The 288,358-nt window shown below is 44.1% G+C and overlaps 5 protein-coding genes and 1 non-coding gene across 25 annotated transcripts; 2 read left to right on the forward strand and 4 right to left on the reverse strand.

Annotated features, from left to right (window-relative positions):
* Positions 1-36,834: 36,834 nt before the first annotated feature.
* Positions 36,835-48,606, reverse strand: LOC115130336 (zinc finger protein ZFP2-like). Its single transcript, XM_065019493.1, has 3 exons — positions 48,327-48,606; positions 44,612-45,058; positions 36,835-41,422 (listed from the first exon to the last, which is right to left on the reverse strand). Exons 1-3 carry the CDS (start codon positions 48,520-48,522, stop codon positions 40,287-40,289), a joined length of 1,779 nt encoding a protein of 592 aa, XP_064875565.1. The 5' UTR covers positions 48,523-48,606; the 3' UTR covers positions 36,835-40,286.
* Positions 48,607-59,148: 10,542 nt separating this feature from the next.
* kif9 (kinesin family member 9) lies at positions 59,149-71,512 on the forward strand. Its single transcript, XM_029661378.2, is given in 22 exon segments — positions 59,149-59,298; positions 59,417-59,525; positions 59,844-60,009; positions 60,213-60,319; positions 60,508-60,666; positions 60,669-60,737; positions 61,253-61,336; positions 61,497-61,589; positions 61,760-61,907; positions 62,281-62,345; positions 62,457-62,534; positions 62,878-62,946; positions 63,112-63,216; positions 63,697-63,752; positions 63,973-64,063; positions 64,268-64,404; positions 64,538-64,687; positions 64,794-65,002; positions 70,056-70,235; positions 70,627-70,742; positions 70,900-71,004; positions 71,332-71,512. Coding segments are annotated over 21 exon segments (2,388 nt in total). The 5' UTR covers positions 59,149-59,298; positions 59,417-59,423; the 3' UTR covers positions 71,431-71,512.
* A 1,147-nt stretch (positions 71,513-72,659) lies between these two features.
* Positions 72,660-172,091, reverse strand: scrib (scribble planar cell polarity protein). Of its 17 annotated transcripts, XM_065019499.1 has the most exons (48): positions 170,842-172,091; positions 111,363-111,480; positions 110,045-110,123; positions 108,853-108,942; positions 108,516-108,572; positions 108,024-108,087; positions 106,998-107,072; positions 106,710-106,854; positions 106,164-106,282; positions 105,831-106,030; positions 105,357-105,523; positions 104,550-104,680; positions 103,864-103,989; positions 103,375-103,548; positions 102,762-103,190; positions 100,517-100,579; positions 97,921-98,010; positions 97,641-97,718; positions 97,206-97,526; positions 95,547-95,627; positions 92,590-92,853; positions 91,953-92,063; positions 91,690-91,866; positions 91,380-91,496; positions 91,071-91,259; positions 90,856-90,975; positions 90,542-90,589; positions 90,196-90,252; positions 89,849-89,929; positions 86,446-86,874; positions 85,559-85,630; positions 85,347-85,400; positions 84,459-84,524; positions 84,167-84,313; positions 83,332-83,451; positions 82,865-82,921; positions 82,467-82,640; positions 81,792-81,954; positions 81,030-81,246; positions 80,775-80,867; positions 80,411-80,593; positions 79,801-79,947; positions 79,003-79,142; positions 78,735-78,772; positions 78,200-78,274; positions 76,130-76,184; positions 75,801-75,830; positions 74,722-74,810 (listed from the first exon to the last, which is right to left on the reverse strand). In XM_065019499.1, exons 1-47 carry the CDS (start codon positions 170,998-171,000, stop codon positions 75,814-75,816), a joined length of 6,177 nt encoding a protein of 2,058 aa, XP_064875571.1. In that variant the 5' UTR covers positions 171,001-172,091; the 3' UTR covers positions 74,722-74,810; positions 75,801-75,813. The 17 variants fall into 17 exon arrangements, with proteins under 17 accessions (XP_064875566.1, XP_064875569.1, XP_064875568.1 ...); XM_065019494.1 differs by lacking the exon at positions 75,801-75,830 and having other exon boundaries at positions 72,660-74,810; positions 170,842-172,090; XM_065019502.1 differs by lacking the exon at positions 78,200-78,274 and having other exon boundaries at positions 170,842-172,090.
* A 1,685-nt stretch (positions 172,092-173,776) lies between these two features.
* On the reverse strand, positions 173,777-189,635 carry LOC115130339 (poly(U)-binding-splicing factor PUF60-like). 4 transcript variants are annotated; one of them, XM_029661383.2, is made up of 12 exons: positions 189,530-189,635; positions 188,796-188,881; positions 188,359-188,454; positions 188,156-188,245; positions 187,514-187,564; positions 186,054-186,215; positions 185,792-185,884; positions 184,175-184,388; positions 183,892-184,082; positions 180,861-181,017; positions 180,240-180,499; positions 173,777-174,445 (listed from the first exon to the last, which is right to left on the reverse strand). In XM_029661383.2, the coding sequence occupies exons 3-12, from the start codon at positions 188,437-188,439 to the stop codon at positions 174,146-174,148; spliced, it is 1,599 nt and encodes a 532-aa protein (XP_029517243.1). In that variant the 5' UTR covers positions 188,440-188,454; positions 188,796-188,881; positions 189,530-189,635; the 3' UTR covers positions 173,777-174,145. The 4 variants fall into 4 exon arrangements, with proteins under 4 accessions (XP_029517243.1, XP_029517242.1, XP_029517241.1 ...); XM_029661382.2 differs by having other exon boundaries at positions 180,843-181,017; XM_029661381.2 differs by having other exon boundaries at positions 183,850-184,082.
* trnaa-ugc (transfer RNA alanine (anticodon UGC)) lies at positions 184,508-184,582 on the forward strand. Its single transcript has one exon. It is a non-coding gene; the product is annotated as a tRNA-Ala (tRNA).
* A 27,213-nt stretch (positions 189,636-216,848) lies between the features above and the next one.
* On the reverse strand, positions 216,849-277,556 carry LOC115130340 (nuclear receptor-binding protein 2-like). The gene is made up of 17 exons (XM_029661384.2): positions 277,019-277,556; positions 244,770-244,892; positions 243,905-244,006; positions 243,626-243,715; positions 243,302-243,342; positions 242,854-242,948; positions 242,546-242,569; positions 242,349-242,435; positions 241,461-241,516; positions 224,025-224,120; positions 223,687-223,819; positions 223,201-223,354; positions 222,876-223,011; positions 220,981-221,034; positions 220,716-220,779; positions 220,566-220,621; positions 216,849-220,468 (listed from the first exon to the last, which is right to left on the reverse strand). Exons 1-17 carry the CDS (start codon positions 277,136-277,138, stop codon positions 220,382-220,384), a joined length of 1,518 nt encoding a protein of 505 aa, XP_029517244.1. The 5' UTR covers positions 277,139-277,556; the 3' UTR covers positions 216,849-220,381.
* Between the last annotated feature and the right edge of the window lie 10,802 nt (positions 277,557-288,358).

The raw sequence follows: 288,358 nt of genomic DNA on the forward strand, positions 1-288,358 counted from the left end.
GGTACAGAGCAGCATACAGTAGATGGTATCGAGTACAGTATATACATATGAGATGAGTATGTAGACAAAGTAAACAAAGTGGCATAGTTAAAGTGGCTAGTGACATAAGAATGCAGTCGATGATCTAGAGTACAGTATATACATATGCATATGAGATGAATAGTGTAGGGTAAGTAACATTATATAAGGAAGCATTGTTTAAAGTGGCTAGTGATATATTTACATCATTTCCCATCAATTCCCATTATTAAAGTGGCTGGAGTTGGGTCAGTGTCAATGACAGTGTGTTGGTAGCAGCCACTCAATGTTAGTGATTGCTGTTTAACAGTCTGATGGCCTTGAGATAGAAGCTGTTTTTCAGTCTCTCGGTCCCAGCTTTGATGCACCTGTACTGACCTCGCCTTCTGGATGATAGCGGGGTGAACAGGCAGTGGTTTTGGGTGGTTGATGTCCTTGATGATCTTTATGGCCTTCCTGTAACATCGGGTGGTGTAGGTGTCCTGGAGGGCAGGTAGTTTGCCCCCGGTGATGCGTTGTGCAGACCTCACTACCCTCTGGAGAGCCTTACGGTTGAGGGCGGAGCAGTTGCCGTACCAGGCGGTGATACAGCCCGCCAGGATGCTCTCGATTGTGCATCTGTAGAAGTTTGTGAGTGCTTTTGGTGACAAGCCGAATTTCTTCAGCCTCCTGAGGTTGAAGAGGCGCTGCTGCGCCTTCTTCACGACGCTGTCAGTGTGAGTGGACCAATTCAGTTTGTCTGTGATGTGTATGCCGAGGAACTTAAAACTTGCTACCCTCTCCACTACTGATCCATCGATGTGGATAGGGGTGTTCCCTCTGCTGTTTCCTGAAGTCCACAATCATCTCCTTAGTTTTGTTGACGTTGAGTGTGAGGTTATTTTCCTGACACCACACTCCGAGGGCCCTCACCTCCTCCCTGTAGGCCGTCTCGTCGTTGTTGGTAATCAAGCCTACCACTGTTGTGTCGTCCGCAAACTTGATGATTGAGTTGGAGGCGTGCATGGCCACGCAGTCGTGGGTGAACAGGGAGTACAGGAGAGGGCTCAGAACGCACCCTTGTGGGGCCCCCATGTTGAGGATCAGCGGGGAGGAGATGTTGTTGCCTACCCTCACCACCTGTGGGCGGCCCGTCAGGAAGTCCAGTACCCAGTTGCACAGGGGCGGGGTCGAGACCCAGGGTCTCGAGCTTGATGACGAGCTTGGAGGGTACTATGGTATTGAATGCCGAGCTGTAGTCGATGAACAGCATTCTCACATAGGTATTCCTCTTGTCCAGGTGGGTTAGGGCAGTGTGCAGTGTGGTTGAGATTGCATCGTCTGTGGACCTATTTGGGCGGTAAGCAAATTGGAGTGGGTCTAGGGTGTCAGGTAGGGTGGAGGTGATATGGTCCTTGACTAGTCTCTCAAAGCACTTCATGATGACGGAAGTGAGTGCTACGGGGCGGTAGTCGTTTAGCTCAGTTACCTTAGCTTTCTTGGGAACAGGAACAATGGTGGCCCTCTTGAAGCATGTGGGAACAGCAGACTGGTATAGGGATTGATTGAATATGTCCGTAAACACACCGGCCAGCTGGTCTGCGCATGCTCTGAGGGCGCGGCTGGGGATGCCGTCTGGGCCTGCAGCCTTGCGAGGGTTAACACGTTTAAATGTCTTACTCACCTCGGCTGCAGTGAAGGAGAGACCGCATGTTTTCGTTGCAGGCCGTGAATAAATGGAAAGGTATCAAACATGAAACCACGTTTGACTCTGTACCATTAATTCCATTCCAGCCAGTACAATGAGCTCGTCCTCCCACCAGCCTCAATGACAAGGATCAGACTACATGTACATGAGTTAACATACGTTACCTTGTAAGCACCATGCCAAGCAGTCAAATGCACCTGACATTGACCCCATGACTGGTGTCTGGGTTACTTGCTCATTAAGGTTCTGTTTCTCGGACACAGATAATACCTCTAAAATTGCAAGCTTAGAAATCCCCTACAATAACCCATATGTAGCTAACAATATGTATTACATTTTACTCACACTTAATAAACAATCAACAAATGACTTGTTGCGGATAAAAAAATCAGTGCGTGATGACGTACTGTACACAAAATACAAATCTAAAGTTCAATGTGTTTCCATCACATTTTCAACTGTACCGATAGTTCTCAAAAAAATAAATAGCAAATGTGTCTACTCTGGTGTTGGCACGTTCACTAGCCAACAGCTCGCAGCTACAGCGCGAGTAGGCTGTGTGGGTATGGGTAGGCTAGTCTACATCAGCCTTTCTTAAAGTATGGGTTGGGTCGCGACGTGTCAGAGTTAAATTGTATAATTATTTCATTAATTACTGGAATTGATTTGGCCAAGTGCATCTGCGCTCTCTGCTGTTTGCCAGCTGAGCGAGTGTGAGAGGGAGATGCGTTTCATGACAGTTGATGTGCTTCGCGGGTTTAACGGATTTTAAAAACCCTGCAGTTTTCTTGGAGATCAGTCCGCGACACACACGATGCAACCCTGTCGTTCAGCAACAGATGATGCAATGTTTGCCATTCCCACTCGCCATCACTCACCGCTGTCCTCAAATGGACACAAATTGTGACTGAGCTCAATTGTCATGAAACGCATATACAGCGATGAATTTCTCTCTTTTTCATACAAACATATAACGAGGAGCGCCCACAGTGTGTTTTGTGTGTGGAAGTGCTTAGTAATGAGTCTCCCATAATGAACAAATGAATAAAAACGACACGTCCTGACCAAACATCCACAGCATGACGGTAAACCCAGGGAGTTCTTTCAGAACAGGGCAGAATGGTTCAGGAAACAGTGCTTCGACAGTGGAAAAGTCAGCTAGCAAGGTATTGTTGTAATTTTATAACAGGTACGTGAGTACTAGCTACCTCTCATAGTAGTAGATGTGAGTTTCTCTTTCAAACAATCCCCTGGCCTTGTATACAGCTAATAGCTATCATTCGCCAAAGCAAGCTAGCTACTGATAGTCCCAGTAACAGTACAGATGAAAATGAAAAAATTATCAGGCCTACGTTACGGTACATCTTACTGTAGAAATTATTGTTGAAAACTCGTCTAGGTTGGAACTGTTTCTGTTAATTGTTATTCTTAACCGGAACAAACTGATTGAAGCAAGATGTTTTTTTGAGGCAAACACACTCACACAGTTCTGGGTTGCTCATCTACAGCATGCAGCAGTCTCCTACCTGACTGAGAAAGCAGTAGATGTTCTGGTCCAGTTTGGCACCACATACCTATGCGAGTCAGGGTTCTCAACTCTGGCATACTTTTAAAAAACAAGTACATAAGCAGTTTCAAGGCAGAGCAGTGTTGTACTGTCAAAAACAGAGCCCAGAATAGACATGCTCTCATTAGGACTGTGTATGTGTTTTCTGTTCTACATCTGTGTGATGTGATCAATCAGTTTATTCCAGTTCAGAATAAAAATATGTATTGTGTTTTAACAGCAACAGTTCCAACCTAGACTTTCAACAATAATTTATACAGTAAGATTACAGTAGGCCTGATCATTTTTCATCTGTACTGTTACTTAGGGTTGCACTATCAAAAAGCCTGTGTGTGTTCTGTGATGTGATCAATCCGTTTATTCCAGTTCAGAATGAAAATGATTTATTGTATTTTTACCAGCAACAGTTCCAACCTAGATGGATATGTAAGAATGTTTTTAATGGGGGATAAAAAACATTAATATATATTTATATGGATATTTAATTTGTTATTTGTTTTGGTCTATATTACTATAGATAAATATTGGTACATTTCATTGCCCTTATGTCTAAAACATATTTTCCTAAGCTTGGGTCCCAGGAAAACACAGAATTTCTCATTTGGGTCCCAGGCTGAATAAATTTAAGAACCCCTGGTCTGCATGATGAGATTATTATGAGAGTGAGACAATTTTTTTTGTCAAACGGCGGTCAAGCATCGATCATCATGTCACCAGAATAAGACCTTCCATATTTATTGAAACTAAGCATCAAGCTCATCAATGTGCACTTTCACCACCCTGTAAAGTTCATTATCATTTATTTCACTGCCATTTCTCACATAATTCATTTTACAAACTCAAGTTGAGTTCCCTTCTCTATATGCATGCTGAAAGTCAGTAGTTAACTTGTTCTCTGAAAAATAGCATTGTATTTGGTCAAACACAATTCTCTCCATTAGTTTAGTAAGAACAGGCAGCAAACTGATTGGTCAGCTGTTAGAGGCAACAAAGGATGCTTTACTATTTTTAGGTGGTGGAAATGATTTAGCTTCCTTCCATGCCTGTGGACACACACTCCTTTAGGCTTTGGTTAAAGACATAGCAAATAAGGGTGGCAATACAGTCTGTTACCATTCTCTATAGTTTCCCATCAAAGTTGTCTGTACCTGGTGGCTCATCATTATTGATGGTTAACAATAGTTTTTCCACCTCTCCCACACTAACTTGACCATACACAAAACAGAAATCCTCTTTTTTTATTAGATCTTTTATGCAAATATAATGGTTCACTGTTCAATGTTGTCATTTTCACTTTACCAGTGAAATAGTCATTGAAATGAATGGCTATATCGAAAGGTGCTGTTATAAATGACCCATCAACTTCAATGAACGACGGAGATTCATTTTCTGGCCAGGATATGATTTATTTGTTTATTTAAACAAATAAATAGACATCACTTGATTTATATACATGTATAAGTGGGCACACATACAGGACAGTACATACAGATTGTAGAAACATATTGTTTATTTAATTAATATATCCAATGCTCGGGTTTCAAGGACAGGGAGATGAAGAAGACCTTTGAGGTGGTGAAGCACAAGAACCGTTGCCGAGAAGAAGGGGGCAGCGGGGCTTCCCCGCAGCAGTTGGAGCTAGGTAGTGGCAGGTAGTGGCACATCCGCCCAACAAAATTTCGCTTAGTGCCCCAAAAGGCTAGGGCTGTTCCTGATCCTGTCTTGATCTTGCCTACATTCTGATTGTGCCCACATTTTCAGAAATGCGTCTACACATGGTGTTCTAATGCGTCTTTTATCTTTTAATGCGTCCACTGTGTCTGCAAACTGCTACAGACCTATATCTATCCTACTCTGTCTTTCTAAGGTCTTCGAAAGCCAAGTTAACAAAGAGATTACTGACCATTTCGAATCCCACCATACCTTCTCCGCTATGCAATCTGGTTTCAGAGCTGGTCATGGGTGCACCTCAGACACGCTCAAGGTTCTAAACGACATCATAACCGCCATCGATAAGAGACATTACTGTGCAGCCGTATTCATCGACCTGGCCAAGGCTTTCGACTCTGTCAATCACAAAAATTTTATTGGCAGACTCGACAGCCTTGGTTTCTCAAATGATTGCCTCGCCTGGTTTACCAACTACTTCTCTGATAGAGTTCAGTGTGTCAAATCGGAGGGCCTGTTGTCCGGACCTCTGACAGTCTCTATGGGTGTGCCACAGGGTTCAGTTCTTGGGCCGTCTCTCTTTTCTGTATACATCAATGATGTTGCTCTTGCTGCTGGTGATTCTCTGATCCACCTCTATGCAGACGACACCATTCTGTATACTTCTGGCCCCTCCTTGGACACTGTGTTAACTAACCTCCAGACGAGCTTCAATGCCATACAACTCTCCTTCCGTGGACTCCAACTGCTCTTAAACGCAAATAAAACTAAATGCATGGTATTCAATTGATCACTGCCCGCACCTGCTCGCCCGTCCAGCATCACTATTCTGGACGGCTCTGACTTAGAATACGTGGACAACTACAAATACCTGGGTGTCTGGTTAGACTAAACTCTCCTTCCAGACTCACATTAAGCATCTCCAATCCAAAATGAAATCTAGAATCGGCTTCCTATATTCTTCAGTCATGCTGCCAAACATACCCTCGTAAAACTGACCATCCTATCTATCCTCGACTTCGGTGATGTCATCTATAAAATAGCCTCCAACACTCTACTCAACAAACTGGATGCAGTCTATCACAGTGCCATCCGTTTTGTCACCAAAGCCCCATACACTACCCACCATTGCGACCTGTACGCTCTCGTTGGTTGGCCCTCGCTTCATACTCATCGCCAAACCCACTGGCTACAGGTTATCTACAAGTCTCTGCTAGGTAAAGCTCCGCCTTATCTCAGCTCACTGGTCACCATAGCAGCACCCACTCGTAGCACGCATGCACTTGAACTATGACAGACAAAATGAGAAAATAAAATCCAGAAAATCACATTGTAGGATTTTAAATGAATTTATTAGCAAATTATGGTGGAAAATAAGTATTTGGTCAATAACAAAAGTTTCTCTCAATACTTTGTTATATACCCTTTGTTGGCAATGACAGAGGTCAAACGTTTTCTGTAAATCTTCTCAAGGTTTTCACACACTGTTGCTGGTATTTTGGCCCATTCCTCCATGCAGATCTCCTCTAGAGCAGTGATGTTTTGGGGCTGTTGCTGGGCAACACGGACTTTCAACTCCTTCCCAAGATTTTCTATGGGGTTGAGATCTGGAGACTGGCCTCCATAATTTGCAAATAAATTAATTAAAAATCCTACAATGTGATTTTCTGGATTTTATTTTCTCATTTTGTCTGTCATAGTTGAAGTGTACCTATGATGAAAATTACAGGCCTCTCATCTTTTTAAACGGGAGAACTTGCACAATTGGTGGCTGACTAAATACTTTTTTGCCCCACTGTATCTCACTGGTCACCCCCAAAGCCAATTCCTCCTTTGGTCGTCTTTCCTTCCAGTTCTCTGCTGCCCATGACTGGAACAAACTGCAAAACATCTCTGAAGCTGGAGACTCACATCTCCCTCACTAGATTTAAGCACCAGCTGTCAGAGCAGCTCACAGATCACTGCACCTGTACATAGCCCATCTGTAAACAGCCCATCTATTTACCTACCTCATCCCCATACTGGTATATATTTATTTTACTCCTTTGCACCCCAGTATCTCAACCTGCACATTCATCTTCTGCCGATCTACCATTCCAGTGTTTATTTGCTATATTGTAATTACTTCGCCACCATGGCCTATTTATTTCCTTAACTTACCTCATTTGCACTCACTGTATATAGACTTTTTGTTTTCTTTTGTATGTATGTTTTGTATGTTTTGTTTATTCCATGTGTAACTGTTTGTTGTATGTGTCGAATTGCTAATTGCTGGCCAGGTCGCAGTTGCAAATGAGAACTTGTTCTCAACTAGCCTACCTGGTTAAATAAAGGTGAAATAAAAATTGTGACCAGATTTCTTGGTCTCTCCCTGTATGCAAATGATTTGACAGATATTTCAAAATAATATTTATTTGTTTATTTTCAGACGCATATTGATACCATAAGTCACTAGTGCCACCTGTCAATGATTTTAGGGCATGGTTTCACTGTCCATATCTGTCTACACTTGTAAGGTAGCATTTACATAGGCAGCCAAATTCTGATATTATTAAATTATTTGGTCTTTTAACCAATCAGATCAGCTCTGAAGAAGATCTGATGTGAAACGACCTGATGCGATTGGTCAAAAGACCAATTAGTGGGAAAAATATCAGAATTGGGCTGCCTGTGTAAACGCAGCCTTAACTCATTGTGACCAGATCTTCCTGACCACCTCAGGAGGTAGTCAGGCACACATTGTGTCTGGATATCTTAGGCAGCGTTTACACAGGTGGCCCAATTCTGATATTTTTTTCCACTAATTGGTCTTTTGACCAATCACATCAGGTCGTTTCACATCAGATCTTCTTCAGAGCTGATCTGATTGGTTAAAAGACCAAATAATAAAATAATATCAGAATTTGGCTGCCTGTGTAAATGCAACCTTACAAGTGTAGACAGATATGGACAGTGAAACCATGCTTGCAAAATGGGATCAAGTGTAAGCTATAGGACATTATGAATGGGATGGATAACCCCACAATGACCAATTTTCCCCTTACCTCAAAATTGACAGAGGGTATAGTTGGTCCACGTTCTATTTGACTGTGGATGTACAAACCATTGTCCAGACTCTGCACAAAACTTTGTGACTATTGCTGATAAAAACAAAATGTACGATTAGACACATTTTGGAACATTGAGATCTGATTTCCCGGACAGAGATTAAGAATAGCCATGAACTAGAAAAGTATGTTCAATGGAGATTCTCCATTAAAAGTGCATCTTAGTCCAGGGCTAGGTTTAATCTGTGTCCGGAAAACTGTCCCGACACCTGATGGCGTGTTAATAAGCTCTGCTCCCGTTTAAAGCTATAAATAAATAAAATATGCATATTTCATTTTCAAGTACAGTATCAGGCCAATGACCTATTCTGGCCAAGCCTTACCAAATATGTTAAAGTCTGAAATAACCAGGGTAGCTTTTTTCCCCCACACCCCTACAATATCCTATAATTATTCCTTAGTGTTGTACTTGTCTTTCTTGCTCACGAACAATCACACTTGTCTCTTCTTACTAGCACTTGTTTTACTACTGCTTCATTGAGGAAAGTTCTTACTTGCAATGACTGTAATACATGATTGTTTTATCTACAATGTACCTTAGTTGAATGCACTGACTGTAAGTCGCTTTGGATAAGACCATCTGCTAAATTACCAAAATATAAATGTAATGATCTTTACTGAAGTACAGTGCCTTTGGAAACTATTCAGATCCCTGGACTTTTTCCACATTTTGTTATGTTGCAGCCTTATTCTAAAATTGACTAAATTTGTTTTTTTCCCTCATCAATCTACACACAATACCCCATAATGACAAAGCAAAAACAGGATTTTATAAATAAAAAAACAGAAATATCACATTTACATAATTATTCAGACCTTTACTCAGTACTTTGTTGAAGCACCTTTGGCAGTAATTACATCCTCGAGTCAAATCAAAGTGTAGACCTTACCGTGAACTGCTCACTTACAGTTGAAGTCAGAAGTTTGCATACACCTTAGCCAAATACATTTAAACTCAGTTTTTCACAATTCCTGACATTTAATCCTAGTAAAAATGATCTGTCTTAGGTCAGTTAGGATCACCAATTTATTTTAAGAATATGAAAAGGTCAGAATAGTAGAGAGAATGATTTAATTCAGCTTTATTTCTTTCATCACATTCCCAGTGGGTCAGAAGTTAACATACACTCAATTAGTATTTGGTAGCATTACCTTTAAATTGTTTAACTTGGGTCAAACATTTGTTAGCCTTCCACAAGCTTCCCACAATAAGTTGGGTGAATTTTGTCCCATTCCTCCCGACAGAGCTGGTGTAACTGAGACAGGTTTGTAGGCCTCCTTGCTCGCACACGCTTTTTCAGTTCTGCCCACACATTTTCTATAGGATTGAGGTCAGGGCTTTGTGATGGCCACTCCAATACCTTGACTTTGTTGTCCTTAAGCCATTTGCCACAACTTTGAAAGTATGCTTGGGGTCATTGTCCATTTGGAAAACCCATTTGCGACCAAGCTTTAACTTACAGACTGATGTCTTGATATGTTGTTTCAATATATCCACATAATTTTCTATCCTCATGATGCCATCTATTTTGTGAAGTGCACCAGTCCCTCCTGCAGCAAAGCACCCTCATAACATGATGCTGCCACACCCGTTTTTCACGGTTGGGATGGTGTTTTTCGGCTTGCAAGCCTCCCCCTTTTTCCTGAAAACATAACAATGGTCATTATGGCCAAACAGTTCTATTTTTATTTCATCAGACAAGAGGACATTTCTCCAAAAAGTATGATCTTTGTCCCCATGTGCAGTTGCAAACCGTAGTCTGGCTTTTTTATGGCGGTTTTGGAGCAGTGGCTTCTTCTTTGCTGAGCGGCCATTCAGGTTATGTCGATATAGGACTTGTTTTACTGTGGATAGATACTTTTGTACCTGTTTCCTCCAGCATCTTCACAAGGTCCTTTGCTGTTGTTCTGGGACTGATTTGCACTTTTCGCACCAAAGTACGTTCATCTCTAGGAGACAGAACACGAGCCTTCCTGAGCGGTATGATGGCTGCGTGGTCCCATGGTCTTTATACTTGCGTACTATTGTTTGTACAGATGAACGTGGTACTTTCAGGCATTTGGAAATTGCTCCCAAGGATGAACCAGACTTGTGGAGGTCTACAATGTTTTTTTTCTGAAGTCTTGGCTGATTTCTTTTGATTTTCCCATGATGTCAAGCAAAGAGGCACTGAGTTTGAAGGTAGGCCTTGAAATACATCCACAGGTTCACCTCCAATTGACTCAAATTATGTCAATTAGCCTATCAGAAGCTTCTAAAGCCATGACATAATTTTCTGGAATTTTCCAAGCTGTTTAAAGGCACAGTCAACTCAGTGTATGTAAACTTCTGACCCACTGGAATTGTGATACAGTGAGTTATAAGTGAAAAAATCTGTCTGTAAACAATTGTTGGAAAAATGACTTGTGTCATGCACAAAGTAGATGTTCTAACCGACTTGACAAAACTATAGTTTTGTGGAGTGGTTGAAAAACGAGTATTAATGACTCCAACCTAAGTGTATTTAAACTTCGACTTCAACTGTAAGTCTACTGTAACCTTTTTTGTTTACAGATGAATATTTAAAAATATATACATATTTCACCTTTATTTAACCAGGTAGGCCAGTTGAGAACAAGTTCTCATTTACAACTGCGACCTGGCCAAGAGATAGAAAAGCAGTGGGACAAAAACAACAACACAGAGTTATACATGGGATAAACAAAATTTCAGTCAATAACACAATAGAAAAAGCTATGTACAGAGTGTGCAAATGTAGTAAGATAAGGCAATAAATAGTCCATAGTGCCAAAATAATTACACTTTAGCATTAACACTGGAGTGATAGATGTGCAGATGATGATGTGCAAGTAGATACTGGGTTGCAAAAATCCAAAAATAAATAACAATATGGGGATGAGGTAGTTGGGTGGGCTATTTACAGATGGGCTGTGTACAGGTGCAGTGATCTGTAAGATGCTCTGACAGCTGATGCTTAAAGTTAGTGAGGGAAATATAAGTCTCCAGCTTCAGTGATGTTTGCAATTCGTTCCATTCATTGGCAGCAGAGAACTGGAAGGAAAGGCGGCCAAAGATGGTGTTGGCTTTGGGGATGAACAGTGAAATATACCTGCTGGAGCGCGTGCTACGGGTGGGTGCTGCTATGGTGGGTTTGGTGACGAATATGTAGCGAGGGCCAGCCAATGAGAGCATACAGGTTGCATTGGTGGGTAGTATATGGGGCTTTGGTGACAAAACGGATGGCACTGTGATGGACTACATCCAATTTGCTGAGTAGTGTTGGAGGCTATTTTGTAAATGACATCGCCGAAGTCAAGGATCAGTAGGATAGTCAGTTTTACGAGGGTTTGTTGAGAAATAGGAAGCCGATTGTAGATTTAATTTTGGATTGGATATGCTTAATGTGAGTCTGGAAGGAGAGTTTACAGTCTAAGCAGACACCTAGGTATTTGTAGTCGTCCACATATTCAAAGTCAGAACCGTCCTGAGTAGTGATGCTAATCGGGCGGGTGGGTACGGGCAGCAGTCGGTTGAAAAGCATGCATTTAGTTTTACTAGCATTTAAGAGCAGTTGGAGTCCACTGAAGAAGTGTTGTATGGCATTGAAACTTGTTTGGAGGTGTCCAAAGAAGGGCCAGATGTATACAGAATGGTGTTGTCTGCGTAGAGGTGGATCAGAGAATCACCAGCAAGAGCGACATCAATGATATATGCAGAGAAAAGAGTCGGCCCGAGAATTTAACCCTGCTGCACCTCCATAGAGACTGCCAGCGGTCCGGACAACAGGCCCTCCGATTTGACACACTGAACTCTATCTGAGAAGTAGTTGGTGAACTAAGGCGAGGCAGTCATTTGAGAAACCAAGGCTATTGAGTCTGCCGATAAGAATGTGGTGATTGACAGAGTCGAAATCCTTGGCCAGGTCAATGAATACGGCTGCACAGTACTGTCTTTTATCAATGGCGGTTATGATATCGTTTAGGACCTTGAGCGTGTCTTGAAGCAGTGGGTGGTGAAGAAAGTGTACGAGAGGCTTGTCCACCTGGCTATGGAGTGCAGAAAGGACCAGATGGTTGTCTACAAAGAGACAGAGTCACAGCCCCCCAAACCCAACATCCCTGCCAACATCGCCAAAGCTTGCTAAACCAGCTGCCATTACCCAACACAAGAGGTTCAGCTGCTGAAGAGCATTCTGGAACCTGCCTGCAACATTCAACCAACACAGCATCCATATTCAGTTAGACTGATGTAGTATAATTAAGCAATAAGGGCCGAGGAGGTGTGGTGTATGGCCAATATACCACAGCAGAACGCGAGACGCCTGGACACAGCCCTAAGCCATGGTATATTGGCCATACTGTAGATCACAAACCCCCAAGGAGCCTTATTGCTATTATAAACTGGTTTCCAATGTAGTTAGAGCAGTACAAATACATGTATTTGTTATACCGGTGGTATACGGTCTGATATACCATGGCTTTCAGCCAAATCAGCATTCAGGGCTTGAACCACCCAGTATAATATAGAATGCCTAGTATGCTCACAACTGCATTGTGGTACAGATATTGCTAGCTGTTGTACATATGTATACAATGGTGTTTTAGATCATCTCTGTTTTACAAGTGTACTGACAAGTGACTAAATGATTCCCGCTTGATTTAAACTTCTTGATCAATTCATTGTGCTATTCATTAAATGTATTTGGTAAACTAGTTTTAGGCTTACTGCTAAAACAATTGATGCAGGGAGTTGGTGTATCATTTAAACTTGTTGGCAAGTAAACACGTTTTAATAAAACAGTAGATTAGTCTATCAATATAGCAAATAAGTAGACATGGCTTGTATTCAAGACTGTTTATTTGCTCTGGAGACAAAGGTGAGTTTACACAGCAGTATGCAGGAACAGTTATAGCAAAGTATGACATACAGTAGAAGAAAAATATACTACTAACACATAATAAATACTACAGTTCTACAAAGGGAATACTTGCATATGTTGTGTTTGGGTGGTGCAGTAAGGTGTTCGGAGTCACTTTGATACAAGTAAGGGGAGTTTGTTGTTATGGAACCATTCACATCTCTTGAGAGTCATCACGTTCTTTGTATCCAAGCGGTATTGTCTGTGAGAGAAAGACTAAAACGCCATTACACATTCAAGGGCAATCGTTGTGTACTGTCTGTATTCCTATTGTAGCAGCATGGTATAAAATCTGAGACATCTCACAAACACATGTTAGCTAGCTACAACACACAGGTATAGTTACTCCAAGACTAATATGAGTCATCAAGCCAATGCCATTCCTTTACTCTCCAGTATTATCAAAACATGTATCTAGTTTTCCTCATAACGAGAGGCACTGAGGCTAGCTAGGCTAGGGAGCTTATATTGCTAGCTACTTTTTCCTCGCAGTCTCCACTCCTCTTCAGTGTATTCCAGCTCAAATAAATAGGTCTGTTTACCATGTAAAATGACATAAATAAATGTTTAGTTGTTCAGCTCTTCTTGGAAAGAAGAATCATCAGAAGTAGCCATTATAGCTACTGGGCTTGACAATCTGGACCCTCTATTTCTGAAACTATCCGCCGCCATTGTCGCAACCCCTATTACCAGCCTGTTCAACCTCTCTTTCATATCGTCCGAGATCCCCAAGGATTGGAAAGCTGCCGCAGTCATCCCCCTCTTCAAAGGGGGAGGCACCCTGGACCCAAACTGCTACAGACCTATATCCATCCTGCCCTGCCTATTGTAAGGGAGTGCTAATTCTTATGTAGGTGACATTACATTGCTATAGCTGAGACAACGTGTTTTCACAGCAAAACATGTTAGGTCCCATACAGGATATCTCTCACACACACACTCACTTAAATCATCCACAACACTGTCAAAACAGGATACATCCTAGCCACAGGTGCTAGCCGTCAGCTCGGCCACAACATCCCGAAGATAGGGCCGCACACACATTACACACACTAACTCCTGAGAACAGGGACGACGCACACACACTACACACACTAACTCCTGAGGACAGGGACGACGCACACACATTACACACACTAACTCCTGAGGACAGGGACGACGCACACACATTACACACACTAGCTGCCGAGGACACCCAGATAAGACACCCACACATTGGCAGATAGCCTAGACTTGGAGACACACCAAACGCACACACCTAATCTCCTTTCTAGCCGAACATTGTGTGACCGAGGACAGCGCACACACCAAACGCACACATCAAATCTCCTCTCTAGCTGAACATGGTGTGACCAAGAACAGGCATGGCGGGATTCTATGATGACGGATGGTCCAACTGAGCCAATACCAGAAGACTACACCCCAGCCCGAACCAATCCGAAGAACCGATCTTCTAGAATCAACCTACTTTCTGTTCTGTATTTGAAGCTTGTGCTGACTGTTAGCGGGGCTTCTTTTGCTGGTTCCTCACGAGCTAACAGAAGGGCCCGTATATACGCTGTACCAGATATCTTTACTCTGAATAAACTGTCGCTTGTCGTACAATCTACCACCTTGTCTGCATCGATCTTGACCGGCTCACCTTTCTACATATCCCATTATCAACAGAATTCTTGGTAGCAGAGGATGGTTGAATAACGATCCAGTCGAAGTGAGTTGATTTGGGTGTGAGAGGGCGAGTGGGTGAAAGGACGATTCACGGAGGACAGGTGAAGACATTCGGGGGAGGACAACAATTCTGCTCAACTCGGGAAACTGATCACAAGGTGCACCATAAATAAGGTAAGCAAAACCTGTTAAATCAAACTTTGCATATTGTCGTATAGTCTGTCCAAATTTTGATCAGTATTACCGAGTGAGTATGAATTCTTGTGTAAATTTATAATTTGCTGACGAGTTGTAAGTACAGTGAAGTGAACATATGTGGTAACAACCCGGCGACGGCCGGGTGATATAAATCATTGATGAGATATCAGTAAGGGGATAGTTAATTGCTATTCATTAAATCTGGAGCCGAGGGGATAAATTGTAATTTTGTCCCGCGACCCGGTCAGCACAGTCTGATAGCTTTCAATTGATGAGAGATCACTTGAGGCCTGGATAGTTCCGATAGGGGTCAGGGATAGAGATCAGTAAGGGGATAGTTAACTACTATTCATTAAACCTGGCGCCGAGGGGATAAATTGTAATTTTGTCCCGCGACCCGGTCGAGGCCAGTCTGATAGAGGTCCACTGATAGGGGTCGGACATGTGTAATAATTCTGATAGGGGTCAGCACGATAGGGGTCAGGGTTAGAGATCAGTAAGGGGATAGTTAACTACTATTCATTAAACCTGGCGCCGAGGGGAGAAATTGTAATTTTGTCCCGCGACCCGGTCGAGGCCAGTCTGATAGAGGTCCACTGATAGGGGTCGGCTGATAGGGGTCAGAGATATAACGTGTTGTTTTGTCTTGTTTTGTCTATTTGTAACTGTTTATATTAAAATGCAATGTGCTTGTAATTGTTGGTGGTTAGATAGAGAGAGAGGGATAGAATTCAATAAGGGTTATTTGATAAATCCGAAACTTCTATGTTATATGCACCTATGACTTCTGTGTTAAATGTATAATCAGGAACAAAATGACTGATGTATAATTGAAATAAGATCTGAATATAATATTCAATATTGAGACTAAATAGTCGATTTGATCCTTTGGTTGCGCGCTCCACAAATGCTACACCAACCCATTCTTTTTCTCAAACTAAATATACTAAGGAGAAGCTCTGAGATAAGGCAGAATATGAGCAGTAGTGTCTCCTCGAATACATCGTAGGTATTAATCAACGTCGGGCGAAGTATATGCTAATTATATTCAGATAGTCTCTGAGAATTTCGATTAAAAATCAGATTAAATTCCAATTGATTTAAATTGAATTCCGATTAAAGCAAATTCACAATGGCGACTCCCAATACTCCTAAGCTGAAATTTAATGAGTTCCTAGACCAAAGAATGGAATACAGATCGGGGGGGAAAAGAACAGTGGAAGTCTATAAAGAAGGTTTGGGAGGGATTAAAGTTAAGATGGACTCAAGCAGGTTATCTAGGAGGGGGGCTGCCAACCGGGGCCCAGCTGAAAACAATGGAATGTGATTTGAGAGAGACGTTGCAGGAGACAAGAGACATGGAAGTAGAAAGAAACAAGGGCCATGTATTCAAAAGCCAAGGGACCAAACAGAGAGAAAGAGCAGAAGCGGAACTAAAGATAGGAACTTGGGCCATCGAAGAAGCGCGGAGAGCAATACTGAACAAAAATCCTGAAATGATGGGGGTGGCCACTCCCTCACAAGGGGCAGATGAGCAGACGAGCCACCACCAGGAGATGGCGCCAAATCCATCTCCCTCTGCCCCGCCAACACCTGTGCCCTCAACAACCCGACCCCTTTACCCGGTCCTGACAAATTTGCCTCCACCTTATACTGAAGAGAGGAGAAGGGCCGAACCCGCGTCAACACAGGCCCCTGTGTTCCTTGTAAAGGAAGGAGTACTCCGAGGGGATACGTTGATCAAAGGGGGCCACCTGGAATGTGAAGTGTTAAAACCTGGCCCACAGGGTTACTCCACACCAGGGGGTGCACAAAGGTGCACACCAGGGCCATCTGACATGCATGCCCCTCGATCTATGCGAGAACAGCCCCACCCCAGTGGCCACACGAGGAATCCATCCACAGATGGAGCATGGGGCAACGGGAGCAGCCTGAAGTCAGAGGGGAGGGGAACCCCCACCTCCTGCACATCCAGTGTGTACAGAGAACATAGAGGGGAACCAAGGAGCGATATTCTTGATGAGTATTTCACAAGTGGCCGCCGACCAGAAGAAAATTTAATGACTTTCAGCGACCCGGAAGAACAGGGAGAAGATGATATGGAACTACAAGAGGAGACAGAGGAAGACGTTCCCCTCACGGCTGCAGGTGTATGGGAGGCAACAAGCCAACTCAAACTCGTGGAAGAAGTCGCAGCAGACACGGGTGAAGTAGTCCTAATACAAGGAGTTTTTAAGGGAAAATCAACCCCCGTTCAAACGGCAGTAAGACGGTCGCAGCGCATCATAGACAGACAAAAGAGAGAAGGGGAAGAAGAAGCCCAAAGACGACATGGGCTGTATCAAATGCCACTCAGGATGGACGACACAACGCACCGAGAGGAATACGTTGCCTGGAAGATGCTAGATTTGACGGCCCTGATGGAACAGCTCCCGAGCTTACATGGGGTGCCTCAGCCTGGCTGCTTCAGCTTCAGTCCCTAACTTCCGGGGTCCGGCTTGCATTGGGGGACATGAAGGCCTTATTGGCTAGGTCAACCGACTACACGACCATGAATGCCCTAATGAACGCAGCAGGACTGGGAACACTTGGGGGAGCAACAGAACCTGAGAAATACAGAGCATCACTGTGGAACGAGCTGAGAAGGGCGTATCCCACCGAGAAAAATTATGCAACCCTTACCTCTTTCACCATGGAAGAGGGGGAGCAGGCAGCTCAATACCTGGACAGGGCCAAGACCACCTGGAGATCAGTCCACATTGAACCCCATGACCAGAGCGGAACTACTCTCAGCATGTGGAAGGAGATGGTGGTGAATGGGACGCCGACAGAGGTGAAAAGCAAGCTAAGGGCCACAGTGGGGCTGATGGCCTTGCCAACTGCTCAATTCAACTCCCATGTCCACCATCACATCTCTCAATACAACAAAGACAAAGGCACTGCTGATTCACAAGTTCAGTCGCTGCAACTCCAGTTGCTCAAATTACAATTGAATGAGGCCCAAAAGACCGCAAAGCCTAAAAAGCAAATGGTGGCGGAGGAACCCACTGATATAGCCAAGATTGTGACTCAGACCATGAACCAGATGTTGGTGGCCGCTCCAGCACCACCGACCCCCGCACAGGCACCGGTCGTGTACGCCGCCCCTCCAAATCCAGGAGCCAACTACGGATATGAGGGTTACACCCAGCCTGGATTTTCCAACCCACCTGGACCGACATGGGGGGGACCACCGCAAGCTAGAAGAAATTGCTACAACTGTAACCAAGAAGGGCATTATGCAAGGGCCTGCCCCGCTCCCCTCTCACAGCAGCGCCAGTCATACATGGCATACAGGGGGAGGAGAGGTGGACAACGGGGAAGAGGGGCCCCAAGGTATCCAGCCCCTGCCCAGGGATATCCACCAGCCCCTGCCCAGGGATATCAACCAGCCTACAACCCAGCGCCCCCTACCGGCCCCACCTTTCAGGGGATGTCCGAGGGATACCCCCCATGGGAATGAGGCTGCCCACCACCACCAGTCGGGTTAGATGGCCAACAATTCCCTGTCCACACGGAACCCAGTATTACATGCGTAGTACAAGGGGTCACCCACAGGTTCCTTGTGGACACTGGATGCACATATTCCGCCATCAATTCTCATCAACCCCTCTCTTCAGACAAGGTAAAGGTGGTGGGGGTTTCAGGAAATCCTGAAGATCAATACAAAACTACTCCACTATTGTTCCAGTGGGGCCCTTCTAGTTTGAAACACCAATTCTTATATTGTCCAAATTGCCCTATCAACCTATTAGGTCGAGACCTACTCTGTAAATTAGGGTGCGCAATCTACCTAACTGAATCAGGTGTGGAGGTTTCGCTCGATCCACCGCCAAGGGCCCGAATCCTGATGCTCCCAATTCTGCCCGCACCTGCTCTATCCACCACACAGGAGGTTTATTGGCTCGAATGCCTCCCATCTGGACCTGAAACTCCTGCCATCCAATTTCAATTTAACCAATGGAGGAAGCTAATATACACCTTTCATCCCTACAAGACACCACAGGCTGAGTTGCACTGCACTCTCAACGTCACTGACGACGACGATACGCCTTATACTCAAGACTGGGATGAAAACATGATGCATCTCACCCCAGTCATACGGTGCCTCACCATTGTGTGCGGCCCAGAGGGGGTGGCAGCCCCAGTCATACTCCCACACCATATTAAACCTTGGTATCAACTGGGACCCGACTCTGCTCCACACGTGACCCTCGCAGTAGGGAATGGACATGAGGCCCGAAGTCTGGGTCCAATGATAAAAAGGGCCTCAAAACTCACTTGGGAAGCGACCCAAACACCTGGTCTGTTGAAAGCAACCACCGAAAATATGTGGCGTCTGACTATGGTGGACACTGAGGAACAGTGCCAGCCTGAGCGTCTCACTCTCCCCAGGCACCACGGGAAACCATATTCAGATCACCCTTCCTCCCCTGCTGTCTTGGATTCCATAGACAAGGCAATATGGACAACCACACCATTTGACGTGGGAAAGTTACAGGTCCAACCAGTGCGCATTACCCTAACCAATCCGGCACAAGTACCAATATTTCGAACCCAATATCGACTGAAACATGAACAGACAGAGGGGATCAGACCCACTATCGAAGGCCTCCTGGGAGCTGGGTGCATATACAGGACTCTATCACTCTGGAACACCCCCATACTTCCGGTTCTGAAGGCAGGAGGAGAAACATACCGGATGGTGCAGGATTTCCGGGCTGTAAATGAAGTTACCATACCTATCGATCTCCCTGTTCCTGACCCACACATCACTCTGAGCAACCTGTCACCCAAGCATCGGTATTTCACCGTGGTGGACTTGGCCAATGCCTTTTTCAGCATCCCATTGGATGAGGCTTCCCAGCCGCTGTTTGCCTTTACCTACGAGAATCAGCAATTTACTTATTCCGTACTTCCCCAAGGTTACACTTCTTCCCCTGGAATCTTCAATCATATTCTGAAGACTCACCTGGCGGAACTGAAAATCCCAGAAGGAGTGATACTCATACAATACGTTGACGACCTGTTGCTGGGGGCTCCCACCTCTGACCTCTGTCTAGAAATGACTAAAACCCTGTTAGACTTTCTGGCAGTCAAAGGCTACAAAGTCAAGATGTCAAAAGTCCAATCATGCAGACGAACCGTTCTGTTCCTGGGAAGGGAAATCTCAAGCGAGGGGGCCGGCCTCTCAAAATCACACCGAGACTCAATTTTACACCATCCCAGACCTATTACTGTCTCAGGAATGCTCTCATTCTTGGGGTTGACGGGGTACAGCCGTACTCACATTCCGGACTATACTGAAAGAACTGAACCCCTGAGAGAAATTGTTCGGGAAGCGGGCCCAAGAAACCTACAGGCCTCACTTATATGGACTCCTGAAGCTTCTACGGCGTTTGGCCTATTGAAAACTGACCTGTCTGTTGCTGCTGCCCTCACTGCACCAGACTACGCCAAAACATTTCACCTGGATGTTTCTGAAAAGGAAGGCTTTGCATCCGCCGTCCTTTTTCAGAAACATGAGGGGGAGAGAAGAGTACTCATGTACCACTCTTCAAAACTGGACCACATTGAAACCGGACAGACCACCTGTTCCAGATACGTGGCAGCGGTAGCTAAGGCTATTGAGAAGACAGCACACCTGGTGATGTGCCACAAGATGCAAATACACACCCACCATGGGGTGGCAGCATACCTCATCAGCAAAGAATTCACTTTCAGCGCGGACAGAAAAAACAAAATCCAGAACAAATGCACCCAGTCGCACATCACTTTTGTGAACACCGACAAGAACATGGCAGATGCCCTCAACGCAGAGGAGGGTCTGGCACACTCCTGCCAAGAGAGGGCAGCACAAGAGCTCAAATTGAGACCAGACCTAGGAAATGAACCACTGACATCACCAGACCTATGGCTGTACACAGACGGATGTTGCTACAAGGGAGACACAGGAAACATAGCTGCCTATGCGGTCGTACAACAGCTGCATGACAAAACACATGTCACGTTGGAATCAGGAATTATCCCCCAGCCAGCATCGGCACAACTTGCGGAAATTGTGGGTCTGACTCAAGCTCTAGAGAAAGCCGAAGGTAAAACTGCAAACATTTACACGGACTCGGCATATGCACACGGAGCCGTGCACATAGATGGACCACAATGGGTTAGGCGCAACTTTACCACCACAGGTAACCTACCCATCAAGCACAGAGCCCAAATGGAACGTTTGATATATGCCGTATCCTTACCAAAGACAGTGGCCATAATGAAATGCCGTGGCCACCAAAAACTGACCAGCAGAATCAATCATGGTAACGATGCCGCAGACTTGGCAGCCAAGGCCGCAGGAGGCTACAGCCCCCGACAGATGGTGCTCAAGATAGAGCCGGCAAGGACTGAACTGACAAGACAACACATACTAGAACTACAGGAAGAGGCAGGCCCTTACGAACATTCGGTTTGGACACAGAAGGGAGGCTCTAAAGGACCTGATGGAATATGGAGATGCCATGATGGCCGACTGGTGGCTCCGGCAAATCTCTGTCCAGAACTGATAAGGGAAGCCCACGGACTCACCCACGAAGGAAAACTCAGAACTCTCCAGAAGGTTTCGTACATATGGTGGCACCCCCACATGAAGGACATGACAGATTTATTCTGTGACGAATGCAACATATGTGGGAGCCACAATCCAAAGAAGCCTTACCAAACCCCAATGGGAGCCTACCCGGTGCCAAACGCATGTTTCCAAGACATCAGTATAGACTATACCGACATGGGAGAGGACAATGTAAAGTACGGGAAGAGATATTTGCTAGTAATGGTAGATAGATTCTCTAGATGGGTAGAAGCAATTCCAACAGCTAAGGAGGATGGGAAGACGGTCATTAAGTGGCTGCAGTCAGAACTAATACCTAGATATGGGTCCCTAGACAAATCCGATCCGACAATGGGTCCCACTTCACAAACAAACACCTGAGACAGGTGGAGGAGAGGTTCGGCATTATACACAAGTTTGGTTCCGTGTATAAGCCGCAATCCCAAGGCCTTGTGGAACGCTGCAACCAATCTCTGAAGAGTAAGATAGCCAAAGTGTGTGCTGGTACAAAACTGACATGGGTGGAGGCCCTGCCACTGGCGTTGATGGCCATGAGGTCATCACCAGGGGCAGGGACTCATCTTTCACCCCACGAGATAATGACAGGAAGAGTGATGCCAGGTCCACCAAGAGAGGGAGGTCATATGCCCCCTCTTGATGTACACCAGATAGGTATGACTGACTATGTAAGAAAATTGACGGAACTGTCTGCAGCTCTCTCCAAACAGATACACAGAGTCCATGAGGGGGAGCTGACGGGAGATCCAGAGCAGCCAAGGGTAAAGGTCGGCGATTGGGTAAGGATCAAGGTCCACAAAAGAAAGTGGGCGGATCCCAGGTGGACTGGACCGTACAAAGTGAAGGAGGTTACTTCACACTCAGTTCAGGTCAAAGGTAAATTGGGCGCACCTTGGCACCACTTGACACATTGCACCCCAGCACCGACTCCTTCCAGAACTTTGACTGAAGTCAGGGTCGATTTGAGCGACCTAAATTTGATTCCAACCACAGAACCCTTAGTTGGTGAGGATGTGGGAGAGATTCCCCAGCACACCAACTAACCGGTCCTCCAGAGATAGGGGCTATCCCTGGACGAGATTGGGGATATCGGGCCCCGTGTTTGTTATTTTTATCATAGTCACAGGAGTTTCCATGGGAATTCTCCTGTGGGTATTAGAGCATCATACACCTACATTACAAGCAGATATAGGACCCTCTATTGGGTCATCCAACCTGACCACATCCATGGCACATATAGAACTGACCAATCATTTGCACAAAAGACACTCCACCACCCCTGACACTGATTGCAAGGCCAACGACGTGCGTAGTACGACTGTTTGTGTGCCCTTCAATGCAACTAATATCATTGACATCCCTTGGGGGACTTTAGGGAACTCTAGGGACGGAAAAGGGTCCAGTGCACTCTGGTCTGCCGGGCATGTCTGGTATATGACATTAGGAAAGGTTGGCGATTGGTCTTGGAAGAATTTAGTAGGGGAGACAGTTCATGGGTGGGAAGACTGGATGACAAACGAGAAGGCATTAAAATGGCGAAAGCGACTGACTTTAACTAAGACAAATACGGGACTGAAACTTACCATTAGACCAGGGGGCCAGCCTTTAGGGTGTTATGATTTCATATGGTCTACATGGACTTCCGGTGTCAAATATTGGCTGTGGCGAATTTGCGTGACTAATAATCCTAAACCGACTTCGGTTACAGTAAGGAATGACATGAACGCACCCGTAAAAGGGTCCCCTCTATTCCCACTGTTTGGCCCGGTGGAGGCAATATCCAGGCTTAAAAGCCCGGATGATGTAATTTTGACAGCAACAGGGGTCTCAGGTTTTTCCAATAATTGGCTATTGTTGACAGAGGAAGCTGCAAATACCACCAGACAGAGTTGTGTGGTGTGCATGGGAGCTCGTCCATTGCTTCGAATTGTCCCAGCAGTAGTGACTCCAGCATGTCTAATCCCTCTTATGGCTACTGATAACCCCAGGGATAATTGTACTGCCTGGGATGGTGTCTATCCGGTCACTAAATTCACCGCTAGGAAACCAGTGTTTTCCAACCAGGTAGCAAGGGCAAATTTTACTTGTGTCAATATGACGGGAGGAGGAACTAAAGTGGGATGGATTCCTACGGATTGGTGTCTGGATACAGTTAATATTAAGGGGAGCTTCAGGCCAATATCCAGAGCAGATGTGTGGTGGTGGTGTGGTAGTACGGTCCTGTTTGATAAGTTACCCTCCAACAGTACTGGACGCTGTGCACTTGTTACTCTTTTGTTGCCTGTTTCTATCTACCCTATAGGAGCCGAGGACCTCGTCCTGCGGATCCAGGGAGTGAACCCCGGATATTGGGGACGTGCCAAGCGAGCCACCACCCCATCTAGTGGAGACCCCACCTACATAGACGCTATTGGAGTCCCAAGGGGAGTTCCTGATGAGTATAAGTTAATATATCAGGTGGCTGCAGGATTTGAATCATCCATCTGTTGGTGGTGCACAGTTAACAAAAATGTTGATCGTATTAACTATATACATTACAATGTCCAAAGACTAGGCAACTGGACTCAGCAAGGTTTTGAGGCGGTGCATGGTCAACTGGCTGCAACCAGCCTTATGGCCTTCCAAAATCGTATTGCCATTGATATGCTACTCTCTGAGAAGGGCGGAGTTTGCTCCATGTTTGGTGAACAGTGTTGTACTTTCATCCCTAATAACACAGCCTCTGATGGTAGTCTGACCGTCGCTTTGGGGGGTCTTCGGACTCTCAATGGTAAAATTAAATCTCATTCGGGGATTGACACCTCGATGTGGGACTCCTGGATGAGCGCGTTTGGTAAATATAAAACCCTGGTTTCCTCCATTTTAGTCTCCATTTCGGTGTTCGCTGCTATTCTAGTTCTCTGTGGTTGCTGTTGCATTCCATGTATCCGGTCCCTTACTACTAGAGTTATCTCCAGAGCTATTGACCCTTCCTCCCCTTCCCATATCCTCTGCTTGCTAATGACCTGCCAGAGTTTGAGGATGAGGTGGAGAATACCCATTAGAGCGTGTCACATCTCTTTGGAGATGTGAAGAGAGGGAATCACAACTTTTTCCTTCTGGAAAAAGTTGGCTTATGTGGAAAATCATTTTACTTTTATTTTGAGCTGTTGTTCTCCACTCTGTTAAATGAGGGTTGTAAGTTCCTAGGTGGCTGGTAGCCAACTTAGTACATAGTGGGATTGAATGGAGAACATGATGGTAATACATATATTTCTATTTCTGTTTAATGCTGTGCCTTTTTCATTGTCCCTTTGGGAAAAGTTTTCTTTTGTGTCAGGATCTAGTTAGGTTGTGTCACGTCTCTGGAGAGATGTGAAGAGAGGGATTTGTAAGGGAGTGCTAATTCTTATGTAGGTGACATTACATTGCTATAGCTGAGACAACGTGTTTTCACAGCAAAACATGTTAGGTCCCATACAGGATATCTCTCACACACACACTCACTTAAAGCATCCACAACACTGTCAAAACAGGATACATCCTAGCCACAGGTGCTAGCCGTCAGCTCGGCCACAACATCCCGAAGATAGGGCCGCACACACATTACACACACTAACTCCTGAGAACAGGGACGACGCACACACATTACACACACTAACTCCTGAGGACAGGGACGACGCACACACATTACACACACTAACTCCTGAGGACAGGGACGACGCACACACATTACACACACTAGCTGCCGAGGACACCCAGATAAGACACCCACACATTGGCAGATAGCCTAGACTTGGAGACACACCAAACGCACACACCTAATCTCCTTTCTAGCCGAACATTGTGTGACCGAGGACAGCGCACACACCAAACGCACACATCAAATCTCCCTCTCTAGCTGAACATGGTGTGACCAAGAACAGGCATGGCGGGATTCTATGATGACGGATGGTCCAACTGAGCCAATACCAGAAGACTACACCCCAGCCCGAACCAATCCGAAGAACCGATCTTCTAGAATCAACCTACTTTCTGTTCTGTATTTGAAGCTTGTGCTGACTGTTAGCGGGGCTTCTTTTGCTGGTTCCTCACGAGCTAACAGAAGGGCCCGTATATACGCTGTACCAGATATCTTTACTCTGAATAAACTGTCGCTTGTCGTACAATCTACCACCTTGTCTGCATCGATCCTTGACCGGCTCACCCTTCTACATATCCCATTATCAACAGAATTCTTGGTAGCAGAGGATGGTTGAATAACGATCCAGTCGAAGTGAGTTGATTTGGGTGTGAGAGGGCGAGTGGGTGAAAGGACGATTCACGGAGGACAGGTGAAGACATTCGGGGGAGGACAACAATTCTGCTCAACTCGGGAAACTGATCACAAGGTGCACCATAAATAAGGTAAGCAAAACCTGTTAAATCAAACTTTGCATATTGTCGTATAGTCTGTCCAAATTTTGATCAGTATTACCGAGTGAGTATGAATTCTTGTGTAAATTTATAATTTGCTGACGAGTTGTAAGTACAGTGAAGTGAACATATGTGGTAACAACCCGGCGACGGCCGGGTGATATAAATCATTGATGAGATATCAGTAAGGGGATAGTTAATTGCTATTCATTAAATCTGGAGCCGAGGGGATAAATTGTAATTTTGTCCCGCGACCCGGTCAGCACAGTCTGATAGCTTTCAATTGATGAGAGATCACTTGAGGCCTGGATAGTTCCGATAGGGGTCAGGGATAGAGATCAGTAAGGGGATAGTTAACTACTATTCATTAAACCTGGCGCCGAGGGGATAAATTGTAATTTTGTCCCGCGACCCGGTTGAGGCCAGTCTGATAGAGGTCCACTGATAGGGGTCGGACATGTGTAATAATTCTGATAGGGGTCAGCACGATAGGGGTCAGGGTTAGAGATCAGTAAGGGGATAGTTAACTACTATTCATTAAACCTGGCGCCGAGGGGAGAAATTGTAATTTTGTCCCGCGACCCGGTCGAGGCCAGTATGATAGAGGTCCACTGATAGGGGTCGGCTGATAGGGGTCAGAGATATAACGTGTTGTTTTGTCTTGTTTTGTCTATTTGTAACTGTTTATATTAAAATGCAATGTGCTTGTAATTGTTGGTGGTTAGATAGAGAGAGAGGGATAGAATTCAATAAGGGTTATTTGATAAATCCGAAACTTCTATGTTATATGCACCTATGACTTCTGTGTTAAATGTATAATCAGGAACAAAATGACTGATGTATAATTGAAATAAGATCTGAATATAATATTCAATATTGAGACTAAATAGTCGATTTGATCCTTTGGTTGCGCGCTCCACAAATGCTACACCAACCCATTCTTTTTCTCAAACTAAATATACTAAGGAGAAGCTCTGAGATAAGGCAGAATATGAGCAGTAGTGTCTCCTCGAATACATCGTAGGTATTAATCAACGTCGGGCGAAGTATATGCTAATTATATTCAGATAGTCTCTGAGAATTTCGATTAAAAATCTGATTAAATTCCAATTGATTTAAATTGAATTCCGATTAAAGCAAATTCACAATGGCGACTCCCAATACTCCTAAGCTGAAATTTAATGAGTTCCTAGACCAAAGAATGGAATACAGATCGGGGGGAAAAGAACAGTGGAAGTCTATAAAGAAGGTTTGGGAGGGATTAAAGTTAAGATGGACTCAAGCAGGTTATCTAGGAGGGGGGCTGCCAACCGGGGCCCAGCTGAAAACAATGGAATGTGATTTGAGAGAGACGTTGCAGGAGACAAGAGACATGGAAGTAGAAAGAAACAAGGGCCATGTATTCAAAAGCCAAGGGACCAAACAGAGAGAAAGAGCAGAAGCGGAACTAAAGATAGGAACTTGGGCCATCGAAGAAGCGCGGAGAGCAATACTGAACAAAAATCCTGAAATGATGGGGGTGGCCACTCCCTCACAAGGGGCAGATGAGCAGACGAGCCACCACCAGGAGATGGCGCCAAATCCATCTCCCTCTGCCCCGCCAACACCTGTGCCCTCAACAACCCGACCCCTTTACCCGGTCCTGACAAATTTGCCTCCACCTTATACTGAAGAGAGGAGAAGGGCCGAACCCGCGTCAACACAGGCCCCTGTGTTCCTTGTAAAGGAAGGAGTACTCCGAGGGGATACGTTGATCAAAGGGGGCCACCTGGAATGTGAAGTGTTAAAACCTGGCCCACAGGGTTACTCCACACCAGGGGTGCACAAAGGTGCACACCAGGGCCATCTGACATGCATGCCCCTCGATTTATGCGAGAACAGCCCCACCCCAGTGGCCACACGAGGAATCCATCCACAGATGGAGCATGGGGCAACGGGAGCAGCCTGAAGTCAGAGGGGAGGGGAACCCCACCTCCTGCACATCCAGTGTGTACAGAGAACATAGAGGGGAACCAAGGAGCGATATTCTTGATGAGTATTTCACAAGTGGCCGCCGACCAGAAGAAAATTTAATGACTTTCAGCGACCCGGAAGAACAGGGAGAAGATGATATGGAACTACAAGAGGAGACAGAGGAAGACGTTCCCCTCACGGCTGCAGGTGTATGGGAGGCAACAAGCCAACTCAAACTCGTGGAAGAAGTCGCAGCAGACACGGGTGAAGTAGTCCTAATACAAGGAGTTTTTAAGGGAAAATCAACCCCCGTTCAAACGGCAGTAAGACGGTCGCAGCGCATCATAGACAGACAAAAGAGAGAAGGGGAAGAAGAAGCCCAAAGACGACATGGGCTGTATCAAATGCCACTCAGGATGGACGACACAACGCACCGAGAGGAATACGTTGCCTGGAAGATGCTAGATTTGACGGCCCTGATGGAACAGCTCCCGAGCTTACATGGGGGTGCCTCAGCCTGGCTGCTTCAGCTTCAGTCCCTAACTTCCGGGGTCCGGCTTGCATTGGGGGACATGAAGGCCTTATTGGCTAGGTCAACCGACTACACGACCATGAATGCCCTAATGAACGCAGCAGGACTGGGAACACTTGGGGGAGCAACAGAACCTGAGAAATACAGAGCATCACTGTGGAACGAGCTGAGAAGGGCGTATCCCACCGAGAAAAATTATGCAACCCTTACCTCTTTCACCATGGAAGAGGGGGAGCAGGCAGCTCAATACCTGGACAGGGCCAAGACCACCTGGAGATCAGTCCACATTGAACCCCATGACCAGAGCGGAACTACTCTCAGCATGTGGAAGGAGATGGTGGTGAATGGGACGCCGACAGAGGTGAAAAGCAAGCTAAGGGCCACAGTGGGGCTGATGGCCTTGCCAACTGCTCAATTCAACTCCCATGTCCACCATCACATCTCTCAATACAACAAAGACAAAGGCACTGCTGATTCACAAGTTCAGTTGCTGCAACTCCAGTTGCTCAAATTACAATTGAATGAGGCCCAAAAGACCGCAAAGCCTAAAAAGCAAATGGTGGCTACTTGGTTAATGTTCACGTTGTTTCGCTGTTTGTTTGTCTCTATTTTTACGTAGAAATTGTAGTATTTGCCATAACATGATGTTGCCAACATAACGTTTCAGATATGTCTTAACTTTAGAGTCAAGTTTGTGTAAAGAAAGGGAATGCTAAACCGATCACCTTCACCTGACTACCTCACGGTCGCCATACTGGACTCCATCATTTGTAACGAGTTTCTGTGAATTATTTGTTATAGCATTTCTATGTTGAAGATTCAAGACAAATGTAGTGAATTGTTTAAAAATAAAAACATTTTCCATCTAATTCGCTTCATTTTTTAAATAAATTACACTTGATCATTCTTGAATATGTTCCTCCATTTTTTTCCGCTAATTGAATTACTCTTCTAACTATATAGTAGTCTTTACTTCCATCTACCTGTGTTGTTAGTTTCTCTATTTATTTTGTCTAGTCTAATCTCTTTTGTTCAAAACTGCTTTTGTTTTAAAGATGAGTATAACATTGTATAAAATGGAAAGTGTCCAATACAATAAGAGGATCTGCTGAACAGGAAAAATTAAGTTATACATTATTTTGGCTTCGTTAAGAACAAATTGTCATCCAATTTGATAACATGTTCTGTCTCCTATCAACTTTTGGTGCTAGAGAGAATGACACAAGACGGCTAGCTGCATTAAGCCTCCTCCATGTGCTATATATATATATTTTTTTACCTTTGTTTAACTAGGCAAGTCAGTTAAGAACAAATTCTTATTTTCAATGACGGCCTAGGAACAGTGGGTTACTGCCTTGTTCAGGGGCAGAACGACAGAATTTTTCCTTGTCAGCCCAGGGATTCGATCTTGCAACCTCTCAGTTACTAGTCCAACGCTCTAACCACTAAGCAACCTGCCGCCCCAATATCTCACTAGGTCAGAGATTTTTAGCCTCCATAAATCTACAATAGTTCTAATGTGTCTCTGATATTATGATCTCCTTAAAGGGATTCTACAGTACTTTTGTATACTGAAAATTGTGCAGATATGTGCACCACATCATTGCGCTCTCTCTCATTCTGGGTGCATCATGTGCCTCTTGCCAGCTGTCACTTATGTGGTGAGGGGCTGAAGCTCATTGGGTGACAGCTAGTCATATGAGTGACAGCAAGCAAGAGGCATGTGATGTTCCCACAGCAATGCAAGAGAGAGCACTTGAATTGCTGAGGGCTGGCCAATTTGGGGGATGATGTAGGGAAAATGGCGCAGCACAGCTTCCAGAGATACACTTGCTTTCAAACTGGGAATTTTGTGGTTAATTGAGGTAAAACAGTAATTCTGCTCATAGATTATGCATGTATGAACTACACATTGACACATCCAGCCCAAAGTGGAGGTTTAAAAAAGACTTAGTTGTTGCCAAAGTTCTGGAGTATGTCTTTAAGTGCATGAGGGTGATAGTTTGTAGTGTGATTTCCTTTATGGTCCATTAAAGTACTTAAAACCGTGTTATAATCTCCCACCATAATAATAGGATTATTTGTTGCTTGTGAGCTCAATAGATTGTTAGGAATATTTTTGAAGAAGTGTGGATCATTATTATTTGAACCATATAGATTAATGAGCCAAATCTGTTTATCATCCAATAGCTTATTCAAAGGGATCCACATCTCTTGCAGATTTGGTTGGACAGTTTCACATTCTGATCGAAATTACTATTGATTAATATCATCACCCCTTTTGAATTTTTTTGCTCATGACAGAAGTACATTTAGTTTCTAACACAACTTAATCTGGCCTATAGATGTAGAGTGAGTTTCCAGTAAACAATATATATTATATTCCTTCTCTTTTAGCCAGGTAAAGATGAATCGTCTTTTCTTATTATCTGATAAACCATCACAATTATAACTAGCTATACTTATTTCACCAGTTACCATAATGAAATACAAGATTCAAGTATACTTACCATAATTCATGCTCGTAAATTTACTACAAAATGTACCATGATGACATAGCTGTACCTAAGAATTACAATGTATCTAACTGTCCTCCATTGTCCCCTAATGAGTATCCCCCTATCCTCCATCCCAGAATTGCACGTCTTGCAGTTGCACCTGCATGACACTCAACCTGTCCCATTCTTAATAAGGATCCAACCTTTTTTTTCTATTCTAAAATGACATACCCAAATCTAACTGCCTGTAGCTCAGGCCCAGAAGCAAGGATATGCATATTCTTGGTACCATTTGAAAGGAAACACTTTGAAGTTTGTGGAAATGTGAAAGTAATGTAGGAGAATACAACACAATAGATCTGGTAGAAGATAATACAAAGAAAAAGCTAACTGTTCTTTTGTATTTTTTTGTACCATCTTTGAAATGCAAGAGAAAGGCCAAAATGTATTATTCCAGCCCAGGTGTGATTTAGATTTTGGCCACTAGATTTCAACAGTGTATGTGCAAAGTTTTAGACTGATCCAATGAACCATTGTATTCATGTTCAAACTTTTGTATCAAAACTGCCCAAATGTGCCTAATTTGTTTATTAATAACTTTTCATGTTCAAAATTATGCTCTCTCCTCAAACAATAGCATGGTATTCTTTCACTGTAATAGCTACTGTAAATTGGACAGCAGTTAGATTAACAAGAATTTAGCCTTTCTGCCAATATCAGATATGTCTATGTCCTGGGAAATGTGTCTATGTCCTCTACCATTTATCCTCACTTCTTGGACAAACCAGAGCCTTAGATATGCAGTCTTAGAAACTGTTCTTTGTCCTGTGAGCATTTTTGGAACCCGAGTGGCACAGCGATCTAAGGCACTGCAGCTCAGTGCTAGAGGCGTCACTACAGACCCTGGTTCGATTCCAGGCTGTATCACAACCGGCCGTGATTGGGAGTCCCATAGGGAGGAGCACAATTGGCCCAGCGTTGTCCGAGTTAGGGCTTGGCCGGGGTAGGCCATCATTGTAAATAAGAATTTGTTCTTAACTGACTTGCCTAGTTAGATAAAATCTAAATAATTTTGAGAGCTGCACAGGTCTGCGGGCCAGGAGTTTCAGTATGATATGTTAGATAAAGGAATAACGGCAGACACCAATGTCAGGTTCAATAGCCTTGTTTGTGCATTGTACGAATGGTCACAACTGGAGTCCGGGGAACAGTCCGGCTAGACGATTACCTATCAACTAGACTCCGTAACATCATCCTTTTCAATAGAAAATGCAAACATAAAGGCATAACATTAAATTCTTAACAGTCAGGTCATAAAAATAGAAAAAGCATTACATTTATTTTTTACTTCAGTTGTCATCTTCCTTTTTTAATTTCAATTTAATTATTTAAGAACAAATATAGATTTGAATTAACCGAGGGCAAGTTAACAGTCCCTTGCTTACAGAGTAAGCCTGTCCGGTGGCTTGCACAGCCGACCCACCCGTGAGTAAGTATTGGCTCTGACAGGGGTAGGATTAGGGGCACGAGCTGGAGAGCTTGGTGGGGTAGAAGCCTCACCTTCAGTTGGCCCATGTCTCAATTCTGCACCCCTTACCCTTAGGCCTGGACTGTGATCCAGCTCATCTAGGTGAGTGTATGGCGTGTTCTGGTTTGTCTGCTCTGCTACGCGCAGATCCACCCGATTGCAACGATAGAGGGAGCCACCAACATCCACCAGGTAAGAACGTGGTGCAACTCTCTGCAGGCATGTGCCCAGCCTCCAAAGTCCTGTGTGGTCTCCCGGCAGCGGTTTCATCCTTATCGTTTCACCCAGCTCCAGCTCTGGTAGGTCCCGAGCAGTCCGGTCGTAGAATGACGTCGTAGTAGCGCAACACTGGCATGGATGAAGCCAGAGATTTCATCTCCTGCACTGCGGCCTCGTGCTTGGGTAGCCAGTGCCATGGTGCGAGCTGCTTTCTGTGACGCAGTTTGGCCGTGACGCCAACCATGACGCAGGGCTCAAGTAGCTTGTTAGCTACGGGGATGGTAGTCTTCAGACGTCTGGACAGAAGGCGTTGTGCTGGGCTGCTGTCCATGTTTTCAGTGGGTGTGTTCCTCCACTGTAAGATCGCTTTCCATGGGTCGTTGCTGTCATGCACGGCCCTGCTTAACAGGTTTTTTGCAATCTTGACAGCTGATTCTGCCTTGCCATTTGCTTTTGGGTGTCTTGGAGAGGAGGTCACGTGGTCAAACTCCCATTCTGAGGCGAAACGCTTGAACTGTGCAGTGAATTGTGGGCCATTGTCCGTGATTACCTTGTCAGGCTGACCTTGCCTTGCAAACTGCGCCTTGCAGCGCTTTATGACCGTCTCTGCAGACAAGTCAGGGAGCAGTTCAATTTCCCAAAAGTCAGAGTAGTGATCAACAATGAGAAGGTAGTCCTTTTGTCTGTGGCTGAATAAGTCCATGCTGACGATTTGCCAGGCCCTTGTGGGCAGTTTGTGTGACATCATGGTTTCCTTTTGCTGTTCATGAGCGTACTCGTTGCATGTGGTACAGTTGCTGACAAAGTCTTTAATTTCTGCTTGCATGTTTGGCCAGTATAATGTTTCACAAGCCTGGCGGTAGCATGCATCACCTCCAACGTGACTGGAGTGTATGCGGGTAAGCATCTCTGGACGTAGTGATTTGGGAATAATGACCTTCTGACCTCTGAACAAGACGCCATTTTGCACGCTGATCTCATCTCGAAAGGTCCAGTATTCTCTCACTGTGAAAGGTGTCTCCTCTTTCAGGTATGGCCAACCTGCGAGAGCCATGGACTTCAGTGACTGTAGGCGTTCGTCCTTGTCAGTGTGTTGCCTTATCTGGGCTAGGCGGTGATCTGTGACGTTTAAGTAGTCTGCCTGATTGATCTGTTGAACATCTTGTTGTTCCTGCTGTAGCGAACAGATGGCCTGCCGCTGATAGACAGTGCCTCTGCCTGTACATTGTGTTGTTGCCCTGCTCAGTGTGTCGCTGATGTACATCTCTGGTCCTGGCTTGTAAATGACCTTCAGGCTGTAGTTTTGCAGAGTCAGGAGCATGCTTTGAAGCCTCTTGGGCGCGTTGAGGAGAGGTTTAATGAATATGGCAATGAGCGGTTTGTGGTCAGTTTCAGCGATGACCAGGTCTCGCCCATATAAGTAGTGATGGGATCGCTGGCAGGAGAAGACGATGCTGAGGCACTCTTTCTCAATTTGTGCATAGTTTTGTTCGGTGGGGGTGAGCGCTCTCGAGGCAAACGCAACGGGCTGGCCTTCCTGCATAAGGCGGCATCCAAGTCCCCTTTGGCTGGAGTCGCTCTGGATTGTGACAGGCTTCATGACGTCGTAGTAGCACAACACTGGCATGGATGAAGCCAGAGATTTCATCTCCTGCACTGCGGCCTCGTGCTTGGGTAGCCAGTGCCATGGTGTGTCTTTGTCCAGCAACCGGCGCAGAGGCTCACAGACTGCTGATAGGTGTGGCATGAACTTTGCAAGATAGTTTGCAAAGCCGATGAGCCTATAGGCACACTCAGGGACGCAACTTTGGTTTTAGAAGTGGGGGGGACATAATTATTATTTCATTTTTTTATCCAGTCAGATAAACACTCCAAACAGCCTACCCGACCGCTGGGAGGCGTCTAAAAGGTCCTAAAGCACACAGTTGCCTCATTTTGTATCACATTCCAATGATAAAACTGGGGGGGACAAAATGCAATTTCAGAATGTGGTGGGGGGACATGTCCTCCGTCCACATTCTGAAATTGCACTTTGTCCCCCCCAGGTGGGAGGTGCATTTACTTTATGGTCATTATAGCCTAGATCAGTCTTTCTTAAAGTATGGGTCGTGGACCTGTTAATGGTGGGTAGAGACGTGTCAAAGTAAATGTATAATTATTTCATTAATTACTCTAATTGATTTGGCCAAGTGCAACAGCGTTCTCTGCTTACCAGCGGTGTCTGCTCAGTTTGGCAGCTGCAGGAGTGGGAAAGGAGATGTGCGTGTGCTTCGTGGTTTAGATTACTTGATCACTCGATCCACACGCGGCAGCGCTGTCGTTGACTTGTTATGGCTGCATCCCTTGTTCTCAATTTCCGCCTGAAGATACAGCGGGGCAAAAAAGTATTTAGTCAGCCACCAATTGTGCAAGTTCTCCCACTTAAAAACATGAGAGAGGCCTGTAATTTTCATCATAGATACACTTCAACTATGACAGACAAAATGAGGAAAATAAAATGCAAATGAATTACTTAAAAATCATACAATGTGATTTTCTGGATTTTTGTTTTAGATTCCGTCTCTCACAGTTGAAGTGTAACTATGATAAAAATTACAGACCTCTACATGCTTTGTAAGTAGGAAAACCTGCAAAATTGGCAGTGTATCAAATACTTGTTCTCCCCACTGTATATACACATACATATACACACACACACAAACACACACACACACACAGGTTATGGGTCGTACACATACATACACACACACACACTATAGCCAATGTGTACTTTACACATTTCATCACACATTTCATTGCAAATTGCAAAAATATATATTTATATTTCATAAAACGTCATTAGCACTTACCAGTCCAGAAGTACGTCCTGTCCTTGCAGAAACAGCTCCTCAATGTTTGAATCATAACTGTGTTCACTCAAAGATTCCTCAAACAAAAAATCTGTCTCACTTTCCCGATCAATCTCTTTTATAATCTGGTGCAAATCTGTATACTTAGACTTGGACCTCGCTTTTCCTGATTTATTCGCCATGATGTCTTCAATGAAATCGTTGAAAAAACGATGCTTCCAAAATACTACTTTCCAAAACACTGCTTTGCGTAACAAGCGTGACTGCAACTAGTCTGATGGTCAATGGCGAGAATTAAGTTATTGTGAAGTTCTTGTTTACAAACAAGGGATGGTGGTCCAACCCATAACCATCACATACTGGCGTTTACCTCAGCTCATTGGCTATCTACCCAGTTAGATTTCAAGAAGATCAGTGGTCATTGGGCAGAAATACAGTCAACGAAGCTTCGCTAATATTATTGGTGCGCAATGAGGTCTTTGCTCGTTGTCTTCAAATCAGTTCACTTCGGTCAATACTCCCTGCAAAAAAAACAATCAAGTTTGGCTGTGTTGCAAACATCCAGAGGATTGCAATGAAACCAACTATGACTAGATAAACGATTGATTAGTGTGTGTAATTACGTTGAATGCTCCGTCAAAAGTTGATAGAGATGGAATTCACGACACAAACGGTTTACAAAATGTTTCGTTTTAGGCTATAAAAATGGATTTTATCAAAGAAAACGGCACTTCATTTAATCACTGGGACCCCCAGGAAGAGAAATAAGAGCAAGATATCAGAATGTAAGTCATCATTTTTACCTTCAAATGTGAAAGTGTCAAAACTGTCATGGCGGAAAATGTTTGTTGTTGTTGATCGCTCTTCTCAAACAAAAGCATGGCATTTGTTCTCTGTAATAGCTATTTTAAATCGGAAAACGTAGTTTGATTACCAAATTTTTTAGTTAGTCACTCTGAATTTCCCCCGGATGTTGATCCCTGCACAGGGATCGCAGCCATAAGAGGATATTAATTAAGCAGCAGATGAAGTGCTCATTCCCACTTACCGCTGTCATCGAATTGACTCCAACTCGCCACAAGTTCTGACTGAGCTCAATCGTCATGAAACGCAAATACAGCGACGAGTTCTTTCTCTCTTGGTTTCATACAAATTTTAGAAATAACTAGGAGCGCCCACAATGTGTTTTGTGCGGGGAAGTTAACAGTCACAGTTCCAACTTCTACTTTTTTCCAACAATAGTTTCTACAGTAAGTTGTACAGTAGGCCTGATCATGTTTATCTGTACTGCTACTTAGGGTTGCACTATCAAAAATCCTGTGTGTGTTCTGTTATTCATCTGTGTGATGTGATCAATCCATTTAATCCAGTTCAGAATGAAAATGATTTATTGTATTTTAACAGCAACAGTTCCAACCTAGACAGATATGTAAAAATGTTTTTAATGGGGGAAAATGAACATTAATAGATATCTATATGGATATTTAATTTCATTGTTATTTGTTTTTGTCTATATTGCATTTGTTTTAGGCACAAGGGCAATGTACCATATTTACGTATAGTTGCATGTTTTCGTAAACTTGGGTCCCAGGAAAACACAGAATTTCTCATTTGGGTCCCAGGCTGAAAAAGTTTAACAACCCCTGGCCTCGATAGCTGATAGAAGTGGTCAATAGCAACTAAACAAAAAAACTGGCCAATAACTAGAAAAATAGAACAATACGGGAAAAAAGAGCAACTGGCAAAAAAAGAGACAATGACTAACAATTAAAAACACAGAAACCAACCAAGAATATCAACATCGGCAAAACATTAACTGACAGTAATACCAAAAATCGAGAAACAACAACGAGAAGGATAGTAGAAATATACAGTATCCCATCCAAATTAAGATATTCCCTTCAAATTACATAATCCATGCAATCAATTTCATCAGAACATTAATTGTGAGATCCCCATAACCTGCCTATATTAGGGAGATCAAATATAAAAAACAGAAATCCACTCAAATCGTGGTCCTATAGGCCTAGACCAGATGTTAACCAATAACCACCATAACGATAATGGGGGGCTGCTACATACAGATCTACTTTCCTAATTCGCCCCCGTTTCTCACAGCGGGAAAATAATCCTGCTGCAACAGGACAAGTGAAACATTATGTGGATAAAAATTAATGGAACTCTCCGTAGCAGTTGACACATTATTCGTTAGGGAAAATCAAGTCTGACATTTTAAAGTCAAATCACAAATCCCAGCAGGCATCTTTAAACCTCAAATACACTACCCTGCAATTTGCGATTCCTGCTGTACAGGAAAATAATTTGCCACAACACAATGATCAAGTGAAGACAGCACACCCACAGGCTAGCTATTAAAAATGAAAGTAGAAAACGACATGTCATCAGTCCGATTAGTCCAGAAGATGCAGAACAGAATAAGCAATTCGTTCAGCAAAAAAAAGTGGGGGAAAAATTGTCCAATCCATAGTCCAGATATCGTGCAAGATCCGTTTGGAAATGTTTATATGATATACACGGACAGGAAAGGTAATTATTTTTGTTTGTATACTGCAGAGTAATAATATCGGAGTTATAATTTTGGATTATAACAGCGGAAAATAGTTGTGCTTAGCTCACAATTAAATCATAAATTGGGTTGTTCATAAATTGCAGTGGCATTTGAGTCCTTCACCTTTGCAACCATAAAAAAATAAACATTTTAAAATTACAAATAGTTACACGTCAAACAGTTTAAGTCGGAAGTTTACATACACCTTAGCCAAATACGTTTAAACTCAGTTTTTCCACAATTCCCGACATTTAATCCTAGTACAAATTCCCTGTCTTAGGTTAGTTAGGATCACCACTTTATTTTAAGAATGTGAAATGTCAGAATAATTGTAGAGAGAATGATTTATTTCAGCTTTTATTTCTTTCATCACATTCCCAGTGGGTCAGAAGTTTACATACACTCAATTAGTATTTGGTAGTATTTGTTTAACTTGGGTCAAATGTTTCGGTTAGCCTTCCACAAGCTTAACACAATAAGTTGGGTGAATTTTGGCCCATTCCTCCTGACAGAGCTGGTTTAACGGAGTCAGGTTTGTAGGCCTCCTTGCTCGCACACGCTTTTTCAGTTCTGCCCACAAATTTTCTGTAGGATTGAGGTCAGGGCTTTGTGATGGCCACTCCAATACCTTGACTTTGTTGTCCTTAAGCCATTTTGCCACAACTTTGGAAGTATGCTAAGGGTCATTGTCCATTTGGAAGACCCATTTGTGACCAAGCTTTAACTTACTGACTGGTGTCTTGAGATGTTGCTTCAATTTATCCACATAATTTTCCGTCCTCATGATGCCATCTATTTCTTGAAGTGCACCAGTCCCTCCTGCAGCAAAGCACCCCCACAACATGATGCTGCCACACCCGTGCTTCACGGTTGGGATGATGTCCTTCTGCCTTTTTCCTCTAAACATAATGATGGTCATTATGGCCAAACAGTTCTATTTTTGTTTCATCAGACCAGAGGACATTTCTCCAAAAAGTACAGTCTTTGCCCCACGTGCAGTTGCAAATCGTAGTCTGGCTTTTTTATGGCGATTTTGGAGCAGTGGCTTCTTCCTTGCTGAGCGGCCGTTCAGGTTATGTCGATATTGGACTCATTTTACTGTGGATATAGATACTTTTGTACCCGTTTCCTCCAACATCTTAACAAGGTCCTTTGCTGTTGTTCTGTTGCACTTTTCGCACCAAAGTACGTTCATCTCTAGGAGTCAGAACGCGTCTCCTTCCTGAGCAGTATGACGGTGGTATGGTCCCATGGTGTTTATACTTTCGTACTATTGTTTGTACAGATGAACGTGGTACCTTCAGGCGTTTGGAAATTGCTCCCAAGGATGAACCAGACTTGTGGAGGTCTACAATTCTTTCCTGAGGTCTTGATTTTCCCATGATGTCAAGCAAAGAGGCATTGAGTTTGAAGGTAGGCCTTGAAATACATCCACAGGTAAACCTCCAATTGACTCAAATGATGTCAATTAGCCTATCAGAAGCTTCTAAAGCCATGACATCATTTTCTGGAATTTTCCAAGCTGTTTAAAGGCACAGTCAATTTAGTGTTTGTAAACTTCTGACCCACTGGAATTGTGGTACAGTGAATTAAGATAAATAATCTGTCTGTAAACAATTGTTGGAAAAATTACTTGTGTCATGCATAAAGTAAATGTCCTAACCGACTTGGCAAAACTATAGTTTGTTAACAAGAAATTTGTGAAGTGGTTGAAAAACGAGTTTTAATGACTCCAACCTAAGTGTATTTAAACTTCCGACTTCAACTGTACATGTTTTTGCTTATATTTAAATGTTTATCAATGATAGTCATTTATACTGCAAAACTTTAGGTTTATGCATTGTTTAAAGTACTTAGAGTAAGCAAATTGGCTTGTCCCAGTAGTGACCCGGTAAAGTTATAGTGACATCCTATTGGACAAAAAGTGGTGGAATCAACTTTGTTCAAACATCATTTCAACAGCAACAAATCAATGTGATGACATTGAATCAATGTGGAAAACTGATTGGATTTGCCAGAGGTCATCAATGTAAGTGAATTGTATTTTATTCACCCAACTATTAACCTAAATCCAATTGTGAAATGTTTTGTTGATTTCACGTTTACGGAAGCCCTACATGTTAGTTGACAACTCAACCTAATTGAAATCAAAACTAGAGTTGACCAGATGTATGTGCCCAGTGAGATGTGCTCTTATAATAGTCTCTTCCATGCAACACATTTTACACAAAGGGCATTGTTATGTGTTCTTAGTCATTGTGCATTTATTTTGTGAGTTCGCAGATGTCTCTTCAGACTTGATGCTAACTTCAAGTGAGTTCCACACAAATGACATTGAACGCCCTCCCCTGTATGAACCTTCATATGCACTGTCAGGTTTCCCTTTAGACTGAAGCATTTGCCACATTTGTTGCAGCTATGTGGTTTCTCCTCTGTGTGAGTCATCATATGCTTTGTAAGGGTTCCCTTGTCGCTGAAGCACTTGCCACATTCTTTGCATCGAAATGGTTTCTCCCCTGTATGAGTCCTCATATGCAATATCAGGCTTCCCTTAATGTTGAAGGATTTGTCACATTCTTTGCACGGATACAATTTCTCCCCAGTGTGATTTTGCTGATGCTGTTTCAGACTTCCTTTTGTTGTCAAGCATTTTCCACACAAATCACATTTAAAAGTCGGCCCTGTATGAGTACCCATATGATTTTTCAGGTTATTCTTGTGATTGAAACATTTGCCACATACGGTACAGCAATGTTGTCCCTCCTCAGTATGAGTCTTCATGTGTCGGATCAGGTAGCAGTTCAGGACAAAACCTTGGCCACATATGTCGCACATGTATGGTCGCTCTTCACTGTGCCTATTTTTCTCATGCATTCGTAGACCACCTCTTGTCACAAAGCATTTTCCGCAAACGTCACATTTCAGATCAGGCAACTCACTGGTTTCTTTCCTTGGCCTTCCTCTTGGCCTCTCCTCAAGATGCCGATTTTGGTGATGCCTTTTCAGACTACGTGCTGTCGCCAAGCTTTTTCCGCACACATCACATTTCAGATCAGGCAACGCCCCAGTTTCTTTCCTTGGCTGTCCTCTTCCTCGCTTTGATTTAAGAGGCTTTAACCCTGACAATCGTATTCTATTCTCCACATTTACCTGATCATTTTCACTGTTGTCACTGTCAGAGGGGGGCTCATAGTCACTGGTTGATTCGGACTCGCTGTAGCTCTCGCCATCAGATTCTGTCCGGTTCTCTACGGTTATGATGTTGATAGAGTTCCATATAGACTCTTCAGCATCAGACTCCTGTAGCCCCAGATTGGCGCTCCATTCCTGCTCACAGTGCTGCTGCTCAGGGTTAACCTCCTCTTCAGTGAGAGTGTGCAGCTGGAGGTCTGGGGGTAAGGAGAAAGGAAGAAATTTGATGAAAACTTAAAATGCTGAAAAGAGACAAATAGGGCTAGTACCGAAAACGGTGGGACAATGACTGTCTTTTCCCCTTTCATTGAGGGTATCTAGTCCCATATTGTTTTCAATGCGATTCAAAATTGTATAATCAAATTCATGAAAAACGTGGTCATTTTTAGATAGGCCTATATCTAAAAAATAAAATGTGGATTAATTTATAGTCGATGCCTGTTATAAAAATATGTGATGCTCAAGCAGTAAGACATCTCAGAAAGTAAAAAATAAATTTAAAAAAGTATCATGTGAACTACAACTCCCACAAGTTTTGTTTGCGTGCTGGATTACGTCACCCTCGAGTTGTTTGAGCAGAACACTCACAGGTAAGGACCGTCGCCGGTAAGAACATATGATATTGATATTTTACTGAACATCGCCTGCATTGTGGGATGCACTATTTGTCAATATTTCGTTTTTATTTTATTTTACCCACACTAACGTGACCAAAGAGGTGACTGAAACGGGAAACAACTCTGCAGTGATTCAAAAACTACAGTGGATACAAATTAATGTTATTCCAATAAAGTAACCGTGTAAGACTAAGGAAAACATGTTTTCAACCTGATAATCCTTAAATAGCAACATTGTTACCACATCACATACCATTAGAGCTTTGTGAACAGACTAATGCCAGTAGCCTAGCTGTCCTGAGTCACTCAATCATAACACGTTCTATTTATTAGAAATTAAAGTGACATTTCACTGAACTGAAAAGTTGACTAATGTTGAGATATGTCAACATCTCAGGCAATCTGCTGTGTTAGATCCAACTATATACCTCAATCCCAAATGAACGGAACATATCGGCACCATAATTTCCTGGTTCGATTTGATTGTTATATTTTCCATTCATTTGGAGTGAAGGCATATAGTTAGATCTACAAAAACTTGGTTCATCTGGTTAGAGTTCTGATAATGTCTGATGTAACGGAGGCTCCCCTGAAGGTGGAGGTTTCAGGGAGGAAGCAGACAAGAAGTAGCAGTGCAATGTCCAGGGGCGGATGTTTATTTACAGTGAAGTAGAGTAGTTGGCAAACTGTACACTCTTTACATATGTACAACGGAAAATAACAAGCCGAGGAAACAAACTGGGGGCAAATCAAATAAGTGGAGAGCTCAAAATAAACCAGGCCTCCATCATGCCTGGTTTATGCAAGCGGGAAAAACTTTTTACGACACTGACATGACTTTTCCGCAGCAGGTTAGGAGATTGAGGTTAAGGTTAGGGAAAGAGTTAGGGTTAGAGAAAATGCTCTCCTAACCCGCTACGAAAATCACTTTGTATCAAAGTGTCGTGAAAAGTGCGTCCCCTACGGCCAGCATGGAACCTTAGCCCTGTCTCTGTCTGGCCAACAATGAAATGGCAAGGTTTAAGTACAAGTCCCTCAAGCCTCACCTTGGAATGTACCACTTTTGATCGATCACAATTAATAGTCAAAATACATAAATGAAATGATCAATAACCATAAGAAGGTAATCACATTGACAATTCATAAATACACACACACTTCAATAACCGTGTTTGCATAAAGCATATAATAGATTTGTGTAACATTTCTCCACCCCCCCTGGGATTCAACCACATTACAGAACCCAGTAACACAGGGTAAGTTGCGCTTCTCTGTTGGACACACCTCCAGATGCAGTGGATCATCAGCCTGGTCTTTGAGCATTTTGTAATATTCTGTATGTAAATCCGCAACACTCCATTTAGTATGTTACGTTTTGCATTGGTATGTATTGATTTGTGGATGTCCATCATACATTTTGTGTAATATGAGAATTTGCTAAATGTACAATATGTTATGAATTTGCAAAAATCTATGCGTTACAAATTCCAATTTTGTGTGACTAACTTTAGATAGGCAGCTAATGTTAGCTAGCTGGCTTAGGAGTTACGTTTACTATAATACGTCTAGTCTATGAGACCAGGCTGGGAGCATGACAGAGCGGAACAAACGATTCTCCTTTCCAATTACCCTTACCAGGTTAAGTTTGCAAACAATTTCTACCTTTAACATAACCAAAACATGTGCATTTGAATGGTAAAATGATTAAGCAAAAGCATGACTAGACAAAGTAAATTAGCAGAGCTTCAAGCAAATATTTGGCGTGCCCAAAACCAATTGAATGTTGGCATCTGACAACAAACTAACATGCGTTTCTCCTCACAACATTTAATACATTCATTTCATAAGCCAATAGGCCTAAACCGTTTCAATATGACAAGTCAGAACGCAGGCACGGACTGACCTAGCTCCGTGACATCTGACAAACTTGAACTTGAAAGTGTAACATCTCTTAAAATTACCATTGAACAGATTTCCAAATGGCAGACTGTGCCCTTAACCAAGAGCAGTGATCAGAGAGCTGTCCTCTTGATACATCCTCTACCTTCAGTCTTTGTGAATACTTCCTCTACCTTTAGTCTTTGTGAATATTTCTTCTGTGAGTTCGCAGATGTCTCTTCAGACTTGATGCTAACTTCAAATAAGTTCCACACAAATGGCATTGAACTCCCTCCCCCGTATGTGTCCTCATATGCACGGTCAGGTTTCCCTTTAGATTGAAGCATCTGCCACATTCGTTGCAGCGATGTGGTTTCTCCTGTGTGTGAGTCATCATATGCTTTGTCAGGCTTCCCTTCTCGCCGAAGCATTTGCCACATTCTTTACACTGAAATGGTTTCTCCCCAGTGTGAGTCCTCATATGCTTTATCAAGCCAGACTCGCAGTCGAAGGCTTTGTCACATTCTTTGCAAGGATGGGATTTCTCCCCAGTGTGATTTTGCCGATGCAGTTTCAGACGACCTTTTGTTGACAAGCATTTTCCACACAAATCACATTTAAAAACCAGCCCTGCGTGAATATTAACCATATGATTTTTCAGACTTTCTTTGTGAAAGAAACGTTTGCCACATTTGGTGCAGCAATGTTGTCTCTCATCAGCATGAATCTTCATGTGCCGGATCAGATAGCGGTTCAAGGCGAAACATTGTCCACATGTGTCGCACATGTATGGTCTCTCTTCGCTGTGCCTGAGTTGCAGATGCCTTTTCAGACTACGTGCCGTCGCCAAGCATTTTCCGCAAACGTTACATTTCAGATCCGACAACTCACTGGTTTCTTTCCTTGGCAGTCCTATTGGTCTCTCTTCACTGTGCCAATTTCGCAGATGCCTTCTCAGACCACTTGCTGTAGCAAAACATTTTATGCACACATCACATTTTAAATCAGGCAACGCCCCAGTTTCTTTCCTTGGCCGTCCTCTTCCTCGCTTTGATTTAAGAGGCTTTAACCCTGACAATCGTATTCTATTGTCCATATTTACATGATCACTTTCACTGTTGTCACTGTCAGAGGGGGGCTCATAGTCACTGGTTGATTCGGACTCGCTGTAGCTCTCGCCATCAGATTTTGTCCGGTTCTCTACAGTTATATTGATAGAGTTCCACATAGACTCTTCAGCATCAGACTCCTGCAGCCCCAGATTGGCGCTCCATTCCTGCTCACAGTGCTGCCGCTCAGGGTTAACCTCCTCTTCAGTGAGAGTGAGCAGCTGGAGGTCTGGGGGTAAGGAGAAAGGATGAAATATGATGAAAAGACGTAACATAGTAAACCTAAATCCGGGAGGTTTGGTATGGTTACATAAGACAGAAGGCTACTTGAGGCAAAAAAACAAAAACAATAAAGGAATCGTCTAGCAACCCAAAGTTTCAAATCTCATCACAGACAATTTGAGCTAATTACCAACTTTTCAAATACTTACTACTTTTTAGCTACTTAGCATGTTAGGTTAAACTGTTAGGGTTAGCTAACTCCAACCCTTAACACCTAGCCTAGTTAACATTAGCTTAGTCACATAGCTAACATTAGCCACAACAAAAAAATGGAATTCATAACATGTCATGCATTTTGCAAATTTGTAACATATCATACAAATTAAAACATACCATAAAAAAAACGTAAGATATCATACTAATTGAAGTGTCTCTGATTAACGTAAAGAATCATATGAAATGCTCTGAGACCAGGCTGGTTAAACATGCATAATAGTCATTTCAGCGTGAATTAACTTGAATGCACGTACAATGGTATATCCTGAAACTGTAACTCTGCACACAGTATACAGTATGAAATCAAAATGTGTGCTGCAACAGTAAAATACTCATTAAAATTTAAGACAAAATGGCCTAAAATATAGAAAACAATTGACAATCAATTTGATTTTGATCACTTTTTGACCAGGTCAACTTAGAGCACCTCTAACTCCTAAATGTTTTGTCATTCAGGTCCATAGTCATTTTCTGACCACTCCTGTTTCAGTATGATATGTTGGATAAAAGACACCATGGGCAAATATATATGGAAAGTTTTGTTCAAATCAAAAAGTGATGGAAATAACATGGAACGACCCTAAAACCACATTTCCTGACAATATTTCTGCCAAAATGATATATTGCAATTGCAGTATTATTGAGCAGATAATAATTGGCTAGCTAGCAGAGCTAACATCTCACATTTTCTTTTAGTCAGTAGCTACAGTTGCACCCAAATATACAAAACATAGAGACAGAGGACTCATCTTCATATACCGTCAAATCTAAATTAATAGCCCTTTATTTGCTTAAATCACTGAACAACAGGTGCTTATTAGAGACCGGCTTCTATTTGAGCCAGGTGTCTATTTCCTTAATGCACACAGCGTTTGCTCATTTGCAAAGTTAATTTTTAAAATTCCAGCATTCACTTTTTGTTGTACATTTACCCCTTTTTCTCTCCAATTTTGTGAAATCCAATTGGTAGGTTAGTCTTGTCCCATCACTGCAACTCCCCTATGGACTCAGGAGAGGCAAAGGTCACTTCCAGCATTTTAATCCATTTCTTAATTTGCTGCACTGATGTGTTATCCTTTACACAGTGTTACGTTTGTTTTGTCTTAGTATGGCTCTTTTTCAAAACAAACAAATTCCTTGACAGAATAATTATTCTCCTTTGACTGAGCATTTTTGGCAGTTTTTAGTTTCACCACTAGAAGGTGATCAGACGTACTCCAGAAGTTGCTGACTGTTTTTGTGCTTGCCAGTTGTCTAGCAGTTCTCAGCTGTTAGCAGCCAAGGGCTAGCAGTTTCTTATTGGTAATAAAAATGGAACGATAGCCATTTTTCCAGTCATTTCTTAATTACTCAATGTAACAAATCGAACATTTAAACCTCAAAACAATTCATGGTAACCTCGTAAACAATTCATTTAGACTAGGTGTTTATTTGAAACAGCTGTTTATTTGTTGAAATATGTGCCATATTAAAAGGGACAGCCGGCTATATGAGACAGCGTTTAATCTAAGTTTTACAGTATGTACCATTTATAATGTCTGACAGCATGGACAGTGCTATTGAAGTAGTACATTTTCTTCATGATTGGCTGATCCATCCTGATGACCTGGTTAGACATGACTCCAACAGGGTCACCAGGAGGGATCAGCCAGTGAAGTTGAAAGTCCCACCCAGTCGACTACATTAAAATGGTGGTAGCCCTCCATGGCGCTGCCCATGCTAATATGGCCTTTTGGCCTCTATCATTCTGTGTGTACTCTAGCCACAGATATAACAATGAGACACATATTTGGCGGTTCCACTCACCACCAAATATGGTGAGGAAGCCCACTTGTGGGCAGTGGGAGAAGATGGAACGAAATGGATTTTGGCCTAGATTCTGCTAATTTTGTCATCGATGAAACATTTGATCTCAATAGTTTTCTGTTTCTAAAACTAAAATCTGAACAAAGTGGACTAAAGTTTGTAGACTTTATCCTTTGCCAAAGTCTTTAAAAATATTTTGTTTAGAAGAAGAGCAAAGACGAATTGAGTTATTTGACAGGCGCACTTCAGAGTCGGCGTTTCCTAACGGAAATATGCAGATGTGCTAGAACGCGCCAATAGGCTCTTGCTAGTTAGTGCTTAGCTCTGCCCCCTCCTCGCTTGTTCTGCCCACTATGTCTCATTTGTTCCCATTGGAAACGACAGGCTGTGGTCTCTTGGTTTAGTTATACAAATCTTTGCTCGAGCTAGCTTCACAAGTAACAATGGTTAACGTAACGCCCTGGACCAGAGACGAGACGCCCAACTCTATGGAAAATCTCTTTCCATCCAGCAGATGGTTATGCATATTGATAGCATGAGCTTAGTAGCATAGCGTTTCTCTTGATTGAATATAGGCGGTTGACGTTAACAACCCTCCTCGAATATTCAAAAAGGGAATACATTAATGAGAGCCCGCCGTGCCGTTTATGGACAACGACTTCCATTGTTTGGGCGGAGAGACATATCTTATCAGTATATCCAGTCTTTGGCACACTTGAAACCCTTGAACAGAGCCACGGACTCATGCGACCAACAAACATCTGCAGGTGGCGCTCACACTTTCCATATTGATGTTGGCAGACCAGAAGGCTGTAACGTGCATAATCTAAAAACGGAATGCTTCTCGTTATTTTGGCCAAAAGCTATGCAACCAAGTACTAGCTCCTGGGGTTCCAATCATTTGTTGCTATTTAAGCAGGAAATCGACACCTTGCAGCTTAAATGGGGGATGTTTATGTACGAGCCGGCGCCGAGGGACACGAGTCTGTCATCTGCATCCAATTGGAATGTATGTAGCAGGCTAATCTACGTAATAGGAATAATAGCGCCGTCTGCCGGACGGAATTGTAATTTGGCCGCAAATGTGTATGACTAGGCGAAATTATGTATTACTCAAAGCCCCTCAAATTTAAATGACTATAATTAGGCTACAATGTCAAATGAATGTCAAATAGAGAGACGTAGTCACAAACCTGCTAATCTATGCAACTTTATCTCTGGTTTGAAAACCAAATCCAGCAGTCTTCGTAGACGTGCATTCGCCCGTTTCAAACGGGAGATTTCTTCCTGGTGCTCTGCGATCGTTTTTTTTACTAACACGGATATCTCCAAAGGAACTGCTGTTAATTTTTCGTTGAGAAATACATTGATCTGCTGTAGTTTAGACATTTTAGGGAGGAAAGGGATAGTTGAGAGAATGTATTGTTATTTTGCTGTCACTACGGATCCGTGTTTAAGGAACAGGAAATTAGGTGCTACTTCTTCTTTACATTTGTATTGCGGATCGCAACCAACTGAAAGGTGCATACACTGCCACTTACTGTACTGGAGTGTGAGGCCGGTCCCAGCCTACCTACCCCCACTTACTGTATGTTACCCATTAACTCCTGTATTTCTAATCAAATAAAGCCCCGATCTAAATCATAGCGTAAACAATGCTCAACAGTTTCCTCTACCATACACATTCCAATATCATGTTTTCATATACATTTTAAAGAAGTTAAATCAAATCAAAACACATTTTATTGGTCAGGTACACATGGTTAGCAGATGTTATTGCAAGTGTAGCGAAATGCTTGTGCTTCTAGTTCCAACAGTGCAGCAATATCTAACAATTCCACAATGACTACCTAATATATACAAATCTAAGTAAAGGAATAAGAATGCATAAATATATGGATGAGCAATGATCGAGCGGCATAGGCAAGATGCAATAGATGGTATAAAATACAGTATATACGTATGAGATGAGAAATGCAAGATATGTAAACATTATTAAAATTACATTATTAAAGTGACTAGTGATCCATTTCAAGTCTGTATGTAGGCAGCAGTCTCACTGTGCTAGTGATGGCTGTTTAACAGTCTGATGGCCTTGAGATATAAGCTATTTTTCAGTTTCTCGGCCCCAGCTTTGATGCCCCTGTACTGAGCTTGCCTTCTGGATGGTAGCGGGGTGAACAGGCAGTGGCTCGGGTGGTTGTTGTCCTTGATGATCTTTTTGGCCTTCCTGTGACATCGGGTTCTGTAGGTGTCCTGGAGGGCAGGTAGTTTCTGGCCTTCCTGTATGACCTATTCTCATCCTGCTCAACACAACTTTCTCCCTTTTGTTACCATTATACAACATTTACCATATAGGGAATTAAAACAGAAGATACAGCCAAAGTTCATTACCAGTTCATTCATCCCCTGCAACCTTTTGGGGGTCTCTTTTTCAAATCAAGATGAGCATAGCTCTAGATTAAATATGTATACTGTAAAAAAAAAAAAAAACTTTTTTTTTTTTAAACAGGCCAGAGACGTGGAGAAAAATGAACCGGTTTAAGACCTGATCTGTCTACGCAACCTGACTGAATTTCACCTCCCTGTTGTCCTGCATTTTATGTTATACGGTTCCTCTCACCTCTTATCTGGCAATAGATTACCACTGTATGAGTCATAATACCCATAACACTAGAGGTCAAACGGGGAAATGGTTCCATTCATTTTACACCATTCATTTTCCCATAGGGGATTTTAGAGACATTTAAATAAGGGCTGTTTTTCGTGTAGGCTTACCAAGGCAGATATGAGTGTTAATCAATGTTTGATTTGTTTTCCAATTCTTTGTAGGTCTGTGTGATCTGTGGGAAATATGTATCTCTAATACATTTGGCAGGAGGTTGGGAAGTGCAGCTCAGTTTCCACCTCATTTTGTGGGCAGTGTGCACATAGGCAGACCTGGCTCTCAGAAGACAGGCTATGGCGGCCTCTCAATAGCAAGGCTATGCTCACTGAGTCTGTATAGTCAAGGATTTTCTTAATTTTGTGACAGTCACGTGGTCAGGTATTCTGCCACTGTGTACTCTCTGTTTAGGGCCAGATAGAATTCCAATTTGCTCAGGTATTTGGTTGCTTCCTTCCAGTGTGTCAAACAGTTGTCTTTTCGCTTTCTCATAATTTGGTTGGGTCTAATTGTGTTGCTCTGTGGGGTCTGTTTGTGTTTGTGAACAGAGCCCCAGAACCAGCTGAGGGGACTCTTCTCTAGGTTAATCTTCTCTAGGTTAATCTAGGTTAATCTCTCTGTTGGTGAGGGCTTTGTGGTGGAATGGCTTCCTTTTTTAGGTGGTTGTAGAATTATTATTTTTTTGTCCCATTTTGTGAATTCTTGGTTGGTAAGTGGACCACAGACCTCACAACCATAGAGGGCAATGGGTTCTATAACTGATTTAAGAACTTTTAGCCAGATCATAATTGGGATGTCGAGTTTTATGTTTATTTTGTTGGTGTAGAACAGGTATTATCAAACTGCGGTACCGTCGTGGGTACGGCAAATAAAAATGTGATTCACATTTTTTTTTAAATTGTCCCATTGCGCACTAACGACTCCTGTGGAGTCCGGGAGCAGTGCACGCTGACACATTTGTCGGGTGTACGGTGGTTCCTCCTACACATTGGTGCGGCTGACTTCCGGGTTAAGCGTGCATTGTGTCAAGAAGCAGGGCGGCTTGGTTGGGTTGTTTCGGAGGATGCTTGGCTCTCAATCTTCGCTTCCCAGTCTGTACGGGAGTTACAGCGATGGGACAAAACTGTAACTGACAATTGGATACCTCAGAATTGGGGAGAAAAGGGGAATTTTTTAAAAGGGCACTGGTTATCAAGGGGCAAAGTATTGACACGTTGTCTGACCGCTTGTATGATGACGAGTTTCTCACATGACTGGCCTATCTGGTTGATGTTTTTTCTCACCTGAATGATCTGAATCTAGCATTACAGGGACTCTGCAACTATATTCAATGTGCTGGACAAAATTGAGGCTATGATTAAGAAGTTGGAGCTCTTCTCTGTCTGCATTAACAAGGACAACACACAGGTCTTTCCATCATTGTATGATGTTTTGTGTGCAAATGAACTCAAGCTTACGGACAATGTCAAATGTGATATAGCGAAGCACCTGAGTGAGCTGGGTGCGCAATTACGCAGGTACTTTCCAGAAATGGACGAGACAAACAACTGGATTTTTTATCCCTTTCATGCCCTGCCTCCAGTCCACTTACTGATATCTGAACAAGAGATCCTCATTGAAATTGCAACAAGCGGTTCTGAAAATGTACTTTAATCAGAAGCCTCTGCCAGATTTCTGGATAGGGCTGAGCTCAGAGTTTCTTGCCTTGGCAAATCGCACTGTTAAGACACTGATGCCCTTTGCATCCACGTACTCATGTGAGAGTGGATTCTTGGCCCTCACTAGCATGACAACTAAATACAGGCACAGACTGCGTGGGGAAAATTATTTAAGACTGAGACTCTCCAGTACAACCCAACATTGCAGAGTTGTGTGCATCCTTTCAAGCACACCTGCCTCATTAACATGTGGTGAGTTATTCACCATTTTTGATGAACAAATAAAGTTTCATATGTAAGATGGCTAAAGAAAGAGCAAAATTATAGATTATTATTATTTGTGCCCTCGTCCTATAAGAGCTCTTTGTCACTTCCCATGAGCAGGGTTGTGACAAAAACTCACATTCATTCTTATGTATAATAAATGTATTGTATAGTATGTGGCAGGCTTACAATGACAGCAAAAAAACAACATTTGAGAGTGTGCTGACTCTGGTGCTAGAGGGGGTACGCAGCTGGAGGTTGAATGTTTGAAGTGGTACAGGACTATAAAAAGTTTGAGAACCACTGGCCTACATCATTCTTAAATGGCAGATGCTTGGAACCACCAAGACTCTTCCTAGATATGGCTGCCTGGGCAATCTGGGGAGATGGGCCTTGGTCAGGGAGGTGACCAAGAATCTGGTGGTCACTCTGACAGTGCTCCAGAGGTCCTCTGTGGAGATGGGAGAACATTCCAGAAGGACAACCATGACAGCCCACTTGGAGTTTGTCAAAAGTCACCCAAAGGACTATCAGACCATGAGAAACAAGATTCTCTGGTCTGATGAAACCAAGATTGAACTCTTTGGCCTGAATGCCAAGCGTCACTCCTGGAAGAAACCTGGCACCATCCCTACGGTGAAGCATGGTGGTAGCAGCACCATGCTGTGGGTATGTTTTTCAGTGGCAGGGACTGGGAGACCTAGTCAGGAGCGAATGAAAGATGAATGGAGCAAAGTACAGAGAGATCCTTGATGAAAACCTGCTCCAGAGCGCTCACGACCTCATACTGGGGTGAAGGTTCACCTTCCAACAGGACAATGACTCTAAGCACACATCCAAGACAACGCAGGAGTGGCTTCGGGATAAGTTTCTGAATGTCCTTGAGTGGCCCAGCCAGAGCCCGGACTTGAACCCGATCGAACATCTCTGGAGAGACCTGAAAATGTGCAAAGACACTCCCTATACAACCTGACAGAGCTTGATAAGAGAACAATTGGAGAAACTCCCCAAATACAGGTGGGTCAAGCTTGTAGCGTCATACCCAAGAAGACTCGATGCTGTAATCGCTGCCAAAGGTGATTCAACAAAGTGCTGAGTAAAGAGTCCAAATACTTATGTAACTGATATTTCCATAAACATTTTTTTATACATTTGCAAAAATGTCTAAAAACCTCTCTTTGCTTCGTCATAATGGGTTTAAAAAATATATATTTTTATTTTTATTAAACCTTTATTTAACCAGGTAAGTTAGTTGAGAACAAGTTCTCATTTGCAACGGCGACCTGGCCAAGATAAAGCATAGCAGTTCGACACATACAACAACACAGAGTTACACATGGAATTAACAAAACATACAGTCAATAATACAGTAGGAAAAAAATAAAAAGTCTATAAGAGAGTGAGTGCAAATAAGGTCAAATAAGGGAGTTAAGGCAATAAATAGGACATGGTGGCGAAGTAATTACAATATGGCAATTAAACACTGGAATGGTAGATGTGCAAAAGATGGATGTGCAAGTAGAGATACTGTGGTGCAAAAGGAGCAAAATAAATAAATACAGTATGGGGATGAGGTAGATAGATGGGCTTTATACAGATGGGCTATGAACTGGTGCAGTGATCTGTGAGCTGCTCTGACAGCTGGCCTGCTACCTTTATTTACCCAGGCAAGTCAGTTAAGAACAAATTCTTATTTTCTATGACTGCCTAGGAACAGGCGGTTAACTGCCTGTTCAGGGGCAGAACGACATCAGCTCAGGGGTTTGAACTTGCAACCTTCTGGCGAGAGCTTTCCGAGCTAAGGTTAGCTGCCACGCTGATTGACTCCACCCTTGTGCACAACCAACCCTTAACAAGGCTTCCTGGCAGAGCATCTGACCCAGTTGCTGCTGCCACCTGGGGATGGAGTGTGGAAATGGTAGTGTCTAATTGTGTTCCTACTACCTACACTTCATAACCTATTCCATAACAATGAAAATGAATTGTCTTGACACGTTTCACTAGGTCTAAAATCTTAAAACTGTATGTATGATTAGTGAGGAAATTCACATCATCCACCACCAATTTAGGCTGGGATTCAATCAGATCGAGAGATTTGGACAATGAGATATTTAAAGGTAATTCCCCATTGAGCTGACATACGCAGCTTTTACCATGAATATGGTCTCCACAAACACGAGAACATTGCCTTTTAAAATGTGCATTGTGGACAAAGCGTGATCGGATTGATTCCTGGCCCAACTTGTTGCTATTCCAGTTCCACAAAAAGAGGTGCATATCTGTAGTCTGGTTTGGCCAGACCAGATTGACCTCTGTTTTTCATCTCTAGACTCATGCTCAGCTAGAGCAAAATACTGGAGGAAGGATGGCTAGGCTGTTGTTTGACACCACTCAAAAAACGTTGCTGCATTGCCAGATTGATTTATGTTGACTAAATTATGTGGCATAAATAACAACAACAACAAAAATTGTCAAATTGGTTTGGTGTTTTGATTTATGTACACTGATAAAAAAAAACTTGCTGTAATCATTGTTCACTAATGTTCATTCATGTCAGGTGATGATCAAACCACATATTTTCTTTTTTTATATACTTTTTTTTGTCTTTATTGTGCTTTTAAATGGGAACAGTATCATCATCATCATCATCAATGCAATTTGCCTTCTGCCTAAAGTGTCATGGGACATACCATTGATGGACTCAATTACAGTTTTTAGTGCCATGTAGATTGTGTGTGTGGAACAAGTGTGTGTCCTATTGATTCCAGAGGCATGGAACACCAGTGTGAACACTGTATGTTTAACGGCTTTGTTTGTTCAGGGCTTTACATTATCTGTAAATATAAAAATGGAAGCCTTATTACAGAGGACTTAAACATTAAAAAGCTACAGCTCCACAGGTAATGGAAAACGATTCACCTGAGCAAAGAGAAACCCAAGACGGCAAAGGTTATATCAGGACAGTCTTTTACTAAATGTTCTAGTGACACCAGAAACAAAACAAAATTGAAAGGGCTTTATAAATGGGGACAAAGGACAAGCTTTTATTGATTTGCATTATGTGTTAGGTCATATTTGTCAAAAGGACATTTTTATGTTATAAATTATAAACCATTTAGAAATCTATAAGAACATACCAGCTTTAAACAGAACTATAGATAAGGTATAGGTAAGGATACACTACTCAAGTTAATTGTTTGAGTATTGGCTGTATGGTTAAACCATAATTCTTTGTTTTATGCTAACAAACTTTTTTGCAATATTGAAACTTTGGCTCATGGGCATTGGGAGGTGTGCCCCTTTCTGTCCAATTTCTGTAAAATATTATTTCTGTCTATTTAGGGGACCCTTTTTGTCTCAAGAGCTTCCCCAGAGGCATATGTTCAGTATAGCCTCTATAGTTCCACCTTCCTCTGTTCCCAGAGCATTAAAGAGTAACCCATGGTTTTCCCCCAGGTCATCAAGCTCTTCCGCACGCTCTTCATCCTCACGCTCTCCTTCATCATCACGTGGAGCCCCCATCTTCCTCATCACCTTCGTCATCCTAGCCTAGCCTTCCAAGATCACCTCTTTGTCTCGCTCACCATGGTGTTCTGGGTGATTAACTTTCACATTGAACCCCATCTTCTACTCCATGTGTCAGTTCAGACACGGCTGGCGGCGGCTCGGCTGTGTTGCCGAGGTTGCCCTGTTGAAGAGGGCACCCAGTGACAACAGGCAGGGGAAAGGAGCAAAACCACCACATATTCACAATCAACACAGCAATATAGTCCAGGGGAGAGACTTGACACTAACCCTTAAGAAGAATCCTAGAGTGTCAGATAAATAATTACAGAAATCTCTGGGAGATGCTAACATCTCTGTTGATGAGTCTACAATACGTAAAACACTAAACAAGAACGGCTTTCATGGGAGGACACCACGGAGGAAGCCTCTGCTCTCCAAAAAAAACATTGCTGCATGCCTGAAGTTTGCAAAAGAGCACCTGGATGTTCCGCAGCGCTACTGCCAAAATATTCTGTGGACAGATTAAACTTAAGTTGAGTTGTTTGAAGGAACACACAACACTATGTGTGGTGAAAAGAAGGCACAGCACACCAACATCAAAACCTCATCACAACTGTAAACTATGGTGGAGATAGTATGGTTTGGGTGATGAGATACTGTGGCATGACCTCAAGAGACCGGTTCACACCAGACATCCCAAGAATATCAATGAACTGAAACAGTTTTGTAAAGAGGAATGGTCCAAAATTCCTCCTGACCGTTGTGCAGGTCTGATCCGCAACTACAGAAAACATATGGTTGAGGTTATTGCTACCAAAGGAAAGTCAACCTGTTATTAAATCCAAGGGTTCACATACTTTTTCCAACCTGCACTGTGAATGTTTACACGTGTTCAGTAAAGACATGACAAATTATAATTGTTTGTGTGTTATTAGTTTAAGCAGAATGTGTTTGTCTATTGTTGTGACTTTTTTAAAATGACCAATTGTATGAATTTTATGACCAATTTATGCAGAAATCCCAGTAATTCTAAAGGGTTCACATACTTTTTCTTCCCACTGTACATGTAGCACAGCATCAAACATGAAATCCCAGCCTACTTGCCATTTCCCAGTTAGGAAACCTCAACATATCAGTCAAGCCACAGAGGCCACACTGTTTAAAACACAAACCTGTAAGGGCAGGTACAGTGGGGTACAAAATGATTGACACCCATGATAAAGATGAGCAAATATAACTGTATAAAATTAATCATTCAGATAGTGAGCTATATTGTACGCTCAAACATTTGGAATACTAATAGAATTAAATCAGAGAAAGAGATTTTGTTTAACAAGTAAATATTTTTTTCTCAAAGGTAGTGGTCAAAATGATTGACACCTGTTTTCAATACCTCACCTTGCGAGGATAACGGCACTGAGTCTTTTTCTTAAATGTTTATGTGTTGAAGAACACATTGGGAGGGATCTTAGACCTTTCGTTCATACAGAATCCTTACATATCCTTGATATCCTTCATCTGCACTTATGAACTGCCCTCTTCAATTCAAACCACAGGTTTTCACTGGGTTTTAAATCCGGAGACAGATGGCCATTGCAAAATATTGATTTTGTGGGAAATTCATAATTTCTTTGTGGATTTTGATGTGTGTTTGGGGTTATTGTCTTTAAGTTTCAGCCGCCTGGCAGTTTTGAGATAAAATGTCCAAGTACTGGGTAAAGTTCAAGATGCCGACCAGTGGAAGCAAAATAGCCTCATAACATCGTAGGTCTAGAACCATATTTTACAGTAGGTATGGGATTATTTTCTGCTCAGGCATTCTCATTTCGACACAAAACCCATCACTGTTGTGCGTGACCACAGAGTTCTATTTTTATGTCATCCAACAAATGCCGTTTGCTAAACGGCATTGACACTTGGATTGGAACCGGTGCTTTGGTCAGATGACATGAAAATAGAGCTCTTAAAAGCCACCGACACAAGTGGTGGGTTTGGCGTCAAAATGAGAATGCATGAGGAGAAAATAACTCTTAAGTATTTTAATTATTTATTTGACATAGTCATTTTTGCTAATCTTTATTAAAATGTGTCAATTCCAGACCCCACCGTATATATTCAATATAGTTTTATTGCGTTTACAATAATACTTTTCAACGCCAGTAAATAAAGATGTAGGGATATTATAAATGATGGGAAACATTTCCGTAGTGCAAAATAGCACAATAAACCTCAAATATGGCAGCAAGATTTAATCAGAAACCTTTCTTCAACAATATTATTTAAAGGTATAGTCAACGAAATGACGTTGCACAAGCTGCACCGCAGATATTACGATGAGCAAGATCCAATACTTCACTCTCACACAGTATCTGCACACGGGTTCGAGTAACTCTTAAAACGTGGTAGAACAGTTGAGAAATGTAGCCTTGCGCACCAACACTCTTGGTTGTTGCAGAAATTAACCAACTACGCGGTTTACTTTGTGCAGCTACATCATATCGCGGACTAACTAGAGTTTAGTAAAGTGAGTAATGATTAAATATTCACCTCCTTATAAACACACATTGTAGAAAAACATGTCCTAATTAAATCACACTGCCAGATTGAGGTTTACGGTATTTTTTCACTGGTCTGTGCTCTTTTGCACCACGAAATTGTCGCCCAATGTGTTATATACATAATGTATTATACACTCGTTTATATGAGATACAATCGCACTGTGTAAACATTCATGAATATGAATCCAAAGGCAGTATCTGCACTGCACACTTTCACAAATGTCAGTCTTTCCCACTAGATCGTGTCATTGTGGAGTGGAGCTATACAGGTTATCAGGGCTGTGTCAAAAAATATTTCCAGCCTACTGCTTACTAAATGTACTCACGATACATTATACTAGTTAGAACAGACTAAATAGTATGCAGTAAGCAACAAATATGAATATATTCAATACCGTGAGTACAATCATTTGGTCATGGCCCAGGTCTCAGTTTCCCTCCCCTTGATTGTGGATGTACGCAGGGTTAACTTTATTGAGCATTCTGCGCTGTGTTCTTGCAGTCCTTCCAAGGCCACTCCTAGGGAGAATAGCAACAGTGCTGAAATTTCTCAATTTATACCGTAGACTGACTTTTAGAGATACTTTTGTAACCCTTTCCAGCTTTATGAAATGCAACAATTCTTAATCGTAGGTCTTCTGATATCTCTTTTGTTCGAGGCATGGTTCACAATCAGGCAATACTTCTTGTGAATAACAAACTCTAATTTTGTGAGTGTTTTTTTAATGGGGCAGGGCAACTCTAATCGAATTCTCCAATCTCATCTCTTTGATTTGACTCCAGGTTAGTTGACTCCTGACTCGAATGAGCTTTTGGAGAAGTATTAGCCTAGGGGTTCGCATACTTTCCCCAACCTACACTATGGAATGTCGTATTCAATATAGACAAGAAAAAATACAATAATTTGTCTGTCATTGGTTTAAGCACATTGAGTTTATCTTTTGTTGTGACTTAGATGAAGATCAGATCAAATTTGATGTACAATTTATGCAGAAACCCAGGTCATTCCAAAGGGTTCACATGCTTTTTATTGCCACTGTACATGCAATGGCAGAAATAGACAGGATTTCAGGGTTGGGGTCAATTACAATTTAATTTGAAATTTCAATTCAATTCTGGAATGCAATGATGAGAATTTACTTTTAATTGAATTGGAATTGAAAAAGAACCAACCTTGGAATGGAATTAGAATTTAATTGGAAAAACCATACTTTTTGGAATGGAATTGGAATTTCGACTGTCTGAATTGGAATTGAAGAAAAAAAAACATCCTTGGAATGAAATCTAGATTTGTTAAACTTGAATTGATACGTTTAATATTTTAACGTCCAGGCCCGGACTTTTCTACTCATTCCATTTCTGTGTCTCCCATGCAGGATCCCACATACACGCCCACTGTTTCCATGACAATCGATGTCAACATATGGGAACATTTTGATTTCGTCTACACAAGCCACTATATTTACTAGCTATAAAAACACGTTTGATGTTTACAAATTATCAACAAATACGGGTAAGTAGATGTGTTTTTGCCTAAGTTCTTAAGTTGGTATCTAACAGTAGCTAGCTAACTTAGCTAGGTGGCCCACAACATGACCATGACTTTTGCTTCGGACCTGTTGTCGTTCTAGAAGTGCCATGATGATTGCCCACCCCGGCAGTGAAGTGAGGGTGTTAGTTCGAAGCCGACCGACTGCTAATTTTGCTCAAGAGCTCATTGAATACCTACCAGACGGACAGGTATGTTTTACAGTGTAATGTTGCAGTTTCCCCTCCAATCTCATTTGCACTATGTAAACGTGACATTTTTAACTCTGAATTTGAGAGTGGTGAGTAATTTAACGAACATTACTAAACAATGTGGCAAGGTTATAGGTTGTTGAAATTGCAGATTTTGTCATTCATTTAAAATAACACAGCCTTAATATGCATAAATGAGACACATCATATTGATCTCAAACCACATTATTAACCCTAAATAGGTTAGTTTGTTGAAGGAGTTGATGAGCAGATTCTTATAATTGCTTCAACATGGCTATCTGTGTGATGATCTCTCAGACAGTGAGTGTCCACCAGAGGAAGGACTCTAGGAAGGGAGTGGTGAACAACCAGCTGAGCTCCTGGTCGTTCCGGCTGGACGGGGTGCTGCATGATGTGTCCCAGGAGGAGGTATATGGCCGCGTTGGGCGAGGGGTGGTGCTGGGAGCCCTGGAGGGGTACAACGGTAGGCTAACTCTGTCCCCATGTTTTACACTACCATGGTCATAATTTGATTGTATACCAGTCTGATTCTGCCCAAAGCCAATGGCAATGCAAGAATGCAGAAACAGTCAGGTGGGTACACAGGCTAGGTAGTTAGTTCTGCCATGCAGCTAGAAAAACTGAGGTGATACCCCCCCCCCCAAATCTTGCTTGTTTTACTCTTAGGCACTGTGATGTGTTTTGGGCAGACGGGGGCAGGAAAGACGTACACCATGACTGGAGCCACAGAGAATTACAAACAGAGAGGGATCATTCCTCGGGCCCTACAGGAGGTAGACCAGGACAACTTGTCACCCGATACTTACTGACAATTTACGCCACGTGGCGCACTTGAAGTCATTCAACCCTGGATTACATTGGCTACCAGTTGTTTTCCCTGCCCAAGTCTAATGGACCAAAGTGAATGGCTTTTCAGTCCCCACACATTTTCTGTTCTTCTCACCCTGGTCTCTCTGATCAGGTGTTCCATGAGGTGGAGCAGCGTTCGGACCATGCCTTCAGTGTCCACTTGTCCTTCCTGGAGATCTACAATGAGACTCTTGTGGATCTGCTGGCGTCTGTACGGGGTTGCCCAGGGGTAGGGCCAGGGGGCATGGCGGTGGTGGAGGAGGCAGGGGGAGGGGTATCAGTCAGGGGCTTTCCCTGCACCCCGTCCACAGCGAGGAGGAGGCCCTTAACCTGCTCTTTGAGGTGAGTGCTAAATACCTGTATGTAAGCCTCCCGAGTGGCGCAGTGGTCTAAGGCACTGCATCGCAGTGCTAGCTGTGCCACTAGAGATTCTGGGTTTTCGCAGCCGGCCGTGACCGGGAGACCCATGGGGCAGGGATGTCCTTGTCCCATAGCGCACTAGCGACTCATGTGGCGGGCCAGGCACAGTGTACGCTGACACGGTCGCCAGGTGCACAATGTTTCCTCTGACACATTGGTGAGGTTGGCTTCTGGGTTAAGTGGGCATTGTGTCAAGAATCAGTGCGGCTTGGTTGGGTTGTGTTTCGGACGTCGCACAGCTCTCGACCTTCGCCTCTCCCAAGTCCGTACGGGAGTTGTAGCGATGAGACAAGACTGTAACTACCAATTGGATACAACAAAATTGGGGAGAAAACTGGGTAAAAAAATATATATATATATACCTGTATGAAGTGTTGTACATCTGGACAGGTGATGGATATTTGTGTGACGACGGGTCTTCTTTGCTCTACATTCAGGGAGAGATGAATCGCATCATCGGAGCTCATGCCCTGAACAAGAACTCCTCCAGATCTCACTGCATTCTCACTGTCCACATTGAGGTAAGGATGGCTTAGACACAACTCACTGCTTCACTGCATTTTCTCCAGCCTTATGAATGTATTGTATAATGTTGTCTTGTATATTGCAGTGTGTACAGAGTGGCAGCCATTCTATAGTTCTGTAATGTGTCAATTCATGTTATCAATTTGTGTTTTACAGTCTCGCTCCCGCACTCTGTCCGATGCAAAGTATGTCACTTCCAAACTGAATCTGGTGGACTTAGCCGGGTCAGAAAGGCTGGGCAAAACCGGAGTGAGTTTCAAAGTGACATCATACCTGACTTTTTCTCCTAGTGTTATTTTGTCAGTTTATGTATTTATTGCAATGAGCGGATTTCAAGTTTTCATGACTAAAGACCCCAGTTCCTGCCAGTTCTTAGCGCTAACCCCCATGTCCAACTGTGTTCTCCTCTCTGTGACCAGTCTGAGGGCCAGGTGCTGAAGGAGGCCATGTACATCAACAAGTCTCTGTCGTTCCTGGAGCAGGCCATCCTGGCCCTGGCAGACCGACGCAGGGACCACGTCCCCTTCAGACAGACCAAACTCACCCACGCCCTTAAGGACTCATTAGGTGAGCCAAACCCACAGAGACTGTGGGGGGTTAGGAGATCAGTACCAGAAGGAAATGCTGTCTCTGTCAAAGGGTTCAATAGTTTTTGAGTGTTGGCTGAGGACATTGGTACTACATCCACCAAAGCCAAATCAGTAGAGACGAGAGCAATGGTCAAGTTATCAATTTGTAGTCCAAGTGATTTAAAGGCCCAGTGTAGCTGTTTGTATCTTAATATCATATCATTTCTGGGTAACAATTAAGTACCTTACTGTGATTTGTTTTCAATCAAAATGGTCAAAAAGAAACAGACAGCTTCTTAGCAAGAGCAATTTCTAGGGCTGTCTGGGAGTGGTAGTCATAAAATCAATATAATCCGCTCTCCTCTCTATAGGTGGGAACTGCAACACAGTGCTGGTGGCCAACATCTATGGAGAGGCTTCTCAGATAGAAGAGACAGTAAGTATGGAGCTGTGTGAGAACTGCTTCTTCCTGTAGTCCTAGTTTAGTGGCGTTTCCTAGAGTAAAGTGGAGACCTGTGATGTGTGACCTGCTCTGTCTCTACCGTAGCTGTCCACACTGCGCTTCGCCAGCAGGATGAAGTGTGTGCAGATGGACCCTGTTGTCAATGAACACACCGACCCTGTGGTGAGATTATTATACCTCAACTTCACACAGCAGAACACATTTGGATTATGAAAGTGGATTAATTACTATAACTCTATATCATATTGATTGTTGTTTGTCCATTGATTATATTCCTTTCGAAAAAACCTGTTTCGAAGGTCATTTGTACCTGGAAGGAATCCTGTAGTATTGTTTTTTGTAAAGGTTATACATTGACGATAACACTGCCTACAGATGAACAGCATTGTAGAAACTGAAGTACTGGTATTGAATTGATAACTGTATTGTTATGGGGGCAAGACATGTGCAGTGATTAGCCAGGGTTGAATGGTATCTGATTGGATGTGTGTGTTGTTTTGTGTAGCTCCAGGTCAGGAAGCTGGAGAAGGAGATCCAGCTGCTGAAACAGGAGCTCAGCATTCACAACACACTGGTGAGTAACCTCAAGGAAGAAGAGAAGAGTTCAATGTTTAAGTATTGCTTGGTTTAGCCTGAGTCCCAGATGTGTTTGGTGAGACAACACAAACAGGTCTTAGATCCAAGCTATGGTTTTATTAGAGAATAAGACCAGAATATGTGATTGTGTGCTGGTGCACAGGCGAACCGCATGGGCATGTCCTACGACACGCTGTCAGAGACCCAGGTTGCAGAGATCCAGAGTCAGGTGCGGAGGTATCTGGAGGGCAGCCTGGACGAGATCAATGTGAGAACACCCTGATACAAACATTCTCTCCCAGTAGAGAGATGGATTTTTGATATGATTTATTAGGATCCCCATTAGCGATAGCTAGTCTTAATGGGGTCCGACACATAACGAAAAATACATTGCAGACAAAATACTTTACAATTTACATACATTTAAAAACATGAACATGTAGTGTGTGTGTGTACCTATCACGTACACATACATGCCAGTACATACACACAACAAGTGAGTCACGTAGGTCACATGGCGGAGATTATCACGCCACATATGGTTATAAGGCACAGTGTAAAAACTAAAATGGTATCCCTCTGGTTATGACTAAAACTGTATCCTTCAAATAAACCATTATTTCTACATATTAATATATTTATTTTATATAGCGCTTTTCATTTCAAAGAGAATCATGGAGCTAACTTCTTCTAGCATGGCTGATTTTCATACTGTTTTATCTCCCCCGTGTCTGACTTCTCTCCACAGATTGTGAGCATCAGGCAGATCCAGGAAGTGTTTGCCCAGTTCAAGCAAGCCGTGCAGTGAGTAACTGAGTCCCTAGATGCTGATCTAAGGACAATTTGACATTTCCCACTCATGGTTAAGGTCAGGATTGGGGAGATTTAAGCTAATACTAGATCTTTGCCTACAGGAAAAGTTCTACCTGCTGCGTGAGTATCGCTCACCAGGCAACCAAGGATAGGATCAGTTTATGTTATTGGTGTTGAGGTCAGTTTGGCATATGTGTTGTGTGTTGAACAGGCAGCAGGAGCAGAAGGTGAAGGCCCAGCTGTGTCAGAACTACACCTTGGTGGAGAAAGCCCAGAGTACAGCTGGCTCCACTGCAGCCAAGGTCAGTCTCTGCCTGATGCTTGGACCAGTGGCCACCAAGATGGTGCTGTTTCAAACCTCTTGCATATGTCAGTGGTGAATTTGTTTATATTGTTTAAGCAGGAGGGTCAATTGCAAACCAGTTCTCATTTTCCGTAACGTTGACTTAGCCAAAAGGCTCAAAAGTTGTTCGTACAGTTTTTAAACGAATGCTGTTGTGTCATAGTCACAGGGCTCCCAAGGCACGGTGGGAGTGGTGGAGGGCCATGGGTTTGGGGTGGGGCTGGCAGTTCCATCAGATAGGCACATTCGGCTCCTGTCTCCAGGCAGGACCAAAGCCATTAAGACCAAAGAGCTAGCAAGGTCAGTGTGCTGACTCCTGAGTACGGTCCATTCATGCTGCCTGAGTAACATCACTGTCAAATCCTTCCCTTCTCATTGAAAGCCAATGTCAAGACCATCTTTTAATGTAACCCTCCCAACTGTGACTGTCCAGCCAGGGGAGAAAGGAGGCTGTGGAAGGAAGGAGTCCTGGTCCAGGGAAGCAAGTGGAATCTGTGAACCCGGTCCAGAGAGACCGTGAGGGTCGCGAGCATGACCCCCAGAGCCAGGAGCCTCAAGGACCACAGGAACCCCTTAGGACTGAGTATACACACACCTATGTCCCTTTTATACAACATCTGTCCTGTATATTACATGTGTTATTCTATGCACAGGGACAACATGTCTGATCTAGTGTTTCTCCCCTCCAGCTCCCCTCCCCCTAAGGCAGAGGCCTTTGAGGACTTCAAGGCAGAGCGGGGCAGCGAGATCAACCGCATCCTGAAGGAGAACAAGGTGGTGCTGCTGGAGCGCCGCGCCCGCCTCCGGGAGCTGACAGAGTGCGTGAACGCGGCCAAGAGAGAGATTGACAGCACAAGCACCGCCCTGCACCAGTGGAGAGACAAGAGACAGAGCCAGGGTATGGGAGCTCAAAACTGTGTGTGTGTGGTTGTGTGTCAGACCTACAGTACCAGTCAAAAGTTTAGGACACACCTACTCATTCAAGGGTTTTTCTTAATTTTTTATTATTTTCCACATTGTAGAATAATAGTGAAGACATCAAAACTATGAAATAACACTTATGGAATCATGTGGTAACCAAAAAAGTGTATATATTTTATATTGGAGATTTTTCTAAGTCCACCCTTTTTTTGATGGCAGCTCAAATAAGAAAAGAGAAATGACAGTCCACCATGAAGGTCAGTCAATCCGGAAAATGTCAAGAACTTTTAAAGTTTCTTCTAGTGCAGTTGCAAAAACCATCAAGCGCAATGATGAAACTGGCTCTCATTAAGACCGCCACAGGAAAGGAAGACCCAAAATTACCTCTGCTGCAGAGGATAAGTTCATTAGAGTTAACTGCACCTCAGATTGCATCCCAAATAAATAACAGATACATCTCAGAGTGAAGGAAAAGCAGCCAACAAGTGCTCAGAATATTCCTCACGAAGCTGGTTGAGAGAATGCAAAGAGTGTGCAAAGCTGTAATCAAGGCAAAGGGGGGCTACCTTAAATAATATAAAATATACTTTGATTTATTTAATACTTTTTTGATTACTACATGATTCCATATGTGTTATTTCATAGCTTTAATTTAATATATATATATATATTTTTTAATTGCTCGGCAAGTCGGTTAAGAACAGATTCTTATTTACAGTGATGGCCTACACCGGCCAAACCCAGATGACGCTGGGCCAATTGTGCGCCGCCTTGTGGGACTCCCAATCATGGCCGGTTGTGATACAGCCTGGATTCAAACTGTCTGTAGTGACTCCTCTAGCACTGAGATGCAGTACCTTAGACTGCCGCGAAACTCTGGAGTTTTCATATCTTCACTATTATTCTACAATGTAGAAAATAGTAAAAATAAAGAAAAACCCTTGAATGAGTAGGCGGGTCCAAACTTTTGACTGGTACTGTCGGTTCAAATACTATCTAGGATACTTCAATTACTAAAGCCTGGTGGCATTGGGGTGTCTGGTGATGGGAGCAGGAGTGAATGCACAGAGAGCCTTTAATCAGACCCCTTCATGTCAGCGGGACAGAGCTATTATGATCGCCAGCAGTTGGGACTTGAGTGGCAGCTGCTCTCGGCAGAGCCCTGTGTGACTGAGCAGCCTATTTAGGAGCCACACTGCTCACCCCTCTGGGGAGAGGCCTAGAAAAGGTGGCCTAAAAATTGCCCACTCACTCCTTCCTGGATAGGCTACTGCACCTAATCGGGAGTTCCACTCAGCGGTCGAAAAATGCACAAGAAAATAATTCCCCTGAAACTGGCAACATGGCACATCAGAACTCTTTTGGACACTGACAACAATAACGATAGACCCCATCGGAGAACAGCTTTTGATTGCCGCAGAATTAAGGCGCTACAACATTGACATCGCTGCCTTGAGTGAGACCAGGTTCCTGGATGAAGGGTCCCTGAAAGAGGAGGGAGAAGGCTACACCTTCTGGAAAGGTTATCCTCTGGGTGAACAACATCAGCACGGTGTGGGACTGGCAATTAAGAACAGCCTCTTCACCGAAACACCTTCACCGAAACACCTGTCGGCATAAGTGAAAGACTCATGTCTCTCCACGATCTCATCATCACTAACACCTTGTTCCAGCAGAAGAACAAATACAAAACATAAAGGATGCATCCACACTCCAAACACTGGCACCTGATCGACTTCGTCATAGTGAGATGTTCTGACACCAATGACGTTTTTGCTGACTTGTGCGATGAGGGGCGCAGAGGTTTGGGACCGGGTGATCATCCCCCAACAGTGACGGGATGCAAATATTGTAACCATCTAGAAGAACAAGGGTGACAAGTCCATCTGTTGGCAACAGCCGGGGGACATCCCTTCTTGTCGTTCTGCCCCTGAACAAGGCAGTTAAACCCACCGTTCCTCGGCCATCATTGAAAATAAGAATTTGTTCTTAACTGACTTGCCTAGTTAAATAAAGGTAAAATAAACATAAATAAAAATTGCTGTTGCTGAAAAGGTCCTGGCCAAGGTGATGCAACATAGGCTGGTGAATAACATCACAGAAGAACTGCTGCCAGAGTCACAATGGGGCTTCAGAAAGAACAGGAGCACAGCAACTCCAGGGGAAGGCCTTTCATAGCCTTTGTCGACCACTCCAAGGCTTGACACTGAGCAGGGAACTATTATGGGGGATTCTACCCAAATTTGTCAACATCCTTTGCCAGTTCCATGATGGGATGATGACTCGGGTGGCCATAGGAGGGTAGGAGTCAGTGCCCTTTGGAGTACGCATTGGTGTGAGGCAGGGGTGGGCGCTGACACCTGTACTCTTTAACATCTTCCTACTATGTGTCACCCAGCTTGTCCACAAGGAGCTTGAAGACAGCAGTGGGGTTGCGGTGGACTTCAGGCTGGATAGAAACCCATTCAACATCAGAAGGCACCAAGCAACCACCAAGGTTTCGCTGGAGCAGGGTCTTGAGCTGATGACTTTGCTCGTGGCCCACACTCCGGAAGACCTCCAGTCCGTCCTTGTAACGGCTGCCAGAGTCAAGAAGGATGGGACTGTCTCAACACCACCAAGACAGAGGTGGTCGGCCAATGGAGATCCAGCCCTCTACCCACCATGTCTTCACCATGGAACACGCATCACTGGCAATAATCCCGCCATTCAAATACCTGGGCAACATCCTCTCGGAGGACTGCAGCATCGACTACGAAATTCAAAACTGGATCAAGCTAGCCTCAGCTGCCTTCGGGGGAAACTCAGATGCAGGGACTTCCAAAACAGGGATCTCCTCCTCCACACCAAAGTCGCCATGTATCAAGCCGTCTGCATTAGCACACTACTTTCCACCTGTGAAGCCTGGGTCACCTACAGGCCTGTGTGTACACAGTGCCTTCGGAAAATATTCAGACACCTTGACTTTTGCCACATTTTTTTTACGTTACAGCATTATTCTAAAATTAATTCAATAGTTTTCCCCCCTCATCAATCTACACACCCTACCCCATAATGAGAAAACAGTACATAAGTATTCAGACCGTTTACTCAGTACTTTGTTGAAGCACCTTTGGCAGCGATTACAGCCTCGAGTCTTCTTGGGTATGACGCTACAAGCTTGGCACACCTGTATTTGGGGAGTTTCTCCCATTCTTCTTGTCTGCAGATCCTCTCAAGCTCTGTCAGGTTGGATGGGGAGCGTTGCTGCACAGCTATTTTCAGGTCTCTCCAGAGCTGTTCGATAAGGTTCAAGTCCAGGCTCTGGTTGGGCCACTCAAGGACATTCAGAGACTTGTCCTGAAGCCACTCCTGCATTGCCTTGGCTGTGTGCTTAGGGTCATTGTCCTGTTGGAAGCTGAACCTTCGCCCCAGTCTGAGGTCCTGAGCGCTCTGGAGCAGGTTTTCATCAAGGATCTCTCGCACTTTGCTCCATTTATCTTTCCCTCGATCCTGACTCGTCTCCCAGTCCCTGCCGCTGGAAAACATCCCCACAGCATAATGCTGTCACCACTATGCTTCACCGTAGGGATGGTGCCAGGTTTCCTCCAGACGTGACGCTTAGCATTAAGGCCAAAGAGTTCAATCTTGGTTTCAACAGACGAGAGAATCTTGTTTCTCATGGTCTGAGAGTCCTTTAGGTAACCTCCAAGTGGGCAGTCATGTGCCTTTTACTGAGGAGTGGTGTCTGGCCACTCTACCATAAAGGCCTGATTGATGGAGTGCTGCAGAGATGGATGTTTTTTGACTGGTACTATACAGTTGAAGTCGGAAGTTTACGTACACTTAGGTTGGAGTCATTAAAACTCATTGTTCAACCACTCCACAAAGTTTAGGACATCTACTTTGTGCATGACACAAGTCATTTTTCCAACAATTGTTTACAGATTGTTCCACTTATAACTCACTGTATCACAATTCCAGTGGGTCAGAAGTTTACATACACTAAGTTGACTGTGCCTTTAAACAGCTTGGAAAATTCCAGAACATTATGTCAGGCTTTAGAAGCTTCTGATAGGCTAAATGACATCATTTGAGTCAATTGGAGGTGTACCTGTGGATGTATTTCAAGACCTACCTGCAAACTCAGTGCCTCTTTGCTTGACATCATTGGAAAATCAAAAGAAATCAGCCAAGACCTCAGAAAAAAATTAAGTCTGGTTCATCCTTGGGAGCAATTTCCAAACACTGTGCGCTACAGGGAAGACATCCTCCTCCCTCATGTGGTACCCTTCCTGCAGGCTCATCCTTATATGACCCTCCAGCATGACAATGCCACCAGCCATACTGCTTGTTCTGTGCGTGATCTCCTGCAAGACAGGACTGTCAGTGTTCTGCCATGGCCAGCGAAGAGCCCGGGTCTCAATCCCATTGAGCATGTCTGGGACCTGTTGGATCGGAGGGTGAGGGCTAGGGCCATTCCCCCCCAGAAATATCCGGGAACTTGCAGGTGCCTTGGTGGAAGAGTGGGGTAACATCTCACAGCAAGAACTGGCAAATCTGGTGCACTGCAGTACTTAATGCAGCTGGTGGCCACACCAGATACTGACTGTTACTTTTGATTTTGACCCTCCTTTGTTCAGGGACATATGATTCAATTTGTGGAAGTTGTTCAGTTGTTGAATCTTGTTATGTTCATACAAATATTTACACATGTTAAGTTTGCTTCTTTTTTTGCCGTGTTTATATTTATACACACACGTGTGTGTGTGTGTGTGTGTGTACAAAAATGTTTTTAAACACAAGTGCTTGAATGTATTTGGAAATACACTTGGAAAGTGCAGGCATGTACTTTTGGAAATACTCAAATACAAACAGGGTGAAAAGTAAGCCGGTACAACATGAGCCTATAATTAAAACAGAGGGCAAGAAAATGTATGGTATTTTACATTCACATTAAAGTAGAAACGCATGCCAATCAGACAAAAGGTCCATTCATTTGATTGCTGTAGCTATATTTGTATCTTGTGTGTGTGTGTGTCTTCCCGTAGGTCAGTTTGTAAGTGCGGAGGGGGTCCCAGTGCTGGATGAGGCAGAGCTGTCTCTGACCCTGCGTCTGAGGGAGTTGAAGACTCAGTACCGACAGCAGTACGAGGAGCTGCGCGGCACCAAGGCAGAGGTCAGCTACTGCCAGCACCTAGTGGACCAGTGCAGGACGCGCCTACTGACCGGTGAGCATTCAAACTCTGGCATCACACCCACTACTTCCGTTCTTCACACCAACTGTCATGACGTATCATGGGAGAAGACAGTTGTTCCATGACTGATTCTGAATAGATCGAGAAAGTTAGCATGAACCAGGGACTCTACCAGCCAGTCCCAATATGCTCCCTCCCCCGTGGCCCCCTGACCCCTAGATGTTTGCAGATCTGTAGGGGCTGGATAGGTTTAAGCAGTGCAGTGGTGGAGTTTCCACCATATATTGCTTCCACCTTACAGATCTGCAGGGGGAAAAAAGGGGCCAAAGGGAAGAGGTAGGCAGTGATTTGGGACTGGCTGTACCTCTCAGAAAGCCACAGGGTGATGGTCCCACATTGACAGCCTGTCCCTTGTGTGTGTCAGAGTTTGAGAGCTGGTATAATGAGTCCTTCCTGCTTCCTGAGGAGGTGCAAGCCATGCTGAGATCTGGAGGACCCATCAGGCCTGGACTGGTGCCTGTGTACAAGGCATTGGCACTGGTGAGTCTGACCAGCCATTTGGGACATAACTGTGGTTTTAACAGGAGACAAGTCATTCATTTTTCATGGTTACAACTGTGGTTTTAACAGGAGAGAAGTAATTTATATTGCATGGTTCCAATGTCAATCTTAATATCTTATGGTGTTTTGTCCACAGGAGGAGGATGAGCAGGAGCACTTTGAGCGTCTGCGCTATGAGCTGCTAGCAGACAGTCCCAGTGCCATCTCCTTCTACAATGCTCAGAACAGGACTGTACAGAGGGTCAGTCTCGCGCAAACAAACACACTCTCATTGTGGGTAATGAATGAGTAACATTGTCACTTGTTCACACACAGACCAAAACAGCAGTATGGCTATACAATACTACTATGGCAGTTGTCACTCACACACTAGAAGCCTGTTAATTACCCCACCCACAGAGACTTCATCCCAAATGGCACCCTTATTGCCCGCACTCCTTTTGCTCTGAGCCCTACAGGCCGTGGTCAAAAGCGGTGCACTATAAAGGAACTATGGTACTATTTGGGAAGCATCCAGAGAGTAAATGTATGTGTTCTGTTTGCCTTCTGGTCTCTCCTATCTGTGCAGAGGAACTACAGCAAGGCCATGTCTCAGACACCAGTCCAGAAGACTACACCAAGGGGCTCTGGGAGAACCAAACTGCCTGCCATTCTCTCTGTCATCTGAAGGAGAACTGCTTGATTCTATCTATTTCACCAATAATTATTGCCTTGGATTGGTCCTGAATAAAGACACACTGGCGACCTAACATTGATTTTTAATTTGATCTACAAGTGATTGATTACTTCTATGGCAGTAATTTTAAAAATACACCCCAGGATTCAAACCAAGGTAATGCTGCATGGCTACCCTCATATTGCACCCTGTGCCATTAGAGGACCTGCCAGCCTTCTCCTGTTTAGGCTCACCTGTTGCTTTCTAGCTTACGAAGCTAGTTTATTCAACTTGAAAACAGTTGTTAGAAAACCACAAAAAAAATTGGGTAATCAAACTAGCAACCTGCAGCATCATAACCCAAGTTTAACACCTGGAAATTAAGGGATTTTTGTTAAGATGCTCCAGGACAGAGCAGTGAGGGCATGAAAGCATTTTTTTTTGGGGGGGGGGGGGGGTTAGGGTTAGGACACGTGGACAATTCCCTTTGTATCTGGAGAATATAAGGATAACCACACCAAATTTGATGATTGAAGATGCTTCTGACGCTGAGAAAAATAAGTTGGTGTGTGGGAAGAGGGACTTTCAGGAAATGTCAGTTAAAGTAGGCTACACTGAATTTAGACTACCAAACACTATTTATACCTACATGTCAATCTCTTCAAAGTAAGGGCTCTATGCAATCACGAATTGGCGGAGATTCAACGTGATTGAATTTAAGGTAAATGTTCCCATGTTAGCAGAGTTCCTTCACAGTAAACGCTGCAATGTCAGCCCAATAGGAAATTGCCTTTACATAAAGCCATAAGTTACTGCGTAAAGGTTGACGTTCTCAATTATGCGTGATTCAATGCAGTGAGATTTGCAATTATTGACGTCCGTCAATTTAAGTGATAAAAAAAAGTGACGGTAGTATGAAAACAAAATATGCATTTATCAAGTTTACGTATGTAAACTTTTGGAAAACACTAATATTAAATCGACATACCAAAAATGTGTTAAAGCCAGGCACCACAGGCTGAAAAGGTCATTTCCAATTGAGCCGACCATATGTAGCGTTTACCGTGAATGCGAACTCAGGTAACATTGCCTTTAAATGTCAATCGCAATGGATTTAAACAAGCTCATTGACTGCGTGAGAAATGGGTTCACTGCAGGTTGGTGTCGGATTCCTCATCAGTTTGGACAGATTACAAATAGATGAATCTAGATTCTAGAATACAAGGACACAATGCAATGAATCAGCTTGTTAAATGAAAAGTAAATTTTATTGTTCCTGAACGACAAAATAGACTTCTTTGGTTGTACAAATTCACTAGTTACAGTCTTGGATGAGCTCTAACCCTTGACCCCAGCACTTCTGCCCTTCTCCTCCGACCCATTTGGAAAAACAACAGCCCCAAGAGAATTCAAGAAGAGATAACCAAACAGTTCTGCCTTAAAAATGTAGTGAATCCCATTGTCTGGAAAGTTTTACCTACTAAGAAAATCAGCCATTTGCAAATGTTATCAACCTAACTGAATTTCAGTCAGGGAGAGCAACACAGAAAGCTATGATTAAAACGCGCTTCTCCAATAATGCTGCAATCAGATAACATCCACTGACAGCAGCAGGTAAAGCAGAGGAAAGAGATTGAGAATGATGGTCGAATGAGATTGAGAGGGATTAACAAAATGTTTTCTGCCTCTACAGGTTCTCACAGTAAAGCCAATATACATGCAGAGAGAGCGAGAGAAAAAGAGAGCGAGAGAAAAAGAGCGAAGGCGAGAGAGCAAGAGTGAGAGCTCCCCAGTCCAGACACTTGCTTGGTCGTGGCTTCGTAGACTGGCTCAGTTCCGACCGTTAAGTTTTGCTTTCCTTTTAGTATTTTGTACATTATTCACACAATGATAAAGGATTTTCAGTGGCGTCAGATTTAAATTAACCAAAGACAGATACAAAAATAAGCAAACACCTGCTACCTTCACCTGCCAAATCTAGAATACTATCCAGATATGAAAGATATGAGTGAGATTCACATTGACAAATTATGTCCCCAAAAAGGGCTGGGAAAGTACCGTATATAATGTCAATGGAGATGAAGCTGATACTGAGTTTATGTTCACAAATTGACAGGCATTTTGAATTAGGACTAGAGGCTCATCAGATTTCTGTCAATATATGCATGTCTGCTGGTCTCTCCAGTGTCGTTACATTCTCTAGAATGGGATTCTGACAGACTCATAAACCTGGTCTAGGACAGCTCCTTTACACTGGTCCACTGATATCACAAACTGTACTGAGATCAGTTTCCCTACAAGAGTATGTGACAGCCCGTACATGTACCATGCTACATTAGGGACGTTTCATCAGTCAGAACCTGGTTTACAAAGTGAAAACAAATGTATTCATTGGCCCCCCCCAAAAAAAGAAGCTGGTTGAGGATGATTAAAAAAAGGCGGTTGCCTCATAAGATCATTATGAATATGATACCATATGCTTTGATGTCATTAGGATAAATAAAATGCTATGCGCCGCGCCATTGTTTGGTTGTACAGGGATTAACAACAATGTATTACAGGGGATGCTTCAGATTAGAGTAATAAAACGCAAGCAAAATAAATTATTTAAAAAGATGAAAATGTTTTCTAAGCAGTACGGCAGTGCAATCGAGATATGTACGTAGTGTTTAAAATGCATTGCACACGTGGCAGTGAAGGTAGCAGTATGTTCCCACCTCCTACAATATATACACTCCCCCTCCCCAAAGCCCACTAAAAACCCTGACATTTCACAATCTATTCACTGAAAACCTCCAAAATAGCATCTGAAAAGTTAGTATTACAGCTACACATTTCATTTTTTTTTCTCCATTGCTCTTCCAGAACACATTTTTCTTTTAAAACGGCAAAAAATCAGAGGCGCAAAAATAAAAACATAAATCGCCTGTTAATATAATTCAGCTTCTAAAACGCAAACTGAAGAAAAAGAACCCAAATTAAAAGGAAAAGGTTGAAAGGAAATGCTAGCCTCACAGGCCCTCCTCCTCCCTGGTATCGGGAACATTGGGCCTTGTGTTGATGCCAACTCATCCTCAGACTGTCAAGGCAAGACTGGCACGCAGGACATGACATGGTATGTGTGTTTGTTGATTATCAGCATCATAGTCTCTGCAGTGGTTACATGGGACGCATCTCCCAAACTTGTGAGTGTGTGTAGTGTATAGTGACTCAGCGCCACCTGTGTGTGTGTGTGTGTGTGTGTCACTCCCGAGTCTCCTACGGTAGGTGTGTGAGGTGTTATGTGGGCACGGCGGTCTCCAGGCTGCGGCGGCCCTGCCTCAGCTTGCGCTTGTTTCTGTAGAGGGCCATCTCCTCCAGCGTTGAGGTGGCAGTGGGGACCTCAGCTGGCACTGGCGGGCACAGAGAAACCAATATCAACATAACACACTGGAGACTAAATCCAATTCACCTTTCAGTGAATCACACAGACAACAGTTTCCCCCAATGCCAGAGCTATGGCCAGTAAGAGCAAGCTCTGCTTTGAGAGAGAGGAGAGGGAGAGAAAGCGTGGCTAGTCTGCCCGGCAACACCAGCGATACAGTTCCTAATAGGCAGGGGGCTGAGTGGGGGAAAGGAGAGGCTTGGTTCTGAACAGACGCAGTAACCTTATCCCAACAACACCAGCAGCTGCAAACCAAACTGTCCCATTTGGAAGTAGAAATAGCAAAAAAGTTGAATGAAGGAAAATGTATTCAAAATAATTGGACGCTCAATGTCTTGAAGGGGAAGTGTAGTATTTTACCAACTTAATGTTAGACGGTTCCTCACCTTGAAAGTAGCTAGCAGTGGCTAAAGTCTGCTTAAGTTTGTAGTGGGCTTTTTAAAGAACACAGAACCATCAATTAGTTTATCTTGACCCATAGACTACTTTCAAGGTGAGGAACCATCTAAAGTGAAGTTGCAAAATCCTCGACTTCACCTTTAAGTCTTTGGTTTAGTAAATTTGAGTTCATGCAGGATCTGGATCAGCAGTATTGTGAGTTTAACACACCAAACAATATGTACAGTACTGTAGCATGTTTGAAGGACCTAGTTATAGTAGCTGGTTGATACCTGAGGAATGGGCAAGCTGGAGAAGCCATCAATGGTAAAGCAAACCCCCTCCCAACGTTGGAAAACATCCCATGCCCTGATGCGGTTGTAGCCTCCACAACGACCGACACTGTTACAAAGGCTACAGCAATATCAGGACAAAACCATTCCCTTCCACACACAAGCGAGAGCGCAAGAGAGCGAATGGTCCTACTACACGACACATTAACGCACAGCAGTTCACACACTCAGGCCAAAGTGCTCACACACACACACACACTGAGAAACACGCAGTGTGTGAATCCTACCAATAGGAGTTGCTTATCCCTGGAAGTCACCTGAATCAAAGGGATAAAAGTGATCAGGATAACATATTGTACATTATATGGACTAGGGCTGTAAAATTCTGGTCATTTCCCCAAAATTGCCAGGTCCCGGGTTGGACTATTTCAGGAATCAGGCGGGAATAGGCAGGACATCTGGGAATCCTCCAACCAGGATTTAGGGAAAGCTAACAGAATTTTGCAGCCCTTGGGCTTAATCCTAATTAAAGTACCCTATTTACCAACAGAGATGCTGGACCTCACATGCTGTGGTTGTCAAGAGGTTTTGTAGACCCTGACCAACTGACACTCACCAGGGTTACTGGAGCCGTCGTCAATGAACTGAAAGTCGTCGACCGTGTCAGGGGACTGCAAGAAAAGGACACAGAGTGTGAGTGGATGAAGACCAGGGAATGTGGCCACCTTTTATCCCAGGAACACCTTCACCAAGTTGGGTTAGGGGACTGGCAGTGGGTGGGTCTTGACCCAGGCAGTCACTTTGGCAGCAAGTGGGGGGAGAAGGTAGGTAGGTTCCACCTGCCCACAGCCACCGCAGTCTGGTCAGGCTGATGTTAGGAATCAGGAAGTTAAAAAGGTACGGTTGTGTTAGTCCATCAGTTCCGGGGTTTGTTCCATCACCCAGGTACAGCACAGAGAGCAGCTGTTCACAGGCAAGGAACCATTACAAGACACTGAGCAGAACCACAGTCACCGATGCAGCAGAGAAAGTCACAGCCCACTACACAGGTATCTGGACTAAGCACACACAGTAGCCCATCTTGGTGCGAATTCAACACTCATACATGCGTCCCGAGTCTCAACACTTTAGCACTTCCACACTCCCTGATTTAAACCTTTAATTCCATCATAGGGAATGTGAAGGTGCACTCTGAGACAAGGGTGGAGAATCAGAACGCAACCATCCAGGGTGCACACGTACACCGAGGTCAACACACATTGTTAAAGCCCACCAAATAGCAGCTCAGTGACCGTATTCTAGAGAAGTTCTGCACATTCCAGTGTCCCCTGAGTTAGTGGGCAGCAAATCAGTGCAGACTATTGGCCTCTTTAGTTCTACTGGATTTCGGTCACGAGGCAAATGAAGTCTAGGAAAGCTGGCTTCAAGAACATCAAATGATTAAATGGTGGAACTATTCGAGTACATAGCCATGTTATTATTTACTACTTATCCCTCGTGTCTTTATTTCTATTTCATATTTTTTTTTCTCTCATCTCTGCATTGTTGGAAAAGTCAGCATTTCACTGTTAGTCTACACCTGTTGTTTGCGAAGCGGGTGACACATTTAATTTGGTCTTCATTAGTTATGAACAGCATGTTAAATATAGAACGCTAAGGCCAAATTACAACGGGTGCAGTGGAGGAATATTTGGTGGCCTTTCAGTGTGGAAGACTGACTGAAAAAACATTTAATCCACAGATACCATACAAAATAACATTACAGAACAAGCCATAAACCCCCCCCCCCCCAACTCAGAAGACTGATAGCAGTACAGACAACTACAAAATACTGGACCAGAACCCACCACAACAACTGAGAAACAAGTCTCCCTGGCCCCAATGGAACCCCCTGTTTCCCCTGTAGACTCCTCCCCATGCAGGCTGAGATCCAAGCTTAGGGAGACATTCTGTTTGGCCCAGGATGTTCCCATCGCCAATATGCTGGTTAGGTTAAGTGATAGACTGGAAAATTGTATGCACCAGGAGTCAAGAGCATGACGGAAGATACCAAATGGAGGATGCTGTGTCGTTAGGTCTGCCTGGTACTGGGAGACGGAATTAGGAACCAGGACAGACAGAGCTCAGCCTCAGCCATGGACAGAGAGAGGGAGAGCGAGAGTGGCTGAGAAGGAGGGAGAGATGCAGTATCTGGGCAGTTTCTAATTGCTGGCTGTGTAGTGGGGCTAAAATCACTGGTTGGTGAGTGTTGATGTTGCTGGGTGAAAGCTGGTTGGTTAGTTGGGTTGAAAATAAACATAAAGGGATTGGTTGGTGAGTGTTGGATGGTGAGTGGGAGAACAGGGATGAGGGAAAGCTTTAAGTGGAGGTGAGAGGTCATCCTGATAGGAAACCCGGGGCCTGATTTAATTACGTGGTCAGTAGCTTACTGGTGTGTTAGTGTATTAGCATGTTTTTTCCAGGATCTATTCATCAACTAAATCAGAGGTAACAACTAGCAAGCCATATGCCTCAAATGGAGCAGGGGAAAAAATCTAATCAGGTGGAGAGCCAAAATGGCGGCCGCTGTATAAGGTCTGATTACTGGAGGACTAGAGGGGAGAAAAGGGGGGGGGGACTGGGGCAGAGGCAGCAGGGAAAGCCAAAGGGAGGGCTGGGGCCTGGGAGCTCAGCATGCAGGCAATACCTGGATGTCGTATACGGGTTTGGAAGAAGGAATGGCAGCAAACTGTCGGTAGTCAAACTTCTTTTCCGACAGGGACTAGAAGGACAGCAGAAAGGAATGAGGAAGAGGTCAGGAAAGAGGGAGAGAGTGAAGGAGGGACAGGGAAAGTGAAGGAGAGAGAGGAGGCAGCAGGTGGTGGATGGATGACTCATACTACAGTCCAGTGTGGCTTATGGAGGGAGAGGGATGTGATTGGCTGTGGTGATGATCCTGGCATTTGATTGGCTGTAGTGATGATTGTGTAGAATGGTGGAGAAAAATGTCAATGCGCCTTAAAGCCCATTAACAATAACTTTTCTGTCTACAAATAAACACACTTGATGGTGGACCACCTCTCACCGGAACAGCTACTTAAAAAGATGAGGAAGGCAAAAGTTAAACTGTTATTCTCAGTTAAAATGAGCTCTGGCTGTCCAAGCAACAAGACCCTAGATTGAAATAGGTCAGTAGAGACATCTCTACGAACACAAAAAGCAGGCGAAGACTCAATCCTTACCAGTCTGCCTGGTGACGTCACTCCTCTGGGACTGAAATCTGTACAAGACAGAAAAACGAGGTGGGTTAGGACACTATTAGTCTGAATCCAGTCGATGATTGAAGCGCCGCGGTATTGAGTGAGAGTCTGTGTCCCAAACGGCACCCTATCCCCTATATAGCGCACCATAAGACTCTTGTCAAAAGCAGGGTGCCATTTGAGATACAGACATTGAGTGAGAGTGAATTAATGTCATGTGTGACAATACATGAGACAGCCACTGAAGTACCTTCCAGAGGGGTAGGGGATGGCGTGGGGGCGGGCGAGGGTGACTCGGCCAGCTGGTCTAGTGTGCCACGCTTCTTTCCCTCCCGAGACTTAGCGATGACCATCTGAGCCTTCAGAGCATCCTGCTCCAGAGACTTCATCCTGTTGGAGAGAGAGAGAGGACACCATCAGATAGAGAGATGGACAGGAGAGAGGGAGAGAAAGTGAGAGAATGAATGAGAAGAGGGGAGAGAGAAGTGAAAGAGAAAAGAGAGATGAGAGTGAGGGAGAGCGAGAGGATACTAAGGCACGGTGCTCTAATGGAGTGGCGAGGACAATCAGACAACACCAGCTGTTGGGTGCTCCTTGTCCTGGCCTGCTGTGGCTCACTCAACACAGAAATGCTTGTTAATAAGACTACAGTATCAAGACTAGCATGGCAGACAGCATCCAGGAGAAGGACTACCTAGACAGGCCCCCAGCTCACAGACTGCTGCAGCCACACTGTTAGTACGACAAAAGATGGAGTAAAACCAAGACGAGCGAGGGAGAGAGAGAGAAAGAGAGAGATTGAGACGTAGAACGTAACAAAGTAAGAGACAAAGCTAGCGACTGAGCGAATGGACGCAGCCAGCCAGGACGTGCAGAAGCGATGACGTCAAAAGCAGTCGGTGAAAAGCACAGTTAGAGGCACAGTCGTATTGAGTACACTTGCTTGGACCCCTAAAACTCAACCCCCCCCCCCAAACCATGGCACCCCACAGCAGCACAACCCCCACATGGGTGTGTGGGCCTGGGCCAGTGGGTGAGGTGAGCAGACCTGAGCTGGGAGGCAGCGGAGGAAGCGGCAGCGTTTTGGGGCTGAGGGGGCGGCACGGTGCCCTGAGACGCCCTCACTCGCGACTGGTAGAGCCTCTTAGCCAGGTCCTGCTCATACTGCCTAACATCCTCCTCTAGGCCATAGGGCCTGCTCCCGCAACGAGGAGGGGGGGAGAGGGGGAGGAGGACAGGAATACACACAGAGGGACGGGCGGATAGGGGACACAGAGAGAAGAAAAAAAGCAGAGATGGGAGATAAAACATTGAAACGAATAGGAGAGAGTGTGTCAGGGGAAAACCAATGAGACCAGTCTAGCAGAGATGAAAACAGTGAGAGGGAGGAGATCAGAAGTAGATAGAATCTCTGACAATTCCATGAGGAAAAGATGAGAAGAAACATCTGACAAAAGCAAAGACAGTAGAAACACAGAAAAAGAGCTTGGGAAGGAAAATAGGAATATTGGCCCCTGCTGTTTTCTACTTGGCTCAGTACTTAAATCAATATATTCTATGTCCTTTTTTGTTCACACATATTCAAAATGTCATTTTGTGAGTGTGTGATTGTGTGATTGTGTAAGCGCGCGCGTGTGTGTGTGTGTGTGTGTGTGTACCTTGCTGCCCTCCACATGGCTCTCTTCTCGGCCTCCAGAGCCCGTTTCTCGGCGGGGGACAGGTCCTTGTCTCCGGCCGGGGCCAGCTCTGGACTCTGCATCCTCAGCCGCTCCTGTTGCCTCCGCTCTGCCTTGGCCGTCCGGATGGGAGCCCCCGACTCTCCAGGGTACACTGGGATCAGACTGGAGGGGGGGTGGAACACACAATGTCAAAACACACTGCTCTCACACACACACACTTCAGGAGACTCGGTTAGTGTCACTCAAGTTTGGGAGATGCGTCCCACTGCAGAGACTATGATGCTGATAATCAACACACGCAAGGATATGGCTTAAAATCCAGGAAGTGTTAGGTTGTCTTTACCCAGTCATGGAGTTGGGCCGCTGCTGATCCAACCTGAAGCTCTCCTCTAAGGAATTCCTCTGGGAGTCTCCTTTACCATCAACTGACGAAGGCCTATTGGCACAACCATAAATAAGGGAAGATTAATACGCTGAATTTAAAATAAAACTCCACAATATAATCTCCCATTACTCCAAATAAACATCTGAAAATTATAATGAGCAATCAATTCATCTTGATTTAAAGTTAATTTCCTAACAAGAGAATAGGCTGTACCCTGAGCTGCCACAGTAGCTAGGGGGCGTGGCGCTGTAGCTGGGGGGCGTGTTGTAGTGCCTGGGGGGTGTGGCCACAGGCTCCACCTTGTACTCCACCCCGTCCAGCAACACCTTGCCCGTGGCCTTCAACACTCCCATCTGCGTCACCAGGTCGTCCTCCTCCTCCTCATCGTCATCCATCAGGTACTCCCGCGCCCGCTGCTCGAATCTCCTCTCTGGTTTGGTGGTGGTGCAGAATGAGTTCCATTAGGATGAGATTCATCAAAGTCTCAGTGTTTCCCCCAACAAGTACACATTGTTTGTTGTAGCCATGAACAAGCACACCTGATTCAACTTATCAACAAGCCCTGGAGTTGAAACAGGTGGATTTATCAGGGGCAACATAAATGTGTGATGTTGCGGGTAGTTAAGGACTGGTGTTGGGGAAACACTGGTCCATCTGACCAAAATGAGTTAGAGCAACTTTCCCCAAATTCCCTGGTTTTCCAAACCCCCCCACCTCAAAAAAATCTAAAATTCCCAGAATCATGAAGGAATAAGCAACTAATTAAGTATCCTCCAATACAGGATTTCTGGACACGTGAAACCCTATAATTATTATATATTTTTTAAATTGTCAATTTAACCTTTATTTTACTAGGCAAGTCAGTTAAGAACAAATTTTTATTTACAATGGCGGCTTAGGACAACTGCCTTGTTCAGGGGCAGACCTGCCGCCCCTAGAAGTGGGTGAAGGGTATTATTTGGCTGGCTGACAAACCTTCCTCCTCCCTCATCTTCTTCAGGTCATCTGCTCCCACCAGGGACACGCGGCCTTTGGGCTTGCTGTCGGGCGTCTGCTGCTTCATGTCGATCTCAAAGTACTTCTGTCTGTCCCTGAAGGAGCGCTGCTCTGGGCTGTCTCTGCCCCCAGGAGATGGAGTCTGTAGGGGATAGGAGGGTTAGGATGGAGGCAGAGCAACAGTCCTCAAACATCACCCACACCGCCCTCTGGAGTGGCCACGGGGACCAAAGACGACATCATTTAGGGTTTGACGTGCAGAACCAAGTGCTAAATGTTAACACATGCAAGATCCCACAGCAATTATTTCCAAACATGCAGATTTGAGATACACCACCATTTTGAACTGAGAATAATCCGTTTTGAAGATGAAGTTTTTACAGTATATTCAGCACAGTATTCATTGATTGTCAAGCAGTAGATGGGAAAAAGATCAATTAGGCAGTTGAATCACAACCCAACACCACTAGCTACGATTCATTCTGAGAAGGATGATTGATTGACAGGATCCTACCTCTGACACTAAATGTAGCACCGGCACCCCATCTCTATGTAAGTAACAGTGATATAGACACTGCCATCACCACCAAAGCAAAGGGGACCGACCGCAGCTTGATCTGAGCCCGATTACGGGTACGCACGGCGGGGGGGTACCTTTACGACCATGTCCATTGAGGCTCTGGAGAGGCGTGGCACTGCTGCCAGACTCATATAGTCCCGACGGTCAGAGGAGAGGGAGGGTCGGGGAGAGACGTGGGCTGCCAGACCTCCACCTAGTCCTCCGTCCCCCTCTACCTCATCCTCAAACACCTCATTGTTCAGCTCAGGCTGAAAGAGCCACAGAAGTAGTCACGTGACCGGAGTGTCAGCCCAACGGGACATGACTAACCGCCAATGTCACTTTAATACAGGTTTTTATCTGCACTTCTTGGAATACATTCCGACCTGTGTTGCCATTTGAACTCATTCGACATCACACAGACAACACAAAAACACACTGGTCATTAACGCTGTACCTACAACATGTATTGTAATTTGGTACCAAGGCTCACCTCTAGAGAAGGAGAAGGCAGGTTGGAGTGGATGTTGTTCCTCTGGCTATACAGGTCCTGTTGGTGGACGCAGAAGAGAGTGTGTAAGAGGGAAGCAGCCATTGGAACGGCCCAGTCATCACACAGTGAAGAGGCACAAACGTAGAAATAGAATCATAGATTCTATTTCTATGGACACAAAGCAGACAAGGTGATGAGGATGGTTGAGATGGGATTCAAAATGGATGGGACTTCTCAGCACAGGAGCTACAGGCGGCTGATGACGGAAAGATTGTTTTCAGAGGGTGAATTGTGAACAGCAGCACCGGGACGACAGAACTGCCGCTGTGTACATTTCAACACAGTACGGACCACAGTTACAGGCCCAAACTGGGGGTGGGGGGACACACACAACCAAACGGTGAAGACGATCACCACAGCATGCTTGTTGGGACCCAGGGGGTGCATGGGCGGGGCAACCTGCCTACCTGCAGCGGCGGCTCCAGCATGGCCAGCGAGTGAGGCACGGCGGCAAACGCCTTGTATGCCTGCTTGGGGTTCAGGGAGAACTCATCGATTGTGTCAGGGGAGGGGGCACGAGGCTGCAGCTGGGGGGTGGGGGGTCAGGAGGCAAGAGAGGGAGGTCCATGAAGTGGGAGGAGCCATAGGGAAGGAGGAGGAGACAGATCAAGACAAGGAGAGGGACTATGAGATAAAACAGCCAAGCTGAAGAAGAAAGTGGAAGAACAGGTAGGTGGGAGACAGACCATGACATGAGGGGGATGTTTCGAGACAGACAGTAGGGCTGGGCGGATGAGGATGTGCCTGCCTTGTTGAAGCTATGGCACTCAGGTAATGTGCACAACTCGGCAGCGATAATAACCTTCTATACAGGAAACTGGGAGATGGTTGAGATTCAACCCATAGCTGACTAAAAGCTGAGGGTTGATGCCGCGGGGTTAGCCCAATCACCAGATGGATTGAAACAAACATTCCAGAACTCCCCTGTGTGCAATTGGTTGTCTCTGGCTACAGTCGCAGCGAGTTAGGCTGAGAATGCAGGTCCACTTTCACAGAGCTCGTCTTCAACAACAGCGCTATTACTTTGAGTTCCTGTGTGCGAATGAATGCAGGGACAGGGACCCAATTCAAACTCTTTGGTAAGTAGCTTCCGAAATGGTATGAAATCATGTTGACATTTTTTTGGGGCAATTAGCATTCGTGACACTGCTGTGAGTCAGTGAGGCACCGGTTTTTGAGACGGCAGAACAGGGGTGTGGGGGGGGTCTCACCCTCACCCTACGTGGTGGTGAGGGGTCTTACAGAGGTCTGGGAGTTGATGGGAGAGGGGCCATGCTGGAAGGGGTTGGGACTGCTGTGCCCGTCTCTGCTGTGCCCGTCCGGAGTGCCTGGCGAGGTGCTTGGCCGCCCGCCACCACGAGAGAGTGGCTGGATGGAACCCGGCCTCGTCTAGAAGGGAAAACCACAACTAAAATGTTAACAACTTCAATATAGTCTCAACAGTGCGAAAGGACTAGAAATGCTTACTGTCAATGAAAGTCAATGAGAGCACAGATCTTGCCCCACCCATACGTGCTAGATCGAAGGTCAATACCTCATAGGGACTCAATGGAGAGTTATTCTTGGCAGGCAGTGCAGTGGGGGGGAAATGAATGCTTGCCTGAAAGAAAACACAGCAGAATGCATGGAGCTGACACGATGGCTTACATGACAAGTCACACACCCCGATGCTAGCATTTCAACATAGGGTGAAGTTGCCCTTAGATGCTGATCGTGGTCGTTTGATCGTTTGCCATTTTGTCCACTAATGGTTCAGGTTAGGATTGGAGAAGGGGAAGCTGATCCTAGATCTTTACCTAGAGGATATTTCACCCTGGCGCTTTCAAGATGCAGGCATGGCGAAGAACATGGTTCTCACACAAACATACATGCAGAACGGAAACGCTTTCGCCACTACTACCCTGACGATGTAAAATTAACTCTAGCTCTGAATTCTGGAACACATCTGTTCTGAAACGGAACAACCTGCAGTAGCTCAGAACACATTCCAATACTTGGTGAACATATTTCAACATGGTTTTCACTGCAAAGCTCAGGGTTCCTTACACATTCCAGCCAAGCTAGAATTAAAAAGGCACAGGTTTCGGGTAGGGTCCTGAACAGGGAGAGAATCTGAGTCTACAAAAACAGAGCGCGCATCCCAAACTGCACCCTATTCCCTATGGGCCCTAGTAAAAAGCAGTGCACTATAAAAAAGGCAATAGGGCACCATTTGGGGTTTCAACCAGTCGAATACTGCATGAAGCAGAGAAAGCGTCAGTAATACGTGGCTATGGCAAGCTCAGCAGTCACACATGTAGTATAGCTCTGCTGTAGTACAGCTCATTAAAAACAGCTGACACAATGGCAAACGGATCAGACTCTACTGGTGGTAGTCTATGGAAGCTGAGCGGACAAAGCCAGGCCAGAGCAGACCACTTACGAAGCGGGTCTCCCTGCCTGCACACAGGGAACTGGTGGAGGAATGAGCACTGGGCTAGGGAGGGAAGGAGGGAGGAAGAGGGTGAACCAGCAGGTAGGGTACCTCAATGCTATCTACCCTGTTCTCTGAAGTGACTTATGGGAAAACATAAATAGGTGCGATGAAAGCGGAGGTGTCAATGAGAGGATTTGTTGAAGGTGGGGTGGACTTACCGGTTGTGTGCTAGGTGAGTAGGGGGCATCTCTAATGGGACTGTCTGTCCTGGGGTGCTCAGTGGAGGGTGCCTAGACAACACACAGCGAGAGACAGAGATTTAGCAGCTGTCCTAGCTTTTACCTATTTTACTTTCCTGCTTATTGTGGAACACTTAAGACCAGGATTTCTGGACAACAGTGGGACTTCTGGGAAAGCCACCAGATTGTTGCAAACCTATTGGTGCAGCAAATACTAGCAGACATGTCCTTGAGCACATACACTTCTCATATCAGTCAACAAGCAGCTACCGCTGGGCACCATGCACTTTAGCATGTGTCTCTACTGTACCATGGTTACCGTTCCTTTCAAACTCATACTTGAGATGTTTAGGATTGAGGCTCGAGTTCCTCCTCGCAGCTGTTGAGTGGACATTCCTACCAGTCCAGGACTTCTAGCGGGAACGTTGTCACTGCAGAGTCCCTGCTGCGCTCTGCACTCCCACACTCATTCATAGCAGGACATTTCTCCATCTCAATTCCAACAGTCACATGCTCAATTGCTCATGGTTATTTTCAATGGGTTAGTGAAGGAGACAGCCATCAAAACAGGTGACTTTTACACATCTCGGTCATTCAAGTCATCTTGGCTGGTTGGTGATTAGCAATGAGGTCATACAATAGCACGCGTGTATCCTTGACTACAGGGAGAAACGCCACGAAAATAAGTCGGATCAGTTTATTACCCTAATGGTTAAGTTACAATGGAAAACTCAAAAACACATCTCATAAACTCTTATCTGAAACATTTCTATTGGTGCGCAGAGACAAAGGGAAGAACTACTCCTACACTGTGCCACACACCATGCTGGCTAGAACCCACACACGCAGGCAGGCCGGCCGCTTGCCTTGCTGAACAACCAGGGCTGCAACTTGCCGCCGCTCCCGTAGCCCATGGGAGGCCCTGATAGGATACACTCCGAGGGGGGGCGGCCCTTTCCCTTGCGATTGGCCACCAGGAAGGGGTTCTCGCTGAAGTTAATTGGCTGGGAGTCCACCAGAATCTCCTCCTCTTCATCTTCACCGGTAGGCGGGGCTTCCTGTCTAGCTGCTTCTTGATTGGAGGTGATGGCGGGACTGGGAGAGTGCTGGGACATGTAGAGGTGCTCGGCCTCTGTGATCATAGTGGGGCAGGACTGAGGCAGAGCATGGGGGTCCACGTGGTAGAGGGAGGTGGAGGGCTGCCCCAGGCCAAAGCCCAGGGGCTCTAAGAGGGCAGAACATTGGGTCTGCAGGGGGGCCTCCATGAAGGCAGTCACACAGACAGAGGGAGCGAACTGAGGAGGAGCCAGGGAGAGAGAGAGAGAGAGAGAGGGATAAAGGCATAGGAAAATAGAAATCAGAACAGAGAAGGATACAGATAAAACACAGAAAGGGGGAGGGAAAGAGGGAACTGAGGAAGAGAAAGAGACCGATAAATAAAGACGTGAGGGAAATACAGAGAAGGTGGAAATACAGAAGGTAAAGTCCAAGCTAGATAAGAGATGGAGACTGATCTGCACATGTTAAGAAATGAGATAAAGACTGGAGGAAAAGGAGGTGGAGACAGATGGGATAACAGATATGGGGAGCAGTGTTGTGTAAAATGCTAAAATAGACACGCAGCTAATCTCAGAGTTCGACCCACTTTACACTCTGGCAGGCCAGATATCAGAGCCATCAAACACAAAACCCATGTGTGGACCAGCACATAGTGCTACCGCCATCCTCAGAAAACAGGCCGTACGACACATCCACAGCCTAGTCAGCGTCCAAAATACAGCTGCAAAATTTCAGTAATTTTGCCAAAAGTCCCCAGGTATTCCGGAAAACCCAGATTTCCTGCTTATTCCCTTCTGATTTTGGGAATTTTCCAAACGGAATATCTGGAATAATGTTCAGCCCTACACACATCTCAAATACCTACCGTCCAGGTCGTGCGCAAAACATCTCTAATGCAGAAGGGCTTTCAGTGTATAAGGGAGGAGCACAGCCCATGTGACAGTTAATTTCATCTGGGGAGAAGGAGAGGAGTTTCTTGATTCCCGTTATACCAGAAGATAAAGGTTCATCTAGCCTTCTAGTTACGCTCACATTAACACTGGAGCAGTCTTCCCTGCCACCGTCTTCAATAAACCAAAACGCCATCCGTACAGTTGGACAGAACACATAGGCTCCAGTTTACTCCTTACATTACGAATCAGGCCTCAATACACTCCACATACAGGACAACAGAGAGCTCATTACCAGAAGCAGACCACGATGCCGGGCTTCATGCGTAACTAGATACAAAACCGCACACAACTGTGGATTAAGGTCCTTGGATTAAACAAATCTTCTTTAACCAGAACGTGGCGTCACAGAGTGTGTTCCACAGGCAACACAGGTTTCGATCAACTCAAAATGTAATGTGCAAAATATGCCATTGCTTAAAGTCGGACGAGGCTTAGTTACTTCAGAACGAGATAGTCACGTGTATTCCACGACAATGGCCTTGACGTGTCGTGACAATCCAAATGGCGTCACTAAGAATACATGTAGTCTTGAATTGTGACACATTGTCTTGGCGGACATGCCGGTAAAAATGCCGCCTATAGTATTGGAGGTCAGTGGGGTCACCCGCTGGGGTGGAATGTGAACACGTACCCTTTTGGCACAGGCTCAGAAGACAGCTGGGGGGGGACGACCAACACACGTTACCCAGGGAAAGGCTGGAGCCAAGTAAGGTTAATTAAGAGACAATCCTGTTTACCGCATAATTTTAATGCCAAGAAGCACTAATAATCTTCTGGTCATTGAACCCAGTGGTCCTCATTCCAACTGTAATGCATAGCCATAATGCAAGAACAGCTGCAGAAGTATATATATATATATATATATATATATATATATATATATATACACACCCACACACACACCCACATACATATGTATATATATTTAGCGTTCGCAGAAAAGCCCCATGGCTTAGTAAAATAGCTTAACCACTATGGCATAAAGAGAAAATAAATATCTAACTCAAAAAAATAAAAAATAGCAATTTTAGCAAACTATAGCCTTGCCTATTCATTTATCTATGCAGACTCTAAAACAGTGACCGGCCTGAGACGGCCAAAGTCAGCACCTTGTCAGCTCATAAATCCTTAAGTCATTCACATCGTTAGCAAAATGGCTGCCGTTCACACATGGAGCTGGAACACAGAACTGACACAAAGACGGTCCAGAGAGCATCTCAATGTACGAAGGAATAGACCAAGGAAGGAAACGCACAAGAAATGAGAAAGATAGGATGACAAAGAGAGAAAGACACAAAGTAGAGCACAGTCGACCCGCAGTCTGTCTGGCACTGTCCCTATACTCACTGTGGGCTGGAGGGACCAGGGGTGTCGTAGCTTCACTCAGACCAAACTCTTCCAGGGACACTGACTGAATGACCGAGAACCCACGTTGGGACACTCTCCCTCCCTCTTTTGTCCGCACCCCTCCGACTCCAATCTCAGCCAGGTTTAAAATAACCCGAGCAGAGTCTGGGTGGTGTTGGGGGCAGCTGTCCCCCTCCCCCAAATCAACCCAGAGACTCCAGTGCTTTTTACTGTACCAGCTACCAACCATTTTGGCAGCATAATTTCCCTCCATCCCAGCAGATGATGTACATTCCTGTGCAGCCTTTAGTTTTTCTTCGTGTACTCGCTCTTCCATTCGCCTCTGGCTTTTTCTTCTTCTTTAGGCGATGTCTTTATGCCAAGGTGGACGCACCATTAGCACAACCTGCAGTGCAACAGTAATCGTCTCCATTAACAATACAAATGGATCCCGTTTTGGGATGCAGTTCCTCATCATCACGTCACAGAATTCAACGGAATGGTTAGGTTGCATTGCAGACGCTGTCGATTCTTTGGGCCTGGCGTACGCTAGACAGGACGCCCAAGACGTTGGCGAGAAACGCAGGAGTCAAAGTTGTGAACATGGAGAGGGGGGGGCAGTTTCAACATTCTCCCCCTGGCCTCCAGAGGCACCTGCTTGGCCTCTGGTCACAGAGTTTCCTGGGAAGATAAACAGGGCAGATTCCACAGGGAGGTCTATTCTGGTCGCAATGGGGCCATTTCCAAGATAGTCAGCAAACAAGTCCAGGCATTTCAACCCAGGCATTTCACAGCCTTAGTCAGGAATCACAGGCTATATAAGAGTTACCTCATCATTTCCCCGTAATCAACAAAATGGGGGTTGCGTTACCTTTCAAGTAAAATCCTTAAATTGTTAACTTCAACTTACCCTGTTGACCTTCTGCAGAGCGGTGGTGGGCAGTGCAGCCAGCGTCCGGTAGTCCAGATTCAGAGGTCCAGTGCCCAGGTTCTGAGGGAACAGAAGGTTGAGTGTCAGACCTACTGGGGGGGGACGGACGGACGACCAACACTTCCTGTCACACTACTCTCATGTGTCACTCAGTAACTGACCAAAGCTACTTCGTCATTACATAAATATGTATTGAAGCAAAAGTTTCCAGAACATTCCAATCCAAATATTATAGTAAATTCTTCCGGACTGGAGATGTCCCCTCTCTGGTAGGGAGATGGTTGGTTGAGCTGAGGACTCGGAGGCCCAGGGGATATCAGTCTCACCTCGGTCTCCTCTTCTAGCAGGCGAGTAGCCTCCTCACGCTCCAAGCGCATGCGCTCCTTCATCGAGAAAAGGGGGAGGTGTAGAGGAGGAGGACACCCAGCCACACACACACACACGTGTAATTATAGAGAATGAGGGTGAAATGAGTGAAGGTGGGATGAGTGGAGATGGTGTACGGACGACCCAGACACATTGTGGGGGTAAGGAGAAAGGGAGTGGGGATAAGAAAGAAGATAAAAGGAGAGAAAGGATAGAACCCACACACATTAGAGAAGTGCTCCGTTTATTTGCCACAGTAGCAGAAAAGGCATGCGTGGGAGGACTTGGCTACGTAGTCTCACTCACCACCTCTTCTCTCTCCCACTGGGACGTCTCGCGCGCCATCTCCACCTCCTAGGAAATACATTTTTAGGTCAAACTGTTTCATATTAACGGGCATCCAATCTGTTATGCGTTTGAGGAAACATACGCTCCTTATTTTGTTAATCACTTTGCACTAGCACCTTGTGTTATTCTCTGGAGCGTGGATTTAAATGTAGTATATTTTTCGCATCTCTGCCTCCTTGGTTTTACCTGGTCATGGCTTGTGCACCGACCACCATCCATTGTAGCCTGAGAGCAGAACCTCACACCTGCTTTCTGCGTCATATTATTCTCACCTTCTGTAGGATGTCCATCTCCTCGGGACTCAGGTCTCGGTCTATAGAGGAGATGCTCTCCATGCTGTTCTTACGCACGATGCCCGCCGCAAACGGGTTGGCAATGATGCCCGGCGACGCCTGTGAAGACGCACAATAAACACAGCGTCCATTTTGAATCAGACTCTGCAACTAAGGGTCATTAACAACCCGGAATGGAGGTCAGTTTCCCTTACCTCTATGGCGGCAGCGTTGCCTGGGTCGAAGCCGTCACACACCAGCATGAACAGGGTGTCTCCCACGGCGCGGAGCACGCGCACGGCCTCCGTGTGGGTCATGCCCAGCAGGCTGTGGTTGCTCACCTCCAGGATCCGCATGCCCACCAGCAGACGGCCATCTCTGGCCGCTGCACCACTGGAGCTCACCTACAGCGGGCAATGCAGGGGTGGGGGGGGGAATAAGACAATACCACTAATGGTAAAACCATCTATATTGGGGTACTGGTTGACCCGGTGAGAAAGACAAGACATAATGCCTAAAGGTACCTTGGATATGAAGATGCCCTCATCGGTGGCGTCGAAAGGGTTGCCAGCGTGGCCTTTGGCACCGCCACGTATGCTGATGCCCAGCTTCTCTCCAGTCTGCTTCTGGATCACTATCTCCTGTATAGGGACACATAGATCAGGATATGGGACTGTGTGTGTGTGTGTGTGTGTGTGGAGAAGGGGACAGAAGGTGTGTGTGTGTGTGTGTGTGTGTGTGTGTGTGTGTGTGTGTGTGTGTGTGTGTGTGTGTGTGTGTGTGCGTGCGCGCGTAGGCCTATTTCCGTGTACATGTGTGTTTACGAGACGTCACCTGCATCCCCGGCGGTGAGGGGTCCCTGCGCACCAGCATGCGGATCTCCTGTTTGTTAGAGAGCAGGGCTTTAACAGCCTCCTGGTGGGTGGCGTGGCGCAGGTCGATGGTGTTCACCTCCAGTATCCTGTCCCCGACCCGCAGCCCACTCTGACACGCCAAGCCATGTGGGATCACCTAGCACAGGCAGACAGAGGGTGAGATACACAAACCAGGAAACATGGGAGCAGGGAAAATATATGAGAGAAGAGCGAGCGAGCCACCTTCGAGATGAAGACACCGGGCTCGCTGACGCCGAACGGATGACTGGCATGGTCGCTGCCACCCACGATGCTCAGTCCCAGAGGGCCGCCCGCCTTCACCAACATCACTTCCTGTCAGGAGACGAAGTGAAGTGACTAACGTAAACAGTGTGGTCTATAAAGTTTTATTTCAGGGACTTTGAATAGGACAGAGGCACCAGAAATACAGCATCTGGAGCAAAACATCAGAGCAGACAAATACCAAATACACATTTCAACTCAAAACCTTACAGAGAGACCCCCCTATTTGACAAGACCACAAACCATCTATGGAACTACCATATCTACTTGTAAATGAGACAAGACACAGGCCTAAGCTCTTAGTCAATGGAACAGACTCCACTTCTTGGTATTATTCACTCAGTGAATAATACAGCATTTCACTGGGCCCCACTAAAACATCCTAGCATACTGTATTTAACTTAGGTTAGGACTAAGTCTTCGTACCGTGCACCATCGTCTCTGGAGCTGGAGAGCAGTTGAGATAAAGGCCAAATGAGAAGGCATTAAAACTGGAATAAACCTGAAGGTCCTTCGTGGTAACTAACCACCACCCTCACCACACTGTACCATCTTCCCCCTCTTCCCCCAGACTCACCTCGATGGGGTACTCGTCCTGCAGCGGCCGGCTCAGGTGGGTCCCGTGGGGCGAGTCGTCGTTGCCCTCCTCCTGATCGGGCGAGTCGGAGGGCTCTGGGGGCGGGGGGGAGTGGGCGCGGGCGCGGGACAGGCCCGGGGAGCCCCCTGCGGTGCCCGGCTCGGCCTGGTCACGCTCCACCAGGAGGGCGATGGTGGGGGAGGTGCCGGTAAGCAGCGCTACTGCCTGGTCATGCCTGGCCTCTGTCATGTCTACACCATTGATCTGAATCCAACGGCACAACCAATGAGGGCGGGAATCAGTAGGCTGACTGACCAACCACAGTGTGTGACACTCAGGACTGGAGGCTCGGTGAGGGCGGAGAGCCATGTGTTCAGACTCATGTCATTACGGAGTAGACGAACATCACGTTTCCATAAAGCTGCAAATCATCGCTCAATATAGTACATTGAGATGTTCCGTACCAAAGAAAGCCTGAGTGTTTGAGAGCATGTGTGTGTGTGAGAACTGAAGACACCAGGAGCAAACACCCATACAGCGGAAGGGAGAGAGGGAGGAGCAGAGGAGAGAGAGGGAGGAGCAGAGGAGAGAGAGAGGGAGGAGCAGAGGAGAGAGAGGAGGGGAGAGGAGGAGAGAGAGAGGGAGGAGCAGAGGAGAGAGAGAGGGAGGAGCAGAGGAGAGAGAGAGGGAGGAGCAGAGGAGAGAGAGACGGAGGAGCAGAGGAGAGAGAGACGGAGGAGCAGAGGAGAGAGAGAGGGAGGAGCAGAGGAGAGAGAGAGAGAGGAGCAGAGGAGAGAGAGAGGGAGGAGCAGAGGAGAGAGAGAGAGAGGAGCAGAGGAGAGAGAGGGAGGAGCAGAGGAGAGAGAGGGAGGAGCAGAGGAGAGAGAGGGAGGAGCAGAGGAGAGAGAGGGAGGAGCAGAGGAGAGAGAGGGAGGAGCAGAGGAGAGAGAGGGAGGAGCAGAGGAGAGAGAGGGAGGAGCAGAGGAGAGAGAGGGAGGAGCAGAGGAGAGAGAGGGAGGAGCAGAGGAGAGAGAGGGAGGAGCAGAGGGAAAGCTAGCAGAGAGGAGCTTCTCCTGGGAGCTACAGTAGGAGAAACCCTTTCGCCAATATTCCAAATCTCAAAAAGTCTAAAAAAAGTAGTCCTAAAAAGTCCTGTCAACGCAATATACTATATTTAAGTCTTTGGCCAACCAGACTTATGTCCATTCTATCCAGCTGCCTTGCTCACTGAAAAACACATAGGGCAACATCATATGATAACTGCCAAATGGGCTGATTGAGTCAGCAACGGCACGCAGCGTCGTTAATAGTTCTCTACAGGGCCGAGTGATACAGCTCCATCTCAGTACTGCTCCTAGACCTGGTCTTAAGCTGCAGAAATGGTCAACTATCCTATTACTTTGCAGGGGGAATTTGAGGATGGATTGCAGTCTGTAAACTTACATAAACGAGGTCCTGAGTGATTGAAGAAAAAGTGGCTGATTGGTCCAAGTGACAAACAGAAGCCAGCGCTGACCATACAGTACCGGCTCTTACCATTGGCTGATATGCTTACTGTGGCTGCCGCTATGGCAATACATGCCACCACACCCAACAGGCAAGGAGACGCATTGTGCATTAGTGGCCATGCAGAGAGAGAGCGAGAGAGGTAGAGAAAGATAGAGCGAGAGAGGTGGCGAGAGCGCGAGAAATAGAGGGGGGAGAGAAAGAAAGAGTACAAGAAGCAGAGAGTAGGTAGAAACAGAAACATTCTTAGAGCCAGTTTATGATCCCCCCTCAAATAGGAGGAGGGAGAAGAGGATTTGGGAGAGAGAAAGAGGAACGGTTATGATTCAGAGAACGACACAGGAGTAGACAGATAGGGGACGAGGCCACCACACCGCACACAAACGTGACTGAGGTTAACAAATGTTCAGATTGAATGAATCGAGATTGGTTCAGGAAAAAAAACTATAGAAAAGCTGCAGGAGCCTGCACAAAATCATATCAAGGCCCTATCTTTGTAGCCAATGGACCACGGTCATAGGTATGGGCATGAGGGTACATGCAACTCTGGCAAGACCGTGCTACAGAATGAGAACACCACTACGATGCCAAAGAAAAGAGGCACACAGTGAAGCAGCATGCAGCAGGAACCTTGGCTTCAAGCTGTCAATCACATACATATCAGCTAAGGTCACGTTAGTCCAGCCGCTGCATACCAAATGGTTCCCTATATAGCTCACTGCTTTTGACCAGAGCCCACAGGGAATAGAGCACTATTTGGGACACAGCCTAGATGGGCTGGCAGCAGCAGCACAGGACAAGCAGAGGCCCAATTCTCTCAAGTGGGATGAGTGTTAGTTGTCATTGTAGTGGTGTTTGTTTTGGAAGGAGCAACCGGTGAGCGCGCGCTTGGTTGTCGAACGTGTGTGTGCTTGGCTTGGTGGTGTTCTGCAGGAAGTTGACACGGACCGAACCAAAGTTAGTCCAATTCATCTTAAGACAGGACTAGACTTGGGGATCATAACAGTGTAAAGCGGAATACTTTGCTGCAGTAAGTGTTGCATGATACCTTCACTAAAAGTGAACCAAATGGAATAATAGGGGTGGGAAAGAGTTGTCTTTCACTACGGCAGTAGCTGATCAAAACCATCGGTCACAGTTTCAAAAAGAACAGGCAGCCTTCATTTCAACATAGTTGAATGGACTCACTACGCAGTAAGTCACTCTGGAAAACAGTGCTTGCTAAATGACTCAAATGTGTATGTTAACAGTTCAACTGAAACATTGGCATGAAAAACCAAATAATTTAAATGAAGACAGGAGGATGGGGGCGAGAGAGAGGAGAGAAAAGCATTGGTGAGGTCCCAAATGGCTCTATTCTCCTGGTCAGAAATAGTGCACGACACAGGGAATAGGATTCCATTTGGGACGGCTCCGTGGGGCTAAAAACAGAGGAGTGAAGCAGTACTCACAGTGATGACCCTGTCTCCGACGCGGAGTGTGCTGTCTCGGTGGGCCGCCCCTCCCTCTGCGATTCGGGAGATGTAGATCCCCTGAAGAGACGGACAGGAGACAGATCATAATGCGACGCCCTTCGGTTTAACCTACAGTGACGTGTCTGCTAGCTGTGTACCTGGTCACCCAGGGAGGGTAGGGGGTGAGACTGGCGCAACAATGCTCTGCTAGCTCCATCACTGCCAGTCAGTCTATTCTGGGATGGCGGTTACCACAGGGTCAGCAGGGGACGTCCCGTAACGACTACTTCACACAGCCAGGACAAAATATAGCCTTGCACGCCTATATTCACGGTCACTAGTCTAATGCTGCTCTCAATAGTTGACTTGGGCTTGTTCAGAAGTATTTCTGTGGTAGTTGTGAGCACAAGAACACCATCATGCATTTTTTATTACACTCCACTACCAACAACTACGCAAACAAATCCAATATTTAGCTGAAAAAGGTATACAAAATATTGAGAGGTCGCACTCAACAAAAATGGTAATAATTCTATCCTACTGCAGTAAAACAAAGTTCAGAGGTGGCTAAGGCTACAGACCAGTAACACCTCATGGACAACAGAGTCGCCGCCTCGCGGTGACACTGAGACCTCCAGTCCCTTTGCCTGAAGAAGAGAGTTCCACGAGCTGCAAGGATGACCAAACTCCTCGTTGGACTTACAAACGAGCAAATCAAACTTTGTCACATGCGCCGAACACAACAAGGGTAGAGTTAACCGCCAAATGCTTACTTTACAAGCCCTTAACCAAACAGCGCAGTTCAAGAAGAGTTAAGACAAATATTTACCAAGTAGACTAAAGTAATAATAAAAAAGTAACACAATAAGAATAACGAGGCAATATACAGGGGGCACTGAGTCAGTGTGCGGGGGTACAGGCTAGTTGAGGTCATTTGTACACGTAGGTGGGGGTGAAGTGACTATGATTAGATAATAAACATGGACACGTGCAGACAAAGTGCAGGCCTACTCCTAGCCCGCCTCAACAGAGACCATCTTGATCCCTTCCAGAAAAGGCACAACATAACTTACAGACTCCAGCGGTGAACGTGCGTCTCAGTTCCTGTCCGTGGCGTCTCCCTGGGCTGTGGGGGTCTGTTTGAGAGCCGTAACGCACAGGACATGTAGCCTTGAATGTGGCCAATGCGGTGACCCCCCAAATAAAATAACCACATCCCAGTTACACAGGACCTATCAGGTGTCAAGGCTCGCTATTCATATCGGTCTCCTTGGCGATGGCTGTAAAACGTCTAGAGTGGAAAAGTGGCTGTCAGAATGATGGAAACCTTGGAGGGGTTGAAGGCTATGACGGGGCATTAAACAGAAATAGGTAGGAAACCTACCACTCCTGACTAGACTTCTCCCTGTAATGCTGTAGCTACTGCAGTTAGAGGGTGCCGTTGGCTTGTGATGTGGGACAACCTGACACCACACACTGTGTTTCACCACGAAGGGATTAAGTATTCATCAGGGATGAAACGACGCACAATATTCCTCCACCACACGACCTAGATATGGAATCTCTACGGCATGTCTCACTGTGTCTGCTGTACATTCAGCAGGTACGTGTGTGTCTCTGTGTCTGCTGTACACTAAGGACGCGTGTCTCTCTCACCAAGTCCCCCGTGCGGTAGGCTGTGGAACCCTTGCCCCCGGCGATGCTGAAGCCCAGGCCCTTGTCGTTGCGGACCAGGCAGGTAGACCGCCTGTGTCGGGGGCCTGCGGGGGAGCTGGCCTCCATGCAGAAGGGCAGCCCGCTGGCCCGTCTCTCCCGGGGGAAGTAGTCGTCCTCAGGCCTCAGCGGCGTGGTGGTGATGGCGTTCTCCGGCTCCACCATGTGCTCCCGGATGACGCTCATGGAGACGGCGGTGCCCGAGCTGCGCAGGGCTTCCACCGCCGTGTGGTGCTCAGCACCCTGGAGGGCCACGCCGTTCACCTGAGAGGGAGGGAGCAGATACCATGGTTCACATGGCTCTCTCTCTCTCTACAGTCAAAAGGCCTGTTCATGTAAACCATGAATGCAACATCTTATCGTGCGTGCAGACTTTACCTCGAGAAGTTTGTCTCCCACTTTGACCCCAGCCCGGGCTGCAGGTCCGTCCTCAGACACCCTGGAGATGAAGATGCCCTGGAGGGACAGACAGACAGACTCTCGTACACAGTCACAAGGCCCAATAGGTCCGCAGAATAGGAAAGCTTCCCAAATAGTACCCTGTTCCCCATGTAAGTGCACTACTTTTGAACCGGGCCCTGTAGAGCAGTAAAAGGGGAATATGGAACGCAGCCCATCTGTACATTTAGGAGTGTCCACAGCGGTCCTCGGCCCTCACCTCATCATCCCCCTTGTAGGGTGTGGATCCCTTTCCTCCGGCTATGCTGATGCCCAGACCCCCAGTTTGCCGTAGAATGGTCAGGTTGTGCTGGAAATGGAGGAGAGGGGGTCAGCGCAATGAGTGGAGACGCCCCCATACAACAGCCCTATCGTCAGATAGATAGGCTGGGACAAGAGGGAGGACTGCGGCATTGACACAGACAAGACAAGACAGGGGCTACTCTGGTCTCGGGGCTAAACTCAACTCAAGTGTATGTTGAATGAGGGGGAATAGACAAGAGCGTGTTGCCTTGCATCTCACATTGCAGAGTAGCTACATTGACTTATCAAAAGGCTTCCATTTTGCCGTTGAAACAGGAAGAAAGCAGTATCATTAAAACAAGTAGTACAAAACTAATTACCCATCATATCACAATGCATTGACATTAGCCCAAAGACACACAGTGAAACAACTGGACAAACATATTCCTCTGGACATAAAAACAGTTTCAGACACTAGCACGGAGGTGTGTATTTGAGGGGGCTGTATGTAACACAATACTATGTCATGGAACAGTCACAACGGGAGAGAGGGGGGGGGTACACACGAGACACTACGAATCATAACATGTATGGGTCTGAACTGGGTGTGTGAATGCTGTCTGCGTAAGCCATGCAGAGTGGGGGGTGAAAGATAAGTGGGAGCGAGAGAGGAAAGAAAGAGAAAGAGTGAAAGTGCTGCGTTGGTGGGGGGGTGGGGGGGTAGCGGAGGGTGATTCCGTTGGGTCGTCAACGACGACAAGGCTCCGTTCTCTCACAAACTCGTTGTCACCGGCGCAAAATGCAAACACGGGCACATGCCAACCAATCCACAGGCATCCTCACCAGAAGTGGTCACTCACCAAGGATTCCTCCATAAATCAGAGTCACACAATCCCTCCATTATGAACACTGTTACATCTTTGAAGGTCATTTTAACAAAATGAATGATCAAAAATACTTATGCCATTACGGAGGTACATACCACCATCAACAAAATCACCAAAATGATGGAATTTCTCGTGGAAGAAAGGTGTCGCATCCCTCCAATAGAGTTCCAGAACCTATGCCAAGGTGCATTGAAGCTGTTCTGGCTCGTGGTGCCCCAACGCCCTGAGACACTTTGGCTAACAATGTTACACTTCCGTTATACTGGGGAAACAGTTGTTTCCATAGCTAGGGCTGACAGTGAGGACTTGAGAAGAGCAGAATCAAGAACCTCGGCATAATCAAGACCGTTGCTTTGTGAGAAGGTATTAAAGTTCACATTCAGCCATTGTTCCGTAAATATCAGCTGAAAAGAACCAGTTGGGCTTTGACCCCAAGTGAGAGCAGGTCTGCTGGAGTCATGGCCCAGAGACACACACGGGTGCCAGCCCGCACAGACGGAAATAGAAAAGTCTGAGCCTATTGGGTAAAACACTGGGTTTAATCCTGAATGGAAATGCACCCAGGATGTCGGTGTTTCCTTCATTTTGGCAGTTACCTGTAATGCTACCACTCAAATGGCAACATCCTATCATTTCAAAATGAAGATTGACATAATTAATACAGAAATAAAAATATCCATCCCAAACAACGGACATTTAACCAAATACCATCGTATTTACTGTGTCAGGTGTTTCACATATCCTTGGTGTCTCTATTGAATGTTAAGCTCTGAACAGAACTGATAAGCTGCTCGGTGGTTCTTGAGCTATTCATCAGAGCAGATCATTGAGCAAAGTGCTTACACTCTGGACTGAAATCACCGTACAGAGCCAGGCGGAGTCCCAAATGGCATCCCATTCCCTACATAGTGTGCTACTTTTGACGTCAAAAGTAGTGCACGATGTAGGGAATAGGGTGCCATTTGAGACGTAGCCCCGGAGTGTTTCTTTGTCATACGTTGATAGGTGGACGGTGTGGTACCCATGGAAACGGATGGTTTTGGCATACCATTCAACTGTTATTTCATGATGCACATGTACTCACAAAAAGGTAGGCAACTATTTTAGATATCTATTAGAAGACACACTTGTCCTGGTTAGAAGTTCCATCTGTGTGGGCCAGATCCCTGCTAGTGCCTGGTGAGAAACTAAAACCTGAAAGAAGACGGACCTCCTCCATCACAGACAGCAGCACAAGCAGCCCATTCACTCCAGGGCCTCTCAGCCTGAACAGGGGGATGAAGAAGAGGAGAAGAAGAAGAGGGAGGCGAGCCACAGCGTGGTAGAACCCGACAATGGGGTAAGGACGTCATTGAATGGTAACCACAGATTTGCCCCAGATAGAATCTACCCACACTCGTATAACCTTATAGTTACAGATAACATTTGAATCCTAAAACCCTCTGTCCATTTTGGTCCCCTTCAAGTTCTGTTAGTCCGCTTCGAGTTCTATCACGCTGGTGGTCCAAAGGAGAGTTGTGGTGAGCATTTCCCTGGCGATTGGCTTGGATTAATCATGGATTTTTGTGGGCTGTTTTTCAGTTCCCCTCTGAGAGCCAGCGGGTGGGTGAATGGGTGAGTGAGTGGGGGAACGAGAGAGAGAGTGGGAGGAGTGGATGGATGGAGTGAGAGAGAGTAAGTACAGACCTCTTCCTCCTCAATTCGAGCAGGCTCAATCAGCAGATTATTGACTTGATCAAATGACACCCCCTGTTAGGACAGGAACCAGCGAGAGGCATGCGGATTAGTGAGGCCAAAATAACTAAATATGCACACAAGCATACTCCAACCAAAACAAAATCGGATAAATCAAAAACAGAACAACGCACACACACGCATACAAACACGTCAAACAGTAACACACACAAACACACACTCAGCCACAGGGATAAACCCAAAAAAGGTCATATCCACTATCGTGTAGTGGTTGAACTAGGGACTACATTTGATATGGCCAATTTCATCGCCAGTTGAGGTCATTTGAACAGTGGCAACATCGGTCACACACATCACTCACTCCCCAGCCACCAGAAGCGGAAGCAGGCAGGGGTGGAAACTCGAGACCCAGGATGAGGTGAGTTACAGGCCACACGGGGAGGGCAGCTTGTGTTCAGAAAGAGAAGCGGGGGGAAAGAAAGCAGTGGCTCCCAGCTCAAAGTTCCCTCCAGCCTATAGACAGACACCACAGGAAACCCTGTTCCCCTTTAAAGTCATTTCATGTATACACTTCTACTGTGCAGCAGTCGTTTTTCAGATCGATTACAAACATGATTGACAAGTACTATTAAAAAACAAAAACAGGAATCAGATCATTATATCCAAACACGTCAAAGAAGAGGCTTTGCATGTACTCCAAGTGACTGCAGAGGTGACAGGTGACAGCCTCGCACAAAATAAATTGTGAAAAGCCATTGGTGTGGTTCCCTTCAATGTCAAATCTGCAGCAAAATGGTGAGAGATTGATCCATGCTGTAGGTGTACATTTAACAAAAAGCGTTTTGTCTGGGTCTCAACATTTCCACCTCGGCCAAGAGAAATTCTGGATGGTCGGTAGGCAATCAGGCACCACACACAGACATACACACCTCCATCATTCAATGCACATTAGTTAGCAGCACTAGTGGCGATTACGATTAATAATCCATTTGAATACAACAATTGTCTTCCCCGAGTCATACACGTCGAGGGCCACATCCACACACTCGCACTAACACACAAATGTAGGAAAGCAGGTGAGGGAAAGTTCATTAACCAATTAAAAACACAACAGCAGACGGCAAATGATACGGAGAGAAGCATAGTACTGAGGTGGGCAGACAGAGGCATGGTGAAGGAGGCCAGCAGGAGGCCAGTGCACAGCTGACGGGGTTGGGGATTCATCATCTTCACTTTTTACTAAGCAGATTTGATGGGTATTATTGATAAGTAGTCCTTGAGATGCTCAGAGGAGCCACAAGAGGGAGCTCCACTCTGAGCAGTCCGGGTAGTGTGTGGATCAAATAATATGTGTTTGTCCAAAATGGCACCCTATTCCCTATATAGTATAGTGTACTACTTTTGACCAGGGATTAAGGAGACATTTGGTAGCCTTTGACTAAAGTCCGAAGCGTTTAAACAACTGCCACCTGATTGGGTGCGAGCTGGTTGTCCGTTCGTTAAAAAAACGTCGGTGTGTCTGACGACATTTACAAACGTTTATCAAATGCTGTTAATGAGAAAGTCCACTCGTTAGTTATGTCTTTTACCAAGTTACCGAATAGCGGCTGCCGCCGTCTGTGAACGTAAGGACAGAACCTGCTTGTGTGGGACAGAGAGAGCAACGTAAAAGCACTAGTGCAAAAGCCATAAGACAGCTCCCGGCAAACATCCCTTGCAAACATCCCCGTATCCATTGGTTTGTTTTTCCTATGCACAGCAACACGGCATGCAATGTCATCTCCTATATCCCATCCAGTGCCAGCAGTCCAGACCGAATGCAGGTTGCATGGTGACAGATCGACGGGGAGCTTCTATGCACTTGCGTGTCTATGGGGGTGCATAGAGGCGAGCTGCAGGCCAGGAACACGTCAGCGTGAAGAGAGAAGGTGTGCAAGAGCTTCATTCAACTGTCAGCTTCACGGGGCAAAACGCAAAAGGAAAAACTAGTCCCGTGGTTGTCCTGGCTAATTTGAAATTGGGATACATGGTTAGGGCGTGGAGTGTCGCGTGACCAGCTGACCCCTGTTACTCTAGTCAAGTTATCAGAAAAAAACATGAAGCCCTGAACACGATAGCTGCATGATATGATAGTATGTACGTTTCAGTTTTGTACAACTAGGCTTTATAGACTATGTTCATATTGTAAACATGTGTTCTCTACCCCCCACCCCAGCCCACCACGAGCCCAGGTTACCTTGACCGGCTGCAGGGAGGAGTTGGCATGAAGCAGACTCCTATCCTCCAGCTCTGGCTCTTCTATCCTGTTGTGGCGCTGTGGAGTTACCATACACTCCTCCCCTTCCTCCTCTTCCTCCTCCTCTTCTTCCTCCTCCTCCTCCTCGGGGGCAGTGTGGTGCGAGGCTGGGTGTTGGGCCAGGTGAGCGTCGGGGCTGAAGCCCTGCAGTAACGCGGCCACTGCCTCGGGTTTTGGCAGCTTGGTGATCTTGAAGTGCTTCTTGTAGTGCGGCGTGTCCTTCCTGATCAGACGCTGCTTCTCCGTAGGGAACTGGGGCCTCTGTTGTTCCTCTTCGTAGCTGTGTGGGACCCCATCCTCGCCCTCCTCATCGTCACCATTCTCGTCCCCACCCCGGTACATGGGCTCCTCTGCAAAGTGCACCGTGGGCTGGTGGGAGAGGGGATGGGGTGAGTGAAGGGAGAAAGAAAGAGCAGGAGGGAAGGGATTGTATTCAAGACGAGGACATCTCTCAAGTTACTGTTATGCATGATTCATTAATTGACCTGACCAGGAGAAAGTGTATAAACCAGGGTACATAGTTTTTCCTGGCTGTCATAGTAGTGAAACTCACCTCTACGTACTCCACCTCCATCTCATCTAGCACCTCCACCTCCTGGGGCCCACGCCCACCCACCAGATCTGTGGTCATCAGGCCCCGCCTCTCTTCGTGGGAGTTGGCCGAGGCCGTGCTGTTGGACGCCGCAGAGTCGTGGCTCTGATTGGACAGATCGCTCAGCCGCTTCTCCTGCAACCACCAATCACACGGGCGGAATGGGAAAAACAGAATCCTGGATTGGTGACCAACAGGTAACACTCCGATGCTGTCAGAACGTTACACAATGACCCATGACGCTGACCAGAAAGAACCCACTTATTACTTGGGACATGCTTTACTTTGTGTACCTGCGTGTCCCAAATGGACCCTGGTCAAAAGAAGTGCACTATAAAATGGTCAATAGGGTGACATTTAGGACACAGCCTTTTATTTATATTTGTGCTCGTGGACCTCAAGTACGGTGCCATGTAGGATGTCCTGTGGCGTGTCGGTGACGTGTTGTACCTCAGCACCAGGGGACTCCGTCTCTCCATCCGCTCTGGAAGTGTAGGCCTCGTTCCTCCTCTCCTCAATCCCTTTCTTCATCACCTTCAGCTCACTGTGGTGTGGTGTCGCCCGCCGCTGGAGACCCTGCACACACGCACCAATAAACTCCCCAGACTGACAGTCCGTCGACAGACCGTCAATTACAGACAGTCCTCCTCAGACAAACAGTAAATCAAGGCCCAAGGACTTGTGACGCTGCCGAAACAACGACCGATTGTCTGACTGGACGCCCTCTCCGTCATGTTACTTTCACCTGATGCCCTGTCAGATCAGAGGTCACAGTGGGAAAGGAATGGACAAGGAAGTTGAGAGCCAGCCATCGAGTGCTTCACTTTAGAACGTGTTGGCTCGCGCAGTGCAGGAGTCACGTGAACAAAGCTCGTTATCAGCGACCGGGGTTCAATCCACACGTCTACCATTCCCCACGGTTTCTCCCACCTGCCTGTATCCCCCTCTCATTTCATAACTATCCAAATAAAGTGCCAAAATAACCCACAAAATGGATTTAGAAACAGTGTATTAATTCTCTCGTTACTCATTGTGCATCATGTACTACTAGTGTCATAATTTGTCTCTCTCCATTGTTGGGAAGGGCCCAATAGGTAAGCATGTGACAAAGACAGCTGTATTTTGACTTGTCTTACCCTGCGCTCCGCGGCCGCCTCGTCATCCTCCGCCTCCTGCTTGGTGGTCTCCTCCTGGAACTGGATGACAGACACGCGGTTCAGGTTGCTGTCTGTCCAGCTGTCGTCCACACTGTTCTGGAGCAGGTTCTCTGTAGGGGGAGACCGGATCCAAGAGAGGGACTGGGTTACAAATCAAGTCGGGCCCTCCAACAACGAACAAGATAAAAAAAAAATGTTTTGATGGTACATGGGATGAATGGATGTTAGGAGAAGTGATGGTAACTAAATCTGGGTTGAGCGCGACAGGAGAGCGAGGAGGACTCTGGGTTATAAACACAGGCTACGCTTCCAATAGATGACAGCAGGATAGATGAGCATCGTCACTGGACACAAACGGTCATCGTTATGGAGTTAACGGGCGTTACTGGCCTGCTACGTTAGACGAGTAACTGTGACCAAGCGCCAGACGCTCCTATTCACCTCAATGAGACCTTGGCGTAAGCGGCACGGGTCCCGGACTGTTTTTTTTATTTTCAAGATCTCGACGCACGGCTCACACCCGAGAACAATTGATCAAGTGGCTTTTGCGCTCTGCACACGCTGGTCAAACGTTACACTTCCAGCGTAGCAGGTGAAACGCCTACCGTGTAGCCCTTATGTGAGAGGGAGTGAAGGAAAGAGGATATGCAGAGAGAGAGTGAAGAAAGAGGTAAAGAAAGTCTGTAAATAGTGGAAAAACCTAGGGACAAAGCTGAGAACAGAGGCAAGTGAGAGAGGAGGAAAGAAGGTCATGATGAAGATGACGGTGGTGTAAGGCTAACTCACCCAGGCTAGAGGAAGGCTGCTGGGGTAGCAGGTAGCAGGTGAGCACCTTCTCCCCGGTGCTCTCCTCATCCTCCGTCTGGAACTTGAGCATGGGCTGGGACTGGTTCTCTGCCAGCCACATGGCCTTCAGGTTGAGGTTGGCCAGGGCAAACGGGAGGTTCTGTAACCTGGGCACACCCACACAACACCGTCAACAACAACATATGGAAAGTACTGTTCTGATTTCTAAGAATACATCCGGTGTGGCTCAGGTGGTAGAATATTGCGCTGGCAACGTCAGGACCGTGGGTTCAGTTCCTGCTGAGGCCACTCGTATGAAAATATACGCACGCCCTGCTGTAACTCGCTTTGGAAACGGCGTCTGCTAAACGGCATCTTTTACATTACTATTCAGCTGTAAGGCTTGATGAAAAAAAAAAGGTCAAGCGAAGGAGCGGCGATGCTAGCACCAACGCCGCTGAGTAGCGGGGTTACCTGTTCCCTGCCACGTCTAGCACGTGGAGCTCGGTGGCGTCGGCCAGCTGGGCAGGCAGCTTGGCCACACGGTTGTCCCTGAGGGAGAGCACGTTGAGGCTGGCGCAGCCGCCCAGCTCATCGGGCACGCCGCCCAGCCGGTTGCGGTCCGCATTCAGATTGGTCAGCTTCTTCAGCTTGCCCAGCGAGCGAGGCAGAGTCTACAGAATTAAACATTTACACATTTCATGAATATTAAACAGAACGCATCTCAAGGGGGTTGTTAAAAGGCAATGAACTGTACATTTGTTCTGAACCAAAAGAAACTTGGTTATAAACGCAGTGGTTCTGTACCTGTAAGAGATTCTCGGTCAGCACAAGTTCCGTCAGGTTCTCACACTCCCCTATGGAGTCGCTCAGGTGGGTCAGTCGGTTCTGGTCCACTTTCAAGATGGACAGCTGCTTCAGAGAGCCTGGAGAGACAACAAACAGAGTCAGCCGGGTCGTATTCATCGCAGCAAAACGTTTTGTAACGGAAAATGAAAACGTGTTTATTGGACAAGTTCAGGACCCCTTTGAAGTCAGTTATTGTCTGTCTGGTTCATAATGAACATGAAGCTTTCATGTCAGTTAACTAGTACTATTTCCCCAATAGGGGGCAGTGTGGTTCTTCACGAGTCAAGTGCATTTACCTTCAATTGCATTCAGGCAACGAAAACATCCATGGGTCTACTTATTGGTAAAAAAGCAGACACCTTGGCAAAGTACTTAAAAAAAAAAAAGTTATGTTTGATAATGAAGCTACTGTGTAAACCAGTTGAGGTGAATAAGGCACTGTACAAAAAGGGACAGAATGTCATCTGTTCATCTTTTCTCCCTCCCTCCTTGCATCCCTCTCACCAATGCTGTCAGGGACCACCTCCAGGAGGTTTTGTGTGAGCAGCAGGTCAGTGAGTGCCAGCAGGCCGCTCAGCTCCGAGGGCAACTCCTCCAGGCGGTTCTCTGACATGTCTAGACACACCAGCCTCCGCAGGTTCCCCAGCTCCTACACACACACACACACACACACACAGCAATGTAGTTTTTAGTGTGAACACTCACTCAAATGTACGCGATGGGTTTCATACTGAGCAACATTCTGAGTCTAAGCGAATAAGATGGGCATAGATGAGCCAGGACCATACTCACTGGTGGCAATGAGGAGAGCTGGTTACGGTCCAACCACAGCTCCCGTAGCTTAGGGAGAGCACCAAGTGTGTCTGGCTGTTAGAGATAGAGAGAGAAGGTAAACAGAGGGCATGACGTATGTCATCGTTGCTCTGCTTTGTGACACGAGGCCAGGCGATCAGGTGTTCTGAGCCAATGCATGCTAAAGCGAGTGGGAACAAACACGAGGATCCACTTAAATATGCATCATTTGGGAAGAGGTGGGGGTGGCTACATAACCACACATCATACGCCCCAAAATACTCCCATTCCACTCTGGGGTCCCCAAATGGCTGCGGAAGGGGGCAAGATTCAACTGAAAAAACTAACTATATATGCACATCCACACACTGTTCCTGTTGGCTATGCCCATACACCAAACAGATCAAAGCATGTTGCTATCCAAAACAAGATGGGTCCTGTTCAACTTCAATTTGAGAAAAAAAAAATCATTCTATATCCCTGCAGGGCAATTCACTTTGAGCTCCAAAAAAAGGCATTGGGAATCAATCCCAGAGAACACAAAACCTGTAAAAATGACCCCAGACTGTATTTGAGTGATACATTACATTAAATGACTTAGCATCCCTGTCAAGGCTGAGCAGTGTACAGTATGACAGGCAGGGTTGTCAGGCGGGTAGCATGACGTCAGGTTGTTTGCTCAGCCTACGCCCTTGTCAGCTCAACAGGCACTGTTTACCCTGTCCCAATGAGAAGGCTAGCCTGGCAGGCGTTCCCATGCTCAAACAAACAGGACTCAAGGGTACAACTACGGATGTGTCCCAAATGGCACCCTATTCTCTTCATAGTGCATGAGGGCCCATAGCGCTCTGGTAAAAGTAGTAGTACTATATATATATATCACGCTATGGGCCCTCATGCACTAGGAAGAGAATAGGGTGCCATTTGGGACACATCCGTAGTTGTACCCTTGAGTCCTGTTTGTTTGAGCATGGGAATATATATATATATATAGGGAATAGGGTGTCATTTGGAGCTTGTTCTTACCAACACTTCCAGTTCATTGCTGCCCAGGTCCAGCTGTTCCAGTTTCACCAGAAAAGAGAGCGACCTGGATAAGAGGAACAATCGATCATAGAAACCCTGAAGTAAATGGGGACTACTGCATAGACAGTCTTGTTGAAACACACTCAGTTTTAGAACAGATTTATAATCTACACAGAAACACATCAAGACGACGTCTGGACTGTTACAGTCAGAACCAGATCGGCTAAATCGCTAACCGTCACGCCCCAATCTCTCACACAGTCACGACAAGCTTGTCATTCAGCCAGTCTGTCCCTATGACAACAACTGCATCGAAAGAGAAGGGAGCTACTACTGCGGTTAACTAGTGAACAGATACACTAGTGATGATTGAGGACTCCATTGTGCTTCAAATCACTAGTCATATCATCAAGGACTCCTTTTTAGGAAACAATCACCTTTGCTAGCATGAAGGGAGGCTGGGAACTATGCCAGGCTAAAGAGGGCACTTACGTGGGAAGGGACTTGAGCAGGTTCTCCCTGAGCTCCAGCGTCACCAGGTTGGCCAGGCTGCAGGAGAGAGGGAGGAGGAGAGGTTAGTCAGATGGGGTGTCTGCTGGTCCTGGTTAACTTGGCATGGCGATGGGCCTCATCCATCTGGTCACTCAGAGCAGTCAGTCCGTCTGTCTGAGAGCCCACTGTGTCATGTAATTAGGCCTGTACCAATGTCTGTCATTTTACAGAACGAGGAGTTCAAATGTTTAGAGCAAGAAGGAAACCCGTGTCGGAGTTCAAATACCCATTCATGCAAGGTGGTTGGTCTGCATATTTCGTTGGTGTGTGTACTTACTTTCCTATGTCGTTGGGCAGTGTCTGCAGTGACACGTCGTTGAGGGCCAGGTGGGCGAGCCCTCGCAGCTGAGTGAAACCATCAGGCAACCTAGTGATGAGAGGACAGAAGACAGGAAAACAGATGGAAAGGGAGAAGGAGTGAGCGCGAGAGGGCGGAGAGCGAGCGTGCGTGCGGGGGGAGGGGGGTCGAGCGAGCGTGCGTGCGGGGGAGGGGTCGAGCGAGCGTGCGTGCGGGGGGAGGGAGGGGGTCGAGCGAGCGAGCGTGCGGGGGAGGGAGGGGTCGAGCGAGCGAGCGTACGGAGGGGTCGAGCGAGCGAGCGTACGGGGAGGGAGGGGTCGAGCGAGCGTGCGGGGGGGAGGGAGGGGTCGAGCGAGCGAGCGTGCGTGCGGGGGGGGGAGGGGTCGAGCGAGCGAGCGTGCAAGCGTGCGTGCGGGGGGAGGGGTCGAGCGAGCCGGGGAGAGAGAGTGAGACGAGAACACGAGAGAAAGTAGGTAGTTTCTCAATGGCCCTTCAACATCAGCCCTTGAAGCAGTTGGAATAGCTTCCTCCCCTGCCTATGGATGTGTCCCAAATGGCACATTATTCCCTTTACTGTGCACTATTTTTGACCAGGGCCTGTAGTGCACTATATAGGGAATAGGGTGCCATTTGGGACGGACACACATTATGTGGCCAGATCCATCTGACAAAGCACTCACCATCACCACTGCTGCCAACAGTTCTTTTCCTATTCTATAGGAGGAAGCTGCAGCAGAGAGAGGGTTTGCCTTGTCGAGCATTCCACTTCTGTAATACCATGCTAGTTTCTGGGTCAGCGAACAGCGTACTGTTGCCTCACAAAGCCTCGTTCTCCTCCAGGCGTTTTGCTCATGTACCGTTTCGCTCATGTACATAATCTAGTACTGAGAAAGGACTTCTCTGAGCCTTTGACACATCTGGGCGACAACTTGATATATAAATATTTAGCAACTTGTTAAAATATTTCTTTGTCCATTTCATTGTTTGGAGTTGTTTATCTTCAAGGCCATTACGGAAATAATCACAATATGGCACAAGTATGACAATGAACTAGTGAAGTGCACCCCCCCACGTATCTCAAATGATAATTTAGTATGGCCCAGACATGTCCTCAAAGGAAACAGGAAAGACAGAGCGAGAGAGAGAGGTGGCCCTGGACTGATCCACTAACCTGGAGAGGGGGTTTCCACTGAAGTCTGCAATCTCCAACGCCTTGCAGAACTTAATGCTCTCGGGGATCTCAGGAATGTCTGCGGAGAGAGCGAGTGGGTGGGGGGGAACACTCAGCACCATAGACAGACAGCGGGGTCGCATTCTACTTAGACCACCATTTCAGGTTCCCCTCCCTTGTAATCACTAGCAGATGGGCTGGTGATGAGGGGAGAGGGGGACAAAGAACAGGGATGGATGGGGCAGAAAAGAGGATGAAGAGAAAAGGGAAACCCCTTCACCTGTTCTCATTGACAAGACTATGATAATTAACATATTGTTCTTACTGTACATGAGACATTCAAGTAACAGTCAGTGTCAATGTCATCAGCCTGATAGGTACCATTTAAAAATCGCTTGACGTGCACACACACACACTCTCTCTCTCTCTCTCTCTCTCTTTGGGGGACTACATTAAGGTTGGTCTGTATCTGAACCTTAGATGTATGTATACTGCCAGAACTTGGCCCTAACCTACACAAGACATGAAATCCATGCTAGGTTTAGGAGCCTGGTCCGACACATGGAGACTGTTTAGTGTGTTACTCTCCTGGGCAATAGAACCAAGGCAGCAGTAGCTGAGCACAGATGGACTAAGTCGTTAGGCCACATCTCCCACAGCTCTTGGCTCGGCTGGCAGCCCCTGATGCAGTCGGTCTGTGGCAGCAGGACAGATGTCTCATATAAACACTCCCCACTATGTGATATTTACAGCAAGGACACAGAGGGCAGCGACTACTAGGACTAAATAAAGCAGGAAACATTTGAGATCGGTTTGACATGTACGATCGAGGGCGGGATTGACTTGAGCGCCTGGCATTGGTTTCTAGGGGGTATATGTAGGGTTTAGATCCCAGATCACTTTTTCCTTACATGCCCTTCTGTGTCCGTGTTTGACTACCAGGCCTGGCAAGACCAGGAGTGAGTTGGGCTATGGGTGAGTTGAATGTGTTGTTTTCAGCTTGTTGGTACTGTGCTGTCTGCCACAGAATACGTTTCTATTGGTCTATAAGGCGATTGCCTGCTTGCTCGTATTTTGTGAAGCTTGTCTGCCCATGAATGCAGGTTTTAGCTCGAGGTCTTACTTTCTTGCTGGTTCTCTGAAAGTGGTGTTTGCAGCATGCTTGCCAAAGCAGCATTTGTTATTTATTAGTTGGTCATTAAAATAATTGTCTGTTCATTGTGGTAATTTGCATGCATGGTTGCATTATGCTGGTATTGAACCTGGTTTTGACCCCAGCAGAGGGGGCCACCGACAAAGTGTGTGTGTGTGTCCTAACCGTTTCTGGAGATGTCGAGCTCCACCAGCTGCATGAAGTTGGCCACCTCAGGAGGGAGCCTCTGGATCTCATTGTCACTCAGGCCCAGCTTCCGCAGGTTCAGAAGTCTAAAGAAAGGCTGAAGAGACACAGGGAGTTACTGGGTTAGGACAACAAAAAGCTTGGACAAAAAGATAGTGTTCTGAAACACGTCAGCTTTTGTTAAATAAGAGCACCGACGCATTGAAAAATGCCATCAACGTTTCCTTTTTGGAAAAGGACCCGGGTCAGACGATGACCCCTTTCCATCGAAGCCTTCAAGTCGCTAACATATCTAAACTCCCACTGGGTTAAAGACACTCTCAAAAACTGCAGCAGGTATGCTAAACCCAAACGGTCAACTCAACATTTGTCAATGCGATCAAAGAGTTGGCAGGGGCACCTAAATGCAGAGGGTTGAGCTCAATCGACTGTATATCGTGCTGTTCACCAGAAGTTAGATTGTGGAACTTTTGATGCAGTGCACAATTTATCAGCATTTCTCCCAGCTCAATTCTCTCCACTCCATCAACCCCTCAAAACCACACTCTGTAGACTGTCAAACCGCAGGTTGCAAACACATGATCAGAAACATACCACGACACAAGTCCTTGTATTTTTACCAGAACGGGCCTAGCCTACAGCTTTCTTTGAACCGATTCCATCGGCATGTCCCTAAACCCCTCCTCGCGTCACTATGGCAAATGGCGGACAAATAACAGTGGCTTTGGATAGGAGAGCTCTGCTCAGGCCCGGGCTGCGTTGCCAAGTATTTTCACAAGAGGCTGGTTGTTGAAAGGGTAGGGGACGGCATTCAGAACATTCCTCCAGCAGGCAGGCAGCACCGGGTGGCTGGGCGGGCAGGCGGTGTGTCCTCTGCTACACGGCCTGGCAGGCAGACATAGGGAACAGGTCCCAAACTATGCAGCCATTAAATACTCAATCATCCCCGTGAGTCTGCAGCCACAGAGGGCCAGTGTCTGCCAGGGCAATGAGGGCATCATAGCAATCAAACAATGTGAAGGAACTCAGACATCCATGATTCTGAATCAGAATGCCATTCCAAGTCATCAGGAGACATGGAGCCTGAACCAAAAATCGACTTTGATACACTCAACTTAATGTGACATATTGGATTTCCTTGAGTGAAAGGCATCGGTTTGTGTGTTTGACATGATTAACGTGAAAATCTTGGAAATTGCTAACTGGTTCCCACCAATCAAGGTGTTTCACAATTCCACTGCAAAACTCCTGTTTCTAGGGGAAGTTGCATAAATGTTCTTAGGCATATCGATTGAGTGAATCGAGGGCTCCCTTTGTGCTTCGTGTTGAAGAGTTTCTGGCTGACAGGCAACAATGGAGTAGACACACAATATCTGCATCTCAAATGGCATGCTATTCCCTACATATTGGACTACTTCATAGGGCTCTGGTCGAAAGTAGTCCACTATGTAGGGAATAGGGTGCCATTTGGGATGCAAACAATATGACATGCTAGAAAACAGCTCTACAATTAAACTGCCAGAGGGAAGAATACTTCTTGTTCTCTTAGTTAGAATATATGGTTAGAGCATTGGACTAGTAACCGAAAGGTTGTAAGTTCAAATCCCCGAGCTGACAAGGTACAAAATCTGTCGTTCTGCCCCTGAACAGGCAGTTAACCCACTGTTCCTAGGCCGTCATTGAAAATAAGAATTTGTTCTTAACTGCCTAGTAAAATAAAGGTAAAATAAAAATATTGTATTTGGTTGATACCGGGTGGTGAGCTGCACTCTCTCACCAAGGAGTGTGTGCACGTGATGGAGTGTGTGTGCCGCGCACGATAGAGTGAGTAAGAGTGAGTGTGTGCATGCGTGTGTGCATGCGTGTGGCAGGGCCAGGTCTGGCAGCTGGCAGGGAGAGCAGTTGTGGGCGGCGTACAGTGGCTCTGGCAGGTGAAAGGCATCAGGTGACCGGAAGAGGAAATAAGAGCTGGGGGACCATGTGAACTGCAGCTCGGGCCCAGATGGAAGACAGGCCCAGAGAGAGCAGTCACCCGCCCCTAGCATAACAGTTTACTCTAGAGCCATGGGAGAGTACGCCCCCCTTCGTATTCTGCCAACCAACAGACAGACATTCAACAGGAGTCAACTAAGTTCATGGACACAGAGACAGACACATTTGTTCATCGGTTCCCATATCAACCACATAAGTCAGGACAACAGGAGACACCAAAACAGTTGAGGGGAAAGACTCCTCCATGCGAGACCATACCAATGTAGATTAAAGCTTCTTGATACGTTCCATACCTCCCTCGGAGTCTACGGTCCAAATGGACCCTATTCCTATGGCCCTTGGTCAAAAGTAGTGCACTACAAAAAGGAACTAAGGTGCTATTTGGGACACAGAAAGTCTCTCCATAACCCAGTCGGTGAGGGGCAGACTGGCCTGCCGTAATGCAATCAGTTCCGAGAACGGACGATTATGCCCCACTGACAAAGACGGCCATTCAGCCCGCTGCAGAGTGGCCAGCCAACACAGCCGCATCACGGGCATACAGTCTCCTCTCTGGTGCTTCTACATAAAACGCCCATTCCCAAGTCAAGTCGGAGAATAAAAAAATCTATTTTTTTCTCCAAAACAACAACTTGAGGGAGTGTACATACGCAGCTATTCTGTGTTGAGCGGTTAACTAATAAATAGGTACTGCTAGAGTTATTAATGTAACTTCAGTGGTTGTACAAACGTTGGGCTATATGTTTAGATTTTTAATACAAGGCTGCGTGATGAGACTAATGATGATTTGAAAAAAAGTTGCTTGAAAAGGCATGAGCTCTGCTTAGTTTTTTTGCGCAGCCTGTAAAGAGTTCATCAGTCTCTCATTCACAATTTGACAAGCACTTGATAATGCCTCGAATTTCTCGCCGGCATTCTCTTTGTGGCGGTAATGCACCCTAAAAAAAATCCATGCCTTTTGTGGCCTGGAGTGCTGCATTGTGCCCTTCACCCTGGGTGTGCTGCGCAATTCGAAGTGTCTCGCATGGCTCAGTCACATGATTGGAAACTTTCTCACAGGCTACAAGTAAAGACAGACATCAGTATATTGATATAGGCTAGTGCTTTTGCTGTTTGTTAGGCCTAATCATCTTTTTGGCTGACAAAATGTGGACTGTTCTGCCAAGATCTTCAATATGCACCTCAGGAACTGGATAAGGACGCGCGCAGTTGCGTTCCCGATGTCTGCCTTAACTTGTAGGCTCCTTGTAAAGCGGATTAAAATGTGCTCATTTGTAGAAGTTATTTGGCCACTTTAGTTGTGATACAAACCTTATTAAAACATATAGGCCTACAGGCTAGGCTACATGAGGTGTGATACAAACCTTATTAAAACATATAGGCCTACGGGCTAGGCTACATGAGGTGTGATACAAACCTTATTAAAACATATAGGCCTACAGGCTAGGCTACATGAGGTGTGCGACTATGATTCGAACAAGTTCCAAAAAAAAGGCATCGTTTCTTATGCTGGCCATCATTCACAAGTGATAAAATACATGTCATCTATGCACTTCAATAGCGAATGGAGGACGCTTTTCCCCGTGGTTTATTGTCATGTCAGCCAGGTAGGCTATACGCCTGTGGTAAATATAAGCAATGTGCTTAATATTAATAAAGTTCAGAAATAAATGAAATATAAATAGGCCTAGCCTATAGAAAGCTGATGGGATCCTCTTTTTAGTAAAGGCCATCACTCGGTTTTCTCACGCAATTGCATAGCCTATAGAAATGTTGCGCAACATGAGCTCAAGGGCTCTCATGAAGTGTTTGATTAGATTTTCAATCACATTTGCATTGATGTCAGAGTGATTAGAGGGACAATAAAAGGCAGTTAGCAAGTTTGGTAGGATACTAATGACCATCAGCAGTATCAGAGCAGCCTAATTAGCGTGAACAAACAGTCATGTGGAATTTGAGTACCTTCATAACTAGTGACCGCCGGTGTGGCGGTAATACGGTCCCCACAACAGCCCTAGGTAGGCCTAGATTAGTCTCAACGTTAGTCCAATGAAAAAGCTCTCAAACATTGGATGAATGATGAGACTGATGTTGAAATGCCACTGACTGTACCATGCCAACCATGTTACTAGATTACTGCAGGTTGTAGCCTGACTTCAACAAATTGTGGAGTCAGTCAGTGAGACCTGGCCACCCATGAGGCCGATGACAGAGAATTGCTTGGATGATGTATACGAGAGCACCCCACAGGAGCAGTGTGTGTGTGTGTGTGTGAGTAGTGACAGGTAGCACTGGGCTCTGGGAGGGTCCCATCTGCAACTCCCCAAAAACACAGCTGCAGCCTGTCTTGGCTTATCTACACCCCTCTCAGTGTTAAGGTGTGAGAGTGAGAGAGAGTCTCCTTTCTCTCAGATGGTGTTATTCCTTGAAGGCAGCCATAAAACAGCAGATTTCATTTGAACTTGTGGAGCGGAGTGTACTTCGCCAGGGCTTTCCTACTGTAGATTGACATAGCTTTCCGAGATGCGTGAGCAATTATTCACCTGCCAGTATACACACAGCTTGTACGGTTTACAGAGGCTTATTAAGGGCGTTGAGGTTAGATAGTCGCTACTGTAGGTGAGGAAGGAGAACGGTTCATGTGCATATTTGCGTGTACGAGCGTCGGTTCATGGTTGGTTTTAGTGGTGTTTGTGTGTGCTGGAATAGAGCAGTAAATCCACGGGGAGAAATGAGCGCGTGTGTGTTTGTGTGTGTCCTGAGACCGCAAGGCCCATAACCTACAGTGCAGCGGACGTGCGTGTACACACACACACACATATATAAGCACAAGTTAGCGGTGAGGTTACTTGGGAGCCCATAAGAAGAAAGCCCCCACAAGAAGAAAGCCCCCACATGGAATGTATTCATTAGTGCTCACCGTAGAAATGTTTTGAAACAGGAGTTTCTTATTGGACAAATTCAGGTAGACCCTCCCCGTTGTGGTCCGTTTGCTTCCTAGTGAATACACCCCAGACACAAGGGGTATACCCCAGACTTTGCCTTACACAGCCCCGACCGAAAGTGAACCACAACTAACAGAGGGAAGAGAGGGGGACAGGGACATACAGTAAGAGGGGTATGTGTGTTGAGTAAAGGTGCGTTGCTGAGCTGAAGCTCCATGGGACAGACAGAGGCTTCAGTGTTCTAGTCAAGTGACTCCATTTAGCCTCAAGCTGCTCTCCAATCATACTATCACACACACACAATGTGCAAAAGGCTAATGAAAAACACAGACAGGTCTGCTGTTCTGTAGTATCCTGTTGTTGCCCTAAAGTTATGAATCTGGAGAAACCCTATGTCACTGTTGAGCCCAGACAAGCAATCAACATAATTTTGAGTGGAAAAACCAGAGAGATTGATAGGTTAATCTCTTTGGCAGAAACACTGACCAAATCAGTGGGGCACAGTTCAAGCAGAGTTTCTTCAACATGGGCTGAGATTGCCTTTCTGGCCTGAATTAACTAAGCACTCAACCATCTGATCAATGGGACTACTGTACACACATTTCCAAGCTGGCTATGGGGAGGAAGGAGGAAGTGGAATTACATAGCATTGATATTATCCCTCTCAATCCCTCCCCCCCTCTTAATTTTCCCCTCCGTTTCTCATCCTCTTCTTTTTTCATCAGGGAGTGGTACGGGTAGGCCTCAACACATCTGCCACGCTGATCCTCTATACCGGGGCCCCTCAGAGGTGCGTGCTTAGTCCCTCCTGTACTTCCTGTTCACCCATGACTGTATGGCCAAGTACGACTCCAACACCATCATTAAGTTTGCCGACGACAACGGTGGTAGGCCTGATCACAGACAAAGACGAGACAGCTTACAGGGAGGAGGTCAGAGAACGGGCAGTGTGGTGCCTGGACAACAACCTCTCCCTCAACGTGATCAAGACAAAGGAACTGATCATGGTCTACAGGAAAAGGAGGACCGAACAGGCGCCAATTAATGTCGACGGTGCTGAAGTGGAGCAGGTCGAGAGTTTCAAGTGCCTTGGTTTCCACATCACTAAACTATCATGATCCAAACACAGACAGCGGTGAAGAGGGCACGACAACACATTTTCCCCCTCAGGAGACTGAAAAGATTTGGCATGGGTCATCAGATTCTCAAAAAGTTCTACAGCTGCACCATCGAGAGCATCCTGACTGGTTGCATCACTGCCTGGTATGGCAACTGCTCGGCATCTGACCGTAAGGCACTACAGAGGGTGGTGTATACAGCCCAGTACATCACTGGGACCAAGATACCTAACATCCAGGACCTATATACTAGGCGGTGTCAGAGGAAGTCCCAAAACAATTGTCCTAGACTCTAGTCACCCAAGTCATAGACTGTTCTCTCTGCTACCGCACGGTACCGGAGCACCAAGACCAGGACCAAAAGGCTCCTTAACAACTTCTACCCCCAAGCCATAAGACTGCTGAACAATTAATCAAATTGCCAACCAGAATATCTACATTGATCACCCCCTTTGCTTTCACAATGCTGCTGCACACTGTTTATCATCTATGCATAGTCACGTTACAAATGACCGACTAACCTGTACCCCCACACATTGCCCCGGCTGTGGTATCCCCTGTATACAGCCTCGTTATTATGTCATTTTCTTGTGTTACTATGATATTTTTTGAAATATTTTTTAAAAACTTTAGTTAATTTAGTAAATATGTTAACTATTTCTTGAACTGTAAGTAAGCGTTTCACAGTAAAAACCTGTTGTATTCGGCGCATGTGACAAATACAATTTGATATGAGTGGAAGCAACACTGGGCGGTGTGGTCTATTGTAGCGTTTCTCCTCCGTCTCCTAGTTAATCCAGTGCCAAACACTACTCCACCACTCTTACTAATCACATCCTAGCTCTACACACACAGCTGGGGGTGAGGGGCTGAAAAGGGGGGAAGGGGACTGGAGGGAGAGAGAGAGTCATGGGGAACAAATGCTTTTGTGATGGCCTCCTCTTTCAGGACCCCGGCTGGAGAGAAGAGCAGCTCTGGAAGGATTTGGTTGAGGGAGTAACTTGGCCAGTCACTTGAATAGGAGGCCTCATGTCATGACAACACTCATATTATTCTATACATAGCACCAGTACAGTCTGTTGCGGTATAAACACTACTGTACTGCTGGTTTGCTTCCAGTACTACTAGAATGGTGATAACTGGGGAAAGAGACGGAGTAGAGAAACAAACCGGTTGAGGTTCCTTCTGATACTGGCATGTGAAAGCATGTGTGCATCCCAAATGGCATATCCAAATCCCTACATAGTGAACTACGTTTGAAAAGTGTTGCACTACAAAGGGAAAAGGATACCATTTGGGACGCAGATCCTGTCCAATCTCTCAATCATGCGTTTGACTTCAATTAAGTCGATTAATGTAATCCATAATATAGGGTGTCCAGTAGGGGTGTAAAGGTTCACCAAACCTACGGTTCGATACGTGTTGTGGTTTTGGGGTCCCACTTGAGGGAAAAAGAAATGTCAACAGTTTTTGGCAAAAGATGCAAAAAACTTTTAAAAAGCACCCTATCAGTGGCCTAAGTCCAGCTTCTGTGACAGCATTCACAACGTTCTTGGCGTTGTCTATTGTGACAGGGATGGTTGTGTTGTAGAGGTCTTCACAGGTCAAAATATTTGTGAGGGAAGCAGCAGAAAAGTTCATTTGTAAGCTACTTTATTAACCAGAGCTGATAAAGCGGGAGACGCTCTAGCAGGCGTAGGAGGGGCCACGCGTTGTGTACTGTGAGCGAGTCACACAGGGAGCAGGGAGAGAGACAGCAACCAACCATACCAAGCCAACTCGCGCTAGTATACTAACTTCTAGTTCGTCCTAGCTAGGTTATTTAATGTGATTATATAGTACCAGTCTTGACTGCATCAAACCGAGAGAAGCTAGTTAGCTAGCTAAGCTAAGGTAACTAGGCTAATTGAGGCGGCGGCATGCACTTTCTTATCCTACAGTTACACCACCTCCATTCAGATTATTAAGTGGCTGTTGGCTCTTGGTCGTTGTAACATATCCTTTTCATTGAACTTTTAATTCCAATATTTGAATTCCATCTCCCATTAATTAGATAATCTTGCTTTGCCACACACGTAGGCTCTATGACTCTAGTGCCGCGTTGATGACATGTGACTGGCCGACAACAACAAGCTACACGTGCCACTCTTCATAGGCTACTCTCGTTGAGCAGTGGCGACGTTATCATTTACGTTTTTATCCACAACCCTACTGTCCTAGAGCCTAATCCACTGTGAACCCAAATTGTTGCCAAACTGGAGATTTAAATGGAGGATCCTCCAATTCTGGTTTATCAACCCCACCACTCGTCGTCGTACAGAACTAGTTCCAGGCTGCACCTCACAAAAGGACAGTTTGAAATGCCCCAGTTATGATTAGAATTTTGTTTACAACGTGCACCTAGGCGCTAGTAGTTTTAACGGAATAGCCTACAATGTTTTTCAGCTCAGATTTACATGAGGCAATGGCATACAACTCAGGATAGGCTATATAGGCCTAGTGTTTTTACTTTTTTTACCCCGTTCGTGTACAGTTAACACCCCTAATGTCTACTAAACTCTGCCCAGAGTGGGTGAACACACACACTTGTGAGGAAATTGAACTTCCTTTGGTTATAAAATGACATTTTACCAAGACAAATATGATTCTTCATGTTCTGAATCGTTCAGTGGCTTCTTCCTCCAACACATTCATTAGCATTATATCCAAAAAGTAGGATTTTGTAACCTAATACATCCGATAATAAGCACCAAACTCTTGACGGAGCGGTGCTGCTTTCTCACAGCGACTTGAGGATTTCACGTCGGTGGTCATCTGCAACGTGGTTTCCTCGGGTCGTAAAAAGCTAAATTAACACGAGCTGAATTAAATGTAAAAATATTACGTCTCAAAATCAGACTCAAGAAGAAAGAGGAGTTCAACGGTGAGCCTGTCAGTTAGCCTTAATTCTTGCACAGCATCCAACCTAGCTGACATTGCTATTGTCCTCATTTTTGACCACTTTTTCCTTTGGCCTCCATTGGACTGTCACCCTAATTTTGGCCATCCTACACGGGTGAAGACTTTTGAACAGATTATGATAGAGATAGGAGGTTGAGACCAGCTACACAATTGACTTTTTACCCATTGGTCAAAAGAAGCATTTTGATTGGACACCCTATATCAGGGATGGGCCTATATAGGCCTCCCTTTTTTAGGCCCACGGACCAATTTCACAACTTATTTTTGGAACTCAGTTGGGGCCTCAACTTATAGTTGAGTTAGAATAATAGAATACACAAGGTACAATTTCAAAATTTGGTTGTGCAGTTACTCAATTAGCCCATGTCAGCTACATTTTTTTAGATTGGTAAGTTAGTAAAGCATGGTTGAATTACCAACCGGGGTGGGGCCCATAGATCATCAGTTAATATATTAAACTGCAAACATTTGCCTCCACCCTATGGCAAAATGTGTAGAATTGCATTAAATTAACTTTAAAACCTATTTCGCTCTCATCAGGGAGGCCGCTAAGATGTATGTGGGTACGCAGACCAACAAGCCACTGCAGGCCCTCATGAGTTCAGTTTTTTTTGTGGCCCCCACCCCCATCTCCCTGCCGTGTATAATAAAATAGTTATTTCCAAGCCCTGCCTGTAGCCTGCCGGTGGAGTACCGGTGAGTTAAATAGTTCCACTGTTGTGCTGTTACAACAGGGTCGTCGTGTGCCCCTCCCCTCTCGCACCACAGGGACTGAAAACCAAAAGCCCCAGCTCAACACATGAATGAAGCCCCTACCCATCCCACCACCCCTCCACCTCGCTCTCCTTTCCCTCCATTTTACTTGGCATGGGAACAAAGAGTGAGCGGCCGAGCGGCCAGCCCCATACAAAGCTGTCCGTCACAGGTCGGCCGACTCGTTTCCCCTCCCACTGGCTAAGATGGGGGTTTCCGCCATTATTCAGAGAGGGGGGAAAGAATGGTCTGGAAATGGAGGGTTGGGGGGGGACTTGAAAGACAGCAATGAAGACAAAAAACAGGAATGACTCAAAAGGAGAGGGATAGACAGGAGAAGGAAGGGGGGGCAGTGGGAGAGAGCAGAGAGGGAGAAAGAGAAATGGTGGATTATTAATGAGGAAGAGAAGATAAACAATGGCGTTCCCACAGGAGAGTCATTTTACAAGTTTCAAGTTTTTAATGTCACATGCACGTTGAGATGCCTTTCTCGTGAGTTTTCAACACTAACCCTGACTGACCACAACACATCCCGAGATGCTTTATGGACGCGTGCCCCAGTGACACGTCTGTGCTCCGTGGAGGTGCTTACCCCTCTTAGTCTGTGCTTAACGGTTCAGCCCGGGGCGAAAGCCCTCGCCTGTTGACAGTGTTGAGTGGTTCAGTCTGGCATGCTAGTGACCTCACCTCTATTAACCTAACCGTTCCACTTCCTCAAACCCCAATCTCCCCACACACCCCGTGTGTCACTAAAGAGTGCAGGTGGAAACATCTCTATATCTCACACACAATCTACTGTGCACATGGGTCCATAAACAAACTGGTTCTATGCATTTACTTTAAAAAGAACATATATAATCCCATTAGCCATGTCACACATCATGCCCCTCTACTCGGCACACAAGTGTGTGTACAGTTTGTGTTGGTGTGTACGGTCACTGTGTGTGGCTTCCAGTACAGCATATGTAAGTAGTCAGTGGTCCACATACACACACAACTCCTAACTCCTCCTAAACACTTCCAGTTCACCTGCAGTGGTTAGCTAGCTGGGCCACACAGAGCTGCCTGCTTGGGTGTGGTTAGGGTGGCCCGACAGGCTGTGACTGCCCTCCGGCTAGCACCTGTCCCGTAAGTCACCTTGCTAAGTCACCCAGTCACAAATCAACACAACCCAGAGAAGAGTACAGCAGTCAGCAGCACTTTGTGAGTGCAGGGGACAGACACACTACAGATAGCAGAGAAAAGGGGAACACCCCTGTTTCAATCCGTGCCGGTAAACTTGAGATTGTTCTGTATAGATGTTCTGTTTAGATGCATGGTTTAAGACCGAACATGACAGGTCAGCTAAACTGAAGCATATTTCAGCCCAAACTACAGTGGATATCTAGGCTGAGGGTGGGCAGTGTTAAGGTCATTGGACTGGCCTGGGCAAAGCTGACAGAGCAAACCTGACTGTAATGCTCACTGTGCTGTGCTATTCTAGGGAGCCATCACACTGGATAGGTGCTGAGCCCTATTCATTAACGCACACCGTAGCAAAAAGTTTAGCAACCTAAACGAAAAACAAGCGTTTCTTATTGGACACGTTCAGGTTGTCCACTTCGGTTTTTGTTCGTCTGTTCCTAGTGAAAAGGACCCTGGTCTCTGCCCTCTCCTGATACAGCATAAAAAGACTACATGAACTAGCCTTTGTGGCATCCCCAAATGGCAATAGCTCCTTTTTAAGAGCACTACATTTGACTATGGCATCACGCGCCATTTGGGACACGGTATATTAGTGATTGATTAGGACACAATGATCTAAAGCAATGAGATGGGCCTTGATTTTTGGTCGGGGGTCGTCACCGCTGGTCAGATGGTGTTGTTTTCAAAAGGGGCTCTATGATGAGCCTATTGTGTTACTCGCTCGCTGAGCCGGAGATGCTATGGTGATCAGCTCAGAGCTCGGACCAGCCAATCCCGGCTGCTGTAGCCTAACGTGTTTCCCAAGCGGCACACTATTCAGTGCACTATTTTGGAGCAGGGTCCACAGGGCTCTGGTCAAAAGTAGTGCACTATATAGGGAATAGCGTACCATATGGGACGCCTCCTAGGTTTCCCCTGCTAGGCCTCATGCAGGCCACAGGCCCTCAGAATGGAACTGCATGTTTTGTCCCTCTCCGTATGCATGTGAGTTGATCTTTAATAAAACAACCAGGCTTTGCAGGGCAGTGTCCTCCTGTACTGCTGCCAACAGACCCCAGCTGACAGAACCCCATGTCTCACTGTGTTCCCCTCTCTACCCAGAGGATCAGGTTACACACACACACAAAATGCTATTTATACAAAAGACCGATAAGCGCAGGCACTCACACAGCCACATTCCACTGACAATAGTTTATATACTACCGCAGACACACACACACTAATATGCTTTGTACATAAATAAATACATATCCTCTGTAAGCACACACACTTAACAGGCTCCCAACACACACTCTGGAGATTGCCGCACTAACGTGCCGTCCATCTTCCCCCTTTAGTGATGAGTCAGGAGTGGAGGAGCGCAGGGCAGGCCTATGCGGTGGGGCTGCCTCCAGGTCCCGTTTGTCTGACACGCACGGATGTTAGGAGTGGCTGTGCGAGGAAACAAGACGCTCTGGTCTCGGGCTCCTCAGGAAGAGCGCACTGCTATTCAGGAACCAGGTTCAGACTGGAGGAACAACACTCAGGCTGCGTCTTTAATGGCACCCCATTTCCTACTAGTGCACTACTTTTGAACAGGGCCCAATAACGCTCTGATCAAAAGTTGTGCACTATATAGGGAATAGGACGCAGCATAAAGAATACAGCACAGAGAGGAAATGCTTCACATTACCCTCAGAGTACAGTAATAGTATACTGCCTGGTCTAGAGACTCAAAGAAGAGTATATGACAGTTTTGTGAACCAAACCTAAATCAGGTTAGCCGCGCATCATAAAGCCTAAGAGCAACTCTTCCCCCCTTTGCTAGCAGCTAGTCTGTGAATATTACTGAATAATGTAAACCAAATGTCTAAAACTCCCCTTTTCATATGCAATCTTGTTTCAAATGTCTGTGTAGGTCAACCCAGGATGTCTAAGGCAGTTAAGGAACCAATTGCTACAATAATTCACGTAGCCTGCCCTATAGTGGTTTTAGCAGCTAGTAACTACCAGCTACTAAGTAAACGACAAGTATGGTTAAAAATGCTTATGGTGGGGAGAGTAGACGGACTCCTTACAGAAAGACCGTCAATCAACCAGGCTGAGCGGGAACGGGTGGAGAAAACATGGGGTGCTGCATCCCAGTCACAGAACCCCGCCCCTCCACGGCCAAACCCAGTGAGTCGCTCCATTACGCCACATCGCTGAGGCCTGAGTGTACTCACTCTGCCTTTATTACCTTTGAGTCCCAGTTGGCACCCTATCACCTCTGCCCCCTCAAACTCAACTCTGGACCACGCAGGCAGTTCCACTGTGTTTTTTCATTATTCCCCTCTAATCAGGGACTGATTTAAACTCAGGGGCACCAGGTGGGTGCAATTAAATATCAGCTAGAACAGAAAACCAGTAGGCTCCAGACCTTGTAGGGTAAGAGCGGAATAACCCTGCACTATATAGTGCACTTCTGTTAAATATCGCAATATTATTTTGGACTACGGGTAGGGGTTTGAAGTAATTTCACTATTGAAATACTTCCATGAATTTTTGTCGGATATCCAGATATTCAAAATACAAAGTATTTTTTTGAAACGGAGAACTGCTGCACAAGGGAGAGGTTGGCGTTCTATTGCTGCAGCTGTGGAGGTGCTGGTGGGACGGGAGCGAGCAAACAGATGGAGCAGGCGGTATGTGGCAAGAAACAAATTTATTTCCATAGGGCCGTGGAGTGAGACATGGATGCAGCTTAAGCCCCACCCTCTCCAACATGCATACATCTCAACATACTGGTGAGGGCAAGAGAACAGTCCGCAGCACCCGGCCTCACCCTACTAGAATCTCAAGTCAAATGCCTAATGTTTGCTGATGATCTGGTGCTTCTGTCACCAACCAAGAAGGGCCTACAGCAGCACCTAGACCTTCTGCAGATTCAGCCAGACCTGGACCCTGACAGTAAATCTCAGTAAGACAAAAATAATGGTGTTCCAAAAACAGTCCAGTCGCCAGAAACCACAAATACAAATTCCATCTAGACACCACTGCCCTAGAGCACACACAAAAAACTATACATACCCCGGCCAAAACATCAGCGCCACAGGTAACTTCAAAGCTGTGAAAGCTGTAAAATTCGACATACTAATTAGGATCTGGCTAAAAAATATTTGAATCAGTTACAGAACCCATTGCCCTTTATGGTTGTGAGGTCTGTGGTCTGCTCACCAACCAAGAATACACAAAATGGGACAAACACCAAATTGAGACTCTGCATGTAGAATTCTGCAAAAATATCCTCAGTGTACAACACAAAACACCAAATAATGCATGCAGAGCAGAATTGGGCAGATAACCGCTAATTATCAAAATCCAGAAAAAGCTGTTAAATTCAACAACCTATAAGGAAGCAATTCTCAAACCTTCCATAATAAAACCATCACCTAGAGAGATGAACCTGGAGAAGAGTCCCTTAAGCAAGCTGGTCCTGGGGCTCTGTTCACAAACGCAAACAGAGCCCCAAGACGGCAACACAATTAGACTCAACCAAATCATGAGAAAACAAAAGGATAATTACTTGACACATTGATAAGAATGTACAAAAACAATGGCAATTCCCTGCCCCACTTTTGACCAGAGCTCTATGGACCCTAGTCAGCAGTAGTGCACTAAAAGGGGGGGAATAATTTTTTATATTTAAAAAAAATTGGGTGCCATGTAGGCCCTTATCACACACTGACATCACAGCAACCACACGTCTCCTTCCACAAACACACACAACTTCTAACTACATCTAAAACCAGTCAACCTCTCAGTACACTACAGCAGTGGCTGGAGGTTTCCTCAAGTCTTATCTCACAGCGTTTAGACAGATAAAATACCACAAGGTCTTTAAAAATAAAAACAACTCCCAATTTGCTAAATGGGAGGCACAAGCATATCACAGAACAGGAGAGAGTGAACTTGCAGTGTACGTAGAATTGCTAACCATGAGAAGTTCACATTAAGGTAGGTATTTGACGCTGTAAATGCATGCAGATTATTACCCCGGTATAGAACAAACATGTTTAGTATCCTGTCCCATTCCAGCCTCTTGCTCAGCACTATATGCGGTAGAGAAAGAGGGAGACCTTCCGCTGTGATGGAAACTGAGCAGCGTGCCTGACATGTCGGCCCCAGTTTATATATCCTCTGGGCCCCTTTGACCCGTCATGTGATCAAGACTAAAGCCGACGAAGTCGTCACAAAGCCTGGGAGGCCTGCCTGTGATGTCATAGTCATGGAGAAGAAAGTAAAAGGACAGAGTCAGGACTAGCCTGTAGTAGAGGTCGACCGATTATGATTTTTCAACGCTGATACCGATTATTGGAGGACCAAAAAAAGCCGATACATATTAAAATCGGCCGATTTTTCGATTTGTAAATAATGACAATTACATCAATACTGAATGAACACCTATTTTAACCTGTTGCTCCTACCCTCTACTTTTTTGAACATTTTGTTAAAAATCGCGCAACATTTCAGCGCCCTGCTACTCATGCCAGGAATATAGTACGTTCATATGGTTAGAATGTGTGGATAGGAAACCCTCGGACGTTTTTAAAACTGGTTAAATCACGACTGTGGCTATTACATAACGTGCGTTACATCGGAAAGCGCAGGAAAACCTGATCACAGAAAATGGAAATAAATATCCTTGCGCCACTTCCAGCAATTGTTAACAGTGAGCCGAATTAGATAAGACCGAGCATTCAACTCCCACAGCATCCCCATGTTGTCTAGAGTCTTGTGAATTGAATCATCTTTGATTCTTGGTTGAACCGAAAGAGGGGCACGACTTACCTCCGGTCTCCGCCCAGATCATTCCGGAAGAGCTCTCTCCTGAAATTTTTTCCAAGACGACAGCTAATGATATTTACATCGCCTACGGATGATTTTTATCGCTTATTAACGTTTACTAATACCTAAAGTAGCATTACAAACGTATTTCGAAGTGTTTTGTGAAAGTTTATCGTCTACTTTTTGAATTTTAAAAAATGACGTTACGTGAAATCGCTGTTTTTTTCGTTTATCACAGTCTACATATAACGATATCTTGGCTTTATATGGCCCGATTTAATCGAAATAAAGACCCAATAGTGTTTATGGGACATCTAGGAGTGCCAACAAAGAAGATGGTGAAAGGTAATGACTGTTTTCTATTTTATTGTGCGGCTTGTGTAACGCCGAAATGCTAATTATTTTGTTTACGTCCCCTGCTGTGCTTTTCTGTTGTAGTGTATTGGTGCATGCTATCAGATAATAGCTTCTCATGCTGTCGCCGAAAAGCATTTTAAAAATCTGACTTGTTGCCTGGATTCACAACGAGTGTAGCTTTAATTTGATACCCTGCATGTGTATTTTAATGAACTTTTGAGTTTTAACTAATACTATTAGCATTTAGCGTAGCGCATTTGCATTTCCAGAGCTCTAGTTGGGACGCAAGCGTCCCAAGTAGAGGCAAGAGGTTAACTTAATATAATACATCAATAAAATCAATTTAGCCTCACTTAAATAATGAAACATTTTGATTTAAATAACGCAGAAACAAAGTGTTGGAGAAGAAAGTAAAAGTGCAATATGTGCCATGTAAGAAAGCTAACGTTTAAGTTCCTTGCTCAGAACATGAGAACATATGAAAGCTGGTGGTTCCTTTTAACATGAGTCTCCAATATTCCCAGGTAAGAAGTTTTAGGTTGTAGTTACAGGAATTATAGGACTATTTCTCTCTATACGATTTGTATTTCATATACCTTTGACTATTGGATGTTCTTATAGGCACTTTAGTATTGCCAGTGTAACAGTATAGCTTCAGTCACTCTCCTCGCGCCTACCTGGGCTCGAACCAGGAACACATCGACAACAGCCACCCTCGAAGCAGAGCAAGGGGAACAACCACTCCAAGTCTCAGAGCGAGTAACGCTTGAAACGCTATTAGTGCGCACCCCACTAACTAGCTAGCCATTTCACATCGGTTACACCATCCTAATCTCGGGAGTTGATAGGCTTGAAGTCGTAAATAGCGCAATGCTTGAAGCACAGCTTAGAGCTGCTGGCAAAACGCACGAAAGTGCTGTTTGAATGAATGCTTACGAGCCTGCTGCGGCCTACCACCACTCAGACTGCTCTAACAAATCATAGACTTAGTTATAACATAATAACACACAGAAATACGAGTCTTTGGTCATTAATATGGTAGAATCCAGAAAATATCTCGAAAACAAGACGTTTATTCTTTCAGTGAAATACGGAACCGTTCTGTATTTTATCTAACGGGTGACATCAATAAGTCTAAATATTCCTGTTACATTGTACAACCTTCAATGTCATAACTACGTAAAATTCAGACAAATTAGGCGGCCCACACTGTTGCATATACACTGACTCTGCGTGCAATGAACGCAAGAGAAGTGACCATTTCACCTGGTTAATATTACCTGCTAACCAAATCTGCTGGTTTAAAAATATATACTTCTGTGTATTGATTTTAAGAAAGGCATTGATGTTTATGGTTAGGTACACATTGGAGCAACAATACGCACCACATCGATTATAAGCAACGCAGGACACGCTAGATAAACTAGTAATATCATCAACCATGTTTAGTTAACTAGTGATTATGATTGATTGATTTTTATAATGCTAGCTAGCAACTTACCTTGGCTTACTGCATTCGCGTAACAGGCAGGCTCCTCGTGGAGTGCAATGTAATCAGGTGGTTAGAGCGTTGGACTAGTTAACTAAGATTGCAAGATTGAATCCCCCGAGCTGACAAGGTAAAAATCTGTCGTTCTGCCACCGAATGAGGCAGTTAACCCACCGTTCCTAGGCCGTCATTAAAAATAAGAATGTGTTAACTGACTTGCCTAGTTAAATAAAGATTAAATAAAGGTGTAAAAAAAATAATAATAATAGGCAAATCGGTGGCCTAAAATACCGATTTCCGATTGTTATGAAAACTTGGCCTATCCACAGTGGGTACATGAGAAGACCCATGAGGCCATAGGCCAACTGGTAAAATACATGAGAGGGTACTTCAAGGGTACTCCGGGCAGAGCCAGTTGGTGATACAGAACCCGAAAAAGTTTGGGAACCACTGAGCTAAGGTTTGGTATTGTTTACAGGCCTTACTCAGTCACACAGTTTAGATGTGTGATGAAGTTTAAACGCTGCAAAATAATTTGACAAATTCTAGATTTTAAAAATGAAGCCTTGACTAAAGCCTGACTCAGAAAACAAACGGTGGATTTGTACACCAAAACATCTCTGGCAGAGACAGTGCTCAGAGCTCTAAAGCACTTTTCAGATGGTTAAAAATAACCAAGTAATCCAGCCTGATACTCCTCCAGAGGTTGCATCACAAATGGCACCCTATTCCCTATTTAGTGCACCACTTTTAAACAGAGCCTATAGGACTCAGGAAGTGCACTATAAAAAGAGAAAGAGGTGCTATTTGGGACTCAGACTAAATCAGTGCTTTGGTTAGTAAAACCGTCCCAGTGCAGGAGGAGAAAGGAGACCATTCAAAGTAGGGAGGGAGGACTGGACTACAGCCTGATAGCCGTTTACGGATCAGCGTTTAACCCCTAGAGTTACGCCCCATCAAAATCCATCTGCTGGCACAGCCAGTAGAGGACTGGCCACACCTCATAGCCTGGTTCCTCTCTAGGTTCTGGCCTTTCTAGGGAGTTGTTCCTAGCCACCATGCTTCTACACCTGCATTGCTTGCTGTTTGGTGTTTTAGGCTGGATTTCTGTACAACACATTGAGATATCAGCTGATGTAAGAAGGGCTTTATAAATCAATTTGATATTGATCCGTTTAAGCTAGAGATGTTTTTTTCCCCCATAGGCTGCGTCTCAACGCACCACATCCACCAATGGCGGCCTTCCGCATCTGAGGTGGATTAAGTAGCCGCCCATGCAAAAGAGATGCATCTAGCTGAAAACAGATGGATTTTGATGGGGAATTTATGTCAATTCGATTTCCAAGGGGGTGCGGACATTGTCTGTAGCGTCCAAACAGTTTGGCCTACAAACTTAATATGACCACTTTATGGAAAGATCACCATCGTGTTTGTGAGTGCTCCGTTTCGCTCTACGACCCCCACAAGCATCTCGAGGCTCGTCTGAAGTCGGTACCGCCAATCTGTCAGTGTCCGAACAGTTTGAGCTATACACTAAAATGACCCCTCTGTGGAAAGGGGAGATTCTCACAAAACACGTACATGTCGCTTTTTTTTTTTTACTCAGAAGACCCGTATGAGGAGAGCCCAGTATCAGTTAAACATTTATGGAAGTAGTTTAGTGCCAAATAATTTGTTAAATATGGCAAAAAAAAATTTATTTCCTGATCTTTTATTATCGCTCTCAGATATAGGACAGACATTTTCAAGACACAATTTGACTTTTCCATGTATGAATCTGTTCAATCTATTCACTGATTTTCTAAGAGCGAATACCAATAGAATTGTACATCATAGCTAAATTATCCTCGGTATGACCATATTAAAACAATTCCGTATGTTAGCTTCATACAATGCCATATTTCATTATTTGTCCTGAAGAGGGTGCTCTTTATTTACATGGCTATCAGCCCGTCTTGACTCGGCGCTACAGCGAGACTGGACACTATCCCCAAAAGTAGCCACGCCAGTCAGTCTAGAGAAGAGTGAATTACTGTGAACTAACTGTTCCTGCTTTTACGGTGAGTGCTGAGTAGATCCCCATTTCGCCACCCCCATTTCCATGACAAGAGCCAACTAGCTAGCTGTGTGAGTACCTGACGCTGTTCACTGGGGGTTAGTGCTATCCGGGACCCTTGGGACATCCCTACACTAAACCCAAGCCGTACATTTAAAATGGTTAGGGTAAAGTTTCAAACTTCAAAAATGGGGTACAACAGTCCAAGGATCCCTGATAGCAAGAACCATTCACTGAGGCAACGCTTGGGGTGAGAGGCAGCGCTGTGCCAGCGGTGAATTTTGTGATCAATGTTTATCCTTTCAAGTTCCAACTACCATCGTTCAGTCGCGACACAGACCAACAATAGATGAAACATGGAAAAATACCAATACATTGAAACTGTGTCCTGTGTCGCTTTCAAATCAGTTTAATGCGGCAGCTCAGTCTTCAGAGGCAAAAATCTTATTTTCTGTTGCTCCTCAATTCTATGTGGTGCTTGGGGTTGTTACGGTGACCGTTTTACCACCACACCAGCAGTCAAAAGTCATGACCGCAGTCAAATTCCACGTGACCGTTTAAGTCACGGTAACGAGGCTTCTCCAAGCTCCGATGCTGCTGATGGTCATTAGTAGCCTACCAAACTTGCTAACTGCCTGGCACACAGCACTCCGTTATCCCTATAAATCACTCTGACAGCAATGCAAATTGAAAATCTGGCCTCCACAATCACCCGATTCCATATGTGTTATTTAATAGTTCTGATGACTTCACTATTATTCAAGAATGCAGAAAATAGTAAAAATAAAGAAAAACCCTGGAATGAGTAAGTGTCCAAACTTTTGACTGGTACTGTATATTATCTAGTATGTGTATAGACCAGATCAAATCAAGAAAAATCTGATGGGTGACAACATTAGCCCAGCACTTGTGATTGATGAGCTTGTGCTCAGCTTCTAAATCGTACATAGTACCTCACCTAGCCCATAGGCCTATATGTTTTGATAAGGTTGGTATCAGCACTAAAGTGGCCAAATAACTTCTAAAACATGAAGCACGTTAATCCGCTTTGCAACTGGTGTAGAGCCTAACTGGCAAACAGTGAGTTTCAAGTTTAGGAAAGATAATTTACCATAAAAATGCACCTTTTATAATAAAGCATTACAGTGCCGTTGGAAAGTATTCACACCCCTACACTTTCTCCACATTTTGTTATGGCATTATTTCTAAAAATTGATTTTTAAATGTTTTCCCTCAAACACACAATACCCCATAATGACAAAGTAAAAAGAGAGTTTAGAAATGTTTGCAAATGTATAATATTTGCAATGTTTGCAAATGTATAAAATAGCCCAAACATTTGTGGGAAGATAGATCCCAAATTCATACAACCAGTACGCCTCGGCCACACAAAAAAAAAACATTAAAAAGCAAAGAATCTGATGCAACAGATAAGAACGTTTACCTGTTGATAACTAGCATTTACTAAAATGATTAGCGTAGCAATGCGCACAAGGCAGTAAGCTACTCGCTAATGTGCATTTGGCTACCAGACAATGAAAGAAAGTTTTAAAAAACAATAGAACATGAGAGAAACGGGATACTGGATCCAATGGCATATGGAAGTCTTTATAATATAATTGCCTTCACGGATATGGTCGGATTTTGCCTCGGGCTACTTCGAAGCAAAGGTAAAACGGGCCTCATAATATTTCAGTTAAAACTTTCAGGTTTCAAAGAATTAAGTAGCTACACGTTTCACAAAAATGCATACTGCCTCCAGCTCATTGCAAGGTGTGTGACGCGCTGATAAAAGCCTGCCTTCTGTTGCCTATGTATTTGAATGGCGAATGGGAAGCTGGCTTCACTAACCTGTTGAGAAATACAAATAGAAGCTCTTTTCAAATCGTGATCCCAAAACGTATTTTTAACACACAATTGCATTTGGAATTGTTGCGTAATGATTGGGCTTATAAAAGCGCTGTCTGACAGGTTTTCCGCTAGAAGGCTCAACCTGTATGCGTTGTGCTTGTGATAAATAAGATACATTATGGAATATACACACGCACCAATTGAATTCCACTAAATTATGCAAATATACCCAAAGACCGATGAGCATGACCTGTCAAACGCATCCGTCAACGAATAGTCTAAAAAGCATTATCGCAATGGGATTTTCTTTTCTTTCTCCTGGACAATTGGCCAGTACCAATTTCATTTATCGGTTTTCCATATATTTTTTTTATTCAATAAGAGAAAAGCTGCGAAATGGAGAAATGAAAATAAAGAGAAGGGAGGGCCAGAACAGTAGTCTAATGTTTGGAGAAAATATCATGGGTTACCGACTAACTGAAACACACACACAAATTGATTGTGTGTGTATGATCACACACACGCAATGGATGGACTTCACCTGTGTAACATGAGTCCTAGGACAGAGATTTGCATTTTAGCCAAATTCAAAATGAGCAGCAGCAAGGTGGATGTCTTTTGACTTCCAATGCATATTCCTTTAATCTTTCTCTGTTTCAGGGATACAATCATCCACTACCAATGTATATTTGAGCACGGCATTGTCTTGGAAAGGGAAATGACACAGAGTGAGCACTCAAACCTGCATGGAGGAGAACTGCCACCTCAAGGATTTCCTGTAAAGTTGACCAAATCTGGTTGCCATAAATAGAAGAGGGTGTGGCAAAAACACCAACACTGGCTGTATATCCAAATACACATGACATGAGCAGTTGAGAAATATAATTTCCTTCTTTTAGCATCTTCAGAGAATTAATGTGCAATTAGGGACCGTCTGTAAAGGTGCCATCTTTATCAGCATCGCAAAAGATGGTATTTCAAACAAAATATACGTTCAAGCAAAACTGAAATCGTAACTTCTAATTCTCTTAAAGCTTCAATATGTAACTTTTTGGGTAACCCAACCAAATTCATATAGAAAAGTAGTTATAGATCTGTCACTCATTGAAAGTCTAAGAGGTAGTTCTGTTGTACGTGCTCTATTTCTATTAAGTTTCGATCTTGCGTCTTTTACTTTGTTGTATTTTCAGCTGTTTTTGAAGCTGGTGTGCAAGGTCTTTGGTTATTGAAAATATATTTCACAGCGAGATAGTACAATGATTCTGTACATTATGCAGTACATTGGTTGTTTTATCAAACTGAAATTAGCCTAACTATTTCAACGATCGCAGAGCGATTTCTGCATTTTGCACCTTTGCTGTAAAATTTTGCACAGGAAATATTGAAAATTCTGTTTAGTTATTGCATTTTTTCCCCGGTCCCTAAACATCTTTGCTGTGCGAGAGAAGGTGAGACCAAAGAAACTTTACGTATGTCAACTAGATTGAAGCATTCATTCTATCGATGTATGACATACGCTATTTTATTTTGTCTTCTAGGGCAACAAGTAATGACCGAAGAGAAGCTGCATGCATCTACACTGAAACATCTAAAACTCTAAATATTAAAAAAGGGGTTGGTCCCATGTTTCATGAGCTGAAATAGAAGACCCAAACTGTTCCATATGCACAAAACACTTATTTCTCTAAAAATGTTGTGCACAAATTTGTTTACATACGTTCGTGGGCATTTCTCCGTTGCCAGGATAATCCATCCACCTGACAGGTGTGGCATATCAAGAAGCTGATTACACAGCATGCTCATTACACAGGTGCACCTTGTGCTGGGGGACAATAAAAGGCCACTAAAATGTGCAGTTGTGTCACACAACACAATGCCACACGTCTCAAGTTGAGGGAGTTGGCATGCTGACTTCAGGAATGTCCACCAGAGATGTTACTAAAGAATTGACTGTTAATTTCTCTACCATAACCCACCTCCAATGTTGTTTTAGAGAATGTGGCAGTACGTCCAGCCGGCCTGACAAATGCAGAGCACCTGTAACCACACCAGCCAAGGACCTCCACATCCGGTGTTTTCACCTGCGGGATCATCTGAGACCAGCCACCCGGACAACTGATGAAACTGTGGGTTTGCACAACCAAAGAATTTCTGCACAAACAGTCAGAAACCGTGTTACATTCTCCCAGCAAGAAAACCAAAATGTCACTCAAACCAAAGGGGGAACAAACAAAGAGTCACTGACAACCAAAAAGAAACAGGCGGGGTTTTAGGAGGGGTTCTAAAAGACACTCATGAAAGTTGCATAGCAGCAACAACTAGGACCTAAAAGACACCCACCATGAGTGCCCACTAAATTTGCCCACTAAGAACAAACAGAAGAAAAACCCAAACGTTGGGCCGGAAGGTAGCCTAGTGGTTTGAGCGTTGGACTTCCCCGAGCTGACAAGGTAAAAATCTGTCGTTCTGCCCCTGAACAAGTCAGTTAACCCACTGTTCCAAGGCAGTCATTGAAAATAAGAATTTGTTCTTAACTGACTTGCCTGGTTAAATAAAATGAGCCAGGAAGCAAACAAAAACAGGGAAATCAGAAAGGACCATTTTTCTACAAATGAAATATGGAGATATCTTTAGTTGTATCTCCATATCTATCAAGACAACTGGAGCACTGGGCCAAAGCAGGTGAAATTCCTTCCCACTAATGAGATGGCAACCAGCACAGGTGTGACACCAAACGGTGCGCCCTACGTGCTGAAGTCCAACCTCAAAAACAGAAAATAGAAAAACCAAAGCCTGTAACAACCGTCTCAGGGAAGCTCACCTTGCGTGCTCGTCGTCCTCACCAGGGTCTTGACCTGACTACAGTTCGGCGTCGTAAACGATATTCAGTGTGCAAATGCTCATCTTTCATGGCCACTGGCACACTGAGGAGAAGTGTGCTCTTCACGGATGAATCCCCGTTTCATCTGCAGATGGCAGACCGCTTGTATGGTGTGTGGGAGAGCGGTTTGCTGATATCAACGTTATGAAGCGAGTGCCCCAAGGCTACGGCATGGGCAGGAATAAGCTATGGACAACGAACACAATTGCATTTTATTGATTGCAATTTGAATGCAGGGATATGTTGACAAGGTCCTGAAGCCCATTGTCTGGCCATTCATGTTCCAGCATAACAGCCCCATGTCGCAAGAATCTGTACACAATTTCTGGAAGCTGAAAATGTCCCAGGTCCACCATGGCCTGCATACCCACCAGACACGTCACCCTTTGAGGTGCTCTGGATCGACGTGTACAACAGCATGTTCCAGTTTCCACCAATACCCAGAAACGTCACACAGCCTTTGAAGGGGGGTGGGACAACATTCCACAGGTCACAATAAACATCCTGATCAACTCTATGCGACGCAGATGGGGTCGCGCTGCATGAGACAAATGGTGGTCACACCAGATACGGACCGACTTTCACACCACTACTTTTAATTTAAGGTATCTGTGACCAACATATACATATCTGTATTCCCAGTCATGTGAAATCCATAGATTAGGGTCAAATACATTCATTTCAATCGACTGATTTCCTTATATGAACTGTAACGCAGTAAAATCCTTGACATTGCTGCACGTTGCGTTAATTTCTGTTCAGTGTAATTAGACAAGTTGACTAACAAATAGCCTACCAAAATGTTGGAAATTACAAGCAGAGACATGGGCCCATCTAAATAAAAATGCTGCACCCCCGTCAGAAACTCAGTTCCGGCATCTGACTGTAAAGCGCATTTTCTATATTTAAGAATTAGGGTCAGGTGCAGAACAAGATTTTCACATACTGTATAGTCGGGTTATGAGCAATTGTGGGCGAACAAACAGCTGCCCCACGCATCACTAGTGAGGGTGTGTGTGTAAGTCTCCACAATTAATCACATTTTAATTGACATTGCGATATTGACACATATATATAGGGAGTAATTTTGTATCTTATCATCCCAGAGGAATCTGACAGGCAGCTATATGAAGAGAACATATACAGGGCTTTCGGACAGTATCAGACCCCTTAACCTTTTCCACATTTTGTTACAGCCCGATTCTAATCTACACACAATACCCCATAATGACAAAGCGAAAAGAGGTTTTTTAGAAATGTTTTATTTACGTAAGCATTCAGACGTTTTGCTATGACACTTGAAATTGAGCTCCGATGCATCCGGTTTCCATTGAACATGAGATGTATTTACAACTTGGAGTCCACCTGTGGTAAATTGAATTGATTGGACATGATTTGGAAAGGCACACACACCAGTCTATATAAAAGAAAAATGTCCCACAGTTTACATCAGAGCAAAAACCAAGTCATGAGGTTGAAGGAATTGTCCGTAGAGCTCCGAGACAGGATTATGTAGAGCCTGACTAACAGGTGTCTGTATATAGCCTTGCTAGTCTTTTGTCAAATGTATTTTTACTGTTGTTTTATTTCTTTACACACACAAACTTTTTTCCCCCGCAACATTGGTTAGAGCCTGTAAGTAAGCATTTCATTGTAAGGTTTACACCTGTTGTATTTGGCGCAGGTGACAATTAAACTTTGATTTGATGTCGAGGCACAGATCTTGGTTAGGGTACCAAAATACATTTCTGCAGCATTGAAGGTCCCCAAGAACACAGTGTCCTCAATCAATCATTCATAAAGAGAAGAAGTTTGCAACCACCAAGACTCTTACTAGAGCTGTCGGCCCTGCCAAACGGGGGAGAAGTGCATTGGTCAGGGAGGTGACCAAGAACCCGATGGTCACTGACAGAGCTCCTCTGTGGAGATGGGAGAACCTTCCAGAAGGACAACCATCTCTGCAGCATTCCACTAAATCAGGCCTTTATGGCTATAGTGGTCAAACGGAAGCCACTCCTTTGTAAAAGGGACATGGACTGCCCACTTGGAGTTTGCCAAAAGGCACCTAAAGACTCAGGTCATGTCAAGATCAGACAAGATTCTCTGGTCTGATGAAACCAAGATTGAACCATTGCACTTTAAGATGTCTCACCCCAAACCCGTCTCCCCCACACTACTGCTCACTGTCGACACAACCCAGAATCCAGCAGAACTAGGTCAACGATAGGTGGGGAGGGGGTGACGACTCATGACTGTAACCAATAAGCACACACACCTGCTTTTGTCACATTCTCACTGGCCTTGGAGACAGACGATTTCCCAGTGCTCATGTTCAGAGATAAAGAATCAATAAAAAGTCTCTGCGTGTACTGTGTGTGATGTGTGAGCGCGAGATAGGTATGACCAAAACCATCTGCATCTAAAATGTGTGTGGGCACAAAGCCTCATTGTTTATCCAGGTTGCAGCGGCCCCCTCACAGGCTCATGTGCCTGAGCGTCAGTGGCTTCATGGCAGACTCCGCATTCCCAGGCTCCTTGCCTGCCTCCCTTCTCCCAGATACACAGCCTGCTGAGATACAGCCTCACTCAGCAGGTTACACACCAGCCCAGACATACATTGAGGAATGCGCCCCGACTACACCGGGGAGTCACCGATCCTAACCCTACTGATACCACGCTGCTGACACGCACATAAAGTTTTAGTGGGAGGACAAAGCAAAGAATCTGCAAATTACCATAATATCATGCCTGAAAAAGCACAAGACGATCACAACCGGGGAGCATTAGGACACTGACGTCACTGGTGAGGCTGTCCAAATTCCATATCTTTGTTCTGATGGTGAGAAAGATGCATCATTCCCTGTCAAAATGGCTCAGATGGCTGAGCAGGTGCAGTCATCTCAGTGTGGTGTTAAAAGCAGAACAGAGCAGTAGACGAGCCAGAGGCAGGACTGTTTCAAACAGGGCCATGGCACTTCTGGCTACCCCGGAGAAACATACTTGACCTATATCGCGAGCTGGATTTTTCATCAAATGGAAGCTGAAATGTAAACAGTACATACCGTCACAGAGAGTAGGCCTACTTTCATTGTATCCATGACAATACTTTAGAGATACTGCCCTTGTGTTGGCATGTGGCAAATGTACAAACTTGCTTAATGTAAAAAAAATATTTAAAAAAAATAAAGCTTTTTGGGGGGGGGGGGGTTCTATTAAAACGATAAAAAATATTGATATTTGTTTGTCAATTTTACAATGCAGAATGGTCCTATTACATGCCTAAAGAAAGCATACACACCCCTTGACTTATTCCACAGTTAGAGCCTAAATTCGAAATGGATTGAATAGATTTCTTCCCCTCACCCATTCACAACCCCATAATGACGAAGTGAAAACAGAGATTTTTTTTAACGAAATCTCATTTACATAAGTATTCACACCCCAGAGTCAATACACGTTAGAATCCCCTTCGCCAGTGATTCCAGCTGTGAGTCTTTCTGGGTAAGTTCTGCACACCTGGATTGTATAATATTTGCACATTATTTTTTAAAGCCATTTTAAATTGGCTGTTGATCATTGCTAGACAGCCATTTAAGTATTGCCATAGATCAGGGTTCCTCAACTGGTGGCCCACAGGTGTTTTTTTTGTTTTTTTTAAGTAGGCAAGTCAGTTGAGAACAAATTCTTATCTTCAATGTCAGCCTAGGAACAGTGTGTTAACTGCCTTGTTCAGGGGCAGAACGACAGATTTTTACCTTGTCAGCTCGGGGATTCGATCTTGCAACCTTCCGGTTACTAGTCCAACGCTCTAACCACTAGGCTACCTGCCGCACTTGGCACCCCAAGTTTAAGCAAATCAATTTTAAAAAACAATATACATTTTTAATAAATCGGCTTGGGGATGAATCTAGTTGATGATCCCTGCCATAGATTTTCATGCCGATTTAAGTCAAAACTAACTGGGCCACTCAGGATCATTCAATGTCATCTTGGTAAACTCCAGTGTATATCTGGCCTTGTGTTTTAAGTTACAAGTCCTGCTGAAAGGTGAATTTCTATCCCAGTGTCTGTTGGAAAGCAGTCTGAAATAGGTTTAGAATTGTCTGTGCAGTTTCCATCCTAAAAAAAAAACTCCCCTGTCCTTGCTGATGACAAGCATACCCATAACATGATGCAGCCACCACCATGCTTGAAAATATGAAGAGTGGTACTCAGTAATGGGTTGTTGAATTTGCCCCTAACATTGTGTATTCAAAATAACTTCATTTCTTTGCCACATTTTTTGCAGTTTTGCTTTAGTGCATTATCCCTGAGCAATTTCCTTCCTCTCCGGCAACTGCGTTAGGAAGGATGCATGTATCTTTGTAGTGACTGGGTATATTGACACCATCCAAAGTGTAATTAATACCATCACCATGCTCAAAAAGGGATATTTGTGTCTTATTTTTACCCATCTACAAATAGGTGTCCTTAGCGAAGCACCGGAAAACCTCCCATGCACACTGATGTCATCATTGGAAACGCGCATCTTCCGCCATAGTTTTTTACTACAAAACATAGCAATGCACCATATTCACATATGTTGATGTTGGGGTGGTGCTGGAGATTTATATGAAGTTGAAAAAGTGTTACGTTTCCCACATGTTTACTTGCCATAACTAAGCGGTTGAATACTTGACTCAAGACAAAAACAAAACGTTAAAAAATAATTCAGCTTTATTTTTTTATTCATTTGTTAATTTCTAAAAACATAATTACACTTTTACATTATGGGGTATTGTGTGTAGGCCAGTGACAATCTCAACTGAATGTGCAAACAAAATGTGGATTAAGTCTAGGGGTGTGAATACTTTCTAAAAGCACTATGGATGACCTCTAGGGCCGGGGAATTAAGTTATATGTACCGTGACCCTTCACACGCAGCTACAGTAATATGTCAATGGCGACAATTGATAACTTTTCAGACAATTAAAATGAGTGCCGGCATAGAATATTCTGTATTGTTTCCCTGAAAATGTTGCTGATTGATGTGCTGCCGTGTTTTGTTTTTTTTAAAACAGTTTTTTCCCCCTGGTATGGTAGCTAGATGGGTTCTCTTTTCCTAGATGTCTTGGTAAGTCACAGAATTTAATTAACTTTAAAGTACTTTTTTTTTTTTTTAGGACAAGAGTCCCGCTTCAGAAGCAGCATTCCTTTACAGACAAGTAAAATGCCTGTTCATATCTCCAGAGGTAGAGTGTCAGCACTTAAAAAGCAGTAGCGTAGCCTAACGGACAAACATGCCGCAGCAGAGGGGCATTCAAGGGGCCACATTCCATTAAATCTGAAACGGGTAATCGATACAAGCTACCGGTGGCCTTCTGTAATTTCATATTGTGAGACAAAAACACCAACCCACTCAGCAACAAAGAGTACCCAGTGCGCTCACAAGACAGGCCCGAAAATAACAGTGTCGCGCAAACGTCTGTGCCATGAATAGGCTAGGATATTCTACACACATACACCAGCCTGAAGACTGAAACCACACTTGCATCATTAGCAAAGAAAAAGTGGAGGTAGGCCTGGAAGAGGGGCATGCAGAACCGTGCTTAGAAATCTTGGTAATCTGCATTGGGCAATGTCTTGTCTTGTATGCCTGGAAAATTCACCAGTAGCCTGAAGTTGGCCTCTGCCTCTGGTTTTATTTAAATTACACAACTTTCCCCAGGCCATTATAGCCTACACAGAAAACAATGTGTTAACTGCACTGTGATTCTAATTATGTGGGGGCTGTTTTCTGTTTATGGATTTTTCTTAATGTTAAGGATCCAACTTGGTTTAAAATGTTCACACCCGCTTCCTAGGAATTCCAAACAAAACCTTCCTCCTTTCAGTAACTGGTTTAAACACAGGAACAGACAAGCAGCAGGGCCCTCAACAAAGCATGCCACCCGCAGCTAGAAATTCCCAAATTTGTCGTAACACTGCCTGGGAATTGGCATTGGGGGGGGGGGTCTGCTGAATTGAAAAATCGACAGGTCTGCTTTGCACAGACCAGAGCTTACTAACATCTGTCAGTTGTGCCTCCAAAGCTGGATTAAACTGCTGTGGGTTGGGTTTTATCTCTCACCGTAGCAACAGACTGATGAGTCATGGGAGGGTCAAACCCAGGGGCTGAAAAGCCTTCACCTTTTATTTTTTAAATTAATTTCACCCACATAAGGGATGCAGCTTTTCTTTACTACCATGGTGTAACACATGTTGGCATGCATTGCCCTAAAAATTTAAATGCACACAAGGAAGGCACACATTCAGATCAAGAGGGAAACAAAATCCACCATTGTAGTAGAACAAAAAAAAAGCAGGAGCGTTTCTAAGTCATCCCCATAAGCAGTGGCGGTTGTAGCTTGTATGGCTCCCTGGGTGAAACTCCCCTTCAGCCTTTTGGAAACACACAAACCAATAATAACATTTAAAACTATATACAAAAATAAGGACTCTAATTTTTATTTTAAAAAATATATTAAAAAAATCAGAAACAAAGGCAAATCGAAACAAATTGTAGTATATAAATACAAAAGAGATTAAAATTATTACACTATTAATTTATTACCTTGTCAGCTCAGGGATTCGAATCCAGCAACCTTTTGGTTACTGGCTCAACGCTCTAACCACTAGGCTACCTGCCGCACTAAACATAAGACACCACAAACAGTAAATTTATCACAAAATATACAAAATATCAGCATAATATAGACATCTTTAAGTAGCTGCATACCTTTATCTTTTGAGTGTTCCTCTTCTTTCCTCTAAACTGATGGCTTAGACCTTTTATCTGTTTGTGTTGATTTGGCACTCGAGCATCAATACATTACCCATCCCCCAACACTGTCAACCAAGAATCAACCAATTCACCTTGGTGGTGTGCAGATTGGTTTTATATTAGAATTAAACCATTTCGCACAAACCAGAAATAAAATGCAACAATATGTCTGAATATATAGTTTCACACAGTTTTATGAATGAATTGTAAATTATTTGGTAGCATTTCATATTGACTGATTTTACTAATTGCATTAGTACTGTACAAAGTTAGAGGCGCACTATTTGATAGATTCCCCCGCTCCCCCTACCTCAGGCATTCAGTGGGGAGACCTGAGGTCAACCGAACCCCGCCCCATCTCGTACTTCTGAGTGGGAGACCTTCAAAGGCAGTAGCCTACCTGGCTCACAAACTAGAATCAAGGCGCCCACTCCGACAAGGTTCATTGACTCACAGGCCCACGTTGACATGATATCATTGACCTGCAAATAAGCGCTAGAAAACCGGTTGCGCAAATGTCACCATTTCAATTTTTAGTGCGGGCGCCCCGTGCTGCCCCCGGCAAGATGCCGCTCTGGGGGGCTGCCCATGTCGCCCATAAATAAATCCACTACTGCCCATAAGCCATGGAGGCTAGTCCACAGATATCAGAAACACTGCCATGTCCCCATAAAAAACCTGCTCCAGATTTAGACACCTTTGAGCACAAGTACAAACTCGGGCTTGCATCTCATCCCATAGGAGCTCCTATGGCAGGGATCAACTATACTTAAAAATATCAAATGCAACAACCGCAAAGATTTTGCTGATTTAGTTCATATAAAGGAAAACTGTCAATTGTAAAAATTCATTAGGCCCTAATCTACGCATTTCACATGACTGGGAAGGTTCACAGCGAAGGATGGGCCTGGGAGGGCATATGCCCACTCACTGGTGAGCCAGACCCATCCTTCGCTGTGAACCTTCCCAGTCATGTGAAATGTGTAGATTAGGGCCTAATGAATTTTTCCAATTGACAGATTTCCTTTCAGACAATCAAAATGAGTTTCCCCCACAAAAGGGCTTTATGAAAGACCGAAATACTTCCATTTCATAAGCTGTCTGGGTGGCTGGTCTCAGATGATCCCGCTGGTGAAAAACTGCATGAGGTGGTCCTGGGCTGGCCTGGTTACACGTGGTATGAGGTTGCAAGGCCGGGCGGACGTACTCTGAAACCGCTTTGGTGGACATTCCTTCATGTCAAAACTTGAGGCATCTGTGGCATTGTGTTGCATGACAAAAGGGCCTTGTCCCCAGCACAAGGTGCACCTGTGTAATGATCATGCTGTTGAATCAGTTTCTTGATATGCCAAACTTGTCAGGTGGATGGATTACGTTAAAGTATAAAATGCTCACTAACTGGGATGTAAACAAATTAGTGCACAAAATGTGAGCGAAATAAGTTTTGCGATTATGGAACATATCTGGGATCTTTTATTTTTTGTACTTTTATTGCTTACATTTGTATATGATCACATGGCTATTATGCGAGGAAACACTTGGGAACAAATTTCCCAAATTAAAATCACAGAGTGGATTTTCTGGTGTTTTCCATCAGAAAACATAGGGGGAGGTCCAAATAACAACCCCCCCAGTTGGGGAACCTTATGGGATGGGATGGGGGCATGTAAGGCCTGGGTGAATGGTGTGTTCAGACCATAGAAAGACTAGAGCCCATTGATCTAGACAAAGGCTCATTTGTGACCGCATGGGCAGTGTGCCATTGAGGGTCATCTCCATTTTAAAGTAGTCAATTTCTTCTCTATCCAGCTCTATGATTCAGAGCCAGACTCAAATGTTGATACTAGGAAACCACGGTGCACACAGCAACACTGCATGGCTGGCTGAGAGTGAACAGCACTGTGGGAAGGGTTGGCGATTTCTAGATATACTGGGTAAACAGAACTCCCAGCTCACTGAATCCCCAGGAAGGTCCCCATTAATGTAACATCTCCCTGGAGACCAGCGTTTGGATTGGAGTGAAGGAAGAGATGCAGCCAGCAACATCCATGATTGGACTGAGATCTGACAGACTATGGCTTAAACTGGGAGTCTGATGGACTATATCTTAAACTGAGGGTATGACTGAGTATGGATGGATGACTCTTTCCTCCAGTATGACCAAGCTTATCTAGGGCATAAGATAACATGCAGCTGCCTGTATGAAAGTGGAACCCATTACTAGCTAGTCTATGCACATATGCTATGATCTGGCGGTAAAGCTTTGACCGCAATGACCCTTATTTGCATACTTACAGTGCATTCGGAAAGTATTCAGACCCCTCAAATTTTCCCACATTGTTACGTTACATCCTTACTCTAAAATATATTGAAAAATATATACAAATTCCTATATCTACACACAATACCTCAATGAAAAAGTAAATGGGTTTAGACATTTTTTGCATAAGTATTCAGATCTTTTGCTATGAGACTCGACATTTAGGTCAGGAGCATTGTTTCCATTGATCCTTCAGATGTTTCTACAAATTGATTGGAGTCCACCTGTGGCAAATTCAATTGATCGTTTTGTTTTAATATACATTTGCAACATTTTCTTAACTGTTTTTGCTTTGTCATTATAGGGTAGTGTGTAGATTGATGGAAACAAAAAACAATTTAATCACTTTTAGACGAAGGCTGTCTACTTTCCAAATGCACTGTATGTGATTGTGAATTGACACCTTCGTAGATGGGTGAGGCCAGAGCAAAATCAGGTCTATGAAACAATGTAACACCATTGAGTAAAGGTAGTAACACTGACAGCACAGTGGTGGTTCAACTAAGGATGAAGTGAAATCCCATTAATTGCTATTATGAAGACGATATAATTACAGGAGTAGTGGCTCCACACCCCTCAGGAGCAGATCACTGCCAGGAAAGGCTTACGTCATCCCACTCCAGTGTGTCTGTGTGTGGGTCAGGGTTTGGCTCAATTTTGAAATTGACTCCCATTCAACTCATGAGTTGAAATTTGAGTTGAACAAACCCCAGGAGGATGTAGAATTTGAGTGACCGGAAGTAGAATTCAAAGACATTCAAACTCACAAGTTTCATTGAATCTGACAGGTCAAACAAGCTGCATCACTTTCCTCTGGAAAAAATGTTCATATACTCTTAACCTTAGTGCTTAGAATACACAATTATACAGAGCATTCAGAAAGTATTCAGACCTTTTCCCTTTCCCCACATTGTCACGTTACAGCCCGTTTCTAAAATAGGATTAAATAAAAAGTCATTGTTAAGCTACACACAATGACAGGTAAAAATAAGTTTAGAAAATATTAATAAAAAATAAAACAAACTATTTACATAAGTATTCAGACCCTTTGCTATAAGATTCGAAATTGAGCTCAGGTGCATCCTGTTTCCAGTGATGAATTTGTAGAAACATCAAGGATGATTGGAGTCCACTTGTGGTAAATTGAATTGATTGGACATGATTTGGAAAGGCAAACACACCTGTCTCTATCAGGTCCGGCAGTTGACAGTGCGTCAGAGCAAAAACCAAGCCATGAGGTCAAAGGAATTGTCTGTAGAACTTCGAAACAGGATTGCGTTGAGGAACGACACCGAAAAATGTCTGTACCATTGAAGGTCCCCAAGAACACAGTGGCCTCCATTCTTAAGTGAAAGAAGTTTGGAACCACCAAGACTCTTCCTAGAGCTGGCCACCCGGCCAAACTGAGCAATCGGGGCAGAAATCTGCAATCGTGCGGTCAATCTGACAGAGCTCCTCTGTGGAGATGGGAGAACCTTCCAGAAGGACAAACATTTCTGCAGCATTCCACCAATCAGGCCTTCCTAGTAGAGTGACCAGATGGAAGGCACTACTCAGGAAAAGGCATATGACTGCCCGCGTGGTTTGCCAAAAGGCACCAAAATACTCAAATCATGAGAAACAAGATTCGCTGGTCTGAAGAAACCAAGATTGAACTCTTTGGCCTAAAAGCTAAGCGTCACTTCTGGAGGAAACCTGGCACCATCCCTACGGTGAAGCATGGTGGTGGCAGCGTCATGCTGTGGGGATGGTTTTCAGCAGAAGGGACTGGGAGAATAGTCAGGAGAGGGAAAGATGAACAGAGCAAAGTACAGAGAGATCCTTGAAGAAACCTGCTCCAGAGTGCTCAGGACCTCAGACTGGGGCGAAGATTCACCTTCCAACCAGACAACGAACCTAAGCACACAGCCAAGACAACGCAGTTGTGGCTTCGGGACAAGTCTCTGAATGTCCTGGAGTGGCCCAGGCAGAGGCCGGACTTGAACCCAATCTAACATCTCTGAAGAAACCTGAAAATAGCTGTTTAGCAACTCCACATCCAACCTGACAGAGCTTGAGAGGATCTGTAGAGAAAAATGGGAAAAACTCCCCAAATACAGGTGTGCCAAGATTGTAGCTTCATACCCAAGAAGACTCAAGGCTGTAATTGCTGCCAAAGGTGCTTCAGTGTACAGAGTAAAGGGTCTGAATACTTATGTAAATGTGTATTTAAGTTCTTAATCAATTCTACAAACCTGTTTTTGCCTATTCATTGATAGAAATAGCAGTCGCTGGAAATACATTTAACTGTTCATACTTACCGTTCCATAGGTTAATTTGCATAATTTTGTAGAATTAAATTGGCGGGTGTACTGTATATTTGTTATGCAGCTTATTTATCACACTCAGCAATCTGCCAGACAGCGCAAGAGCAGCAGCTGCATGTTGTGGTGATTTCAGGACAACTGGGAACTCTGAAAAATACGAGGTCAAATCATGGCGTCAGTGATCTTCAGGTCAGATGACCGTTCTAAAATGTTTTCCCCCAGTCGGAGAAAACAAATTTGTGCACAACATTTGAGAAAAATAAGGCTTTGTGTGTTTGGACAATTTCTGTGATCTTTTATTTCTGCTCATGGGACCAACACTTTACATGTCGCGTTTACATATTTTTAAAATTCGATTATAGAATAGAAGAGACATTTGAATGTCATTGAATTCAATTGTATTTCCTGTAATTACAATTCTGTATCCTATTTACTATAATTTAAATTTAAGAAATGAATTGGAATTTATGAGGCTCTGAATTCAATTGAGACGAACCCTGGTGTGTGTTTAGTCTAATGAAGTCATGCCGTAGCCTCCAGGTAGCGATGCAGACACACGTCCTTGACCTCTCAAGTTCCAACGCCCCAGTAATTCAGCTGTGACACCGCCACCGTGCCAGTCTCCCCATCTGCCACGCCACCGTGCCCGTCTCCCCATCTGCCACGCCACCGTGCCAGTCTCCCCATCTGCCACGCCACCGTGCCAGTCTCCCCATCTGCCACGCCACCGTGCCAGTCTCCCCATCTGCCACGCCACCGTGCCCGTCTCCCCATCTGCCACGCCACCGTGCCCGTCTCCCCATCTGCCACGCCACCGTGCCAGTCTCCCCATCTGCCACGCCACCCTGTCTGCATGGCTCCTGCAGAATACCTCTGATACTGCCCAGTGGTGATTTTAGCATGTAAATCTTGGTGGGGTAAACGCAACCAGATTTTTAATGCATGCCAGCAAAGCCACTACACAACATTGTATTATGCGCCTACGTGGTTTAAAAGGGAAGGAAAATACCATCACTGGTATCCACTTTTACAGACAATATAACGACACAAAGTGCATTGCGCAAACAAAAACAACCTTCACAATAACAACTGGAATTACTTGGGTCTATTACTTTAAAATATTTGAATGGGAAGACACTCATTGGAAAACATGGTTACAGATCCAACAACATATAGTATTCCCTTCTCGTGAAGAAAAGCACAAGCTAATTATAATAGACAACGTAAGCAAAACAATGAAATCATTCCAACATTGCTTAAAATGAGGAATAAGCTACTAACGGGACAGACCTATATAAAGATATAACAATTGAGATGTACAAACTATTGCATAAGCGGTCCATGAGCGGATAAGATGCAAGCCGTAATTTTGATTAAGACATTAATGAGCGAGTAGTCAATATAACTATTTGCTCAGCACTTTTGAAACGGACAGCGACAGAATTCAGAACATGGTTCATTCTTAGAGTATTCTCCCTGTACACCAAGTCAGAACCGCAGGATTGATAACAAGGGTATATAAGCAGACAATGAAAGCTCTTACAATATTCAATGATAACATCTCTAAAACAAGCAATAGGCTACATTAGCACCACCAAGTCAGAACAGTGGACTAAGTTCTGAGGGGAGAGGGACCAAATTCTTAGGGTGAGACACATGGGATACTAACAACTTACTACACAACATACACGTAGTATTACTTTCTTAGCTACAGTATACATATCACATTTATGCAGCAGTATACAAGATCGTTGTTGTGCTCACTTGAACGTGGCACGATGCTCCTTCTTGTGGGCAAACCTTGACATCAAAGTCGGGCATTCTCTGGATTTATGGTGCTTTCCAGCCAACTAGGAACGAAAGAAAGAAAAGGCGCGGGGTCGAATGGTTGATCTTCAGGTTGGCGCTCTAGAAAGAGGCCAGAGTTCCCGACTTGGAATTCCCAGTTGCATGACCATTCAAAATGTATTTTCCCAGTCCAAGCTCATTTAAGAATTCCCACTTGTCTTGACCGCACTGAAGTCAGATTTCCCAGTTTTCACTTGTGAACGCAGCAGAAGTCATGCTGGATTGACAGTATGGCCAATGTATTCAACCTTTTCTGGCCCATGGTGTTGCATGTGTAGATTTATAATTTTAAGCTTGGAAAAGAGACCCTTTCAGGCAGATGTTTTAAATCCTTAAACCCAGACCACACACAAACCCTCAATCTCCACCGAATAGCAAGCAAAACAATGAATGCTTTGTGGCCACTGATACTTTCCAAACCACGCATTGCTGAATTTTCCATTCCCGACTTGAAATGCTTATGTCCAATGACCACCGATATGTTTAACCTATCATTTCTCTTCATATGACAAGGCCTGAAAAGGATTTGCCAGTAGATTGTGAAGGTGATTCATGATGGACTGATGTCTAGCTAGCTTGTTAGCTAAGATTGTGAAAGTATGATGTTGACGTGATCAGTCCAATCAAAGCTAAGGTAGATACGTGATTTGATGTCAACATTTGTGGCCAATGACCTTGAGCCTTTTGGACAGGCACTTATGGCAGCACCCAAGGGGCCTTGAATTGCCTAGCTCACCATGTAGATTCTGTGGTGACGTAGTGTCCCCATGAAACAGAACACTGAGCCAATCACAGCGCAACTAGAGAAGATTGCTCTGTATATTCCCTGGTTGCCCCTCCACCACAGAAAGCAATGAACTAGGCTGAAACACCTGCTTTATGGAGCTGCCTTCAGGAGAATAGATCTAAATCAAATTTGATTTGTCACATACGCGTCTTTGGTGTGTAGCAAAATGCTTGTATGCGGATTAAAAATATATATTTATTTATTTAACCAGGTAGGCCAGTTGAGAACAAGTTCTCATTTACAACTGCGACCTGGCCAAGATAAAGCAAAGCAGCGTGACAAAAAGTTACGTGGTATAAACTAATGTACAGTCACAATAGAAAAATCTATATACAGTGTGTGCAAATGGAGAAAAGAGGTAAGGCAATAAATAGGCAAATAGTAGCAAAGTAATTACAATTTAACACTGGAGTGAGATGTGCAAGTAGAAATACTGTGTGCAAAAGAGCAAAAAAAGTCAAAAACAATATGGGGATGAGGTAGGTAGTTGGATGGGCTTTTTACAGATGGGCTGTGTACAGCTGCTGTGATCGGTAAGCTGTTCAGATAGCTGATGCTTAAAGTTAGTGATTTTGCAATTCGTTCCCGTCATTGGCAGCAGAGAACTGAAAGGTAAGGCGGCCAAAGGAGGTGTTGGCTTTGGGGATGACCAGTGAGATATACCTGCTGGAGCACGTGCTAAGGGTGAGTGTTGTTATGGTGACCAGTGAGCTGAGATAAAGCACCGCCCTATCTAGAACATACTTTTGATGACCTGGAGTCAGTGGGTCTGACAACGAATATGTAGCGAGGGCCAGCCAACGAGAGCATACAGATCGCGGTGGTGGTTGGTATATGGGGCAGGGCTTTGGTGACAAAACAGATGGCACTGTGATAGACTGCATCCAGTTTGCTGATTAGTGTTGGAGGCTATTTTGTAAATGACATTGCCAAAGTCGAGGATCGGTAGGATAGTCAGTTTTACGAGGGCATCTTAGCAGTGTGAGTAAAGGAGGCTTTGTTGCCAAATAGGAAGCCGATTCTAGATTTAATGTTTTATTGGAGATGTTTAATATGAGTTTGGAAGGAGGATTTAGTCTAACCAGGCACCTAGGTAGTTGTAGTTGTCGACATATTCTACGTCAGAACCGTCCAGAGTAGTGATGCTAGTAGGCCGGGCAGCGATCGGTTGAAGAGCATGCATTTAGATTTACTAGCTTTTAAGAGCAATTGGAGGTCACGGAAGGAGTGTTGTATGGCATTGAAGCTCATTTTGAGGTTTGTTAACAATGTCCAAAGAAGGGCCAGATGTATACAGAATGGTGTCGTCTGCGTAGAGGTGGATCAAGGAATCACCCGCTGCAGTACAGCGCCCTTAACCACTGCGCCACCTGGGAGGCCATCGTTTAGTACCTTGAGCGTGGCTGAGGTGCACCCGTGACTAGTTCAGAAACTGGATTGCACAGCGGAGAAGGTACGAAAGGATTCAAAATGGTCAGTTATCTCTTTGTTAACTTGGCTTTCGAAGACAGGGCAGGATGGATATAGGTCTGTAACAGTTTGCGTCTAGAGCGTCACCCCCTTCGAAGAGGGGAATGTAGCAGCTTTCCAATCTTTAGGAATCTCTGACGATACGAAAGAGAGGTTGAACCGATTGGTAATAGGGGTTGCAACAATGGTGGGTCCAGATGGTCTAGCCCAGCTGATTTGTCCAGGTCCAGGTTTTGCAGCTCTTTCAGAACATCTGCTATCCGGATTTGGGTGAAGGAGAAGCTGGGGAGGCTTGGGCAAGTAGCTGCGGGGGGTGCGGAGCTGTTGGCCGGGGTTGGGGTAGCCAGGAGGAAAGCATGGCCAGCCGTAGAGAAATGCTTATTGAAATTCTCTAATATCATGGATTTATCGGTGGTGACAGTGTTTTCTAGCCTCAGTGCAGTGGGCAGCTGGGAGGAGGTGCTCTTATTCCCCATAGACTTTACAGTGTTTATTGTAACGAGGATATACAACTTCAACTCAAGGATATGTATTTTATTTTTTTACATTGTTTGCAAACTGATTTGACACTAATGACAGAATAGCATGCAAAACAGGTACTGCCTCTGATAGAGAAATGGGAAGTAGGGGGAAGTTGCCCCTAGGAGCTGATCTTGGTTAAATTTTGCATTCCCTCCCCCCAGTGGTTAAAGACTGGGGGATGGGAAGCTGATCCTAGATCTGTACCTAGGGGAAACTTCAACCTGTAACCTGAATTGGAGAGAAGAATGAGGAACAAGAGAGCGTAAAAGTCTGCGTGCCTGAAAACACCCCAGGGGTGCACATACTTTATCATCATTGTCAGCCAAGCATTGCAAGGGTGAGTGTTGCCGGGAGGTGGTGACAGCGAGAAGGGTGAGTGTTGCCTCAGTAGGGTAGGTTAACTGATGCACTTTACTGCAGTGGCTGCCAGAGCTCCATGTCAGGGGCTTCCAGCAGCTGTCCTGTCCAGGAGTGACAGGGTGGGACCGGGGCAGTGGCTGACAGCTGGAGTTCACAAGGAAGATTGGAGGGAGAGAGAAGCACTCTGGACAAACAATACAACGGTTTCTAAACACAGATTAGGTGGTGAAAACATTTCATCTACAAACAGATAGTCGCATTATTCCCACACACCTGCAACAAGATCTTAAATGTGCTTTTCTGAAATGAGAAAATATCCTCATTACAATAAACTAGCAAAATCTGCAAAAAAATGCATTTCAGGTAAAACAACTTCCATGTTATTCAAACACCATGCTGTATATCTGGAGTATTGACAGCCTTACTGCATCATTTCAAAAGCATAATGTGTAGGCTGAGCAGTCTTTCATGTTGGGCAGGATTACTTGAATAAGACCAGGGTTCTCTGTAAAACCATCTCATTACCTAAACAGGGCTTTTTAAACCATGCAGCTCTTTGAACTGCTCTGTCTAAATGTCTCCTACATTCTTCCAGCTCCTTACCCAGGCTCAGGTTGTGTGAAACCCGCTGGGGTATAGAGGACGGCTTAAATAAATAAGAGAATTGGAGCACGTTCATTTTAATACCGCCGACATTAAAGTCAAGTTTGATTAGTTGAAGTACAATGTGCCTCGGATTAACATTTTCAGAACATGTGTGAGAGATTGTGTGCCTTTTCTGTGTTTGTCCATGTGTCATTGCATCTATGTAAACCTGTGTGTGTGGTGCGTGTCTTAGTAGCAGTTTAACTACTAAGTTTGTGTGTGCATGTAGCGTCTCTGTGTGTGGCCTCTTCAGCCAGGAATTTCAACTAGCTAGGATCAGTGTGGTTGGGGGATGGCCGAGGCGCCAGTCATGCCTTCCTTTCCCCTCGCTTGCATCACGTGCTAGGCCACTCAGAGGCCCACGGTGAGTTAATTATTCACAGTACACACATTCAGAAAGATACAATACATTCAAATTGGTCACTCACAAGTCTGGCATAAGCTACCTCCCAAACAGAGAAGAGGGAGAAAACAATATTTAACTGTTCTCGTTGTTGGAGAAAACCCTATCGAAGAGCATATCGTTTTGCCATGACGCTATATTATTCTTGCGCTAGTTGGTTGTACCTGAACAAAAACTTTCCTTCATAGCTTGTTCTCCATCTTTGTTTTCAGCACTTTAATTTCCACGACTAGGCTTGGGCGGTATCCAGATTGTCATACCTTCATAGCGACCTTGTGCCATACCAGGATATTCAGTAATAGCTGCACTGAACACAAGGGGTGTCATTGCAATCTGTAGGTTAGCAATGCTAACAGGTACATCTAAAATCCCATAGAGAATGCTAACGAGCGCGGCGGGAACAATTTATAGTCTCTGACCTATAAAGTATTGGCAGGACAGACATCCCAGCTCATAAAGTTGTACAAGTAACAAAAATGCTACTCAATTTGCTGGACACAAAACAAATTCGACAGCAAGGGGCTTGATTCAGGAGGGGATTCTCTGTTGTTAGCAAGCAAAACATTATTTTGGAAGGTGCTAACCACAGTCAACTAGCTACTAAAGTATCAAACCAAATGCACAACTGCAGTGAATTAAGCACATTTTACACAGTTAACTTAGTTATAAGATATCGAGCTGGCAAACATTTTATTATGAATTTCATACTGTAACTAGATCACCTGGCTGCACAACAGTGTGTGCTTGCAAACAAACAAAGCTTCATGATGTAAAATTGTGACAGGTGAAATTAAGAATACAAATCGTTATCTCTTAACGTATTGCACAAGTTCACTGCAGGTATTTACTTAAAAAGTAGTTACTAATATTCACATTTAAAAATTAAAAAACGAACTATATAAATGGTTAAAGGTATTGATGGTATATTGAAAAACCATCCCGTGGCTATTTCCAAATACGGTGTACCGCCCAAGCCTATCTTGATCAAAACCGGTTCTCATGGCGCTCTTGTCCCTCTGCAGCAGATACAGTTGAAGTCGGAAGTTTACATACACCTTAGCCAAATACAATTAAACCCAGTTTCACAATTCCTGACATTGTATCCTAGTAAAAATTCCCTGTCTTAGGTCAGTTAGGATCACCACTTTATTTTAAGAATGTGAAATGTCAGAATAATAGTAGTGATTAATTTCAGCTTTTATTTCTTTCATCACATTCCCAGTGGGTCAGAAGTTTACATGCTATCAAATACTAATCGAGTGTATTGCCTTTAAATTGTTTTACTTGGGTCAAACGTTTTAGATAGCCTTCCACAAGCTTCTCAAAATAAGTTGGGTGAATTTTGGCCCATTCCCCTGACAGAGCTGGTGTAACTGAGTCATGTTTGTAGGCCTCCTTGCTCGCACACGCTTTTTCAGTTCTGCCCACAAATGTTCTATAGGATTGATGTCAAGGCTTTGATGGCCATTCCAATACCTTGACTTCGTTGTCCTTAAGACATTGTGCCACAACTTTGGAAGTATGCTTGGGGTCATTGTCCATTTGGAAGACTTATTTGCAACCAAGCTTGAACTTCCTGACTGAGGTCTTGACAGGTTGCTGATGCTGCCACCCCCGTGCTTCATGGTTGGGATGGTGATCTTTGGCTTGTAAGCCTCCCCCTTTTTCCTCCAAACATAAGAATGGTCATTATGGCCAAACAATTCTATTTTAGTTTCATCAGACCAGAGGATATTTCTCCAAAAAAATATGATCTTTGTCCCCATGTGCAGTTGCTAACCATAGTCTGGCTTTTATATGGCGGTTTTGGAGCAGTGGCTTCTTCCTTGCTGAGAGGTCTTTCAGGTTATGTTGATATAGGACTCATTTTACTGTGGATATAGATACATTTGTACCGGTTTCCTCCAGCATCTTCATAAGGTGCTTTGCTGCTGTTCTGGGATTGATTTGCACTTTTCGCACCAAAGAACATTCATCTCTAGGAGACAGAATGCATCTCCTTCCTGAGCAGTATGACAGTTGCGTGATCCCCAGTCTTTATACTTGCGTACTATTGTTTGTACAGATGAACGTGGTACCTTCAGACGTTTGGAAATTGCTCCCAAGGATGAACCAGACTTGTGGAGGTCTACAATTTTTTTCCCCTGAGGTCTTGGCTGATTTCCCCATGTCGTCATGCAGAGGCACTGAGTTTGAAGGTAGGCCTTGAAAGACATCCACAGGTACACCGCAAATTGACTCAAATTATGTCAATTAGCCTATCAGAAGCTTCTAAAGCCATGGCGTCATTTTCTGGAATTTTTCAAGCTGTTTAAAAGGCAGTCAACTTCATGTATGTAAACTTCTGACCCATTGGAATTGTGATAGTGAAATGTCTGTAACCAATTGTTGGAAGAATTACTTGTCATGCACAAAGTAGATATCCTAACCAACTTGCCAAAACTAGCTTCTTAAGAAATTTGTGGAGTGGTTGAAAAACGAGTTTTAATGACTCCAACCTAAGTGTAAACTAATGACCTCAACTGTATATGGTGAGCAATGTGTTTGGATCATTGAGTCGCAATAAAAGCACAGTATCAAATTGCAATACATATCGTATCGGCATATCGTATCGATATGGCAATTCCAAGCCCTACCTTAACCTAGTGGTTAGAGCGTTGGGCCAGTAACCGAAAGGTAGCTGCATCGACTCCCCAAGCTGACAAGGTAAAGATCTGTCTGCCCCTGAGCAAGGCAGTTAACCCACTGTTCCCCGGGCGCCGAAGACATGGATGTCGATTAAGGCAGCCCCCCACACATCATTCAGAGAGGTTGGGCTAAATGCGGAAGACACAGTTCAGTTGTACAACTGACCAGGTATCCCCCTTTCCTTTCTAAACAAAGTGTCGCTTTTTGTATTATGCTAGATAACATTAAGCATACAAATAACTGCAGCATTACACAAATAACTGCAGCATTACACTAAAAAACACTTAACACTTAAAGAATAACTTTGGCTACCCTATCCGAACAACTTTCTAAGAACCCGAGGGAGCTACCGTGTCATGGTGGGACACAGACCATATACAAAGGGTATATACAAACTGCGCCGAGCAACACACTTTTGGTGCAAAATTGAGCAGACAATTGGAGTGTTCTTGCTATGTTGAAGGATGAAAAGATGTGCTTGGGGGCGGGGGAAGAGACGCTGGTGGGGCTCAATGGCTCCTTTTGTCAATCCTGTAGCCAAACACACAAGAAGTATGGGTGCGCTCCAGTGTGCCCATCTCATTAGTTGACACTTGTTATTCATGGCAGCATGTAATCTATATGACACATACACACGTTGTTAGCAGCTCAGTTTGCCATTGTGCGTTCTAGTTGTCACTCAAAAATACCCTATTACTGTCACAATGCTTTAATGTTGGTGGGGACCGCTATTTAATCTAGGCCTACGTCCCTTTAAATTCAGACAACAGCCTCTACAGAAGAGAGACTGGGATTATGCAAGTGCCTATCTGACAATCTGAACTGCAAAAAATAAAATATTTAAAAGACAATGAGATAACTGGGAGGCACAGCAAGTAGAGTAAAGAGTACTTGAGTAGTGTAAACAGAGTCCTCTACATACTAAACACTGCTGTCACCACAAACTTAAAACGTTAAGTTTTATCTCCACCAAGGCCCACCCAGACTTATCAGAAGCCCTACGAGTCACAGTGAGTGAGTGAAAGCACATAGGTAAACGCGATTGAGTGATACCAAGAAAAGAGTAAGAAAAACAGACAGGATGAAACTAAGCTATCATGAGTCAGTGTGTCATACTATGCTGGTTTCTGAGCCCGTGTGTCCCTCTGCTCACAACAAGGCCCAGTGTGTCTACAGCCTGAATGCGTGATGTACTCACAGCAGCTAGCGCCTCCCCCAAAACAAAAACAACGCATTCCACTGCTCACTCGATTATTCATTCACACTTCCTGCTCGCCGAGGCACTCCCAACAAAAAGGAATCAACAAGAAAAACACAGACGTCAACATATCAGCGGCCCGGGCCCAGAACCTCCACACTAACTGACCAACAGACAAAGCCCCCCCCCCCCCCCAGGGGAAACAAACCAGCGCTTTGTGTGGACTCAAGACACTGGGACTGACAGTCTGGGCAAAAGAGTTCAGTATCCGCTGGGCTCACTGCACTGTAGAGACACATTGTTCTACTGTTGGCCACTGGAGGATAACTACCCAGGCTAATAAACTGGTGATGAGAACAGTCCATAGACTGACCGAGAGAGAAGGGGCTTACAGCACACGGAGATCACTGTATATGGAGAGGATGCATCAGTTCTATAAAGTTTTGAAAATACTAAGTAGGAGAGTGCAGATCGAGAACACGAATGCTGGTAGTACAGTCAAATGGAACCCAGAGAATCCAGCGCCACAGAACACCACCTAACAAGAGGAGAGGTGGTGTTGGGTTTCCGCGAGACAGAGACTTTGGATGACTGTATGAAGCGGGCAGTTTTTAAGGCCAGCATTTGCATTTGTTTGTAGTCAGTACTAGTGGTGCCATCCTGGTCAATACGCTGCCTGGCGGGTTGGGGGTGATCAGTAGTCTGATGGAGGGCCCTCTAAGGAACTATCACGTGGCAACGCAGCAGCAGAACCAGAGCGCCGGTGGAGATCAAAGGTCCCAAAACAGCCAAAGAAATGTCAGGGTAGTATTTGAACACCTCCACCTCAGAGGCTCACGAGCAGCAGGTGAATTGCTTTTGAGGCTTTAAATAGGATCAGATGGGTGACACCAAAGAGAGTTCTACCACCTCTTAGGTTGGGATAAAATATTGAATATGAAAATATTCAGTGTTCGTGTTTTTACAACAAATAACGCAAGTCTACTGCATGTTAAAAGTCTTGGTTTGTCTATTCGTGGAGCAAAACCATGCCGGTGACTGGTATTGAATCTGTAACGTTGCAAGCCTAAGGCAGGCAGGCAGGCAGATGGAGGCATTTTGTCAGAAAGCATCCTGTCAAGACATGACTCTCAGCCTTCTAAGATCGGCAGGTCAGCGCACTTGACCAGTGAGACTCCAGACCGACTTTAAATACCAAAACACAAGAGAAAGAGAACTTGAGAGAATGGTGTGACATTTACGAGGCCGCCATGACTCCATGTCACCCGGTCCCTGCCTCTTCATGATTGGCCGTGTGGCACATCAGTCCTATCGCAGCACACCAGCCTTGCACACAGACACTGAGCCACCTCCCAACACTGCAGCTTCAATTATTCTGCTGCCTCTGCTCAATTGTTTACCTTTGAGGCTGGTGGCTGCGTGCAGAGTGCAAGGGGGAGAGCTGCGAGGCTCACCTCAGAAACACAAAAGAGCCTGTTTATGGTTGACACTACCCTGATAGGAGCAATGACCATCACCATCAGGCGTCATCTGTGTTCACCAGAAAGCAAGGCATGACCTTCTCTGTGGTCTTGCGTGTGTGTGTCACACAGAATGGCTGCTGATCCAGCAGCAGTACCTCCCTAGGGCTTGCAAGGCTCTTAGCTCTACGACAGTCTCCCTGGCTGGCTGTTTTTCCCCACCTAGAAACATAATTCTATGGTTTTCCACCGGACACCCTCGCTCAGCCTGCCTGGCTGCTCTGTGGTCAGAGATGAAGCGCTCTTCCCTCCCTAAGGACTGGGGATCAGTGGGGCTGAGTGCACCTACCTACCATGCTGACTTCTGAGGCACCCAGGATCACTTCCTCCTATCGGGGGCTCCTGTTAATCCATCTCCGATGGGGGATGGAAGGGGGAGTAGGATGTGAGACCAGCTGGTCATCAGCTCCGACAAAGGAACCTGATGAATAGTGCTTCTGCATTAACAGAGACCTCGAAACAATATTCTCCACTCGCTCTTCACTTCTGGTTACCTCTCACCTAACACGCTCTTCTCAAAAGTGGGACTGAGCACATACACTGACGACAGACAGAGCCATAAAACTAAATTGCATTAGAGATGCAGACTAGAGGAAGTGTCCTTTGGTGTAGTTTCCCATGCTACTGAACCACTGCGCCACAGCTTCCTGCCGAGAGAGAACAAGAGAAACAGAGAACAGTGGCGTGACAAGAAGGTAGAGCAGGGGGAACTAATGTGGTTTTTCAGAGGCCGGTGGCAGGTGTGATTTATCACCTGTCCTGGCCTAGTTCAGCCAGCAGAGTCGCAGGGGAGGCCCCTACCCTCCCAGAGAGCTGGCTGGAATAGAGGAAGACTGTATACAAAGCAGTACAGCACTGTACAGAAACAGGGTCCGTACCGTGTGTATGTCCTAGATTCTGGCTGTGAACAACTTCCTTTACCTGGCCCGACATTAGGCTACACTTTAGTGCATAATTTGTGGAGAAAAATACATTTAAAAATAGTGGTGGCGAGTTTGTATTTTTGAGTGGAGCTCCTGTGGGCCATTAAATATGGTGCTTTCAAGGAGTAGGCCAGGTTCCTCGTGAAATATTGACAGGACGTTTTACACCTCCTTACAGGTTACTTTCTGGATAAAAAGGGGCTTAGGTGTGCCAGGGGCGTGGCGATGAGCGGGGTTGGCTACATTTTAGCTTTATTTTTTATAGACCCCCAGAGAAATATTTGCATTTAAGCTAATTTCCTACGATTCTACATATTCTGCCATGGAGCTGAGAGAAAATGTTGCAGTTTTAAAGCTAGTTTCCTGCAATTCTACGCATTTTGCCATGGATTATGTAGTTTTTTTTTTTTTTGCTCCAACATAAAATGAATACTGCTGAATCAATTGATTTTTGCATTTTCAATTCGCCCGGTCTAACTTTTATTTTTGGCGATTGTTAGTTCTCAAAATACATTTTTTTATATGTCAACAATCTTTTCTAATTATAGGGTAGTCCACATTGCTACTGTACCCAATGGAGGAAAGCAAGAAGTGTACTTTATATCTATACTGAACAAAAATATAAAAATGCAACAATTAACACATTTTACAGAGTTACAGTTCATATAAGCAAATCAGTCAATTTAAATAAATACATTAGGCCCTAATCTATGGATTTCACATGACTGGGAGGGGTGCAGCCATGGGTGGCCAGACCCAGCCAATCAGATTGGGTTTCCCCCACAAAAAGGGTTTTAAAGACAGAAATGCTCCTTAGTTCCATCAGCTGTCCGGGTGGCTGTTCTTAGACGATCCCGCAGGTGAAGAAGCCGGATGGAGGTCCTGAGCTGGCGTAGTTACACGTAGTATGTGGTTGTGAGGACGGTTGGACGTACTGCCAAATTCTCTAAAATTACTTGTGGCTTAATGGTAGAGAAAGTAATATTCAAAACGTCTAGTAACAGCTCTGGTGGACGTTCCTGCAGTCAGCATGCCAATTGCACACGCCCTCAAAGGTTGACATGTGGCATTGTGTTATGACATAACGTCACATTTTAGAGTGACCTTTAATTTTCCCCAGCAGAAGGTGCACCTGTGTAATGTCCATGCAGTTTAATCAGCTTCTTGATATGCCACACCATCCACAGGTGGATGGATTAAGTTTACACTTTAAAAAAAAATGTGGATGGGGGAGAATTTTTTTTAAACCCTTTATTTATTATATTTGTGGACTTAAACGGGGGGGGGAATAAATAAATAACTTTAGGCAGCCCAACCAAGGATTACAATGAAAGAAAAATCCCTGCATTAGGTTAAAGAGTGAGACAGGGGGTGAATGTGTTATTTTGATCTCATATCTCCAAACAAAAACACAATGCTGACTTGTAAAAGAGAGACCACTTAAAACAAATGATTCATATCAATAAATACAAAAAATGGAAGTGGTTACAGGGCATTCAGTATTAGCAACACAGTCCCAAATTGCCATTTCCTTTGGACTACAATTATGACCTAAGGCTGAACAAACATACACAAGAGACTCGGGAGAGAAAAATAAACACTCCAATATCATCTGTCCATTTGTGCTCAAAAAGAGTGAACAGAATTAAAGAGGAGGTCCCAGAGGAAACTCTCACTCAGGCGTATTAGCCTGGTTGGCCTGTGCACGAGAGGCCAGATGGAGTTGGGGGGATGTTTTCATGGCCGGGTGAAGCACTTAGCACAAATAATATAATCATCAATTATTTTGCTTTTTATTTTAGCCAGCTACATATAAAACGTTATTAGTTCATCAAAAATCGTAACTAAGTTCCCCACAGATTAATGAGAAGGGTGTGCTTGGCAGGATGCACATAACTCTGCAATGTTGGGTTGTACTCTTAAATCATTTCCCCCACGCAGTCTGTGCCTGTATTTAGATTCATGCTAGTGAGGGCCGAGAATCCACTCTCACATAGGTACGTGGTTGCAAAGGGCATCAGTGTCTTAACAGCGAGATTTGCCAAGGCAAGAAACTCTGAGCGCAGCCCTATCCAGAAAATCTTGCAGTGGCTTCTGATTAAATTCAATTTTCACAGAACCGCTTGCTGCAATTTCAATGAGGATCTCTTGTTCAGATATTGGTAAGTGGACTGGAGGCAGGGCATGAAAGGGATAACTAATACAGTTGTTTGTGTCATCCGTTTTGGGAAAGTACCTGCGTAATTGCGCACCCAGCTCACTCAGGTGCTTCGCTATATCACATTTGACATTGTCCGTAAGCTTGAGTTCATTAGCACACACACAACAAAAAATACAATGGAAAGAACTGTGTGTTGTCCTTGTTAATGCAGACAGAGAAGAGCTCTAACTTCTTAATCATAGCCTCAATTTTGTCCCGCACATTGAATATAGTTGGAGTCCCTGTAATCCTAGATTCAGATCATTCAGGCGTGAAAAAACATCACCCAGTTAGGCCAGTTGTGTGAGAAACTAGTCATGCAATCAGTCAGACAAGTGAAAAATATGGTCAGTAAAGAAAACTAAGCTCATCTCTCAATTAAAAAAAACATGTCAATACTTCGCCACTTGATAACCATCGCACTTCTGTAAAAGCGTTACATGTTCACTGCCCATAACATTTCATAGTGCATAAAAAACACAAGAGTTCAGGGGTATTTCTTTAACAAATTTAACAATTTTCCCGGTAGCGCCCAAAACGTATTTCAAGCTGTCAGGCATTCCCTTGGAAGCAAGAGCCTCTCGGTGGATGCTGCAGTGTACCCAAGTGGCGTCGGGAGCAACTGTTTGCATGCGCGTTACCACTCCACTATGTCTCCCTGCCATGGTATCTGTACTGATGGCGCAAAAGCCAACACATCTTGACCATCAAAGTCCATTTGACGTCACAATGCTGTCCAGTACTTTAAAAAGATCCTCTCCTGGTTGTCCTGGTTTGCAGAAGAGGATGTCTTCCTTAAATTGACCCCACATAAACGTAACGGACATATACCAGGAGCCAGGCCCGCCACGTCTGTTGACTCATCCAGCTGTAACACAGAATTCACTGGCTTGTATGCGAATCAGTAATTGTTTCAAAACATCTCCAGCCATGTCACTGATGCGTCATGAAACAGAATTGTTTGATGACGGCATTGTCTGTATGTTTATTTTTTTGCACTCGAGTGAAGGTTTCATTGAGTTTTGAGGTTCTGCACATACACACGCTGTGGCTGAAGGCACTACCCCCAATATAAGTGAACCCCAAATCAATGTAGTTCTCATCATATTTGCGCCTCTTCGATGGTCCAAAGTCCCTCTGTTGTTCAGTGCTTTCCCGGGTAAGGGGGCAGTAACTCGTCGGCTGCATCAGATTCACAATTGGCAGTGAAACGAGGCTACTCAGGAGAGAAAAATATTTTTTTAAACTCACCCAAATGTATAGCACCGTTGGAAAATATAAATGGACTGTTTGAAAATGTGAATTTGCATTTTTATTTGGTGTACCCCGACGATATTGTGCGTACCCTAGTTTGGCAAAAACCTGCTCTAAACTGTTCAAATCAAATACTTTGGTCTTCAAATCTTTAGATTTGGTCTAGTTGATGGACAGCTTAAGGTCAGGCAACAGCCTACATTACACCATGATGTATCACCTTGCTAAAGTTGCCTACTTAGCTCCCTCCCTAATAAATGTAGGCCAACTGGTTACTGTTCTGCACTAATCCCCTTTAAGCAGGATAAATGTGTCAAAACATGATTCTTAGCTCAGCATTTCCACACACACCTGCAAAATGTCCTCAAAACAACCCACAGTTTAGATTTATCCTAGAGACATGAAACCACACTGAGAATGAGAGTAGGTATGGTCCCCTACAGAAGACCACGCCAGCCCAGGACGTCCACATCCAGGCTTCTTCACCTGCGGGATCGCCTGAGGGGGAGGGTGGGGGGTGCTGAGGACTATTTCTGTCTATAATAAATCCCTTTTGATTGCCTGGGCCTGGCTCCCAAGGCGGTGTACCTGGCTCCCAAGGCGGTGTACCTGGCTCCCAAGGCGGTGTACCTGGCTCCCAAGGCGGTGTACCTGGCTCCCAAGGCGGTGTACCTGGCTCCCAAGGCGGTGTACCTGGCTCCCAAGGCGGTGTACCTGGCTCCCAAGGCGGTGTACCTGGCTCCCAAGTGGGCGGGCCTATGCCTTCCCATGCCCACACACAGCAGCACCCCTGCCCAGTCATGTGAAATCCATAGATTAGGGCCGAAATAATTATTTCCAAAATCCTGCTTTCCTTATATGAACTGTAACGCAGTAAAATCATTGAAAATGGTTGCCATCCCATTGTTAGGAACCCATGTTAACCCCAGAAAAGCACTCAACCACACGGAATGTACGGCCATTCCGTCTTCAATCAAACTGTTCGTTTATAAAAAATAATAATTTTAAACTGTTTTTAAACGCTTATGGCGGTTCTTTTATTTTCATGGCCATGAGTGTTCCATCCATAACCGTCGGTTACATGGTTACACAGTAAGTGTGCCAGGCCTAGATGTGAGTGACACTTTTGTTGATAACGCAGATTTAGCTTACACTGCAGCCACCTCATTAGATCTCTACCTGCAGTTGGGTTTTACGCGTTTGTTTACTAGCAGGGTACCGAGCGTAACTGATCCAAAAACAGTAATAACACAGGGAGAGACGTTCTTCAAACCTGTTCTGCAGACTCTGGGTGCAGACACCATCCACCACACCCACCAAGCATTTTAACCAGTCATTACATACAGGACAATGGGAGACCAATGGAAAACCAAGCAGATATATTCTAGCCGCAATGTGGCACCAGCAAGCCTGCTGCGCCGATTGCATTCTGATGAATGCATTTTTGTTTCAAAGCAGAAACGCAGGGAACTAAGAAAGTGCAGCTGCAAGTGTAGCTGTAAATTCTGACAGGGGCCAATGGGCCAAGTTACTGGCAAGTTTATCAAGGTTATTGGGAGATGCTTTTGACAGGGACCTTGCCTTTCTTCATAAAAAAGACAAACAAAATACTATGTCCTCGTGTGCTTTACTCAAGGCCTGCCCTGTTCTGCGGCCAACCTTCGATTTGTGCAAATATCGGTTTCTGACTGGTGTGTTTTGAGTGTAAATGCCAAGCCAAGGGCAGGACAGAACATAGAGTGCTGGGACAAAAGGCTGTGATATTGGATATGAGTGGCTAGGTAGAGGGTGTCAGGAGAGCCTGAATGGGCTACTATGTAACCTGTCACAAGACTTCAAGAATGTTAAAAGATACTTCCACCGGTCTTCTCAACTTGATCCTCCAGAGCGGGCTGGGGATCACCCACATCCATTTCCTCACAAGTGCCTGGGCCGGCGCAGTCACGAAATGCCTCGCTGGCACAAGAGGGAACCGCAGATAAAGATTATCCCAACAAGGACCTTGATCCATGAGCGATCCATCTCTAGTCATTTACAGATCTAGGAGACAATGACGTAGCCCTCTGCTTCTCAGAGACACTTGATGGAGATTGAAATTAGTCCGTTCCAGCACTCGTCCGTGTTTTTTTTCCACTGGATTTACGAGGCAGTGGTATTTGTGAAAACCAGAGGAAACCTACTTAGCAGCAACACAAAAGACGCATTAAGGAATAGCGAGGATTAGGCATTGCGTTATGAGAAAACAGAGCTTGATGTTAAGAGCTCAGAACATATGGGCGTGAGGGGAAATTCCTGCCCGCTTGCTCTCTCCAAGGGTCCTTTTGGGTTCTGTATAGAAGTACACAAATAGGGTTCAATGGAGGAAAGCTTATTTTTTTGGCCAGCCGGTTCTGTTTCAGCTGATAGGGTTGCACAACTTGTCCCAAGCATGCAATTTCGTTCTTCTAGTGCAATACAACGCTCAGTAATATTTCTAAAGGAAACAAACTTATAATGAAAAACACCCTGGACCAGAGCCAGTCGACAAAATGAGTCCCACAGCCCACACCAGAAAAGTTGAATACCCAAGCCGACAGTGACAAATCTGTCGACGTACCCTTGACCAAAGTCCTTAACCTTTATTTGCTCCAGGTGCGCCGTGCTACTATTGCTGACCATGTAAACCAACACATTTCACAGCACCCATCTGATGTATGGGACAATAAAACATTTGTATGTACTTTTTTTTACCATGCAAGACTAACCGGATAAAGGCAATACAGCACACAAGCAAGGGTCGCCAGGTGGAACTCAAGTAACCCGCAGTGAACCTTAAGACCCTGTCAGAGCATCTGACACTCCATCTGTTCACACTTAAATCCCCCCTCCCCAAACCCTATAAAGCAAATCTATCCCCTCTACATCCCCCCCAGCCCAACCCCCATTATAGTATTTGCCTTCATCGCATACATCAAATTTACCTTCTTAACTGTATGTATGAATTTGATCTGAAAAATTAAGCTAATTGACTGCATCCATTTTAGGCTGGGTTTCTGTACAGCACTTTGAGATATCAGCTGATGTAAGAAGGGCTATATAAATAAATGTGATCCAAATTGGCCTTTTAATTGAGCTTTGCTCAGCAGACTTCAGTACAGATATTGGGCCCCGTGTAGTGGTGATGGCCTTAGGCCACCCTGCAGCCCACTGCTCTCCACAGTGAAACTTTGTGAAGGTGGTGTGAGACTATTATTGCAAATGACATCTGGCACACGTGGTGGCGCATTAGACGGAGAAGACCGAGTCGGCCCAAGTCGTTATTGAACCCCTAACTAGGCAAGTACGTTAAGAACAAATTCTTATTTACAATGAGTGCCTAACCCGGCCAAACCCTAACAACGCTGGGCATATTGTGCACGCCGCCCTACGGAACTCCCAGTCACGGTCGGTTGAGATACAACCTGGAATCGAACCAGAGTCTGTAGTGACGCCTCTAGCACTGAGATGCAGTGCCTTAGACCGCTGCGCCACTCGGGAGCCCCATTTCAGCAAGCCATGACACCCACCATCTCAGATTGTTCCGAAATCATTTATGTAGTTAGGAATGCTAATCTTATCTGTTTCTGTAAAATGATTTGTCTGAAATTGAATTTGAACTGAAAAATTAAGCTAATTGACTGCATCCATTTTAGGCTGGGTTTCTGTACAGCACTTTTTAATTTTACCTTTATTTTACTAGGCAAGTCAGTTAATAACAAATTCTTATTTTCAATGACGGCCTAGGAACAGTGGGTTAACTGCCTGTTCAGGGGCAGAACGACAGATTTGTACCTTGTCAGCTCAGGGATTCGAACTTGCAACCTTTCGGTTACTAGTCCAACGCTCTAACCACTAGGCTACCCTGCCGCCCCACTTTGAGATATCAGCTGATGTAAGAAGGGCTATATAAATTAATTTGATCCAAATTGGCCCTTTAATTTATAGGCTTGACATAATATTAAATAAATATAGCACCCTACATCCGATCATTTGAACAAAACGTATTCCGACCGTTGAGTAAGGCAAGAGGAATCCAAGAAAAGGTTAAAAAAATAAATCCCGCTGCAGTACACAATATACAACCAGCATACAGTATCAGTTCTCTATATCTATAGTATTGCTACTTCCACAACCTTTTATAAAATGGAACACAACATTATCTTTGGGTAGAAAACAAATTACTTCTACTCATGATTAAAAATAAATGATGCTGTCATTCTCACAAGTTAAGCCAGTCCTCAATGAACGCAATTCAGTTTGCCCTCTTAGCAACCTACCGCTTTAGCCCAACTCACACTGAATAGTCAAACAAATGACAACTGTGAGGGCCATCCATATGGTGTAATTCTCAAATGAAGACTATTTCTACAAGCCCAAAACTGAGATGGAGAATTGGGCTAGTGAATCAAATGTGACAAGCCACACAGCAGTTGAGTTTTTCAATAAAACGATTAGAAAACATCTCTATATGTAGTTACCATTGAACCCAACACCATTAACATTGCAAAACACCATATCGTGTGTTCGGGACTTTCACCATTAGAAACCATAACATGGAAACCATTAGAACTGCTGTTGCCTAATGGTTTGCTTGTTCACCAGGAAATGGACCAATTAATACAGACCTTTTTGGAAGGGAATAAACCACAGAGGGGACGTTTCCTGATTAAGCCTAAAATAAGTTACTAGATGCGGATATGCCCTGATTGTTATTTTTGGGACTTCTGAATAACAAGCACGCCAGGCACCATGGGCAAAATATGCCCCAGAAGGGCCAGTCCTACTGTCCATTTGTTGACAACAAAAAAAATGGTGTCGTAGAGCGAGAAATGCCATAAACAGCTGTTGTCGCAGGACAAGGAAAGCCCAAAGGAGAACAGGCGATCATTTTATATTAGAGAGTTCTTTTATTGCTGGGTTTTCGCCACATTCATGACCCTGCATGGACCTTTGATGGCCCCCTCTCTCCGAAGCCCTCCTAGGACTGCAGGCAAAGGGAACATATGCTTTGTGTCTGCACGCAACACGGCCACAGACATGCGCTAGAGCTGCACTGTCACACCAGATTTGTCTCTCGGCTTAAGCCAGCGCTGTGAACAGGGGTCTATCAGTGTGCGTTAGCAGCCGTGATTGTATGCCTTCTGCCAGCCTCACGGCCCCCTGCACCACCAGGCTCACGGCGGCTGGGCTGAGTCAAGCAGGCCAGGCAATGCACCCTTGGGTACAGCAGCTTCGATCGGTGTCAGGAAACCCCAGTCTGCATCTAGCCTAACTAGCAGCCAGATTAAATATTAAACAACTGGATGTCTGTGTGTGCGCTTTTGTGAGTCTTAGAGCTGTACTGAGCTGCTCCCCTAAACCACTCCCTCCTTATCCGTCTTAGTCCCTCCTCCAATGAACATAACCGCATGTTTAGTAACAGTCGTCCCTTGGTGAAGTCGGCACAAACAACCAAACACACGCCCTCTTGTCAACGTCTGGGTACAAACTAAAAGACAAAGCGTGAGAGACACGAAGACTGAGGTCTAGAGTGACAAACCAGATTGTAAGCACAATCGAGTAAAATCATAGCTGAACAGAATGGCCTGGGACTCAGAGCACGACTCAAGTGGGCTCAACAGAATGGTCTACAACTTAGCCCTAGAACTGACTGTTTACAACTACTTACAATGGTGTTCCAACTCTTGCTAGGGATTTTGCATACTTATGTTGTCTAACTGTAGCTCCTTATCACCTGGGATTGTGGACAGACACTACTGGTGCCTGTGCAACTTGCTACTCTCCTCACCACCACTACTACTACAACAACATTAGCCATGTCTGAGAACCTGGCGCAGAACTTCTGAGCAGAAGCCAATGACTAAAAAGAATGGTCAAAGCTGTCGATCACAAGATACCATTCATTCCTGTGAAGACTCAATAGTGCATTGAAGCAAAATTAAGTCGATTAAGATGGCGTCTCATGGAGACATTACATGTGAAGGTTGAGCTACTCCAGCGAGTGACATTGCAAGCTCTCAGTGAACCCCCTCTCATTGAGTAACTCGAGTTGAAGGCCGACCGGGGTCCTGCAAGCTGCTATTAGCAACTAAATTATCCTTAGAACTTCTTCTGTGTGCGATTTTAAAATAAATTGGTTCAAGGACATACATCTGGTGTATTAGAAGCAAAGATTGACATTTCCCCATTCACTATAATGGGGGATCCTGTTTTCTGCAAACAATGCCTGCAGTACCACAGTTGGCCTTGAATTTCTGTAGTTTCAATGAGAGGGGGCAGTTGTTATCCCCATGGCAGCAGCACATCCCACTCCCTCGTCCAGGTCTGTCTCACTTCACCAGCCCCACAGCACACTAAAAACTATGGGTGACAGGGCTTTCAGTTGCAGGGCTCCAGAACACACTTCCAGACCAGTGGAGGCTGCTGGGGGTGCTCATAATAATGGCTGGAACAGAGTAAACGGAATGGCATCAAACAGGGAGCCATGTGTTTGATGTTGATACATTTCCACCTATTCCGCTCCAGCCATTACCACATGCCTGTCCTCCCCAATTAAGGTGCCACCAACCTCCTGTGTTCCAGACACTATTAGGGCTGCAGAGTCTGTCCTCCAGCTCAAGACCATGCTGTTCAGAAAAGCTCACTCTGTTCTCATGTCCTCTGGATCTGGCGACATCTGTATATAGCTTTGATTGTCGTCTAGTGTTCTGGATTGTATTTCTTTTTTTGGTGTGACTTGGGTCTGATAAATGCGCTTTACAACTCAAATGTATTATAATTAGTATGAATTATTATTAAGTCTAGAACGCCATCATCTCCCACTGCCATTCCCCTATACTGGAGCAGGACAATGAACACAGCTGCAAATTGAGACGCGATTCAGGCAATTTGTTCCGCCCCAGTGCTCTGGTGTAAATGAGTATGTTGCATGGCCAGATAACCATCCAGCTCCCCTAAAATAAACAAGGGACATGCAAGCAAAGCCTTGGTGATTTTTCATGTAGGAGGAGTGTGGGTGGAGGAGGGAGACTCATTCCACAAACGCCTCCTCCCTCTGTTACCAATCGGTCCATGCTAACCGGATTCCTTAGGACGTCCCTACCCCATTGAAGTTGAAATGTAAAACGGTTAGGGCTATGGGAAGGACATCCCAAGGATTCCGGATAGCACTGACCATTTCCAATCCCACTGGACCATGCAGTTATTGCAGGCAACATAGTGAGGTGCCAGCAAGCTCCTTTCATCTGCTGAGTCCGTCTACACATTTGATATCATGCAGCACGCCCACTCCACTGCAGCATGAGCCTCCTCTGCCTGTGACTCCAACAGCAAGCATCCAAAGGCAGAAAGAGGCCCGTTTCACCTCTGATTCCTACTCTCTGCTGTCATCAATGTTAATCTGAGCAGGCAGCCTCCTATCCCAGTTGCTTTGATTCCTATTGTCAATAGTTATCCAATGAAAGAATAGGACATACAGGTAACATAATACCTTTGAATATTGAAGTATCTACAACATTCACCAATGACAGTGTTTGGAATATGAATGAATGACATTTAAACCACTTTCCAAATAAACAATGTTCTTCCTGCATTAGTTAGTTACTATGCTCAATTGATTAAATACTGATGAAGTTGACACATGTTCACAGATGCGTGACAGGCAGACAATCAAAACATCAGCCACCTGTCCCTTGGGAGTTTCTCATGGTTGCATGCCTTGATTTGACCGCGCATGATAATGATTTGTGGCGGCCAATATAGGCCACAATGTGTGCTTAATTATAACCACTGGTTGCTTACCTTGGGTAAATCTCTGAGTTGGTTGGCGTCGAGGAGAAGCTCTTCCAGACTGCGGCTGTAGCGGAATATCTCGTCAGGGACATTTTGCAAATTGCAATGTCGCTTGTCCACCGACTCGACGTGGCGGTTACAGCGCCACAAAGGGATACACTTCAGCATGTCCGGCTGCCGTATTGATTTGGTTGCCGGTGCTACTCAACAATCCGCATCGGAGAGAGAAACGGGGAACGGTTGTGGGGGAGGAGGGAGAGGAAAAAATATCGACAGTGACAGATAAGAGTGGACGTCGAAATCCCGCTGCTCCCACGTCGATCCAGAGGCCAAAAATCCGGTTAAAACCAGGGACAGAATTAATTCCGATCGTCAATTGATATCCCAACTCCAGTCCTTTTCGTTGGCTCTCAGCGACTCAAATCAAACTAAAATGTTATTGATACATACAAATATAATAGCTAAAGTTATCTTCCTTGATTGTTAACTTAGTCCATTTTCATTAAAATGCCATCATACTGATAATCTAAAAGAACAAACTACTAAATTAAATGAACGTTTTAATTTCCTTACTTGTGCGACAACATTAAAGCAGCCCAGTCGGCGTTAGCTAACACTAGCCCATTTGTTATTTGATACAAGGAAGCTGGCCTGTCCAGCAAGATCGCCAACTAACTAGGCTAATAGTAATTGGTTCCCCGTTACGAATGTGTGTTCTGCTGTTTAATGCGAGTAGTCCCGTGTAAGCACACCGAACGACCTCTCGAAGGTACGTACGGAGATGGAACTCGTTTGTGTCGCGAGCTAGTCGCTAACATTAGCCACCTTTGTGATCTCTCGTGCCTCTTTAGGCTACGGAAACAAACTGCAATATAAACGACCTTAGGAATTCAAAACCGACAATTGGCAGTCTTTCACTAACTATTTGCACTGAAAATTACAACCAGAAGTCATAGGAAGCGTTTAAACCAACAAAATGTTGAAACCACAATATCAGCAACAGGATTATGTTCACTAAACCGGAGGTACCGCCGCTTTGTGGCAACCTGCGCTCGTCTGGAGGGCCACGCAGGAGTCTGGGGGGATGCGGGCAACCTGTGTGGGTCTTCGAGCTTTTGTCTCGGTCTTCATTTAGCGAACAAACATAAGCTATTTGACCAAATACCGGTCTGAAGGAAACCTCTGTAGTTAAATACTCCGCTGGGGAGTTTCCTCACTCTCCGGCCGGGTGTGTGGTGCTGTTGTAAAAATGTGGTGGGGAGTGCTATAACCACGACCTTTCAGCTCCGCCCAGTGGCTCCTCCTTATTGTTGTTGTGGCTGGGTGTGCACGATTTACACCCCCCTTCAACTGACACCTCCCAAAGGTGCAAAGACGCACTTTCTACGCCGCTCATCTCATGGCGCACACATGTCTACCAAGTGCATACTCAACATTTACTTCATAGTAATAGACATCCAACTACAGATAATATTGCACTATTTTTTTATAATTGTAGATCCTTGGTTTTTGTAGGACAACTACCGCCCTCCACACGGGTATGACTGCATACGCCGGCCAGTGCGAACACAGGAAAATACAGGAAAATAAAAATCAAGTGCATCCATTCATTCCTTCTCCCTCTCTCAGCAAGCACCCAAAACTGCACATAGGTAATAGCGACCCCAAGGGGCTAGGAGGTATTGAATGTGCCTTTTAGAAGATGGTTGCCTTTAGGTTCGTGGCGAAACCGCTCTGCTTTGGTTGCTTATCAAATTCCCCCATCTAGCGGTAATGAAAGCAAAGTAGACTTAAACTACTTTCCGAATTCAGCAAATGCGTAGGCCTATCGTAGATTGTCAAGAGTGCGCCCGCTGACAGGTAGACATGTAACCTCATTCATGCTTGCTGAGGAACACTCAACTCAGTTATCTTATATGGAGGTGGAGTTGAGTATTGATAACTGTTCGCACGATTTGCTAGTAACATTGAAACCCCATCAGTCGATACTTGTAAAAATGTAAATTCTGAAAATGCTTACCTGTACCCATGTTTTTCTTGTACAACTACTGTCCTTCAGCAGGGTGATACAATTCATACTTTTATATACTGAAAAATATATATAAACACAATATGTAAAGTGTTGGTCCCATGCTTTACAAGGTAAAATAAAAGATCACAGAAATGTTCCATATGCATAAAAAACGTATTTCTCTCCAATTTTGTGCACAAATTTGTTTACATTCCTGTTAGTGGCCATTTCTCCTTTGCCAAGATAACCCTGACAGCTGTGGCATATCAAGAAGCTGATAAAACAGCATGATCATTACACAGGTGTACCTTGTGCTTGGAGTTGAGCAACACAAATTAGGAAAGTCTGTTTTCGATCAATGTTTTGATTGAAAATATGAATTTCAGCAACCAGCGGTTGTACAGGGCAAACATAGGTAAGTTTTTAGAATCAACATTTTTACAATGACCAACATATTTTCATGCAACACTTGCAAAGATACAGTATAATTAAGCCTATTATAGACTACAACCAGTCAATTATTCAACCTTGTAAAAAAAGCTTCCAGAATCTAAAGTTTAATATAAAATAAGCTTTATGAAACTGGGAATTCCACAATCAGAAACATTTTAACAAAATAACAGATCTCATTCAAATGTGTTCAGTATCCATTTTCAATGCATCTAATTGATTGAAGCTCAATTTATAAAAATGTGGAGGGAAAATATTCTCCCAAACCCCAGTGATGTTGACAAAAAAAAAAAAAAACATGGTCTTCACAGCAAAGGTCAATAATTGCTGTCAGACCCTTTTGAAATAGCTACAGTATATTTAATAATTTTAGTTAACTGAAATGACTACATTCTATTGAAATGTCAAGAAATGAGGAATATTAGTATTTGAAATGGGATTTTTCCTTCCCAAAACACATAAGAAATTCACAACAGACATTCACATAGTTGAAGAATTTATTTGTGGGTAAATGGGAACCAATAGCTCTAAAACGATATTGAAAGACTCCTGACAACTTAAAAATGGGGGTAACCTAATTAATGACTTCTCAATTTGATAACAAAAAAAAAACTGCAAATAATACAAAATAAATCAAGTCTTCACAGTAGGTGACAAAACAAAATCCATGAGGTGCAAATATTATTTTCTTAACCAATCCCTCAAAAGAGACCATTAATAATATTAATATCAACATCAATAAAAAAAATTACAATTTAAAAAGAGGCCCAAATCTCTAGCAGCAGTGATAGTGGCTGAAGTGAGTTTGAGCAACGGGTATGGGATGGGTGTTGGGCGACCATTTCAGACAGTTTATGCGGAGAGGTCACTACTGTTAAAGCGCTCTTGGTCGTAGACCTCCGCGATGACCTTGCGACCCCCAAACCAGCGGTCGTTGAGTGCCTGGATGGCCTTGTTCATCTCCGAGACCATGGAGAACTCCACAAAGATCTTGACGATGATCTCGGCATCCTCCTCCTCCCCCTGCTTCTCCTGGTAGATGATGACCCGGTTTACGGCACCAAACTTGCCGCACTCCTCTGTCACCTCGCCCTCCAGGTCGTCATCGATGTCCTCTGGCCCCACCATGTTCCGTAACACCATCACCGTAGACTGGGGAGGGGAAGACAAGTCAATATTTATTCCTACCCAAATCGCATTACATTCAAAATAAATCTAAAATAAATCTACTTTTCAGTGAAAGTACTGCAACTTTTGTACATTTTTTTTGCAATTAAACAAGGCAAATACAGTGCATTCGGAAAGTATTGAGACATTGACTTCTTCCAAATTTTTCCAGCCTTATTCTAAAACTGATCAAATAAAAATCCTCCATCTATACACACTACTCCATAATGACAAAGCAAAAAAAAGAAATTGCATTTACATAAGTATTCAGACCCTTTACTCAGTACTTTCTTGAAGCACCTTTGGCAGTGATTAAAGCCTAGAGACTTATTGGGTATGACACGACAAACCCGGCACACCTGTATTTGGAGAGTTTCCCATTCTTCTCTGTTTTGTCCCATGGAATAAATGTTGTGGATCTTAATGTTTTTCCTCATAATCCTGGACTATCGGACCACCATTTTATTACGTTTGCAATTGCAACAAATAATCTGCTCAGACCCCAACCAAGGAACATCAAAAGTCGTGCTATAAATTCACAGACAACACAAAGATTCCTTGATGTCCTTCCAGATTCCCTCTGTCTACCCAAGGACGCCAGAGGACAAAAATCAGTTAACCACCTAACTGAGGAACTCAATTTAACCTTGTGCAATACCCTAGATGCAGTTGCACCCCTAAAAACTAAAAACATTTCTCATAAGAAACTAGCTCCCTGGTACACAGAAAATACCCGAGCTCTGAAGCAAGCTTCCAGAAAATTGGAATGGAAATGGCGCCACACCAAACTGGAAGTCTTCCGACTAGCTTAGAAAGACAGTACCGAAGAACCCTTACTGCTACTCGATCATCCTATTTTTCTAACTTAATTGAGGAAAATAAGAACGATCCGAAATTCCTTTTTGATACTGTCGCAAAGCTAACTAAAAAGCAGCATTCCCCAAGAGAGGATGACTTTCACTTTAGCAGTGATAAATTCATGAACTTCTTTGAGGAAAAGATTATGATTATTAGAAAGCAAATTATGGACTCCTCTTTAAAACGGCGTATTCCTTCAAAGCTCAGTTGTCCTGAGTCTGCACAACTCTGCCAGGACCTAGGATCAAGAGAGACGCTCAAGTGTTTTAGTACTATATCTCTTGACACAATGATGAAAATAATCATGGCCTCTAAACCTTCAAGCTGCATACTGGACCCTATTCCAACTAAACTACTGAAAGAGCTGCTTCCTGTGCTTGGCCCTACTATGTTGAACATAATAAACGGCTCTCTATCCACCGGATGTGTACCAAACTCACTAAAAGTGGCAGTAATAAAGCCTCTCTTGAAAAAGCCAAACCTTGACCCAGAAAATATAAAAAGCTATCGGCCTATATCGAATCTTCCATTCCTCTCAAACATTTTAGAGAAGGCTGTTGCGCAGCAACTCGCTGCCTTCCTGAAGACAAACAATGTATACGAAATGCTTCAGTCTGGTTTTAGACCCCATCATAGCACTGAGACGGCACTTGTGAAGGTGGTAAATTACATTTTAATGGCATCGGACCGAGGCTCTGCATCTGTCCTGGTGCTCCTAGACCTTAGTGCTGCTTTTGATACCATCGATCACCACATTCTTTTGGAGAGATTGGAAACCCAAATTGGTCTACACGGACAAGTTCTGGCCTGGTTTAGATCTTATCTGTCGGAAAGATATCAGTTTGTCTCTGTGAATGGTTTGTCCTCTGACAAATCAACTGTAAATTTCGGTGTTCCTCAAGGTTCCGTTTTAGGACCACTATTGTTTTCACTATATATTTTACCTCTTTGGGATGTTATTCGAAAACATAATGTTAACTTTCACTGCTATGCGGATGACACACAGCTGTACATTTCAATGAAACATGGTGAAGCCCCAAAATTGCCCTTGCTAGAAGCATGTGTTTCAGACATAAGGAAGTGGATGGCTGCAAACTTTCTACTTTTAAACCCAGACAAAACAGAGATGCTTGTTCTAGGTCCCAAGAAACAAAGAGATCTTCTGTTGAATCTGACAATTAATCTTAATGGTTGTACAGTCGCCTCAAATAAAACTGTGAAGGACCTCTGCGTTACTCTGGACCCTGATCTCTCTTTTGAAGAACATATCAAGACCATTTCAAGGACAGCTTTTTTCCATCTACGTAACATTGCAAAAATCAGAAACTTTCTGTCCAAAAATGATGCAGAAAAATGAATCCATGCTTTTGTCACTTCTAGGTTAGACTACTGCAATGCTCTACTTTCCGGCTACCCGGATAAAGCACTAAATAAACTTCAGTTAGTGCTAAATACGGCTGCTAGAATCCTGACTAGAACCAAAAAATTTGATCATATTACTCCAAGGCTAGCCTCTCTACACTGGCTTCCTGTCAAAGCAAGGGCTGATTTCAAGGTTTTACTGCTAACCTACAAAGCATTACATGGGCTTGCTCCTACCTATCTCTCTGATTTGGTCCTGCCGTACATACCTACACGTACGCTACGGTCACAAGACGCAGGCCTCCTAATTGTCCCTAGAATTTCTAAGCAAACAGCTGGAGGCAGGGCTTTCTCCTATAGAGCTCCATTTTTATGGAACGGTCTGCCTACCCGTGTCAGAGACGCAAACTCGGTCTCAACCTTTAAGTCTTTACTGAAGACTCATCTCTTCAGTGGGTCATATGATTGAGTGTAGTCTGGCCCAGGAGCAGGAAGGTGAACGGAAAGGCTCTGGAGCAACGAACTGCCCTTGCTGTGTCTGCCTGGCCGGTTCCCCTCTTTCCACTGGGATTCTCTGCCTCTAACCCTATTACAGGGGCTGAGTCACTGGCTTACTGGGGCTCTCTCATGCCGTCCCTGGAAGGGGTGCGTCACCTGAGTGGGTTGATTCACTGATGTGGTCATCCTGTCTGGGTTGGCGCCCCCCCCCCCCCCCCTTGGGTTGTGCCGTGGCGGAGATCTTTGTGGGCTATACTCAGCCTCGTCTCAGGATGGTAAGTTGGTGAATGAATATATCCCTCTAGTGGTGTGGGGGCTGTGCTTTGGCAAAGTGGGTGGGGTTATATCCTTCCTGTTTGGCCCTGTCCGGGGGTGTCCTCGGATGGGGCCACAGTGTCTCCTGACCACTCCTGTCTCAGCCTCCAGTATTTATGCTGCAGTAGTTTATGTGTCGGGGGGCTAGGGTCAGTTTGTTATTTCTGGAGTACTTCTCCTGTCCTATTCGGTGTCCTGTGTGAATTTAACTTGGCCTTCGAAGACTTTAGAAAGGCAGGGCAGGATGGATATAGAATCTTTAGGAATCTCAGACGATATGAAAGAGAGTTTGAACTTTTTGGATTTAGAGCTACAGGATGCACATTTATTTTTGAAAAAGCTAGCCTGTGCTTTTCTAACTGACTGTGTATTGGTTCCGGACTTCCCTGAAAAGTTGCATATCGCGGGGACTATACGATGCAAGTGCAGTCCGCCACAGGATGTTTTTGTGCTGGTCAAGGGCAGTCTAGTCTGGAGTGAACCAAGGGCTATATCTATTCTTAGTTCTTCATTTATTGAAAGGGGAATGCTTATTTAAGATGGTGAGAAAATTACATTTAAAGAACACCCAGGCATCCTCTTCTGATGGGATGAGGTCAACATCTTTCCAGGATACCCGAGCCAGGTTGATTAGAAAGGCCTGCTCGCTGAAGTGTTTTAGGGAGCGTTTGACAGTGATGAGGGGTGGTCGTTTGACCGCGAACCCACCCATAGTGGATGCAGGCAATGAGGCAGTGATTTCTGAGATCCTGATTGAAAACAGCAGAGGTGGATTTGGAAGGCAAGTTGGTCAGGATAATATCTATGAGGGTGCCCATATTTACGGATTTAGGGTTGTACCTGGTGGGTTCCTTGATAATTTGTGTGAGATTGAGGGCATCTATCTTAGATTGTAGGACGGCCGGGGTGTTAAGCATGTCCCAGTTCAGGTCACCTAACATTATGAACTCTGAAGATAGATGGGGGGCGATCAATTCACATATGGTGTCCAGGGCACAACTGGGGGCAGAGGGGGGTCTATAACTAGCGGCAACGGTGAGAGACTTGTTTCTGGAAAGGTGGATATTTTAAAGTAGGGGCTCTAATTGTTTGGGCACAGACTTGGATAGTGTGACTGAACTTTGCAGGCTCTCTCTGCAGTGGATTTCAACTACTCCCCCTTTGGCAGTTCCATCTTCACAGAAAATGTTGTAGTTGGGGATGGAAAGTTCAGAATTTTTGGTGGCCTTCCTAAGCCAGGATTCAGACACGGCATGGACATTAGGGTTGGCAGAGTGTGCTAAAGAAGTGAATAAAAAAATATATATATTAAAACTTAGGGAGGAGGATTCTGATGTATGAAATACTTATATCATGCAATAAAATGCAAATTAATTACTTAAAAATCATACAATGTGATTTTTTAGATTCCGTCTCTCACAGTTGAAGTGTACCTATGATAAAAATTACAGACCTCTACATGCTTTGTAAGTAGGAAAACCTGCAAAATCGGAAGTGTATCAAATACTTATTCTCCCCACTGTATGTAGCCAAGTTATCATAGGGTCCAATGAACAGCAACAGATGAAACAGGGAAGCCGCTAGGTAGTCGTTACTACGCTATCAAGCGGGAGACACAGCGTTCAAAAAAAAAAGTTAGCAGGCCAGGGCTAGTAGAAGTGTCTGCGCCGACGTCCGGCAAAGGCCGGTTGAGGGCACAACGGGTGGAATTACGTCGGCAGACCAGTCGTGATTGAACGGCGGGCCTCCGTGTCGACAAAGGGTCCAGGCCAGTTGGCAAAAGAGGTATTGTAGCTGGAGTAATTTTGTTTGCTAGCCAGGAGATGCGCCTGGCTGGCGGCTAACTAGTGCTAGCGTCAGGACAAGGGAGTTAGCCACTATAGCCACTCGGTAGCAGCGATGATCCGATGCAAAGATCCAGAGCTTACGGCAAGAATCCGGTGGTGTAGTGGATTCTAGTCGTGTTAGTTAAGAGTCCGGGAGGCATCAGCGGTGTAGCCGAGTGATCATAGGGTCCACTGAGCAGGCCCGGGAGATGGGCCTAGCTCAAGGATAGCTTTGGGCTGGGCCACTCGGTGGCAGCTTGCTTGCTGTGATGATCAGGAGTAATGGTTCAGGGCTTACGGCAGGAATCCGGTGTTGTAGTGGAGAAAAACAGTCTGATATGCACAGGGTTAGTAACGCAGTTAAAACCTGCTGCAGAGCACTCAGGACCTCAGACTGGGGCGAAGGTTCACCTTCCAACAGGACAACGACCCTAAGCACACAGCCAAGACCATGCAGGAGTGGCTTCAGGAAAAGTCTCTGAATGTCCTTGAGTAGCCAAGCCAGAGCCCGGACTTGAAACCGATCTAACATCTCTGGAGACACCTGAAAATAGCTGTGCAGCGATGCTCCACATCCAACCTGACAGAGCTTGAGAGAATCTGCAGAGAAGAATGGAGGAATTCCCCAAATACAGGTGTGCCAAGCTTGTAGATATATACCATAGAAGAATTGAGGCTGTAATCGCTGCCAAAGGTGCTTCAACAAAGTACTGAGTAAAGGGTCTGAATAATTATAAAATGTACAAACATTTGTAAAAAACTGTTTTTGCTTTGTCTTTATGGGGTAGGTGGGGGGAGGGAAGAGAAACAATTTAATCTATTTTAGAATGAGGTTGTAACGTAACCATGTGGGAAAAGTGTAGGGTTCTGAATACTTTCCGAAAGCACTATATACACACAATCTTCATGTGTGATCTTACCTCTGATTTCCTCAGCAGTTTCTGCATGACCATGTGCCTGGCGCTGCTTCCGGAAATGCTCATGTGTTCTTGGTCGCTCAACATCTCCTGGCCTGTCCCATCCTGCAGCATCTCTTTCTCCTCCTGCTTTTTCTTCTGAAGCTCTTGTAGAGAGGGGTTGATTTGGGCCGGGTTGGTGATCACAGGTGGTGAGGCCAGCACAGGGTTGACCAGGCCCACCTGGGGCAGCACTGGCAGGTTAGGACGCACTGGTGTCACACCTACAGGGACATTCACACACATCAGCCATACATAAATACATCTTCATTGATATGGTTTCTCCGAGAGAACATGGCCATTCACAGGAGTCAAAACCTGTTGCAATTTCATTGTTTCTCTAATTGGTCGCATGTGAACCAACTGTAGTCAAGCTTTTTTTAACACACTCTCAAATGAGCAGGATCAGATGGAAAAACTACATAAACTGGCTGACCAGATAATCCTGCTCAACACAGTAGCATTGAGTAGATAAGATACACACTTGAAATAATTTAAAACGATCCTCTAACCGTCTAAAAAGATTCAAAACAGTGCACAGGTCAGTGGACAATACTCTGTACTCACACATGTCTCGATACACACCTGTGATCATTCCGGGGGCCTGGGCAGCCATGACTGCCTGAGGGATGCCCATAGAGCCCATCGGACCCATTTGTCCCATTTGTCCCATCTGACTCATTTGGCCCATCTGGTTCGCCCCGGCCATCGCCCCCAAGATGGACGCCCCGGTCACAGCCTCCTTGAGAGAGGGGCGGGACGCATTAGCAGGAAAACACAGTGAGGTTGCACAGTCAGACTTTATACAGCATGTATAGTGCTCTACTCTGCATTAGGGTTGGGGGATGTCCACCTTTGTCCTATCGTGATTAAGTACCCATAAAACATTGCGATATTCAATGATACTGACCCCCTACTGGCCTACCGCCCAAAAGACTTAACAAAAATACAATTTTTAAAAAGACTGGTAAAAAAGGACCACTAGCGCGAGCTCGCAGGACAGTCGGAGGGAAAGTCATTAATATTCTAGAGTTAAGTCAGGTGACTGGTTGAGTCTTCTTGGGTGAGTGACATCACAAGTGTTTATCTTGTTCACCAGCATGAGCACTAAGCACTGAACAACTTGGGAAACCCAGCTTCAGCTTAATTAAGAAATATATTAAAGCCTTACCAGCTAGCTAACCAATCCATTTTACTGTCTGATCCTTCATAAAACGAGTCCACTAATTGTTATTTTTGTACCTTTCCGCAAGCCATCTGTTGCTTGACATGAGCAAGTTCACACAAATGTATGAAATAATAGGTCATCCACAACTAGTTGGCTAGTAACATTTGTGGCTATTGGCTGGCCAGTCAACTTAGTGTATGTAAACTTCTGACCCACTAAAATTGTGAGTGAGTTATAAGTGAAATAGTCTGTCTGTAAAGATTAGTAGTGCCAAGCCAATATACAATATTCTACAACTACAAATTGTCAATATAAACTTCCACTGAACTCAACAATACTATTTATTACTAAACAGAACTATGACTACTGTTAACAGTGCCAGATATAGCAGTGAGGGTGTGTGCTTGCTTAAGCAGTGAGACTCCAGGGAGTAATTCGCTTCCACACCCAAAAGCACTGAACAAAAATATAAAACACAAGTGTTGGTCCCATGTTTCATGGGCTGAAAAAATAAATCCCATAAATGTTCCATATGCACAAAAAGCTTATTTCTCAAATCGTTAACAAATTTGTTTACATCCATGTTAGTTAGCATTTCTCCTTTGCCAAGATAATTCATCCACCTGACAGGTGTGGCCTATCAAGAAGATGATTAAAAACGTATGATCATTATACAAGGGCACCTTGTGCTGGGGAAAATATTTTTTTTGCAGTTGACACAACACCACAGATGTTTCAAGTTGAGGGAGCATTCAGTTTGGCATGCTGGCTGCAGGAATGTCCACCAGAGCTGTTGCCAGAGAATTGAATGTTCATTTCTCTACAACAAGCTGCCTCTAATGTCAGACCACACGTAACCGTTTGTGGGGGGGGGACTGATTCTGATTGGCCTATGCCATCCAAAGCCCACCCATGGCTGCGTCCCTGCCCAGTCATGTGAAATCCATAGATTAGGGCCTAATGAATGCATTTCATCTGACTGATTTCCTTATATGAACAATAACCCAGTAACATTTTACAGGAGTAGAATTGCTTCTTAGTATTATAGTACTTAGAATTACAAGGGAAGAGGGCCAGCCCTCATTTCACAGGGGATAAACTTTTGCAACCGTGGGTTGAGCTCACATCACAACAAGCAGACATGGCACAGCAAATGTTGTTAGCAAACACAGAGCAGTGAGCATAGAAGACTTTATATTGCCCTGCACGGGTTCTGCATTATCAATTCATCAAATACTGTATTCAATTCTACGGCAGGGCACATCAAAATATATGTTCATGTGCACAGAAAATAGAAGATTCAGATTTATATACACATACATTATATTTCTATCTTTAGTATATTAATTATACTTATACATTTTACTTATACATTTTAACAAAAGGTCACACCTAGCTACCTACAGTGAGCTCCAAAAGTAGTGGGACAGTGACAAATATTTTGTTGTTTTGGCTCTATACTCCAGCACTTTGGATTTGAAACGATACAGTAACTGAGGTTAAAGTGCAGATTTTCAGCTTTTAATTTGAGGGTATTTTGATATCGGGTGAACCGTTTAGAAATTACAGCACTATTTGTACATAGTTTCCCCCCCCATTTTTAGGAGACCAAAAGTATTGGGACAATTTCACTTCTGTATTATACATTAAAATGTTTAGTATTTGGTCCTATATTCATAGCACGCAATGACTACATCAAGCTTGTGACTCTACACATTTTTTGGATGTATTTATTGTTTGTTTTGGTTGCGTTTCAGATTATTTTGTGCCCAATAGAAATTAATGGTAAATAATGGAGTCACTTATTGTAAATAAGAATAGAATCTTTCTAAACACTTCAACATTAATGTGGATGCTACAGTGATTATGGATAATCCTGAATTAATCCTGAGTAATGATTAGTGAGAAAGTTAGAGGCACATATATTTTGTAGTTAGACTTGTCGCATCGCTGCAACAGGAGTCGCTAGAGCGCGATGGGACATGGACATCCCGACCGGCCAAACCCTCTCCTAACCCGGACGATGCTGGACCAATTGTGCGCCGCCTCCAACACAGCCTGGGATTGAACCCGGGCCTGTAGTGACGCCTCAAGCATTGCGATGCAGTGTCTTAAACCGCTACGCCACTCGGGAGGCTAGCACAAATATTTGTACTAGTTTAATACACATAAGTGACTTTGTCCCAATATGTTTGGTTCCCCATGTACAAAAAGTGCCGTAATTTCTAAATGGGTCACCAGATACGGGTGAAAATACCCTAAAATTAAAGCTGACAGTCAGCACTTTACCCCCAGCCATTGTATCATTTCAAATCCGAAGTGCTGAAGTACAGAGCCAAAATAACAAGAAAATGTGTCGCTGTCCCAACACTTTTGGAGCTCACTGTATATCAGAGGTATATTTACCTGGAAGGCCAATAGATCCCTTTGGAAGGGAATCATACTTGCCTGGGCCGTTATCTTAGCGGTGGCTGCTGCAGCAGCCACGGCTGCAGCGGGCGGCAGGCCACCAGGCTGGGTGGGGGTCAGCATGGGCATGGGCGGGGTTACGGCCTTGCCCACCCGCAAGTACTGGCCCCCCAGGTCAAACAGGTTCATGGAGGACACTGCATCCAGGGACGACTGGGGCTTGTCATACTCTGCCAGGTAGAGAGGGGGGAAAAGAGGAGTTAGGAGGACAAACACATAGCAACAGCACATCCTGAGGGCCGCCAAACGCCTCTCTGCTCACCGATGAAGCCAAAGCTCTTGTGTCTTCCTGTGGTGGGGTCCCTGGCTAACGTGCAGGACTTGATCCTCCCGAAGGCCTCAAAGACGCTCTTGATGTCCTCGTCTGAGAGGTCAGGGTGGACGGAAGCCACGAAGATCCGGTTGTAGGCGCGCGCCTCCTCTGCCAGCTGGTCGATGATGGGTTGCGCCTGACCAATGTTACCTGGCCGCCCCACCTACAGCACAGATACCAGCACAGGGCCAATGAGTGGGGTGTCACAGCCCACTGACCGAGCAACGCAACACCTCGAGCTCCAAAACCGAAGATCGAAGGAGACCATTTCTCTTTGCAATTGGTCCCGTGTGGCTCAGCTGGTAGAGCATGGTGCTTGCAACACCAGGGTTGTGGGTTCGATTCCCACGGGGACCAGTACAAAAATTTACCACAAAAAAAATGTGCGCACTCACTACTGTAAATTGCTCTGGATAAGAGCATCCGCTAAATAACTAAAATGTAATCGCAGCCCAATGTATTCTTTGCCAAGTTTCCACTAGCCTTGCTAAACAGCATCTTTCCACCAGGGCTTTCTGCAAAGGCTTAGGTAATACGAGTGATGTGAAACGTGACAACCTGCACTATAGAGTAGAGACAACACCTTCTATTGACACTTTTCTCACTCTCCCCCTTTTCTTTCTGGATTATAGAAATTGACAACATACCAACAACTCAGATAGTCACTTTAAAATCGTCACCTGGAAATTAACTAGAGCGAAGATCACGTAAAAAACTAAAAAGAGATCAAGAAAATAGCCTGTCTAGAACTCATGAAGATAATTCTACTGTAAAAGCTGCTTCACTCACTCAGGCAGTTTCGAACAACACTGAAAGGCCTGTTCAGAATGCCTCAGCCAGAGCTGCGGCTGAGGATCAACTAGTGGAAATGCTTAAAGAATTAACAAGATAAAACCACACATGTGGCTAGCACTACACTTTCTAGAGTAGTTGGAGGTATCTCCTCTAACTGTCCATCTATAGGCTAGTGTTTGGAGCGTCTCTATTAGCGGCTATGTAGTATATGATCTGTGCTGCAGGTGGGGCGGCCAAGCGACACCAACCAGGCGCAGCCCATCATCAGCACATCTCGGACACAGAGCAACACATCATCGTACGCTGCCCGGGCATCCTAGAGGAACTGGTCACTAAAACAATGTGGTGATGACATCATGGAAGCAGAACACAGCAGACATTCACAAAAAAACACCCGCGCGCACACAGACATGCGCGCACACACACAAAACACACACGCACCCAAACACACACACGCATACCTGTAAATGAATTGACATACATACAAGCAAAGAAAGACAAAAGAAATGAGTGGCTTTAGATAACACTTCCATACAGAATTTAGAGAGACTACCAATTAGTGATTCACACAGAAATAATAGTTCAGTTACACGGAAAGAGCGAAATGAGGATTTCGAACTGGATCCATGCGTTCTCGATAGAAATGAAAAGAAAACAAAAAGAAGGTTAAAAAGGTAATAGCAGGAGCACCCCTCTTTCCAGGGGTATAGAGGGGGTTCTGAGAGGTCCACTTCCACTGGGCCGGACAGGCTGACTCTCCAGGCCACTCACCTTGATGTTCCTGCCCCCAAGCATGACTGAGTTCATCTGCTCCAAAGCCAGCTGTGCCGCCTCCGGGATCTCATACTCCACAAAGGCAAAGCCCTGCACAGACAGATATAACCATGGGACAACAATCCACAGCATTACAGACACGTGCATGCCACATTCCCCTGTTGTGCTTCAGTTTCCCCTCACATCATTTAGTATACATGTGATTCTAATCACATTGCAACGCTGTGTGATGTGGTTTAAGGGTGCTCTATACACGGACCTTGTGCTTCATTGTAACGGAGTCCCATGACATGTCAATGCTCTTGATGGGGCCAAAAGGGGCAAAGGCCTGTCTGATGGTGTCCTCCCCGAGCTCATAGTATATGGAGCCCACATACACCCGGCACATGATGGCTAGAGCACGCTGACGCTGAGCCGCCACCTGGTAACCCCGGAGAAAAACACACCATGATGTTTAGGGGGTCTATGAAAGCAAGAAAACACAAAAATAAATATATCTAGATGTGTATGGGCAAATTATGTTTTATATTGAAATGTCATTTATTTGTTTAATTCTGTATGGTGTTTGCTTTTCCCAACAGTAGACGTACAGGCCAATGTCAGGGACAGACGCAATCTGGGCATACGCAACATAGAGTCCCGGACAACGATTTTGCGACTAGTTACACAAAGATTAACAATTTGGTGAATGCTGACAACCAAACAGCTACGTAATAAAAATAAAAAAAGTATGTTTCTCATTACTGCATTAATATGGGTGAAAGCACTGAAGGTGACATGGATGTCCTTCGCTAATATTTGGCTCCTGAAACGGACCTGTAGTCCAGGGCTGCATATAGTGTATATTGTGACATTTCAACATGGCAAACAAATTAAATAAACACCTATATCAGTTGAATAACATCCATTAAAAGCCCAAGGAAAACATTTTACACTTACGTCTCTAAGGGGAGTGAGGGATGGTTAACCACTGAAAGCAGAGTTTACTGGGTCCTTTACTCAAGTATTTTTTACTTGAGCATAGCTGATTTTACTATCACCCATAGACAAAACTAACAGCCTAATCTATTACAGAAGAGAAAAGTGATTTCCCCTATTACAGCATCAAATTTGAGATTGCCAAAAATTCCTGTTTGAGCAGTTCTCTCATCTTTGGTTATTGAAAGAGACTGCTAACCCTCTTTAGCCCCACACCAAAGATGGCTTTTTCAGCTTCAATCAATGCAAAGTACAAGCATATTTACAAAGAAGACATGGACTTCCCCCATGTTAATTTTCTCAACCACCCTTGGATAGCCATTTCAGGCTAGTGTAAAAAGCCATCATACTGCTAAAATGCCCCGATGAAGTTTGTATTGTGCTCAAATGTATGAATTCATACATAACGTCCTAATATAAATCACTTTCAGTGTAAAAAAAAAAAAAAAAACATCAACAGCTGTTGCCACTAGTGGAAGTACTTCTGGGCATTTCTTCTGAAATGGTGCAGTGGGCATACAAACACAGCTTCAATAACCAGACTGAATTAATCTTAAACAGTGTGTGTAAGAACTGGTCCCTCATAATTATTATGTTAAAAACCATGTCTTCTTTTGAAATATGAGTTCTTTGGTCAGCTGCTATGGCTATGATTGAGGCCAGAGTGGCCAATCAAAGAAGGGTAACTGTCCTTTTTAACAGGAATGCAAACAGAGAAAAAAAGTTTAATAATCTATTGACCGATTGTAAAGGTGAGAGAGGATCTCCAAAGCCCATTGTCACTGCTGCCATCTGAAAGACAGTAAAGATGAAAAAGGTGCTGAAAAGTAGGTTAGATATATATTTAAGCTTTGCTTTTTCAAATGTCATTGCTTTGATATACATCAGCTTGACACACATCCCCTAAAAGACTTTCAGGACTGATTTGACTTTCCCTCTGCAGTCCCACCCACTCCAATCTGCCCTAAAGCATCTCACAATATTACCCCACATTCAAGACATTCAAAAGCCCTATGTGGGACCAAGTGCAAAGCATTCAACATGTTTAACTAAGTCTTCATGTTGATCTTCTCCAGCTGAAAAAGAAGAGGCAGAAGCAAGAGGACAAACATCCCTATCCCATCACCGTAAGCAGAGAAATACACTTGTATATGCTGTACTGCAGTTGTGAAGGATGTTACTATTTTTTTGTGCTACTGAACAATCAAGTATTGTTTGTAACTACAAAGTTACTAGGGCAGATGCTTTTAACTGTACATGTGATATTCCAAGTTACTCTTAGAAATAAGGCTAAAATTGAGTGTGGTTGGTGTTAAGGGAAGAACATATGGTCAAGAGGATGGAGAGTTTAGTTGCAGGAGTACAGAATTCAGCACATCTCACCTGCAAGTTGGTGAGCTGCTGTTGCTGATGGGCAATGGTCTGCTTCACCAAGACACTCTTAATGCTCTGCTCCATGGCATATTTCTTTGCCTGGAGAAAAGTCCGTCAGTGTGAGAAAGAATCGTGGAACCGCAGGCAAATTGACTGATCTTGAGTCATTACGTATACACCTGTATTTAGTCATGCTTATGTAGTAGGCTCACCCTTTGTAGAGCCTCCTGCTGCTCCGGGGTGAGAGGCGGCAGGCCAAGCTTCCCACCTGTGCCCTGTCCATTCTCCATCATCAGAGCTGTCCCTCCCTGAAGAACCACAGCAGGAAAGAAATGACTACACATCTGAGCATCCTCAGAGACAGGAACACTTATTCATTGGAGAAATTGCCATGCACTGCACATTTGGTATGCTGCATCTCTGTTCTTCTATGACCATCTTTAAGAGATTTGAGGTATAGAGATTGAGAATCATCACAGTGCATATATCGTACTGGAGAAGCGGAAGCAGTTCATCTTGATTTGGAAGCAGTAATCTCGATTTGGAAGCAGTAATCTCGATTAGAATAGTTATAGGCCTAAAAGCACAAAATCCGACCAGTCACCAGTGATTGGAACGCACGATGGGTGCGTAGAGATGATTTCCTTACCTACAACCTGATAAACGCTGGGACCACCAGAGGCAGGATAACCCCAAGGGGAAGAGTGATGGGGAAGCCTTAACAATTCAAAAAGTCTGAGAGAGAGAAAATGCTTTCAGACTAATGTTAGCAGCTGCAAGGCGGTAAACTTAGTATCCTCCATTTGCACCGGAGTATTTGCCTAGGTAATTTCCTACCAATTTAGGATAACTATGTAGCTAGTAAGTATATAATGCATAGTGTTCGTATAGAAGCAAGTACAAAGCTAGCTAAAGTTAACTAAGTTCGTTGACTAACTTGATACACTTCAGTAAAGCTCAATTTAACGTCGGTTGGGCTAACGTTAGGCGAGCTATAGTCAGTTAACTAGCAGTCTAGCTAAGCTGGTCGATGCATCGTTAGGCTAAATAACATTTCACCATTTTCAATCATGACTCGTGCATTGTAATTCCAACAATAGTCTGTCACACTAGCAGTTCGATCTGTGATTAGTTGGCTACAAATACGACACATTTAGCGATTGCTTTATTTGTGTAGCTAAATAGCATTAGCCAGGAGCATATTGTCGCAGTAGATAGCAAGCTAGCTAGCTAAAAGGCCTCATGCCTAAATTCCGGTTTTGTAAATTAAACATGGTTAATGGGAATAAACCAATAATTCCCACAATATATGTATACGCACAACTATTAAACAAAGAAAACAATAACGGAGTTCATATTTAACGTATTTAGCAAGCTATTTACCGCAATCTCCGTCACCGCCATAAGCACACCTTCTTGAATAGGCCCCGCCGTTCTTCTTCTTCTTTAAATTGAATTAGCGGATTGCGTCAAACTGTGAGGTGCATACACCGCCACCTCCTGTACTGGAGTGTGAGTCCGGTCACGGGCCACTGACTGTATCCCTATATAGCTACACAAAAATGGAAGGGAAAAGGGAAGGAATATTGCCCTATAAACAACAACAACTCAACATTATTATGCTACTTGGCCCTATCTGATCCTACACCAGGCCCGGCAGCTTGGGAGAACAGCAAACCTTCAACCATCTTGTACACCCAAGTACTTCTCTGCAGCTGCCACCACAGCATCGATTTTATGTGATTTACGTTCCATTTCTGCGGTACAGTTGATAACCATGGCTTTGAATGCTAAGAAGCCAACCTTAATGAAGCACATGGTATTCCTATGGAGCCTCTTAGGATTTAAAAAAAAATATTATTTCACCTTTATTTAACCAGGTAGGCAAGTTGAGAACAAGTTCTCATTTACAATTGCGACCTGGCCAAGATAAAGCAAAGCAGTTCGACACATACAACGACACAGAGTTACACATGGAGTAAAACAAACATACAGTCAATAATACAGTAAAAAAACAAGTCTATATACAATGTGAGCAAATTAGGTGAGAAGGGAGGTAAAGGCAAAAAAGGCCATGGTGGCAAAGTAAATACAATATAGCAAGTAAAACACTGGAATGGTAGTTTTGCAATGGAAGAATGTGCAAAGTAGAAATAAAAATAATGGGGTGCAAAGGAGCAAAATAAATAAATTAATTAAATACAGTTGGGAAAGAGGTAGTTGTTTGGGCTAAATTATAGGTGGGCTATGTACAGGTGCAGTAATCTGTAAGATGCTCTGACAGTTGGTGCTTAAAGCTAGTGAGGGAGATAAGTGTTTCCAATTTAAGAGATTTTTGTAGTTCGTTCCAGTCATTGGCAGCAGAGAACTGGAAGGAGAGGCGGCCAAAGAAAGAATTGGTTTTGGAGGTGACTAGAGAGATATACCTGCTGGAGCGTGTGCTACAGGTGGGAGATGCTATGGTGACCAGCGAGCTGAGATAAGGGGGGACTTTACCTAGCAGGGTCTTGTAGATGACATGGAGCCAGTGGGTTTGGCGACGAGTATGAAGCGAGGGCCAGCCAACGAGAGCGTACAGGTCGCAATGGTGGGTAGTATATGGGGCTTTGGTGACAAAACGGATTGCACTGTGATAGACTGCATCCAATTTGTTGAGTAGGGTATTGGAGGCTATTTTGTAAATGACATCGCCAAAGTCGAGGATTGGTAGGATGGTCAATTTTACAAGGGTATGTTTGGCAGCATGAGTGAAGGATGCTTTGTTGCGAAATAGGAAGCCAATTCTAGATTTAACTTTGGATTGGAGATGTTTGATATGGGTCTGGAAGGAGAGTTTACAGTCTAACCAGACACCTAAGTTTTTGTAGTTGTCCACGTATTCTAAGTCAGAGCCGTCCAGAGTAGTGATGTTGGACAGGCGGGTAGGTGCAGGTAGCGATCGGTTGAAGAGCATGCATTTAGTTTTACTTGTATTTAAGAGCAATTGGATGCCTTGCCCTGGACCCATCTTCCTCTACTACTCTCTTCACTGCCTCAGAATACGACACCTTGTGTGCTACTCTGACCCTGGCAACCTCGACCTGTCTTTCTCTAACCGGGACACTTCTGATCTCCAGCAACATGGGTATCCCTCAATGATGTATATAAGAATAAGGTGTTTTATTGTCACATACACTGGATAGGTGCAGTGAAATGTGTTGTTTTACAGGGTCAACCATAGAAGTACAGTGCCACTTGAGCAAATTAGGTTTAAGTGCCTTGCTCAAGGGCACATTGTCCGATTTTTTATTTGTCAGATCGGATGTTCAAACCAGCGACCTGTTCGGTTACTGGTCCAACTCTCCAACCATTAGGCTACTTGCCACCTTGGATTGCTGATATTATGTATTGGCCAATAACAGGCCATATTTGCACTACTCAGAAAAGCAGTCCTCCATAGAAATTAATGGAATTCTACAGCCAGGCAACAAACCCTAATAGGGATTTTTTTCCCCCTTAATAATATCACAATCAACCTTTACCGGTTCAATGTAGACACAAATATAATACTTTTTTGTATAAAAAATATTCCCAAAATATTGTATTTAAATATGCAAATGAGGCAACAACTCATTAAATTAAACCCACGCTTGGATTGCGTCCTACCTGACAGGTCGCTCCTACCAGGTGGCGTGGCGAGAATCTGTCTCCTCACCACGCGCTCTCACCACTGGCGTCCCCCAGGGCTCTGTTCTAGGCCCTCTCCTATTCTCGCTATACACCAAGTCACTTGGCTCTGTCATAACCTCACATGGTCTCTCCTATCATTGCTATGCAGACGACACACAATTAATCTTCTCCTTTCCCCCTTCTGATGACCAGGTGGCGAATCGCATCTCTGCATGTCTGGCAGACATATCAGTGTGGATGACGGATCACCACCTCAAGCTGAACCTCGGCAAGACGGAGCTGCTCTTCCTCCCGGGGAAGGACTGCCCGTTCCATGATCTCGCCATCACGGTTGACAACTCCATTGTGTCCTCCTCCCAGAGCGCTAAGAACCTTGGCGTGATCCTGGATAACACCCTGTCGTTCTCAACTAACATCAAGGTGGTGGCCCGTTCTTGTAGGTTCATGCTCTACAACATCCGCAGAGTACGACCCTGCCTCACACAGGAAGCGGCGCAGGTCCTAATCCAGGCACTTGTCATCTCCTGTCTGGATTACTGCAACTCGCTGTTGGCTGGGCTCCCTGCCTGTGCCATTAAACCCCTACAACTCATCCAGAACGCCGCAGCCCGTCTGGTGTTCAACCTTCCCAAGTTCTCTCACGTCACCCCGCTCCTCCGCTCTCTCCACTGGCTTCCAGTTGAAGCTCGCATCCGCTACAAGACCATGGTGCTTGCCTACGGAGCTGTGAGGGGAACGGCACCTCAGTACCTCCAGGCTCTGATCAGGCCCTACACCCAAACAAGGGCACTGCGTTCATCCACCTCTGGCCTGCTCGCCTCCCTACCACTGAGGAAGTACAGTTCCCGCGCAGCCCAGTCAAAACTGTTCGCTGCTCTGGCCCCCCAATGGTGGAACAAACTCCCTCACGACGCCAGGACAGCGGAGTCAATCACCACCTTCCGGAGACACCTGAAACCCCACCTCTTTCAGGAATACCTAGGATAGGATAAAGTAATCCTTCTCACCCCCCTTAAAAGATTTAGATGCACTATTGTAAAGTGGCTGTTCCACTGGATGTCTTAAGGTGAACGCACCAATTTGTAAGTCGCTCTGGATAAGAGCGTCTGCTAAATGACTTAAATGTAAATGTAAATTAAATATAAACATCTTTGCATATCCCACAAATACGTTTTCTGAACACTGGATTACATCAGCCTAAATATTTGGGTTTCATATTGTTAAAGATGTTTTCACATATAGTCCTCTTTAAGGGTGTTTTCACCAATTTCTGTGAACTCAGTGCGGTTCGCGTTATTTTTTGTGCAGTGTTAACACTCCAAAGAAACTCAGACACCTTCAAAGAGCCCCCCGAAGCATAGCACCTCTTTAAAGTGAACTCTGGGGTAAAAAAAAAAAGCTATAGAACTCAGTTCTCTTCGTATTCACACTGCCCTTGCCTTTGAATGTGTACTCTTTTGCCAGTTCACTTCACCTATTTTGTGGTCTGTGTCATCTTTGCATTTTCCAACATCCACTCAAAGCACTGGGTTTTCACAAAGTGCAGGACAAGCCATTCTATCAGATATATATACCTACTTACATTTTGGAAGCTGAAAGATTGCATTTAGTTGAAAGATGAGACATAAAACATATAATCAGAAGATAATATTAACATGTACATGATATTGGTAACAGAATAAATAGCAGAAAATTGTACACCGAATGTAGGCTTCTGCCCCTTTATGAGCTAGGATTGATTTTGTACCCGATGTTGTGATTCTCACCAAATATTGTTGTTTTCTCACACTATTCAAACCAATGATTCATATATACACTAGATGACAGATAGGGGTGCTGTGTTGAAGCCATCTTGGCATTCCCCCACTGTTGTAAAAAATATGTTGTAGGTTATAGAAATGCATTTATTAATGTCTACATTAGTTTTTGACCAATGTATTATATTACAGACACCTTAATGCATACTTTTACATTATATTATGTAAGCTAAACATGATCAAATATAAAAACATTTTTTCAGAGATTATTAATTAACAACAAAAAGCACTTAAATACATGTAATTTGTCCTTGAAACATTTAACTGAAATACTGTAGAATTCAATTCATTCCTATGGAGGACTGCTCCTACTGGGGAGTACCAATATGGCCGACCGAGGGTTTCAAAGCCTCTCAATGGCAAATACGTAGCATCAGGCAATCAAGGGTTTATATACATTTTTGATTCAAATCCACATCTGAATAAACAGCTTATGAAGGTCTCGTAGCCTATAGATCACAGTATACAGTATTTCAAACAAATAATCTGAGCATTGTGTCGGTACAAAACTCCATACTTGACAATCACTAATCAATGTCCAAAAACAGCACAGGGCTCATTTGAGGGGTCTGAGTTCAATTGGAGCATTCACACTGCAGAATAAATTATGTGAACAGCACTGACTTCACAAAAATAGCCCGAAAGGGTCCAAGTGTGAAAACACTCTTCCAGTATGGAAGACCAAACCTGCCGTAATTAGAATGAAATGAATTAATAAACGCACACATAAATAGATAAATATAGCCACACATAATTAAATAAATGAGCAAGGAAATACTAAAATGCTGACTAAAATGTATTTATTTTCTCTACATATCTGTATGTATTTCATTATTTCTGTATGTATTATCTAATTATTCAAACTTTAATTGTATTCATTTATATATATATTTATTCATTTATTTATTTACAGTGGGGAGAACAAGTATTTGATACACTGCCGATTTTGCAGGTTTTCCTACTTACAAAGCATGTAGAGGTCTGTAATTTTTTATCATAGGTACACTTCAACTGTGAGAGACGGAATCTAAAACAAAAATCCAGAAAATCACATTGTATGATTTTTAAGTAATTCATTGGCATTTTATTGCATGACATAAGTATATGATACATCAGAAAAGCAGAACTTAATATTTGGTACAGAAACATTTGTTTGCAATTACAGAGATCATACGTTTCCTGTAGTTCTTGACCAGGTTTGCACACACTGCAGCAGGGATTTTGGCCCACTCCTCCATACAGACCTTCTCCAGATCCTTCAGGTTTCAGGGCTGTCGCTGGACAATACGGACTTTCAGCTCCCTCCAAAGATTTTCTATTGGGTTCAGGTCTGGAGACTGGCTAAGCCGAGCTTGAGATGCTTCTTACGGAGCCACTCCTTAGTTGCCCTGGCTGTGTGTTTCGGGTCGTTGTCATGCTGGAAGACCCAGTCACGACCCATCTTCAATGCTCTTACTGAGGGAAGGAAGTTGTTGGCCAAGATCTCGCGATACATGGCCCCATCCATCCTCCCCTCAATACGGTGCAGTCGTCCCGTTCCCTTTGCAGAAAAGCATCCCCAAAGAATGATGTTTCCACCTCCATGCTTCACGGTTGGGATGGTGTTCTTGGGGTTGTACTCATCCTTCTTCTTCTTCCAAACAAGGCGAGTGGAGTTTAGACCAAAAAGCTATATTTTCATCAGACCACATAACCTTATCCCATTCCTCCTCTGGATCATCCAGATGGTCATTGGCAAACTTCAGACAGGCCTGGACATGCGCTGGCTTGAGCAGGGGGACCTTGCGTGCGCTGCAGGATTTTAATCCATGACAGTGTAGTGTGTTACTAATGGTTTTCTTTGAGACTGTGGTCCCAACTCTCTTCAGGTCATTGACTAGGTCCCGCCGTGTAGTTCTGGGCTGATCCCTCACCATCCTCATGATCATTAATGCCCCACGAGGTGAGATCTTGCATGGAGCCCCAGACCGAGGATGATTGACCGTCATCTTGAACTTCTTCCATTTCCTAATAATTGCGCCAACAGTTGTTGCCTTCTCACTAAGCTGCTTGCCTATTGTCCTGTAGCCCATCCCAGCCTTGTGCAGGTCTACAATTTTATCCCTGATGTCCTTACACAGCTCTCCTGTCTTGGCCATTGTGGAGAGGTTGGCGCCTGTTTGATTGAGTGTGTGGACAGGTGTCTTTTATACAGGTAACGATTTCAAACAGGTGCAGTTAATACAGGTAATGAGTGGAGAACAGGAGGGCTTCTTAAAGAAAAACTAACAGGTTTGTGAGAGCTGGAATTCTTTCCGGTCGGTAGGTAATCAAATACTTATGTCATGCAATAAAATGCAAATTAATTACATAAAAATCATACAATGTGATTTTCTGGATTTTTGATTCCGTCTCTCACAGTTGAAGTGTACCTATGATAAAAATGACAGACCTCAACATGCTTTGTAAGTAGGAAAACCTGCAAAATCGGCAGTGTATCAAATACTTGTTCTCCTCACTGTATGTATTTCTTCCTCCAATATGATAATGAGGGTGAGTCAGTCAAATGTCTGTGACATTGATCAAATCATTGGTTGATCAATGTCACAGCGCATTGCTTGATCCATAGGTATCAATCAGCCTACTAAGTGACACCCACAGAACACAACTGTGAAGAGTTTACAGAAATATTAAGGTCACATCTTCTACTGCAGGACTTTGATACCACTGTGAAATGAGCCACATTAGCTCACCAGTCAATAGGCTGAATAGTGAGGTGATTTCCCACAGTCAGTCCTGAGAGCTACGACACCAATATTTGTGTACACTATTCACATTTGTGTTCTATGGGTGTCACTGAGTAGGCTGATACCCAATTTCATGGACCCAACATCCCTAGGTAAGATTGTACATTGCAATTTGAATGTTCAATACACATAGTAGGTTGACTTGTGAAATAATGTGGCTCATTTCACAGGGGTGTCAAAGTCTTGCAAAAAGAGCTTTGACACTAATATTTGTGTGAACTTTTCACATTTGTGTTTTGTGGCTGTCACTGAGTAGGCTGATACCTATGGATCTTGAGTCCATGAAATGGGGTAAGGCTGTACATTGTGTATATAAATGTGCAATACGCACAATAGACTTACTGGGGAGGTGATTTCCCACACTCAAAGTCCTGCAATAAGATATTACACTAATATGTGTAAACTCTTCACAGTTGTGTTCTCTGGAGGTCACTGAGAAAGCTGATACCCCATTTGCATGGACCTAAGATCCATAGGTAAGGCTGTACATTACAATATGAATGTTCAATATTCACAATAGGCTGAATAGTGAGTTCTGCAATAAGAGCTAGGAGGTTAATATGTGTGTAAACTCTTCACAGTTGTGTTCTGTGGGTGTCACTGAATAGGCTGATTCCCAATTTCATTGATCCACAATGCAGGTAGCCTAGTGGTTAGAGTGTTGGGCCAGTAACTGAAAGGTTGCTGGACCCCCCCACACACACCTCTCTGATTCAGAGGGGATGGGTGAAATGTGGAAGAAACATTTCAGTTGAAGGCATTCAGTTGTGCAACTTAATGCTCCCTTTCCCATAGGTAAGACTGTACGGTATGCCCCCAATGCTATTATAAAGACAAAAGTTGCGATTTCAACTGATTTTGCCCTTTTTTTGGCAAAGTAATGTTTTGTTGAATTTATATAACAACATTCTAAAGTTGTCCTGTCAAAATGTGGAATGATTCCACTATTTGTATCAGTTTCAATGTGGGACCTTTATTTTGAAGGCGAACCGCATCTCCAGATTAACTGCTTTTCTGTGTTGAGGCATGCATCGAAAATTTGGGTAAACTATTTGCTACACGGGACACATGGGTGAACAAATATATTTGCTAGCTATTCATATGATTGATAAAGTTGATAAAAATGCCATTAACTATCCATCTATCTTGAAACTGCTGGGAAAAAGATAGCTAACGTTAGCGTACGCCCACCAACGAAATTCACATTAAGTGGACTCTAGCTAGGTTTCTAGAAAAGAACATCTAGCTAATATACTTGGTAGCTATATTTTAAGGACTAGCTAGTTACTGACTATTTGAATAGTTTGTGTCAAACTACTTTGTTCCCCTGCCTGTTTATGGATGTATTTGGGACCTAAAGTTGGCAAGAAAAATGCCTCTTATTTTACTACAACAAAACATTCAATCGAACGGAAACGATGCTGTACTGAATGACCAGTTGAAAAACATGGATGGGTTGTGGGTTCAAAATGCACCACTGCCCTTTAAATACGTTACTCATTGCTTCAAGCCACACCCTGCACACCCACTGAACTGCGGTGTTGTTTTCATATAATTTGGCTGATTTGGGGGGCTTGTGCACATTTCGCTACATGACAGTTTCATTTGCTAGTTAGAAAAGTTACTGACTTGACTAAGCAAATTATTTGTCATGTTTTTGTTGCATTTCAGGTGGAGTGGCATTACTGTCCGGCCAGCATACTGACAGGCAAGGGCCCATATTCACAACTGAGCTAATTGGTCAGGTTGGTTAAATCAAAAACATGAAGTGCCTGCAGTTTCTGGTTTAGGCGTAGTCCCCCAGAAAATCACTATTTTCACGTAGACTAGCCTATGTTCTGTTCAGTTTGAGAAGGAGAGCACGAAAATGAGAATGAGGACCAGAGGGCAACTTTGATAGCATGCTACTACTATAATTGATTTTAATAAAAACAATATGTATAAGTTATTTACCTCACAATAAAACAGATTAGAGTAATTTACATTGGTGCTGATACTTGAAGCATCAGCTGTGTCACAATCAATTAGAAATGGACTGGTGCGGAAAGTAGGCACATTTAAGTGGGCATAATTCATTTAAACCGTCTTCATTTTAATTAGACTACCAACAATTTCTTCCTATTCAAGGAAAAAGAGGTAGGCCTACCTGTTCGACAGACAAAATTAAACTAAATACTATATCTATAGATTTGTCGGTCAATTCCTTCACCCACCATGTAAGTGAAGGGCTGTTAAGTTAAAACCAAGACTTTAATTGAGGGGGTATGAGAGGGTATGCCATAGGCCTACCTTTTTATTAAAGAAAATTGCAAAAAGCACAGCTTAAAACAGATCAGATGATATAAAGTGATCTGTAACAGCGCTTTGGTCTGCGATACTTAATGCTAGAAACAAGCTGTAAAATACTCGGGAAAGACGTGACTCTGATGCATATCATTGTTTAATTTCTTTGACATTCAGAGGCTGACTGCTTGAGAAGTAATCTAATTCTGTCACTATCATTTGATTAAACTACTGTATTCACAGGTAAAACATTTAACTTGTTTAGTATGGTCCATTTGTAACTATTCACTACTTGTAGCTGTATAATCCGTGTGTTTGTGTTGTTGGTCTTGGCTAGCTTAATGTTCCGGTCAGTAGTTAGCTAGTGACTCACTCACGTGGCTGTTAGCACCGTCATGAAAAGGGGCATGAAGGGAAGCCCTACACTATTACGGTTTTCTAACTAGTGAGAACGCTAATGAGTAGGCAATGTTTAAAAGTAATCTTTATAGTTTTGTAATTGACTAAAACAAGGAGACAAGACAATTGCTTTTGAAAAAGGTCAAGTTTTTACCCTGAGCAACTGGAGTAACCTAGTTAACCACAGGTTGTTTACCCCAATGGCGGGCGGGACCGCAACATTTTTTCTGATACAGTGGTTTGCGAAAGTTTCACCCCCCTTGGCATTTTTCATATTTTTTTGCCTTACAACCTGAAATTAAAATCGATTTTTTTTGGGGGGGGGGTTGTATAATTTGATTTACACAACATGCCTACCACTTTGAAGATGCAAAATATTTTTTTTACTGTGAAACAAACAAGAAATAACCCAAAAATGGAAAACTTGAGCTTGCATAACTATTCACACCCCAAAGTCAATACTTTGTAGAGCCACCCTTTGCAGCAATTACAGCTGCATGTCTCTTGGGGTATGTCTCTATAAACTTGGCACAACTAGCCACTGGGATTTTTTCCCATTCTTCAGGGCAACACTGCTCCAGCTCCTTCAAGTTGGATGGGTTCCGCTGGTGTACAGCAATCTTTAAGTCATACCACAGATTCTCATTTGGATTGAGGTCTGGGCTTTGACTAGGCCATTCCAAGACATTTAAATATTTCCCGTTAAACCATTCGAGTGTTGCTTTAGCAGTATGCTTAGGGTCATTGTCCTGCTGGGCGGTGAACCTCCGTCCCAGTCTCAAATCTCTGGAAGACTGAAACAGGTTTCCCCTCAAGAATTTCCCTGTATTTAGTGCCATTCATCATTCCTTCAATTCTGACCAGTTTCCCAGTCCCTGCCGATGAAAAACATCCACACAGCATGATGCTGCCACCACCATGCTTCACTGTGGGGATGGTGTTCTCGGGGTGATGAGGTGTTGGGTTTGTGCCAGAAATAGTGTTTTCCTTGGTGGTCAATTATTTTATTTTTTTACACTGTGGAGTGTACGGCTTAAAGTGGTCCTATGGACAGATTCTCCAATCTCCGCTTGCAGCTCCTTCAGGGTTATCTTCGGCCTCTTTGTTGCCTCTCTGATTAATGCCCTCCTTGCCTGGTCTGTGAGTTTTGGTGGGCGGCCCTCTCTTGGCAGGTTTGTTGTGGTGATATATTCTTTAAAAAATGTAATAATGGACGTAATGGTGCTCCGTGGGATGTTCAAAGTTTCCAATATTTTTTTATAACCCTACCCACAACTTTGTCCCTGACCTGTTTGGAGAGCTCCTTGGTCTTCAGGGTGCCCCTTGCTTAGTGGTGTTGCAGTCTCTGGGGCCTTTCAGAACAGGTGTATGTATCCTGAGATCATGTGACAGATCATGTGACACTTAGATTGCACACAAGTGGACTTTATTTAACTAATTATGTGACTTCTGAATGTAATTTGTTGCACCAAATCTTGTTTAGGGGCTTCATAGCAAAGGGGTGAATATTTCTGCACGCACCACTTTTGTTTTAAATTTTTTTTTAAATTTTAAAACCATTTTTTTTTTTTCATTTCACTTCACCAATTTAAACTATTTTGTGTATGTCCATTACATGAAATACAAATTAAAAATCAATTTAAATTACAGGTTGTAATGCAACAAAATAGGAAAAATGCAATGGGGGATGAATACCTTTGCATGGCACTGTACCCACTGGGAGTATTGGTCAACAATGATGGCAACCCTTTTTCACAATAGTTAAATTGTGAATAAATTACTGATCTACAAAATTAAAAGGAGTGCTTATTTATGATGCAAGGTTTTTTGTATATCAGTCAATCGGCAGTTGCCTGCACTGTCATTGGCTGCAATGAATAGAATTGAACTATGCTCCTACGAAGGTTCTAACAATAAACTAAAGCGCTTTTCAGACAGCCAGCGGAATATCGCCATGTACAGTACACCACTTGTCCCTCTAGTCAAAGCGGCTAGTGCCTTCACACACAAGAGTGACAGCCACTGAGGTATAATAAGAATTGGAGACTGCATTCAAGATGTCCGACTGTTGTTTTCAAGGTAATCTACTCAAGTTCGCATATGATGATTCATGGACCTTCTATATCCCTGTTGCATCCAGTTTAAACGGACCAACATCACATGTGCACTAGCACTCAGTAAGCACAGGGAGCAGAGCGAGCAGTGACTTTGTCATCACATCATCCAAAAACATGGCAGACTTTAACTTCGGAAAGTATTCAGACCCCTTGACCTTTCCCACATTTTGTTGCATGACAGCCTTATTCTAAAATTGATTTTTTTGTAAAACCTCAGCGATCTGCACACAAATACCCCATAATGACAAAGCGAAAACAGGTTTTTAGAAATGTTTGCAAATTGATAAAAAATGTAAAATGTAATATTACATTTACATAAGTTTTTCAGACCCTTTGCTATGAGACTCGAAATTGAGCTCATGTGCATCTTGTTTCCATTGATCATTCTTGAGATGTTTCTACAACCTGATTGGAGTCCACCTGTGGTAGATTCAATTGATTGGACAGGTTTTTGAAAGGCACGTACCAGTCTATATAAGGTCCCACAGTTGACAGTGTATGTCAGAGCAAAAACCAAGCCATCTTTGTGGGCTATACTCAGCCTTGTCTCAGGATGGTAAGTTGGTGGTTGAAGATATCCCTCTAGTGGTGTGGGGGCTGTGCTTTGGCAAAGTGGGTGGGGTTATATCCTTCCTGTTTGGCCCTGTCCGGGGGTGTCCTCGGATGGGGCCACAGTGTCTCCTGACCCCTCCTGTCTCAGCCTCCAGTATTTATGCTGCAGTAGTTTATGTGTCGGGGGGCTATGGTCAGTTTGTTATATCTGGAGTACTTCTCCTGTCTTATTCGGTGTCCTGTGTGAATCTAAGTGTGCGTTCTCTAATTCTCTCCTTCTCTCTTTCTTTCTCTCTCTCGGAGGACCTGAGCCCTAGGACCATGCCCCAGGACTACCTGACATGATGACTCCTTGCTGTCCCCAGTCCACCTGGCCGTGCTGCTGCTCCAGTTTCAACTGTTCTGCCTTATTATTATTTGACCATACTGGTCATTTATGAACGTTTGAACATCTTGGCCATGTTCTGTTATAATCCCCACCCGGCACAGCCAGAAGAGGACTGGCCACCCCACATAGCCTGGTTCCTCTCTAGGTTTCTTCCTAGGTTTTGGCCTTTCTAGGGAGTTTTTCCTAGCCACCGTGCTTCTACACCTGCATTGCTTGCTGTTTGGGGTTTTAGGCTGGGTTTCTGTACAGCACTTTGAGATATCAGCTGATGTACGAAGGGCTATATAAATAAATTTGATTTGATTTGATGAGGTCGAAGGAATTGTCCGTAGATGGCGTAGCAGTGAAGACGTGTTTTGTTCGTGTCTCGTGTACTTTTGTATTTTTCGTATTTTTTGTATATATATTTCAATTTTATTTTCAATCTCTTTTCGATTTTTAATTCGATTATACCTTCCGGTAACCTGCCTCACCCAATGTGATACGGTATCGCTATTATTTTTAATTTTAGAACACATTCAAGAACCTCCAGAAGCTAACCAGCTAATTAGCTATTCAGTCATTGTTAGCCACTGCTAGCGGCTTTTACCTTCTGCACAGATACCAGCCCTGTTCTTAGCCTGGATAATACTCGCCAGTCTACCAGTATCGGACTGGACCACTACTTCTGATCTTCACAGCTAGCTTGCAGCTAGCTACCTCACAGCTTGCAGCTAGCTAGCTCACCGTGGCACCCAGTACCGAAGCTATCCCTGAGGCCCACCTCCCGGCCTACTCAGCTGTTCACCCGAACCCCACTCATACACGGCTAGAGCCCGATACTCCACCGGATCCTTGCTGTAAACTCTGGACCTTGGCACCGGATCACCGCTGCTACCGATTGGCTATAGTGGCTAACGCCACTGCCACGAAGCTAGCACCAGTTAGCCGTGAGCCAGTGATAGAGGAATTTTAGATTCCTCTATGCTTTAATTCCCAAAACCAATTAGCACTCATTTCTAAATTCATTAATGAATTGTAAGTTCATTAATTATGCATGAAATAGATTGAGACCAGTCTTAAAAGCCAGGTAAGAGCATTTAATTCCAGAGAGTACTGAATGCTTACACACATTTCCACAGGTTATAAACTGAAAATGACGTCAGCGTTTTCCAAACGTTCCGTTTCACAAACAGAGGGCCCCTCTAACTTTCAAGCCTCCGCGTTATCAGCACGAAGTCAAGGCCAGTCAGCATAAATCAACATTCCCGACCATTTGGAGATGGCCCGTTCCCACCACCTGGAGATTTGTACAACTGAATGAACTAAGGAACAGACCTATTATTGTTACTAACTCCTGACTACATTATATACAATTGGGAAAGGGAGCAAGAGGGATAACTCACATGTACCGTACATTATAGCATTTGGACTAGTCAGTTTCTGATTGGAATGTATACATAATTAGTCATTTCAACCATATTTTCCTCTATCAATCCTCCCTTTGATCAAATATTATACATTCAAATCTACAAAATAAAAATATTATTATAAATGTTTACCCGACTTTTCACCCATCATTAATCAAATCTAACCTTAACTCCAACTGTTTTTAAACCTACATCAGAATCATAACTCCTCCTTCAGGATTTTTTATTTATTTTTACAATCTTTATTAAAAAACAGTTTAATCATTGAAAGAAATTACAATCTAATTCCCCTTCATCTCAACACTATTCTCATCAAACATAAATTCCCCACAAATGACAGATCCGGATTCGTCCACTTCCTCTGTAGACATGCCTTCAGTCCTCCATGGGTCAGAACCTGGAATCGGCCCATAACGCACCATCTGTAGTGTCATTGATCTTTCCAGAGTGCTGGAAACAATAACTTTCATACATACACGCAATCAACCACGTACGTACAAGACTAACACAGTCACACCGGTTAAGGTGGCCCATAACACCACATTTTTCCATAAATACTGTCTACCCAATTTAGTTCAGAGAATTATCCACCCCAGAGTTTCTGCCAACCCGTGAGCCAGGGTGGTCAAACCAGCTGAGGCTTCGGGCACTGATTCGTCCGGAGCTTGCTACCTGGGATGTAAGACACGGTCCTGATTACCACGCCCACTTCCTCCTTTTATCTAATGCAATTCTATTCTGTCAGGTCTTCCAGCTGATTGCTTCAGTCTGTTCTACAAACCCTTTAATAACCCTTCTGGTAACTATAATTAATCCAGTCTACATTCTTATTGAGAGTAGACCACTCTAATCCTGCTAGTATCTGATTTCTTGCCTTGAACTCATCCGGCACACCTCGTGGAACCCCAATGTTATCAATATATACTCTTTCGCCAAAGGACCTAGATGGAGCATCTCTTCTCTCTCTCGTTTTGGCTAACCTAATGTCTTGGTGTTGTATGAGTGTCCTAACCAGTCCAATCAGTCGGCAATACTGCACAAACTCATTCCCCCGCACAACCACCAGATGTCGACACTGGCCCATTTTATTTTATTGAAGTCCCCAGAGTTCAACCAGCCTGCCAATTCAGACATGGTCTCGTCAGTGGTCATATTCTCTGTACCAACTTGGTTCCTGGGGATATAAATAGTGCAAATCAATACAACTGTCATTATTTGGCATTCCTACTTTCATGAACAGCTTTACCATACATGCCATTCCCTTAGGGGAATTAATTCCGTTCAGTGGAAAAGGGATAGTTGTTAACTGGGGTTTAGCGTTCGCACAGGCATAACATTCTTCTTTAGCCACTGATCTGGCCGTATATTGAATCCATTCCAACCATAAGTTGGACTCCCCAAACCCAGTCTCCACCTCTATAACTTCTTTGAGGTCTTTGGTCTGAACTATTCGTACCTTTATACAATACTTCCTCTGTTCAGGAACACAGTTCAAAACGCCAACCCTTACTATACTCCACCTGGTCCCAAATTGAGTGTATGGGTTTACATAGCCATCCCTTTCAGTGTGAGCTATGACCTGTCCACGATCAATATGGGAACCTGCACTGATATCTCTTCTATTTTGGAACAAAATCCTCACCGTCTAAACCATGGGTCAAATTACCACTCTCCGCATATCTAGTAGGACGTGCTGTATCAGGAATACGTCACCCACGATAAGACAGCTCAGACGAACAGCTTCCATGTGAAACCCCACCCTTTCCCCGAAAACACATAACTTAGCAAGAGCCAGATACATCTTCACTTCTATGAACAAAAACAGGGGTGACAGGACAGGGAGGGTTACTTCATTCGAGAGATGGCCCCCGGAATTCTGTTAATTCCAGTTCTCCCGAACACTGTTTATTTGTTTGACAGTGAAATAAGTATCTTACCCCCCGCAGTGCGATATGAATCCGGGTGGCCCACGGGACTGGATTGAGTGTCTTCACCTGTAGTTCACCTGTAGTGCATAAACTCTTGGACATACAGGTTTGGTTAATAAAACAGTTTCTTATTTGTCAAACCAATAAAACAATTTTTTTTTATTAGTTAATTATCCCGTAGGTCACATCCTATTCTAGAACACTATTTACCCATCCCCCTTTTGTTACCTGGCTCTGCCCAGGTAACAACCTTGCCTTATTCTTATACAATGACTTAGATAAGATTTAGTGAATTATCCTTATGTCTGAAATTCCATTTAGGAGTGTCCCTTTCATTTTCCACATGTCCAATTCTCACTTTTGTCTCCACTCAGAAACTTATCTACCCACTATGTTATCTTTGCTCGTCCTGGCCCCCCTTCTAAAGCTTATCTGTTCTCCAACCTTCAAGGTCTCTGCAGTGCGGGGGAGGGCTCCTCTGTCTGCCTAAAGCTATGTTTCTCATGTTTTCCAAATTTGAACTATATGTCTCACTGTTTGGCTCCATCCAAACCCATGGACCCTCTTTTAGAAAAAAAACATGTCTATGAGCGGCATTTCTCCAAATTCCTTAATCAATCTATCTTAATCCTAACAATAATCCTAACTCCTCATAGATGTCCTATATTCCTGTTAAATATAATACTATTTAAAAACTTATAATCGAATAAATGTGAACCATATTAAAAATCCTTCCTACACTAACAAGCCCTCCCTCTCCTTGGGGACCCTCAGTATTCTATCTGACAATAACATGGATTTAATGTGTTGCAAAGTGTGGAATAAAACTTTGGTCCTGTAAAACAGAGTAAAGCAGAACAAAGCATTCTTATAACCCATCTGGTCCTCTCAGCTATTCTTATCCAGCACCAGGTGGGCACCATGCCACCCTTCACGACAGGGAGAACAAACATACATGGGTCATCCTCAGTCAGTCTTATCCTCCCCTCAAAGCATGCTTCACCTCAGCCTCTCCAACTGGAGCATCAAGCAAAGGCATCATGCCTGAAGCCTTCACCACATCTGTAACAGACTTCTTAAAACACGGTATGATGCAAGCAGCACATCACATCAATAACAAATAATACAAGAATTAGGGTCAGAAATCCAGTAACCACCATACCAGTATACTTACCAAACCAGTCTCCCAACCAGGTGGACAGTCAGACTCCTCTACCCCCGCCATGGTCCTCATCTCAGCAGATAGTGCATCGAGCCCATTTAAGGCCCTTAGCTATACTACCATCTGGACTGGTGTTATTAGGGATATACGTACAACATTGTTCACCGAACATCTTGCAGACTCCCCCCTGACTAGCAAGAAGCATATTCTAAGCAAGTCTATTCTGTATAAGACAGCCACAAATTGTCCCTACCATCAAAACCTGTCTCCGTGTCTAATTGATCAATAGCTGAATAGTCTAACATTAATTACCTGAATGGGATTTTTAGCACAGTGGTGGCAGGTTCGGTCCAGGGGTGGTAGAGGAGTGTGTCCGGCCCTGGTTCGTGTGAGACCTCCGGTTTTGGCAGTACCTTAATAGAAAACACACCCACCGTGTCTGTCCCGGTCCTTTGTAGTCCGGGGGTGTAAGTGCCTGCATCAGAGAGCTTAATAGTTTTGATGGTTAGTAGGATTTCATCACCTTTACAAAGTTCAACAGTACTCCCAGGTTTCCCCCATATCATGGGAAACCTATCCACCTTTGTGGGATTCCCTATGCCACAAAGATATCCTCTTCTCCAGTCCCAGAACTGTCCCAAGTTGGTTATCATGTAATCCCCATACGGACACCCTCCCCATTACACAGGTAATGTCCCCCGTCTTTGACACTCCTGTACACGGGTGTTAAAATCAAATAAAAATACCTCAATTCCTTCCCTGCCCTGTTGGCTCAAAATATGTTATCTTCCCTATTTATTCTCAATGATGAATATGACTTTCTCTCTGTTACAATACCAACTCCCTAATAGCCCATCCAAAAAAAAAACTTCACAGCTAATGTTATAAGACAGAATCCTGAACCACTTTCTCATTTGCGGTTCAAACAGTAATTCTAAACCCTCAACCAAAACTGCTTCATTTCTAATGAATTTACCTTAAAACAAGTAACTCAATATGACCCCATTCATTATACAAATGACTCTCCCCTGAGGATGATCAGACCTCAGAAGTCAGTCATGATAAGGTCAAAAGGCCATACCATATTAGACATAAAGATCCCTTTATCCTTACAATAGAAATAGTCACCTGTATGATTCAAACCCCCCCCCAAAAAAACATCTCATAAGGTTCCATATGTGAGCGTGCCTCTTTAAAATCTCCTTGCACTAAAACAAATCGTTCTAACAGTTGTTTTATATATATATAATTTGCAGACCTTTTTCAATTTGGTCGTTTAAAGCTGCACTCTCCCCCAAAATTATAATCCCAGGAGGCCTCTAAAAGTGAGCCACCACATCCCTAACTATCATTCACTAATGCTACCTCGAATCAGAAACTCAATAAGTGAACTATAACTAAAACCTAATGATAATTCCCCTTTGACTCAAATCAATAATCATAAGTTTTAAACATCGTCTACGGATATGTTTACTTAAATGACCATGCTACCTTTAGATACAATTCACCCGATAACATTATTATCCAATGCATTACTTTTTCTCTCTGCCGCAATGTCGTACATTTCACAGTGTAAGGAATCCGTAATTTAATCCCCGATATTTAATAAATATGCATTTTCATTCCCTCATGGCTCCTTTAATTTACTTACTTATGGGTAACTTTCATCCGTTCCGAACAAAGAGTTCTACCTAAACCCGCCAGAACACACTGTTCAACTAAGTTAAATCAAACCCAAAATTGACTATAACCAATAAACAAATAAACAAAACACTTTTATCTCAACTTCTGAAAGGTTACTCGAAGCCTCGATACGCACACTAACAGCCATACAGTTTGCTCCGTTATTCCCAGTCTCTGGTGACAAAAGTGTCTCGCTAGTGACGTCATCATCAAGCGCTCAACCTGCCAATTCGTAGCGACTTCAAATGGATTGTAAATAATTCTTGTTCGATTAACCAAACCTAATTTATCACATCTGTTCTAATCCTGAATTATAATTTACCACCCCAACCAACATCTCTAAATTCGCCAATTTTATAAAAGCTTTTCGATGGGCATAAACCATAATTGTCTCTTTGTTATCATTTAGAATCCATTTTGCTCTAAATACCTGTCTCGTCTTTGACTTAGTATTTTAATTACAACTCTATTCCCAATACGTTATTCACTTGTCTAATTACAACTCAGACCAGCATTAGTGAGTGCTCGCCTTAAAAATGCCTTGTCTCTGGGAACAGGGAAATCACCTTAACCCAAACATTTACTCCTACAATGACACCCAATAATTCTTATGATCCCTTCACGTCGTTCGTTTTAAATCTCTTGATGTATCATGTAACTTATTTTTCTCTCTTCGAATTGTCGTCCCACAATATTTTTTCCACTGTCATACACTCAAACCACTGTGATTACCGTGCACTGTCCCTTTAAGATAAGACTTTTCATTTGTTCCCCGCAACGAGAACGGAAATCAGATCATTTTTAGAATACGTTACTTTTTGTTCAAATTCACTGGTGTTACCTTAACCAAAAATCAATAATCAGAAAAACAATCACAACTTCTTACGATTCAACTATTCTTACCTAATTTATAGTCCAAAGCATTGCACTATATAGGCCCATTGAGTGTCTAGCAATTCCGTTGCTGGCCATAGCCACTGCCCGCCTTTGTAAAATATATATTCCCTATTCAGATTGAGTTCCCCCCATTTAAATTTAGGTAACTCTCTCTCTTCTATGATACATCTATTTAATTACGACTCCTATCTCAATACATTATTCCACCAGATCATTTTGGGCGAAATAGCGTTTTACATCGAAATTGTTTCGTCGTTATTTTTAATGACTTCTTTTATCAATTCTATCTGGAACACATAATATCCGTTCAGTTATATCTTTTGCAAACACTGGCGACCGTATTTTCAGGCAAAACATGCAAGTAGGTCGATTACGATCTAAAATCAATTTTAGTTAAACGGGAACCGACTGCCGCGCTCACCACTCCCCTACCAGTACAATGGAATTGACTGAGACTCTCCGCAAATATACCCATTTTCACAGTTATCTGTATTTGTTACTCCGACATCTAGACAACAGAAAATAGCCCAATTTTTAACGCCCATATCTCTTTTATTGGAATCCTCATCTACTAAAGTCTGACATTAAGTCTCACCCGTATACAATACATTACTGTTCTTTTAGGACTTTTACTAAGATTGTCGCTCCAAATCAGCCTACTTGTAGGGTTGACCGAAGACAAATAGACCGAGTCTCAAGAGTCTCCGTCCACTCGTCGTTCAATCTGATATTAGTTTTCACCCGTATATAGCGATCACTACAGTAATATACAGTAATCCCTATTCCTATAGGATTTTGAACTAAAATATCGCCCCAAATATAGCTTAATCTGTAGAGTTGATTGAAAATGACCAACGGAAAAGCAACTCAGTTGTTCCCCATAATCTACAAGATCTATATATCTATGGGGTCACTTGTTCCGTCTTTCCGCTGGATACATTGTTCAATCTGACATTTAACTCACCCACACGATCACTTTTCACTATCAAGAACACTGACTACTAAAAACCGGGAAAGACCCCCCATACATACATCGCTCGATCTCCCGTCAGTTCTGGGGCTTCTTTCGAGGCATTTCTCCCCATTCTTAATCCTTACCGTTACTAGTAGCTATGGTCTTTAAACACTTATCTATGCCCTTCTATATAATTTTAAATTCTATGTGCGTGCAGTTCTATAAATTTGTAATTTACCGTTACTTAGTTACTTCTAGTTACTATTCTGTCTGACTACGTGTGTGTCCCTTTAAAAATAATCAGTATGTATTTTCCATCCTGTGAACCGCGTCCATAGAAGACTTTTGATCGGACATCATTTCCCCCATAGGATATTCCTTCTGGGACAACGTTAAATGTCTCAAATCTCACTTCTCTAGACTAAGTTGACCTCTCCTGTGAACCACGTCTATAGAAGACTTTTGATCGGACATTCAAATTTCACCCGTAGGATATTCCTTTTGGGACTTTCAACGTAAAATGTCTCAAATCTCACTACTATAGACTAATCACGTATCATTTGATATTAATTTCTTTCAGCATTGTACAGGTTCATTTATTCTGTTCGCCTAGAATTACCCTGCCTTCTCACCAAGCCTAATTTATCCTCACCTGTTTTAACATATCTATCTGCTACTTTCCACAGTCAGTTTCCCATATACAGATAGACTATTAGGTAAAAACTTTATTTAGGTATGTTTATTGAAGTATTGGCCATCCTATTTGTACGGAACAAGCGTCCTAATTCTCCAATGCGTACTATATCACTCCTTAATAATCCTTGGCTTGCAAAACCAGGCCGTATTAAGCTCTAGTTTATTTGTTGGTAGCGCACCTTACCTCAGGTCAATTTCGGACCTGCTTCCATTTTATCGATATCCTGGTTAATACCCCCGGTAGAAACCCATTTTATTTGTTCGGAATATTCAAGCACCTATTATTGATCAAATTCAACTCCTTCATAACATTTTAATCAATAAATATCCTAAATAATCCCTCCCAAATTCGAGAATAAAGGCTACTTTACCTGCTGCCGACTGGGATAAGCATTGTCCTCTGTGATAATACACAGGCCTGTTTCAATTTTTACCTCAATTCAGAGGTCAGGTCTTTAGTAAAACGAGTCAAAACTCGTCCGTGCACGATTTTCCAGCGTACTACCTACAGGCACAGAGAGGGATATTTTAGATCCGGCTCTTCGAAGGACCAAATTGATAGAGGAATTTTAGATTCCTCTATGCTTTAATTCCCAAAACCAATTAGCACTCATTTCTAAATTCATTAATGAATTGTAAGTTCATTAATTATGCATGAAATAGATTGAGACCAGTCTTAAAAGCCAGGTAAGAGCGTTTAATTCCAGAGAGTACTGAATGCTTACACACATTTCCACAGGTTATAAACTGAAAATGACGTCAGCGTTTTCCAAACGTTCCGTTTCACAAACAGAGGGCCCCTTTAACTTTCAAGCCTCCGCGTTATCAGCACGAAGTCAAGGCCAGTCAGCATAAATCAACATTCCCGACCATTTGGAGATGGCCCGTTCCCACCACCTGGAGATTTGTACAACTGAATGAACTAAGGAACAGACCTATTATTGTTACTAACTCCTGACTACATTATATACAATTGGGAAAGGGAGCAAGAGGGATAACTCACATGTACCGTACATTATAGCATTTGGACTAGTCAGTTTCTGATTGGAATGTATACATAATTAGTCATTTCAACCATATTTTCCTCTATCAGCCAGGCGCATCTCCCGGCCAGCAAACTAAATTATACAATACCTCTTTCGCCATCTGGCTTGGATTCTCTGTCGACACAGCGCCCCGCCGCACCACCACGACTGGTCTGCCGACGAATACTCCATCCGCTGTGCCTTCAACCGGCCTCCGTCGGAGGGCTACTAATTTTAAACGCCTTGTCGCCTGCTAGCGTAGTGGCGGGTTCCCTGTTCCATCTACTGCTGCCCCCTGGACACTATGATCACTTGGCTACATAGCTGATGCCTGCTGGACTGTCCATTAATCACGGTACTCCACTCTGTTTATTTATTTTTTATCTGTCGGCCCCAGCCACGAACTCAGGCTCTGTTAGTAGTTAATCAGACCCTCTCTGCCTAGTCATCGCCATTTTACCTGCTGTTGTTGTGTTAGCTGATTAGCTGTTGTAGTCTCACCTGTTGTAGTCTCACTTGTTGTTTTAGCTAGCTCTCCCAATCAACACCTGCGATTACTTTATGCCTCGCTGTATGTCTCTCTCAAATGTCAATATGCCTTGTATACTGTTGTTCAGGTTAGTTATCATTGTTATAGTTTACAATGGAGCCCCTAATCGACCTGGCCCGGGTATCCTGGAAGGACATTGACCTCATCCCGTCAGTTGAGGATGCCTGGTCATTCTTTAAAAGTAACTTCCTCTCCATTTTAGATAAGCATGCTCCGTTCAAAAAATGCAGAACTAAGAACAGATACAGCCCTTGGTTCACTCCAGACCTGACTGCCCTCGACCAGCACAAAAACATCCTGTGGCGGACTACAATAGCATCGAATAGTCCCCGTGATATGCAACTGTTCAGGGAAGTCAGGAACCAATACACGCAGTCAGTCAGGAAAGCTAAGGCCAGCTTCTTCAGGCAGAAGTTTGCATCATGTAGCTCCAACTCCAAAAAGTTCTGGGACACTGTGAAGTCCATGGAGAACAAGAGCACCTCCTCCCAGCTGCCCACTGCACTGAGGCTAGGTAACACGGTCACCACTGATAAATCCATGATTATCGAAAACTTCAATAAGCATTTCTCAACGGCTGGCCATGCCTTCCGCCTGGCTACTCCAACCTCGGCCAACAGCTCTGCCCCCCCCGCAGCTCCTCGCCCAAGCCTCTCCAGGTTCTCCTTTACCCAAATCCAGATAGCAGACGTTCTGAAAGAGCTCCAAAACCTGGACCCGTACAAATCAGCTGGGCTTGACAATCTGGACCCTCTATTTCTGAAACTATCCGCCGCCATTGTCGCAACCCCTATCACCAGCCTGTTCAACCTCTCTTTCATATCGTCCGAGATCCCCAAGGATTGGAAAAGCTGCCGCAGTCATCCCCCTCTTCAAAGGGGGAGACACCCTGGACCCAAACTGTTACAGACCTATATCCATCCTGCCCTGCCTAAGGTCTTCGAAAGCCAAGTCAACAAACAGATCACTGACCATCTCGAATCCCACCGTACCTTCTCCGCTGTGCAATCTGGTTTCCGAGCCGGTCACGGGTGCACCTCAGCCACGCACAAGGTACTAAACGATATCATAACCGCCATCGATAAAAGACAGTACTGTGCAGCCGTCTTCATCGACCTGGCCAAGGCTTTCGACTCTGTCAATCACCATATTCTTATCGGCAGACTCAGTAGCCTCGGTTTTTCTAAAGACTGCCTTGCCTGGTGCCTTGACTACTTTGCAGACAGAGTTCAGTGTGTCAAATTGGAGGGCGTTGTCCGGTCCTCTGGCAGTCTCTATGGGGGTGCCACAGGGTTAAATTCTCGGGCCAACTCTTTTCTCTGTATATATCAATGATGTTGCTCTTGCTGCGGGCGATTCACTGATCCACCTCTACGCAGACGACACCATTCCGTATACTTCTGGCCCTTCCTTGGACACTGTGCTATCTAACCTCCAAACAAGCTTCAAAGCCATACAACACTCCTTCCGTGGCCTCCAACTGTTCTTAAACGCTAGTAAAACCAAATGCATGCTTTTCAACCGTTTGCTGCCTGCACCCGCACGCCCGACTAGCATCACCACCCTGGATAGTTCCGACCTAGAATATGTGGACATCTATAAGTACCTAGGTGTCTGGCTAGACTGTAAACTCTTCTTCCAGACTCATATCAAACATCTCCAATCTAAAATCAAATCTAGAGTCGGCTTTCTATTCCGCAACAAAGCCTACTTCACTCACGCCGCCAAACTTACCCTAGTAAAACTGACTATCCTACCGATCCTCGACTTCGGCGATGTCCTCTACAAAATAGCTTCCAATACTCTACTCAGCAAACTGGATGCCGTTTATCACAGTGCCATCCGTTTTGTTACTAAAGCACCTTATACCACCCACCACTGCGACCTGTATGCTCTAGTCAGCTGGCCCTCGTTACATATTCGTCGCCAGACCCACAGGCTCCAGGTCATCTACAAGTCCATGCTAGGTAAAGCTCCGCCTTATCTCAGTTCACTGGTCACGATTGCAACACCCACCCGTAGCACGCGCTCCAGCAGGTGTATCTCACTGATCATCCCTAAAGCCAACACCTCATTTGGCCGCCTTTCCTTCCAGTTCTCTGCTGCCTGTGACTGGAACGAATTGCAAAAATTGCTGAAGTTGGAGACTTTTATCTCCCTCACCAACTTTAAACAACTTCTATCTGAGCAGCTAACCGATCGCTGCAGCTGTACATAGTCCATCGGTATATAGCCCACCCAATGGGTAGCCCACCCAATCTACCTCATCCCCATACTGTTTTTATTTATTTACTTTTCTGCTCTTTTGCACACCAGTATCTCTACCTGCACATGACCATCTGATCATTTATCACTCCAGTGTTAATCTGCAAAATTGTAATTATTCACCTACCTCTTCATGCCTTTTGCACACAATGTATATAGACTCTTTTTTTCTGTGTTATTGACTTGTTTATTGTTTACTCCATGTGTAACTCTGTGTGGTTGTCTGTTCACACTGCTATGCTTTATCTTGGCCAGGTCGCAGTTGTAAATGCGAACTTGTTCTCAACTAGCCTACCTGGTTAAATAAAGGTGAAATAAAGGGAAGGGTACCAAAACATTTATGCAGCATTGAAGTTCCCCAAGAACACAGTGGCCTCCATTCTTAAATGGAAGTTTGGAACCACCAAGACGTAGAAATGGGGGTGTTTTTCAGCGGCAGGGACTGCGAGACTAGTCACAATCGAGGCAAAGATGAATGGAGCAAAGTACAGAGAGATCCTTGTTGAAAACCTGCTCCAGAGCGCTCAGGACCTCAGACTGGGGCCAAGGTTCACCTTCCAACAGGACAACGACCCTAAGCACACAGCCAAGACAACGTAGGAGTGGCTTCGGAACAAGTCTCTGAATGTCCTTGAGTGGCCCAGCCAGAGCCCGGACTTGAACCTGATTGAACATCTCTGAAAATAGCTGTGCAGCAACACTCCCCATCCAACCTGACAGAGCTTGAGAGAATCTGCAGAGAAGAATGGGAGAAACTGCAAAGCTTGTAACGTCATACCCAAGAAGGTTTGAGGCTATAATTCAACAAAGTACTGAGTAAAGGGTCTGAATAACCTAACAAAATGTGGAAAAAGCCAAGGGGTCTAAATACTTTCCGAAGGCACTGTATATAAAAATGTTATGTCTTCGGCTGTGAGTAATGGGAAAAAATGGCTTCTGACACATTTGAATGGCTATCCATACATATTCAAAACAAGAAAATGGTGCTGTCTGCTTTGGAATTTGAAATGATTTCTACTTTTGATACTTAAGTATATTTTAGCAATTACATTTACTTTTGATAAGTATATTTAGAAGCAAATACTTTTAGACTTTTACTGAAGTAGTATTGTCCTGGGTGACTTTCACTTTTACTTGAGAAACTTTCTATTAAGGTATCTAGACTTTTACTCAAGTATGACATTTGGGTACTTTTTTCCATCACTGCCACTAGGCATATGAAATGTCAGTTTTCTAGTTTTGACTAGTACTTGAACGTGGCATAAGTTCCTAGGCTAGTGGGCAAGTTAGCTGGTCCTGCTGTTAGACGTACGTTCTGATGTCTCACCATGCAGGCTACGTTTTCTAATATGATTGGTCAACAATGGGCTTGAAAAATAGAGCAGAATCCTATTTTCTCTGCCTCGGCTGGTTGAGCAGCTTCCACTGAGCACCACTGACCATCCCACCCTGTCCACAGGCGCTGTCTGTCAGAGGGTTTAGCCTTAAGATGCTTTTGGGAAACCGGGCCGATGATGTTCATGCACAGTTCAGGGTAGCTAGGTTTTGTTTAATGTTTTTTTGCCCATTTTCTTTGACAAAAGTAGCCAGGTGCTTTGAATTACACAGTGTAGTGCTGCTGATTTGTTGTTGTTGTCATATTCAAGACAGATTAAAGCTTGAATCCGTAGTTGAAACAATAACAAAGCATTGACCCCACCTCAGTTTTGCTAAAAAGCTGAGGGATGGGCCTGAAGAAATGCTAACTCTCAAATTCATAGACTTAGAGGTATAGATGCCTCGGTCTGACCATCCATGATATAAAAAACGTTTTAACAGGAGCCAAATATATATGGCTATGGGTTTAAGCATGTTTTGAGGCTTTACAGTATTTGTTTACATTTACATTGTTTATTAATATTGGAGTAAAATACGCTTGTATTTTGGGTTCTGATGGGGTACGACAGTTAAACTAAGCTCACACGGCATTTAAGTTATATTCTTCAAGAATCAATGTGTATATATCATTAATTTATAAGTCCAAAAATTGAGCAACAAGGATTCTAACTTTAAGTGAAAGTGTTTTAATAAGTCAGGACCCCAAGATTCAATAACATAAAAAAAACCTCTGTAAACCCAGTCTCACCATGATGTGACATCACATTGTTTTATTGTCATTCATTGCAGAACAATATTTTACAGAAGGATGAGTAGAACACGTCCAGTACAATACAGAGCCGACAAACAACAGAACCCAGACTCGGGAGAAAGAAGTGATCGCTACAGAAAAAGACTAATGGATGAATGGGCTTTGCTTAGTCTGAATATTCATTTTTCTTGATCAGCCCCCCCCCCCCCGGAGTCAGTCAATGGAGCTCCGTCAATGACTAAGGCAATCTTGGAAAAGAAGTGTCTGAACAGTTTGGAGCTATTATTAAGACATGCATTGCAGACTACTAGACAACAGTAGCACCACTCCGAGCATTCATACTTCTGTTCAAGGGAAACACCTTTGAACAGACACCATATTTATGTACACCATATCCTACAGATAAATGACTGGGAGAAGCGCTTTCCCCAAGAGATTAGCTGATAAAAGGCTTGACATTTTAAGAGCAATGAGCATATTATGCAACATCTATACAGGAGTGTAATTGTAATAGGACCAGAGATTTACAGATAGCATAAGAACTAAAACGTCATATTGTTAACAGATGCAGATACTGAATAATATACACTGAGTGTACAAAACAATAGGAACACCATGAGAGACTGACCAGGTGAATCCAGATGGAAGTTATGATCCTTTATTGATGTCACCTGTTAAATCCACTTCAATCAGTGTAGATAAAGGGGAGGGGACAGGTTAAAGAAGGATTTTTAAACCTTGAGACAACTGAGACATGGATTGTGTATGTGGGCCTGCCATTCAGAGGGTGAATGGGCAAGAGAAAAGATTTAAGTGCCTTTGAACGGGGGTATGGTAGTATGTGCCAGGTGCACTGGTTTAAGTGTGTTAAGAACTGCAACACTGCTGCGTTTTTTACACTCAACAGCTTCCCATGTGTATCAAGAATGGTCCACCACCCCAGGGAGATCCAGCCAACTTGACACAACTCTGGGAAGCTTTGGAGTCAACATGGGCCAGCATCCCTGGGGCAACTCAATATTAGGAAGGTGCTCCTATTGTTTTGTACACTCAGTGTATACTGTTCAAGATTAAGAAAAGTTGTTTATAATATATATATTTTTTACTTTAAAGCAATCAATAAATTACTAAATCCCACTGCGATAGATCTATTATTGACTTTTGCTTGCTTTAGAATGCATCGGACATCTGTGGACACTTACGCAGAATTCAGCTTCAACCTCCAGAAGTATATAATGCTTTTTTGTGTGTTGTGTACTGTAGTAGTTATATCGTTCAGTGGAACAGTAATTAATTGCTTTCAAAAAAATATATTCTGGGCTTTATTTATTTGAAACCCTTCACTATTCAACAAAACCCTCCATTCAAAATCGCGTTCTCAAATGGCTCAATCGGCGTGGACTATATTCTATGTGTTTAGCTGATCCATTTTCTAGAATGGATTTAGACATTCCTAGGGTACAAGCTGTGGCCCCTCAACACATTCACAAGCTGGTTTTCAGAATAAATGAAAAGTATAGCATTCTGTTGACACCAACCCAATAGACTGAATCGTTGACTGTCAGGAGTTTTTGTCATTTCTGAAGTTGCGTTATGTTGCTGTGTGTTTTGTATTATGGGTTTTGTACATAGTGGGTTGCCATCACAGGCACTTTGCAAGTCTTTGGCTTACAGAACACTTTCACAGGGAAAACCCTTAAGAGCACTACAGGCTAAAAGAGAGGCATCATCTCATTGCTCGTTACTACTAATGCACGGAGATTCATTCAGGCTAGCAAAGCACTGTTAGAATGCGCTGCGAGTGTGTTTTGAAGACCATTATACACCATTAAAACGTCAACAGAAAAAGGTCTGTGCAACGCTAATATTGTTCATAGAACTAAGCAAAAAGAATGAAGTTAACTTAAGTGTTAGCATGTTAACCATGCATGTTGGACGGTTCTCATCTTTGTCATCAAGTTTGCTCTCTAAGAGCTAGACATTTCTATGGTAGGTATTGCTTGGGCTTATAAAACTATTTATTTAAAAAAAAAAAACGTTTTATAGATTATTTTCCAAAATCAACTTCCAAATGTACATTTCTGGAGTTATCAACTATTAATTAGAAGACTGTAAAATAACATAAAAACATAGCTGTTTTATTGGTTTGTCTTGAATGCACTACATCCATTCATCATTGGAAACATCTCTACTGGCAGTACAGTATAGTAGTGGCATTATGGATGATTACATCTTAATGCATTACAGCCCTTTTAGGCAGGGGACTTCTTCCACTGCATTGTGGGATAGCTGAACCCAGCCGGGTAAAACCATTTGAATTCAATCACTTTTTGACAGCATCTCTTGATTTAAACAAAACTTTCCATACAAGTTTGCCCATGGAAGAAGTGGTCAGAAAGAACAGATTTTCAGAAAGATTTAAAACAACAAATATTCCCATTCAAGTTAACATTCTCTGATGATCTTTGTGGTACCATTTGAAAGTTGACATTTTCATTTTATTCCCATTTTAGTACATTTTTCTGCCAAAACATGACACTCACCCTGTACATTAGAGGCTGCTGCCCTATGTACATAGACATGGAATCACTGGTCACTTTAATAATGGCACACTAGTCACTTTAATCATGTTTACATATGTATATATTCCATTCTACTGCATTTTAGTTAATGTCCCTCTGACATTGCTTATCCTAATATTTATATTACTTAATTCCATTATTTTACTTTTAGATTTGTGTGCATTGTTGTGAATTGTTAGATACTACTGCACTGTTGGACTACTGAACACAAGCATTTCACTAAACCCGCAATAACATCTGCTAAATATGTGTATATGATTTTGATTTATTCAAGAGCATGTTGTGTCTCAACCAATGGCGGGCATAACACAAAACCTTAGATGATGTAAAATAGGGTCTAAGTTACAACATATGTGAAAAGATCATTGACGTATAAGGTAAAAAATAAAACATTTGTATAATGTTTTTATATTTTTGCCAGAAATTATAAAATATTTGACAACCCTGTTTGTATGCATTTAAATTATATAAATCTCAACTGATTATATTTTCCAGTGATGAAGACATGGATGTCTCATGGTATGGTGGAGTTTGCAAAATCAGTCAACTTTGAGCACTTTTATCACTTGAATGTCACTTTCGGAGCACTTCTACAATGGGCAAATATGTATGGCAGATTTTGTTCAAATCAAAAGGGGTGTTGTCAAAAAGTGATTGAATTCAAATGGATTTAACAAGCCATGATGCCTCTGAGTCATCCAACCGGAGATGCTTTCAGTCCCTCTCAGTCCTGGCCTATCCTAGCCCTCTATTGGGATGATCCACCAATCATCAGGCCCAGTCCCAATCACCACTCATCAGGCTCAATCCTTCAAACCCTCACTGGAGCCAGTCCCTCTGATCCTGGCTGAGTCATCCTGCCTTCTAGCCCCTGTCTTGCTCTGTTTGAGTGGTCAATGCTCGAGGCCCCCTCTCTGTGGGCCAGCTTCCGGAGAGGCCCCTTCTCACTGTGTGATCCCAGAGGCCAGCGCTTTGCCCTTGTGTCTGGTGAGCGCGTCCTCAAGGAACCCTGCCAGCTTCCCACAGTCCTCCTGCATGGGGTTACACAGGGTTTGAGGTTAGATCATTACAGGTTATTGCAAATGACTATGGCCGTTTGCAATAACATTAGGCAACAAGGATACCTACCTCACTTATGAAGGCGTAATGAACAAGTTCATTGGCAAGGTCTTTGGAGCTGTCAGCTGAAAGATTCATACAAAATAGTTCAGCCTCATACCACGATATGTAAAAAAACAAAACATAATAATGGATATGAAAGTGTCCATTAGAACTCACTCGGAAGGATGTCACAGCTAAGTTGTCGATGGAGCTTGTCGTCCATCTTAAGAAACAGAGAGAGCTAAGGAGAGGACAGGATAGAGGAATATATTTTGTCAACACAGAATATGCTTATCCCCCAAATGCAATGAGGATCAGAATGGATTTTTAAAAATAGTGATGTTATGTCATGTCATGTTATAGTAACTCCAAAAGGCCACGTGACATGGGGGGTTGTACACATTGACACCATTATTTAAAAGAAGACTATAGTCAAACTCACATGAGTTTTGGTCCCTTCTTCATTTGACTCCAAGTTACAGTGCATCTGAATCACCTGCAGCACACCATCAGACCAACCATCAGTTAGTGATCAGCGTACTTTAACATGCACTATTCTCTTTAAAGCCCGGGACTAGTATTATTACAGACGTCGGTTATGTAATCATTATCTCAGCATGTGCATTATTTCAGAGGAAGATTGCACAGGATTCTTTATTTTCTTTTTTATTCAATTGAGTCTTCGATGGAAGCCTGGAGTGGAGGTTTTTATATTCTAGACATGAAGATATTTCATCATCATGTCTAGACGATAATAAACTACAATCATAACTTGTGCTTAGCTGCCAAATATATACAGTAACAGTCAAAGGTTTTTGACGAACCCACTCATGCCAGGGTTTTTCAAGAGTGTGCAAATCTGTCATCAAGGCAAACAGTGGCTACTTTGAATAATCTAAAATATACAATATATTTAGATTTGTTTAACACTTTTATAGTTAATACATGATTCCATATGTGTTCTTTCATAGTTCTGATGTCTTCCCTATTATTCTACAATGTAGAACATAGTAAAAAATAAAGAAAAACTCTTGAATGAGTAGGTGTGTCCAAACGTTTGACCGGTACTGTAGGTGTCCTCATAATATTTAAAGTGTAATTATAATGATTATTTTAGCGATCCACGGTAGACGTCCCTCCTAATAAAAATTTGAGCGTCTGGACAGTATTTGCTTGATATGATTTTATGGATGATAAACTTGCTATTTCCTAAAAGTTTAGCTCAGTGGGGAATCCGGGAATGCCCTGCTTTGTCATCTGTTGCCTAATTCATCAACAGCCAGGGTTGAATTAATTAAGATTATAGGCACACATTTTTTTTATTCCACATTTAGGCCTACTTAAACTGACACTTTTGGCGATGTTCAACTTTAATTCTATGGCACAAAATGTATAGACACAAGAATTCACCGTGAAAGTTGCTAAATGCAGGCCATTCATATGAAATATATGCAGCACTTCGTTTAAGCATTAATTCTATGTTTTTTTGCTCAAACTTCCAGCAGTACCTGTCAAACGCTGTAATGTCTCGGTAAACACAAAGATGTCGATACGCACGGAACTAGTATTATGAGAGGACCTTGGAGTTTGCTGAAAAACAGTAGGTTATTCTGTCCGGAATTGTATATTGGCACGAGACTAGTATTACTAGAGAACATTGATTATGTAATTATTACCCCAGAACATCCGTTATTCCAGAGTACGATTCAGACAGGATTCGTTTTTTCCAAACATGCCCCCTGTAATTCGTTATTTTTTTCTAGGCGTGATAATATTTCAACAAGTCCAGGCGATAACAGGTCTACACTGACAACTCAAACCATACCAAACCATCTTTGATATCATGTCGGCGTAATATTTGAATTGAGGAAGTGTGATCATAAATTAATTCCACAATAGACGTCCTAAATGCCCCCCATCCTTCAGACGTGAGCTAAACGGTGGAATTGCACTTGAGATGCGTTTTAAGGCGTTGAATGAGAAAGTGAACTTATCATTTCCAAAAGTTTGGGTAAGCTGTATGCTGCTTTGCCATCTATTAACAGCAAGGGTTACATTATTTTTTATTTTATTTTTTTACATCGGCAATATTAAATTAATACGCACAAAACATATAAATAAAAGCATTCACTGTGAAAGTTGATACATAGGGCCTTCATATACAGGCTATGCGCAGCACTTCGTTCAATTTATTGAATCACATTTCTTTCTTGCTCAAATCATGAGCAACACCTTTTTTGTAATTATTACGGAAATTACATAATTACGTTACCCGACCTGTCCAAATAGGGCTTAACACACACAAACAAATAGAAAGACAGACAGACAGACACACACCTTTCTGCTCTCTGTCTCTTGGGGCTCAGGGGTGGGGGACTTCGCCGTCTCCACCTGTTCGTGGGACAGGGATAGGGCACGGGGGACGGGGTGGGGCCGCGACGACGCAAAGTTCATGAGGGGGTATATCCCATTCCTAAAGAGGGATGAGTCAGAATGATTTCAGGGGCTACAAGGCCATTTCTTAATGACACCCTACACAAAGCCCATAAGAGGCAATGACCAAGGCAGCTCTTTAAGGCTGCATCCTAAATTGCACCATATTCGCTATAATAGTGCACTACTTTTGACCAGAGCCCAATGGGTGAATGGAATTAGCCCTTACTTGACGTCCTCCAGGAACTTGTCCAGCTCCAAAGGAGACACATGGGAATACTTGAGCTGAACGCCAGGCCGGTTGCCATGTTTGATTTCTGCCATGAGACCGTTGGGGTCAAAGGACTTGGTCTTCTCCTCCACACAGTTCTCTGGCAGCAGGTCTGCAAAGAGAGATGGGTAAGGGAGTGTTACATGGATGCCACACCAGTTTGGCATATAGCAAATCAAATCAAAAAACGTTTCCACTTCCATTGTAACAACAGACGTTCAAAGAAATCCCACAAAATCCAATGAAGGATTTCAGTATTTTTCAGCTGTCCCATAACAAAAAGGGAATAAGATGTGGAAACATTTTCTCTCTCCCACACAAATGGCTAGCCTGGTTTGCATTTTGTTTGTGCCATCATGCCACTCCCTGTCAAAAAATTGGCAGTTGTCAATCCACAGATTGCATGCCATGTGCATGGGGGGCTTCAGAGATGGAGACACTCACACTGGTTGCTGATGAGGCAGTGGGCAGCCAGTAGCTTGAGGGAGTGAACCTCAAACAGCACGCGGTGGAAGAGCAGGTCGTGGGCTGTGGGACGCTGCTTGGCCTCGTGACGCACACACGACTGAGTAAACTCCTGCAAGAGGGAGTGGAGGTCAAAGGTCAGAGCTATGTAGTGTATTAGTTAGGGTTTAATTTGTGTGTTGGGATCCTTTAAAATGTACATTCAATAAAGTTGATTTCATACGGTGTGGGTTTTAATCAAATGTGTTTTTGCACATTGGCCAATTTTGATGCTTTGCTATGTTTGGGCCATGGATGGAAACATGAGTGAGACTGACTCTCATGAGGGCATCCTCCAGAGACTGGCCTGCGTTGGTGATGGCCTCCTTGGACACAACAGCATCTCCATTAGCCTGTATTTCCAGGACAGCCATCTATAAGTAAATACAGAGATTCCATTAAGAAATGAACATGGGTATATTAATGTGGTCTCCTTGGTGTGAGGGCCTCTGGGTGTGTGCTGGTATACAGTCTGTGTCATCTATTAGACTGAGATAGGACATGTGAACACAACTTCAATTTTTTACTTGAGTTTATTTAGGAAATACTTTTCTTAACTCTTATTTTTCTTAAAACTGCATTGTTGGTTAAGGGCTTGTAAGTAAGCATTTCACTGTAAGGTCTACTACACCTGTTGTATTTGGCGCATGTGACAAATATATTTTGATTTGATTTGATACAAAGAGGACAATGCAATTAGGGCTGTGGCGGTCATGAAATGTCAGCTGGTTATTGTCACGCAAAAGACTGCCGGGCTCATGGTAATTGGCCGTTAATGAACTTAAACACGTTACGCATCTCCTGCCCTCCCCACATACAAGCTGCCGATGTGCGCCTTTGGAACATCGATATTTTAAAAAGTAGAATAAATCAATTTAATATACACCATCACAATAAATTCATTATTCATTTTAGGCAGGTGTATAGAAACATTATGATATTAGTATTTATTATGCATCCCCATTAGCTGCTGTTAAGGCAGCAGCTAGTCTTCCTGGGGTCCAGCAAAATTAAGACAGTTATACAATTTATAGAACATTACAATACATTCACAACAGATTTCACAACACATTAATTGTGTGCCCTCAGGCCACTACTCTACTACCACATATCTACAACACAAAATTCATGTGTGTGTATAGTGCGTATGTTATTGTGTGTGTGTGTATGCATGTGTCTCTTCACAGTCCCCGCTGTTCCATAAGGTGTATTTTATCTGTTTTTTAAATATCATTTTAAAGCTTGCGTGAGTTGCTTGATGTGGAATAGAGTTCCATGTAGTCATGACTCTGTGTAGTACTGTGTGCCTCCCATTGTCTGTTCTGGACTTGGGGACTGTGAAGAGACCTGGTGGCATATATTGTGGGGTATGCATGGGTGCCGGAGCTGTGTGCCAGTAGTTCAAACAGACAGCTCGGTGCAACATGTCAATACCTCTCAAAAATACAAGTAATGATGAAGTAAATCTGTACTTTACTTTGAGCCAGGTGAGATTGACATGCATATTATTAATGTTAGCTCTCTGTGTACATCCAGGGGCCAGCCGTGCTGCCCTGTTCTGAGCCAATTGCAATTTTCCTAATCCCCTCTTTGTGGCACCTGACCACATGACTGAACAGTAGTCCAGGTGCAACAAAACTAGGGCCTGTAGGACCTGCCTTGTTGATAGTGCTGTTAAGGCAGAGCAGCACTTTATTATGGAGAGACTTCTCCCCATCTTAGCTGCAGAGTGGCGCAGCGCTCTAAGGCACTGCATCTCAGTGCAAGAGGTGTCACTGCAGTCCCTGGTTTGTATCCAGGCTGCATTAAATCCGGCTGTGATTGGGGTGATTGGGAGTCCCATAGGGCGGTGCACAATTGGCCCAGTGTTGTATGGGTTTGGCCTGGGGTAGTTGCCATTGTAAATAAGAATTTGTTCTGAACTGACCTGCGCAGTTAAATAAAGGTTAAATAAAATTAAAAGATACTCTTGTATCAATATGTTTTGACCATGACAGTATACAATCCAGGGTTACTCCAAGCAGTTTAGTCACCTCAACTTGCTCAATTTCCACATTATTCATTACAAGATTTAGTTGAGGTTTGGTGAATTATTTGTTCCAAATACAATGCTTTTAGTTTGTTATATTTTTTATATAACTTATTCCTTGCCACCCATTCTGAAACTAACTGCAGCTCTTTGTTAAGTGTTTCAGTCATTTCCATCGCTGTATTAGCTGACGTGTATAGTGTTGAGTCTTCTGCATACATAGACACACTGGCTTTACTCAAAAAGTAAGGGGCCTAGACAGCTGCCCCGGGGAATTCGTGATTCTACCTGGATTATGTGGAGATGCTTCCATTAAATAACACCCTTTGTGTTCTGATGGACAGGTAACTCTTTATCCACAATATAGCAGGGGGTGTAAAGCCATAACACATACGTTTTTCCATCAGCAGACTATTATCGATAAAGTCTAACAAAACAGCCCACACAATCTTTTTATCATACATTTCTCTCAGTCAATCATCAGTCATTTGTGTGAGTGCTGTGCTTGTTGAGTGTCCTTCCCTATAAACATGCTGAAAGTCTGTTGTCAATTTGTTTACTGTAAATTAGCATTGTATCTGGTCAAACACAATTTTTACCAAAAGTTTACGAAGGGTTGATAACAGCATGATTGGATGGCTATTTGAGACAGGAAAGGGGGCTTTACTATTCTTAGGTAGCGGAATGACTTTTGCTTCCCTCTGGGCCTGAGGGCAAACAATTTCTAGTAGGCTTAAATTGAAGATGTGGCAATATCATCCACTATTATCCTCAGTAATTTTCCATCCAAGTTGTCAGACCCCGGTGGCTTGTCATTGTTGATAGACAACAATCATTTTTACCTCTTCCACTCTCACTTTATGGAATTCAAAATTAAAATGCTTGTCTTTCATAATTTTGTCAGATATACTTGGATGTGTAGTGTCAGAGTTTGTTGCTGGCATGTAATGCCTAAGTTTGCTAATCCTACAAGTGAAAAAATAATTGAAGTAGTTTGCAATATCAGTTGGTTTTGTGATGAATGAGCCATCTGATTCAATGAACGATGGAGCTGAGTGCTCCAAAGATTTTTACTGCCATTCTTTATCTTATTTATTTTTGTTTCGTAGTATAGTTGCACTGCCAGACTTATTTGCCATACCCTTTGCCTCATCTCTCTAAACCATACCATTTTTCAATTCCTCATCAATCCAAGGGGATTTAAAAGATTTTTGAGTCATTAACTAAATAAAATAGAAAAGATATTGGTTCCATTCTGGAGTGAGTGTGCATATGAAGTGGCTATGTTGAGCATAAAAGTGATCATTTGAAACAGGTCCTATACGCAAGATTTAGAATTATTTGTCAACTTTAGTTGTGAATGATACAAACCTTAGAATATCTTAGAAATCAAAACATATATGACCTACATGATGCGACTATAGGCTATTGATGACTTGAGAACGTAGCAAAAAAAAGCTTGCGCTCTGTTCCTTGCCTCAGGCTAAACACGCTGTTCTTATCTCACTTTAATATTGTCTTTACTAATATAGGATAGCGAGTGGAGGCTGCTTTCCCACGGGTCGTTTTTCAATCTGGCTGGTTGGGTTCTCCGGTTATTTCACCACATGCATAAACCACTGTTTGAAGAGCGTGCAGCCTCTCACTGCATGACAGGTGATATTCTGCCCAAACTCTGTATGCCATGGTCTCTCCAACCCTGTTCCTGCAGCTAGCCAGTGCTTCATTTGGAAAACCAAGTGAAATCTGTTCGGGAACATTGATAGCAACATGTTTTCGCAACAAAACATATTTCATTAAACTGTTGACCTCCCCTCTCTCTGCACACTGGAGAAAGGAATGAAGGAGAGAGGGGAGATTGAAACACATGGTGGTGAGATATTCTGTAGCTAAAGGTATTTTCTCAGCCTATTAATTATGACAATATAAAAAATGCCCTATTAGGCTCTACTATACTTTTAAAATGAAGTGCTTTGTAACACCAAAGCTAGTGGCAACTGAACTGCCACCAACTTCAAGGAGATGAAACCTTAACTTTCCTGGAGTATTGAAACACATCATCCTGAGATGTCTTGAAACATTACATGGTGTGTTGTAACACCACTTAATCAAGTGTTGTGTGCCAGGGGGCTGGGAGCACTACCCCAAAAAATTGAAAACACTATTATGGTGTTTCAAGTCCTGTCTAGTTGTAATGTCTGCTTCCAACTCACACACTCAAACACATAGATCCCCTGAACGCAGCTCACTCTCCAGATCCCAATCACCTGAACTCTGATCACCTGTTCACACATCTATATGTCATTATCACACACTATTTAGTTCAGTTCTGTCATGCCCTGGTCTTAGTATTTTGTGTTTTCTTTATTATTTTGGTCAGGCCAGGGTGTGACATGGGTTATTTATGTGGTGTGTTTTGTCTTGTTTTTTTTGTAGGTTATGGGATTGTGGTGTGGTATAGTTGTCTAGAAAAGTCTATGTTTGCCTGGGGTGGTTCTCAATCAGAGACAGGTGTTTATCGTTGTCTCTGATTGGGAACCATATTTAGGCAGCCATATTCTTTGAATGTTTCGTGGGTGATTGTTCCTGTCTCTGTGTTTGTTTGCACCAGATAGGGCTGTTTTGGTTTTCACGTTACGTTTAGTGTTTTGTATTGTTCGTTATTATCTTTATTAAAGATGTATCGAAATAACCACGCTGCATTTTGGTCCTCCTTTCCTTCGACAGAAGAAAACCTCACCCACCACAACAAGACCAAGCGGCGTGGTGACAGGCAGCGGCAGCAGGAGGAGCAAAATCCAGATTTCTGGACATGGGAGGAAATATTGGACGGTAAAGGACCCTGGGCACAGCCAGGAGAATATCGTCGCCCCAAAGAAGAGCTGGAGGCGGCGAAGGCGGAGAGGCGCTGGTATGAGGAGGCAGCACGGCGACGCGGATGGAAGCCCGAGAGTCAGCCCCCAAAAAATTATTGGGGGGAGGCACACAGGGAGTATAGCGACGCCAGGTAGGAGACCTGCGCCAACTTCCTGTGCTTACCGGGGGGCTAGAGAGACCGGGCAGGCACTGTGTTATGCTGTGGTGCGCACGGTGTCTCCAGTGCGGGTGCATAGCCCGGTGCGGTACATACCAGCTCCTCGTATTGGCCGGGCTAGAGTGGGCATCGAGCCAAGTGTCATGAAGCCGGCTCTACGCATCTGGTCTCCAGTGCGTCTCCTTGGGCCGGCTTACATGGCACCAGCCTTGCGCACGGTGTCCCCGGTTCGCCTGCATATTCCACCTCGCCGCACTGGCAGGGCGACCGGGAGCATTCAACCAGGTAAGATTGGGCAGGCTCGGTGCTCAAGAGCTCCAGTGCGCCTGCATGGTCCGGTTTATCCAGTACCACCTCCACGCACCAGCCCTCCGGTGGCAGCTCCCCGCACCAGGCTTCCTGTGCGTGTCCTCGGCCCAGTACCACCAGTGCCAGCACCACGCATCAGGCCTACAGTGCGCCTCGCCTGTCCAGCGCTGCCAGAGCCTTCCTCCTCTCCAGCGCTGCTGGAGTCTCCCGCCTGTCCAGTGCTGCCAGAGCATTTCTCCTGTCCGGCGCTGCCGGAGTCTCCCGCCTGTTCGGCGCTGCCGGAGTCTCCCGCCTGTCCGGCGCTGCCAGAGCTGCCAGTCTGCAAGGAGCCGCCAGAGATGCCAGCCTGCAAGGAGCCGCCAGAGATGCCAGTCTGCAAGGAGCCGCCAGAGATGCCAGTCTGCAAGGAGCCGCCAGAGCTGCCAGTCTGCAAGGAGCCGCCAGAGCTGCCAGTCTGCCGCCAGAGCTGCAAGGAGCCGCCAGAGCTGCCAGTCTGCAAGGAGCCGCCAGAGCTGCCAGTCTGCATGGAGCAGCCAGAGCCGCCAGTCTGCATGGAGCAGCCAGAGCCGCCAGTCTGCATGGAGCAGCCAGAGCCGCCAGTCAGAATGGAGCCGCCAGAGCTGCCAGTCTGCAAGGAGCCGCCAGTCAGCATGGAGCAGCCAGATCTGCCAGTCAGCCAGGATCCGCCAGATCCGCCAGGATCCGCCAGGATCCCCCAGTCCGCCAAGATCCGCCAGAGCCGCCAGTCAGCCAGGATCCGCCAGAGCCGCCAGTCAGCCAGGATCTGCCAGAGCCATCAACCTGCCTGAGCTTCCTCTCAGTCCTGAGCTTTCTCTCAGTCTTGAGCTACCCTTCAGTCTTGAGCTACCCCTCAGTCCCGACCTACCCCTCAGTCCCGAGCTGTCCCTCAGTCCAGTGGGGCCCTTGGTTAGGGTTACTAGGCCAAGGTTGGCGGCGTGGGTCGCCAATCTAAGGATGCGAATTAAGCGGACTAAGACTTTGTTGGAGTGGGGTCCACGTCCCGCGCCGCCACCGTGGACAGACGCCCACCCGGACCCTCCCCTATGGGTTTAGGTGTGCGGCCGGGAGTCCGCACCTTGGGGGGGGATTGTGGTGTAGTATAGTTGTCTAGAAAAGTCTATGGTTGCCTGGAGTGGTTCTCAATCAGAGGCAGGTGTTTATCGTTGTCTCTGATTGGGAACCATATTTAGGCAGCCATATTCTTTGAGTGTTTTGTGGGTGATTGTTCCTGTCTCTGTGTTTGTTTGCACCAGATAGGGCTGTTTTGGTTTTTCACGTTACGTTTAGTGTTTTGTATTGTTCATTATTATCTTTATTAAAGACGTATCGAAATAACCACGCTGCATTTTGGTCCTCCTCTCTTTCGACGTTAGAAAACCCTAACAAGTTCTCTGCACCCCATCATTGTGTGGTATTGTTTGTTTTGTGACACACTTCTATTCGGAGCTCTGTTTTTCCCCATAATTTACTCCTCCTGTGTATGATTGTTTTTTCCTGCCTCACTAACGACGCCTTTTGCCTATTCCCTGCCTGTACTTTAGCCTATCCGATTTCCTGTTATCAACCTATTGCCTGATCTCCCGGACGACGTTAGTAGCCTTTTCCCTGCCTATACTATTGCCGTTTTGGACCCCTGTGTATGACCTTCTGCCTGCCCCTGGATCCAGCTTCATGTTAACATCAGAAGCCTCCTCCCTAAGTTTGTTTTACTCACTGCCTTAGCACATTCCGCCAACCCCAATGTCCTTGCCGTGTCTGAATCCTGGCTTAGGAAGGCCACCAAAACAATCTGAAATTTCCATACCCAACTACAACATTTTCTGTCAAGATAGAACTGCCAAAGGGGGAGGAGTTGCAATCTACTGCAAAGATAGCTTGCAAAGTTCTGTCATAGTTTCCAGGTCTATGCCCAAACAGTTCGAGTTTCTAATTTTAAAAACTAATCTCTCCAGAAACAAGTCTCTAACTGTTCCCGCCTGTTACAGACCCCCCTCAGCTCCCAGCTGTGCCCTGGACACCATATGTGAATTGATTGCCCCCCATCTATCTTCAGAGTTTGTTCTGTTAGGTGACCTAAACTGGAATATGCTTAACACCCCAGCAGTCTTACAATCTAAGATAGATGCCCTCAATCTCACACAAATTATCAAGGAAACCACCAGGTACAACCCTAAATCCGTAAACATGGGCACCCTCATAGATATTATCCTGACCTAGTTGCCTTCCAAATACACCTCTGCTGTTTTCAATCAGGATCTCAGCGATCACTGCCTCATTGCCTGCATCCGCTATGGGTCCGCGGTCAAACGACCACCCCTTATCACCGTCAAACGCTACCTAAAACACTTCTGCGAGCAGGCCTTTCTAATCGACCTGGCCCGGGTATCCTGGAAGGATATTGACCTCATCCCGTCAGTAGAGGATGCCTGGTCGTTCTTTAAAAGTAATTTTCTCACTATCTTAAATAAGCATGCCCCTTTCAAAAAATTTAAAACTAAGAACAGATATAGCCCTTGGTTCACTCCAGACCTGACTGCCCTTGACCAGCACAAAAACATCCTGTGGCGGACTACAATAGCATCGAATAGTCCCTATGCAACTGTTCAGGGAAGTCAGGAACCAATATACACAGTCAGTCAGGAAAGCAAAGGCAAGTTTTTTGAAAAAGAAATGTGCATCCTGTAGCTTTAACTCCAAAAAGTTTTGGGACACTAAAGTCCATGGAGAACAAGAGCACCTCCTCCCAGCTGCCCACTGCACTGAGGCTAGGTAACACGGTCACCACTGATAAAGCCATGATAATCTAAAATTTAAATAGACATTTCTCTACGGCTGGCCATGCTTTCCTCCTGGCTACCCCGGCCAACAGCTCCGCACCCCCCACAGCTACTTGCCCAAGCCTCCCCAGCTTCTCCTTCACCCAAATCCAGATAGCAGATGTTCTGAAAGAGCTGCAAAACCTGGACCCATACAAATCAGCTGGGCTAGATCATCTGAACCCTCTCTTTCTAAAATGATCTGCCGCCATTGTTGCAACCCCTATTACCAGTCTGTTCAACCTCTCTTTCGTATCGTCCGAGATCCCTAAAGATTGGAAAGCTGCCGCGGTCATCCCCCTCTTCAAAGGGGGTGACACTCTAGACCCAAACTGTTATACACCTATATCCATCCTGCCCTGCCTTTCTAAAGTCTTTGAAAGCCATGTTAATAAACAGATCACTGACCATTTCGAAATCCCACCGTACCTTCTCTGCTGTGCAATCCGGTTTCCGAGCTGGTCATGGGTGCACCTCAGCCACTCTCAAGGTACTAAACGATATAACCGCCATTGATAAAAGACAGTACTGTGTAGCCATCTTCATCGACCTGGCCAAGGCGTTCGACTCTGTCAATCCCTGTATTCTTATCGGCAGACTCAATAGCTTTGGTTTCTCAAATGACTGCATCGCCTGGTTCACCAACTACTTCGCAGACTGAGTTCAGTGTGTCAAATCGGAGGGCCTGTTGTCCGGACCTCTGGCAGTCTGTACAACAGGGTTAAATTCTCGGGCCGACTCTTTTCTCTCTATATATATCAACGATGTTGCTCTTGCTGCGGGCGATTCCCTGATCCACCTCTACGCAGACGACACCATTCTGTATACATCTGGCCCTTCTTTGGACACTGTGTTAACTAACCTCCAAACAAGCTTCAATGCAATACAACACTCCTTCCGTGGCCTCCAACTGCTCTTAAACGCTAGTAAAACTAAATGCATGCTTTTCACCTGTTCGCTGCCCGCACCCGCCCGCCCGACTATTGCCACAGTAAAAAGTATTTTGGGTTGAAGAATCTCGGCGAAATGCCAGGGAGATGGATTCTAAAGAGGTAACAAATAAAAATGATCTGGCCAAACACTCCTTGCAACTCAGAAAACCTTGGGGGGAGGTTTAATCCCATGAGACATTTTGTGTCGTTTTCTTATGAAATAGATTTACATTTTATATTGTCTGATCTGTCCTCTCTTGAGGTAATCATGGAAGGTGAAGTCAGAGGGTGTCTTAATACATGGTAGGAATAATTTGACCACAAACAGTGTGTGTGAACCTCAAAACCCTCCCTAACCGGCTGAAGAAAAAGCGACTAAGGCGTTCTATGCGACAGTGACTTGTAACACTCCTATCTGAGTCCGAGCCATCAACCTGGGTACGGGCGGCAGGAATGCGCCATGAGTCCTGAGACCGTGCATATGGAGAGAGATAACATTCAAACTTCTCTCATGCTCCTGGTGTACTGATGGGAGAAATGGACCAGACAGAATGGTGGTAGCGGCTCAGGTGAGAGACTCGTGTACGTGGGAAAACGGATGACTTTATATTGAAATCGGGACATTATCAAGGGCTATCAAATGTAACAGGCAAGAGTTTCATATGTGCCGTTGGGAAGGTGAATCGTAACACTATAAGGAAGTGCCGGGAAAAGGGGGGTGGTATTGAAAAGATTTGGCATGGGTCCTCAGATCCTCAAAAGGTTCTACAGCTGCACCATCGAGAGCATCCTGACTGGTTGCATCACTGCCTGGTATGGCAACTGCTTGGCCTCTGACCACAAGGCACTACAGAGGGTAGTGCGTACGGCCCAGTACATCACTGGGGCCAAGCTTCCTGCCATCCAGGACTTCTATACCAGGTGGTGTCAGAGGAAGGCCCTAAAAATTGTCAGCAACCCCAGCCACCCTAGTCATAGACAGTTCTCTCTGCTACCGCACGGCAAGCGGTACCTGAGGGCCATGTCTAGGTACAAGAGGCTTCTAAACAGCTTCTACTCCCAAGCCATAAGACTACTGAACATCTAATCAAATGGCTACCCAGACTATTTGCTTCCTCCCCCCCTTTTACGACACTGCTACTCTCTGTTATTATCTATGCATAGCCACTTTAATAACTCTACTTACATGTACATATTACCTCCAACTCCTCGACTGGCCGGTGCCCCCGCCCATTGGCTCTGTACCGGTACCCCCTGTATATAGTCTCGCTATTGTTATTTTACTTGTTACTTTTATTTCTTATTCTTATTCCTATTTTTTAAACTGCATATTTGGTTAGGGGCTTGTAAGTAAGAATTTCACTGTAAGGTCTACAACTGTTGTATTCGGCGCATGTGACAAATACAATTTGATTTGATTTGATTGAGGAAGTTCTACACACTGCGAACAATTTCATTACCATGCCACTCGCGACAGTAAAACAAGGACAAAGGAGAGTTGTAATGAGAAGAGTTATTACCGGCAATAAAAGGTCCCGTTTATAAATGTACATTCTAACCGTGATGATGTGTGCTAGGTTGAGAAGCTTGAATTTGAGTGATAGACTCAAAGTAAAGCACTAAGGACTGTCATTCTAAATTTGGGTTGGATAATTTAGAAAATATTTTAGTTATGATTTGGATACAGCGAGAGAGAGTTGCTCTCAAACTGTGAGGGGTGGGTGCACTGATCAAATTTATTGGGCCTAGAGAGGCTCTAGAAACCTTATCTTTAAGTGTCCTCCGACAGGGAGGTTATTAGAGAACTCACTGGAGGTTAGCTTGGGTCAATCTTTACGTTTTTAAATTTTTACCATGTCATCAGAATTTTTATGTTAAATCGCATCAATACGTATAGATTTCTGGATGATACTGTACAATTCATTGCATACAAGGCTCATAGTCTGTGTCTTGCGTTAACACCCAAGGATGAAAATGAAGGAGACGGGCATGGAGACCAGCATCACATGGGCATGGAGACCAGCATCACATGGGCATGGAGACCAGCATCACATGGGCAGGGAACGTAACGGATGGACGGTTCTGTCCCCAGTCCTAGTTTCATCATGGGTGGTGTGAAATTATTAAACATGTATTTTCTCTTTTCCCTGTTTAAGTCTATATGTTTTTAGGTTTCGTGGAACATGAGAGTGATCATTGTTCCAGAGGAGGGACTGATGTATATTGACTAATTGAGTTTAGAATGTTTATAACTTTAGAATTCAAATCAAATCAAATGTTTTTGTCACATACACATGGTTAGCAGATGTTAATGCGAGTGTAGCGGAATGCTTGTGCTTCTAGTTCCGACAACGCAGTAATAACCAACGAGTAATCTAACCTAACAATTCCAAAACTACAACCTTCTAATTGCATTAGGAGTAGTGACCATTGTGTTATGGGTTTGATGGAATGATATATGTGCAAATGTATCTGTAGCTGTAATGAATACGATGGGAGACAGAGAGTTGGTTTCAAGCGCAGGGCACAGCAGGTGTTTATTTGTATAGGACCACAGGAGGGGGCAAGTACCTGGGTCCAGGGGCAGGCAGAAGGTCATACACAGGTGATCCAAAAAGGCAACAGTACAGGCAGGGAAAAGGCTAGTAACGTGGTCTGGGAAATCAGGCAAGAGGTTGATGACAGGAAATCCGGGCAGGGAATAGGCAAAAAGGCGTAGTTAGTGAGGGTGGCCAAAGCTATGATACACAGGAGGACTAATATGGGAAAAAACAGCGCTCCGAATAGAAATGTTTATCAAAACAAACAATACCTCACAATGATGGGGTGCAAAGAACTGAACTAAATAGAGTGTGTAAATGACATACAGGTGTGTGAACAGGTGATCCAAATTCAGGTAATTGGGATCTGGAGAGTGAGCTGCGTTCTGGGGATCTACGTGTTTGAGAGTGTGAGTTGGAATGTGGGCTGGAAAGTGAGCTGCGTTCAGGGGGATCTACGTGTTTGAGAGTGTGAACTGGAAGCAGACGTTACAGTAGCAGGAGGCGAGGTATACATGAGGCCTGCGTTTGAGACAGAATGTTTACATAAGGCTGTTAAGTGGGATGGAATGTGGCATGGGTCGAGATCTGTGGGGGCTCATAAATGTAGGTTGTGGTGAGTGATATCATTCCAAGAGACTATGTATATTGTTACAGGACATAGCTGTCTCCCTCTCCTATGAGCTAACTGTGCACAATATAGGGACTATTATGAAGTTAAATTGAACGTTACACATACCCAGATCATGGTGAGAGTAGCAGAGATAGTGTTGGAATTTCAGACACTATTGTCAACCTTCAAGAAACCTGTGACTCAGAGTTTTGTTAGGTTGGATATTCTTCCAACACCATTCATCTCTTCCCCATTTACAATATCCAGCAAACACTTGACAGATTCCATGCAGTAGTTATTCTCCCGGCAGTCGCTGTAGGGACAGTAATTAAAGGAGGCTAACGTAACAGCATGGAACTTAACTACGGAGCAAATGAGGGAGTTTGAGATATGCATCATTGGCAGTGTCAGTAGTAGCAGGGGTTACTTTAGTAGCATTGTAGGGATATCGTTATATGAGGACTCATGCCACATGGCTTGGTAGCTGGGCTGGGAGACCGATGCGAGTACTGGGGGCTGTTATTCACATGTCACAAATTAATGATCTAGCCATAAGAGGAGAGTCTATGTTGTCCTGTTGTCAGGAAATGACCCATTCGTTGCAGTGTGTATATTCCCGGGTGAACGCGGCACATGAAGAGCAGGAGATAACCGAGGGCACGGACTGAATTCTGGAGATTGAGTGTACATGATTATACACCAGGCGGGGGTGTTGGGACAGCGTTGGTCTGGTCCACACACAGTACTTCTTACAGCACCTTCAGCGGTAAAGATAGTCTTGTCTCTCGCTGGTGGATTCACACTTCTCACGTGAAGTGAGGTCCAGCTGCATAATGGGTGAGCTTAAAGATGCCATGACAGAGGAAGCGGAGCTAAAGAGAGAGAAAGACTAGATTCCACTGTATACATACAGATGGGTTGGGTCTGGGAGCTACTTTAACCGCCATAGTTGGGCATGGGATAGTTGCTTTATTGGTTAATGCATCATATAAAAGGATAGATGTTGGGGTAATTGTACACCGGACAACATTCTGAAGGCATTGATGTGAAAGCATACAGTGCTGAGTTACCTCAAGAGGATGTTGCGTTGATTAGGGCTGCGCACTTGCCTATCAGGTGACATGCCTATCAGGTGGCAACGGAGGAAGAAGATGGGGAACAAAGTGAAAATGACATGGCTTGGGAACACCTCTCGGAGCCTGTGGCCAGAAAGGTGAAGGCTGGGTGAAAGCTTGAGGAGGTTCTCCAGGGCCTTCCTTTTTGTGGAATCTAGCAGAAAAGTATCCTGGAGGCATAGAGTCAGGCAAAGAGAGAGTGGGAATTGTCACGTTATCCGACTTTGGGTGTCTTTGCATATATAATTATGCATAGCTTACCACCTAGTTAATACTGTTATGTTTTGTGTTTCTCGTTGCTTTTCAAGTCTTGTGCTATCAGGAGAAAGTTGAACTGGAAGAAGTCAACAGGACTCGTTATCAGGTCAGATGAAGTAAGGAAGAACAGGTATCACTAAGGTTCTGTCTAGCAACAGAGATGCATTGGCTGTTCAGATATGTAGGCGAAGATTCGGCATAGGAGAAAGGGTTAAATATCAGTGCTGGTGTGAATGTCTTTTGTCTGATGCGGCTGTATCGACCCAATTGGCGAATAAACTTGGTTTAAGCTTTACTAATCATCAGTGAGTTTTACTATGTTCATTTAGAACATAACAACAGCGAGCATTGCAGGATACTGCATTTGCCTCTACATTAAAATATGGAAATGTGGGAATGGCTCATCTCATCAATGAACGTCCTTTTCCCTGATGGTTTAGATATCCGTCCATCATGATCCATTGCACCTCGTAGCACAACAAGCTTCTTAATACTAATATAGAAGTATACTTTTCTTTCTTCAAAAATACATACAACATTGTGTAAAATAATTATAGTCTAAATATAAATAATTACCCACAATCCTCCAAAATCAGAGCAAGATGGGAAGTGTAAGGAGCTTAAAACCAAATACTTCCAATGAATTAAGTCACTCAATTGTCTCTCTCTCTTTGGTTATTCTTACGAAAGATCCTTACATTTTGAGAAACATATTAAATTGGATTTATTCTTAAATGTTTTGGTAAAATGAAATTAACAAATCATTTAAACAACTTGTATTCATTTTTATTAAGTACATGTTGGTTGTTTCTTTTATCAATTTCAATTCACCCCAGAAATGTTTTTTGCTGTGTGGTTGAGTGTGAGTCGGGGGTTTAATTCCTGCTTCCGCCTGTCCCACTTTCACTCATTCTCTGTCTCCTCCTGTTTCTAATTTGTATAAATAAAGCTATGACAAAATGAAGGTGTAATTTTACAAGAAAATATTCTCCATAGGCCCTTATCATCAATCAATATTTAGGCTATAAACCAATTGCATTTCTTAACAATTTGATTGTATGAGAGACACAGTCTGCAAAATAATATTTTGTGTGTTTTGATGTTGCCTTTTACATGTACTGAATACCCCAAAAGGTGTTTTGCTTTCACAACACTTAAAAACACCAATATTCAGATTGAAGAACCAATTTGGATGTTTCAGAGTACTTCTATTTTTTAAAACCCTTTCTGTGTATCGTAACATTTTTATTGGGTTTATATTCAAACACCCTCCAAACACAAGTTCTCAGGTTAGATGCACCCATTTTCATGGTTTCATTCAGTCTTTCTATTTTTACAATGTAGGCTATTCAAATTCGAATACAAATTCACTATAATTGTAGGCTTAGCCGCCCTGCACAATTGATGAGCCAACAGCATCGCCTAGGCCTATACGTTCTCTCCCAGACTCATGAACAGAACGTTTGGAACGTAGCATAAGGTAACTAGTCCATCCAGTATGCATAAGAATACAGTCCACACTCAAAGGTGATTATTATCATTTGTTTACATTTTGGAGCATATACTAGACCAATGATGTACCAAAGACATCTTAAATCAGTTTTTTTTTAAATGTTTTTCTCCCATGCGTAGTATGCGGCAGGCTATGTATAGTATAATGGCACAATCATTATTTGAATTTAAGTTTTTTTTCCCAGGCTTGGGCTCAAAGGCCTATGCGTAAGCTCTAATATGTGTATGGGGGTTTTGAATTAATTATCACCTTAGAAAGCGCTGCCCATTTAGTTATGTTAGGCTTTGAAACAACATTTCAAGCTGCTGTTGAACCTCTTTCTTCAAATTGATCAATCACAGTGAGGTGAGTTTTAAAAGCATTTTATTGTTTTGATGATAAGTGTTTGATGTGCTTTTCGATTGGATTTCTATTGATGTCAGAGTGGTTTGAGAGACAATAGAGCCCTGAGTACCAGGACATTAGGGTAGTTAGCGAGTTGGGCACTGCCAACGCATGTACGAGTAGGGCTGTTGCGGTGACCGTATTACCGCCACACTGGGGGTCACTAGTCATGAAGGCAGTCAAATTCTACCGTGACTGTTTAGTCACGGCTTCTCCAAGCTCTGATGCTGGTGATAGTCATTAGTAGCCTACCAAACATGCTAACTGCCTGGTACTGAGCACTCGAATGTCCCTCTAATCACTCTGACATCAATGCAAATGTAATCGAAAATCTAATCAAACACTTCATGAGAGCTCATGAGCTCATGTTGCGCTACTTTTCTATAGGCTATGCAATTGCACAAGAAAGTTTGATGGCCTCTATTAAAAAGAGGAGGATCCCATTAGCTTTCTATAGGCTAGGCCTACCATATTTATTTCTCAACCTCCTAATATTAAGCACATTGCTTATCTTTACAACAGGAGTATAGCCTTACCTGGCTGGCATGAAAATGAACCACGTGAAAAGCGTCCTCCATTCACTATTTAAGTGCATAGATGACATGTATTATTTCTCGCTGCCCCTGTTTCAATACAGGTGCATGATAATGGTCCATTATAAATCAAAACAAATATCACACATATATTATTTAGTATATGTAAAGACAAGATTAAATCAGAATAGTCTGATGGGTGCTAATATTAGCCTATCACTTGTGAATTATATATTATCACTTGTGAATGGGGTCCAGCATAAGGCAAGAAACAATGCATTTTTTTAATGATTTTTTCAAATCACAGTCGCACACCTCATGTAGCCTAGCCAATGTAGCCTAGCCTATATTTTGATAAGGTTTGTATCACAACTAAATTGGCCAAATAACTTCTTAAAATAAAGCACAATAATCCGCTTTACAAGGGGTTTACAGCCTAACTGGCATACATAAGGAGCGTGTGAGTTTCAAGTTTGGGGAAGATCATTTTCACTATAAAAATTCACCTTTTTAATAAAATCATTACTTGCATAATCACATTTGCGGTAACTTTTGATAATGGTGTTTTTCCGCTAATGGAACATTCTTGCTTATAACCTACTGCCATGTGCGCATTGCTGCGCTTATAATGTGAAGAAATAGCCTAATAGTTTGTCAACATTTAAAGCTAAACGTTTTGATCTGTTGTGTCAGCCACATTGCTTAAAAACGTTTTTTTGGGGTGATGCTAGTAGTTGTATTAATTTGGGATCTATTGCATCCTACAACTGTCCCAGACTATGTTTGGAATATTTATTTCTCGCACAGAATAGAATAGGTCAAATGTTGTACTATGGAGGATGGTAGATTGACATGAGTTTGCTTTTCGTTAGACCTACTCATCTTTTTGGCAGATGAAAAGTAAATGTGGACAGTTCTTCCAATATCTTCAATATGCACCTCGGAATTGGATAAGGACGCACGCAGTTGCATCCCCGATATGTCGGTCTTCACTTGTAGCCGGTGAGAAAGACCCAATCACGTTATGGAGTTATGTGAGTGAGAGGTGCTTCGGGCATGGATCTTTTTAGTGTGCATTATGGCCACACAAAGGGATGCCACCGTGAAATTCGAGGCAGTATCAAGTGCTTGTCAAATTGTGAATGAGAGGCTGATAGTGTGTACAGCTTGCGCAAAAAAAGAAAGCAGTGCGCATGCCTTTCAAGAAACTTGGAGTCGCATCGTGCAGCGTTACGATGTATTAAAACTCAAAACATATAGCCCAACATTTGTAAAACAACTAAAGTTACATTTATTTTTAAACCGCTCAACACAGAATAGCCGCATGTGCGCACTCCCTCAAATCGTTTGGAGAAAATATCCATTCAATTTTATTCAGCTTTGTTCAATTGTATTCTTCCTAAATATAATATAAATCATAAAGTTATTTCGTGACCGCAACAGCCCTAGTCCAGAGTGCATAAATGGAGATTACCGTAACTCAACGGTCACGTGGAATTTTACTGTGGTCATGACTCATGACTGCATGTGTGGCGGTAATACGGTCACCGCAACAGCCCTAAATGCAACACATAAGGTTCATAATACATTTATAAACCATGGCAGCTGGATTCTCACCTCCAGAGCACAGATCCCGAAGGAGAAGATGTCAATAGCATAGTCATCCTCAGCCACTAGACATAAGAGAACAGTTGGAATCAATATGTAAGATAATGACTGTCTAGTCACAGCATGTTGAGAAATTCCATAGATGCTGTAAAGAGGTCAATGGAACGCAGACCATGGGGGATAGAGGACGCTGTATTAGCTATTAGCGCACATTCAACAAATCTGATCGAAGAAAGTGGATATTCGTCAAATCCGTCATGACTGATGTATTGTAACAGGTCCACAATGGGGTTACTAAAGTCCGATTTGGATATATTGGGCTGTTTTCGCTACATAACATTTAGAAGTTGTTTGCTAAATGCTAACTCCCGTTCGTATTAGCTGTTAGCATTGCTAGCATGCAGAAATCGGTGGTGGTAGTCAATGTCTTTATTTACCTGTAATGCAGTTGATTGATGAAGATGACATGAACATGTATTGGGGTTGACATCCATACAGGCATTATACACAGATTTTCACCTCAACATAGTGTGAAGTAGCTTAAATGTAGGCTTAACTATATACAATAGCTGAAATGTAGGCTTATTTTGCTGGGGGGCAATGAGGAGATTTGGGATCTTTCCCCAACACGTTTCCATGGCATTTCTATTGTTTTGGAGTTCCAATGACCTCTTTTCCCGCATCTATAGTGAAACTGGCAACCCATAAACGCAAGAAAGGCCCATATTCATTCAAGCGTCTAGGATCAGTTTAGCCTCTTAGATCATAATGAATAAGATTACATGAATAAAAAAAGGACCTGATCCTAGAACAGCACCCCTACTCTGAGATGCTTTATGAATACGGACCCAGACATAATAGATATAGAAATAGAGGAAGGCTCAGTAAAACACTCACAGCCATATTCAGGAGAGAAGAAGTGCAGGTTCCTCTGTTCGTCTCGGTTTGGGCGGACTTTACCATGAACACTGGCCTCCGGAAACACTAGGAGGGCAAGATAGACAGATACAATTTTTTAACCCAGACACCAGACCACACAGAATATTGTGACATTCACTGAGAATAAGATATGCAGAACGTTATATGGTTCTTACCATTCACAAACAGCCGGTGCCATACTGCGGATAGAAAAGAGCAGAGTATCCAGTATTAACTTCAGTGGCATAGAACGACAACAACAATGACAATATACCTTCGGGTAATTGTATTACACACAAGTTTGCTAGTATGCAATGCTCACTGTTATTACTACCAGATATTCAGATAAAGCTGTCAAGTCACAACTGAGTTGTTCCTAAAGGCCATGCTACGACAGAGTTAGGTATATGTTAGGGTTAGGTTAAGGTTAGGGTTAGGTATATGTTAGGGTTAGGTTAGGTAGAAAGCCTTTATTGTGTCAGACCTGAGCCAATCTTGATGAGGCCATTGTGTTGGATAAAGATGGTGTCACAGGTCAGGTTGCCATGGATAATGGGCGGTTCACAGGAGTGCAGGTAACTGGTGGTAAATAACATGGCAATCAAGTGACTGGACACTTTGGGTCTCCAATTTCAACTCTTGACCCCGGAAAACTACTGGACCATGATTAGTAGAATCCCGGGACCATCCATATGTAAAATAAAATATGCACGCATGACTGTAAGTCACTTTGGCTAAAGGTGTCTGCTAAATGGCATATATTATTTTTATTATTATTATTATTATTATATTAATCAGATGTGTTACTGCTGGACTGGAACAAAAGCCTGCACACCCATTAGCTCTCCACGACATGAGATCCCCAGTCCCAGAGTAATAGTTTACACTGCCACTGAAAATAATAGTGGGGACGAGAATGTTATTGGTCTTACCTGAGGGCAGAGAGAATTTGGGTACACCATCGCTTCCAAGCCTGGAATACATAAGAGTGAACTGCAGACACTTAAAAAGTGGGATATGATTGAAGTTTGCGACAGATAGAAAACGACTTAAGTATAATCCCCTAACATGACCAGGGAAGGGTTCAGTACAAGGTAGCAAAACATTTTGGAATGTACAAAGAAAATGTGTGTTTTTAGTGGAAATATAGTGTTCGTGCAGTACCTCCCTGTTTTAACTGTTTCAAAACGTGTAACTCACTGACTCGTGTCATAGTCAGCGGTCAGAAGTTTCCCATATAGGAGAAAGACACTGACCTTGACGTTCATGGTCTTATGGTTTTTCTTGGTTTTCTTGAGAAACTGCTTGAGGCTGCCTGAGGACATGTACTCTGTGATAAAGATGACCTGTCCAGCAGATAGCAGAAAGAGATACTATCAGGGTGCAGACCAAAGTAATCGATCCCAGTTCAGAGATACTGTCAGTGTGCAGACCAAACCAATAGATTTGGGTTTCAGAGATAAAGAGAGAGACATTTCCTAAGAGAATGAGTGAGAATGACAGACCATAGAGATTGATCAAGATAGCAGACTTACCCGAGCTCGGCTCTCTTTCATGTCCAGCCAGTACTTATGGAATTTGACTATGTTTGGGTGCTCAACCTGCATCAGGTTCTCAAACATCTCTTTAATCTTCTCCTGAAAAAGAGATGGAGTGGGGAGAGGTTTGAGTACTTACGAGTAGCACAGATGGTTCGCCAAAATATGCACTTTTAAACCATTGACTCGTACTTCCATTTGTGTGCTCGCTCTGGAGAATGGAAGTACATCGAATGGAACATACAGCCAGTGACAACAGAAACTCTGTCTGCGTCCCAAATGGCACCCTATTCCCTATATACACTGAGTATACCAAACATTAGGAACATCTTCCTAATATTGAGGTGCACCCCCTTTGGGTGATGGACCATTCTTGATACACGTGGGAAACAGTTGAGCATGAAAAACCCAGCAGCATTGCAGTTCTTGACACACACCGGGTGCGTCTGGCACCTACTACCATACCCTGAATGGCAAACATACACAATCCATGTCTCAATTGTCTCAAGGCTTTAAAATCCTTCTTTAACCTGTCTCCTCCCCTTAACAAGTGACATCAATAAGGGATCATAGCTTTCACCGGGATACACCTGGTCAGTCTATGTGATGGAAAGACAGTGTTCTTAATGTTTTGTATACTCAGTGTAGTGCACTACTTTTTTAAAACCTTTATTTAACTAGGCAAGTCAGTTAAGAACAAATTCTTATTTTCAATTACGGCCTAGGAACAGTGGGTTAACTGCCTGTTCAGGGGCAGAACGACAGATTTGTACCTTGTCAGCTTTTGACCTGGTCAAAAGTAGTGCACTATATAGGGAGTAGGGTGCTATTTGTGACATCCCCCTGTCTAACTTTGCCGTACCTCCTGTGCCTTGAAGACCTTCCTGTCATTGAAAAGCACCTCATTCCACACCACCTCGACTCCCTCCTCTGTGTCCATGGCCAGCGACGCACTCTCAACACCGGGGACATTACCTTGACTGATCTGCAGGGGGAGACAAACACACATGAGAGATCCCTCAAGCACCGCAGATGCTGTAACTGAAGAGGAACAACGATAAATATGGCATGTGTGTTGTTGCAGACACAATTTAATACATGTCGCCGCTATCATGAATAATTGAGATGTTTCCGAATCATCTCTGTATGGCTGCAAAACCTCACAGGAGATCTATCTATTTTGAAAAGCTATAGATCCCGGTTTCAAAACCTAAATGGAGACCGGTTTTCATTCATTAAATGGACTGATATGGATCTTATGTAAAAAAAAAGCACTGATAACGTCAGACTACTAAAAACCTTATGCCCTGACCATCTGTGTCTGGATGATGTAAAAAGACAAGGGGGTGAGGATCAGAGATTCTGTCGGAATGAAGAGATGGATTAATGAAAGAGCGAGACAAGGGGGGGATGGGACAGAGAGCAAAAGGCAGAGATTGGGAGTAGGGGATTGGGAGATGAGCGATGGAGAGCAAGAGAAATTGGGAGTGAGGGATTGGGAGAGGGTGAGAGAGGATGAGATAAAGACAGAGGCAGAGAGTGAGGGACGGACGGAAATATGTGTGAGAGGTGGAGGGGGAGGGGAGCCGGCTGCCGGGAGCATGTGCTGCTACCAGACTTATGAGGACACTGAGTCAGGGAAAAGGCCAGACTGACTCGGAGCGGAAACAGCCGCAGCACTGTTTGCGTCTGTGTTCCAGAGTCTGGCAGAGCTGACAGAGACAGACAGGCCCTGGGCTCCCATTCATTCCACCCTCAGATTAGCAAGGAGTACGCATTGACACAGCACTGAGATGACTGCTCAACCCAGAATACAACCAAAGAACAGTCAGTCACACACTGCATCTCAAAGCCTGAGCTAAAACACACACACACACACGCTAACTTATCCCAATCTCTTTTCCCTTGATGGACAGATAACACCAAAGAGGCAAAAGAACATAGGTAGTGGTCAAACCTGTTCGTTACAGATACTGGTGGGCATCCCGCAGAGACCGAAGAATTCCGAGCAGTAGAAAGAACATCCGTTACTATGACACCGTCACATACAGCTACACATCTGGTGTAGCATGCTATTTCATTTTGGGTGTCCTGTATTAAAGTTACTAGTTAAGTGTTCATAAGCAGTCGAGTTTTGATTGAATGAACTATTAACGTATTGTTAAAAAGTAATTACATAGTAGTAGCGCATTAGACATTTTCATAGGCGCCAATCACGAAATGAAGAAGCTCACAGTTCTAAATGGACTAAAAATGGCTTCTTTCGCCACGGTTAATCAACAAGCCGACACCCAATCAACTGCCATAAATATACAGCCCAGATGACAGCGGCCTGACACATTGGTATCCTACCAGGCTGCTTTGGCCCAAGTGAGGTTGCAACACAGTGTGACCACACAATGCGCTTTTAATATCACGGTTATGTCCCTGGCTAAAGCAAACCATTATCTGAGGTGTACTGTACACACCCTATCCATTTCATAGTTAAAACATTATTGTAAACACTGTTGGCTTTGTCCACAACACAACCAGCTGCGAGGTTCCAATACTCTCCTACTCGAAGTACGGAGAGGCCTAATCGAGAGGGGGCTGCAGTGGGGAGATCTCTCTCTCTTTGTTCTACTCCTACTCAGTGAGGTATGATAAACTGATTATGGGGCAATACAGGGCAGGAAGTAGGAACACAATGCTCTGACATAGTGACCCTAATGGAGAGCCAGGGCTGGCTGGGAATTCCCAGCTAAAGCATGTCTACCGGGGCTACACAGGGACTCATGTTTGGGTGCTGTTGTATATTTTCTCTGGGTGTTACGAAACAGTTAGGCCCCTGTGCTGGACTTGGCTCCCGGAGTGTTTGGTGGGGTGGAGGGGTTGGGTGCTCAGTCATGGTAGGGTGAAACTAGTAAACAGCCTGTGATTGGCTGCCGAAGGGAGGTGGGTTAAGCGTGGGGAAGAGGTCGGTGGGTTCACGTCCAAACAACACAAACATCTACATTGATGTTTTGCTGATCAGACAGATTATCAGATAACAGAGGTAATTTCGGTAAATCTGTCTGAAAGGCTTTCTGTTGTTTGGAATATCTATTTAGTTTGATAGATTAACTACATGCTTGTTTATTTACATTAAGTGTAACCAGTCCATTTCCTGATACTAATAAACAAGGAAACTGGTCAGCTACATTTTAGACAGCCTTCAGTTATGGATTAAATGTATGTATGGATTAAAAAAATAGATCTTGATCACTCGCAAGTTGATCAAAAAAAGACGATGCCGATAACAACATGAATTTTCATATTGCTTGCAGTTCAGGAGTAGGTCCTACCTCTATCTACAGGAATCCACAGACAGTCAGCCACAGGTAAGCCTTGGCGAGTGACTGTCTGAGCTCAAGTGATCAGCACAGATTACCCGCAATCCTCCGACCCGGGGCGTTACCCCAAGGCCACACCGTTAATACACACTGTCCGTATGAGGTCAGGGGCTGTGCGTCCCCCGCGGACGTTGGTCTCCAACCCGCAGAGCAATGTCACAACGGGACACAGGCGACCGCGTCTCAGGACTATGATTTATACATTATAGTAGGCATAAATAGGCTTGTGGAGGGCCCACCTCCGGCTCCACTCCAAACCCTACGTGAGGCCTGCCTCTCAAATGACAATCTAGTCCCTATAGCGCATTACTTTTGACCAGAACCATATGGCTATGGGCCCTGGTCAATAGTAGTGCCATTTGGGACAAAGTCCGGTTGACTAAAGATCTGATCTCAGACCTCCCTGGACATAACCTGATTACAGATACACTCCCGGGCAACCCACCAGTAGAGCCATCCCCAGTACACACAGAATGAGGAGGAGTAAAAGCTCATTCACATGTGGCACAAGGCCAGCATATTGTCTCTGTGTGTGTGTTAGAAACAGGGTGCTAGAATTAGTGCGGTGAGTCAGACCGAGAGGAGATAATGGAGGGAGGCTTAGGGGAGAGGTGGAAGGGAGGATGTTAAGGCCCTCTACAATGTGTCAGCTCGTCACTATCTATGGCCCTGCAGTGGGCGTCTCTGTCTCTGTACTGACCTATAGTCTCACTGTAGCAGAGAACAAATGAAAGAGTGCCGTTGTCTGAGGGAGAAACAATGTAAGCGTGTGGGTCCTGACAATAACAAAGCACTCAGTCTCCCCACTCTACCATGTTCCTCTTGCTCTCCGCCTCCTCCTACACCAATTTGAATACCAGATGACGAATCAGAGTAGGCCTACTGCACGACTACATTTAGTTACGTCAACTTAACATTAATAGTAGACTTGATACAGACCATTGAGACTGCTGCAGCCAGAATATCTGCATTACACCACACTGTGTGGCGCTGGCGTACAATAGAGTATGTACATGAGGGAGTCTGTTTCCATGGTTTTCTGCCTTCTCTCTCTCTGAGGGTTGGCTGGGACCAAAGCAGAGCACACATCAAAGAAGTGCCTGGGCTCCTTTGCTACGGAGGTGACTGTTGATGTGTGGCACACAGAACAGTGATTCCCAACGCCCTGGCAATGCAGATATAGAAGAATGGGTGGAGAGGTAGAGGAAGTTTGGCGCTCTTTTTGTTCTGCGATTCACTGGTTTTCCAACTAACAATTCCAGTAACATTCTTTACTTTTAACAAATATAAAATAGTTTGTAATAATACAAAATGACGTCCATCACAACACTGCAAACCAAGGAATAACTTGAATGATATATTGAAGGTAAAACCATTTCCTAACATGGAATTTGTCATCGCTTAGCTCAGTCTCATTGTAAAGCTCATGTTCCTTCAAGGGAAAAGGCCCACTGCCAGGACCCACTACCAATTACCAAGACCCCCTGCCTTACTCGGTGACCTTCACAATCTGGACAGGTCACTGCGAATTTAGTCTAATGGCCCGTCCAAATAGAAGACTCTGTCCCTGTCAACTTCACAAAGAGATGTGATGGAGATAAGCTGACATCAAGTTTCACTTGTTAATTTCCTTAGAGGCCCATGTCAAGAATGGAATGTAGGAGAGCAAGGCAGGCTGGGAGATCTTAAGTCCAGAGTCAGTAGTATCAAAGGCTGTACCAAAACACAAGAGCCGTTATTACACTCAAAGCACACTGTATGACGGCGGAAGCCTTGTTGATGTTGCCTGGAGAGCTTGAGTGGGAAGTGGAGACTGCAAGATTCCTAATCATTCCCCAAATGGAAAACAGTCTATTTGTAACACCACTCAAATCAACTAATTGAAAACACACAACTTCATATGTGCTTGGACTTGCAATAACATGTTGCAAGAATGTTGACAGAACAGCCTTTCTGAGTTCTTTAAAAAGGTTCCCAGAACATTTCATTAAGTTGTGGGTACATTATAAGAAATAGGTTCCCAAAACACAAAATACCTTCACAGTTGTGATGACATTCATACAATGTTTAAATTAGGTTGTACAGGACATTCCCTTAATGTTGTAAGAATGAAATATGTTTTTAGGACGTCCATAGCATATTTGTTTTAGGTTGAAAAAATATTCCATTGATGTTCACGCAATATACATTTTAACTCGTCTTGGAGGTCTTCAGAACAAAATATATTTAACATTTTCAGCAAATTTGTATTTCTTTAAAGTACAAGAAAGCAGATTGGAAAACACCCCTATTATGTTTCTCTCAAGATTTGAGGACTGTATTGTAGGTGATATAGAGACACAATGCATTTGTATTTCATTCACAGGACATTTAATCATACAAAAACACAACCATAATTTTGACACGTCATATGTTGACAATCTGCACATGGGGTTTGAACCTGCAATATTTGGTTCCCAAGTCAGGTCTTTAATCCTCTGCACCACTAGGGAAGCTCTTGTAGATCTTCTTTTTTTCAGTATATAGCCATGTTAGTATGGTCAATCAAGAATTCCATGCTTCCTTTTTTAATCTTCCTAGACATAAGTAACCCAGGACAATACTGGTAACTGGGTTATTCACCATCACTTCCCCCCCATCCTTTTTATATGCTGCATCCTTCCGGGTCCATATTTACAAAGTATCCAAGACTATGAGTGCTGATCTAGGATCATTTCTGTTTTTCTGATCATGACCATATAATGTGTCTCAAAGTAAGAATTATATTGGGAACGTTTGGACAGTCGACAGTTTTTGTGTTTCGGGAACATATCTTTTGCGATGTCCCCACAATGTTCCCACCAGACACTTCCCAAAACCCTAATGAAACATTCTGGGAACCATTAAAGAACAAGACGAAATGTGCTATGGGAACGTTCTTGTAACATCAGGTGAATTTCTTTTTTGCTCCCTAAAAGAGACATTGTAGAATCATCTGCATCATTCCCTCTCTTTGTCCGCTGTCTCCAGTGTGTTGTGCTTCCGTTAGTACCAGGGTTAAAAGATTACACTAGCCACATTGTCCTTGTTCCCCTTGTCTGCCTTGTGACAAAGCTCTGTATTTAGAGCGCCAGTGGGGGAGAGAGATGACTAAAACACAATCCCATTCTAGAAGTTAAAAGTCATCTGGTCTATGATGTGATAAGCATTAGAATGAGTGTTGAACAGCCTCTTTATATAAGCCAATCTGCTCAGTCTGGTGAAAAGGAGTCTTTGATCTCATCTCCACCTCTAAAAGAGATGTGGGTGTCTTCGTTTTCGCATATGATGTGTGTGCCTGTGTGTGTGTGTGTCTGCACATACCCGTGTGTGTGTGTGTGTGTGTGTGTGCTATTGTCTCTCACCTCTGGTTTATTCATGCGAAGGCCTTCCTTTCCATTCTAACACTGTAACCTCAAGTGTTCTACTGCTCACTAGACACATCCAGAATCCAGAACAGAGCACACCAATCTACGCAGCTTTTACTGCGGCCAAGAGGAAAATAAAAAGAAGGGTTGTAATCTAGTTGATTCCTTTTCAGGGTAGACCTCTTGAGTTTGGACCGAAGAGATCAGGTGCTCTTAATTGATTGCAATCATCTAGGCCGACAAAAAGAGCACGGACCTAAACACAAACGCTCTCGCACTCACAAACAGTCTGGCTAGAGTAGACTGCCGGTACAGTATATGGATTTGCAAATCATGTTCACAATTGATGGTTGTGTCTGATGTGGCAAACACATTAACCCCTTATCTGATCAAGTTATTAGAATATTAAGATTTATAGTCTCTACGTTGCTCTGAGATCCATCCATCCCTGTGACTCGACCATATTGGGCATGATGAATTGGTGGTACCAGATAAGAACCTTAGTCACCAGCACCAGGGCATGTGATAGAAACACAACTGTCATCAAGAGACAATTTACAGAGAATGGGCTATAGGCATAACTTACTACAGACAGAAAACACCCTGCCTTATCACAGAGAAAACCCATAACCATGCTTGGCTTTCTTTGTGGAAGGCCATCGTGACAGGGACATTGCTCTTTTGTACAAGGGAGAGATACAGTATCAGAGGTTGGCCTTTGTATTACTAAGACTAAACTAGGTGTTGATAATGAGGCCTAGGCTATGTGCTCGAAGAGGCGAAGCGAGAGGGATAACTGGGCCCAAATCTGTCTTCTCCAGCAGGTGCCGTTAATTGATTTATTTTTCACTCACCAAACAAGGAGTTTCTGTATGGAGGTCAATGAGAGCGTGTCGAATTTGGTCGACAAAAAATGGAATGGCTTGTGATTTATTTGATCGAATAGACGTTTTGTAATGCTTAGGCTGTTACGAGTGTACTGACAACTTTTAGAAAAAACACTTTATATCGGAAATTGTGCCTGTTGTTCACACGCGTATCTGCCCTTTCATTGGCTAGAATGTTCCCACCTGATCGTGCCTCCTCTCGACTGCCTTCCATTTTTAAAGCGGCCACTTGAGTATCTGGTCAATTGAATAATAATAATCTGTGGTGCTCGTCAAGACTCCAAAATTGAGGTTTAGGTTGTCCTATGCGCTTTAATCAAGGATTCCATTTAGATTCCACAGACAAAACTAGGTGTTGATGATGATTAGGCTTCTGTTTGTGCTCGTTAAGTCTCAAAAAATGGAGGTTTAGATTGTTGCTCCTGCTGTGAAAACTCAAGGGTAATGAGCCTGACTCTTTGCGCACGTCGTTTTTAATGAAGCAAACATTTCATTGTTCCAGCCCCCACAGGATTCCCATATACCAAGTAATAGTGATAGCTTTTTCAGTAAGCCAGATCTTCTGCCTCTGTTCACCTAAAAGAGACGTTTATTAGGCTCCCAAATGGCTCTTTGTTCAGTAGTCCTTAACTTCTTTGGGGCTGGGGGGCAGTACTGAGTAGCTTGGATGAATAAGGTGCCCAGAATAAACTGCCTGCTACTCAGGCCCAGTTGCTAATATATGCATATAGATTTGGATAGAATACACTCTTAAGTTTCTAAAACTGTTTGAATGATGTCTGAGTTTAACAGAACTCACATGGCAGGCAAAAACCAGAGGAAAAAATCCAACCAGGGAGTGGGAAATCTGAGGTTTGTAGTTTTTCAAGTCATTGCCTAATAAATATACAGTGTCTATGGGGTCATATAACACTTCCTAAGGCTTCCACTAGATGTCAACAGTCTTTATAACCTTGCTTGTGTCACGTTCGTTATACGAACGAGACCAAGGCGCAGCGTGGTATGCTCACATTCTAATTTATTAAAAGAATGAACACTGAACAAACTAACAACAAAACAAACCATGAAGCTAATATGAATAGTGCAGACAGGCAACTAAACATAGAACAAGATCCCACAAACACCAAAGGGAAATGGCTACCTAAATATGATCCCCAATCAGAGACAACTATAAACAGCTGCCTCTGATTGGGAACCATATCAGGCCACCATAGACATACAAAAACCCTAGACAATACAAAAACTAGCATACCCACCCTGGTCACAGGGGTGGCAGGGTAGCCGAGTGGTTAGAGCGTTGGACTAGTAACTGGAAGGTTGCAAGTTCAAATCCCAGAGCTGACATGGTACAAATCTGTCATTCTACCCCTGAACAGGCAGTTGACCTACTGTTCCTAGGCTGTCAATGAAAATAAGAATTTGTTCTTAACTGATTTGCCTAGTTAAATAAAGGTATAAAACACTCTGATCTAACCAAAATATAAAGAAAACAGAGATAGGTCAGGGTGTGACAGTTTGATTCTTCAACTGTGAAGGAGGGGGGAATGAGAGCTGAATGAGTCAAAGGTCTGCCAGAGTGGCATGAGGTGAGAGCGACCTGCGTTTCTACAGACAAAGTAATTCTCCGGTTGGAAGATATGTTAAAAACATCCTAAAGATTGATTCTATACTTCGTTTGACATGTTTCTACGAACTGTAATTATGACATTTCCTCTGGACTTGCCCATGCATCGTGAGTTTGGATTGTGTACTAAACGCGCAAACAAAAAGGAGGTATTTGGACATAAATGATGGACTTTACTGAACAGATTCCTGGGAGTGCATTCTGATAAAGATCATCAAAGGTAAGTGAATATTTATAATGCTATTTCAGCAAAAAAAGAAACGTGTCTTTTTCAGGACCCTGTCTTTCAAAGATAATGAGTAAAAATCCAAAATAACTTCTCAGATCTTCATTGTAAAGGGTTTAAACACTGTTTCCCATGCTTGTTCAATGAACCATAAACAATTAATGAACATGCACCTGTGGAACGGTCGTTAAGACACTAACAGCTTACAGATGGTAGGCAATTAAGGTCTTTCTACTGAAAGACACCAAAAGAAAGATGCCCAGGGTCACTGCTCATCTGCGTGAATGTGCCTTAGGCATGCTGCAAGGAGGCATGAGGACTGCAGATGTGGCCAGGGCAATAAATTGCAATGTCCGTACTGTGAGACGCCTAAGACAGCGCTACAGGGAGACAGGACGGACAGCTGATCATCCTCGCATTGGCAGACCACATGTAACATCACCTGCACAGGATCGGTACATCCGAACATCACTCCTGCAGGACAGGTACAGGATGGTAACAACAACTGCCCGAGTTACACCCACCGTCGCTGGACCAGACAGGACTGGCAAAAAGTTTTGCCTCACCAGGGGTGATGGTCATATTCGCGTTTATCATTGAAGGAATGATGGTTACACCGAGGCCTGTACTCTGGAGCGGGATCAATTTGGAGGTGAGGGTCCGTCATGGTCTGGGGCGGTGTGTCACAGCATCATCAGACTGAGCTTGTTGTCATTGCAGGCAATGTCAATTCTGTGCGTTACAGGGAAGACATCCTCCTCCCTCATGTGGTACCCTTCCTGCAGGCTCATCCTGACATGACCCTCCAGCATGACAATGCCACCAGCCATACTGCTCCTTCTGTGGGTGATTTCCTGCAAGACAGGAATGTCAGTGTTCTGCCATGGCCAGGGAAGAGCCCGGATCTCAATCCCATTGAGCACGTCTGGGGCCTTTTGGATCGGAGGGTGAGGGCTAGGGCCATTCCCCCCAGAAATGTCTGGGAACTTGCAGGTGCCTTGGTGGAAGAGTGGGGTAACATCTCACAGCAAGAACTGGCACATCTGGTGCAGTCCATAAGGAGGAGATGCACTGCTGTACTTAATGCAGCTGGTGGCCACACCAGATACTGACGGTTACTTTTGATTTTGAACCCCCTTTGTTCAGGGACACATGATTCCATTTCTGTTTGTCACATACATTTACATTTACATTTAAGTCATTTAGCAGACGCTCTTATCCAGAGCGACTTACAAATGTCTGTGGAACTTGTTCAGTTTATGTCTCAGTTGTTGAATCTTGTTATGTTCATACAAATATTTACACATGTTAAGTTTGCTGAAAATAAACACTGTTGATGTTAGGAGGATGTTTATTTTTTTGCCAAGTTTATATATATATATATTTTTCTATATATATATATATTTTAATTAATCTGTTATTTTACCAGGTAAGTTGACTGAGAACACGTTGTCATTTACAGCAACGACCTGGGGAATAGTTACAGGGGAGAGGAGGGAGGATGAATGAGCCAATTGTAAACTGGAGATTATTAGGTGACCATGATGGTTTGAGGGCCACTGTGTGTGTGTGTGTGTGTGTGTGTGTGTGTGTGTGTGTATATACACAGTGCAATCGGAAAGTATTCAGACCCCTTGTCTTTTTCCCAAAAAATGTACGTTACAGTTTTATTCTAAAATTGATTAAATTGTTTATTTCTCTCAAACTACACACATGATTAAAGCAAAAACTGGTTTTTAGAATGTTTTTCAAATGTATTAAAAACTAAAAACAGAAATATAAAGGCACAAATACAACATGTACATAAGTATTCAGACTCTTTGCTCAGTACTTTGTTGAAGCACCTTTGGCAGAGATTACAGCCTGAGTCTTCTTGGGTATGACGCTACAAGCTTGGCACAACTGTCATTGGGGAGTTTCTCACATTTTCATCTGCAGATCCTCTTAAGTTCTGTCAGGTTGGCTGGGGAGCGTCGCTTCACAGTGATTTTCCGGTCTCTCCAGAGATGTTCGATCGGGTTCAAATCCAGGCTCTGGCTGGGACACTCTAGGACATTCTCGGATATGTCCCAAAGCCACTCCTGAGTTGTCTTGGCTGCGTGCTTAGGGTTGTTGTCCTGTTGGAAAGTGAACCTTTGCCCCAGTCTGAGGTCCTGAGCGCTCTGGAGCAGGTTTTCATCAAGGAGCTCTCTGTACTTTTCTCCATTCATCTTTCCCTTGATCCTGACTAGTCTCCCAGTCCCTGCCACTGACAAACATCCCCACTGCATGACGCTGCCACCACCATGCTTCACCGTAGGGATGGTGCCAGTTTTCCTCCAGACATGACACTTGGCATTCAGGCCAAAGAGTTCAATCTTGGTTTCATCAGACCAGAGAATCTTGTTTCTCATGGTGTGAGAGTCCTTTAGGTGCCTTTTGGCAAACTCCAAGCAGGCTGTCATGTGCCTCTTACTGAGGAATGGCTTCCATCTGGTTACTCTACCATAAAGGCCTGAGTGCTGCAGAGATGGCTGTCCTTCTAGAAGGTTCTCCTATCTCCACAGATGAACTCTGAAGCTCTGTCAGAGTTTTTTTTATTTAACCAGGTAGGCTAGTTGAGAACAAGTTCTCATTTGCAACTGCGACCTGGCCAAGATAAAGCATAGCAGTGTGAACAGACAACACAGAGTTACACATGGAGTAAACAATTAACAAGTCAATAACACAGTAGAAAAAAGGGGAGTCTATATACAATGTGTGCAAAAGGCATGAGGTAGGCGAATAATTACAATATTGCAGATTAACACTGGAGTGATAAATGATCAGATGATCATGTACAGGTAGAGATATTGGTGTGCAAAAGAGCAGAAAAGTAAATAAATAAAAACTGTGGGGATGAGGTAGGTGAAAATGGGTGGGCTATTTACCAATAGACTATGTACAGCTGCAGCGATCGGTTAGCTGCTCAGATAGCTGATGTTTGAAGTTGGTGAGGAGATAAAGTCTCCAACTTCAGCGATTTTGCAATTCGTTCCAGTCACAGGCAGCAGAGTACTGGAACGAAAGGCGGCCGAATGAGATGTTGGCTTTAGGGATGATCAGTGAGATACACCGGCTGGAGCGCGTGCTACGGATGGGTGTTGCCATCGTGACCAGTGAACTGAGATAAGGCGGAGCTTTACCTAGCATGGCCTTGTAGATGACCTGGAGCCAGTGGGTCTGGCGACGAATATGTACCGAGGGCCAGCCGACTAGAGCATACAAGTCGCAGTGGTGGGTAGTATAAGGTGCTTTAGTGACAAAACGGATGGCACTGTGATAAACTGCATCCAGTTTGCTGAGTAGAGTGTTGGAAGCAATTTTGTAGATGACAGTCGAGGATCGGTAGGATAGTCAGTTTTACTAGGGTAAGCTTGGCAGCGTGAGTGAAGGAGGCTTTGTTGCGGAATAGAAAGCCGACTCTTGATTTGATTTTCGATTGGAGATGTTTGATATGAGTCTGGAAGGAGAGTTTGCAGTCTAGCCAGACACCTAGGTACTTATAGGTGTCCACATATTCAAGGTCGGAGCCATCCAGGGTGGTGATGCTAGTCGGGCATGCGGGTGCAGGCAGCGATCGGTTGAAAAGCATGCATTTGGTTTTACTAGCGTTTAACCTCTTCCCTCTACTCGGGACGCTTGCGTCCCAACTAGAGCTCTGGAAATGCAAATGTGCTACGCTAAATGCTAATAGTATTAGTTAAAACTCAAACGTTCATTAAAATACACATGCAGGGTATCGAATTAAAGCTACACTCGTTGTGAATCCAGGCAACAAGTCAGATTTTTAAAATGCTTTTCGGCGAAAGCATGAGAAGCTATTATCTGATAGCATGTAACACCCCAAAAGACCCGCAGGGGACGTAAACAAAATAATTAGCATTTCGGCGTTACACAAACCGCACAATAAAATAGAAAACATTCATTACCTTTCACCATCTTCTTTGTTGGCACTCCTAGATGTCCCATAAACACTATTTGGGTCTTTATTTCGATTAAATCGGTCCATATAAAGCCTAGATATCGTTATATGTAGACTGTGTGATAAACAAAAAAAACATCGTTTCAAAACGTAACGTCATTTTTTAAAATTCAAAAAGTCGACGATAAACTTTCACAAAACACTTCGAAATACGTTTGTAATGCAACTTTAGGTATTAGTAAATGTTAATAAGCGATAAAATTCATCAGGAGGCGATGTAAAGATCATTAGCTGTCCGTCTGGAAAAATGTCCGGCTAGAAACTCAACGAAAATATCCGGTCCTAGACCGGAGGAGATACGGTGTCCTGCATGTGTTTGACCAAGAAAAAACTCGAAGGGAAATGACAAGACTCTAGACACCGTGTGGAAGCTGTAGGTACTGCAACCTCAGTCAATTAATTGTGGTTCACCTTTATCAATGGGTTCAAGTAGCGCATGGATATATTTTCCCATTTTCAGTGATCAGTTTTTCCTGTGCTTTTCGATGTAAATGCCGTTCTGGTAAAGCCACAGCAGTGATTTAACCAGTTTTATAAACGTCTGAGTGTTTTCTATCCACACAGACTAAGCAAATGCATATACTATATTCCTGGCATGAGTAGCAGGGCGCTGAAATGTTGCGCGATTTTTAACAGAATGTTCAAAAAAGTAGAGGGTAGAAGCAACAGGTTAAGAGCAGTTGGAGGCCACGGAAGGAGTGTTGTATGGCATTGAAGCTCGTTTGGAGGTTAGATAGCACAGTGTCCAATGACGGGCCGAAAGTATATAGAATGGTGTCGTCTGCGAAGAGATGGATCAGGGAATCGCCCGCAGCAAGAGCAACATCATTGATTTATACAGAGAAAAGAGTCGGCCCGAGAATTGAACCCTGTGGCACCCCCATAGAGACTGCCAGAGGACCGGACAGCATGCCCTCCGAATTGACACACTGAACTCTGTCTGCAAAGTAATTGGTGAACCAGGCAAGGCAGTCATCCGAAAAACCGAGGCTACTGAGTCTGCCGATAAGAATATGGTGATTGACAGAGTCGAAAGCCTTGGCAAGGTCGATGAAGACGGCTGCACAGTACTGTCTTTTATCGATGGCGGTTATGATATCGTTTAGTACCTTGAGCAAGGCTGAGGTGCACCCGTGACCGGCTCGGAAACCAGATTGCATAGCGGAGAAGGTACGGTGGGATTCGAGATGGTCAGTGACCTGTTTGTTGACTTGGCTTTCGAAGACCTTAGATAGGCAGGGCAGAATGGATATAGGTCTGTAACAGTTTGGGTCCAGGGTGTCTCCCCCTTTGAAGAGGGGGATGACTGCGGCAGCTTTCCAATCCTTGGGGATCTCAGACGATATGAAAGAGAGGTTGAACAGGCAGGTAATAGGGGTTGCGACAATGGCGGCGGATAGTTTCAGAAATAGAGGGTCCAGATTGTCAAGCCCAGCTGATTTATACAGGTCCAGGTTTTGCAGCTCTTTCAGAACATCTGCTATCTGGATTTGGGTAAAGGAGAACCTGGAGAGGCTTGGGCGAGGAGCTGCGGGGGGCGGAGCTGTTGGCCGAGGTAGGAGTAGCCAGGCGGAAGGCATGGCCAGCCGTTGAGAAATGCTTGTTGAAGTTTTCGATAATCATGGATTTATCGGTGGTGACCGTGTTCCCTAGCCTCAGTGCAGTGGGCAGCTGGGAGGAGGTGCTCTTGTTCTCCATGGACTTCACAGTGTCCCAGAACTTTTGGAGTTGGAGCTACAGGATGCAAACTTCTGCCTGAAGAAGCTGGCCTTAGCTTTCCTGACTGACTGCGTGTATTGGTTCCTGACTTCCCTGAACAGTTGCATATCGCGGGGACTATTCGATGCTATTGCAGTCCGCCACAGGATGTTTTTGTGCTGGTCGAGGGCAGTCAGGTCTGGAGTGAACCAAGGGCTGTATCTGTTCTTAGTTCTGCATTTTTTGAACGGAGCATGCTTATCTAAAATGGTGAGGAAGTTACTCTTAAAGAATGACCAGGCATCCTCAACTGACGGGATGAGGTCAATGTCCTTCCAGGATACCCGGGCCAGGTCGATTAGAAAGGCCTGCTCACAGAAGTGTTTTAGGGAGCGTTTGACAGTGATGAGGGGTGGTCGTTTGACTGCGGCACCGTAGCGGATACAGGCAATGAGGCAGTGATCGCTGAGATCCTGGTTGAAGACAGCGGAGGTGTACTTGGAGGGCCAGTTGGTCAGGATGACGTCTATGAGGGTGCCCTTGCTTACAGAGTTAGGGTTGTACCTGGTGGGTTCCTTGATGATTTGTGTGAGATTGAGGGCATCTATCTTAGATTGTAAGACTGCTGGGGTGTTAAGCATATTCCAGTTTAGGTCACCTAACAGAACAAACTCTGAAGCTAGATGGGGGGCAATCAATTCACAAATGGTGTCCAGGGCACAGCTGGGAGCTGAGGGGGGTCGGTAGCAGGCGGCAACAGTGAGAGACTTATTTCTGGAGAGAGTAATTTTCAGAATTAGTAGTTCGAACTGTTTGGGTATGGACCTGGAAAGTATGACATTACTTTGCAGGCTATCTCTGCAGTAGACTGCAACTCCTCCCCCTTTGGCAGTTCTATCTTGACGGAAGATGTTATAGTTGGGTATGGAAATCTCTGAATTTTTGGTGGCCTTCCTGAGCCAGGATTCAGACACGGCAAGGACATCAGGGTTAGCAGAGTGTGCTAAAGCAGTGAGTAAAACAAGCTTAGGGAGGAGGCTTCTGATGTTGACATGCATGAAACCAAGGCTTTTTCGATCACAGAAGTCAACAAATGAGGGTGCCTGGGGACATGCAGAGCCTGGGTTTACCTCCACATCCCCCGCGGAACAGAGAAGGAGTAGTATGAGGGTGCGGCTAAAGGCTATCAAAACTGGTCGCCTAGAGCGTTGGGGACAGAGAATAAGAGGAGCAGGTTTCTGGGCATGGTAGAATATATTCAGGGCATAATGCGCAGACAGGGGTATGGTGGGGTGCGGGTACAGCGGAGGTAAGCCCAGGCACTGGGTGATGATGAGAGAGGTTGTATCTCTGGACATGCTGGTTGTAATGGGTGAGGTCACAGCATATGTGGGAGGTGGGACAAAGGAGGTATCAGGGGTATGAGGAGTGGGACTAGGGGCTCCATAGTGAACTAAAACAATGATAACTAACCTGAGCAACAGTATACAAGGCATATTGACATTTGAGAGAGACATACAGCGAGGCATACAGTAATCACAGGTGTTGAATTGGGAAAGCTAGCTAAAACAGTAGGTGAGACAACAGCTAATCAGCTAGCACAACAACAGCAGTTAAAATGGCAGCACAATTGGTTAGGAGCTTGTAAAACAGCAGCCATCTCCTCCAGCACCATTCTTCTCTCATGGTCAGTCCATGTCAGGGTGCACAGGGTCCATGTCAGGGTGCACTTTCATTTTTTGGCCCTATCACTACACAGCTGATTCAAATAACCAACTCATCAAGCTTTGATTATTTGAATCAGTTGTGTAGTGCTAGGGCAAAAACCAAAATGTGCACCCAGTGGGGTCCCAGGAAAGAGTTTGGGAAACCCTGGTCTGTCATATTTAAGCAAAAATGCCTGCGGGGTTGTGGTGCTGTGATGTGGTTGGACCCAGTTGCAGAGAAGAGACCAGACGAGGAATGGTTAAGGATAAACATAAATACTTCACTGATAAACAGTTGCCGCAGGATCACAGTACAGTGGGGAAAAACAACAAACAATAAGTCTCAAAAACTCACTCAGGAAACACAGACAGACAGACAGACCAGACAGACCAGACAAGACAAGACAAGACCATTTAAGCTCCTGCAAAGGAAACCAGAAAACACATCTCTTTTAACAGGGAACTTGTGAGTAATAAGACACACCTGAGTGTCATTAATGTCTCTAGGATGGTCTCTGCCCCCTCTGGTGATAGGTAGAACCATGACAGGTACAGTATATGGCCAATATACCATGGCTAAGGGCTGTTCTTAGGCACGATGCAACGCTGTGTACCTGAATACAGCCCTTAGCTGTGGTATATTGGCAATATACCACAAACACCCGAGGTACCTTATTGCTGTCATAAACTGGTTATCAATGTAATGAGAGCAGTAAAAATACATGTTTTGTCATACCCGTGGTATACGGTCTGATATATAACGGCTTCAATCAATTTATAATAGCTGTTATACAGCTTGTTTCACACATTCTTCAACTTCAACGAGAATGACTCCAATGATTAAAGAATGTCATGCACGGGGGATTTATGACGATCAATGTGACTGTCATCATCCAACAGGCCAGTTGCAACGCAACATTATGGAGATCATGTGTACGGCATACCACTTTTAGCTGTATTTCCAAATCACCACTTAAAGTGAGGAACTAGATCTTCCACTAATGCAGACAACAATACTAAATCAAATGGATGTTTATACCTTCCAAGACCATAAACATAATTTCATGAGAGAATCAGAAGCAGGGCCTCCATTTTAATTATTATCTTTGGGTGGAAATCTGGTCCTGCTTTGCTCAGCAGCTGGAGCCCTTTCAGGCAATTACATTAATTTGCACCTCTACAATGCTGGCAGCAGCCAGTCGTGAGAATAAAAAAACATTCAAATGGCAGATTTACAAAACAAAGATGGAGAGTGTTAAAAAATGTGTCATTTTTGGTGAACAAAAACAGTCCAATTCCAGGAAGAGGGATTAGAACTGGGTGAGACTTTTTCACGACACAGTCAGTCAGTCAGTCGGTCAGTCAGTCGGTCGGACAGCTGGGCTAATGGGACGTGTGTTTGCTTTGACCTGAATCTGGCATCCGTCCCACTCCTTAAAAACATCTGGGATTGACTTGGTTCCCGGAGAGGCTTATTAGAGCCTGGCAAAGTCCACCCATGTATTAAAGTTCTCCATAAAGAGTGGTAATTGCTGCCCACTGGATTACCCAATTCATGCTTGTAAATCACACATACTGCTTGTTTAAAGGGCTACGGCAGAACCAGAGGAGGAGGAACAACAGGGTCTCAGTCTGAACCTCCTGCAAAACCTCAGAGGTCGAACAAGTTCAGCACTGTGCCAGGAAGAGTAGGCAAGAGGTAACATGGGGTGAAAGCTAACAGCTTGGCTTGATTTGGCCAGTTTGGCAAAGACATAAGTTTGCACTATTTGACACGTAAAGGCTTCTGCATGTCTCAGTTTGGCTAGCGCCTAGCCAAAAGAGTTTGCTCGCATACTCCCTTCAAAGACCTTTGCCTGAAAAATGAGAAAAAGCAGCAATAGTGCTGTTTGTCCATCTTAAGATGCCGTAGGCAGTATACACTTCAAAATAGTCCGAACTGAATGTCGGACACATCCAATGGGCATTATCTCACACCTAGAGAAGATTGTAAAAGGTCGGCACAATATCTGGTAAGGGATGGAATGCGCTTAACTCTTATTCTCTTCAGCTTGTGTGGCCTACCACTTCACGGCTGAGCCGTTGTTGCTTCTAGATGTTTCGACTTCACAGCACTTACAGTTGACCGGGGCAGCTTTAACAGGGCAGAAATTTGATGAACTGACTTGTTGGAAAGGTGGCATCCTATGACGGTGCCACGTTGAAAGTCCCTGAGCTCTTCAGTATGGCCATTCTATTGCCAATGTTTGTATATGGAGATTGCATAGCTGTGTGGTCGATTTTATACACCTGTCAGCAAAGGGTGTGGCTGAAATAGCCGAATCCACTCATTTGAAAGGGTGTCCACATACTTTTGTATATATAGTGTATTTACTACAATCACTCTTTAATAAATATCCAATGCCACTTCCCCTGAGCTGTCCACAAAGACAGCCTACTGCACTAGTAAAGCTGTCTCATAAGCTCATAGCAGGAGGCCATTCACAGAAGCCAGAGCCATGTTAAATTCATGAAGAGTCGATCGGTGTTGAGTCACATTTTATTCTTCTCTGGCCCCTGCATGCAAAAGACCTGCTTACTTCTCGCCAGGCTGCTGAAACAAGAATGAGATGCATTCAAATTTGAAAATGCAAATCTCCTATAATCCCTTAAGCATGGAGGACAGGAGTTATTTTTATTGAGGCGGTGGTGAGATTTCTTCCGCCATGGTAATGATTATGGACAATAATGCGAGAGAGCATATGAACTTGGAGGGTTCTGAGGGATTGACAGGTAAATAATAAGGTTAGATGTTCATTGATCACATCCCTGACCTAAAACTCTTCTCTTCTCGTAGTTTCACATTTGCCTTGCTTTGGGTTTAGGTAAAGAAGCCTACACCTCTCACAAAATGCTTCTTGGGTTAAGGTTGCATGACATCTCTAGTTTTTGGAAAGTCTGGTTTTAGTCTGAGGGAAAAAGCATTTGAAGTAGGAATGTTAATGTTTTGTTGGCCTCATGACCTTGCTCCTTCCTGTAGGCCCCTTAATCCTCTCATGCTGGTTGGGGGGAGGGGGATGACCTTTGGGTTCAATGAGACTGCAAGGCTGTTATTCTTCGGACTTGTAATAGCGTTGACCCTGTTGCTATGCTTTGAGGCATCTTGGCTATACAATTGCACATACTGTATCTTCAGCCTATAGAGCACTGATAGGCGAATACGATATATCCTAGACTGTCACCCCACCACTAAACGTAAAATGCGACTGAGAGCGTCCAACACAGCGAAGCAGAACACATCGAGCACTTACCCTCGCGTTTGCCCAACACTGTGAGTCAAAACCTGAATTTGACATAGGGACTCATACAGCTGTGAATCAGCTGCGAGCTGTTGCTCAAAACCAGAATTCCTCACAAAACTACAGGAGCCAATGCCTTACATGAGTCATGGCATTTATTCTCTCAGACACGGCGCAAATGACTAAAAGCAACATTCAAAGAGAGAGGCGCCATCTCCTTTGCATCGAACAAGATGGATAGTAATATTTCATGCAGAATAGGAAAATGGAGGCCAATTGAAAAAGCTCTACTTCTCCCTACTGTCAATGAGAAATGGGAGAAACGGATCAGCGGATGCCTTATGCTTTAAATTATGCAAATCTTACTGGCTCTGTCAGTAGTAACGTGCACTTTTCAGATGTATCTCTAGTACTCAAAATGAACATGTCAGAATGGAGGAAGAAGTGGGAAGAATGTTAATCAAATCAAACATACAAAACAGGGATAAAATCAACAATTTGCCACTCAAACGGCTATGGGCCAAAGAGTAACGCTTGAGTTTTGACATTGAGAATTACACACCAGTGGCAGTCTCAAACTGCGAAGTGACACTGTGGCATGGATCCAAGGTGGCAGGGAAGTCATGACATTTAGACAACGGTAACATCTATGGAGGAGGCTTGCAGGAGACGTCAGCCATTCCTCAAAGATTTCGTCTCATGCCAGCTCTTGTCAGAGGGAGCGCGAGAATGAGAAGACTCAAGTGGAAAACGGTGACGGATACCGCACTGTGTACGACGGCCCTAAAGGGCCTCATCAATGAACGCTCTCACATGTTGTCAGTGGCTTAATAAAGTCCTCTCTTGCCACACAAATGTCCATACTCATGACCTACCAAGGTAATATAGGCCTAATCAGTTCAGACATTACACTAGCACAATAGCAGTATCCATCAGTGCGACATATCAAGCATTACAAGTGCAAACCGTTTAAAATTGCAGCACTTTTTTCAAACAAGAGGAACGCCGCCCCTGTTAACGACAGACTCGAATTGGTTGGGTTGGACACCATCTGGTCTGTTGTTTGCTTTGACGGAGCTCCTGCCTCGTTCAGATCTCAGCCCCATGACACTGGGCGATATGGGTTCACACAGTGTCCTGGCAACATGATCTATCCACACTACTGCACCTGACAGACACTATTCTTAGCCCAGGCCAGGAAGACCTTTCTCTTTCTCCCTTGGTACTCCAGGGTCATGTTCATTCGGCAACCAACGGGGGGGGAGACTGAACCAGGGTGGGACTACATGGACTTGTTCAATGAGAAATGCTCATTTGCGTTTTCCATTGCAAAACATTTTACATTGTGTGTGCCCTAATGTACACAACCCAGGCTGCAGTGGAGAGAGACTGGGCTGGGGCCGTTAGTGGACTTGGTTTAGGCACAGCAGGCAGCCAGCCACTCCAAGTCTTCCATACCAGGTGGCCAAAGGGTAAATAATATCTGGAAATGCCATGTGCTGTGCTGTGTGAAAGGCTGACAGCCTATTGTAGACACTGACTGGCAGTTGTTTGGATTACATCTTTTGTTTCTGCTCCCTGACATCAGACAGTAATAGGCCACTTAAGAAGATTGATCACCAATGTCAGTTATTTCATTAACGCTTTTCTAGCGTTTATTAACACCTCTGAACTATCCATCTGTGTTTGCTAGAGTAGGAATGTGCATGGCAGCATATTTTCTATACGTTTGTTTCAAACGTCATTTCATGAAAGTGGATGACCGATGGCTGAGATAAACCGATTTGTGTGGCAACAATGTTTTATTATTAGTTAGGAGAGCGTTTAAAAGCCACCGACAGATCAAGTCGATGCTGTATCTGGAGTGATGTGAATATGAACTAGTGTGGTGAAATGCAGAGTTGGAAATAGTATTACTGTGCAGTCGTGCTAGCTGCTGGTGTAACTACTCTCATGTCTGGCAGACCCAAAAAAGGAGGGCCATAAAACATGTCTTCACAACCAACAAAGGTCAATTACAGTGGGATGTGAAATTATTGACACCCTTAATAAAGATGAGCAAAAATGACTATATAAAATAAATAATTAAATTACTGAGCTATGTTGTATGCTCCAAAGAATTAGGAAATTATATTATTTTATACTAATACAATTACTCAGAGGAAGAGATTTTGTTTAACAAGTACTACATTTTTTCTTTCATTTAGGTAGGAGTCAAAATTATTGACACCCCTGTTTTCAATTCCCTTTCAATACATCACCGTGCGAGGATTGGACTGAGATTAAGACGAATGTCGATTTTGTGGCCAATTCACCATTTATTTGTGGATTTTGATGTGTGCTTGGAGTTATCTCGCTTTATGATCCTCTTATGGTCAAGTTTCAGCCTCATGGCAGAGGCAACCAGGTTTTTGGCAAAAATATCCCGGTACTGGGTGAAGTTCATGATGCCATTGACCTTAACAAGGACCCCAGGACCAGTAGGTATGGGGTTCTTTTCTGCTGATGCATTCTCATTTCGACACCAAACCCACCACTGGTGTATGTGGCCAAAGAGCTCTATTTTCATGGCATCTGACCAAAGCACCGGTTCCAATCCAAGTGCCAATGCCGTTTAACATACTCTGCCCAAGCCTAAACAGGGCTGTCAATCATTTTAACACCTACTTTTTCGAGAGAAAAAAAGTATTACATGTTGAACAAAATCTCTTTCTCTGAGCAATTGTATTCGTTTAAAATAATATCATTTCCCAATTTTTTGGAGCATATAATAAACTCAGTATTTGAATTATTTATTTTATACAGTAATTTTTGCTCATCTTTATCAAGGGTGTTAATCATTTCAGACCCCACTGTACATTTGTAGAGGATGACAAAGTACAGTACGCCTTCGGTGTGGACTGTGGAGTATCAAATGAGGGGTACATTGTACATTATGCCCAAGGCGAGATTCCCGTGCCATCTTAACTCCTCTGCTGTTCAGTGATACAGGACACTGTCTGCCTGCCGCTATGTCATAAAACCATTCATTCATAAATCTCCTGATGCACCCAAAGAGGGAGGGACATTATATCACTACTTCATACAAACAGTGGCCATCATTCCAGGTGAGAAAACCTCCTGTCGACGCACAGATATGAAGCCAATTCTGAGACCAGGTCTTGTGGTAACGGTAGCCAGGCGTGCTAACACTTTAGTAATGTATGTTGGGTCAATGGTTTGTTATGATGGATCAGGTTTAACTGCAGTCGAATCGTTATCATTTGCCGACACCCAGCAGGTGATCTACCGCGCATGGCTGATGTTCTTGTGGGTCTGTCTTGTTTTTTGGAATTCTATCCAACAGGCCTAACCAGATATATTCGTAAGCAATTCTTCAAGACTAACGTAATCGTTTTTTGGTACTTTTGGTACACTCTCCATGAAAGTGTACATGTAATTCAACCTGATTGGATATCATCCATGGCCGTTGTTATATCTTAACACCCCTGGTCTCCAACGATGTGATGGGGGGGATTCATTTCTGTTAATTGCTTTTGCATAACAGCGAGTGTTTATTTAAGACATGACATGACTTGCCCGTTTCCCATGCAGGGGACATCGCAGTGGGTGTCATTCCACATGGAGCAGCTGTTACCCAGGCCCGGCGAGAAAGTCTGCATTGGATCATCAGGAAGCAGTGGTCATTAGAGAGATCTCTTAAAGCAAGGTAGCACTTACAGCCAGCCAGGACATGACAGGGGCTTACAATGGCTAACTTTGCCTGTGGCTTGGACTGAGCTGAGGGTTTGGTGGCCATTAGGATAATTGTTTGCTTGAGGACGTGTGCCAGTTACAGTAACCACATTCATTTGATCACTGTAATATCACGTAGGCCTACTGTAAAGTACTGGAACTGTAAAGTTCAACTATTCTTTCAAAAAAAAGATACATCAACTTTCTCCATGACAGGCATGTCAAGCATGCACCTTGTAATAAGTTGCCATGGAGAAGCAATCATGTGCGTAAAGCCGTAGGTGCACATTCTTGGCCCCTGTTCCCGCCTTCTGTCTCACAACAAAGACTTGGAAGAGCAACAGTGAGCAGTGACACCTGTACAAAACTATGCAAATATATGTGCCTGTCAATCATCATTGTCACACAGTCCCTCAACAGTCATGAATTTACATTGAAACAAGAAGAGATAAGATGTGCTTTATTATCCATTAATTTACAGAGAACGGAAATGTGTCTTTATGCTCACAACCCCCCCCCCCCGAGACACACACCCACATACCTCGAGGGGCTGGAAGCAATGGGTCAGCCGCAGTACAGTGCCCCTGGAGCAATTATAAGGGGTTAAGTGCCTTGCTCATGGGCACAACGACAGGCGATGGTATCTAGCATGATGCCAGCAACCCTCTGGTTGCCGGCTCACTTCGCACAAGAATATCTGGTCTGAGCTGGGATTGAAACCAGCAACCCTCCGGTTGCCGGCTCACTTCGCACAAGAATATCTGGTCTGAGCTGGGATTGAAACCAGCAACCCTCCGGTTGCCGGCTCACTTCGCACAAGAATATCTGGTCTGAGCTGGGATTGAAACCAGCAACCCTCCGGTTGCCGGCTCACTTCGCACAAGAATATCTGGTCTGAGCTGGGATTGAAACCAGCAACCCTCTGGTTACTTTCCCGCTTGTCTAAGTACTGGGTCATTCCATCCCTGTAGTCCCATCTTCACCGCTACTACTATTGTCTGAGCAGCTAACCGATCGCTGCAGCTGTACATAGTCCATCAGTATATACTCCACCCAATTTACCTACCTCATCCCCATACTGTCTTTATTTTATTTACTTTTCGGCTCTTTTGCACACCAGTATCTCTACCTGCACATGTTCATCTGATCATTTATCACTCCAGTGTTAAACTACTAAATTGTAATTATTCACTCTTATGGCCTGTTTATTGCCTACCTCCTCATGCCTTTTGCACACAATGTATATAGATTTTTAAAATTATACTATGTTATTGACTTGTTTATTGTTTTCTCCATGTGTAACTCTGTTGTTTTCTGTTCACACTGCTATGTTTTATCTTGGCCAGGTCGCAGTTGCAAATGAGAACTTGTTCTCAACTAGCCTACCTGGTTAAATAAAGGTGAAATAAATCTTCTTTTTTTTTTTAAATTGCCGTGATAGTGGATACAAGCATGATATGATGGAAAATGTGTGTCTCTTTAGGGAGGATTATTTTGGTAAAGATCTCTCCCCTGCCCCCCTGGGGTTAAGTGGTGAAGGGGCGTTGGTTGGGCTGCAGGGGGCGGAGGGCTCACTCATCGATGGGCCTCTTTCATTATCCACTGCTCCCTGGACTAGTGATTATCTCCCCAGCTAGGCAACAGATAAACGTCCCACTCTTACAGGTCAGGGTAGAGTCGCTCCACCAGGACCCTTGGGGAAGAATAGAACTCCAAAGGGCATGGAATGGAATGTACACTCCTTCCGAATAGGATGATAAGAAACCAAGGATGGGCAAGAGTATTCATTTTTGAGAAGGGGGGGGGGGGGCTTCGTCTCAATTAAATAAAATGATCTATGTGGCATTGCTACACACAAGGATATACCACGACATTTGAAATTCTTAATTTCATAAAACGACAAACTTTTGATGGAAGTTTTTAATGATGTACGCACGTTTCATGCTTGTAGATTGTTGTTATTTTCTGCCAATAAGTGGTGCGCACTAAAGTCAGAGTCTCCATGTGTAGCAACGTGAAGTGGGAAATCTCTAATCAATGGAAAATGTCAATCAAATGACATAATTAAGTTAGCCAAAAGTGAAGGAGTAGGCTACAATGAGCAACTGACAGGTAGGCTGTTGTTTAATCTGAATGGAGTTGTTGTAGACAAGGATAGGGAGCACAGCAAAATAGCCTCAACTAGCCTAGCTAGCTGGCTAGTTAACATAGCTAGCTGGATATCTTAGCTAGCTTCTTTACATCAATTTGATCCAGTAAAGACTGGCACTGCCAGATGGGATGACAGATAACGTATGGTATTTACATGTTTGTCTAACTAGCGTGAATCAGTGGCCTCTCTCTCTCTCGCAACGCACATGGCCCTCCAGAGTCGCACAGACTGTGCAGCAAGTAATTGTCTAAGTTCAAAACAAAAGTTACCAAAAAAATACATGTATTTCAACTGTTTTTCAAAACATTCATGAGATTATTTGAATAGTGAAATGATTTCAAATGCCTATCTTTGTTTTATCTTAAAAAGGGATGGAATTTTGTGATGACTCAACAGATTGCTTTTGTCATGCTTTCTGAGGTCCATCTGGCTGTCCTCGTGTGAGGGCTGCACAAACACCCAAACCAGAAACTAAGATTGCCCCAAATAAGCAGTGCACTAGAACGCTTTGAAATCAAGTAGTCGAGTTGGCGACTACTTAGCCTGGGTGCCAGTCTGTTTCTGCTCTCTTGCCAACTCCTTATGGAATTGTCGTGTTTGGCATGACAATGAGTGACAAGGAGTTGGCAAAGTAAGATGACACAAACAGACCTGGGACCAGGCTAATCACTGCTAGCTAGGGTTTTTGCAATGATGTGTAAATTGATAGCGATTATTAATAAAAACATGACACACAATTGACAAAGAGGAAACAAGGCCTGGAAAAACCAACATGAGCCAACTTAGTACAAATCTGCTCCTTGTTCCCTCAGCCTATCCCCATCACACAGAAGTACCCTACGCCTTGACCTCTTTCTCCCCTCTCTATCCATATGAAATCCTGCGACTAGTGAGGACCAGCCACCTGACAACTTGCCCGCTTGACTCCATCCCCTCATCCCTTCCCCAGATCATCACTAGAGACCTTCTCCCATTCCTCACTTCCCGATCACTGGCTGCGTCCTGTCTGACTTCAAAATTGCCAGAGTTGCTCCCCTCCTCAAGAAACCAACACTAGACTCCTCTTGACGTCAAAAACTACAGAGCAGTATCCCTTCTTTATTTTCTTTCCAAACCAACTCTCTCACAACAATCTTTTTGACCCTAACCAGTCAGCCTTCAAGATGGGTCACTCAACCGAGGCTGCTCTTCTCTGTGTCACAGAGGCTCTCTGCACTGTCAAAGCTGACTCTCTCACCTTTGTTCTCATCCTAGTAGATCTATCTGCTGCAGTGGACACCGTGAACCATAAGCTCCTCCTCTCCACCCTTTCAGGGCTGGACGTCTCAGGCTCTGCACACTCTTGGATTGCATCCTACCTGGCAGGCTGCCCCGACCAGGTGATGTAGAGAGGATCTGTATCTGCACCACGTATTTTCACTACTGGTGTCCCTCAGGGCTTGGTTCTAGGCCCTCTCCTCTTCTCTCTATACACCAAGTAATTCCACTCCATCATATCCTCACATGGCCTTGCCTATCATTGCTATGCGGATGGCACTTAACTACTTTCTCCAGGTGGTGACACGCATCTCTGCGTGCCTGGCAGATATCTCAGCTTGGATGTCGGCCCACCACCTCAAGTTCAACCTCGACAAGACTGAGCTGCTCTTCCTCCCAGGGAAGGCCTGCCCACTCCAAGACCTCTCCATCACGGTTGACAACTCCACCACAATGTCCCCCTCCCAGAGTGCAAAGAATCTTGGCGTGACCCTGGACAACACCCTGTCGTTCTCTGCAAACATCAAAGCAATGACTCGCTCCTGCAGGTTCACGCTCTACAACACTCTTAGAGTACGACCCTACCTCACACAGGACGCGGCGCAGGTCCTAATCCAGGCACTTGTCTTCTCCTGTCCGGACTACTGCAACTCGCTGTTGGCTGGGCTCCCCGCTTGTGCCGTCAAAACCCTACAACTTATCCAGAACGCTGCAGCCCGCCTGGTGTTCAACCTTACCAAGTTCTCCCATATCACCCCGCTCCTCCACACACTCCACTGGCTTCCAGTTGAAGCTCGCATCCACTCAAACACCATAGTACTTGCCTACGGAGAAACTAGAGGATCTGCCCCTCCCTACATTCAGGCTATGCTCAAACCCTACATCCCAACCCGAGCACTCCGCTCTGCCACCTCTGGTCTTTTGGCTCTCCCACCCCTACGGGAGGGCAGCTCCCGCTCAGCCCAGGCCAAGCTCTTCTCAGTCCTGGCACCCCATGGTGGAACCAGCTTCCCGCTGAAAGTCCCTGCCCATCTTCAGAAAACATCTGAAACCCTACCTCTTCAAAAATGTATCTTAAATAATCCCCCCGTGATATGTGGTTGTCCCACCTAGCTATCTTCAGATAAATATACTAACTGTAATTCGCTCTGGATAAGAGCGTCTGCTAGCCTCCCGGGTGGCACAGTGGTTAAGGGCGCTGTACTGCAGCGCCAGCTGTGCCACCAGAGACTCTGGGTTCGTGCCCAGGCTCTGTCGTGACCGGGAGGGTCCGTGGGGCGACGCACAATTGGCCTAGCGTCGTCCGGGTTGGGGAGGGTTTGGCCGGTTGGGATATACTGGTCTCATCGCGCACCAGCGACTCCTGTGGCGGGCCGGGCGCAGTGCGCGCTAACCAAGGTTGCCAGCTGCACAATGTTTCCTCTGACACATTGGTGCGGCTGGCTTCCAGGTTGGATGCGCGCTGTGTTAAGAAGCAGTGCAGCTTGGTTGGGTATCGGAGGACGCATGACTTTCAACCTTCGTCTCTCCCAAACCCGTACGGGAGTTGTAGCGATGAGACAAGATAGTAGCTACTTCGAAATTGGGGAGAAAAAGGGTTAAAAAAAATACTTTATTTTTATTTTTTAAGAGCGTCTGTTAAATGACTCAAATGTAAATGTAAAATAGATTACATCAAAAGCGTGTCTCTGCCTGCCACAGAATTACTGTCTTCCTAATACCCACATTGATTTCTTCCCATGTCTAGGTGAAGGGACGGGGTAGGTTTAACCTAATCAGTCACTCCAACAAGCAGGATTGATCTGGCTTCTTGTTTCTGCCTGCTTGAGACACATGACAAAGGCTTTGGCTTAACGTCTTGTTTTGCCTTTCACATGGATGTCAATGGAAAACAACACATGGATATCGGTTGTAATTGTTGACAGAAAATGTCTTCCTTTGGCTAGTATTTCAACCTCTGGGGCCTTGCTTACCTAGTCCGTCTCTGAAAGCAATCAAACCACTGTCTAATAAGGTCTGATGAGTAATATCGGCCAACTAACTCCTAAGGATATAAAACCAATATACTTAACATTGCCTATAGCTTGTTCTGCTTAGGACAGAAACAAACTCGTATAAGCATTTGGTTCACCATGAGTACAACAATAATACCATGTGCTGGAATAGAAACATGTGTGTCCAGCCAGGCTAACCTTTCCCCTATTGACTTCTTTATTGAACATCTAAATGCACTCAGTATGCTGCCAGCCTGGACACACCTAGGGCTGCAGAATGGTGCAACAACAATTCTAAACAATGTGACTCAGTGGATAGCACTGAGCACTAACTCAAAACAGTCCCGTGTTCTTATTGTATCAATGAGCTCATTGTCCTATAATTTATGATTCAGCTCGAGCTCATAAAAATCACACAATAGAACAAAAGCACTCATCATGTAGCTTGATAAGTGTTCTTTATTATAACCATGTAATAGGCCAATCATCCTTCATACATATTAGAGGAGCAGCCAACAGTAAAGGTAATAGCGTGATTCCATGGAAAGGTCAACCGGAGTATGTACAGATAAAGTTAGTCATTTCCAAATGAAACCACGTTCTTAAGGTTTACACACCATATGTGTGCCATTTAGAGGTTGAATGTAAAAGACAAAAGATTTCAGTGCCTTTGAATGGGTATGGTAGTAGGTGTCGGTTTGTGTCAAGAACTGCAACGCTGCTGGGTTTTTCACACTCAACAGTCTCCCCGTGTGTATCAAGAACGGTCCACCACCCAAAGGACATCCAGCCAACTTGACACAACTGTGGGAAGCATTGGAGTCAACATGGGCCAACATCCCTTGTGAAACACTTTCGACACCTTGTAGAGTCCATGCACAAACTAATTGAGGCTGTTCTGATAGAAAAAGGGGGGGGGGCCTCAATATTAGGAAGGTGTTCCTAATGTTTGGTATACTCAGTGTATGTTGGAGTTCAGGCTTTATTTGACCAGTTTAATTAGGAAATTGCATGAATTTGGACAATTACAGAGTGGGAGGCCAAGACTCAAAAAAAGGTTTACCAGACAACCATATTTCATGGCTTTTAGAAAGGGGCTCACAACTGTCACACGGTGTTAGTTATGACGATGAGATGTTATGAAGCAATACAGACCAGATGGAAGCGTCTTGAGTTTGTTTGCGTGTTCTGCTACAAGATAGGGGGTGACTGGGACAGGCAATGTAGGGGGTGACTGGGACAGGCAATGTAGGGGGTGACTGGGACAGGCAATGTAACATCCCTAATGTTTTTTAGGAAAAGTTTTTGTAAAACAATCACCTTACATGTTACACCTTAAACCTCACCTTGCACCTTGCTTATTTTTCTGGATTATGTGTGTATTGTTGAGTTTTTACTGATCGGTATTACTGCACTATTGGAGGTAGAAACACAAGCATTTTTCCGCACCTGCGAAAACATCTGCAAATCTATGTACGTGTCGACCAATAAACTTTGATTTGATTTTACATTGGATCATCTTGAAACATTCGCTGTAAAGCCAACTTTCAACAAGGTTTTATATGGTCTATAATTGGTTTCTCTCTTGTCCTTGTCAGTATCCTTGTTCAGCGTTATGATATGCGTAACATCCATAAAAGGTTGTGGATGTGATGGATATTGATGTATCATGTCTTAGCTTCAGAAGCTTGTGCATCCACAGAATCGTGTTCTGAGCAGTGTTCTTCAGACATTTCCTGAAGCAATTGTTGATATCTCTCTAAAATCACGAGTTCTAGCTAAGATTCTCATGGAAAATATATGCTGAAATGCAGGCGTCATACACGGCAGTACTGTTTTTTTTTAGATAGAAAGATGAGAAGAGTATTTGTCAACAATCCGTGAATAGATGAAGGTGTTTATTAAGTCACATGCACAGGGTCGCAGATGTAGTTGCAGTGTATAGTGAAATACAGTGCAGGTCTGAATGAAACATTAATACAAAATTAAATAATAATAATAATATATACATATTTACAACCGTGACAATGATAAATAGTCCTGGAGTGTATATATTAAATGAAAAGCCTCCCAAAATATACTGACTTCATTCAGTGTCCAGAAAAGTGGATTGGCAGTAAAGGCACATGTATAGTCTAATTTACATATTTTGTTACAATATTTCAGAAAAATGTTGATACAAAAACATCTCATATTTGTGTCTACATTCAACTGGTAAAGGTTATTTGTTATATACACAACAGGTCAAAAGTTTTTGAACACCAACTCATTCAAGGGTTTTTCTTTATTTTTTAAAATGTTCTACATTGTAGAATAATAGTAAAGACATCAAAACTATGAAATAACACATATGGAATCATGTAGAAATTCAAAAAAGTGTTAAACAAATCAAAATATATTTGAGATTCTTCAAATAGCCACGCCTTGATGACAGCTTTGCACAGACTTACAAACTCCCAGACTTTTGCTAATATGTTCAGTCTCCCTAAAAAGCTTGTCCATTTCATGTACCATCCATACCTTTATTTATCCAACATGCCAATATTTGGTAGTTTACTTTTTGGGGGTACTATAGACACACACATCTGTATTTTGTTTTTCTATTCTGTGAGACATTAAAGTTGTGATTTTGCATGCAAATGTAATGTCCATAACGCTGGAACCGCCCAGTAAAAGGTGAGATGCTACATGCTACACATGAATGAAAGTCTCATTCATGAATTGCTCCATCCTATCAATGTGCTCTCACTCTCCTCTCCTAGAAGCATTCGTACCATTTTGAAATGAGAACATCGTAAGAGTGTCACTGGCGGGCTTATGGTAAATGTGTGACAGACAAAGTGACCCAGAAACCAGCAAACACACTGATGTGTAATCAATGAGTGGAAAAACACTGGGAGCGACGGTGGGAGGCGGTGTGTGTATGGGAGTGTTGTTGGCCAACCGCGTCTGTCATGTGAAGTACGCTGTGTTGGAGAGAGATAGGAGGGAGGTCAGGCAGTTGTGGGAAGCACGGTGGAAGCTACGGGTGTCCCACAGAGATAACCTTCAGTTTCAACACTGAAGCCTTATCTTCTCTAGAACTATAGAAGCGGCACTTGCTACTCACTTGGCAGGGCCATTCTGATGCAGTTGTTGATGATGGAGCTGGTTTTTCTAACTGTCTTCCAGACAGGTCTGATGTACTACATTGTATTGTATTAACCATATTGGGCACACCATTGTGGTCAGCATTGCCTCTGTGTTGCCCTTATCATTAGTGAGGCAGATTGCAGATACAATGTGGCTAAATATCATATTCATACAATTGTATTACTGTATAATACAGCAAGTGCAATTTCTTAATAGCCTAAAAATCATCGATCAACACAGATCATTTGGAAAAATAGAATAATTGTCAAACCATTGCCACTGATATGAGGGTTCGGGTTCAATAAGTAGTCCATCACTCCACAATAATTGTGTGTTCCATGCAATTAATTTGATAAGGGCCCACGCCCTTTTCTGTTAAAGAATAGAACTGAGGGGCGGTTTAAAGACTACTGTAGCCGTTGCACCTGCTGCTGCTACAACAATACAGACATCCAGGCACCACCATCCAACCCCCAATAATCGGTTATTAGATACATTACGACGGATAGGCCTAGCAGACGTCTCATGTTCCAAACGGACTGATGTTTTTTTCTTGTTTCCCCTTTAGATGTTAGTATATGTAGAGCCCACAAGGCAGCAATGGAAAAGCCTGCAGCAGTTGATTCACCGGCGTGATAGATAAACCAAATAGATAAACCAACCTGCTCCTTTCGCTTTTGCCAGCGACCGCATGGGCTTTCTTCGAGGATTTCGCTCTCATCTTCACTCTCCTCCTCCTTCCCCTCGGACCCTGAATTCCTCTCCGGGACTGACATAGTCATTGTATTCCGTGTTTTATGTTATTCCCCGTTGGTTTCACTCGAATGTAGCGCAGACGTCGCGCGCGAATAAAGGTTTCACAAAACACCTTAGAAATGTACGCCGTATAAAGTTACAATAAAAAGCTTAAATAAATGATCTAATATTCATGTTACTACGTTAAACAAGGAAAAAGGTTCCAGTCTAGTGCGCGCACTCAACTGTATGCAAAATAGATTGCGAAATGTTGCCCCTACTATCCGTATTCACAGCTGAAGAGCAAAACCACTCGTATGGAAAAAGCCTGTATGGGAAAGACGAAGTTGTTTTCCGATACCTCCTTTTGTTTCGTTATTTACTTTTACCATTTACGGTATGAAGTATTTGTTTTTTATACATATATCACCACCATGCGTCATGTCGGTGTTGTTGGTTCATTTGCTTCACCTATGTGAAGCTAGACACTAACGATTAGCCACAAAAGTGGAATTTGGCGGCTCGCCTTCAAAATAAAAGTTCCTATTGAAAGTGCTGCAAACGGATATAAATCAGTCTACTCAGTGACACCCACACAGAACACAACCGTGAAGAGTTTACACACATATTAGCGTCATAGCTCTTATTGTGGAACTTTAACTATGGGGAGTCAACTCACTATCCAGGCTATTGGACCCTGAACATCTACCCCCAAGCCATAAATCTGCTAAATAGTCAGTCCAGCTCGCTATTTGGTTAACTGCGCATTGGCCCACCTTTTCGCTATTTGGTTAACTGCGCATTGACCCACCTTTGCACTCTCTTTAGACTCATCACATGCAGCGCATTCGGAAAGTATTCAGACCCCTTCACTTTTTCCATATTTTGTTATGTTACAGCCGTGTTCTATTTTTAAAAAATAGTTTCCCCCCTCATCAATCTACACACAATACCCCATAATGACAAAGCAAAATCAGTATAGCACTCTTTTTTTTTTTACCCGGAAATATCACATTTACATAAGTATTCAGACCCTTTACTCAGTACTTTGTTGAAGCACCTTTGGCAGCAATTACCGCCTCAAGTATTCTTGGGTATGACGCTACAAACTTGGCACACCTGTATTTGGAGAGATTCTCCCATTCTTCTCTGCAGATCCTCTCAAGCTCTGTCAGGTTGGATGGGAAGCTTTGCTGCACAGCTATTCTCAGGTCTCTCCAGAGATGTTCGATTGGGTTCTGGCTAGACCACTCAAGGATATTCAGAGACCTGTCCTGAAACCACTCCTGCATTGTCTTGACTGTGTGCTTATGTTCATTGTCCTGTTGGAAGAAGAACTTTCGCCCCAGTCTGAGATCCTGAGTGTTCTGGAGCAGGTTTTCGTCAAGGATCTCTCTGTACTTTGCTCCGTTCATCTTTGCCTCGATTCTGACTAGTCTCCCTATCCCTGCCGCTGAAAAACATCCCCACAGCATGATGCTGGCACCACCATGCTTCACCGTAGGGATGGTGCCAGGTTTCCTCCAGACGTGACATTTGGCACTCTCCTTTTACCAAGATGGCGTAGCAGTGAAGATGTCTGTTTTGATTGTCTTGTCCCGTCCCTTGTATATATCGTTTTTCTTCGTATATATTTGTATTCTTTTTTTAATCTCATTGTCCATCTACGGACTGAACATACTCTCATGCAACACTCCTCACTCAATGTGGTATGGATCTGCTATTTTTATAACTTTTCAACCGGAACCCCGCTCAGAAGCTAGCCAGCTAACTAGCTACTAGCTAGTAGTCAGTTAGCCACTGCTAGTGGTCATCACCATTAATCCGGACTGCCAGCCTGCACAGCGCAATATCTAACCAGAGCATATCGGACTGCTTTTCTCTACCACATCCCCGGATTCCTACCGCAAGCTCTGAACCGTTACTCCAGATCATCACAGCTAGCTAGCTGCTATCCGAGTGTCTAACGTCTCTGTCCTGAAACAAGCACCAGTTAGCCTGGAGCTAGCCTCGAACTAGGCCCATCTCCCAAATAGCTGAAGAGATTCCATCAAGCAATCCCTGGGCTTCAATTACCTCTTTTGCCAATTGACCTGGACCCTTTGCTGCCGACAGAGCCCCGCCGATCCATCACGACTGGTCCACCGACGTGACCGTCCGGGGGGTTTCTGTCCCGGAGCAAGCACCAGTTAGCCTCGAGCTAGGCCCTTCTCCCGGCTAGCTGAAGAATTCCATCAGAAAATTCCTGGGCTTCAATAACTCTTCTGTCAATTGGCATGGACCCTTTGCTGCCGACACGGAGCCCCGCCGATCCATCACGACTGGTCTGCCAAAGTAACCATCCAAGGGGATTTCAACAGACTCTCCCGTTGCAACGTTCCCCTGAGGCCCATCTGCTAGCCTGCTGCTAGCCCCGGCCTGCTAGCTGTCTGAATCGCCGTGCCTCCAGCTCGCCTAGCTACTCACTGGACCCTATGATCACTTGGCTACACCTCTCCTTAATAATGTTAATATGCTTTGTCTATTGCTGTTTTGGTTAGTAATTTCTGTCTTATTTCACTGTAGAGCCTCCAGACATGCTCAATATGCCCTTATGTTCCACCCCCCATACATGCGGTGACTGCACCTGGCTTAAATGGTGCCTCACTCAAAGCCTAGGCTTACCTCCACTGTACTCACATCCTACCATACCCTTGTCTGTACATTATTCCTTGAATCTATTATTCTGCGTCCAGAAACCAACTCCTTTTACTCTCTGTTCTGAACGCACTAGATGACCAGTTCTTTTAACCTTTAGCCGTACTCTTATCCTACTCCTCATTTGTTCCTCTGGTGATGTAGAGGTTAACCCAGGCCCTGCAGCCCCCAGCATCACTCCCATTCCCCAGGCGCTCTCATTTGTTGACTTCTGTAACCGTAAAAGCATTGGTTTCATGCATGTTAACATTAGAAGCCTCCTCCCTAAGTTTGTTTCATTCACTGCTTTAGCACAGTCCGCCAACCCGAATGTCCTAGCAGTGTCTGAATCTAGGCTTAGGAAGGCCAAAATCCTGCAATTTTTCCATGGCTGGCCATGCTTTCCACCTGGCTACCCTTACCCTTGCCAACATCTCAGCACCCCCTGCAGCAACTTGCCCAAACCTCCCCACTTATCCTTCACCCAAATCCAGACAGCTGATGTTCTGAAAGAACTGCAAAATCTGGATCCCTACATATCAGCTGGGCTAGACAATCTGGACATGCTCTTTCTAAAATTATCCGCCGAAATTGTTGCAACCCCTATTACTAGACTATTCAACCTCTCTTTCATATCATCTGAGATCCCCTCAAATATTGGAAAGCTGCCGCGGTCATCTCCCTCTTCAAAGGGGAGACACTCTAGACCCAAACTGTAATAGACCTACAGTTGAAATCGGAAGTTTACATACACCTTATCCAAATGCATTTAAACTCAGTTTATCACAAATCCTGACATTTAATCCTAGTAAAAATTCCCGGTCTTAGGTCAGTTAGCACCACCACTTTATTTTAAGAATGTGAAATGTCAGAATAGTAGAGATAATTATTTATTCCAGGTCTTATTTCTTTCATCACATTCCCAGTGGGTCAGAAGTTTACATACACTCAATTAGTATTTGGTAGCATTGCCTTTAAATTGTTTAACTTGGGTCAAACGTTTCGGACAGCCTTCCACAAGCTTCTCACAATAAGCCTATTCCTCCTGATAGAACTGGTGTAACTGGGTCAGGTTTGTAGGCTTCCTTGCTCACACACGCTTTTTCAGTTCTGCCCACAAATTTTCTATAGGATTGAGGTCAGGGCTTTGTGATGGCCACTCCAATACCTTGACTGTTGTCCTTAAGCCATTTTGCCACAACTTTGGAAGTATGCTTGGGGTCATTGTCCATTTGGAGGCTTTAACTTCCTGACTGATGTCTTGAGATGTTGCTTCAATATATCCACATAATTTTCCTCCTCATGATGCCATGTATTTTGTGAAGTGCACCAGCCCCTCCTGCAGTAAAGAAGCACCACAACATGATACTGCCACCCCCGTGCCTCACGGTACGAATGATGTTCTTCGGCTTGCAAGCCTCCCCCTTTTTCAACCAAACATAACAATGTTATGTTTATTTCATCAGAGCAAAGGACATTTCTCCAAAAAGTATGATCTTTGTCCCCATGTGCAGTTGCAAACCGTGGTGTGGCTTTTTTATGGCGGTTATGGAGCAGTGGCTTCTTCCTTGCTTAGTGGCCTTTCTGGTTATGTCGATATAGCACTCGTTTTACTGTGGATATAGATTTTTTTGTTCCTGTTTCCTCCAGCATCTTCACAAGGTCCTTTGCTGTTGTTCTGGGATTGATTTGCACTTTTTGCACCAAAGTACGTTCATCTCTAAGAGACAAAACGCGTCTCCTTCCTGAGCGGTATGACGGCTGCGTGGTCCCATGGTGTTTATACTTGCGTACTATTGTTTGTACAGATGAACGTGGTACCTTCATGCGTTTGGAAATTGCTCCCAAAGATGAACCAGACTTGTGGAGGTCTACAATTGTTTTTCTGAGGTCTTCGCTGATATCATTTGATTTTCCCATAATGTCAAGCAAAGAGGCATTGAGTTTGAAGTTAGGCCTTGAAATACATCCACAGGTACACCTCCAATTGACTAAAATGATATCAATTAGCCTATCCTAAGCTTCTAAAGCCATGATATCATTTTCTGGAATTTTCCTAGCTGTTTAAAGGCACAGTCAACTTAGTGTATGTAAACTTCTGACCCACTGGAATTGTGATACAGTGAATTATAAATGGAATAATCTGTCTGTAAACAATTGTTGGAAAATGTCCTAACCGACTTGCCAAAACTATAGTTTGTCAACAAGAAATTTGCTGAGTGGTTCAAAAACGAGTTTTAATGACTCCAACCTAAGTGTATGTAAACTTCCGACTTCAACTGTATATCCATCCTGCCCTGCCTTTCTAAAATCTTCGTAAGCCAAGTTAATAAACAGATCAGCAACCATTTCGAATCCCACGGAACCTTCTCCACTAAGCAATCTGGTTTCCGAGCTTGTCATGGGTGCACCTCAGCCACGCTCAAGGTCCTAAACGATATCATAACCGCCATCGATAAAAGACAGTACTGTGCTGCCGTCTTCATCGACCTGGCCAAGTCTTTTGAATCTGTCAATCACCGCATTCTTATCAGCCGTCTAAATAGCCTTGGCTTCTCAAATGACTGCCTCACCTGGTCCACTAACTACTTCTCAGATAGAGTTCAGTGTGTCAAATCGGAGGGCCTGTTTTCCGGACCTCTGGCAGTCTATGGGGGTGCCACAGGGTTCAATTCCCGGGCCGACTCTTTTCTCTGTATACATCAATGATGTCGCTCTTGCTGCTGGTGATTCTCTGATCCACCTCTACGCAGACAACACCATTCTGTATTCTTCTGGCCCTTCTTTGGACGCTGTGTTAACAAACCTCCAGACGAGCTTCAATGCCATACAACACTCCTTCCGTGGCCTCCAACTGCTCTTAAATGCAAGTAAAACTAAATTAATGTTCTTCAACTGATCGCTGCCCGCACCTGCCCGCCCGTGTAGCATCACTACTCTGGAAGGTTCTAACCTAGAATATGTGGACAACTACAAATACTTAGGTGTCTGGTTAGACTGTAAACTCTCCTTCCAGGCTCATATTAAGCATCTCCAATCCAACATTAAATCTAGAATCGGCTTCCTATTTCGCAACAAAGCATCCTTCACTCATGCCGCCAAACTTAACCTCGTAACACTGACTATCCTACCAATCCTAGACTTCGGCGATGTCATTTACAAAATAGCCTCCAACACTCTACTCAGCTAACTGGATGTAGTCTATCACAGTGCCATCCGTTTTATCACCATATGCTACCCACCACTGTGACCTGTATGCTCTCGTTGGCTGGCCCTCACTACATATCCGTCGTCAGACCCAATGGCTCCAGGTCATCTATAAGTCTTTGCTAGGTAAAGCCCCGCCTTATCTCAGTTTTCTGGTCACCATAGTAACACCCACCCGTAGCGCAGGTATATTGCACTGGTCATCCCCAAAGCCAACACTTGCTTTGGCCGCCTTTCCTTCCAGTTCTCTGCTGCCAATGACTGGAACAAATTGCAAAAATCTCTGAAGCTGGAGTCTTATATCTCCCTCTTTAAGCATCAGCTGTCTGAGCAGCTTACCGATCACTGTACCTGTACACAGCCAATCAGTAAATAGCACACCCGAATACCTGATCCCCATATTATTACTTACCCTCTTGCTCTTTCGCACCCCAGTATCTCTACTTGCACATCTTCACATCTATCACTCCAGTTGTTACGAATCCTTTTTGGCCCGACAGTCTAGGGGGGATGGTAATGAGACCCGTAACATAACTCATGCAAATTATAATAGTGACAAAGTAAAAGTGAGAACGAAATAACTACGACAACTGAAATCTACCGTCAAACTCAAGGTTTATTTGTAAACACACGGTAATGGGGGAAGCAGGAAAAGGGGCTGAGCTGGACCCAAGGAAAGAAACAATACGTTTTTTTTTTTTAACTAAGCTAGACTAGCCTACTTTAACAACAGCTAACTAACTAACCAAAAATACAGTGGGTGGTCCGCCCAGTTCTAACTAGTGTATTTAACAAAGTCTACCTACGGGTAGTGTATGCCCATGGGCGACTTGTCTTGGTTTCCCCTTTTCCCACCAGCAATCAAACACAAACACCATAACCAAAAACAATACTCACAGGTGATGACAAAGTGCTATGGAGGTGCTCAAACAAAAGAGAAGTTAATACACAACGAGAGAGTGAAACACAGAGACCTACAGACATGGCATTTACAGAGGGATTGAGCTCTAGAGCAAACAACTGATGGGGTTTTTAAACCAAGGGAAAGGAACTGTGATTGGGTAGGAAACAGGAGGTGTGTCTTCTGATTGATGATTGGATTGGTGACTGATTGGGGAGTGATGATTTTCACCTGTGAGGGGAGAAGGAGAGAAAACAACACAGGATACATATACACACAGACACAGGATACCTGTATCCGTAACACCAGTATTAATGCTAAATTGTAATTATTTTTGCCTCTAGGGCCTATTTATTACCTACCTCCCTACTCTTCTACATTTGCACACACTGTACATAGATTTATCTATTTTTCTTTTGTGTTATTGACTGTACGTTTGTTTATGTGTAACTCGGTGTTATTGTTTTTGTCGCACTGCTTTGCTTTATCTTGGCCAGGTTGCAGTTGTAAATCAGAACTTGTTCTCAACTGTCCTACCTGGTTAAATAAAGGTGAAATAAAAAAATAAAAACAATTCAGGCCAAAGAGTTCAATCTTGGTTTCGTCTGACCAGATAATCTTGTTTCTTTTGGTCTAAGAGTCTTTAGGTGCCTTTTGGAAAACTCCAAGCAGGCTGTCATGTGCCTTTTACTAGGCAATGGCTCCGTTTGGCCACTCTACCATAAAGGCCTGATTGGTGGAGTGCTGCAGAGATGATTGTCCTTCTGGAAGGTTCTCCCATCTCCACAGAGGAACTCTAGAGCTCTGTCAGAGTGACCATGGCCCTTCTCCCCCGATTGCTCAGTTTGGCCGGGCGGCCAGCTGTAGGCAGAGTCTTGGTGGTTCCAAACTTCTTACATTTATGAATGATGGAGGCCATCATTCCTTCAACCTCATGGCTTGGTCAACCTCATACACTGTTAACTGTGGGACCTTATGTAGACAGGTGTGTGCCTTTCCAAATCATGTCCAATCAATTGAATTTACCACAGGTGGAATACAATCAAGTTGTAGAGCCATCTCAAGGATGATCAATGGAAACAGGATGCAGCTGGGCTCAATTTTTTGAGTCTCATAGCAAAGGGTTTGAATAACTATGTAAATAAGGTATTTCTGTTTTTTAATTAGCAAAAAATTCGGAAAACCTGTTTTCGCTTTGTCATTATGGGGTATTGTGTGTAGATTGCTGAAGTTTTTATTTATTTAATCCATTTTCGAATAAGGCTGTAAGATAACACAATGTGGAAAAGCTCAAAGGGTCTGAATAGTTTCCGAAGGCACTGTATGCTACTGCTACTGTTAATGATCTATTCCATTGCCTAGGCATTATATCCCTCCCTATACTGTATGTATATCTACCTCAATTACCTCGTACCCCTGCACATCAACTAAATACTGGTCCCACGTGTATATTGCCAAGTTATCGTTACTCACTGTGTATTTATTCCTTGCATTATTATCTTACTATTATTTTTATGTCTCTCTCTGCATTGTTGGGAAGGGCCTGTAAGTAAAGCAATTCACTGTTAGTCTGTTTAATTAGATTGAATATTGTGCACATTGACATTCATGTTGCAATGTACAGCCTTACTTATGGATTGTGGATCATATAATGGGGTATCAGTCGGCTCCGTGACACCCACAGGACATAACTGTCAAGAGTTTCCACAAGTATTAGCATTGTAGCTCTTATTGCAGTACTTTGACTGTGGGAAATCATCTTCCCAATTAGCCTGCTCTGTTTTATACAGTCTTACCTATAGATTGAGGATCCATGAAATTGGGTATCAGCCTACTCATTGTCACCCAAAGAACACAACTATGGAGAGTTAGGTATTTTTCAACAATTACATAGGGCAAATATAACATGACTCCATTATTTGTAGCCGTTCAATGAAGGACTTTTATTTGGAAATTAAACCGACAAATTGCACTATTGTGGCTAATCGTTATTGTGGCTAGCTTCACATAGGTATCTGCTTCAACCATGCATGGGCTTCAGCATTGTGAACCCAACAGCAATAAAGGTCACATGAACATATATTTTTAAAATTAAGTCCCCCTGTAAAAACCTTTTTACTTATCCGTTACTGAACGTTTGTCTGATTTAAAATCAGAACAATTATAGTTTAAAGTTACTTAAACATACATTTATAAAAAAAATACAAACAATATTACATTCACATAATTTAGCAGAGCTCTTATCCAGAGTGATTTACAAGAGCAATTAAGATTAAGTGCCTTGCTCAAGGGCACATTGACAGATTTTCACCTAGTCGGCTCGGGGATACAAAATAGCAACCTTTCGGTTAGCTCGCCCAATGCGCTTACTGCTAACTGCATATTATTGAAATCAAAGATCGATTTACTGTTCTTTTTTTTTTTTACGATAATGATGATGTTTTTTGTTATACTCCCATGTAAAAAAAAAAAACAAGAACAATAACAAAATAATGGAAGTATTAGTGTTTTTTAACTGCTGTCAACTCGTAACAGAAAAGGATTTAATCATATTTTGAAGAGATCATTTTCAATTTGGCCCTGTCAATTGGTAACAATGTCCCCTGAACCCCCCTGTCTTAGACCCCATTATCTATGCTGCATTAGCCTATATTCTGGGGGCCTTGGGTCAGTCGGTCCTATCGGGTGTACTGTTTGATCTTAGGAACGCTCTCTCTAATTCCCCTCTATCTCTCTTTCTCCACTCCTGGAGGACCTGAACCCTAGGACCAAGCATCAGGACTACCTGGGCTGACGACTCGTGGTTGTCCGTGTACCTTGTCCACCTGGTTGTGCTGGCGATCCAGTTCTGAATGCAGTTGTGGACCTCTGACCTGATTAACCGGTCGTGCTACTTTGTCCCGAACCAGCTGTTTGACTCTGACTCTGACACTGACACTCTCTGACTCTCTCTCTGTCTCTCTCTCTGTCTCTCTCTCTCTACCTCCGAATGCCTGGCTATGAATAGCCAACTGACATTGATTCCTTTATGGCCACCATGGTTACTACTTGACCCTGCTGGTCATCTATGAATGTTTGAAAGTCTTGAATAACATCTTGAACAACATATTTATTAGGATCCCCATTAGGATCTCCACAAAGCAGCAGCAACTCTTCCTGGGTCCAAACAGGAATATAACAATACGTCATAGGCCTCCCGGGTGGCGCAGTGGTCTAAGGCACTCTATCGCAGTGTTACAAGGCACTGCATCGCAGTGTTGCGGCGTCACTACAGCCTGGGGTTCAATCCCAGGCTATGTCACACCCGACCGTGACCGGGAGTCCCATAGGGCGATGCACAATTGGCCCAGCGTTATCTGGGTTATGGGAGGGTTTGGCCGGGTGAGCTTTACTTGGCTCATCATGTTCTAGAGGCTCCTTGTGGTGGGCCGGGCCTCCATCAGTGCTCAGACTGTCCTTAATAGGCTGAGAGAGGCTGGACTGTTGTAAGGCAGGTCCACACCGGCAACAACATCACCTATGGGCACAAACCCACCGTCGCTGGACCAGACAGGACTGGCAAAAAGTGCTCTTCACTGACGAGTCGTGGATTTGTCTCACCAGGGGTGATGGTCGGATTGGCGTTTATCGTTGAAGGAATGAGCGTTACACTGAAGCCTGTACTCTGGAGCGGGATCGATTTGGAGGTGGAGGGTCTCATGGTCTGGGGGCGATCGCAACACTGTGCGTTACAGGGAAGACATCCTCCTCCCTCATGTGGTACCCTTCCTGCAGGCTCATCCTGACATGACCCTCCAGCATGACAATGCCACCAGCCATACTGCTCGTTCTGTGCGTGATTTCCTGCAAGACAGGAATGTCAGTGTTCTACCATGGCCAGCGAAGAGCCCGGATCTCAATCCCATTGAGCACGCCTGGGACCTGTTCAATCGGAGGGTGAGGGCTAGCGCCATTCCCCGCAGAAATGTCCGGGAACTGGCAGGTGCCTTGGTGGAAGAGTGGGGTAACATCTCACAGCAAGAACTGGCAAATCTGGTGCAGTCCATGAGGAGGAGATGCACTGCAGTACTTAATGCAGCTGGTGGCCACACCAGATACTGACTGTTACTTTTGATTCCCCCCCCCCTTTGTTCAGGGACACATTATTCCATTTCTGTTAGTCACATGTCTGTGGAACGTGTTCAGTTTATGTCTCAGTTGTTCAATCTTGTTGTTCATATATACAAATATACAAATATTTACACGTTAAGTTTGCTTAAAATAAACGCAGTTGACAGTGAGAGTATGTTTCTTTTTTTGCTTTATATATCATAAATGAAACAGTACATCATACTAGGCATTGTGCATTGTGCTCCATTGCTTCATGGCATGCATGTTATTGATATTAGCCCTCCATGTACATTTAAGGGCCAGCTGTAATTTCAAATCAAATTGTATTTGTCACATGCACCGAATACAACAGTTATTCATGCAGTGACATGAT

This window comes from Oncorhynchus nerka, linkage group LG6 (genome assembly GCF_034236695.1).
Source record: "Oncorhynchus nerka isolate Pitt River linkage group LG6, Oner_Uvic_2.0, whole genome shotgun sequence".
NCBI lineage: Eukaryota > Metazoa > Chordata > Actinopteri > Salmoniformes > Salmonidae > Oncorhynchus > Oncorhynchus nerka.

What these genes read in the sequence shown, in the direction of transcription:
- LOC115130336 (XM_065019493.1), bottom strand. Translation starts at nt 48,522, where the DNA reads ATGTCTAAACTACAGCAGATCAATGTATTTCTCAACGAAAAATTAACA. An exon ending in AAAGTTGCATAGATTAGCAG is followed by an intron (nt 45,059 to 48,326) that starts GTTTGTGACTAC and finishes CCTTACCCCCAG; the next exon opens with ACCTCCAGCTGCTCACTCTC. An exon ending in ACTGCCAAGGAAAGAAACCA is followed by an intron (nt 41,423 to 44,611) that starts GTGAGTTGTCGG and finishes CCTTACCCCCAG; the next exon opens with ACCTCCAGCTGCACACTCTC.
- LOC115130340 (XM_029661384.2), bottom strand. Translation starts at nt 277,138, where the DNA reads ATGACTATGTCAGTCCCGGAGAGGAATTCAGGGTCCGAGGGGAAGGAG. An exon ending in AAGAGACAGAGAGCAGAAAG is followed by an intron (nt 221,035 to 222,875) that starts GTGTGTGTCTGT and finishes GGTGTGCTGCAG; the next exon opens with GTGATTCAGATGCACTGTAA. An exon ending in ATTACGCCTTCATAAGTGAG is followed by an intron (nt 220,469 to 220,565) that starts GTAGGTATCCTT and finishes AACCCCATGCAG; the next exon opens with GAGGACTGTGGGAAGCTGGC.
- LOC115130339 (XM_029661380.2), bottom strand. Translation starts at nt 188,439, where the DNA reads ATGATGGAGAATGGACAGGGCACAGGTGGGAAGCTTGGCCTGCCGCCT. An exon ending in AGCAGCTCACCAACTTGCAG is followed by an intron (nt 187,565 to 188,155) that starts GTGAGATGTGCT and finishes ACTGTCTTTCAG; the next exon opens with ATGGCAGCAGTGACAATGGG. An exon ending in TTGGGGGCAGGAACATCAAG is followed by an intron (nt 184,389 to 185,791) that starts GTGAGTGGCCTG and finishes TCTGTGCTGTAG; the next exon opens with GTGGGGCGGCCAGGTAACAT.
- scrib (XM_065019494.1), bottom strand. Translation starts at nt 171,000, where the DNA reads ATGCTGAAGTGTATCCCTTTGTGGCGCTGTAACCGCCACGTCGAGTCG. An exon ending in TGACCGAGAATCTCTTACAG is followed by an intron (nt 106,031 to 106,163) that starts GTACAGAACCAC and finishes TTAATTCTGTAG; the next exon opens with ACTCTGCCTCGCTCGCTGGG. An exon ending in CTCGAATTGAGGAGGAAGAG is followed by an intron (nt 98,011 to 100,516) that starts GTCTGTACTTAC and finishes CTCCATTTCCAG; the next exon opens with CACAACCTGACCATTCTACG.